The 288,358-nt window shown below is 38.6% G+C and overlaps 10 protein-coding genes and 1 pseudogene across 12 annotated transcripts; 7 read left to right on the top strand and 4 right to left on the bottom strand.

Annotated features, from left to right (window-relative positions):
• Positions 1-10,596: 10,596 nt before the first annotated feature.
• LOC137290697 (uncharacterized) lies at positions 10,597-13,036 on the top strand. Its single transcript, XM_067821778.1, has 2 exons — positions 10,597-10,837; positions 11,763-13,036. Exons 1-2 carry the CDS (start codon positions 10,658-10,660, stop codon positions 12,675-12,677), a joined length of 1,095 nt encoding a protein of 364 aa, XP_067677879.1. The 5' UTR covers positions 10,597-10,657; the 3' UTR covers positions 12,678-13,036.
• Positions 13,037-15,703: 2,667 nt separating this feature from the next.
• LOC137290744 (coiled-coil domain-containing protein 130 homolog) lies at positions 15,704-22,798 on the bottom strand. Its single transcript, XM_067821861.1, has 7 exons — positions 22,669-22,798; positions 21,923-22,056; positions 21,326-21,500; positions 20,983-21,067; positions 19,645-19,817; positions 18,161-18,299; positions 15,704-17,385 (listed from the first exon to the last, which is right to left on the bottom strand). The coding sequence occupies exons 1-7, from the start codon at positions 22,669-22,671 to the stop codon at positions 16,859-16,861; spliced, it is 1,236 nt and encodes a 411-aa protein (XP_067677962.1). The 5' UTR covers positions 22,672-22,798; the 3' UTR covers positions 15,704-16,858.
• A 163-nt stretch (positions 22,799-22,961) lies between these two features.
• Positions 22,962-63,393, top strand: LOC137290476 (glycogen debranching enzyme-like). Of its 3 annotated transcripts, none has more exons than XM_067821431.1 (30): positions 22,962-23,081; positions 33,526-33,611; positions 34,329-34,551; positions 35,699-36,257; positions 36,831-36,939; positions 37,361-37,478; positions 38,066-38,089; positions 40,763-40,975; positions 41,288-41,427; positions 42,376-42,563; positions 44,596-44,719; positions 45,114-45,277; positions 45,676-45,777; positions 45,991-46,143; positions 46,759-46,909; positions 48,418-48,637; positions 49,224-49,495; positions 50,021-50,154; positions 50,706-50,839; positions 51,505-51,686; positions 52,166-52,268; positions 52,912-53,137; positions 53,725-53,836; positions 54,656-54,791; positions 55,337-55,449; positions 56,206-56,414; positions 56,890-56,987; positions 57,397-57,484; positions 57,842-58,030; positions 59,171-63,393. In XM_067821431.1, the coding sequence occupies exons 2-30, from the start codon at positions 33,533-33,535 to the stop codon at positions 59,267-59,269; spliced, it is 4,662 nt and encodes a 1,553-aa protein (XP_067677532.1). In that variant the 5' UTR covers positions 22,962-23,081; positions 33,526-33,532; the 3' UTR covers positions 59,270-63,393. The 3 variants fall into 3 exon arrangements, with proteins under 3 accessions (XP_067677532.1, XP_067677534.1, XP_067677531.1); XM_067821430.1 differs by lacking the exon at positions 22,962-23,081 and adding an exon at positions 28,157-28,233; XM_067821433.1 differs by lacking the exon at positions 38,066-38,089.
• A 10,987-nt stretch (positions 63,394-74,380) lies between these two features.
• Positions 74,381-88,454, bottom strand: LOC137290888 (G-protein coupled receptor-associated protein LMBRD2-like). Its single transcript, XM_067822058.1, has 13 exons — positions 88,392-88,454; positions 83,923-84,135; positions 82,128-82,399; positions 81,318-81,485; positions 80,627-80,837; positions 80,207-80,281; positions 79,382-79,667; positions 78,715-78,896; positions 77,418-77,551; positions 76,754-76,859; positions 76,065-76,266; positions 75,755-75,889; positions 74,381-75,290 (listed from the first exon to the last, which is right to left on the bottom strand). The coding sequence occupies exons 2-13, from the start codon at positions 84,094-84,096 to the stop codon at positions 75,067-75,069; spliced, it is 2,169 nt and encodes a 722-aa protein (XP_067678159.1). The 5' UTR covers positions 84,097-84,135; positions 88,392-88,454; the 3' UTR covers positions 74,381-75,066.
• Positions 88,455-89,296: 842 nt separating this feature from the next.
• On the top strand, positions 89,297-94,870 carry LOC137291334 (DNA-directed RNA polymerase III subunit RPC9-like). Its single transcript, XM_067822638.1, has 2 exons — positions 89,297-89,475; positions 92,647-94,870. The coding sequence occupies exon 2, from the start codon at positions 92,761-92,763 to the stop codon at positions 93,199-93,201; it is 441 nt and encodes a 146-aa protein (XP_067678739.1). The 5' UTR covers positions 89,297-89,475; positions 92,647-92,760; the 3' UTR covers positions 93,202-94,870.
• Positions 94,871-132,488: 37,618 nt separating this feature from the next.
• Positions 132,489-183,192, top strand: LOC137290738 (uncharacterized). The gene is made up of 32 exons (XM_067821854.1): positions 132,489-132,572; positions 134,013-134,238; positions 135,792-135,818; positions 138,614-138,799; positions 140,639-140,740; positions 142,220-142,334; positions 143,479-143,641; positions 145,993-146,076; positions 146,918-147,054; positions 147,217-147,348; positions 155,807-156,057; positions 158,885-158,928; positions 168,533-168,739; positions 169,330-169,549; positions 169,990-170,100; positions 171,001-171,104; positions 171,764-171,911; positions 172,495-172,774; positions 173,421-173,671; positions 173,984-174,103; positions 174,538-174,693; positions 176,783-176,899; positions 177,498-177,671; positions 178,324-178,557; positions 179,117-179,203; positions 179,562-179,648; positions 179,926-180,021; positions 180,926-181,033; positions 181,309-181,464; positions 181,929-182,021; positions 182,464-182,607; positions 182,998-183,192. Exons 2-32 carry the CDS (start codon positions 134,077-134,079, stop codon positions 183,040-183,042), a joined length of 4,341 nt encoding a protein of 1,446 aa, XP_067677955.1. The 5' UTR covers positions 132,489-132,572; positions 134,013-134,076; the 3' UTR covers positions 183,043-183,192.
• A 5,813-nt stretch (positions 183,193-189,005) lies between these two features.
• On the bottom strand, positions 189,006-204,257 carry LOC137291623 (phospholipid phosphatase 1-like). Its single transcript, XM_067823030.1, has 6 exons — positions 204,148-204,257; positions 197,777-197,928; positions 196,941-197,239; positions 194,858-194,915; positions 194,346-194,522; positions 189,006-193,639 (listed from the first exon to the last, which is right to left on the bottom strand). Exons 1-6 carry the CDS (start codon positions 204,218-204,220, stop codon positions 193,448-193,450), a joined length of 951 nt encoding a protein of 316 aa, XP_067679131.1. The 5' UTR covers positions 204,221-204,257; the 3' UTR covers positions 189,006-193,447.
• A 2,852-nt stretch (positions 204,258-207,109) lies between these two features.
• Positions 207,110-245,725, top strand: LOC137291413 (uncharacterized). Its single transcript, XM_067822747.1, has 24 exons — positions 207,110-207,194; positions 207,894-208,026; positions 208,731-208,867; positions 216,992-217,281; positions 217,561-217,711; positions 218,546-218,710; positions 218,820-218,929; positions 219,294-219,381; positions 224,944-224,975; positions 229,346-229,437; positions 230,768-230,900; positions 231,443-231,520; positions 232,004-232,143; positions 232,503-232,678; positions 232,778-232,861; positions 233,072-233,214; positions 233,778-233,893; positions 233,984-234,185; positions 234,813-234,878; positions 235,382-235,601; positions 236,405-236,456; positions 241,000-241,133; positions 242,056-242,114; positions 243,329-245,725. Exons 2-24 carry the CDS (start codon positions 207,908-207,910, stop codon positions 243,347-243,349), a joined length of 2,808 nt encoding a protein of 935 aa, XP_067678848.1. The 5' UTR covers positions 207,110-207,194; positions 207,894-207,907; the 3' UTR covers positions 243,350-245,725.
• A 3,937-nt stretch (positions 245,726-249,662) lies between these two features.
• LOC137291919 (transient receptor potential channel pyrexia-like) lies at positions 249,663-262,155 on the top strand (annotated as a pseudogene).
• Positions 262,156-262,883: 728 nt separating this feature from the next.
• LOC137291412 (SOSS complex subunit C-like) lies at positions 262,884-272,056 on the bottom strand. Its single transcript, XM_067822746.1, has 5 exons — positions 271,940-272,056; positions 266,144-266,309; positions 265,278-265,317; positions 264,833-264,883; positions 262,884-263,563 (listed from the first exon to the last, which is right to left on the bottom strand). Exons 1-5 carry the CDS (start codon positions 271,968-271,970, stop codon positions 263,465-263,467), a joined length of 387 nt encoding a protein of 128 aa, XP_067678847.1. The 5' UTR covers positions 271,971-272,056; the 3' UTR covers positions 262,884-263,464.
• Positions 272,057-272,149: 93 nt separating this feature from the next.
• On the top strand, positions 272,150-283,372 carry LOC137291456 (sorting nexin-30-like). Its single transcript, XM_067822805.1, has 11 exons — positions 272,150-272,310; positions 273,602-273,793; positions 274,901-275,011; positions 276,657-276,818; positions 277,053-277,248; positions 278,373-278,503; positions 278,969-279,037; positions 279,249-279,335; positions 279,838-279,942; positions 280,388-280,540; positions 281,046-283,372. Exons 1-11 carry the CDS (start codon positions 272,182-272,184, stop codon positions 281,160-281,162), a joined length of 1,452 nt encoding a protein of 483 aa, XP_067678906.1. The 5' UTR covers positions 272,150-272,181; the 3' UTR covers positions 281,163-283,372.
• Positions 283,373-288,358: the final 4,986 nt, after the last annotated feature.

Raw genomic sequence — 288,358 nt, 5'->3', positions numbered from 1 at the left:
AGATCACTTAACTCTATAATACTTTATAGGACCCTCGCATGACCCTCGCACATAGTCACTAATTTGTATATACTCATGCGCAATGACCTGTTGATACACATCATAACAACACCCGCTTCCACGAACAGTCCCAGAGATTCTGTGAATCCAAAACATCCTTGACGACAGTCTAGTCAGCCCGGCACTAATCAGTTCCAACATAAAAAAAAATTCTATAATTTCAAAACAACCTCTTGATCCGGATGTAGCTCACTCATGGCGCCATTCCCCCTTCTCGACAGTCTCCCAGAACTTGGACACTGTTTTTTGGCTGGCTGACTTTTTAGCTTCAGGAAGCAGGTGTGTACATAAGCACAAACCAGGGTTGCCATGGGAACGTGCCAGGGAAGCGCAGATTTTCTCCAAATCAGCGCATCTTCCTAGAAGTGCCGTGTCGGAGGCGCTCAATGACTCCTGGAACAGTCAAAGGGAAGTAACTCTCAAAGAAGCGTCAGAAAATACTCAAGTTATTTGGCCCTTTACTGGTGTAGACTTGGCCCGATTCTGAAAAAGGCTCAATTAAAAGATGTTGAGGCATTTTAAGTAGGATTTGGTATCCAGGTTATTTTACTTATTTAAAGGATGTTGATCACGAAAAAATAGAACCAAATCCTACTAAAAAAATGCCTTTTGCATTACTTTTATCCACAATCGGCCCCAGTCTCGTATGGCTAATAATTCTTTGCTGTAGGGTACAACGAGCGACTGTGGCAAGCATACGAACTATATATGACAAACTGACATATCCCACTGATGATTTCGATTTAGTACAGGTCTTTTTATCGCTATCAGTAACTGTACTTTTTTCGTACCATTTCACGAGCTGGAAAAGGTTATTTCAGTTGTATATACATTTGTTTGGACATTTTGCTTACAAACGATATTAATTGAATTGGGTCGTTTTAGTGAAGTATGTACAAGAGTAACAAAAAAATTTTACATGAGATGGACATCATCCTGAATAAACAGTTCTCTGTTCGTCTTACAATAAACAATGAAATACTAGTAATTCTCTATTCGTCTGATAATAAATGCACAAAACAGTTCTCTATTCGTCTGATAATAAATACGTAACCCACAGTCTCTTTAGGTAAACCAGAGTCAGAAACCTCACACAAGCAAAATCTACGGGAATTTCTCGATTTAGCAACTTGTGTTTTTCGACTCATCGTGGGATGACATTGGTGATAATCTAAATGTATCTCAGCAGGGTGACGTCTACCTACTCTTCCGGTCCATAGTAAATGAAAGGAGGAATAACCCACTGTCGTGTGGGAAGAGATCAACACTTCAAATACCAACACGTTAAAATATGTATGAGTATATATTGTACAAACAGCTTTTTGTAGCAGAATTTTATCTTTCAGCAATTACAGTCAATAGGATTCGACTAGCATTTGCTAAATTTCGCTGTAGCTCACATTCCTTAGCCCCTGAGGACGGTAGATATCTTAATGTACCAAGGAATGAAAGACTTTGTAAAATTTGTAACTGTGGCTATATTGAGAGAGAATATCATTTTCGATTGATGTGTACAGTTTTTGACAAGCTACATCTACAATATATAATGCCAAGAAATATGAATATCCAGCTGTATCAAAATTTGATATACTTATGTCTTCTAACCAAACATTTGTTGTTAGAAACTTAGCGTACCTCATTTATCTATGTCTTGCCGTGTAGATATGTTATCGTAGAGTGAACTACCCCATAACTCTTAAACATCTCTGTAACATATTTACATGTATTTAGCTATTGACGAAAGCAGTAATTGTAGTGTATAAAGGAATGAAAGATTTTGTAAAGTCTTTAGTTGTGGTCATACTGAGGCAGAAAATCACTTTTTACTGATCTGTGCAGTTTTTGATAATCTTTGTCAATGATATATGACAAAGGATTATTTGTACGTGACAGAATTTACTATGCTCATGTCAATAAGCCAAACATTTGTTGATAAAAACATTACCAGATATATTCACCATGCCCTGTAAGTGAGACATGCCTTAGTAAAGTATGTACATGTAATACTTATATGTGATGGACTAACCAAAGTTGTACCAGGGGCCGGTCGCCCACATCTGTACATCTGAAAAACGTATGGGTTACAGCTTCTCGATATATATTTACACTGTCAACTTGGACCGGTCAAAGGGAAGCAACTCTGTAAAAGCGACGCAAAAGTAAAAGAGACCTAAACTTTGTCAGCGCTGTCTAACAGTGGTATAAGGATTCCTACCAAAGCGTCGCCATAACGGTATAATCAGAAAGTTGTTTTTACATTTTGTACTGTGTCTGTCTCGACTTCTAAGAAATGCTTATGAATAACTTACCTGAAAGATGAACATTAGATACGCTATTACTTTGAAGTACACGGTGAGTTTGCGTAGAAAAACAGCTGGGTTAACACGCTCGTACATACACAGGATGATCGCTGACAACTGTCAGCTGTCAACTTGGACCGGTCAAAGGGAAGCAACTCTTGAGATAAAGTGTCGCAAAATCTCAAGAAACACGGTTGTGGTGTGGCAATACATGTATATGGAGGGGTATGGGTAACTTTGTGGAGCAGAAGTGGTCGTTGCCACGTAAGGAATATGGGTCATGGAAGTTGTTGAGGAAGGAAATGTTGCTGCAGGCGTTGCCATGATTTTTGGAGTAGGATGAAGGGGAGTGCTAGTCGGGAAAGAGGATACGGTCAAAGGGAAGCTACTCTTAAACAGAAGTGTCGTAAAATATTACAATTACGCCCATTACAGTTGGGGCTGTCCTGATGCGCTTAAGAAGCTTACCAAGGTAAAAACAAATACATCTACCGTTGTCAACCATCTGTCATTCGCACTAGAACAGCGTAGTCACCATTCATAGTATATCATATAGTACAATACTATTGATGTTTCACCTTCCTGATTGTTTCTTTGTTTGTTTGCTTGTTTGCTTGTTTGTTTAACGCTGCACACAACAATATTTCAGCAATATCGCGGCGATCTGTAAATAATCGAATCTGGACCACACAATCCAGTGGTCAACAGCATGAGCATCAATCTACGCCACTGGAAAACAGTGACAAGTCAAAATGCCTGACCATTCGCTACGACTAATTGCACCTTATATTGAGCATTGGTTGCTTAAGACCGAGTCTATCCCGGATAATTGCGGGTGGTCCCTGTGTCATTGGTGAGTTTGAAGCGATGGAGCTGTTGTGGTGGTAATGACAGTACTGAAGGTTCCTATTGAAATGATAGTGACACAAAGGGTTACATTAACGTAGCTTATGTAGTGGTAGTAATAGTACTGTACATGCACTGCAACCGACAGCCAAATACGTGCATATGACTTTAATTATGTATAAATAGATATACCTGTAAGAGGGTCAAGTCAGAGATCGCGGCTCACCCAGATAACACGATACGACGGTGTAGGGCAGACAGAGGTGACCGTGGGATGTGGGTCAGGTTGAGGTCAAAGACAAAGGCATGGCGACGATAGTTAAAATACCTTGTCTCCTGTACGTGGGTATACACGCTGTGCTATGTGATTGATAAAGATTACCGACGATTTACCATATTGAGCTGTCGACCTCTACAGACAGCCACATGCACTCCCATTATCACCTCTACACCCCTACCCCCTACACCTATCTCTTACCCGTACCCCACACCAAACAGATACCCCATACTCCCTACACCTATCCCCTACCCCATACCTCTATTCTACACACCCCTACCCTACACCTGTCCCTACCCCTATCCCTACCCCCTGTCCCTACCCCGCCCCTACCCCTATCCCTACCCCCTGTCCCTACCCCGTCCCTACCCCTATCCCCTATACCTACCCCCTATACCTACGCCCTATACTTACTTCTACCTCCTACACCAACCCTCTACCCCCACACCAAACCCATACCCCCACCCCAATATCCTACCCCCTACACCAAGCCCCTGCCCACTATCTCCTCCCCTCTACCTTCATCTCCTACCCCCTACCCTAACCCTCTAACACTACCCCAGTCCACTACCCCTACCCTAACCCCATACCCCGACCCCTGTCCATCACATGGATACCAGTTACATACTTGTCTTGTGGTTTTGTAAAGTCAGCTCAATTATTCAGTATCCTCTTGTCTATTTGAGCAAATGACAATATTCCCTTATTTGAATAAGTCAGTAACATTGTAAAAAAATATTTGATTTCTTTCAGATAAGTCAATATCGATCACTAATTCCAATCTAAGTTCACATATAAGCTGAAATAATTGACTATTACCTATAATCAACTATTTAATAACATTGTTTTGTCAGTCATGTTACCACCGCTGCACACGACTCGCCATGTCTGGACTTGCCCTGCAGATAAGGTCTGACTGACGCTGAACTGCCATGTACATTGAACACTGTCCGTCTACGCCCCTCTGCCGTGTGCCAGTGGAACCGATATAAATGCAGATCGGGCGATCAAAATGGTGGCTGGTTGCCAATAATCCACAGGTGCACAACCACGAATGTTTCGCAGCACTGACCTGACTCAACGCGTTATGTCGACACGACACCATAGCTAGAATTACAAGGCCCTTAACTGAAGTAAAACACGTGATGTAATTCAACGTTTATTTTCGGTCTTTTTAACACACGAACCAGTGGTCGATGGTGCGAGCATTCATTAGTGGACAGAGTCTAGATGCTATAAAACACCAACTGTACTGGTCACATCTAGATGAGAAACGATCCTCACAGATATACCCGTCCATATTTTTCGGCCGATCCACCGTTCGGTTGGTTTGATACAAACACGATAAGAGTGGTACAGTAAGAGTAACATACATTCGTAAATAACTGCTTGGTAAAGTCAGTTGTAATACTGATGAATCGAATTCGTTCACTGAAACAGTTTACGATATTTACACACAGAGAGGAGAGAGAGCAATCACACTGCACATGTAACACACACGCACGTTCGCACGCACGCGCACACACACCACGCTACACAACACAGCATGTTTACACTGCTCCACTCCAACCATACGACCTTCAAACAACCAGAGCTACAGGTTCGGTGTTCGCTCAGCGACACACAAACCCACTCATACGTATCTTGCAATGTGCATACAGTTAATTGTACACAAGCAGCCATCCACAACATGTTCTAGATACGTTTTCTCAGTTCAGCAGATGGGGGATTGACACTGAGAAGGTCCCCAAGATATTGTCATATGCACCATCATCATCAGATATTCTATGCAGTCAGCTATGTATGTTTCATATAGATAGATACCGGCAACAGGTGTAATCTACACGCCATTTAAATGACGTATGTGGGTCTACTTTGTATGCGTACAGATAGCGTTGTTGTGTATATCGTTGTCAGACCTGCGTCACATGATACAGTTACACCATGTGTAACTTTAAGTTCTTTTATTACACTAAACATTGTTTTCCTCAAAAAACATTCCAAATGCTGATTTTACTTAATGCAATCCGGGGCTTTTCAATACTACCCTCTCTTTCAGTTCTGGATTCTCTATAATGGTGAAATGTTTTCTTATTTCAATTCTCCTCGCTGCTCTTAAAATGTATGTCTGGTGTGACTTCCAAATGCTCTTACCATTGTACACACACAAATAGTCAAATCAGCAGGTCCAACAAAAAACATGTCCGAACTTCCTCTGCATCATTAATTGAACGGCGATGTAGCCGCGTGATCCAACACGTTCAGACTGGAGATGGGAAACACAATAAAGATATATATGGATGGGCTTCACAGTCGACCACACGAATGCATAGACCGAAAAAACGGATGTGATAAAAACATTTGTCATTACAATACATGTGTTGGCACAAAAGACTGGTGGAAACACTTCAACCGTAAGACTTTAGAACATAAATATGATACCACTACCACAGTCGTCACTATCGAACGATCACCTAGTTGTTTGTTTTACCTTAAGTCACCGTCATGAATGCGGGAGTTTATGCTCTTCTGGGCCGGAAGAACTTTGGTTACATGTGTCTTTTCATACCTATGGTTGGTTTGGGGATGCAAAATATAAGTCGGTAAAAGGAACTGTACTCCATATAATGTTGTGTAAATGTTATCTCATTGAATGAGTGAGTGAGTATGGTGCTAAGCCGCTTTTATCAATATTCCAGCACTATCACGACGGGTGACATTGGAAAGAGCAGCATGTAGATTTGGTCATTCGTCCTATCAATGTATCAATGTTTTATTAAATCAAAGATCATGGACAACCTTTACTTGGTGACAGGAGACCGAATGACACCCCTTCAGTAAGATATGGGATAACGGCGAGTGAGTGAGTATATTTTTACGGCTTACTATTTTTATAAGCAATATTACAGATACATGGTGGCTGTAAATAATTTGAGTCTGGACCAGACAATCCCGTGATCAACGGCATGAGCATCGATCTATGCAACTGGGATAACGAGTCAACAAGCCTGACCACCAGATGCCGTTAGTCAAACATGGATTACCGAAGATTAATTTTAACCCGGATCTTCAAGGGTTCTTTAACCACGTAGACATATGTACAAACAAGAATCACTATGTGCCAGGTCAGCACAGTGGTACATCCATTGTTGTGTTTGTGCCCAGGAGCACCTAACCCAAGACTGAAATATTGGTGACGCCTTCTGCTTTATCGTCTCAAATCTTGTGTCTAAGGTTATGTAACATGGCCTGGGTCACAAACGAAAAGACAAGCAATAGTGAAAACTGAAATATTTGCACATCTCGTTCATGGTGGTTGTCAAACTGCAATGAAATGTGAATTTTATTGTTATCATGCCATAAATATAATGGTAACATGACGTCATGGCGACAGGGTAATTAGCCTCAGGAATAAATGGTCATTTGGGCAAAGGCCCCAAGTAGGTCGTTATGACACATGCCAGAATGTACTTTAGCATTAAACAATAAAACAGGCCCTGACATTTCCCGTTGTTTCTAACACTTAGATTTTATCCTATAACTCAAATTTTGAATTGAATTTTGGGGTTCACAATACAGAGTATGGGTAGAACATGCTTACGTATACTGGTATATCTATCAGTTATAATGACGTCCAATTTTTGTTCATGTCGACTTTATCGCCAGTCGGGTCAAAAAGGTCACATGCCGAGTTATCCCGAGTTCAGAAGACATGTCTCTAATGTATACTCAGGTAACCACCTGCTTAAGGTGTGTGTCACTAACCCCAAGCTATGAACTCCTTGTAATGTCTACCACAGAGTTAGTGAAATGTGGTGACCATGGGGCTATTAACATGATATTACATAACCCATAATGCTATATTTGATACAAAGCTAGCCTACCGGACATCACAGGAAGATGATAAAGAACCGTTAGCGAGTATGCTCTTACGCCGCTTTTAACAATATTCCAACAATATCACGAAGGAGCACACCCGAAACTGTACCTATTTTTTAAATAACCTGTGTGAATTAAATTAGATGACAGAATTTTATCCGCATATATAGAGACTGTACCCAAACAATGAATCCCACCGCAGAAATAAAAAAATTTCTGATTAAACAAGTGAATGAGAGCGCTATCCATAGCCAATATACAATTTTAATACCAAAGGATTATCTTATTTTTGGAGCTACTATTGCTGTTGCCTAACTTTGTAGAGGTAATATACTTATGATAAGTGCGGTCAAGCAATGTGTTACCAGTCGGGTCTTCAGCCTATCCGAAGGCGCTGTTTCCATGCTTGATTTAGCCTTATCCATGCTCAGGGCTGACGGTAGAGCCCGTGGTGAGATATCTGATTTCTCGAGCCCCCAGTAACTGTTACCATGCCGCTAGGAAGTAGGGGAGATAACTCTTCCTAATGACGTCAGGCTTATCTCTGCTATCCTCATGTTACGATTCAGGTTTTGAATGGTTGCACCAGTCCAGAAAATTTAATAACGATTGATAATAATTACATAAAATGTGAAAAGACAATCAATGACACTGATGTCCCCAATATTGAATATTAATTAGTATATATTGCTATTATAATGTAATTTTAATTATTGAGGAGGCACAATTTCTTCATCAGTACTAATTGTAATAAAATCATTAAAAAATATGTCATGTTGAAATTGAAATAAGCATTAATTGTCAGACTACTTGATATATAGATGAATATCTGAATGCAGAAGGGCAGAGTCAATTTGGCATGTTACTACCTTCTTGAAAATTATTTGAATATCCCCAAACTGTTTTTTTTTTTCTGATTATACCTTCAAAAACATGATATCCGTTTCTATGCATATATCGTGTAATAAATACCTGCATTATATGCAAACGTGATTGTACAGATAGTTTCTTTACCGTCGTTTTTTGTAATTAACTCTGACATATTTCCTGTATCTCCATCAACATCCATCTGTTAGGGTCCCTTGAAGCTCCGGGTTCGAATTAGTGTTCTGTAATCAATACTTGTCGTAAGAGGCGACTGACGGGATCGGGTGGTCAGAACTTGGTTGACACATGTCATCGTATCTTAGATGAGTAGATAGATGTTCCTGATGTTGACCACTAAGGTGTCTGGTCCAGGCTTGATTAATCACAGACCGCAGCCATATAGATGTAATATTGCTGAGTGCGGCCAAGAATTAAACTAACTCACTCACTCACCCTTCTTGTTAGGCCCACCATGCGTGATGCCTAATTGGGAGGTGGGCATCCTTTCTCTGATTTCTTAATTCTTTTGGACGCAGGACGTTGAGTCCTGTAACTTTCGGATGTCGAAGTTTAGTACGCTAGATCCCCCAAAACAAGGTAGCGTGGTAAAATCACTAAGATGGGTTTATGAACTCCACGGTCATGCGATCCAAATGCAAAAACGACCACACACAACCCACTTAAACCGTGTGTGTCAACTAACTCGAAATTCTTAAAAAGGATGCCAAACCAACCTGTAAGAGGTATATGCCGGATGTGTTCACTATATAAAAGCTTTGACCCTGAATCTTCATAATAATTATATATATTCAACAAATAACAGATAAACTCATTTACATTGAAGAGAAGCCCTAGTGAGTTGGGAGCGAGATTCCTGAACCTGGCGAAATCTTTTTGTTTTTAACGCTTTAGCATTACAGGGAGGACTAGACAGTATACGGAATATCATGTGGTTCAGTGAATGAGAGACAGACTAGCCGGCTGCGTAAAGTGGTGTTGTGACTCTCTCACCTGTGTCGCTCATGATGTCAATCACCGGATCGTCTGGGTTAACCCGATTATTTCCAGTCCGTCGTTGTACATGTATATATCTAGTAGTCTACCGTGTGTGATGTAAAGCAATGTTAAGGTTGGAGCAGCAATTATCATCCAGCATGATACATCAATATTCGCTGAAAGATAGCTCCGATATCATGTTATCGAAAGTGAGAAAACGCAAGTCACGCTCCATGGAGATGTATGATAACGCTATATCCAGTAATAGTTTCAGTGACTGCCTGTATGCAAAAGACTACAATACGTAAATTTCGTATACTTCCTTGTGAAATTCTTTGTTCGTTTTCTTTGTGCATTTCGCGTTTATATTTTCATATACTTTTAACCTTAAAGAATTTAATGGTTGTCTGATGTATGTGGTTTGATTAATCATTACCGACATTTCTGCGAGCAGAGGCCGTTGGGTATAAGGCGTTCGCTCGTCGGTCTCGGGTCGATTCGCATAAAATTCACAGACATCCGTGTGCATATAATAATAATAATATATATATATTCATGGATCCAACATTCTTATCCGCGATCTGATATGTATGAAATGTTCTAAACATTGAAACTTGGCTACAAGTATGTTCTTTAGACTATATATATAATATTAAGTTTCTCAGATGTACTGGTATAGCCTTTCTCACAGTCACTGAAGCTCATTATTTTCCCCACTTCACCTCTCAAGCTCTGCAACGCTAAAGCAGTGTAGGAAAGATAGCCCGTCCCAACGTCCGAGACGGGTGAGTTTCGTGGAGGACGGGTTAGAAAAAAAATCGCGTCCGTTTTAGCAAACAAATTACACTTCTTTTTCAATATAAATAGCTGTATTTGTTTACTAACAAAATTATATGCATTCTGAAAGTATCCATAAAGCGTTAGCTAAGGTAATTATATGCTGTAATAATCGATCGGCGGACACTCCTGCAAACACAAACTAGACAGTTGTGGTAACGAATATACAATATAATGCGAATTTGTACTGTGAGAATCCCTTCTATAAAATAATCAACAATTCGTTTTCGCCTGATTGTATAGTTGGGGACTATTAACAATGTAGGCAGTGAGAATTCTGACCCACTTTTGAACAACAGAAGACTCAGTGAACGAACTGGAGTGACCTCGTATCAGCCTACACAAGGAACTAAGTCAAGAAGAGGGAAATCTCCTTGAAACACGTGTCTTGAAAAGATCAGTTTTGAAACAAACTCCCGTGAAATGGTTGTAGGATGCTAGGTACAAATGAGTGTTATGTAATTCGTGACGTAAGTACTGCGAATAATTCCTTTGAAACCATTAGACACAAAAATTGTCATTTTTCAGAAGCACGTGTTCTCTCGCTTCGACTTGTGCAGCCCTTTACACCTACATTATTCAGGTTGGTGATGATATGACCTTTCGCCTTCCTTGCCAACCAATCGGATTATCGATCAGACGGTGTCGTACGTCACGTGACTATGAGGTCCAATCAGATTTTAAAAAGGGGAGAAAAGCCGTTCCCTTTGCAACGTGGGGTGTAGTTGAGGCAGTCATCTACCTGTGCAGTGGCAAATATTTTCTCTTCGTCAAGGTGGGTATACTTCAAAAATTGACCAAGAAGAGATTTTTTTGTATTTTGGATATTGTTATGTGCAAGTACATATGTTTTTATACTAGAAATACTCAGTACTTACCTCTTATTTTTCTGAAATCTGTAGCCGGTAGACACTGGGTAAAATGTCAATGTCACGAACCACTTCGCAAGGTTGAATTTGTGCATATTTCTTAGTGTCTAAAATGGTTTGGGTTTGATTTAGTGAGTAGTGTTTTATGTTAGTTTTTCTTGATAATTCAAAAGCAGCATTGAAACATTTCCTTCAGGGACATACATTAGGTGGATCATTGATCAAAATGACCTCATCAGTTCACGGAATGCTGTGTCTCCGACAACCGAACGGAGCTTCTGCAGCGTTCCAGTTGAGAATAAGGCGCTTCTGGTGCGCTTGACGCTATTTTGAGTTGATTCTTATGTTTTTAATTGCTCAAAATAATTATTTTGGAACAAGTTCATATGTAGACAATCGAGATTGCCCTTGGATAGAAACAAACCACATCAAGTACAAGCATGTAGCCCCAAACGGTCACAGGAAATGCTTCGCTTAAAGTGTAAGGATATTTAACGAATAAGTCTGCACTAAGTCTCCTGAGCTTTACAATTTGTATGTAATTTCTTTTCCACCTCTTCAGAACCTTGAAGGACAAAAATATGCCATTTTGTTTTGTTACTATAGACATGTGATCCCTTAATTTTATGCGTAAGTGTATAAAATTCGTATTTCATAGGGGATAATTAAGGACAGAATCTAATACTTAGTGATAAGTGTCTCTTACGTATTCTACACGCTGTACTCTTTGAGTGAGCAAGCATCACAGGTTTGATCGCAAGATTGAAACCCTTTTGCAGAAATCATCATGCACCATCTCTTATTTAAAATTTGTTAATTGTAATTTTACAGATGTCTAAAAAGCCAAAGCTTGGATTCGCTGAAAACTTCATGCTCAGCGGTGTTGCTGCTGCAGTATCGAAGACAGCTGCTGCCCCCATTGAAAGAGTGAAACTCTTGGTCCAGAATCAAGATGAGATGATCAAAGCTGGACGTCTTTCGGAACCATACAAAGGAGTGGTGGACTGCACTGTTCGTACATTCAGAACAGAAGGTATCCTGCCATTCTGGAGAGGAAATTTGGCCAACTGCATCAGGTATTTCCCCACCCAAGCTCTCAACTTCGCTTTCAAGGATCAAATCAAGATGCTCTTCAAGTCAAGTAAAACAGATTCCCAAGCAATGAAGTTTGGGAAAAATATTGCCTCCGGTGGTGTAGCTGGAGCAATGTCCCTATGCTTCGTCTACTCACTGGATTATGCCCGTACCCGATTGGCTAATGATGCCAAGGCAGCTGGAAAGGGTGGTGGTGAGCGTCAGTTCAATGGTCTTATAGATGTGTACAGGAAGACCCTCAAAACAGATGGCTTTGTTGGACTGTACAGAGGTTTCGTCATCTCCTGCGTGGGCATCATTGTCTACAGAGGATGCTACTTTGGCTTTTACGACACCCTTAAGCCAGTTCTCCTTGGTGACAGTAACAGCTTGATTCTGTCATTTATGTTGGGCTACACTGTAACCATCAGTGCTGGATTGCTGTCCTACCCTATTGATACGATCAGAAGGCGTATGATGATGACCTCTGGCCAGGCTGTCAAGTACAAGGGATCTATCGACTGCGCTGTCCAGATCATTAAGAACGAGGGCTTCATGTCCATGATGAAGGGAGCTGGTGCCAACATTCTCCGAGGTGTTGCTGGTGCTGGTGTATTGGCTGGCTTTGACAAGTTCCAAGAGCTGTACATCAAGTGGCGAGTTGGGGCCTAATGCTAGTGGTTTCTAGGCCACATGATTTAGTTTATCATTTTTGATTGTTACATTTAGGACATTATCCCTGTGAGGGGATATCTGCTCAGGAACAGTCAAAAGCTTGAAACTATTTATAACATTGTTTTTTTTCCTGATGGTAATCATCCATGAATCTCACATTAGTTCAGTTTTCACAATTTTGCCTTTGTGCAAAATCCAAAATTTGCATTGTTACATAGTGAGAGTGTTTTGTGCTAGGTTGTCAAGGTCCAGACTCATTTATTTCCATGGTTTTTCAAAATCAAGTGAGTCGGATGTTGTGATATTAAGTAATCAAGATGTGAGAGACAGAAAAATAAACAATATTAAATAAACAACTTTGTTGTTTTGAGTGTTAAAACTGATTTATGCATTTTAAGTTTCTTGTGTAATGTTTGCTGAAAATATAGGCATTCGGGGATAAAGATGCTGAAAGGCTGTGTATTGTCGAGTAGCCATTTTACAGCTTGCCAACAGGGATTGGGAAAGGCAGGGGCCACATGCTACTTGGCGCATTATAATGAAAATGGCCTATTAAAATTTTTAGGTTTACTGTTCATATAAGGCTAGTGGTGCATTCTAAATTCAGGAAATGGCTAATCCTGAAAAAGGTCCATAGAATTCTCAATCCCTGTACCAATTAGAGCAATGCTGACTCTAGTACTTTACTGTTTTCTTTTGTAAGAAGACAAGTACCTCTGTAGCATTGTTTAATTATGTATCTAAAAGGTCACTTTACATATGTCTTTACAACTGATCAAGTAAACAAAAAAAAATCCTGATAATTCATTGGCGTATGGACAGTGTTAGCGAGGTTCAAACCTTGTAAGAATGCCAATTGCCATTGCAAGCTGTGATGTGGTTTGCCTCATGCTCCAGCAGAAAGTGAAATCATCATGGATCTGAGCTAACAAGCCAGTTCTCTGCAGATACTGACAGTTGTAAGGTACACACTGCATGGAATTCAGTCTGTGACCTGGGGACACTTGCCCATTGAGCACTGCCAATGCTCAGAACTATTTCACCAGACAGACCAATGGAGTAGCTTAAGTGGGGGTTAGTGTGCTAACATCATTCCGCACATAAGTACAATGTGTGGGATTGCCATTTCTCATACACCTTGATATTGGTAAAACCAATTTAAGTCTGCTCAGTTTGGACACGCATGCCAGATGGAATATCCTTGTTAAGTGGTTCTTCAGATGGCAAATGACCCCCCAAAACCTTAAGTACTGAGAAGGAAGGGCAAAAACGTCTTAAACCTACAAACATTCATACTAAGTCAAGATGTGTTGTTTCTCTTCAAAATGTTAGGACTTTTAAGCTTGCATGTGGGCATGGGTAATTGTACAAAATCACAAAAAGGAGGGTACTTTATTGCTAATTATAAAGCCTATTGTGTTCCTTTACAGAAAGGCGGACTGCTCGTGCCCTCCAGCTCGAGACCCAAAAGATTTTCAGCTTAATATACTGGGCCAAAGGGATTAGGGATATTGGTATTTGTAATACTGATATTTTATCAGTAAGTCAATGAATAGATACATCATTATTGATAATTGCGAGATTCACAAATGTCCCTATTTTTGTCCAGCACAGTTTTATGAACATTTTAACCTCACAATTCTCTGTTGGTGATTTTGTGGGTTAGCCTGAAGTACTGATGGAAATAGAAAAAGAAACCACAATTACAACCACAATTTAAGTAGTTAATATGTGAAACATCTGTTTATATACGTTCAGGCAAACTACACTCTCAGTGGTAGGGAGATACAAAGCATTCGAGAAAGGTGTTAGTGAGGCGAGATCAGGTTCAGAAATGAGCAATGTCAATTTTTTTTCTAAGACTAAAGCAACTTATTTGGAACAGACCATGCAAATTAGATTGTGATGATATACTTTTTAAATGCCCATTTTGAAATTAAGCTTGTTTTCATTACAGACGATAGTAGACATAACAAGACTCCTCAAAAGATAACATATTCTGACATATTTCCTCCCCTAGCCTCCATATATTTGAAAGGACAAGTTCGAATCGTTCATGATGAAAATTGTGAAAAATATAAATGCCATATATCTGTAAACAGCAAATGGCACCACTTCAAGATCTGTCTCGCATCTGTCAAGACCTGTGGATAGATATCAAACAGCTTTTGAGTTGTGCTCCAGAAACAAAGCCCATCCCTCCTTTTTGAGACAAAGTCCAAATTGTTTCCGTGGAAACCAGGAAAAATAAAAATGCCCAAAATTTGTAAATAGCAAAAGGCACCACTTCGGGGTCTATGTCACATATCTGCCAAGTTTTGCAGAAAGATATTAAAGGTCACATGCAACCATAAAATCAAACATGATTAAAACACAATTATCACTTATTCATGACATATACACTGCTGCTTGTTAAAAAAACAAATAAACAAAATTAAAAGCGTACAGTCACGATTCAAAAGTGCAATATTTTGGACTTACTTCACTTGAAACGAAGCCCTCGGGAGACAGAAAACAGTCATAGCAGGCGAGTGTGCACTCAAGTGTGATGACAGCATCTGACTGGCTGGTCCATTTCCTTGCTAATACGCTGAGGGCTCGTGTGTACAGAAAGATCATCTGTTTGATGGACATTTTAGAAGTATGGCGAGTCAGAAGAAAGTAAGATTCTTTATGGATAACAACTTCTTTTATTGTACTTGATGCGTCATTTCAGTATGGATTCACATACCGTTGTCAAGCAAAATCATATACACTAGAAGAAGTTGTTATCCATAAAGAATGTATATAGAGATCTTGGGTTTTGTAAATACATCTTCTCTGAATTTGCGTTCGATCCAGTCAAATATCTCAACAATAGAGATGGTGAACTACTGCATGGCTGGAAACTGTCATTCTTCCAAGTACAAAGCAGGATCCAGTCATCCGAGAAAAATGGATGTAGTTTGTTTGCAACCCACAGACATAAAACATGTCACGTGTACAAGTATCACACTGCTTAATTACATAATGTGGCAAGACTAAGTCCTAAATCAATTTATTTAAATCAACATGGCGTATAGCCTGATAGGTGTTAAGTTCAAATTGCATGTCGTCAATGATTGAAGCTATGTATTGCATATTGTCTTTATAGCAGACAGGCAGACCGACATATAGGTGTCAATAAACCAGACATTGAGCTTCCTCTGTAACAGAGGCTGCTAACCACAATCAACAAGTTTTTTTATGTAACGACTTAATTATTTTCATGTTTGTGTACAGAACCAAGATAAGACAACTCATGACCTCATACTCAGAGCATGCATATTGTTTCAAGCTCCGTGAACCTATTCACTGCGCATACGTTATGAGAGCAGCAAAGCGCAGCTGTTGATACATGTTTTTCCCTCAGCGCTGGGGGAAACTTAGTGAATCATTTGAACTCTGATTTCAAAGGCTTTTTTATGACATTTTTTTTTAAAGTTTATAGGCTGAATTGGCATTTTTGATGATTTGTTTCGGTAAGTGCATACTGAAAGGTATCATAATCTGCATAGTTGTGTTTTATGTTGCATGTGACCTTTGACTTTTGAAACAAAGTACAAATCATTTTCAAGGAAACCAAGAGAAATAAAAATGACAAAAATCTGTAGATAACAAAAGGCACCACCTCAATATCTGTCTCATACATCTGCCAAGATCTACTAAAAGATACAATGAAGTATTCGATTTGTGCTCCGGAAACGAGGCTCATCCCTCCCTTTTGAGACCAAGTCAGAATCATTTCCATGGTGATAAATCACCAAAATCTGTAAATAGCAAAAGGCCCCTCTTTTGCTTCTAATTGATATATCTACCAAAAATAACGTTAGTTGAGTTATGTTTCGGAAACGAAGCCCACCCCGCCATTAGACTAAGACCAAAACATTTCATGGAAAAGCAAAAAATAAAAATGACAATAATCTGTAAATAGCAAAAGGCACAGGCACAACTATAGGTTCAATTTATTATATCTACCAATTTTGGTCTAAAAATATTGAACGGTTTTTGAGTTATGCTCCAGAAACAAAATGATTCCGAAAGGATGGGTGGGCAGACGGATGGACAGACAGTTGAGGCATTGACAATATCCCCCTGCATTACAGCATTTCAGACACACAGGAACTCAATATTAACCTTGAAGATTTATTTTCAGTATACTAACTTTCTTCTTCACTGTCACTGTAATTAGAAATGAGAGCACCCAGTGCATTTTGAGCTGTTTCAACATGCATTTTGTTATCACATTTTGAATCCATGGGAATACTGTTCTTTTCTTCGATGTTTTCACAGTTTGGTAAGGATATCACATTTTCATCAGCAGTTTCAGTTAAGTTGCTCTGTAAAGTGGGCTCCACTTCTGGGCTATCACTGGCAACATCACTGTAAGATATCACAGTCAATATTGTACTTCCATTGCTACTTGAATGAAATGGCTCAGGTTTTTCTACTGATTTTTTCCTGATGCCCAAAGTGTGTGGCTTAGATGCCCTAATTATGGAGGGAGAATCAAATGGATTTTTGTTGCCTCCAGTTGAGGAAATACCAAGTTTCTTCTGAATTTCTGCTGATCGACTTGCCTTCAGCATGTCTGGAGATTGGTTGGTTTTGAGCAGTTTGTTACTTGGTTCAAATATAGGACGACTTTCAATAGCCTTTCTCTTCTGTTTCTGTTTTTCATCATAAGCTGAAATACACATAAAACAGGGATCAGTGCAAGAAAGAAACACTGCTCAATTAAAGGACTGAATGTTCATGTCTAACAGCTCTGTTTGCCAACACAAGGTAATATATTGAGCAATATAAGTTGTTTACTGGTCATCAGGGGGACATGGACATGATGTACCCTTAATGTTTGTTTATGTTCCCCTCATCATTTGGGTTCAGGGAACATAAGCAAACAAAGAGGGTACATCATGTCCATGTCCCCCTCAACAACCCATGGGCCCCAAGGGACCAGTGAACAATACACATATCTTACCAAACACCTGGATATTAATTTTGAACTGTTTGAAGCACGGGTATTGGATCACAATATGGAGTACTGGAGTTAGGCAACAGCCCACTCAAAGTACCAAATGAATTCTCACAATTTGGCATTTCCAGCTGGTAACATAGAAAATGTACCTCACTTGTACATGGGGTACAATGACTGGTTCAGCCAATCAGAAAACAACATTTATTTGTGAGTTAAGATAATGGTTGACCTGTGACAAAAGAAATACTTCTTCAGGAACATGGTTATAGTAACAGGAAGAAATTCACAGACATACTGTTTTGGTTGTTACTTATTGGCATTCCACTGCCACAAGTCATCTATTTTGGCAGTCGTAGTACCTAGGCAGTGGGGTTTTACACTGCTTAAAGCACATCCAACAATAACAAGAACAAGAAGTGTCTGTGCAAGGGTAATTATTGAGTATAAGATGGGAAGTTGACAACAGAAATTAGTGAGAACCTACATTCTGTGACTGAGTACTTGATGAGTCCGGCCATTTTTCGGTCCTGGTCTTCTTCATCCAGCAGCTTGATGTCCAGTGATGACTTGTCCAGTAGTGACCTGTCACTAGACTCACTGGCTTTGATAGCCTTCTTCTCTTCCTGAGTAAGAACACAAAAGTGTGAGACCAGATACACTGTGCTCTTCCCAAAACAGTGTGTCATTCACATAATACATGCAACTCCCTAAAAATCATCAAGACCCCCAGGCATAACTTATGGTCCCTAAGTGAGAGAGTTTTACACATCTTTGAATTGTACTTCAATCGTCAAGGACTCTCTGTGATTTCTAAACTAAACTGCAGAAAGTAAATGACCATCAAATGTATTATCATCATGTTTTTTCTAAGAGGAAAGCCCAACTTATTTGTAACATTTCCTGAAACCACTCAGCATGAGTCTCATTCTGACAAACCTATAAAATCTCATCTATGATTTTGTCATGTTAAAGGGGAGGCAACTCTAAACAGGAAAATTACTCTGCCATCAATAAGTTGGCCATCCATGAATTTTCCCCACAAGAGAGAGTCTGTGAGGGTTTTGTGAAAAGCAGAGAGAGGTGAAACTGTGAGGTTTTAGTCACCAAACAATATTGACAGCCTCAGAGAATGATAAGGACAAATACTGTTACTTTTTCACTCCTGAAATTGTGGGCATTTTAGGAATGATGATTTTATAGGATACCTCTGACGCATCAAATTATTGGTTCCTCAGAGACCAATTTTTGTTAAATGTACAGGACTGCTGTCATAGTGGACGAAACAAATTCAGGGCATGATGTTTTAACAGAGATCATCTTTGAGCAAGTGCTGCTGGGGTTAGAACAAAAATAAAATTTAAAACAAAACATGCTCTTGGAAAATACTGAGTTCTAATCAGATAGGTTAATCAACTACCTCTGAGTTCATGGTGACTGTACTGGATGCTTATTGGTAATGGATAAGGTACTAACTGGAGTGAGTGAGTGAGATAATGCTTTTTGCTGCATCATTCAGCAAACAATCACTATAAATGACATTGGTACCTTGTACAACAAACATGGGTCTGCTAAACTGAAATTTGTCTTTCAGCATCATTTTCTCAGATTTTAGTATCAACAAATGACCACAATCACCCGAGAATACAGAAGCAAAGAATATTTTACCCGACTCAGACTTCTGACTAGTGATGTCACATGTTTTAACTTAAAGATACCATAATATTTCAACTATTTGTTGACTGCCTAAAATTAATCTCATCTGGACCAGACAATAAAGCAATAGACACAGAAAGCAATGGTCAATGTTTAGGATACCACAACATCCTATCAACGAAGACACTGAGCTTGACCACCACATAATTTTGGACGTACTTTTCTAAAATGGAATCCCAACTGGGTTATTACATCATTTCCCATCAAGCTGCAGAAACAACACACACCCAAGCTACACAGTTTTCCTTGACTCACTCTGAATTTCTCTCGTAGGGCCTTGTTGAGGAGGTAGTCTTCCTTCCAGTCTTCACGGCTCTCCTCAATGTGGTTCAGGTTGTGGTGAATCGATCTTCCTCTCTGATGGTCGTCTGACCCATGTTCCAGTTTGTACATAGCATCAGTAGCCAGCTTCTTTTGTACTGCCTTGTCTAACAAAATACATTGTCAGTCTGTGAATAATGCTTCAAACAAATTATATATAATTGCTAAAACCTCACTAAGACATTTTCTGGGTCCTATACTGGCTGCACTAAGCAGTATACCAGCTATATGAGGGCAGTCTGTAAAGAACTGAGTCTGGATCAGACAAGCAAGTGATCAACGGCATAAGAATCAATCTACGCAGTTGGGAGCCTAACCACCCAATCCCATTAGTCGCCTCTTACAACAAGCATAGGTTACTGAACACTTCTAAAGTGGATCTTCACGGGTGAATTCTATATTGGATTTAAATTCAGTTTTTATGATCTGTGGCTGGAGGCATTGGTTTATAGGATCAAGGAAGATAAACCCTCTCACAAGCCAATGAAGTAAGGGGCGTTCTGTGTAGGATGACTGTTGTCATGTTGTCACTATAGTTCTCACACATGCTTCATTATGCCTGGGAGTCATTTTCACTTCCCAGAGTCTGATGTTACATTTTAGGATCACATTACCACTTAATAAAAAGCAATATTTTCTTAATATTTCTTGTTATTAGGTGACACATTAGAATTTTGAAACCAATTTGAAGCCAACAGCCAATATTAGAAGAAAAATAGAAAATCATTAGACTATTACTTTGATTTTGATCTTAACCAAGAGGATGCATTCAAAATAAATGCTTATTACAATAATGAATTATAATCATTATTTACTTTGTTATAAAAGCACATCAATTTACCATGCAGACTCCATGATTTAGTTAACACTTCAACAACAACAAATATGTTTGTTTTTCACAAAATTTCAATGTCAAACTGATTTTGGTTTAATGTTTAGTCCGTGAATGTATATAACTTGGCAGTAACAAATAAATTAAATTGAAAAGGAGCCCCACTGAAATGGGAGAGTCAGGACCTGAACCTTGGGAAATCTGGACATGCTTCGTTTGGGACATGCTTCAGTATTGCTGGGTGGACTTGGCAGTAGGGAAACTAATGTGGTACAGGGACAGTGAGACAGATTAGGCTGATGTTACATGCTAGTTAATATTCAAAACTCATAACATGAGTGTCTTCCACACAGAGTATATTATGGACTCCTAACCAGTGGTAGTGCAAAACAGCTGTCATACTGGCAACAATACATGGTTTTCAAACTGAATAAGCTGACCTTCTGGAACAATCTGTTCATTTTCCTTAGGGTCCCATCTCTGTTCCTTGCGCCTGGCACCTGACAGGATGACATAGTCATGATTCTGGTAACAAAAGGAAAACCAGTACTCAAAGACATTTGTTAAGAATAATGACAAATCTTACAGACAATGCAAGTAAACATTACTCTGTAGTACCGGTACATAGCTATTCTTTTGCAGCTAACAGCAGCTGATGGTGGGCTCCATGCAACTACCTATCCCTCAAACTGTGACCATCCGATCCCCACTTTAGCTGTGTCTTTTCTTTCCAGGAAGTCTATCAGAATGAAATTGTTTAGAGAAAAGGAATTCTGAATATACCTTTGGGTCTGTCTGAATCTCAAAGTAGTTGTCACACAGATGGCATTTCATTCGGAACTTGTAGATTGGTGTTGAGTAGTAGTTGCCAGTCTTACTCTTCTCAGCATTGTATCGGACACCCATACCAATATGACTGTTACAACCACCACACCAGATGTTGTAGGGCATCTCAAATCTGGACATAACATAAATATGTCAACAAATACACAACTGCATTAAACATGTCAAAAGAAATAAACTCTCAATAGTATGTATCACTAGTATGTTGGGTTCGAGACATAACACATCTGTCAAAAATTAATTGTAGTCTTACTACTAGGCTGAATTTTCCTCCTCAAATCAATATTCATTCTCATGGTATAATACTGACAACTACTTGCAGAGTTTAAAGGAGGGAAGTTGCTCCTAGGCACCACTGGCTTCAAGCAAGACACAGACTATATGAGCATGAGACAAAATACGAAATAGATAATGTACCCTAATAATGCACATTTCTTGTACTTAGTGGTTCAATTACATTTCAGCATAATAAACAAGACTAATATTAGAACACTTAAAGTTATCGCATATTAGTTTGTACTGCAACTGATGTTTTACCTGATGACCAATATACCCTGGCCCAGTTTGCGGGCACGCTCCCTGAGTGGGTGCTGACCAACATATTGGTTGATAGAACCTTTAGAGGGGTCCCAATCCGGAGGATAGTACTTATTTACTGCCTTTCTCTCAGCCTGAAAGAAACAGAGAACATGGCAATTTCTTTATTTAAATTGTTGATTTGTACGTTTTTCAGACAGCAGTTTTAAAGTTGTAACAAGGTTCCATCACACATTGTGAATAATCAGATCACGGATGGTGTTTAAGATGTAGTTCTTCAAGATACATTAATGACAGGTGTTTATTGGTTCAGTGAGAAGACACTGAATGTGTATATACAATAGGAAATATAGAAAATAAGCTGTCTACACTGAAATGTTTATAAATGCCAGTTATCGTTTTTTTTAATAACAGTGTCAAAGAAATAACTAAAATTTTTGATGTCCAATACATGATCTATTCCTAAATAATGTTTTCATTTGGAAATATAGACCTTTCATACTCATGGTTTTTCCATATTTGTGGCATATTTGGTGACATCTCCAAACCATACCAAGGCACCCACACATTTTCATGAAAACACCTTTATCTAAACTTTAATCTCTCTCCTAATAAAACCTAGTTCTACTGTTACTAGAACATGAGTATTCGACATAATAGGTGATCGAAAACTGGACGCAGTAAGAAAATGGCAATTTGTAGAGTAAACAATGTACAAGTCAGTATATGCATATGTCATAATTTACCATTTTTTCTCAAATAAATCCAGGTTTTCGGAACGTTGATGTCCTAAACGTTGATTCTGACTTTTGTAAACGTTTAAGAAAAATTGTTTCTACGTTTGCTAGATCTACGCAAAGCTAGGACTTCTCATTTATTAGTATATTTATTATCAATTGAATTTAGCGCACCGTTTATGATTCTAAATATCAATGAATCTCATACAATCACAATTATAAACAATACATCAAATGGAAATCGTACGAAACAACAATATCAGAAATATGACCTTGGAAAATGTCAAATTGTGACCTTGACATGCTGGAAGAGTTACAAGGGGAAAAGACATCGCATGTTAAGGTTTGACAGCTGTATATTTACTGTCCATGTGTATGCAGTTGTGAAACGAAGCTTTATGCGATCATCCAGTAACTAAGAGGTAATCCCTTTCATCAGCAGTATTACAAGTTAATCGTAAGAGGCGTATTGTTGTAAAATATCACGAATGAAACGTCACTGAAGGTATGAAGCACCAGTAAAATCGTTTTGAGTGGCTCACAACTCAGTTTATTGATGATAAGTTTTTAGTATGGGTCAGGGTATAATTGGAGTGTCAAAATGCATGCATTGTTTAGAAAGTGTTTTATATCTTTGTTTGTTCTGAATTATGTCAATGGCATGAAGGTTATGAAAATATCCAGAACATAGTGATAATGACCCTTGATTTTCTTGATATATTTCACACAGTAAATGAGAACAGTTTGTGCCTCCAAACAATTTTTCCTCCCACAAGCTGCATGACACACCACAATATGACTTGAAATGCTGGTCTGTGTAGTGTTTGACTGGACTCACTCATGAAGACAAGTTTTTGGGCAAAAATCTGTTTGACTACCACTTACTTAAAGCAACCACGCTGCATAATGACAGTCTGATCCAACTACTTGTAAATCTATTTGCTAGTACTTATGTGCAGGGTCCCATTAGGTGTTGTGTTAGACTTTGATATTATTGTCATTTACCATTCACTGGGACTAGGGATGTCATGATTCATCCATGCACCAGTGCATCATCGCGGAGCTTTGCACAATATGATTCATGATTCAGGTGATTTTATATCAATTGTTTTTTTTCTACACATATTGATTACTATTTTAACACATTTGTCTTTTGTATTTTTTCACACAAAACAGCAAAGATGACTTGCTGAGAGTGAGTGATGGGTATTTGACTGATGGGTAGTTCTGAAAGGTGTCTATAACCTATCACAGAAATGACAGATCATTTGTTAAGAAGTTTTCAGTGAACCATCGTTTCAAAATCAGACAACTTCCCATGAAAGTATTGGCTGCATGTTATACATAAGCTGTCAAAAATGACATATCGCGATACGTATCATATTGTACCTCATCAAGGAACTTTAGTGACTCCAGAACAAGCAAAATGCCAAGAAAACATTTAAGTTGTAGATATATGTTTTGTGCAAAGTTTATGCCCATTGTAGTCATGACATGATGTGTTGCTGATCGAAGAAATGAACCTTGAGTTCCATATCATGAAAGCAGTTCTGTGAATCCTTTGGCATCAGCTGTTCATGGACATTTTGACTGTTCAAAGGTGTGAATCCCAAATGTGACATTATTATCATTCTTGATGAAACTCCAGGTTCTAACCAAATTGTCACTTCGGATTTTAGTGCACTTTAAGGCTGTTTTGATTCGTGCACATATTCATTGACTCAAACTGTAGCCCTTCATGAATTCAATGCATTATTTGTGGTCACCAGAACCAAATATTGATCAATATTTATGATTTTTTAAGGAGCCTGTTTTACTTGAACCCATATGTCCTTGTCAACATCAGATATGCAAGCATGGAATATGTACTACCCTTGCAGTAGCACGAGTTAGGTTAGTTTGCCAAGGCCTCACATGTTACAAGCAACTATAACTATTCAAATGAGAACACAAGGTATTGCTGTGGCAAGTTAAATCTTTTCATGAGTGATCATTTGTATTCATTACACAGTATTCGAGATACATATCATATTCGCCACATATTGTATTTGTTGCAACCACAGACTGCACACATGATGAATCGTGTATTTTCATGAAGTCACTGTATCAGACAATAGTTTGTTCCATATTGATGAAGTATGTGGTATCAGAGATTAGGGTGTATTGTTTTAAACATATTTTATTCATAAGAAAAGGATTTGATACAAGCGGTACAACATAGGACATGGTCACTGTAAAGCAGAACACCTTCACTGAAGTACATGTGTATTTACATAAATATTATTGACATTCATTATACACAATAGACAGACAAGAACAGAAAGATAGGAAACAGTGGAACAATTGCAGAAATTAAAAACATTGTTTTGGTTGACAAATGTAAGTTTGAACAATTTTTAATGTTTTGATTTATGCTGACAGTCAGATCTTCATTGCCATATAATAGTAACTCAGAGTTTATATTCATATTGGGAACACTGTGTAAATTTGTCATCATGGCAGTTCTGTTCAAAGTGTATAACCAACACTCAGACAGATAATGATAAGAATTTTCATATGAATATCTTAATTGTGAGAAAGGGAGTGAAATGTCATCAGAGTTATGAAGATTATAGTTACATTTAGCTGCTATGTCCCAAGGAACAAGATCATTAAGTATGATGGTGCTATATGTTCCTGTATTTTTTAAAAAACACAAAGTTTGCGCTTTCTCCTACATTCTAATAAAGTTTCCCATTATTATGGTGTATTCATGTCTGATTTTCAGTGACAGCTCAAGTTCATGTAGTCTGTTGTCTTGTAGAGTCTTTTATGTCCTGTTTGCATCTGTTGCAACATTCCGGGGTTGTACAAGCTTGAAAAAGCTGGGATTTTTGGCCCATGGCCTTAAAAAAGCTGGATTTTTGCAATAAAAGCTTGCAAAATGACTTAAAAAGCCTGAAAAAAGCTCTGAATTTCACTCTCCCCATTATGGCTGTTTATTGTTTTTGCATGTGTCTGATGCAGTACAAGTCTGGAGTAACTTCCCTTGGTATTACATTCGGAAATCTTCTTGTACTACTGTAGATAAGACGATCGTATCAAAAACTAACCCCATATCTTAACATATTGCTTCAACCCTTGCCTCGAAACATAGTGTACTTAGACAGAAGAAGATAGTAGTGACAGAAAATTGACACATATACTTTTATGTATATTACTATGTATGTCCCCCTAAAAAAAATTTGTTTCGCTAAATGTCATATTTATTGTAGCTGGAGGATCACAGCTGTCAACAAACTGGCATGCTTATTTCAAATTATTCCATGCACATACAACTTCCACTTACCATGTTCCTGGGAGGTCGTATAACCTTAGTGTTGATTATACATCAATATAAATGCTATTGTAAAATAACAGTTTCAAATAGTATGTTTCACCAATCACTGCATCAGAATTCATCCTGTTATATTACTGGGTAAGTTTTGACTAGATTGCTAAAAAGCTTGTGTACAACTGAATCTCAATCCCAGCATATACAATGCCTAGCAAAGACAAAATAGGATTAAAAAGGTAAATAATCTTGTCTAGTGATGTTTAATTACAAATTTGACATCTTCACTAACAAAGCTGTTTCCTCTTGTTTGTTCATGCAGACTAACATTTTTAGCCCTCAAAATTTGGCTTATTTTTACTTACAGTAATATACAATCATTCGACTGTTTCCAAATGTCGCCAGTCGCACATGCTTCATTACTGTGTGTGTCACCATTACCATGGAAAATAGATTGCAGTGTTGACACGTTTTGAAATTAGAATTTGAGATAAAACCTAACAGTGCTCAGACGTCTTGTTTGTTATCCCCTGCAAAATGAAGTTGCAGGGCATATGGAAACAAGTTTTGTCCATCTGTACGTTGTACCGCTACATTTTGTCCGAAGCATATCTCCCAGACTATTCCTGATCTTAACCACATGTCAAGCATGATCCGTAGATGTACCTTTTGAGGGTTAGACCAGATATGAATTTCATTTTTTGCGTTTTCAGTGGACACATGACTTATGTGACTATAACTGATTGAGGATGTCATCTTGTCCAGAGCAGATCTTCCAAACTATACATGCCAGCTTCACCAAACTTGGTACATGTGTCATGCATGATTCCTAGATATGCTCTTCAGGGATTAAACCCAGTGGGACTTTTATGTTTTATGGTTTCCACAGAAACATGACTTAAGCTGTGGCTTTAAGGATGTTGTCTTGTCCGGAGCAGATCTTTTAAATCATACATAATACCCTCATCAAACTTGGTACATATGTCAAGCATGATCCTTAGATGTGCCCTTTGGAGATTAGACCCAGATATGAATTTCATTTTCTATGGTCTCCATGGAAACATGACTTTGGCTGTGGCTTTGAGGATGTTATCTTGTCAAGAGCAGATCTCCCAAACTTCAGCTTCATTATACTTGCTATGCATGTTCACCATGTCACCTAGATGTGCCCCTTGGATGTTTACACCAGTCTGTAAATGTTATTTTTTGTGATTTCCATGACAACAAGTTTGACTTAAAATTGCTGGCTGTGCTCTTTTCGAGGCAGAACTTTTCGTTTTTCCTTCACCAAACTTGGCACATAGTCAGGTCTGGTTGTCTAGTGGTGCATTTTGGTAGGTTTGGATTTCTGAATAAAATGCCCTATGCACACCAAAACATTGACACACTGTAATCATAATTAGTAGACATATTCATGAAGAGTATTTGCTGTTGCAGGGCACATTGGTGACTTCTTGTTATTTTTTTCATTAGGTTTACTTATATAATTGCTTGTCTCATGGATGTTAGGTTGCCAAGAAAAGCCTTGAAAAAGCCTTAATTTTGGTCTTTAAATTCTGTACGAACCATGCACTATTTTTTTCATCAGGCCTGTTTTACTCATATTATCTCTTGTAAATGTTGTAATGAAAATTGTTGTCATTGATTATGTATTTTCAACGAAAGTGCTTGCGTTGAGAATTACTGCCAGTGAATGATACCAGAAGTCATTGTTCAAACATTAGAAAAATCTGTAGATATGCCAGCATCATAATAACAAAAGTAGCATCAAGTGTTAAGCTGCAATGATAAAATAACAATGAAAATTTATATTAAAACTCATCCAGTCTCAATACAAGAGTCAATGATAATAAAGATGCATTGATAATTTATTCATTTCAAGATCGAACTGATATCTTTAAAACAACACTCAGGGCCACGGTGTTCCTAAACGACAATGGCTGAGCCACCAAGACAAGGCCATCTAAATGTCGCAATAACAACTGCATGTAGAAGGAGCCAAGGTTGTGTGTTAGGGGCATGCTAACTCTCCAGCATCTGTGACTCCACACTGGTGATGTAGCTGGTCGGTGCCAGACCTGTAGCAGCTAGTAGGACAGCTGTTCCTTGTCCCAGTTTGACTCTGGTAAGGAATATATATGTGTGCTTGTTAGGTTTAATGTGTTGGCTATTGGGAAAGTGCTCGAGTGTAGGTGAGACTTCAGTGGAAGTAGATGTTTGGCTCTCCTGTGTTCATGTCTATGCAATCAGATTAGGATAAGGTAAGATTTTTCATGTATGGATACGTTAAACTTGGTTCAATATCTTTCTTATGTAGGGATCATGTAAAACATTCGTCTGTCATTTAGTTTATCAGATTTATGACGTTTGTTGAGCATGCTGAAACTGATTCTCAAGTTTCTCAAAGAAATGGTCAGTTATTAGCAGCTGTGTAAAACAAGACTGTTTTAAGATTTGTTCAGAATATCACACCTGTCAACAGGGGTTTTCCTTATGTCTGCTTATGTCTGAGAAAATTAATGACAATAATCAGGGGGTTTTTTCCTCGAATTTCTTCCAATGGCCCCAAGAATTTGTTACTGACTCTTCATGAGTAAGTGAAAGGTCAAGGTTGCAAGAAGGAAAATACTCAGGAACAATGTTTATAATGACACATTTGTCATTAAACAGCAATTTCATTTTATCAGTCATGTGTTTTAGTTAAAGCGAAATCCAATTTCCCGAGGCTTTTTTTTTTTAAAACAAAATTAGATAAGATGTCAGTATTTCATATTTACTGTTGAAATCAACTGGGATGTAACTGGCAGCTGATACTTTGCCTTTCAAAAGTTACATGTGGGCTGCATGCACTGCCCGTGTCCTGCATGTGTGTTGGATGCACTACCTGTCTTTTGAGGGACACATGGTTCATACTGACAATCATGTTTTTCACAGCAACCCTTCATAGCCTAGTGGATAAAACTAGTAACTGAAGTGTTGCAAGTTGAAAACCAGACATACGCACAATATATTGGAAGTTTCAGTAATGTGATATTTTACAATCATATTCAGTAATAGCAAAACAAAGTTATACTATACAAGTACAAGTAAAAAGGTTCAATAATTCAGAAAATCCACAGGTAGTTCTGTCGTCAAAATCCCTCCGACCTGGGCAGTTTTGTAGAAAATCCCTGGGATTTCTTGGAGAATGCTAATAAAACTTTACGTAGGGGTTTACTTGGTGAGAGGAAACACAGTAGAGTGACATCACTGAAGGTTTATGATACTTCCAGTGCACTGTTGTCTTTGTACTGAAATGTAGAAAACCATTTTGCAGTACACCCAGGGTTTATAACAGGTTACATATGTATTATATTCAAAAAATTCAAACCATTTCTTCAACTTTTAATACCAACTCAGTTAAGAACAAGTTTGCAAAATAGAAAATGCCATATTCTGAAAAGTTCTTTGGCCTGGAGTACACTTAGTCAGTGGCCAGGGTCATCATTGAGATATTTCTTATATAGTCTGCTTGTAATGTATGGTTGCATCTCATGCCTGCCACATGACAATGTCATGTTTGTGGCATGTCAGTCAAAGGTCAAGGTTATCTTTGAGATATTATTCATGGAAGTTAATGTCACATTCCTGTTATACAGTCCAGGGACCTGATGATTTGTTGCATCTGAGGAAGCTGTCCTGGTATAGAAGTGAAGGTATCCTTGAGAATTTTAAGAAAGTTAGGGTTAAAGTAAGAAGGGTATAAGTGCACATTCAGCACTATTTGTTCCTGACTTTGAAATTAGCTTGTATTTTGTGTTTTGTATTTCTTGTCCCCATTTCGTTTTGCTACAAGTATGAGCTTTTTTTATGAGCACGTCTTGTATTAAGCACATGACATGTGCCTAAAATAACAAAAGCAACAAGTAATGATATTTTATCTAATGTTTATCAATTAGGATGTTTCACTTTCTAAGACCCGTGAAGGTCCCGGGGTAGAATAGGCCTTCAGCAACCCATGCTTGCCATAAAAGGCGACTCAGCTTGTCGTAAGAGGCGACTAACGGGATCGGGTGGTCAGGCTCGCTGACTTGGTTGACGCATGTCATCGGTTCCCAATTGCGCAGATCGATGCTCATGTTGTTGATCACTGGATTCTCTGGTCCAGACTCGATTATTTACAGACCGCCGCCATATAGCTGGAATATTGCTGAGAGCGGCGTAAAACTAAACTCACTCACTCACTCACTTCACTTTCTAAAACATACTTAATGGGGTTTTTTTTCTTTATGACACTGACAACTGACATTTTGAATTTCAGCAGTATATTTTTTTGGTGTATAAGCACTGAATGACAAAAGTGCTGACTTCTACACATACATATATACTGTCATGTCTCAAAGTTCCAAACAGGTGGTTACAATGTGTGTTTAAGTTAGAGATGAGAAGGGTGAAACTTGAATTAAGTGATAAGAATAACTATTGCCATGATCAACACTATCGAACATATTGTTGCCACCGTATGTGAATATGTTGGACTACAGGTCTCTATATAGATGTCAGTACAGCTTCAGCAGGAATACAGCAATACTTGGTAAACAGAACCAGCATTATTATGGTGGTACATACTGTTATTGGCATCCCTATCTAGAGAGCTAGAATTGTGTAAGTAGGATATGGAAAATAGGATAAAGAATTCCTTGCTGTAGTGCAAACACCTAGTTGCGGGCACAGCAGTATGAAGTAAACTTGGACAAAGTACTGTGACTATGTGTCCCAGTCCACCCAGCTGTGAATTGGGTACCTCATTAGGATGAGAGAGCCACAATAAACTCAGTGTGCCTAGTGGCACCAAGAGTTGTATACTTCCCATGGAGTTGAGATTGATATATGACATTCAGTGATCGAGGGAAACAAATATCACCGCCGTGAGCAAGCACTAGTTGCATGGATATGTTCGCTATGTAAACATCCAATGATAAGTGATTAAAGTGATTTCAAGTTACAGATTGATGGTTCAGCTAGAGCAAACATGGACATGGAAACTTTTTGCTCAATGAAATAATGTACAGATAATGTGAATTGAAGTAACATGTGACATTTTTTCACACCACTGTTTGACTATTGGCAGGCCAGGTCAGTGGGTATGTGCTCCTGATTTGCCATGTAATCAAAGTCATCTGAAAGCATTACTTTTACATAAGTAAATTTTGCCAAAAACTTTTTTAATCTATGACTGCCCAGTTTGACCATTTACAACCCTTTGTGAATCTTGCAGTAGTGCTATCACAAGACTTTTGTTTGGCCAGATCAGTGAACTCTGCCGCTAAACAAGTGTTACAATTGTTTCAAGTAATGTGTGGTCACATCACTGAGATGAGGAGGAGAAGGAGGACTGGATGAAGAAATGAAGCTATGATTCCAAAATTGACAGAAAACAGTGTTGTGTTGAATCTATGGGAAAGGAAACTTGGTTCTTAATTATTTGTTACTTTGAAAAGTGTGGCATGTGCCTATAAGTTTCAGGTGTACAGTTACAGTGGGATACAGTTAGTAGAGAAATTGACAGCTGTTGATATAATACACATGTTGACAAGTCAGGAATTGTGTTACAGACAGACTCCCAGTATCAGTACCCTTTGGCTGCATTACAAATTCTTGCCTGAATTTGATATAGAATCAATATATGGTGATCTTGAGGCCACTAAATTGAGATCTCTGCATTATTCAAGGCTAGGATTCATTGCTTGCAACCTATGCTTATCATAGAAAGAACTCCTTCAGTTAAATAGATCTGGAAATATGTAACTTTTGCTTATTGTTTACAAACTGATCGGATTATAATGCTCTGCAATATGTGTCAGTTGTCCCTGATCCATAATCCATAAATCCATCTGCCATTTATGTTTTTGTCATCACTGAGGAACCCAAGCATGGATGATATGATAAGTGAACTGTCTGTAATTTTGTACTCATTATTCTGATCATTTCAAGGTAGCCATATTAAAACTGTTTTTTCATGCATTTATTCCACCAACTATAAACAAGGGTAATTTTGCATCAGCAATTATCCAAACTAGATTAGAGAAATTGATAAATGTGTGGAATTGTGTGCATGGATTGTAAACACAAGACCAGTTTGAACCATATCGTGGCTGTTGGGCCATATAACGGCTTTGCAGGCATGACTGTCCCAAGGTTTGTCATCATAACAGTGATATTGTCATAGACTGATCGACCTTAGTCTTTACTTCCCAGCAATGTTTGTTTTGTTAGTTATATGATATAATGACTCAAAGCTGATTACTGAGGATTGTGTTTTGGAAGTAAGGGAGTCAATCTGCCATGTTTTCATTGTCGTTTAAGTATATTTTTAATTTGATGCAGGTTTCAAGATTAACGTTTTGAGGTAGCAAATTTGCTATTTAAAATCCTATCGGGCTACCTGAAAGGAAAAACAGTAGCAACAACTTGCTACCTGGTATATTTTTGTAAACCCGCTTATGTTCATCAATTAACCCTCATTTTCAAAGGATAGATCTCCTCTTGACTCTAGATGTAGACTGAAAACAGGTACACTTGAAGATTTGATGAAAATCAAACAGATAGACCCACAGACTTTTAGAGGTGAACCCCTAGTGAACAGGTAGTGGGTGAGTGGAGAGAGGGTCAGGAGACAGTTCCATACAGTTCCATATTTAATACAGTTCCATATGGCCAAAAACAGTAATGGGAGAGAGGGATTAATTACGAAACAATGCTACTAACAGGTAAGGGATTTTGCTACCTATTTTCAAACCAGATCGCAAGTACTTGCTATCAGTTAAAAAAAAATGTTACCCGTGAAGGTACCGGGGTAGAATGGGCCTTCAGCAACACATGCTAGCCATAAAAGGTGTCTATGCTTGTCGTAAGAGGCGACTAAAAGGATCGGGTTTTCAGACAGGCTGACTTGGTTGACACGTGTCATTGGTTCCCAATTGCACAGACCGATGCTCGTGTTGTTGGTTAATGGATTGTCTGGTTCAGGTTCGATTATTTACAGACCGCCACCATATAGCCGGAATATTGCTGAGTGTGGCATAAAACTCACTCACTCACTCACTCACTCACTCACTCACTCACTCACTCACTCACTCACTCACTCACTCACTCACTCACTCACTCACTCAAAAAAGTTAATTTCGAACACTGTTGATGGCATGAGTATGGGGTCCAACACAGTGTGTTTATTCAAGTACGACACAAGAAGGATGCTTGGTACCTAAACTCATGACAGATATAAACATATTTACTGCCTTAATTTGATACATGTATCTTCAAGCAGGTATATATATGAGATGTGATTGGGCTATTTCAGCGTGACAATGCCTGTGATTCATGTGTATTCAAACAGGTATATTCCTGATATGTGATTGGAGCATTTCAGTGTGACAATACCTTCGATTCATGTGTCTTCAAGCAGCTGTATTTATGATGTGTGATTGAACTATTTCAGTGTGACAATGCCTGTGATTCATAATTCATGTATCTTTAAGCAGTTGTATTTATGATATGTGATTGGTCTGTTTCAGTGTGACAATGCCTGTGATTCAGGCCCGTGTGCTGACCCTCAACAAGGGGGAGAACAGGGAGACAACTCTGTACCGACTGGAAAAAGGTAGGGCATGTGCAGTCTCACTGTAATACTGACTTACCAATACAATGCAATATGTTTTTATAAAAAAAAGCTTTCTAGTACCTTTCTTTGTTCTTGTAGTGACTTGATGTTATATTTTACCAGTGACTGTCCGGATTAGAATGTTGGTCTTTCGTATCCCATGTTTGTTGTAAGAAGCGACTAACGGGATTGGGTAGTCAGGCTCACTGACTTGGTTAGCAGAAGTCATTGGTTCCCAGTTGCACAGATTGATGCTCATGTTGTTGATCACTGGTCCAGACTCGTTTGTTTACAAACTGCCACCATATAGCCGGAATATTGCTGAGTGTGGCATAAAACTAAACTCACTTACTCACTCACTCACTCACTCAAGAAAATGTTTACACAGTATTCAGTATTGATAACAAAAAGCAGAGAAGTTGTAAGTTTAGAAAAAAAACAATACATATATTTGCTATTCTTAATATTATATGTCCTTAGTAAAAATTTGTATACCTTAACATGCTTTAGAAAATGGCTATTCTTTCAGGATGGTGTGCAGCAGCCTAGTAGTTTAAGCCTTCATGCAGAAGACACGGGTTCAGTTCCCAACATGTTTATAATGTATTAAGCTAAAAGCTGAGTAAAACTAAACTACTTGTTCTCTCACCCATTCACTCACTCACTCACTCAATCACTCACTCACTCACTCACTTACCCAACCACTTACTCTTTCAGGATGGACTCTCAGGTTTGTCCTCGGTCCATCTCTTTTGTCTGCTTCTGTGCGCCTCTTCTGCAACCATCCTCCATCTAAAGACAAGGCCTTTGAGCGGACTACCTACTATGAACTGCCATGGAGGAGTCCTAGTGGGATGAAGAGTGATCGCTATGACGTCGTCGCCGAAGTCAACATGGGAATAGCTGGGTCTTTCAACTACTTCTTCACAATCGACGGCAGGTGGGAGCAGTATACTTTACTTCGAGGTCATTACTCAAAGGGCTTCAAGAGTGGAAATAACCCATTGCTCGATGTCCCAGTAAACTGGGTTTTTGTTCCTAGTTGCCTTATTGTGAGGGCTCAGGGAAAATAACATTGAGGATACATTAATCCATAACCCTTGGGACCAGTGAACAACTTATAATGTACGCCTAACAGTAAGGTTACTAGAAATTGATCCTGCCAGCTTGTTTCAGTTTTGCAGTGTAAAAGGATCAGAACAAACTTAAAATTGATAGATAACACCTGTTCAAGCGAGCCAAGTTTCATTATGTCATTTGATGCTCAGGGACTTGTAAACAACATGCAGTTTTGTTTTAGTAGTGGTGTCCAAACATTAATTGTCCACTGTCAGAAATCCATATGGAACCTGTTTTCTTTGGGATTTATTTCCCTCCCCCTTCCCCACTTGCATGTATCAATACATGATATTGTTTCAAGAGTGTCTGAACCAATAAGATATCAGCATTCTGACCTGGAGGTTTTATGAAAGACAAGTAGCTACAAGCATCAAATGTTCTGTTTGAGGTATCGGGTCATATGTTTCCTCAAAAATCAAGGTATGGCATTTAGGTTCTTCTTCACTAGCGGCACAGCAATCACAGGGACTTATATCACTTAGAAACATATAGGTGTATAGACTCTACCCTAGTGACACATAAAAGAAAAGGGATGTAACGGTGAAACCACACCCTTCTCAAACAAAGTCCACGTAAAATATTCTTAGGGACCTGCCGAGGCGTACAGATCGAAAGCTAGATTTCCCTACTCAATGCACTATAAATGGCCACAATCGGATCATTATTTCAAAATTTAGGTTCTTCTTTGAAGGCATGTCAGTGTCATTTTTTGAGGTTATAACTGGCATGTGTGGGTATGTCTCAGTAACAAAGGTACTGGTACATAATGATTTCCAGTTGAACATTGGCTGTGAAGAGTGTACTACTGTTCAGATACTTCTAAACACTTTCTAGTGTAAGGATTGTTGCTTGTTCAAGGATGTTGGGCATATATGGATAACACTGTCTTCTTGTTTGAGGACTGATAGGAGATACAACATTGCAAGCTAGCTTCTGCATAGAAATGATCTGATTTTCTTTAATTTCAGTGAAACCCCTGCTAATGCTGATGGTCAGGGTTACTTTCTTGTTGACCCGACCCTCCATGTTGGGTCAGACAATGTGGAGATAACTCTCGACTGCATCCAGTGTCAGACTGTCATCACCAAACTCCTTGGACCGTTTTCCCAGTGGGAGAACCGACTTCGAGTTGCCAAGGAGACAGGATACAATCTTATACACTTCACTCCAATACAAGAACTTGGCATATCTAATTCTGCATACTCAATACGAGATCAACGAATTTTAAGCCCAGTGTACAACGATGATCAACAGTATTCATACAAAGATGTGAAAAATCTTGTAGAGACTATGAAAAATGACTGGCAAGTACTGGCGTTGACAGATTTAGTATTTAATCACACCTCAAAGGACAGCCCGTGGGTGCTAGAGCATCCAGAATGTGCCTATAATTTGGAGAATGCACCTCATCTGATACCACCATATGTGTTGGACCGAATATTCCATCAGTTCAGTGTAGAGGTTGCCAAGGACAAGTGGGTTTCTAAAGGTGTCCCTTCCACCATTGACAGCGAAAGTCAACTCCAGGTAAATGTTTATACAAATTATAGGGAAAAATGGCTGCCTCTGAATTTATAGATAGTGAAACCTTTTTAAAAAGGTGCAAATAATCAGGTAAAGTTCTGTCCCTTTGTCATGCCAGGATCCAAGTGATTTGGGTTCAGACCCAAAATTTACACAGAGCCCAATGTAAGAAGCTACACTCACTTTCACCAGGTGCATGTGGACATGGAAGCCAGGTTACACCAAACAGCCATTATGCTCCCTAGTACATTGTCAAGGTTGAAATGTCTGGTTTGCAGCCTCTGTCTCATAGATTAGTGACATTAATTAGCAAAGCATTGCTGTAAAACATAATCGCCACATTTGATCTTAAGGTAACCATAGTTTGATAACTGAAGCCTTTCCTACCACCTTTACAAAATACACTGATATATAGTTCAGCCTGAAACCATTTTTCATTTTACAATAGATTTGGCTGTGAGTAATAAACTTGCATGAAGAAAGGATAGTAATAAACAACTGAAACATGGTTTGAAAACAATTTGTGTTTAACAATACAGGGACTTAACAGATCAAATATGCTTGGTCACATTGCAGGCAATGCACCGTGTACTGTTAACTGAGGTGATTCAGCCCTACAAACTTCATGAGTTCTACACTGTTAATGTTGACAGCACGATAAAGGAATTCAAGAGAGGAATTGAAGGTGAGCTTCATTCAAGAATCTGTATTCCTTATCAGTGAATTTTTTCAACTGAGAGTTATTTACAAAGCTAATTTACGTGTTCATTTTGTTTCTGTCTGGTTATTCTCTGACTTTATCAGTTCATCACTTGTACGTTGAATATTGTGTTAGTGTCTTTTAATGAATCATGGATTGTGTGTGATTCAGTGCTCATGCTGTCAGCCACTGGGTTTGCCTAGTCCAGACCTGATTAGTCTCAGTCTGATTGGGGTGAACACACACACACACACACACACACACATGCATACACACACACACAAGAGATTGTTAGTAATTACAAACTGGATAGATGTGTTACATTAACTGAAATGAGGGTCCAAATCAACGCTTTGTCAGTGACAGCACAAGCTCTGTGTAATTGAATAATCATCTATCTATGTAGAGAACCGTCTCATCTCTGACAGCAAGGAAGTTGTGGACATCGTTCAGGACCCCCAGTATCGTCGGCTCAAGTCCAAGGTCGATATTGACACTGCCCTGAAGCTCTTCAACATAGACAGGTACAATATTCATAGCTGTATTGTCCCAGTGTGAGAATTGATGTCTAAAGTGTTTGAATAGCCATCTATAAAAAAGGCTTCAAAAGTAGATTACTGATTTGTTTAGAAATAACATGTACCAAAGAGCTTTACCTGTGACATATAAAGAAAAGAATACCCATCAGATGCTCTATCATAGATTTTTAACAGAATACCCATCAGTTGCTCTGGCATAGATTTTTAACACACATAGGATTAGCTTAATTCTAGGGATTGATTGTTAACAATAACTTCTGGTCATAAATATATCTTGGAGGAACCCTGCAAGAGGTTATGGGATGGCCAGGGTGTGGTATATGTACTCTATGGGTGTAATATCTTTGCATGCAATGTTCACCCCTATTTACTTGTGAGATGAATGCGGACGTTATGAACCTCAGGCTCATCTTGTGCAGGCTTCGTTCAGTCTGCCATGGCCAAACTCTATACCAGTTGATGCAGTCAAAATAAACTAACACAAGTGCTTTCTTCAGTAACACCAGAGGCCATGTGGAGTGGTTATCAAGTTATTGTCAGTTTTTGTTGATAACTACTATCTCTATTCACAGTGAGGACAATAGCCATGCCAACAGGTATAAGTATCATGCGGTATATCATTTTCTTTGTCAGGTCTAGATGTTAGACTAACATCACTTGATGACCTTTCTTCCATAAGCTCTTACGATCACAGATCAGAGCTTATTCCTTTCACAGAATCCGTTGTCCATCACATTGCTTTAACATGTTGACTGCACCACGAGTATACTTGTAGTGTCATTGGCCCATTTTGCTGCAGTGAGCATTCGTCTCCTGGCAGTAGCAAAAAATGCTAGGTGACTTTTGTTTTTTGTGCTGGTTTGCCAACATGTGAAACTAAAATACCACTGGTGTGGCTATGAGATAACTCATAGCGGCAAAGTGGGCTAGACACTAACAGTACGAGTGAGAGGCAGTCAACTTGTTAACAGTTCAATATAGCCATCATTATCTATTTTTTGGTTCACTGCCTATGCTGATAGAAATAGTTAAATTTTCACAGTTTATTTTCTGCCAAAAAGTCGCATGTGCTGAAATGTTTTGTAGCCATGCATTATTCTTTAATAAAACATCAACAAGACAAATACAATGCTTGATGTGACATTGATATTTTCAAGTTGACAACTGATGTTGTGACATTACCAAAACTTTATTCTGTTTTTACATTGGCTGATTACCTGTGATCAATTATATAATTATGGTCCCAAGTAGCTAAAATGTTAAACATCATCTGAGACCTAAATCGCAGGACCACTTACTTAAATTTGACATTTGATTAAAATTAATTTAACTTGAAACAGCTTCAGTTAACAGTATATACAAGTATAGTATATACATGTATATATATAATTATCACATACAAATTTTGATGATATCAGTATTAGCATGTCCATTTTCCTTTCAAAATCTTTCCAAAATGTGTTTTTCTTTCAATTTTCAAGAGTTCTAAAGGTTACACAATTGGAAGAAACAGTTATAGTTGTTTGGAATTTTCATCTGTTTTCAAACACCTGTTCTTTTGATGGTTGAGTTTGGAGATGAGAAATGCAAAATGTTGATGGCTTTTATGGTCACATGCTTTAAGTGATATTCAGGTAGTAATGGATTAAGTCAGTTTGTGGAGCAATTATTAACCAGTAATGACAGTTTATACAATTCATTTCACAGTTGAGCATCAACCTTAAACGGTTTCTAGTCTGAATGTTCTTTTTCAGTTTCCATGCCTGCACGGTAGCATTATCTTGACTTATTTTTCTGAACTTCCAAAATTATAGTGAACTGACTCGGTAGTAGACTTTTACCAGTTTACTTTTCTCAAATGCTGTTTTTTTTTAACAGACACTGCACACCTTATGGTTGCTATAGTTAACTCTTATTTTCAGTTTTGCTTGTGACTGCAATACAGAAAGGACAGAAATATCATCAACTTTATCTTGATGCATGTTTTTCCTGTGGTTGATGCTATGGCTTTAGTGTTTGTGTTAGATGCCATAGAAATAGGGACCTTTGAGTTTGAATGTTCTTGACAAAAATGTATAGTCTCTTGGAAAAAGTAGTATTTTAGAGAGCTTTTACTGGCACGCACAAGCACTTGTTCGGCTTCCTGACTTTTTCGGAAATCAGGTCTCTTCTATTTTGTTTGGTTGAGGCAGTAGGGTAGTCAAGTGGTTAAAGTATTTTTTCATGCCATTACATGGATTCTGTTCTCACATAGGGACACCCATGTCTGGGGTACCCAGTAGTAATATTGGATGAAATGTGGCAAGAATCTATATAAGGCCACACCTGCTCACACTTGCTTTGATCATGTCAGCTTGAGCTTGTCTCAGCTACAGCAGCAGGCACATCCACTGTGATGCTTTGCAACCATGATCCTCACAGTGATAAATCATGCCTTGCACTGTAGCTAGGAAAGTCCATGAGAGTCACACAGTGTGACAGAGCTTGCTTCATAACATGAATGAATGAATAGCTAATTGTTATGTGTCATAATGCTCCATAGTAAACACTAAGTCTGTGATTTTGCACCTCCACCCTGAAAGGGAGGGGAGAAATATTGTGTTTTGCTCAGTTCCACTGGTACGTCCAAGCCAGATCTGGTTACGGTGACGGTACCAACTTACATGGATGCAATGGATCGTGGTGGTCAGGCTCACTGACTTTGGTTGATGTTCTGTCAAGGCTTGACAGTGTTGTTCAGCATTTATCATGTCAGTCAGGCTGTACACTTTATTACTTCATTTTGAAACTAAAAATTAAAGATTCTGAGCAAATTTTTAATCAGTATGTCAAATTATATCAAAGAGGAAGATTTGGACAACTGAACATTTTTCAACAATAAATTTTTGTAAATGTTCTATGCCATACAAATCAACATTAAGATTAGTAAAATGTATGTGCATTCATTGGATTGTCTGGTCCAGACTGGAGTATTTACAACCCACATTCACAGTAACAAACACACAAAGTACTGATACTTCTGTGAAACAATGTCTTGCTGACGTTGATAGATATTTGTCATCTGTGCTCATTATTTATTAAAAAATTGATTCAAAAGTAAAATATACAAAATGGTAGATATTATATATTGATACCTTTGATTCTCAGTGTTTTTTTCTCTGTGCTTTTTATTTATTAAAACTTGAGTCAGAAGTACTATTGACATAATGGTGGATATTTGTTTTACATTGGGACATTTGATTCTCAGTGGGTGTTTTTCTATGTTTAAGGCCGGGTGCCATCAACAGACAGGAAAGGATTTCAAAGTGCTGTGAGAGTTTACTTAAAAGGCTGAATGACCTAAACAGTGCAAAGGAAGGGGAAATCTGGGAACACATCAAGGTTGCTGTTGACAATTTTGTTGCCAATGTTAGATGGCGGTTTCTTGACCCGAATGGACCCAAGGTTGGAACTGTCACAGAAAAGCTGCCCTTGATGTACAGGTTAGTGATAGGCTAGATTGAATAGGACAAGGCTTTTTTATAAACAGTACATCATTCGTAATGATTCCGTTCATGTTTCATTCACTACAATTAGGGTAGCCAAGTGGTTTAAGCATTGGCTCATCACACAAGGTCAGTAAGAGTTTGATGCCAAACATAGGTAGAATGTGTGTAGCCTTTCTCTGGAGTCTCTCTCCTCCTCAACACATCCCCCAGCCGTATCCCATGATTTTGTTGGAATATTGCTAGGAGTGGAGTAAAACCAGACTCACTATTGCACTCATCAACTAAGTGGCTGTCCTATTGTTGCAGCTACTATGTGTGGCCGGTGTCTCACAACGGAACAGCTGACAAGGCGGAACAGATGGTTACATCAGGGGAGGGGGCCCGTGTGATGGCAGTCAATGGATGGGTCATGGGGGATGATCCTCTCAAAAACTTTGCAGAGGAAGGTAGGAGAAAAAGTGTTGTCAGAACTTTCCATGTCATTACTGTGTGTCAGCACACTTTCCTAAATCATATCAAATAAAGTGATAATCATGGATAAAATGGGAGTAATGTTGTCATGATTAAGATCACAGGCAATGATAAAATGGCTATTCTGTTTGCTAAACCTCTCACTCACTCTCAAGCAACCACTCACTCAACCTCTCACTCATCTACACACTCAACCACTCTCTCAACTACACACTCAGCCACTCACTCATCTACACACTCACTCTCTCACTCATCTACACACTTACTCTCTCACTCAACTACACACTCAACCACTCTCTCAACTACACACTCAACCTCTCACTCATCTACACACTCACTCTCTCACTCAACTACACACTCAACCTCTCACTCATCTACACACTCACTCTCTCACTCAACTACACACTCAACCTCTCACTCATCTACACACTCACTCTCTCACTCAACTACACACTCAACCTCTCACTCATCTACACACTCACTCTCTCACTCAACTACACACTCAACCTCTCACTCATCTACACACTCAACCTCTCACTCAACTACACACTCAACCTCTCACTCATCTACACACTCAACCACTCTCTCAACTACACACTCAGCCACTCACTCATCTACACACTCACTCTCTCACTCAACTACACACTCAGCCACTCACTCATTCAACCTCTCACTCATCTACACACTCAAACATTGTCTCACTTAACTAATCATTCAGCCACTCACTCATCCACCTACCTACTCACTCACACACTCAACCACTCAACTACTTATTCCAAATGTGATTAAGCCTCTACAGTGACTGCATGAATATTATTCCGTTTTGATAATAAGTATAGATTTGATTTTGATCAGTTGATACCCAGCTACCATGCACAGCAGCTTTGTTAGGTTTATCATCATTCTGTGTATATTATTCACAGGGTCCATGGTATATCTGCGACGAGAACTGTTAGCATGGGGAGACAGTGTGAAGCTGCGCTATGGACAGAAACCTGAAGACTGCCCCTTCTTGTGGAATCACATGAGGGACTATGCAGAGACAACTGCCAGGATCTTCCATGGTGTGAGACTGGACAACTGTCACAGTACACCTATACATGTGGCTGAGGTAGGGATTCACTCGTACCATCTGGGGCCATAACCTGATAAAACCTGTGCTGACCTGTCCAAACTAGACCCAGACCCACCTGACCTGATAAAACCTGCGCTCCGGGTGAGAAATACCCACTGGCCCTCTAGCCTGTGGCAAGGAAAAATCCGGTTGGGCCAGTAAATCTCCAGTCACTGGCCCTACTGACTAGTGAATTTTCATGGGGTCATTTTGCTAACACATCACCCTCACTGACTTGTTAAGTCGTAAGTCACCTTTAAATCATGCAACATTATAGCCTGATAAAAGTGTTCATCATAATAGCAGCCTAATGGTGAAACTCATGTCAGTTAAGTATCCGGCTGGTGAATTAACTATCAGGCATAGCTAGCCTGACTGGCTAGCATAATTTGGAAACTATTTTGCACTCTGCCTGCACTGCCTCATCCTAGCCCCAGCTTACTCCACAAGACCTCAGCTGACTCATTTTGGCCACCAATCACCTGATTGCTCCAGACCTGACTCACATGACCTGGCAAGATCTGCACTGATGTGTGCAAACCAGATCTGCTGTGACCCACCCCACCTTTTTCCAGAAGACCTGACCCATCATGACCACAGCTAACCTGACCCAAAGTGACCTAATCAAACCACACTTGGCCTGATTTGAAATGACACAACCTGAACTAACCCCTTCTTGTCCAACTGGGTTCTAACTGATCTGAAAAACATCAGGCTTGCCCAACTCAGCCTGACAACCTGAACAAATCAACCTAACCTGACCTAGGCTTCCCTGACCTTCACCTGATTTGACAAGATCATTTGGTTTATCCCGATATGATTATATTTGTTTTGTTTTTTTTGTTTAATGCTGCACTCAGCAATATTCCAACTATATAGCAGAGGTCTGTAAATAATCAAGTCTGGCCCAGACTATCCACTGATCAAGAGCATGAGCATTGATCTATTCAGCTGGAAACTGATGACATGTCTCAGTCAAGTCTGACCATCAGATGCCTCTTACAACAAGCATGGCTTATTCATTTATTTGCAGAAAATGTGTATCATGAACAAGAAATTCAAAAACAGTACAGATATGTATACAATATATGGTCTTGGAACAATTATTTCAGATGAAATACAAAGTTTAATTATTAGACATCAGTGGCTATTGGACTCCACTTTGCATCACCAGTGGAACCTAGAAGTGATACACCAGAAAGAAATGTGAGATCTTTTACTCTGTGCATAAAGCAACCCCCTTTCCAACCCATCTAGTTCTGTATACAGAAACCTGCCTTGTACATAGTGTTACGGTTAAGAATTTACCGTGACAAACAATGTAAGAAATCCCCTGTGAACCAGCAAAACAGAACAAAGACAAGTTTATAACATTCAGATATTATATTATTTAGCAACAAGAGAGCAAGTTATACAAAGTCACAAGTCAATTTCACAATATCGATTGCAAATACAATACAAGTGACAAAATCTAAGGCAATGGGACACAAAATACAATATAGCAAACTCACCAAAGTCTTAGTGTGAAAGAGAAACAGTCATGCAGAATGCAACACAGTGAGCGGTCTGACAGCAGTAGATCAGGCGTTGATGGATAAAGTGTTGGCAGCGATTTGATTAAGATATACTCCAGTGAATGAATGATAAAGTGTTGAATCTGTGTCTCTGTGTCACTCACAACACGGCAACTAGAATTTATATACATTTTCAGTCTTTTCCCGAAAGTATGCGCACTTACAGCCATCGCCAACACTGTAGAATGCCCTCAAAACATTGTCTCCCGGAAGTAAACAAACAGGAGGTCAAGGGCAGATAATTCCTGGAAAACCTGAATCCTAAAAATGCGGATCATCTATCATACGAAATACAGCCCACCATATGTATTATTCAAAACACTAAACATTGTGACCCAATAGTAATTATTACTAAATTAATAACAAAATATACAGAAAATACACACTCGTAACACTAGTGATATAAGTTAACTACTAAATAAGGATAACCTTGTTTCTGACTGTTTGTGTTGTAGTACATGTTGGATGCTGCCAGGAAGGTGCAGCCAGACCTGTATGTGATCGCGGAGCTGTTCACTGGGGGCGAGCACCTTGACAATCTCTTCATCAACAGACTGGGCATCAACTCTCTCATCAGAGGTAACTAGAAGAACACAGTGGGACATCACATTTGAAGAACAGCGTTGAGTCCCTTAGTCCCTTAGTCAGATTTGCCCTTAACCATCACTTAAGTGGTAAACATCCATGTATGGCATCTTTTTTGATACAAAATACAGTCTACACATTCTAGGAAGTAAAAACAGTAAGGTGTTACTTGCATTACACAACTTGCTATTGAATTATTACAAGCATTTAATTTCACATTTTGCCAACCTCTTCCAACAGAATGTTTTGTTAATTCACCCACTCAGGTTTATGTATAGTATGATGTTGACCATCAAGAAATATGTGATGAAACAAAAATGTTAAACTGTTTCCACCATTATGGTGAGATATTCCATATTGCTATAATCACTCCTATGTTGTGTTCCAGAGGCACTGACAGCCTGGGATGCCCATGAAGAAGGTAGGCTGGTTCACCGGTATGGAGGTGTCCCCGTGGGGTCATTTGTCCAGCCCCGCGTCCAGCCCCTAGTGCAAACAATGGCTCATGCTATATTCTTTGATCAGACTCATGACAACCGAAGTCCAATAGAGGTGGGTTTTTCATGTTGGGATTAAGGTCAAATAAGATCTGGTTAAGGGACTATACTCCCAATGTCTTTAGCATATTTTCAGTGTAGGTCACTTAGTATCCCATGATCACATGTAAACCAAGGTGGATAACCAGTCAGAGAGTCAGCTGTGATATAGATTCTGCCATAATACCCAACAACTGCACATATATTTATGCAACACACTTAACCATTTTCAGTCAATCTAAACATTTTGAGCAATTACGAAATATGTTTGTAATCATCGATTCCGACTAAGACATGCATTATATTTTTGCTATAGTCACTTATGGTATGAAAAAGAATGAATACACATGGAAATATTATGTCAATTAAAGGGTATATTTTTTAAATGTGGGTTTTGATTGTCTGTCTGCACAGAAACGCTCTGCTTATGATCTCTGGCCGTCTGCTGCCCTGGTTGCCATGGCATTCTGTGCAACAGGAAGTAACAGAGGATACGACCAGCTAGTTCCTGAACATGTGAGTCTGGGAGTGTTTTTAACCCCTGATAATCTTAGAGAAGAAGTGAAACCACAGTGATATGCAGAAAAACATGTTAAAGAAGTATCAAGATTATATTATAAAACATAGACTGATATGCCATGAAAATGCATGGAAATCCAATTTACCCAGTTTATCAACCCGTCAGACTGTATCACAACAGGAATGTACCATATCCTCTTTTGTCAACAGATCCATGTAGTCAAGGAAAAGCGATTGTACCCATCATGGACTGAGGCTCACAACCCAGATGCCAGCCACATGAACAAGACATTCGGCATCACATCGGGGAAGAAGATGTTGAACCAGCTTCACTATGAGATGGGCATGAATGGATTCACACAGGTAGTACAACCAGGTCTTGACACAATAGAAGGAAGCATCGCCAACTATACTGTGTAATCAGTATAGAACCATGGGACATTTGATGGCTCTAAATGCAAATTTATAATGAATGTGCTGCACTAGGTTTAGAAACAAAACTTCTTCTTGCCATGAGAGGTTGTAATTGTTTGTTTGCATATTCACTAAAAGCACAGTCATTAAAAGAATAAGATCTTTCCAGAATCTTAGTGTACTTTAGATATCGCATTCAATCCATTGGTTAGTTTGTTGTTCATTGGTTAATGCCTTACGCTGTAGTGCTCCAGTTATATTGCAGCAGTCTTTAAATGATCGTGTCTTGACCAGGTAGTCAATCCAGTGATTAACAGCATGAACATCAATCTGAGCAATTGGGATACAATGACATGAGTCATCCAAGTCAGCAAATCTGACCACCTGACTCCATTAGTTGTTTTTTTTCAACAAGCATGGGCTACTGAAGACCAATTCTAACCCGGATCTTCACAGCCCTGGTACATGCCTGAATGGAAGGACTCATGTTGACGGGATCCACATGGATCAGCTGCTCAAGGTTTGCTTGTTTTCTTCAGTATGTTGTTTTGTTCATGATTTCAGGTGTACGTGGATCAGATTGACCATGCCATTGTGTCGGTGACAAGGCACAACCCACGAACCCATGAGTCTATAATACTGATATCCCACACAGCATTCCAGCACCCTGACAACCCAGACGAGACAAGATACATCAGACCCATCACTGTGGAGGGTGAGATGCCATATTTAACATGAAAAGTCAGTCAGTGTGTACTGTATGTGGGATCCAGTTTTCATACCATATTACTTGACATGAAAACACAGGTTGACCCCAGTCCAGTACTATATATTTAACAAGTATACAATGAAGCCCCATTAGCCTGAGCTCTGATAATCCAGATGCCTCGCCTCCTGGAAGATTTCAGCTTGTTACCAATCTATGCCTTTTCAATTTGCCTCAGTAATGCAGAAATTCAGTTTCTAGGACCGGATGCTAAGTTGCTGTAACCGATCAGTTAAAAAAAGTAAATTGCTCCACAGTCCGTGCGCTGTAAGTTGTATTCACGAACCATAAAAATGCCTCCCAACATGTTTACTTTACTGGCCTCAATCAGTGGGAACAATAAACACTCAGCAACTTGCAGTTGACAAGATGAACTCTTGTTAACTTCTGACAAATGTCAACTAAGGCTGTTGCTTTAATTAGACATTGAAAACTACCAACAGAAGTCTATGAGATATTGCCACAATACGAAGGCGTGGATGACAAGTGAGCTGTTTTGTGGTTGGTTAAAGCACTCTGACAGACAGGCGCAGTCACATGCACTTAAAGTGATTGTGCTTCTTGACAACGCTACAAATGTGCTTCACTAACTTTGCTTTTTGCTATGGCTGTAATTTATTGTTGTGCATGCTAGTCATCATTTTATAAGCTTTACATTAAGCACTTATTTTGTTTCATCCCGAGTCAGACCCGTGAAGATCCCAGGGTAGAATAGGCCTTCAGCAACCCATGCTTGCCATAAAAGGCGACTATGCTTGTCGTAAGAGGCGACTAACGGGATCGGGTGGTCAGGCTCGCTGACTTGGTTGATACATGTCATCGGTTCCCAATTGCGCAGATCGATGCTCATGTTGTTCATCACTGGATTGTCTTGTCCAGACTAGATTATTTACAGACCGCCACCATATAGCTGGAATATTGCTGAGTGGGGCGTAAAACATAACTCACTCACTCACTCACTCATCCTGAGTCATGTCATCTTTCTAATAGTAAAGGAAGCAACTCTTGCTTGAACTTGTGTCTTGATTCAGTAGTCCAGATTCACAATCCGGACGAATTTGCTCAGAAACGCAACCATCTGGATTATCAAGGCTTCACTGTATGTGATTTGTATACAGGATGGCTCAAATTCTACAATACATCTTGCATTGTCAACCTCATGTGCATTCTTGGTAGGAATTGGTAGCTACAATGATGGTCATAACAGTGTTTAGGTGTTTACCCTGATTGTATGGATCACTGGTTATAATATCAATCACTGGATTGTCTGGTCCCAACATAAGAGATGCCCCACAAATAGCAGCATTTATCCCTTCAGAGTGTCCTATCTGTGTCATTGCCTTTGTCTGCATTAATGGAAGTATACAAATTTTATGTTTTCTCCATTAAGTGTGATTCACAATTTGTTATTCCATGTGCAGTCATTTATGTACCTTATGTATTATCTTCCTACACAGGAATGATCGAGGAGATTATATTCGAGGGTCGTATGCGCTGTGCAAAAGGTTACACTTACGAGAAAAACAAAGACTTCATCAGTGGGCTTCCACAGTATTACCTTGACCTCCGAGAGCATGTGAAGGTTGAGAACAGTGGTATGGTGAAGGTCAAACAGATAGGGGACAAGATGGAAGTGTCATTTGTGTCCTTTACTCCTGGCAGCGTTGTTGCTTTCAGGTGAATTCTTGATATTTCATATAAACAGTAAAGAGCTGGAATATCTTGATACTTGTTCCCCTTGACATACAGTGACTGCCTTGAGCACTACAAGATCTAGTTTTGGTCATGTTAGTGCCCTGAAGAAAATACTGACTCAGTTCATGGGTGGTTCATATGGCTTGTTGAGCACTGATTTAAACACTTTTGGTTTAGAAGTGCCCAGACTCTGGTTCTAGCCAGTGTGTAAGAGAAACTGTAAATTAATCAAGAATTGCTTTAAATTTGTTATTATTTGAAAAGCCAAGCATATGTTTTAACTAGTAATAAAAGAAGGCTTTCTGAATTGTACAAAACAACATTTTAAAAGTGAAGCATGTTGAATGTGTACGATGTATCTCTACTGAAATATGAAAATAATCGGATATGAATCTTAACCTAACCTGACTGCAATATTCATGACATACGAGAAGATCTCCACTATAACAGCAGTTCAGTGCATTTGGTCCTGCTTCTATAAAACACTGCCACTAATTAAAATCATTTGGTATTTTGACATCTTCATTTAAAATCAAAATGTGATGATTTTTATAATATTCTTGTAAAGATCATCTCTACGGCAACCAGCCAAGAATGCCATACTGGAGATCCGACGAGGCCTTGGTCAGTTTGGTTACCTGATGCGGTCTTACAGTGGACACACCATGTTTGATGAGTCGTGGGATACATCCAACTTCCGAGCCATTGTCTCGCATCTGTCTCTAGCCGATCTCAACCGGGTTCTGTACCGAGTAGACGCAGAGGAACGTGATGATGGCAATGGGTTTGGATCCTACCACATCCCAAACTATGGGGACCTGGTCTACTGTGGACTGAGAGGTGAGGGGGATGAGATCATGAGGGTGGGATTCTCCTAACTACATATCAGCATGATCAGCATGATTAGGCTAGTCACCTCAAGAAACATTATGATCAATTAATTAGGGACTACCTACTGATGGATTTAATTAATTTACCGAAATTAAGCCCAAACAATTCCTAAAATGTATCAGTTAAACCAACTATCCAAATATATGATTCCACATCAGTAACTCATTATATTACTACATTGCACCTGGGAGGCAATTATTATTCTGTACAATACACATCTGTCTGCTGGGTGCAGAGTTGTTGGTGCCATTCCATCACTTCAGGTGAAGTCATGGTTAGGTCAGTTAAAAGACCACAGTTAATCACCATATATGACGTTTACCTTTTAGTTGAGTATCAGAGTTAGAAGGGAGGATGTGATCAGAAGTGGTTATACTGAAGTAGCCTCATGGTTGTTTTTGTTATCGTTGTGTGTACAAGCACCACTGATCTTCTCAACGAGGCTGTCATTGTTGTTGTGACTTGTCTCCCCAGGGATAATCTCGCTGTTGGCTGAGATCCGACCTCAGAATAACCTTGGTCATCCTCTGTGTGAAAACCTGCGGGCAGGGGACTGGCTTGCTGACTATACTGCCAACAGACTCAAGGTGCATCAAGGCACAGCACATGTATGTATGATATATGAGCAGTTTAGTTGGAATGTGTGACTGTAATGATTGGGTGTCCGAAACCACGGTCTAAGGCACAGACATGTCCGACCAAGACTTGATGATGTACATGTCTTTGTGGTTCAACCTATGTTGACTGTGTTATGACAACCCTTCACCCTCAGACACAGTTTAAAAGATGTGATTATTTTGTAGGTTATTTTTACAGTATTTGTAATCATCTTTGCTGTATTTGGGGGAAGTGTAAAGTTCAGGTTCATACATGGGAGCTAAACCTGTTAGGTATTTAATGAAAGCTGTTGCTATCATGCAGTGATAGGTTTGGGGTCACAGCATCCTTTCTTTCTCTTTGTAATTATTGAAGAGTGCTGTATTCTGACAAGGAACATTTTGCTTCTCATCACCTCATTCTTTGTTTACTTTTTGCTGTAGTTTGTCATTTTTTTCTGTGAGAAGGTAAGCCGTAAGCAAACACTCCTTATCCAGTCTGTATTTGTTGATGTGCGTGTGATGACAAGACTTTCTTTGATGAATATTTTGTGTAATTCCAGCTGGGCAAGTGGTTTGAAGCTGTGTTTAGTCACCTGAAGAAGGTGCCCCGCTATCTGGTGCCATGTTACTTTGATGCCATAGTGTCTGGAGCTTATGTCGTGCTACATACCATGGTAGTCCAACAACTGTCAGAGTAAGTGGTAGACAGGAGTTCTTCTTGACCTGACTAGACACCTACTTCTTCACCTGACAAGACACCTACATCTTGACCCAACTACACCCCTGCTTCTTGACCTAACGAGACACCTACTTCTTGACCTGACTAGACACCTACATCTTCACCCAACTACATCCCTGCTTCTTGACCTGACTAGACCCCTTCTTCTTGACATGATCAGACACCTACATCTTGACTAGACACCTACATCTTAATATGATTGGACACCTACATCCTGCCCCAACTAGACACCTACTCCCTGACTTTTGTAAAAACCTACTTTCTTGCTTTACTATATGCCTATATCCTGACTTTGCAATATACCTACCTCCCATCTTTACTGGACACATTCCTATATCCTATAATTACTAGACACCTTCATCCTGTCTTCACTAGATACCCATTTCCTAACTTTACTTTCTGACTTCACTTTTAACAAATGGGATTTATGATAATGTCCATCAGGTTTTCATACTTAGAACAATAGAATTGTAAGTGACAACCACTGGAATGATTAAAGATGCTCAACGTCAGTTTGGGAATAACTGTTTCTTTCTGAAAACAGTGCTAAAACCAGACTCTCCTTTCAGTCATTGTTTGCCTATGATTGGCAGTGAAGGTTGAATTAATTTCCCTTGTAGCTTTATTCGCGATGGCTCCACTTTTGTACAAGCACTTGCCATGGGCTCTGTCCAGTTTTGTGGATTTGTGAAAACCTCCAAGTTACCTCCCTTGTCTCCTGACCTCGCAGATCCACCTGCACGGAGAGAAGTGGATCTGAAAACAGGGGAGGAAACTGAAGCAACACTGTCCTGTGCTGCAGGTATGCTGTGTGTAGTGAGTCTGTAACTGTCTACAAACAGGACAGCTCATTGTAGTTATAGATCTATTGTACTTGACCGGCAGGTTACATCGTGGTGTATACTGACTCCAGTATATATCCTCTACTAAGTAATCCTTCAGTGGGAAGAGTTGGATCAAGTTGCTGAGCACTTAAGGTTGGTCATGGGAGGTCAGTAAGATGGATCAGGAGGATACTCTTAGCGACTGGCTTTATTGTGGGTCATCAGCTTGGGAAGTTACTCTTAGTATCAATCACTGGTTTGTGTTGATCAGGCAGTGCTGGAATATTGCTAATTGCGACACCGACATGAAACAAGCAAATTGCTGTGTATTCCTGATCCACAACATCATCCAAATAAATAAAGTCCTATGAAATAATTTGTACAGCTTTTGTATTTCAAATAATGCCTTCGCCGATAGTATTGGTAACTATTGACCACATTGTGATGTATTACCCAGGTTTCCCCCACTTTGCCAGTGGCTACATGAGGAACTGGGGCAGAGACACTTTCATAGCCTTGAGGGGGCTGCTGCTGCTGACAGGGAGATACCAGGAGGCAAGGTCAGTATGTCTTACCAGGCTTAGTCTGAGTAGCCAGATGTTGTATCAGGTCAGTCTGAGTAGCCAGGTGTTGTATCAGGTCAGTCCATGTAACCAGGGGCTGTCTCAGGCCAGTCTATATAACCAGGTGCTGGCTCAGGTCAGTCCCTGTGACCAGGTGCTGGCTCAGGTCAGTCCATGTGACCAGGTGCTGGCTCAGGTTGGTCCCTGTAACCAGGTGCTGGTTCAGATCAGTCTGTGTAATCAGGTGCTGGCTCAGGTCAGTCCATGTAACCAGGTGCTGGCTCAGGTCAGTCTGTCTAATCGGGTGCTGGTTCAGGTCAGTCCATGTAATCAGGTGCTGGTTCAGGTCAGTCCATGTAATCAGGTGCTGGTTCAGGTCAGTCCATGTAATCAGGTGCTGGTTCAGGTCAGTCCATGTAACCATCTCAGCGTAACGATTAGGCTTATGCTGTTGTGTGTAAGTGTATGTTCCTTGTGATAAGAATTATTTCTGAAAATGCAACATGAAATAGTGAATACAACAGGTTATGCTGTTAAACATGGGGCTTAAGTACATCGGATATACAAGCCACACTGTTTCCTGAATGCTCAATGGTAGTGCTTTAGATCCTGAAGTCAAATGGATTGAGTGCCATTTCAGATGTTTAATACTTGCATTTGGCGGAACACTGCGACACGGTCTCATCCCTAACTTGCTTAATGAGGGTACAGGAGCTCGCTTCAACTGTCGTGATGCCATCTGGTGGTGGCTACAGGCAATACAGGAATACACAAAACTGGCACCAGGAGGCAATGATATACTCAAGGATAAGGTGTCCCGACTCTATCCAACCGATGACAGTGAGGCTCTCCCTCCAGGTGCTCATGTGAGTTAAAAGTGCCAAATTTATGGCCATTTTTATACCCCCAAACTTTATAGTTATAAAGTTATAACGTGGAAACTCTATCATCCATCTGGGATTTTTGTTCAAGTAATAACTAGAAACCCATTGATTGTATTGTTTTAAAAACAATTTGACCACTCTCTTTGTCTAAAGTCAAAATTTTCATGATGACATTTGAATTTTCAAGGATTACAACATTTTACAAATTTGAAATGTTTGTTCAAGCAATAGCTTGAAAGGTATTGGTGGAAATGTTTTCCAACTTGGAAAACATCTTCTTTGATCAAAGTGAGTATCAGCAGGACAGGTGCAGTAGCAGGTCCTATTACTATTTTTTTGAGGTACTGAGTTTTTAACTTTTGCCAGGTTAAAGCAGGAGAACAATTTATTAGTTATTTTCATGTGTCAGTATATGGCTGGCATTATTAAATATGCTTAATGGGGAGCTTAACAGATTTAGTGCTGTGTGTGAAATTAAGCTTGAATGTGAAACTTTATAATACAGTGGATATCCAGAGCCTAGAAATAAGAGAAGTACTTGTCAAAACATTTTTGTTTTTTTCCCCCAGGATCAGCCTCTTTATGAGGTCATCCAGGAGGCCCTCCGTCACCATGCAGAGGGCATCAAGTTTCGGGAGCGCAATGCAGGACACCAGATCGACAGTGAGATGGCTGATACAGGTAATATAGACTCAAAGTCAACCAGTAGATATGTTCTATCTTACTGTTCAAAAATAAATGTATTGTCTTCAGTGCATATTCAATATTTCCCACTGTATATAGCCCAAATATTGCAGAAAGTGATGTAAAACTGAATTCATTCAACAGATGATGTTGTCTGAACACCTCTGTTAAATGAAGGGTGGGAGATAGGAGACAGGGTTTTGTGTATAAGAGGAAACATGCCTCCAAAATTTTGTAGACAATGTAAAACTGAAGGGGGAGGGAAATCCTGAGGGGTGGATGGTTTTACATTGTCTACCAAAACCAAGAAGGGTTTTCTCGAACATATATAACATCAATGATGGACAAGTACAATGTAGATGATCATTTAATGAAGCTACATAACAGTAACTGAAGCGCAAGTAAAATCAATTTAATGACAGCAACCATAAATAGATAATTCAGCCCCACTTCCCTTGTCACCCCGATGACCATATGGTAGAGCATCTGCCTACAAATTTGACACTTGCTGTTCCAATCTTGCTTGGGTAAACATTTGCACTTTGAGCTTAATCTTTAACAATACTTTTCAATTGACTTCAAACACTCATATATTATTTGAATGTTGATGTTCATATAGATTAGGAAAAGATAATTACAAAAAGTAAAACCCGGGAAGGGGTCTTACTAATGAAAAATAAAACCTTGGAAGAGGTCTTACAAAACAAAAACCTCAAATGCAGTTATTGTGGGAAAACAAGAGATGACCTAATATATAGTGAGAAGCACACTATATGTTTATATTGTCTTATCATATCAGAACACCCTGTATTACAGGCTTTAATTTAGAAGTGGGTGTTAAATGGGACACTGGGTTTGTGTACGGAGGCAATGAACACAACTGTGGTACATGGATGGACAAGATGGGCAGTTCCCTCAAGGCAGGAAACAAGGGCAAGCCAGCAACTCCCAGGTAAGGAGGTCTCAACTCTTCCCAGTTTCCCTGAATCAGCCTAAGAATGTATGTGTATACAGGAAGAGACTGATATCTTCTTTAAGTGGCATTTAGAAGCTGGTATGATGAAGAAGAGCATTGTTTATAGATAGAGGACTTCTTTATTGCATCATTTGCTTGATAACAATGTTAAATCTTCATCTCTCATCCACTGCAATAAAGAAGTTGTCTATCCATAAAAGTGATCCTCTTCAAGAGACTGGTGCTCAGACAAAGACAGCAACATATCTTGCACTATTTTGCACTTATCCAAGCCGCATTCATTAGTCTCATTTCTTCAGTATGAAGTTAATGAACAGAATGTGGCTCATTTGAATATAGATGTCGTCTTTCATTTCCTGACTAAATATACAAAGTTCACGTCAAACAGGAAACATATTTTGACATATTTTTTCTCTTTTTTTTTCTGTGAAGAAGAAAAGTGGTGATAAGCTGTTTCCATATATGGAGCTCTCTTGAAATGTTGGAGAGCCTGTGTATGTCTGTGTATGCCTGTGTTGCAGAGACGGGTCTGCTGTGGAACTGGTGGGACTGAGCGTCTCCACCCTGAGATGGCTGGCCAACCTACACAACAAGGGCTTGTATCCCTACAATGAGGTGACAGCCTTAGATGATGGTAAGTGCCGCTGCTACAGCAGAGATAACATCTAAGTGTCTCAGAACATGTGTGAACAAATATTATCAGTTAAGAATTTAGTGTGTCCCTAGATTTATTATCTCTGGTATTTGCTGGCCCCCAGACCATCTGCATAGTTTTTACAACTGGAGTGTCATTTGCTGGACTGGTTCTGAGCAAAGTCTCCATACTATCCATAGACAGACAAATTCAAATTTATGTATGTGAACTCACAAGGATTACAAGATGCTGAACCTTTGGGAAGATCAGAGCATTCTCCTCAGTTTTTGTAAAATGATTGGGGTGGTGGGGTGGCATAGTAGCTGAAGCTTTCTCTGTTCATGCCAAAGACCCGTTACTGATTCCCCATGTGGGTGCCTTGAAGCCCATTTCTGGTGTCCCTCACTGTGATATTACTGAATTATTGCTAAAAGCAACATAAAACTGAACTCACTCACCCTGTGAAATGACTGAAATTTTCCAAGTGTCAGTTTTCCTATTAATTAGACATTTCTTCATGGGTCCCTTTGAAATAGTGTCCAGTAAGTATGGTGGTGTACAGCACTTTTATTTTTTGTTAAGATATGGTGTTTGACATGTAGTTTCTTTTGGTTTTAATTTGTTTTTAAATCTCTTCTGGAAGAAATAATTATAGTAAAATGCCACTTTGATCAACGTCAATCAGAAAGTGTTTTGGAATGCTTGAAAAAGTGAATTCCATGTTTCCAGTGCTGAATACTCATGCTTTATCTTCAGGCAAGCAGCATGCCGTGTCATTTACCCAGTGGGCAGACAAGATCAAGGACAACTTTGAGAAATGTTTCTGGATTAGCAAGATCCCAGAGCCCAATGAGACCACACCTGAGCTGATCAACAGGAGGCCTATGTACAAAGACAGCTACAAAGCCACCCAGTTCTGGGCCAACTTCCAACTCAGGCCCAACTTTGCAGTTGCAATGGTGGTGGTAAGTCAGCCTCAAGATGGTGGAGAAGGGTCTCGGCTGTGTATGGGACTCAACCCTGACTAGTAGATTATAGTGTAACTAGGCATAGGAATGCCAGGAAGAAAGTGGTTAAATGTATCATGATATATTTCGCATCACACTTTCTTAGTAAAGTACAGATTCTAGTATTTCTGTGGGTTGAGTCCCATCTGGAATCCAAACCCACAGCTTTGAGTAAGGCATCTAATCACCTACACAGTCAGCTGTCTATCTCACTCAGGCACCATGGCTTCCAGTGTGAATCACACAAATCAGTGGACCAATAACTGCTTGAATTTGCATTAACTATCCAGGATCCAATCCACAAAGTGTTTGTAGTCTTATGACCTGTCATAACCCATTGTCTAATGAATGATGTAGTGCAATGAACACTTTGTGAACAGGGTTCCTGTATCTTATCCTTACTTACTTACTAACTAACATGTCCTCTGTACAGGCCCCAGAGTTGTTTGATGTGGACAATGCATGGGCAGCCCTGGAGACAGCTGGGGAGGTTCTTCTCGGACCCCTCGGGATGAAGACACTGGACCCAAGGTAGAAGTTGTGACATTTGGTACAATCTCATTCAGATCTAATGATATTTTTCAATATAGGTCTCTCTGTGAAGATCTCAACACACCTTCACAAGTGAACTGTCTAGTCAGCCAATCCTTCCCAAGGCTTCCAACCATCATATATTTTGTATATCAAAAATGAACTAGAGCAATTCTGAAAATAAGAAAGTGTAATGTTTTCGTCATATTCTTGTTGATATTCCTTCGGTTGGCAATTCATCAGTCTTAATGCAGTCAGAAACCAAAAGCGTGGTATCAATATGACTGTTTTTCAAATGTACATGTACATGTGTTATTCAAGTTTGGGGGCAATTAGATTAGAGCTCTTAAGACAGTGCTTGGTGTAAATATTTTCTCCATGGTATATCACTCTGCGCCTATCTGCCTAGGGACTGGGCTTATGAAGGAGATTATGACAATGCCAACGACGGAGACAACATCAAGCTTGCCCGCGGATGGAACTATCATCAAGGACCAGTGAGTCCCCATGAATACACATTCCAGGATAATGTTTTAGGGCTTAACTTCTCACACATAATTTTTGGTTTACATACATGAGTTATCATATAGTGGTATGTAATTAGATACAGTAAACTACACTTTTTTATGAACTTAAAGGCACCCACTAATCTAAGTTCATTATATCTGTAGAGTGTTGATCACATTTCAATTAAAATATGCCTAAAGAGAGTTTGCCTAAAAACAGTATATACCATCTGTTAATAGTACCTTATATGGACTTACTAAAGGTCTCTGTTTGAAGACTTCATTAGGTTCGTACATCTGTCAAAACTCTCTTTTATGATGTTCAGCATATTCTGTCTGTCCATTCAGGAGTGGGTCTGGCCTATTGGGTATTTCCTACGAGCTAAGTTGTACTTTGCATCCATCCTGGAGAAGACGAAGCCTGGTATTCTGAAGGAGACTGTCAACTTCGTGGAAACCGCACTGAGTCGGCACTATAAGGAGGTCATGACTTCGCCATGGCAGTCTCTGCCGGAACTCACCAACTCTAAGGGATCGGTATGTGCAGATGTCTTTACTATGCATCACAAGAACAGATTCAGATTCTTTATTACGTATAGACGGCCATGAGGCCAACAGTACAACATGTCTAAACAGTGAGGGAGAAACATACATATGGCTTCGGCTATGTGTGGATAGCACAAAATGTTAGTAATGTGAAATGCTTTCTTGACAATTTTGAACAGCGCTCAAAAGATATCTATTACCAAGAGTGGCATCAACACGTGGTCCTTTCCCAATCATTGACACTCTATGCTAGAATAAAGACTGATTTTTCTCTTGAAAATTATCTAAAAGCTATTGGCTCACAAGATTTATGGAGATGTTTGACAAAGATTTGTTGTAATGCACATGATTTCAATATTAATTCTTATAGACACGTACATGATGTTCGTAATCATCGGCACGACTTCGATCCTCAGGTGTAAACAACCTCCAGGGGCATGACTTGTGACACTCGTCTGCAGTGACAATCTTTTCCTAAAAACATAGGCTATTGCCCCGACAACACCTCATACCTAAACGCATTCAACACGGGTGGTCAAAGATGGATGAGTATAAAAATGTAATAGTAGGAACTAAAAACACAACTCACCGAAATGGGTGTTTCTTCCAACGACGCCATTTTTTGCTGCGTGAGTTTCCACTCGCGACCGAAAAATCTCCGAAGATGACCGAGCATGTTTCCAGTATTACCGATATTGCTTCCGATAAGGGCGATGTGTTTCTGTTATTACCGCTAAACTACCTATATCGCTGCAATTGTTTTGCAAGTGGGCTGCGTTTGTTAACATTTGAGATGCAATTCCTTCAAATTTGCTGTAATTCCTTCAGTTACTTAGAGGGGCCTGATATATGGCAGGTGTTCTCTGTTTGGAAGCTGCACACCTCCAAGGTTCAATTATCGATTTCAGGCAAGTTGTATGGGATAATCAGTCTTCTATTGCATTAACAGGAAGCCACAGTGAGTGTGTATGCCTCACTCTATATATAATATAGACCAAAATATTGTTGAAAATGTGTGACTTAGTGCCGTTAATGAGTTTAGTGTATGGGAAATCTCACACTCCGATTATGACAGCAATACTGAAGAATTAAGATAACAGTAATAGTACTAGTACTATGTTTGCGTTTCAGTACTGCAGAGACAGCTGCAGAGCCCAGGCATGGAGTACTGGGTGTGTTCTAGAGGTCCTCTATGATCTGGAAATGTTACAGAAGGATGAGGCAGCTTGATGCAGGCGGTCGTAGATGCTGGACACTTAGCTTACACCAAAGTTGTAGACACAGCAGATTAATGGATGGTAGCAAACCGTTTGCCACACACTGCAGAGGGAAGGGAGAGACAGTGTCAAGTCTGAACTTGTTTTTTTATTCAGGAATAGTGTTGAAAGTGGTCTGGAAATCAAATCTAAAGTCATTGTTTATCTTTTTTTTTTTTTGTTTAATGTTTCACACAGTATATATCCAACTTTGTAGCGGTATTCTTTGGATATTCTTTTCTTAAAAACTACTGATCTGACAAGTGTAGAATAGAAAGGGAGGGAAAATTATTGCTATATGCATGTTCCACTGAATGCTAAATAATTGTGTTGCTTTTTTCATAACATGCAAAGGGATTTGTTTTCTTTAAAAATCACTTACACATTTTTCTTTCTGTAGACCCCAGTTCTCTCTCAGTGTTTATGAGAACTTGACAATTTGTTGTTTAGTCAAAAAGTGTTCAGAATTTCAGTCTTTACAAGATTAAAAATATGGATGAAAGGTTCCATTATTCTGTGAAGGTTATTATGGTGGTGTAATTCTGACAAACTCCAACCTCCTAGACAGCATTACATTGCACCCGATCTCAGCACAACTAGTCTCATCACCTGTTTCTGTATTGTTTGCGGGGCGGTGGGGTAACCTAATGGTTAAAGCGTTTGCTCGTCACGCCAAAGACCCGGGTTCGATTCCCCACATGGGTACAATGTGTGAAGCCCATTTTCTGGTGTCCCCTGCCGTGATATTGCTGGAATATTGGTAAAAAAGCGGCGTAAAACTAAACTCACTCACTCACTCACTCACTCACTCACTATATTGTTTGTTCTGCTAGTTTTGCAGCTGAAAATCATGGACTTAGAATCAAATCATTTCTGGTGCTCAACTGAAAGCGTGTTAGTTCAAAATTTGTGTATGAAGCCGTATGACTACGTTTTTTGTACTGTAACACTGCTGAGCTGGACCCTTGTTATAACACTATGGCATGGTGTCGTGGCATCCAAGGATATCAGTGCTTGTCAGATGTAGAGGGATAAGTAGATACACATATTTTGTCCATTTTCAAAACAATTTTCACTCACACATAGTTATTAGAAGGTTTTCTTTTCAATAAACATTTATCCATATGTGGTGGAAATATTTTGAAAAGTTAACTACTATTGATTATACATAAATGTGAAACTGTTACACAATGTGCCCGAACATTAAATGCTCAGTAACACCAGTCTCTTTTCAAATAAAAAGATTCAGAGATGTAAATTTATAAAAAGATAGGCTTAGAAGCTTAGAAACAGTTAGATACAGGTTTACTAGCATCAGGGATTTAAAAAAACACAAGTTCGAAAATGTAACTCAACCCAAATCAAAACTTTTCCTTTCCCCAACACATCATGTCTGTTTTTTAAGTCATTGTAAACAGAATTAGTAGCAGGCTACATTTGTGACAGCTATTTTTCAGTCATTTTTAGTGTTAAATTCCTATAAATACCAGTCTTGGTGATGGATCTGTGTAGTTCAGTATAACAAGAGAATAAAAATATTTTGTACCAGCTTGTGTTCCCCCCTCCAAATACTAGTCTGATTTGTCAGAATTGATACATACCATACATATGGCATCAAACATTGATTGATGGCTATCTTGAATAGTGAGCTTTAAAGTTGGACATAACTATTTGAAGGCATTGTTTTACATAGACTTCTTATAGTCTGATTTCATACTTCTGGGCATTCATTAGTTTAGTATAAATGTGTTCTGTAGACATACTGTATCAGTATAACCCTGATGACATGTTCAGTAAGAAGTGGTTAATTGACATGTGTTCACTGCCAACCTTTACTACCTACATTCATGTCATAACTATAGATTTCCAGGTTTATTCCGACGTGGCTCTGTTGATCTAAATATAGTATAATGGAAATCCCCAAATATGTACCCCTTTTTCAAAATCCTTTATGTCCCTAAATATACGGAATAGTAGTTATAAACTTTTAAATTCTGATCATCTTGCACTTGTTGTTTTCTCCTGTTTATTCCTGCATCAACAACTTTTTGTTGTCATCACTTTACAGTTTTGAATGTTTATTCCTTGAACAGTTTTGTCAGTTTATTCCTGTCTTTACTGTCTCACTTCATTCATGTGTTAAAAACTGTATGTTTTATTCCTATGCTAACTACTACATGTGTATCTGCTCGTTCCTATGCTGACAACTATCCCTGCATATTCCTGTATTAACAGCATTCCCTGTTTATTCCAGCTAACTGTTTCCCCATGTCTGTTCCCACCAATATAATATGGGTATTACACAATGTAGAGATTATTTCTTTTAGTTTGTTGAACTCCTATATTTGTTATCATCAGACTGGTGTTTATGTAAGCAAGCATTGTATTTTTCCTGATCTTATATGATAAGAACATTTATGAGTACTAATAGCTGTGTTTGCCTTGTATTACTGGTGTGTTAAAGAGCCAAAGTAATGTAGATTTGTTTTCACGTTTTCAGATTTGTTAGTATCAGGATCTGTTTTGATAATGCATGTATAAAAATAATGTTTTCTGATCTTATCAAGTTGCCTTAGACCAACCTTTTTAGAGTGTTTACCTAGCTTTACAATGCTTAGTTCCTCTTGTTACTTACACATTCATAAGGTATTGTCTGTGATGGTTAGAGTTTGTTGTGTGCTTGTCCAGACTGTGTCAGCTCATGCTGTGTATGTAAGAACAGCTGTTGTGTCATTCCTATAGTAAAGAGAGTCTACTTAGAAACTATATGATGAAATGTTCCACTGTAACAGTGATCAGATTTCTTTTCAATCTTAAATTTGTAAAAGTTAAGGATGTAAGGATGTTTGATTGTATAGAGAGAAATGAGACTGTATGAAAGACAAGATGGAGTTGTTAGTGTGAAGATGGATAGTGAGTCTGTTAAAAATCTCAGTGTATGGACAAGCTCAGTTTAAACTGGATAATAAACTATTATTTACATATGTGGATTGTGTACAGCTTTCCTGAAGATAATTATTGTAATTAGTTAAGTGATTCTGATGTACATATACATCGTGTGTAGTATAAGCAAAAAAAATGAAAAGTTGATGAAGTGTTAATTTGTTCTGAACTTGCTTGTGTATATGAGGTATTACTGTTAAAGAGGATATAATTCATATGAATTTCTATCCAAAGTAAGTTTATGCAAGCATATCTAAAAGGTTTACATATCTTTTGAAAATATTGAATTGCAAGATTTCAAGTGGAATTGTTTTGTTATGTTTCCATGACTACAGGGCTGAATGAGTGTACAGCTGTGTAACGTAAATGATTATATTTGCATGAAGCATACAGAAGAATTGTATCAGCTATGTTGGGTCTATTTAGATGAATGTATACTGATGGAGAAGACTAAGGCAACATGTCAGTGAAGTATAGACATGCCACTCAGTATATAGTTAAAGACGAAACTACAAATTCAATGTCACTACAGGTATTAATTTGATGTTTTGTTGACATGAAGAATTTTAAACTGACCACAGCAGTCAACTGCCTCTGTCTCAATGGGTATTTGTTCCCCTGTTTTATCACATCAGGAAATGAGGTCATGTCAGGCAAATGGTATACAGGAGGTCATATCAGGCAAAATCTACACAGGAAGGCAAGTCATGTCATGTGAACTCAATGAGGTCATATCAGGCATATGGTTGATAGGAGGTCATATCAGGCAAAATTCTACACATGACTCATCATGCAAATCCCACATAGTCATGTCAGGCAAATCCTCCACAGGAAGTGACATCAGGTGACCCTTCACTGAAGGTCGCATCAGGTGAACCCTCCACACTTCGAACAAACCATACATAAGCAAACTTTCACTGCCCTATTGAAGTAAGATGCATTGGGTTTTTTGTAGCCAATCAGATATCAACTCTGACTATTTGGCCTGACATAGTTGTGATTTGTCAAGCTTGTATCCATGGGAAGGGCTCTTTTGTTACATGCTCTAGCCCTTGTTAACAATTGCTAAATGCTTGGTTTTGCTTTGCTGAACTGGTTTTATATAGTCTTATTCCATACGCAGGAGTGATATAAAATATTTTTTGTTATAATGAATTATTTGTCTGTTGTTTGTCTTACTGTGACCTACGTTGTTTTCAGCAATTTTTCAGTGAGTTGGGTTTAATATCCATTCTTTACATAGTCTGAGCTAGCATTGAGCCCAACACAGATAACTCTGTTAGAATTCACATGCAGAATCCCACTCTGTGCAATAAACAGGAAGTTAGAATGCATAAAGTCATATGTTACAGTTCTTATGATCCAACATTTTGTGAAATCATGACAAATCAGAAAGATGTAACCATCATAAGATTGCTCTAGTTTCACAGTCGCAGTTGAAGCAGTCTTGTTTACTGGACACTTATTACAAATATGTACAATCTGTTTATGACATTCTCATGTTAGACAGAATCACGTGGGACATTTTCTTGACACCTTTTAGAACATAGCAACAAGCAAAAGAGAAATGATGATGAAATTTTTTTTTCTCGGCAAACAGGGCAAAATAGCATTGTTGGTTATCTTCTCTTTAAATAGTATAGCCTATGTTCTCAACAACAATAATCAATCATAGATACGAGGGTTGGCTGAAAAGTTCTAAGCCAACTGTGAAAAAAAGTTACAAAGTCCACGTTTGTAATTTATTTTTCTACATAGTCCCCTTCCAAGTTCACACACTTTTGCCAGCGATGCTGCAAGGCCCGAATCCCGGTCAGGAAGAAATCTTCGTCAGCTACCCTAAAAAAATCAGTCACAGCGGAAATGACGTCATCATTACTTGCAAAATGGCGACTGGCGAGTTCCTTTTTCATTTTGGGGAACAGGTGGAAGTCAGAAGGAGCCAAATCAGGTGAATAAGGAGGATGGTCAATGAGTTCAAAGCCACAATCGCGGATTGTTGACATGGCCACCACCGATTTGTGAACAGGCGCATTGTCCAGGTGGAAGAGGACACCTTTAGCGATCATCCCTCGTCGTTTGGCTTTGATTGCTTCTCGCAACTGGTTCAGTAGATCAGCATAGTATCTGCCGTTGATAGTTTGACCTTTTTCAAGATAATCAATGAGCAGAATACCCCTGGAATCCCAAAAGACTGATGCCATCACCTTTCCAGCTGAAGGAACAGACTTGGCTTTCTTCGGAGCTGGTGAATCAGGATGCTTCCACTGTTTTGACTGTAGTTTTGTTTCTGGTTGAAAGTCTCATCCATGGTTACAAATCGTGCCACAAAATCATCGGGATCTGCTTCAAAACGACACAAATTGTCAAGGGATGTCTGGAACCTGACATGTTTGTGTTCTGCTGTCAAGAGCTTTGGCACCCATCTTGCAGAAACCTTAGTCATTCCTAATTCGGTGGTGACAATATGCTCAACCCTCTCATGAGAGATGCCCACTACACTAGCAATATGTCGAGTAGTCAATCGTCGATCATCCATCAACATATCGAGCACTCGTGTGATGTTTTCTGGAGTGGTTGCTGTTGAAGGCCTTCCTGAGCGTGGGTCATCATCAAGGTTTTGTCTGCCATGCTTAAATTCTGCAGCCCACTTCTTTACTGTGGAAAATGAAGGAGCATCATCCCCTAGAGTGGAGACCATGTCGGCATGTATCTGTGTTGGGGACATCCCTTTCTTTTGCAAGTACTTGATGACTGCCCTGTATTCAGTTTTGTCCATTTCTGATGATTTCAGAGGGTAGGTTTACCAAAAGAGCTGTAGTTGAGATAAAACTATTAGTACGTTTGTAGTTCTTGTGTCTATGATTCACTAAATGATTGTCCTCATTGGTGGCAAACACCTGTCTCTACCTGGTGGGGCAAAACCACTCAGACTGAGAACTTTTCAGCCAACCCTCGTACACCTACCGGTCACAACTTGCATAGAAAATACTAAACGTCATAAAATAGCTACAAAGTGTAGTCATGGAGGGTTAAGCTGAGGCACACATCATGATGGAATTCCTGCCCATAAAACTTTTGTTGTATAAATGTATAAGTATAGGAACAATTTAAGTGACCATAACCAGTGTGCTAAATAGCCACTGGCCCACTACCCCATGGCTAGTAATAATCCTATCAGGCTGGTTAATCTCTAGTCACTGGTCTGATTGGCTAGTGAAAATTCATGAGGTTATGTTGTAGATGTATCACTCTCTCTGACATGTTGACATATAATACTCTCTTCAATCATGAAAGATCATGACCTGATAAAAATGTTCTTCATATTAGCAACTTGATGATAAAACTGTGTCTACATTTGAATTTTGGGCTTATGAATTATTTTGTGGGCTAGTAACTTGTAGGCATAGCTAGCCCAGCTGGCCAGCAAAATTTGGAAACTATTTCACACACTGACCGTGAACAGTGTTAAGTAAGTAGTCCTTCATATTTCCTCTGGCAGTAGGGTAGCCTCGTGTTTACCACGTTGATTGCCACGGCCAGTATACTCATAGCGTCAATGTCTGACCCAGTTTGACACTCCGAGTTATCTCATAGCTACATCAGTGGTACTTTAATATAAGTTTCATATGTTGGCAAAATGGCACACGAAGCAATCATCTCTTACCGTAACAAAGAACACTAGGAGAAGTTTGTGAGAGGTAGTCAATGTGTTAAAGCGTTCACTCACATGGCTTCAATGTGTGAAGCCCATTTATGATGTAAACTTGGAATTATGTTGCTGGAATATTGATAAAAACAGCATAAAACTACATTCACTCTCTCATTTCCCATGTGTCACAGCTACCTGCCAAACACCCCAGCTGTTGATGTTACCAGCAACTTCCGTGTCACTTAGTTGTGTGATACAAAGTCTATGAAGCTTTAACACCTTCAAGATTGCTTTAGTTAGTCAGTATTTTATCAGTTGGATAGAGGTCCATTTTATCACCACTTAAAACAAGTATGCGTTGAAACCTTTTGGAGATATATCTTTGAAAGGGGAGATCTACCCATATGTCTGGGAGAGTCATGCTGTCAACAGCCATGAGCTAAAACCAGTGATTCATTCATAAATTACATCGGAAGAAACAAAAGATCCCTTGGAGTTAACATCGCAAAAAGCATTATCACTAAGGTGGCATAGTCCCCCGTCGCATGTTATCAATTCAAACGAAAGTGAAGATCGTAGTTTAAGATGAAGTAAAATGTCAACAAAAACATTACTCTCAAACTCTCTTGATATATTGCACTATAGTTGTTTAAACACAAAAATATTTTGAAGAGTCACTTTGAAGTATTCTTCCATGGATTACAAGCTTAACATGCAGTGCAAAATGTGCGGTGGTAGATAATAAAGAAGATGCAAGACAACATATTCGATATTGTTTATTTAAGTGCATGATATACATACTCGATGTCTTGCAGCAACTTGTGCCTCTACACCAGTACAGCAGTAACACAACATACATCATCACATGGTACCTCAACAGTCAGGTGCTACACAACAGCCAAGAAGAAAAACTGACTCAACAACCACATATTTGGTAGCTTATTTACTACCTGAGCTGACAGCTGCAGTCAGAAAATAAAATATACTTATATAAATGTATTTTTATTTATTCCACTGCCCAGTCATTGACGGATTGTAAATATAAAAACAAAAAAAAATATTTTAAAATGAACAACTCTTAATCCTATGCATTGTATGCAGATTGAAAAATAGAAACCTTCAATGAAAGAAATGTGTACATCATAAAGTATAATCATTAAACTGCAGAACAATCAGAATGTACTTTATTTCATATGCTGGTGATCCAAATTTAATAACTTGATGACAAATTGAGTATTGCAAATTTATCATTACTTACATTTCCCCCTATCCAAGAAGATCAATAAGCCATAACATTACTATGAAGTGGCCTTCAGCCCTTCAGTAACATCAAGCTAACCTAGTTTCAAAGTGTTAGTTGTAACCTTGAGAATTAACAAGAAAAGTAAAACATGCAAGTCACCTTCCCAATGGAGAATGATCAGTTTGTTGCCATGTCCAAAGTCAAATTTAACATTTCATCTACAGAATGAATGTCAATCATGTAAATATGTGTGGCATTGAGCCAGAATTCTCAGATGGCAATGTTCTATGGTAGATAAAACACTTCAGTTAAATTGCTAATCGCACATAAGGTAACTAAACACAATCATTTTGTACCCGATAGGAATTTTGAAGAACATATACATATACTGACGAATATATTGTATCAATTTTCACATCATCAATTTTGTCATCACATAATCCACTTTTGTCCCAGGTCAAGAACTGCCACAGCAGAGCAAAGACATGTCAACAATGCAGCGCCGTAGAAATGGCAACATTGCAGAACTGCATCAACAGAGCAGTGGGGATGCAGAAACATTTTATCTTTAAACTGTCCAAATATTAAACATACAACTTACATGCTACAATAAAATAATAAGTGAATATACACCCAAGGGTTTGAGAGACATGAGAGAGGGGGCATTCTGTAGTTATTTTGTAAGTAATGTAAATATACCTTTTCAATTTCCCTAGGTACAGGTAATTTTGACTTAATTGACTAACATCAGCTAGGACAATCAGCACAGTGTCTTTCACCCAAACAGTGTTTGTCTTTGTACTTAAAATATCAAGGGAGAAATGGCAATGCCATAACTGATTCCTATGTGCATGAACTACTTCGATATGTCTTGCTAAAAGCTTATTTATGAAAGTGGCAATAAGTCCTCCATGCTACAGATTCATTGCTAATACCACAAAAGTGAAACCAAACTTTTACAAGATCATTGACAGAGCATTCTACTCAACATTACAGCATTACAACATGCATATGTACTTTATTCAGAAACTATCCCATTATGTAAAGTTAAGTAAGGGACAGTTTCCACTCCATCTCTACAGACTGCACTCACCTCTGGCCCTGTACCCAGCTGGACACATTAACACACTGTTCCTATCCCTGGCCCTGTACCCAGTTGCACCCATCTCTGGCCATGTATCCAGATGCACACATCTACAGACTGTTCGCATTCCCAGCTGCACCCATCCCTGGCCCTGTACCCAGCTGCACGCATCTACAGACTATTCCAATCTGCCCTGTACCCAGCTGCACCCATCTACAGAGTATTCCCATCTGGCCCTGTACCCAGCTGCACCCATCCCTAGCCCCATACCCAGTCTCCACCACTGGTCCTGTACCCAGCCGCACCCATCTAAAGACTATTCCCAACTGACCTGTACCCAGCTGCACCCATCCACAGACTACATGTATTCACCACTGGCATTGTACTCAGCTGCACTCACCTCTGGCCCTGTACCCAGCTGCACAAATTAAAACACTGTTCCTATCCCTGGCCCTGTACCCTGCTGCACCCATCCTTGGCCCTGTATCCAGCTGTACACGTATACACACAGTCCACACCTCTGGCCCTGTACCCAGTTGAACCCATCTCTGGCTAAGTACCTAGCTGCACAAAAATGCCACAGCCTGTTTCCATCCCTGGGCCATCACAACCACTGGAAATACTATTGCACTTGAACACACTTAAATTAACAACTGAATTAAATAATGCCATAGCTATTGGGTGGGATGCTACCTTGACTACCATGAAACAATGTACATGCTTAATAATTTTATTCCGTTCATCCTTTCATACCATAATTTTTATCCCAAATGTCTATCAACCTATCAAATTAGATGAATCAATCTAATAATATTCACACAAATACCTGTTATAGCATTACATAAGACGACAGAATACCGTCAACGAAAGTCTTTACAATACAATGAGGTAATATGAATACATTGCTCACAGATTTTCAGGATAGTACAGTCCTAGTCAAAAACACATTATTCATATAATTCAACATACAATAAATCAGTTTTATATCCATTTCCTTCAGTACATATATATAAAACAAGATATACAATGGAAATATAAATATACACATCTGGCCTGCACAAAACATAACACAATAAATTCAATTAAGGGATAAAATCTCACAGATATAAAGTCAAGTTAAGATCTGTGTATTTGGTCCCTAGTACATTTAAGTTTACAAACTGACACAACAAAATACAGATCCTTTGTCAGTACACAATGGGTCAATACAGAAACAATGGTCACTAAATGCAACCTGAAACTGTGGTCAATCAATGCATGTGACTTTCTGCCATGTGCCATTATAGTAGCCTATTTCACGAAGCATCAGCTTGTCAGGACAAGGTTATTCAGTTGACATGGTAACACTTCACTCAGAACTAGTCTGGCTATCACTAACAATTTTCATTCATGATCAGAAGAATTAAACTGATCATTTCTTAAATTCCATCAATGATCTAGATGCAGTTAGATCAACCTGATCAACAAGTTTGGGATTGAGTTAATAATTTAAGGACATTTTGTATGTCAGTCAGGGCAGGGACAAGTACTCCAGTGGTCAAAAGCATGAGTGGGAGTCACATAGGTAAGGATGACCTTCCCATCACGATGATCTTCACAGAACTATTGTCAATGCATGATGGACTCTGCAGATACCCACCCATGGTTGTCATGGGGAATGAGTCGGTTAAGTTGTATACTGATGGAAGACACCAAATATGGGCTTCACACAAATACCAATGGGGAGAACTGGGTCTTTGACATGACCAGGAATCAATGTAAGCTTGGCTATCCCTATGCCCTGGAAGGTTGAAATCTCCCAACAGTGGTGTCAAGCAAAGTAAACACAGGAGAGAGTGACTAAGTAGAGTTTTAGGTTGCTTTGAGCGATATCCCAGCTACATCATGATGGAGGATGCTAGAAACGGGCTTCACACATTGTACCCATGTGGGGAATCAAACCCGTGTCTTTGGCAAGACGAGTGAACATCTTAACCACTAGGTTACCCCACAACCTCTGAAAGGACAGGATATACATAAAGATCAACGAAGAGCATCAGGAGGGAATGAACAACACTTAAATGGAATGGTGCACTTGTTGCGGTGTTATTCTCAACTAACACAAAGTTTTAGAAGATCCCAACCCATACCAACTGACTAAAGCTGAGGCAATCAGCTCAACAGGGAAGTAAGGGACACATGAGAGCTGCACAACATGTACAGTTTTCCTTATGCTATAAAATATATATTCATTATGAAGGTAAACCTGTTGAGTACACAGACATCAGGAGATCATGAACTTAGCATAACATGGAACGTTTATTTGGGCAAAACTGAACATTTTACACACAATACATGTAAATAATATATAACATAAATCTGTTTATTACAAAAAAAATGAATATGGTGCTGTAAATGTTAGTAAGTACATTAAATATAGTATGGATACATACCAGGAAATGTATTGCTTGATCTGTGTGAAAACTACAGCAATATTCTGAGATTCTTATTCAACTGAGCTTCTGTGCAGCTCAAACTAAAAACACCTTAATTAAACTTACAGGATACTTTTCCATGACCATAAACAATGATATGTTTTCACTTAATGTCTTTTTCTGCTAAATAAACATTATTTTCTTCAAAAAGACCAAAACCTGAACTTTTTATAAAGAAATAAATTCAAAAGTTAGAACTATAACTTTGAATCTGATAGATATTTGTTTCAAATTACATTTCACGTGATCTTTTAATTCAATGGATTCAGATCAACCATCAATACATTGGATAATTCTTCAATTTTGCCATATCTCTAACTGTAGAGATCAAGACAATCCTGAAAGTTAACAAGCATTGCCATGAACAAAACTTAGCCAGAATGGTATGTTATCAGATGCAACTTGCAAACTGGGTCAGAAATATAATAAGAGTGACTGTTCACAAAACACATGAAGAAATGACTTGGCCGGAATTATGACAAAAATCTCTCTCTATTAATCCTGAGTGGCATCTGTTGACTGAGCTATTGTTTTAACAATTCTATGAGACCATTGCACAAAATGGAAACAATACAATCACATTTAACTTCCTTCAGCCTGGTGAAAAAACAAGGTGATATAGTCAACATCAAAACAACAACAAATCTTACAAAGAAATTCTGATGAAAACTACAACAATCAGATTCAAAACAATTGAGTACAATCAGATTCAGCACTTTATTGTGTACAACAGGAGGCAAACATTCAGATTAAACACTCTGTTTTGAACAACAATAGGGAAGGAATGGTCAGTTTGTTCATGTTAAAAATGTTTTCAAACACCTTAAAAATATCACACATCAAGAAAGGAAATCAATACTTCAGTCTTTCAGCCATATACTAACAATGATAATGAAATCAAGTATTATAGAAAGCCAAATGGAACACATAAATGTGATACAAATAAAAGCGAAAACAAACCCTGGTACGTGATCTCCTAAGAAGTGAGAATTATCATGAAATTTTCTTTTGTACTTCTTCTTAGTATAAATGAATTAATTTCACGTGGTCCCTTTGATTAATCAAGCATGTTTAGGAAACATCTAAAGTACTTACATCATTCACTCATCTCATAGTGATAATGATGATATGATGAACCTGTGACTGGGTGTTCCAATATTGACCAGTTTAAGACTCTTTTGTATACATGGTACATATGTATTATCCAATGAGAGCAAAAAATATGTAACTTTCACAATGGTCCACATTCATGTTTCGTACCCTTTATCTCATCCCACAATGATCTTAGCGAAGATTTTGGTATGTCTCCCACAGTATGGCCACAACTTTTTTACTGAAAGAAGCAATGATGATATTTCTTAGTTAAACAACGGCACGGTTCTCTGGCTCATTATTCTTAATTCCAAAAATGGAAATATTAACTGCAGAGTGTACTTTTAAACTCAATAGAGAAAGGACAAGAACCGTCTTCCTTAAAAGTTAGTTTATGCTTTAGCGTCACACATGTAAGTAACATACAATAAGTAACAAATAATGAAACTAGCTTCCATAGATATAGCAACATGATATATCACATAATACATAACATAATGTGTAAGGCAAGTATGACAACTATATACACGATTAGAAGAAAGTATTATCTGGTAAATAAACAAATATATAAACAAGAATGACTAGATATGAAATCACTTGACAGAAAAATATGAAGAAATTGCACTGTAAAGATAAGCAGACGTTCATTACATACAATTAAACGGGTACTCAAAGTCAGGAGATTTTACATGTTCTATATGCAGACTCACCTAAGACATCGGTCTTGTTAAATATTACCAGTCTATCTTCAGTTCATTTATGAATGACCCTTGTTGTCAATCATTTGGAGGCATTTCAAGACAAGGCCCTTGTTGAGGCATGCATGCATTAGTGTACCTTTAAGTCCAGACCCTCCTGTTCAGAACAAAAATATACTAAACAAGACGGTGAAGGACCAACCCAGCTAAAAATATTATTACCTAAGAGGGCAAAAATATCAAGGTTCACATTTTTCATACAATGGCCTAGGGCAAATCATTACCTTGTCATGGTGATGTGATATCATGGAGAATGCCACATCATTGTGGCCTACACATGGTGACAGACAGCGGTAGCCAGCCTAGGTTTGAAATTAGATTTGGGTTTACTATCCTCAATTTGATGAATTCAGTAATAAATAGAATATTACAAATATGTGCAAATACCATACTATGTTTACAAGACTCATGCCTGAACACCGTGTATCCCTTACTCTCATTCAGGAAATACCAACATCTAGGCACTCATGTCATAAACATACTATGACAAGGGCACTCACATAATATTCTATTTATGATCCACATAACATCACATAGTGGCTCTTTAGGGTTCAAGGAAGAGACTGGGTGAGACTGGATCCAGTACAGATGATGTTCTATAAATAACACTTCAAACTGCCATGGTGATCAAAGTCACCGAATGTCACAAACACTTGTCCATTGAGATTTGTTAGAGCATGAAACATCTCAGCTTAAAAGGTACTTGTAGATTTCAAGTTTGTGTTATATTTCACCTCAAGAGGATGAACTTACTACTTCTGTCAAGTAATTTTAGAATTTTTAATGAAATCTATTTGGCATAAAATGTTCTACAGCAGTATATTTTGAAGGAAATTTTCACACAACCTTTCTGATTGATTCACTGCATGAGAACACATTGCACAAAGTCAAGACCAAGGTTTTTTGTAATGTCTCTCTGAATCCATCTCATATTACCTACCGTGCAATTCGGCTAAGATGGAGTTAGTTTCTAGTACAGTTTACCTACAAATAGCACAATACACCACTTAAGTTAACCAGGTAGAGTCCTTGACACTTGCTAACAGAAATGTAGAGTCATGAGCACATTCTGAACAAAAGAAGAAACGTTTTGCATTCAAATCCAACATAAATAACATCAACATTTTGCCATGATCTTTCATTCTGGAATAAAGCATAGCACATCTTGTAAACAATATCCAACAGTACCACAAATAAAGCCACCAGTGATTATATATATCCCCAATAGTCTCTCAGAGCTTTCTGAGTTACCCAGAAAAAAAAAATTCAAGATGAGTACCATGGTGAAATTATTGTTGCAATCAACATATATCCAAATTCCTGACATGAATGGAACTAAACCTGAAACCACAGTATTAATCATCTATTGTTAGTTTTCACCTTCAATATTAAGTTAACTGCTCAAAACTAACACAGGAAATTATAATGAAATGATTTCACACCTGATACAAAAAAATACAACATAGTAATGAAAGTAGAAACTGTAAAGTCAAAAGAACTACTAGTCTACCTACCATTATAATTACAAGACTATAAAATCAATCACCTTTTGACAATACCCTGCAAACACTTTGATTTGGTACATAAAACAAACAAAACATAAATTAAATATATGCTAAAAAAATCATTTAGTACATTAATTAAGTAGGTACATCATGTAACACATAATTTTTTTTCTGTGTCAATTTCAGATTCAATGAACCCAAAAAAATCTCATGAAAATACTTTTAAAATTATAAAAAGGAACAAAAACATATCCAAATTTGGCATATTACCAACCAAACATTGTTTGTAATGTAACTTCTTTTTAATAAACCAATAAGTGCTTATTGTCCACACGATCACACTGAAACTTACACAACTTATCTCTTCAACATACATCTAACACTCAGTCATGCCAAATTATAAAAAGATCAATCCTACATAGACCATTAGGTTACATGATCATAGTACTTGGGTAAGATTTTCCAGCCATCATGCAGGATAAATAAGTAGAAGTCTTCCATCCCCTAACAGCAACCCTCGCTGACCCCAGAATACTTGTTGCTTCAACACTACATATACAATACACTAAATGTTGACAGATAGAGAATAAGTCCAGGTTCATACGACTATACAGGTTCTTCAATATCCTTACTATAATACACTTCTTTCACTGCACACACCACGTAACAAATAGCCCTACACTCGTTCAATCACACTGCCTCAGGACAAAAAGGTTTCTAGAAAGAGCAAATTAAATAGACACATGAAAACAACAAGAATGTTTACATTACTGAAATTGTTCAAAGAGATGAAATATTCAAACTAGTAGTCATGCATATGATATGCAGAAACATTTACAGAAGGGCGGATTTCACTATCTCACATCTACACACATCTACCATATGGAAGATGCATGTGTAAGTTCATGGCAATGATGAATATGAGAAACATGATCAACTATGCATCATCCTTATGATGACGTCTGCTAAGCAAGAAGATAAGAGCTTGGGATATACTGTCGAGAGTATATAACAGGAATGTTAAACATCATCAAATATCCCCTTAAGGGGGCGTGATGTTGGTCTACTGGAGCTGAATCGGGAGGGTGCAGGTCGAGACTGGTACCCTAGCGGCACGGGGTCAGCACTACGAGTATACTCTGCCAGTGGGTCTGACCGGTCATCGGTGTAGTCTATAGGTTCCGCTTGCCGGAGGAGCTCAGTGCGGTCGTTGTCGTCAGGACTTCTTGGCACAGTGTATGCACCTGCAGGAGGGAAGGCATGATAGGCTAGACATTTCTTGTAGACATTTAAAACCCTTCCTCTTAGTATGTTTAGTAAATTGAGTATATGAGCTACATTGCTGCTATAATGTTTGAGTGTTTTGTTCTTTTATCATTATCATCTTTGCTGAGTGAATATATACGTTTGGACTTTTTGGAGGCAATTTTAATTTGGCCCTACTTCTATTCTCAGTCCAGGCTAAACAATCAGATGCCTAAATGACAATACATGAACTACTGGGGTTTCTTCAGTGTCAGTGAACAGGCGTTACAAAATCAAAGGCACAATATTTTCATAAAGATGTATTAAATGGTTTTAAGTAACATCCTTAAAATGAACTCTACCCTCATATAAGCAAATGCAAATAACAAACATTAGAAGATTTGGTAAATTTTTTATTTTGTTTGCAAAAACGATCACGAAAGGATTGAGAGTGTGGCCATACTTCTCCTGTCAGTGCTGGTGGGGGGAATCCGCCTGGGAGGAGTGGACGGACTCGCCCCACTGTCCAGTCTACCAGTCTCATGCCAGTGTTTACGTTTGTGGTCCACATTCACCTGCCGCTCTCTTTTCCGCTTCTCTGGAATAAAAATTTCAAACTTAAAGTTTCCAGTTTCAGAAAATGATCATCATGAGAGCGGACACTTTTCTTTAGTCTCAAGGACACTAATTTCAGTTCCTACTAAAAACAGTATTTCCACAGAATTCAGCTAGAATGTTCCATGAAGCGACATAGCCAAACCGGTAAAACCCACCTCTCTTCACCATCTCCCTGCCCTCATCAATGAGTTCCTGTGTCATGTCATCATCTCCGATGAACTGCTGGAAGCCAAGGAGGCTGAGGATGCGACTGCCGAGGGAGAAGTAGGTGCAGATGCACAACAGCACAATGAGGATGGGGAAGTAGATGTTGAACCCATCCGAGATAAAGGATATCACATCCATGTGACCCATGATCTAGAGAAAACACAAGACACAAGACCTGACTAAAAACATTCCACCACCTTAGTTCCAGAGTTGCCATTACTTAAAGCAGTATGAATATTCAATCCAATTTTGATGTGTTTGATGATGATAAAGTTTGTTTGATGATAAAGCCCAAAAAAGCAGGTGTGGTGATGAGATACCAAGCAAAATGATGAGATGTAGTCTGTGATTCAAACACAAGGTGCTGTTGTGCCCAAGGGAGACAATCCAGGACTGTCCAAAAATAGGGAGAAAGTCATAAAATAAACAATAATCTAGGGACAGTAACAGGTTTCCTGGCAATAAAGATATCTGAAAGAAGGGGTAATGCATAGTCTTTGCAGTCAAATCTGGATCCATCAAAGTTAACAATACCATTCATAGGCAAACAGTTGATGTATTTAATCATATATAAAGAAGTTCTCTGACACTAGATGTAATCACAATACCTGTGACGAGACAACACACTGATACATACATGGGTATAGGAGGTCTCCTCCATGTTGCCCGAAGTCACATGACTGTCCAGGTGGATCAGACCAAGGAAGTTGAGACACATGGGGGGTGTCAGTCGACACAACATCCTGAAAATGGCTAGCATACATAAGAGTCAAGGTTTACAAACATGATGGCACCTGGACTAACACAAGGCATTATAAGAAGTTAAAAAAAAAAAAAAAATACTAATCCACAAATAGTTTACAAAACATCGATAAAAAAAATTCATTCTTGACATAAGTTTGTTTTTCAAAACAAAATAGGCAATATTCTAGCCAAATGTCAAGAACCTAAAAATAACCAAGCCAGTGATTGATATAATGAACAATGCCTCATAAAATTAGGGTTATATCACACAAAACTAAGTCACAGAAACTGACCATGAAATCCATTTAGTCTTCACATACAGCAAGTGTGAGTAGTTGTGGACCTATTCTAACCTTAATCTTCACAGGGATATAGACATTCTCTTTGTGTAACTTTCCTAAAATCTAGATTGCGCACATATACTTCCACTACTTGAAAGTTAAGCTGTGGTTACATGAAACAATTGCTTAACACTGCACTTTCAACCAAATGACAGAGTGCATCGGTCAAGGGGAAGTAACTCAGCAGTGTGCCCAACAAGACTAGCAGGTGCTTACATTCCAGTGAAGATGAGGCTGTACTCGTCAGTCTGGTGATGCGGCGCTATGTAATAATAGTTGAAGATCCGGATTTGGAACACACTGTAGTATGCACAGATACACAGGTAGGCAATCGTCAAGATTGATGCAATCTGAAATATGGAATCCATAGGTAGCATGTACCATTTACAAAAATATTCTAATCCATCAGCAGTGGACATTCACATAACCGACAAAGACCAATTTGACGATGGTGGGAAAACAGATACTTACTTGCTGAAATCTTTTTCTTACAAATAATACAAGGTTAAAACCATCACTGGACAATATAATGACAACACTGCACCCCAAAGAGGTTTGACACAACATTTGGCCAAGAAAAGTTCTATTTTCTTTTATCAAACTATTGTGTCTAAGATAAAAGGTACATCATTAATTATCATTCTGGGGTTTGGGTTGTTATGGAAACCTTTAATTGCAATTTTCTTTGCAAACAACTAACCTAACACCACTATCCTAGCACTATTGTAAATTTTGCCTTTTAGAATACTAGCCAGCATATCTGTAACACAGGCATAGTCTTTAGTAGGTATACATGAAAACCAAACAGAAGGCATATTATATGCCAGAGAGCCAAATTCAACATATGCAAAGTACAAATCAGCTATAATACCAATGTTAAATCACTAGGGAATGTTATGTCCATTGTTCTTGGAAGTGTTTTATTACAATAACTGATTAACTGACCTAGGTCATTTAGTTCTATTTAAAAACATAAAATTATTTTGAGAACCTTCATTATGCATTACATACAAATAAAATAAGTATGTCCTCGTGGTGTTAGCTGTTTAATCACCCTCACAACAGTAGTTATTTCAATATACTCTCATCTGGCTAAAGTCCTTCCAGTGAGTGCGTGAGTGGGTGAGTGAGTTTAGTTTTACACCGCACTCAGCAATATTCCAACTATATGGCGGCGGTCTGTAAATAATCGGGTCTGAAACAGACAATCCAGTGATCAACAACATGAGCATCGATCTGTGCAATTGGGAACCGATGACATGTATCAACCAAGTCAGCGAGCCTGACCACCCAATCCCGATAGTCGCCTCTTACGACAAGCATAGTCGCCTTTTATGGCAAGCATGGGTTGCTGAAGGCCTATTCTACCCCAGAACCATCACGGGTTAAAGTCCTTCCAGACTTTATTTACATGAGTACCTTGAAAGCGTGGTTAACATATACCTAATTATACATACTGTCTCCTTACAAACATGACACAACTAAACACTGATACACCAAATGACATGTTTACCTCTATGTAGACATAGTCATAGTTCTGCTTGGCCAGGTTGATGAAGACAGCAAACAGAGATAGGACAGGGTCCTTGACGAAGAACAGGCACTCTGACCACACAACCATGAAAGAAAAGACCATTAGAGCAATGGCCGTGATCATCATTACCCACGGACGGACTCGACACTTCCAGTACCATTCTGAAATATACCCAAACTATCTTATCAGGATTCAAAGAAAGTACATTGACAAATATCACATTAGCAGAGAATACAGGAATTGGCCTACATCATGCCATTGTGTATGACATATTTTCACTGAATGAAAACGTGAACATTAAATTTGACATATGAAAGCAGTTTTATCACATTTCATTGTTTATGATGCCATGGTGCAGGATCAAAGGGAACTAACTCCAATTCAGTTTCCATAGAGGTAGAGTTTGGAATTTTGTCAAGGCACATTGGTAGGGGGAGCAGGCAAAACTATAATTGAGTAATAACGGCAAGAGATGTGCATCAGCATCACCCAGTTAGGTAGCTGATGCTGAGACACTGGCTGGCAAACATGAAAAATGGGAGAACAATGATTTAGTTGTCCACGCTTCATTCCACAAGGTATTTGCTGTAGTTTATTGCAGCAGCTGCCTGAACCCTGACTTCAACATCTGGAGATATGCTCGTACCTACAGCGGGGGTGTACAGTCCCCTGAGAACTCCGTTATACTGGCCATACACCCGATGGAAGCGTTTGTCAGTGCTGTTTTCATTGGCCTGACAGTCCTCTAGATCTAACACCTTTTCCATCAGGTTGTTCCACTGGATCTGGGTACGTTTGTTGATTTGGGAACAGCGAATCACTTTCTGATGAAGGCGCACCAGGGACTTTTCTGTGATCAAGTCAACAGTTTTGTCAAAATCCTCATAATCGTCCATGCTTGGCTGCACTGACTTCTGAATATAATCTGGACACTACAAACCAGAGCAAAATAGAATGTGAAACATTCTAACACACCGGTCCTCCTTGTGGTACATACAAGCATTTTAATGTCCATTTAAAATCCCTATGACAGTTGTAACATAGTTTTTTGTTTTGTTAATATTTCATTCAAATATTGTTACGCCTGTTGTAGTGATTTTAAATGGACATTAAAGTGCTTGTATGTACCACAAGGAGGAATATATGAAAAAGAATAAGGAGGTCATATATGAAGATGCTGACAGACAAAGAATAACCTTAGATGCATGGCTTACATATACCTGTATTCCATTTTGCATATCTCAGTTAGATAAACAACAAACTAGTTAGAAGTAAAAAAAAGACACTCTCAAAAAATACTTGTAAGTATTCAGTAATAGGAACCACAAATAAAGAACATTAAATACAGCCTGATTCACTGAACACACAAGTAAATGGCAACAGGTCCTGATGTTAGAGTCAAAAAGTGAAAGGATTTAAGGTAAAAATAAGAATGCAGGAACATAAAACAGCAGTAGATAACATCACCTACCTTAGATAGAATAGTCTCCATGTTTTTGCTCATCGGATGGTTGTACCTAATTCTTTCAGCATATCTTTTGATCTCCTGCACAATAACAGTATGTATTAATTTACTAAAACACTGTGCAGGGTTAATGATGAAGAAATCAGCTGGATGCATGTGAACGGATAACTTTTTCATAAATAAATAAATGAGGACGTTTGACCAAATGACCAGGATTCAATACATAAATTATCCCGTCTTGAACAATTTCTCAGAAGTGCACAAGAAGTGGTTCCATATTTTCAGAAAGGTTAGTTTGGGGAGTTTTTGTTAATAAATGGGCATTTTTGGACAATGGTGGATTAATCCACATTAAATTCACAAACACCTACAGGCTTCCATATAATTGCACAACTGCATAATTTAAAACACAATTTCACTACTCACCTCAAGAATATCTTCAAGAGATTCTTCAGCCTCTGACTTGTCAGTGCTGAGTTTTGCAATCTTGAAGTAGGTTCGAGAGAGTTGGTAACCTCTCTTTGAACTGTTCCAGAAATTGCGTGGCACCTCCACCAATCCATACCCCAGCATAAGCACCAGGACAAACAATCCCCATGTGTTGCTGGCAGTGGCACCAATGACCTTCAACTTCTCACTGTCAATAACACATAACAGTCATCGTCTTATTCTCCATGTTCATTGTGTCTTCTTCAGTTTTCTTCCCCCGATTTTATCCCACATGGATTTAAGTAGGATTTCAACTCAGTGCTAGAGCCAGGAAATTTTACATAAAACCATAGCATGACCAAAACAGGGAATATTTTGACAGTTTCAAATCAGAGCTATTTAATCTCATAAAATATGTCATTCTTATGAAATAATGATGCTTATCTTTTTCCCTTTAGTGAGTTTAGTGATCTTCCCACTGACACAAAAAGATGTGAATACTCAAATTTCACATTAACAGCTGAACGACTAAATTCCTATTAGATAACTTCTACTGATACTTGGTGAGATCTTATTTTTGTTTAATCAAGACAGTCTGCCCCTGTATATTAAAAATGAAAATTTCAATATGCCAAAATGTCAAGCAACCCTAAGTTCAATTAATTTGTTTCCTCTGCAAGCTACTTACGCATCTATGTCAATGTCTGGCCTGATGGCCACATAGATAAGACACACTCCAAAGATGAGAAGGTAGGTGCCATAGTAGATGGCGTTGGCAATGAGAGCTGACTTGATCTTCCCTACGACTGTGAAGTCTCCAGCATTGGAGTACGACTGCATCATTGGAAGGATCAGCCTGAAACAAACCAGATTCCCAGGTATTCAGAGGTCATCATAAAGAATATGTCACCTTGTCAAGTCAAACGGATATGATTTTGAAGGTCCAAAACAAGCCTAATTTAACCAAGAATATGGCTGTAATATTAGAACAATCATCCCATGGAAAGACTGCAAGATTACACAACAAACCATTCTATTATAAAGCTGCACTCTCACCCATGATGTAGTTGCTGTAGAGCAACAAGTACCTCATGATGTAACTGTAGCTATTCCATCATACATAGATGGCACCTTGAATTATGAGTTGAGTGACATATTCGTAAGGCATTACAAATGACTTAATTTGTTATTCACTTATTACTTGCCATAAATGAGTCTTGGAAGGAGACAAAACAAGAGACTGTGACAGAAAAATCCACTTTACATGACATGTATTTACATGTTTTGATCAACAGTTTCCAACATCCCATCAATACACAGCCATTTAAAACAACACCCCCTTGTCACAGTCCAATGACACAAAATAAACCAACTCACCAAACTAGACCACCAGATCTGTTTGGATTCCCAATCTTACCATTGTAACCCCATGGGTCCATATCTATTCAGGCATCTCTATGCCTTCACTAATGTCAGCTAATTATGTTTATTCTCCTACCATGTGAGGACCTGAGACGTCCAGTACACTACACGCCACAATGCTGGGAGAACGTGGTCAGGAACATGGCTCAGCGGCGCCTGACAGTGCACCAACAGCGGTGTGGATGTCGATGACCCATCTGACTTATTTGTGCCATTATCAGAGGCAGTCGTTGGTGCTGGTGCTGTTGTCACTGTCAGTGATGTTGATGACACATTGTTTGATTCTGTGGTTGTTGATGTTGTTAACACAGCGGGTGTGTTTTGATGGACACACTGACGGTAAAACGTCTAGAACAGAAATAGAACCATCACTACATAATTCTAAAACTAAACCATTTCTTACATTCATCCTAAAATTCAGTTGATAATGTTATGGAAGACAATATTGTATTTTTGAAAGCAAAAATTTACACTAACTCATCCATGTTCATGATTTTCCAACAGATGTGTAAGAAAATGTCATCTCACTGCACACTCACCTGTGTAAGTACAGTGAAACCTTTACTAACCAGCACCCCATGGAATCAAAATAAAATATTGATTTAGGCAAAGTGCTGGACTAGACAGTGACAGTCACAGTAAATGCAATCCTAGTTTTTATAAAGCATAACTGCAGCAATTCTATGTGTGTTTGAATCCACTAGATTGTCCTTCTCATACCCATGCTGGTATAGACAGTGCTAATTACATTTAAAACTGCTTGTTGGGACTGGAAAGTCATGCCAGAATACAGAATAGACAGGTGCTGGATTAGACAATGTCTTAATGATCATAATAACGTAAAACAAAAATTTCATGGCAGATTAGGCAGGTGCATGTCTTGGCAGGTTTCACTGTAGTCAAGCATTTAAAATATTCACATAAAGACTGGCATGGCAGAGTTTGGTGTTGATATTGAAATATTTTCTTCAGAAATACTGAACGGATGTCTCCACCTTTCAGAAAGAAAATTATGGAAAGAGAATAACCTATGTCTATCTTCAAAACACTAAAATGTTATAATCTGAACAAAATACAAAATCAGTATGGCACAATCACCATACAAAGAATTGGTTGATTGGTTATCTCTTTTTATGCCACACTCAGCAGTATTCCAGCTATATGGAGGTCTGTAAATATTCTAGTCTGGATCAGACAATCCAATGATAAACAGCATGAGCATCGATCTATGCAATTTAAATACAATGACACGTGTAAACCATGTCAGTGAGTCTGACAAGTCCAAGTAATAGCCATAAACTGGGTTACAATATGACTCCTATGGCTAATATGTTATAAGTCAGATTTGAATTGCTTGAACAAATAGACCTTTCATCATTAGTGGAACAATTTTATGATGTTACAAGCATTAGAGTCTATTAAGACCAGTGCTCTTATTGCATCTGAGAAGACATTTATGAGGCACAATGAATGATAGACAAAGAAGGAGTGAGTTTGTTTTTCAGTAACCCATGCTTGTCATACGAGGCGACTAACAGGATTGGGTGGTCAGGCTAGCTAGCTGACGTATGTTATCATATCCCAGTTGTGTAGATGCTTGTGCTGTTGATCACTGGACTGTTAGTCCAAATTTGATTATTTCAATATTTACAAACTGCCACCATAGAGCTCAAATATTTCTGAGTGTAGCATAAACCTAAACTCACAGACTCACTCATTTCAACCAAAAGGTGTGGTTACATATGGGTCTTGGGTAATATCCTAGTATAACTGAGATATAGTGCTTCACACCGCAAGCAGTGAGAACATGTAATAAAGCAAACACTGGTTACACTAGGACACCTTGAAGCATTAATGTGAAATATACTTACTGATGATACATCCAAAGGTATGATAAATATTATCATAAATGAAAAATACCAGGCAATGAATGTTGCAAGGGTGACCAACACATGTTGTTTTCTAAGGTCACCATAGCGATGAAGCACAAATGCTGCAAGCAGACAAGTGCAGATTATCTCCACCACCAGAGGGCCTGCACTCATTGTAGTAGGTGGTGTCACTCAACTCATTCTGTGAACAATCTGAAAATGTATTAATAGGAATGATTATCTAGACCCATACACAGGTCAATACTCAACTTCAAATCTGAAGTACCGATCAGTGTAAAAGTCTCCTATTTGAAATTTACAATTTTCCAGTTTATATTCTTTTAGCAATGACTAATGTTACGGCTCTTTTAAAGTAAGTTGCATTTTTCTATGTCAAGAGGTCTATCATAACTTTCAACTAATATTGTTTTTTTTGCTTTCAGGTGACATCATGTGAGGGGCTGATTGGTAAATATCACCTCACTATTATTTACAGCAATCAAAAACATATTACCTCTACTGTCACAATGAAACATATCTCAAATACAAAAAATTAATATACATGTAACTGAATACAATGCCTACTGAAAAATCACAGGTGTTGCCATTTCATTTCTTCAAGTCACAATGAAAGCTTCACACAGTGACAGCCCATGCATGGAGCTCTAGGCTAAAACTGCAATTAGTTACAGCTCCCTACTGTGCCAGGGTGCCTAAAACTAGGAGTTCAGATTCCACTGACTGTTCAGATTCCAATGACTGCCACAACACCAAATATTCTCTGCCACACTATCAAAATTAAGATTAAAACAAATAAAAATTCTGTAATCCTCAGAGAAAGAGGTCACTTTGCTGTATTTCCATTTGTCTGCCAAACACAAAGCAATTTAATGAACACAGACAAATGAGAAATTATATGTGAAATCTGTTGCAACATTTACCCATAATGGGGCTCCCAAAGAGTTAAATCTATCAATGTATCAATGTACTGTAAACTGTCTTATTTCCGCGCCTTTAAATTTGCGCGAGTGATGGTCACTAAATCTTTTCGCGCCTTGTTATTTTTGCAAGGTGATCTTGTTATAGGGGCATCTCTGAATGTTTTTACACGACACGCAGGTGCGCGACCATTGAGCTGTAATAAAATAAACAGATTTGCGAAGTGATCTAACAACAAATTAATTTAATTGATTTCAGAATTAATCCTTTTTAATTAGGCGTTAGAGCAATGAAAATAGAACGTGATTGAGCCGTGTTAATCCAGTTTAGCCCAGCGGTGCCATGTGATTGAGCAATGACACCTGTATCGCTTTTGTGTTGTTGACTTACCTGAATAGAGTGTATGATATATCTATATTATCGCATGTTTTTATTCTGATGCGAAGTTCGCAAGAATTAAACGGTCGCAAAAATATGGCTGTTTACAGTATGTCATATTGGGTTGGTTTTTGTTCAAAATTCTTGTTTTTGCGACTTGCATTGATGGCAGAAATAAAACCAGAGAGGATTAACACTGATTAAGAATATCATAGGTCGAAGGGAGTTTGACTGGATGATTGATTGTAAAATGTGATTTATCCAACTGTCAAATACATAAAAACAAAACAGGAATATACCAGCCTTGCAATTGTATGACATAAATATATACAGTAACTAAAATTAAAAGATATATCTATAACAGAACATTGTTCTTCGTAAATCAAAACTATCACATTTCTTCTCCTCCTGTCTGTGTATACCACTGGTTTAGAATATTGGACACTTTTTCACAGAATAATTGTTACATCATGGCAATAACAACAGATAACATGAATGTCTAGTCGGGCTGGTATTGGTTACCAAAATACCCAGGTCAGGTACAACCAGTGCAGTCAGTATAATATTCCACAAATACAGGCCCCCCTAAGTAATTGAAGGAATTACAGCAAATTTGAAGGAATTGCATCTCAAATGTAAACAAACGCAGCCCACTCGCGAAACAATTGCAACCATATCGGCAATTTAGCGGTAATAACTGAAACACATCGGCCATATCGGAAGCAATGTTGGTAATACTTGAAACACACTCTGCCGTCTAAAGAGATTTTTCGGCTCACATCCATGATTTGTCGGTCGCGAACGGAAACTCATGCAGCAAAACATGGCGTCGTTGGAAGAAGCACCCGTCTCGGTGAGTTTTGTTTTCAGTTCCTACTATTACATTTTTATACTTATCCATCTTTGACCATCCTTGTTGAATGCGTTTAGGTATGAGGTGTTGTTGGAGCTACAGCTTATTTTTTTAGGAAAAGACTGTCACTGCAGAAGAGTGTCACAAGTCATGCCCCTGGAGGTTTAGATGTAAACAAAACTCACGGAGACGGGTGCTTCTTCCAACGATGCCATGTTTTGCTGCGTGAATTTCCGTTCGTGACCGACAAATCATGGATGTGAGCCGAAAAATCTCCGAAGACGGCAGAGTGTGTTTCAAGTATTACCGACATTGCTTCCGAAATGGCCGATGTGTTTCAGTTATTACCGCTAAATTGCCGATATGGCTGCAATTGTTTCTCGAGTGGGCTGTGTTTGTTTACATTTGAGATGCATTTCCTTCAAATTTGCTGTAATTCCTTCAATTACTTAGGGGGGCCTGAAATAGAGTAATGAGTAATATTTTCTTCAAATTAATATGAACATACATTCATACAAAAACACAGACATGTAACATACATCCATACTGGTTAACATAATTTTAATTTGCACACATAATAACAATGATAATAATTCTCCATTCCATGGAGGTATGACCAAAGCGCAATAAGACAAAAGAGCTCTACAGGGTTATAGTCACGTGACTTATCACATCATAATACAGTATGTTTATTGCCTGTTACGTTATTGTCTTGCAACTTCTGAATCATATGTTTGCAGGCACTGTGATTAGTGAGCCGTTTGTCGCCAGTGACGTGTGCTCCACTTGTCTTTATCGAGTCAAATTTATTTTACCTTTCCTTGAAATCTCATATCAATAGACACAGTGTGTGAAAAATTGCTTGCTTGCAATGTTTTGTATTTGATAGCATTTCATTGGTTTGTTCTCGTGGTAGCAAGACTGAACATTCGTAGTAAATCTGTAGTAAAAAGTTGTGAATGAATAAAGTAGTTCCACATTCCAATGGGGTCATGGAGGTCATGGTCGGATAACTGACCAAAGAAATTCATTTTAGGGTTTATTGCACGTGTGCAACATATGATTTTTATGTACTCAGTTATGTTTCACTGCATGGATAATACAGTATGTTTATTTCCTGTTTACATACAAACACACCTTGTAGTTAATCAGTAAGATTTAAGAACAGACATTCACACATACATCATCAAATACATACATGCTGGCATAAGGAAACAACATTTGTTTATTCATACTTATTGTAAACATTCATTCTTTCTAAATGACAATGTCCATCCATTGCACTTGTGCCTACTTGTTACATGTCAAAGTTCCGCAATGCTATGAATGGAAAAGGAGAGAATTTTGCAGTTTGGATGACACAAGAGTTTTATCTCCATTCATACTATTTCATCCGAAGATTAACAGAGGTAACACTAATTGATTCAACCATACATATCGTGCTTAATTTGGGGGCTTTTAGTTATTTTTGTGCGACCTCTTGTAATCATTTTGTTAGGCCTTTTAAATAATTCTAGTGTATAAATATTATTTGGGATGGAGGAACAGGAGGAACTCTCAACAACGCTTCTTACTTCTCTAAGACCTGCTGAGTACAAGGCACATGATCTATATGATAAGAATCTACTAGTCCCTAGTTATTTTCACAAAACAGTACTTGATCCCAAACATTCCCCCAATGTTTAGCCCCTTCTTCTATCTGCTTTGGCTGATTTGATCAGTACAGAAAAAGCATTATCGTGATGATAGAAACATTGTGAGATCAATAGGTTTTCGGATGGCAGTGCTTACATGGGCAATAATGAGGTTTGTGTAGCACATGATACATTGAACACCCTTGATAAATTCTTGAAAGATGGTTTGTGTTCAGGATAGGATTATCTTTTACAAAATAGTGAGATGATTTACAGTGGTTCATATGAGTAGGAACATAAAAACGAATGTTTCTTAAGCGTTTGAAAATCACGGAGATTAATCGATTCAAAGCGTGCATCAAACAATATTGAAAGCATTGATTCGGGGACGTAACTAAAGTATGGGTTTTACATAGCATCACTTCTCGTCAACGCAATTGCCAATTTCAATTGGAAATAACAATTACTCCTGGAACCATTCCAATTAGACGGACATTCACATTTACCTATTTTTGACACTGGTGACGTTAGTTGTCACCTGCTGTTTCCACCTTATTCAAATTATTTTAATCACTATATCATAATTAACGCCATAATTTATTAAATGCTACGAAAACATAATTACGTGTACATATAAAATCCCGAGAAGCAGCTTACAACCATACCTGTCAATGATTTGGATTTCTAAATGAAGCTGTCTGCAACATGTAAATGGTTACGTCAATGACCTATGGAGTTATTGCCCTTGATTATATTACTTTCTATACAACAACTTGGTATGTCAAATGCCGCTTGGTTTGTGTACAGGATATCAGTTCTTGAAACTACCCTTTTCCAATGCAGCAAATTTTATCTCTTTATTTTAGTAATATTGTACTTGGAGAGTCCGGACTGTATCTACTGTAATTTTTCAAGTGATACTATTTATGTTGAAAAGTCATGAGTGTTCAGGAAGAATACATTCATGTCAATTAAATGACGGAATGCATGAGTCTCAAGAGAAAAGAGAGATAATACTCTCGTGTCATCCAAACTGCAAAAATCTCTCCTTTTCTATTCATAGCATTAACATGAAGTTTATGAATTTACTATTTGCGTTTGTGATAAAGAGCATTACGCACAATATCGACTCGCTGCTATAGATACCATAAAAAGTTGGCAAGTTGGTGGAAATAGGATTTAAGTTTGTACATTTATTTTCTTTGAGCTCTTTGATGTCATGAAAACAAACACTTTAATCTCCTTAAAAATCGTGTTAATGGTTACCGTTACTCTACCTATGAAATAATTATGATAATTAAATATGGTATCATTCTATTTGACATTTTAAGGTTGTATTTATTGTCGGATCCCCATGTTAAGAGCAATCTGCAATGACATGTTACTGTTCCAACAATACCTAGTATGTTCATCCAGCTTAGAATTAACATTGAATTACGGTTTTGAATCAAATATTAAACCATTTGTTTCCTAGCACTGGTGTAAGCATGTACCATAGTTCCGTATCACAAAAGGCCTCTATTCGTTTGTTTTTTGTTATTGTTCCTACTTTTGTATAACATGTCCGGTTAAAAGATTCCAGGTTATTTGTTACTTCCTGTAGACGGCGCTGTATTTCCGGTTCCAAGGAGGAACATTTCACAAATTATGATTGCTGTTGCACAGTAATAAGTAGTTTTCGAAATGTCTTTTATGACGCCGGGAAACTACCAGTTTAGCAAGAAAACAGCATCACGAATTTTAAATTTTGTAAGTTAACCGTATCGTTTGGTGTGTTCACAGCTTTCCTTAAACTTTTGACTGTTCACGAAAGTTACAATGCATGTTCGGACAGGAAGGGAATATGGCAGACGAACATATAATAGTGACACTTACACGGCACCAATAGTGATCCAAGTTGTAAGAAGTCAGGTGCATTGTTCCTCTTTGTCTGTCGGTCTCTCCTAGTTGCATGACATGTTTAGGAACTCAACAATGTTTCCTCCGTTCAACATGGTCCGTTAATCAACCAGTAGTGAGGATGGTGGTTGTGAAAATGTCTTCACCACTCACTTATCGATTTGTTTAGGGTTTAGTATTAGGCTGTAGGGGGTGATGATGATGGGAGGGGAAGGGGGTTTCATCAGTTTTGTACACAAGTACTTAGAAGTGTGTGTGTGTGTGTGTGTATGTGTGTATGTGTGTGTGTGGAGGGCGGGGGGGGGAGGTGTTCAGCAATTCTGGAGAGGGCATTAAAGGGGCACTGATGCGGAGCAATTTCCGTGGACTGGTGTAAACTTTTGTTATTGTTTTTCTCCCGTGAGTACCCGGATGATATCCCAGAATTCGTGACTGGTTCGTGACCTCTGCTGCGCATTCCGTAAGCGCAATTGATAGTTTAATAATAGACAGATCAACTTAGGTGAAGTCATTTTTACTTCATTACAAATGTATTATGAAAACAAATGAAACACTTTGAAGGTTAATCATCTGCCAGTGGTAGAAATGGTAAAAAACTAACAGGACGGAAAAATAACGAAGCCAATGTACGTCTCTATATTTTGTCTCATAACACTAATTAGTTTAGTCATAATTGTATGATTCTGAAAATTAATAAAAGAACACACGATCTGCTTATACTCATAGTAAATTTCTAACATAACAGCAACATTTATACATTGTATAGATTGCCAATGTGGATTCTATTTCACACACATACCCGATTTAGTGTGTGTTTTCTTTGTCATACAGATTCTTCTGAATGCTACAACAAATAAATCAAAACAAAATGCAAATAATGAATGTAAAACAGACTAATTTTATAGCAACAATGTCAGGCTACTACCTTGTTCAGGAATGTATCCATCAATATCCACGTAAAAGAAATCGTATTCCATTCATCTGCAGCTGGTAAATAATCCTTCTCTATGTCGCGTGTCTTACAACTGTCTAGTTTGCAAAAAAGTAACACATCGTTTCACGTCTTTCGTTGGTGAAAACCAGATAAACCTCTCATTGGTCTCCCAAGATAGCACACCTGGCAAACTAATTGTAAGATGTCCACTATTCTAAGTAATTTAGTTAACCAATAATGAGCAATCAATCAATCAACGCAAGGGTGGTTAATTCTTTGAAGGGAGGATGTTGTTTTTGCACTCACACTTTACGACAGGGTGTAGTCATCTACACACACTGCCTTTTGACAAATCCGCTAGAAGATAAAAGTAATTAATCAATCAGTGTGTTATCGGTTAATCCTTTGATCGATGATTGTTTTTGTAACTCAGCTGATAAACCCTCTTGCATCACTTACATGCACGTATTACATAACATACAATACATTTGCCATTACAGACCTTAATTTATAATGTTGAGTATTTACTCCAGACAGGAGAAATGCCAAATGGCAATCTTTGTTGAGTAACCGAAGTGGTGTTACTACTAATTATACCTGTTATAAATTCATTAATTGACCATCCAAAGAATGATGACAAATAACACGTGTAGCTTTACACATCAAACCCGAGTTACAGCAAGGAAGATGTAATCTCTGTGTTGCATGCAGCCTGAAAACACTTATGGGCCGAAACTGTTTTGAGGATACCAACGGAATTTCGTTACATAAGGAATACACACATCCATTTGCTGTGTACTTGGGTAAATAGGTGAAATAAGGGTTTTTTTACGTAAGAAAATTTTCAGATTTCTCTACCAAAGGCAAAGTCATCGTTTTTTGTTTACGAATTCAAATAAATCAACTCTGTGTTTTTATTATCATAAATAATAAACCATTGTAGCTACCATAGCTACCAAAATTTACGTGTGATATTTGCTATCACAGCTGAACCAACACTCAAAACTACCTACATATATAAAGCTTTGCAATCTTCCATACTGAAACAAATGGCTTGCTACGTGCCTGTAGACATCATATTTTCATGTAACATGATTAAATATCGAGGTTAAAAACACTGAAATAGGATCAAATTGGATCAGTAAGTATACCATCCAAGCATCCGAAAAGAACTACACTGCTGGGATATTTGGTTACGATCAGACAAGGGATACCATGGATATTTTTAAACAAATGGCATATGATGGGCATCCGGCCACCTGACTGTTTAGGTGAAGAAATTCTGCTAATATGGACAGGAGCCCAGTTCCTTTGTCCGTCACGGTCGAAGGAGCGGGCGCTGACCAATTTGCGGTTTGGTTTCGTAATTCGACCGTTGGCGAGAAACATTATTCGCTCCGCATCAGTGCCCCTTTAATCTTGTGACAAGCAAATATTGAGGTGTGGGTGGGTGGAAGGCAGGGAGGGGGGTGGCTGTTGAGGTTGGGGATGGAGGAGAGTAAGGGTTGGGGAATCCTTCACATTGTACATGCTTCTCCTTAAAAGTCCTCACCTTATATTTATATGATATATTTAATATATTTCTGTGTTTCATGTTAGCTTAGCAGGCATAAATATTTCCTTTTTAGACCCTATACCTTTAGCACATTTAGAATTCAACACCACAAAGTTTACATAACAGTTGCAAAACACAACAGTGACCACAGCCAAGCAGCAAAGTTGCATTGGTCAGTAAGCATGTTGTGTATCATAAGCTTATGCATTCTTCGCTTCTTTCTAACACCATCATGTAATGACACTGCAGGTATCAATTTGGCTGTAGCCGAATTTCCCACTGCAAGTACGTGGCAGTGAAGCAGGCGCTGATGAAAATCAAATAGTACACTTTGGTCTGAACTGAGATTTGCTTAAAGTGAGTTGACCATGATGGCTGTTAGTCTCTACAGCTATTACCAGAAAAAACAATCACATGATTGTTAGTCCCTAATAATAATATTCAGTGCACTAGTGGAAACAACTGTTGCTGCCCTAGCAGTAAGAATTTCCTCCTCTTTATGTGTATTCATTTATCTGTTTTCCTACTTCAGGTATTATTTCTGATAGTTGCACTAGCCTGGACTTATGTGATCCTTGCCGGACGCCATGCATCTATCCACTACTTGAGGCAGTTGAGATGAAATGTGAACAAACAAAGACGAGGCATGGAAGTGATTAATGAGAGCAAGTCCATGCTTAGTAACTTTGAGGTTCTTAGTTTGCTTACAGACATTCAAACTGGCAAAGGACAGCGCAAGCCCAACAAACACCAGCAGAATCTGGCAACAATAACATACGAAGCAGTGAAATATTTAGAAGGGACACCATGTAAACTTCAAGATGCTGAAAGTATTCAGAAGTTCATGGATGCCATTAAGCCCTTTAAGTTAACAAGAGCTGAAAAGCTTCAGTTGCTCAATCACCGTCCATCAACAGCTGTTGAGATTCAGATTATGATAGAAGAAAGTGAGGAGAGGTTAACAGAGGACCAGATTTATGAATTGTTAGACCTTCTTGCTAAATATCTGCCATCTGACAAAGAGGAAGAAATGGAGCAAGATGAAGAAGATGGGGATGGAGAAATGGAGGAAGAAGAAGAAAGTTAGCAGCGGGAGAATCTGGATGGGGGAAAAGACAGTTTTGTAGAGTTTGAAATAGAAAGTGAAAGTGATAATGACTTTGTCATGATTGTAACAGTGAAAGCTTTACATATAGAGATTTAAACACCAGAGCATCACATCGTCAGGACAGCAGGACTAACTTTGATTTACAACTCTGCTTTTAACATTACTGGTGTAGATGTTTATAACTCTGTAGTTTTAGCATGTTCATGAATTACACCGTATCTATGTAGCATGAATAATCTTCTCACAAAATCTTTATTCATCAATTATAAGGAAATACATATATCATCTCCAAGGAATAGTTAAGTCTTATGTGGATGTTAAAATGGTTAGAACAAGTGTAATCCTAACAATATCCATCAGTAATGCACAGTTTCAAGCCTGATTCTGGAAAAGTCTGGTATGTCATTTCCTGATGTCCAACAATCAATACGTTAACAAAGAATGTGTTTTTGAGACAGTAGTTTCTGTCTGAAAATTTGTAACCATGGTAAACATTAGCATTATTATCTACTTTCACAAGACACGATACTATCATCATTATCATGAAAATGAAAATTTTTACAATTCACTTGTATATACTTGAGTGCTACCTAAATGATAATGTAAGGTTTTACGACTTTGTCATGTTAGTTAGAAAGTGTTCTGAGTTTTGAGAAAAACTGTGCGTGTTATGTATACATATTCTGTCATCATCAGGCTTCATTCTCATTGCAGGGCCAGAAAACCACAATATATTCTTAGTTGCAAAACATATTTGTATATTTCTGCAGTTACCTAGACTGTTAAGCAGAGCGTATTATATTCACATGTGAATCTTTTACTCCATCACATTTCTCTGTATGAAGATGTGGCAGACATTCTCAGTTGTCAGTTGGATTTCTTTACAGCTTTTAGATAAATTCCCACAGTAAATCAGGCCTTTGAGGCAGTATATCATATTTCTGTATCTTTACTTGCTAGTTCTAAATATTAATAATACACATATTTTGTTTAGATGGTAGTTCACGCATTCACGCAGTGTTCATCAGACAAGATCATTTATGGAGGGATTTTCAGCTGTTCAGAACTGATGGCTATACGCTAGACATAAGCTGATACAAAATATTATCAAAAATGAATCTCCAAGCTTCACCCTTATCAAATTTAATGTTTTGTTTAATTGTTTTTCCTTGTCAACACCCCTAGAGGTAGGTGCCAAAGTTAGAGAAATATACTTAGAAAATGAGACTGGTCCCATTGAAATCTCTTCAAATAGAAATTTGCTGTTGCAGTGTTTGTAAACGGAGTGGTGATGATGTTTCAGTATTCAGGAAACTCTGCCATGACACTTAAACTTTCCATTCTTGTTTACAACAATTGAAACTGTTCAGTCTTAATCATTCCAGCCTGACTGATTATGGAAGAATGAAACCTGTTAGCATGTTTTGATTTATAAGATGAACAGGTTGCAAGAACAGGCATTAAGCATTTATTTATCTAATGTAAGGCATGATTGTTAAAATTGACGTAGGGTAATTTGACTGTAAATGAATCTGCTGCCTAAGTATCATTGTTTGAAAGTGATGATAATCTTTTCATGCTTGTTACATTGCTCATTGTTTCCCAGTTCACTGAATGGTTTCAGCATTAAATGCATAAATTTGGATATTTGTTGAGTCCTGTTATGTCTATTTGTCAATTTGTAGTCTTTCCCAGCACAGTTGAAAAAATGCTCGGTATTGTTCAGACTGAAAATTCTGACAGTACTCTTTGTTTAGAGATCTTTCATGTGTACCCCCTGTGCAGTTGCACTGTACTTCATGGACAAGGGAATGTTGATCAAGTTTTCTGGTGGCTAAGTCTGATGTTATCTTTGTTCTTCATAGGAATACCTGTATGAACCAATTCCAAGGTTCTTGTCTCTGACATAATTAACCCAGAAGCATGTGGACATAGTTGTCTCCCTTAGACATTCCTCAACCATGTTTGTGGTACAGCTGAGAGCAACTACTGACAAACAGGGATAAGTTGAGCATCGACCTGACAGTTGACCCATAATGGCATGTGTGAATGCAGGCCCCTGGCACTTGTCTTTGTGTGCGAAAGGGCCCCAGGTAATGCAATGGGTTTTCTTGATACAGTTGAGTCCTTTTGATACTCACTGAAGTGATCCTGGAATGAAAGGTCGTTACCATACAAAAATCAACATACACATTTGGTTCAAATTACACCTCTGATCTTGAAGGAAACAGAAAGTATTGTATCTCTAAAATATACCCCGGATGTTAGACCCTAACAAAAGCAACACATGCCCACTTCTACTGAAGAATGATTTGTGATCGATATGATCAACAATCTTGGACTTAACTGAAACCCCTTGACCTCACATCCCCAAGCTATTGAGTGTTGTGTATCAGTCAAACCGACCAACCTGTTGGAAAAGCCCGCACCAGTGGACAAAACATGTCAGGTAGAAATTAAGGATGGGTTTCTTTGTGTTTATATTCCTACTTGCTGAAGTAATACAACAGACATTGCTACATAACATATGACTGGTTGATACATTCATGACTATCACAAGCATCATGGTCATCTATCCATGATGGTCAGACAAACCAAACTTAACAGGATAAATCAAATGAACCCTGACTGCCTGCCTTATCAAAAGAGGGAATTCCAGTCAGTTTCAGAAACCAGACGAACACTTTTGAATATTGAACTGCGACCATAAACAGTGCCCCTAAAGTTCGGTGCACAAAAAAAATGAAAATACCCAAAAGAAATATTTCTGTCTTTGTAAGAAGTGTATGAAATGCCGGGATAATTTCTGTATTGCAAATTATGCACAGCATAGTAGCGCCAGTATTTAGAATTCGGAACTGCCTTTGGGTTTTCCTCTTCCCCAAAGATGGCATGGGATCATGTAAGTGAAATGCTGTTCAAAGCTCCTCTTGACTAACCTCACATGTCTTTAGGCGTTTTGATAAATACTTGTGAAAACACATACTGATTGTTATCAGGAAGAATGTTCATTAAAAAGAAATATCAAGAAGCAGATATTTGTTTCATTCTCTTGTGCATTTTGTTTTTGCAAATATAAGTGTGATGAATCATGTCCAGACTGTGAATGAAATTATTCTGCGAAACTGACGAACTTAGCAAAAATTAAAGAAAGTTGAAAACGAATAATGTATGTTTGCCTTTAACGATAAGGTGTTTATATGGACAATAAGGAAATGTACACTGTAGAACGTGTGACTCGCACATGCGAAGTTTGGCTCTTGTATCTGTAACATTATCTGAAATTAACACATTTGATGGAACAAGGAAATTCATTTCAAAGTCAGTCTATGAGGGGTTTGGTTGTTGTTGCTGTTGTTGTTGTTGTTGTTGTTGTGGGTTTTTCGATCACATTTGTATTTGAAGGGTATTACGGTAAAATACTGAGCGACAATGATAGTGAAAAACAAATCAGTTAAGTAATGGCTTGCTTTGTAACTACCAGTATTCAATGGCAACAATTACTTGACCAGCAGATCAGATTGGTCATCTTCTTTACACCCTGAAGATACTGTGACCCTGACCCTTACGTGGAGGAACATATTTAGTTCGTACTCCAAACCATTGGTGTTCTTAGACATACATCGAAATCAGACCATACGTGCATTTTCCCTAAAATTCTAACCTTTGAGCCCATGGGTTTACTTTTACACGGCTTTCAGTAACGTTCCAGCAATAACACTGAATACCAGAAATGGGCGTCAGGCATTGTACCCATGTAGGGCATTAAACCAGTGTCTTCGGCCTGACGAGCTAACGCTTTAACCTCTAAGCTACCCTACCCTACCCCCACTACTAAAAAATAATATCATTTTGATTTACAGTATAATAGCCCCATTTTTCAGTATTTGTCCATATCTGCCCCTGACCGCAGACCCCAACGCATCATCGTTGGGAGAACGCTATCCTTGAAGTGAGATTCTAAGGATGGGAAAGTGTAGCCACTTGGTGCAAGGTTGGGACTGTAGCGTTTTTATTCATAAGAGTCTCACTCCTTTTGAATTTGAAATCATTTCAGGATTTGTCAATTAGCAGGGCCCTCTGCACTACAATACGTCCCAGAAACCTGTTTTTGCGTGTTCGAAGCCCAATGTTTCTCTGTTTGTCCGGACCACAGCTGTGCTTGTTGTTTCTACTAAAGTGGTGAAACAGCTTGTCCCTGCATCACCAGGGTCTCCCTCTATATCACGGTCACTCTGCGTGATAGCAATGCAATGTTATTCTCAATGGTGGTAAACCCAGCTAACCCACCCATTTAGCCATCACGGAATTGACTGACACAAGTATTGGTATCCCATTTGCGTAGATTGATGCTCATGTTGTTGGTCACTGGATTCTCTGGTCGGGCACATTTTACAGACAGCTGCCATATAGCCTGAATATTGACGATTGCCACGTTAATAAGGCATCAATCAACCAACAAACAAACCAAACATCTAGTCATCTAGTTGTCACCCTATGATACTTAGTATCATTTTGGATCCTATGGCAACCATCCTGTCCCGCGAACAATACATTCATTAAAACCATAAGGACAAGATAATTGTTTCCCGGTATTTCTGCAACAAGTTGTTTACAAAATAATCTAAACATAATCCCCACCCCTATTCCACTTGCAAGATCATATGTTATGCCTGCATATTTATATAAGTCTGGTATAATGGAATTTGCTCATAATTGAAAATTTACTTGTCATTATAAAATTAAAAATGTGTCTTCATAGTGATATAGATAATAGTTTGTCTTACTTTACAATATTCTTCATACAAGACGACACATCGGTTAACATAGGCGTTAGAGTAGCGTAAATGCAATGTCTGGCTGTCACAACCGCTTCTTGTCAGGGTGAGTACATGCAAAATATAACGTTAGCCCAGGAGGAGAATTTCAAAAGGAGCCCAGAAATAGGATTTCGTAGCCACCCAAGTACTGATTTGGTTTGACACTATTTTCAGTTAGTATGATGTCTTGGGCTCATGAAAAGGCCTGTAATACTCTCAGATTGTGGTATCAGTGGGGTATTTTTTTCATAGACCATTTTATGTGATGGGGATCTGTGAGCATTTTCATGACATTTGGTTTGCTACCCGACAGCATCTCAAAGTTAATGATGGATAGTTTTACTAGTATCAGTCTGATCACTTTCATTTTGACTTTTGTGAATTGGTAAAGGATGTTTAACTTTTTTTACATATTTTTACTTTTGAAAATAATCAAAATGGCCGCCATTTTGCCCGCCATCTTAAATTGTCGTGTGTTGCCTCTCGGCAGTTAAATTTACATAAAAATTAACACCGAATGTGTCCATTTACATCCAATGTTGATACTTTTGATGTTTTTCATACTTGTCTCTTCTAGAGTGGTGGCTTGGGCACAAAACAAGTAATTTCATATTACCCAGAATTCAAAATGGCTGCCAAGATGACCACCATTGTAGTTTTACTACTTATGCATAGCAGAGGACTAAGTTTGTACAGTTTCGAAAAAGAACAAAATTTCAACGGTATGGTTTATGAAAGCGTCATTTGCCTAAAATAGTTGATGAAATAACATCATCCAAAGTGTTAGAAAACTATGCTTCAAGGCCGATAACTGCGTCTAAGCTCTGGCTGTACAGGATCGAGGAAGCAGGGTACAGCTTTCGCATTAATATTTTTACAGGTTACTTTCTAAACGTATTGATATAAAACTCTTTTAATGTTGATAGGACTCTCTTGATTGAGAAATGACAACTTCGGTCTTGTTGTAGCTATTCAAAGTGGTCTGTCCGATAACTCTTAATCACTTTTGATACGTTCAGAAGCTTACAATTAACTCTTCTCTTCACTTTCTTTCATATCATTTGTAACATCATGTCAGAATTGGAGTCATCTACAAGCCAAAGCTGTTCGGGCAACAATCACCTGCCATACAAAAAGACAAGTCTCTGCACAGTGAATCAGTTCATCTGCATCTCTCTGCTGGCATGCTGACCTTTTGCATCTACAGTTAACCAATCCACGGGGAGCAGAATCTCTCGACATCAGAAAAGGGATAAGCTGACCATCACAAATGCTCCAACCAGGGCCAACTGGTCAAGGAATCTTCATGATTAGGTGTTTCCACACATGCACATTGTGGTTAACTCGCTCAATAAGACGTTTTAGACTGGTGGATGTTGGTGGGAGTTTTTGTCAATACTTCATCTACAAGCATTACTAGATTATTTGGTACGTACATTGCATTAGAAACCTGTCCACATGATGTAAAGGCGTGTTTCGTGAACATTGTGACCCTTTGGTTGTGAGGAGATTCTCATCCCTGGGCTTTATAGACTTTTTGGGAATCAACGTAAAAGAGGAGATTTTCAGTTTCAGGTTCAATCGATGTAAAGGTGACCAAAAGTTCGTCTTGGAAGAGTTCCGCTGACTGCATATGATGTTAATCCTTTTGTTCTGTTCAACATGCACGAAGCTGTGAATTATATTCTTTGAGACAACAACTCCACTTGCAATGTTCATAAGATACAGACGTGACACGTCATTCATTTGGAAGACTGAATGGATTTTCCCATCAATCCTGATTAGCACATTGACATTTCTAGTGTTCCTTCTACAATGGCTCATTCAGATGGAACATCAAGAAAGAACATCAAATGCGGTTTGTAAGAGGAACTTCAAACGAGCGTGTTTGGTCCTTCATTGCCTACTAGCAGAGGTGAGAATGCTGGCTCTTCATATAGTTAATGGCCTGGCAAAATTGCAAATGTGCAGAAAGGGAACTGTTTCAAAATTTGGAGACTTGGCTGATGCAGTGAGATAAATTCGGAATAGAACTGACTGCATTAGAACTGATGCTGTTTGGGACAGGTATGCCAAGCAAGAGTCGGTCGAAGTAGGGGAGCGAATCAAAGGTGATCGTCGACGGCACAAGAAGTCAAGATTGTTGGTAAAAACACACCACTCCCAAGACATTGGGACAAATCAGCGGTCCTCTCAACAAGTCTAGTCTTGTCGCACATACGAACGAACGATGGAGTTCTGTTGGTCCGGCCATGCTTACCTGCTGTTAGGCCCGAGGCACGCCAAGGTACATTTGTAGTTCTTAGGACGTCCTGACCCGTCTTAACAATAACTGTAAAAAGAGATTGAACGGGATAGAACGTGTAATGATTATATAAATTACAATGCTCGTTTGATCATAAATAGCTGTCAGTAAGTCTATCTCATCTGTGAACAATCCCCAGACAGTTGGTATTACGTATAAACAGGGAAGAAATGCGCCTTCACCCCATGTGAACGACGTTTTCAAGCAGTTCAAACCCGTCTTTAGTCAGTATATATCCGTTCTGGATTAGACCTACAACTTTCATAACATGCACTACCCAGCTCTAACTCTTTCTTAACTCAACCAGGTCGTATTCAGACACCTCTTCCCGTTCGCACTACATTCTCACGCTGATTCTAGCGTGTGCAGTGGTAATAGCAGACATGTCCTGGTTTGATTTCTGTAAGTACCCAGCCCATTCTATTTCCGTTATCAGTTTCAAGATGGAAACATCGACATCACCATGCTTCCACAGAAACATGAGGGTGGACCAAGAAAGACATCTTATTTAATAAAGGGTGATGCATTCAAGAATTTCATCAAATCTGAGTGGGGTGATTCTCAAGAAATTGTAGGACTCATGATCATCAAGGCGGAGATCCTGTGGCAGTTGATGAAATGTCCCACAGCTGGTCCCCTCTCGGGTTAAAGAAACTTTCTCATCCAACAAGTCTTTGTTCGTTTCCTCCTTTCTTGCTCTACCAATTGTTCTGCTTCCAATAATAATTCCAGCAAATAAGCATTCAGCATGCTGACAGCTGCAAATTTGTTCATGTTTCACAGGCAGAATTCTTTATCCCAAATGGAGAACATGTTAAATACATACATTGTCTGTATACCCTACCGTGTCATATCGTAATGCACACAGTGTTGGCATAGTAAGACCTGTGTGAGACCTACATAAAGGCAGAACGAGTAGAACTTGATGAGAATCTATTGCGCTCTTTCAGAACCGAGTAGAAATGTACTACAAACTTCTTAAGCACAATTCATTTGGATTTGAGAATATTTGCACGGAATACCAAAGTAACTAAGAACACAATGCGGTTGAGTTTCGTCTGTCTGCGAACGGAGTTTACCTGGTGGAAACTGTGACAAACGTGTTGCAACTGATGTCCAACTATATTATGTCTGCACACATCCCCATCAAGTTTGAAGTATGGCGATTCCATTCGTCACTGTCCCAAATCATATCTTCATTACACCTGAGAGCGTCTTATTAACACACTTCGGAAACAGGTCAAAACACTTCAGTATAATATCAGACAATGTCAGAGAATGTTCCAGATTGTATACGCATACAACGAAGCCATCAAATCCCAACGTCCATAAAAGGTGGTTGAGTGAGTGAGTGAGTGAGTGAGTGAGTGAAGCGTTATGACAATCAGCGTCGGTTCGATCCCCCAAAGTGTTAGTTTAAAGCCATTCTCAAGGATTCTCACGTTTAGTGAAGTCCTACAATATTATGTCATTTTGTGCAGTTGATCCAGTCTACCGAATATGCCCTTCCCCGAAACAAGACACAAGAAAGGTCATTAAAACATCGGAATTTCACAAGAATATCTTTAAATTTTAAGAGAATAAATCGGAATGTGATACAATTATATGAAACATGTATTAATTTATATATTTTATTGTCTGCAACCAGATCTAAATACATGCATAGGCAATGTACGCTTATTCAAAACCAGATTTAATCCATAAATGTACAATCTACGATCATTTAGATGCAAATCTGAATAAACGCATGTACAATCTACGATTATGTAAAACCAGATCTAAATCCACAAATGTTTAACCTACAGTGTACGGTGACTGGAAGATGCATCCACACCAAGACTTGTATCTACGTGATAGCTGATTCAGTAAAAGAACATGTAGCTGAAAAGGTAGCCAAGAGGTATTCTAAACACTGACTAGTAAATATAATATCTTATCACCTGGACAAAATAGCTGACTTGGAGCAAGAATTAGCTCTGAAACGTCGTAGGAAGAACTGTTATCAATAAAACGTGTCATGTGTTATAAGTTATATTGTTGTCGTTTTTAGAATATCTCAAACCTGGGAGTATTTCATATGTACTTTGTAAATCACCTAGGTGTCAATATTGTTATTTCACATGCATATTCCTTTAACGTTAAATTCCTCCATATCGAGAGATTTACTTCGTTCAAAATGTATTATCCTACTTTGTCTTTCTAGGATCCATGTCGCATCACAACACATCTTTAGAACTAGTTTCCACAAGGAAAGGATGAACAAACCCACCACTACGCTGTGTTGCGTCCCACGTTGTGTCGGTGGCTGTGGTGTCTGTATGTAGTGGTGTATGTGGTGGTGGTGTGCCATATATTGGTGAATGTGATGGTGGTGTCTTACGTACATGTATGGTGGTGTCTGATGTTGAGATGACTTCTCACTTTACACAAAAAGTAAACCAGACATAGTGAAATTAATATTTCGAATCCACGTAATTTTATCTTTCCAAATGAAAATTTAAGTCTTAGAATTTTATTCAAGTTAGGCTAAAAGTTATTTAACAAACGATCATAGATTCAAATCATTATTACTGGTTTGTATTGCAAAGGGATAAGCGCAGCAGTTAGATCATTGAAACAAGAGCACGTGCGGTACGTGATGAGAATTAACTTAGACCAGCCCAACTTCTTCTCAGCGTTTTATTTAATGTGCATGCCCCCTTGTAATACAAACAAAGAAAGTGATTTGAAATTACGAGCGTTTGGTAGACAACTTTCATACTAAGTTGAATAAAATTCTCAGAATTAAATGTTCAAATGGCAAGGTAAATTTGTAAGAATTTCCAATCTGAATTTCACTTTATTCGATTTACTTTTTGTTTAAAGAGACATTCATCGGTACGTTTTCACGTCAAACAGACTGTAACCGCATAATGACACGAGTGAGTCACGAATGCGATGAGCAGTGATAAGCACATCACAGTTTACAACATTCCCACCCACGGACGACAGTTTGTTTTAATTCATTTGTATTGAATGATCCATGCACCTATGTCACTGTGTGTTTAACGTGTAATTTTAAATTTACACTGCGTCATACCTGTATTGTATTAGCCGTTGATTATGTTTTAATCATATTGTCTTACATAAATAAGTCTGTAATTAATGAAAGCGGTTTTTGTTTCGTTTTGTTTCAAAAAAGAATATTACCAGGTCTTTCTGGCTCACCCTGAATCAGAAAACATATCTCTGTGCAAACACTTGTGATTGAGGTGTTTTCAATTGCCTTAACCCTTTGTTTCGGGCTCGGCGACTTGGATTAGGTTGCGTAAGGTGGCTGGTTTGCCCTTTGTTGTTTCCAGCTCCGCACTTTAAGCCCGCTTGGGGTCTGAGCACCGACTCGCAATGATGTCAAATATTCGTCGTAGGGACAGAAAGTCTTGAGATCCTATAGAGGTAGGACGACTTCAAGCATTCTCCTGAAGGGTGACAGAGGACCAGACAGGCAGGTGTTTCCAAATATATTTTGAAGAAAATATGCGTCTTCATGAATGTTTCTTTAATTTTCAGTGCGCACTCATTCTCTCATAGCATACAGCCATTTAGGTATGGATGGGAAAGGTTGATACTGGTGTCTGCATGTAAATGGAGTGGTAGTGTAGTGTACTTTTCAAGTGATGGCACGCCACGTTCAGTGCCGGTGTTCGAGTCCCCACTTAAATACTATGGCTCACGCCCACTTCTGAGGCCCGTCAGTGATATATTGCTAAAGCGGCATAAAACCACACTCACTCGCCGTTGTCAAACCAATCTACATACGCGAGAAATGTGATTCCTTATGCTTATGCATGACTCATTTCTTTCAGACGCAGGAACCCTGGCACATTTTGGATTTGGTGTTGTGTCCCTCTAAACCCTTCCACCCGGACCTTAGTACACTGGCTATCCAAGGGACCGATGGGATGAGCTTTTGTCTAATGGTGGCTCCATAGTACGTCCGCACTCCGCGTAGCCCCTCGCCGACTGTACATGGAGTAGGTTCGGTGCTAGGGCCTGATTGTACAGTCAGGATGGTTGTTACAGCAACCCAGCTAGGTTAGGGGTGGCACACTCTGTGGCCCCAGTCTTTTCAGCATCCCCAGTAGGCCCAATGCTGACTGCACTTGACTGGTAGATTTAGGTGGTAGTGTAGATAGGGCCCCCTTCGTGCATGCCCTGTACGATGCTATCTATAGATGGCATAACTTAGTGTTAACCCACCATTCCGTCCTTCAGTAGGTAGCTCGAGACAAAGCAAGTCCCGGATGGTCACTTTGAGAGTCAGTGTACTGGCCGACTGCACGGCCACCTGCTGGTAAAGTATTTCAATATTTCAATTTGATATTTAGATCTAATTTTGTTTTCACGCCCCGACATATTTGTTTTGCATTTAAATCTATGGGGATCGTCGAATAACTGAATGGTTAAAGCGTTCGCCCCTGACGCTCCAAACAACCCTAATTCGATTTCCCATATGGAAATAATGTGTGAAGCATATATTTGTTGTTGCTCACCGTGACATAGCTGGTATATTGCTAAAAGCGGTGCAGAAAGTACACTCACGCAGCCATAATCTGTGTGGGAAGTGTTCTTTGCCCTTTTCAGTCGAACCGTCGCTTACGCAAGCAACTGTTTCTTTCAAACACTCTTTTGAAGAAAACATAAAATGCAGTGCAACCTTGTTTACAATGACGTCTACTGCAAAGTTACAACTTGAGTTTCATGTTTGAGATCTTATCACGTGTAGGCATACAACTTTCATTTATAGACACAGTAAGTACCAATGATGTAAAATATATTCACTTTACTATTAGGAGCAGGGATACCATCGTCCTGGGGATGGAAATGGACCCTGAAGTCCCCCAGAGGCAGGACGACTGCCAAGAAGACATTCCATGGAGAGACGTGGAGCATGGATTCATGGGAAGGGCGACGGAGGACCAGACAGATAGGTGTTTCCAACTCTGTTTGGAAGAAAACAATGACGTCATGAGCCGAGTTACAACTTGTGTTTGAGGTTACAGCGTTTTTCTCACGAAAATGCATATACTTTTGATATTCATTATCTATGTAGTAAGTATCAGTGATATGAAACATTAACCTATTTGTTATGTTTATTGTTAGGACCGTGGATACCATCGACCTGGGGGCAGAATTGGACCCTGAAGTCCCCCAGAGGCAGGACGACTGCCAAAAAGACATTCCATGGAGAGGCGTGGAGCATGGATTCATGGGAAGGGCGACAGAGGACCAGACAGGTAGGTGTTTCCAACTCTGTTTGGAAGAAAACAATGACGTCATGAGCCGAGTTACAACTTGTGTTTGAGGTTACAGCGTTTTTCTCACGAAAAAGCATTAACTTTTGATCTTGATTATCTATGTAGTAAGTATCAGTGATATGAAACATTAACCTAGTCGTTATCTTTACTGTTAGGACCGTGGATACCATCGTCCTGGGGGCAGAATTGGACCCTGAAGTCCCCCAGAGGCAGGACGACTGCCAAAAAGACATTCCATGGAGAGGCGTGGAGCATGGATTCATGGGAAGGGCGACAGAGGACCAGACAGATAGGTGTTTCCAACTCTGTTTTGAAGAAAACTATGACTTCATGAGCCGAGTTACAACTTGTGTTTGAGGTTACAGCGTTTTTCTCACGAAAAAGCATTAACTTTTGATCTTGATTATCTATGTAGTAAGTATCAGTGATATGAAACATTAACCTAGTCGTTATCTTTACTGTTAGGACCGTGGATACCATCGTCCTGGGGGCAGAATTGGACCCTGAAGTCCCCCAGAAGCAGGACGACTGCCAAGAAGACATTCCATGGAGAGGCGTGGAGCATGGATTCATGGGAAGGGCGACAGAGGACCAGACACATAGGTGTTTCCAACTCTGTTTGGAAGAAAACAATGACGTCATGAGCCGAGTTACAACTTGTGTTTGAGGTTACAGCGTTTTTCTCACGAAAAAGCATTAACTTTTGATCTTGATTATCTATGTAGTAAGTATCAGTGATATGAAACATTAACCTAGTCGTTATCTTTACTGTTAGGACCGTGGATACCATCGTCCTGGGGGCAGAATTGGACCCTGAAGTCCCCCAGAAGCAGGACGACTGCCAAAAAGACATTCCATGGAGAGGCGTGGAGCATGGATTCATGGGAAGGGCGACAGAGGACCAGACAGGTAGGTGTTTCCAAATCTGTTTGGAAGAAAACAATGACGTCATGAGCCGAGTTACAACTTGTGTTTGAGGTTACAGCGTTTTTCTCACGAAAAAGCATTAACTTTTGATCTTGATTATCTATGTAGTAAGTATCAGTGATATGAAACATTAACCTAGTCGTTATCTTTACTGTTAGGACCGTGGATACCATCGTCCTGGGGGCAGAATTGGACCCTGAAGTCCCCCAGAAGCAGGACGACTGCCAAAAAGACATTCCATGGAGAGGCGTGGAGCATGGATTCATGGGAAGGGCGACAGAGGACCAGACAGGTAGGTGTTTCCAACTCTGTTTGGAAGAAAACAATGACGTCATGAGCCGAGTTACAACTTGTGTTTGAGGTTACAGCGTTTTTCTCACGAAAAAGCATTAACTTTTGATCTTGATTATCTATGTAGTAAGTATCAGTGATATGAAACATTAACCTAGTCGTTATCTTTACTGTTAGGACCGTGGATACCATCGTCCTGGGGGCAGAATTGGACCCTGAAGTCCCCCAGAAGCAGGACGACTGCCAAAAAGACATTCCATGGAGAGGCGTGGAGCATGGATTCATGGGAAGGGCGACAGAGGACCAGACAGGTAGGTGTTTCCAACTCTGTTTGGAAGAAAACAATGACGTCATGAGCCGAGTTACAACTTGTGTTTGAGGTTACAGCGTTTTTCTCATGAAAAAGCATTAACTTTTGATCTTGATTATCTATGTAGTAAGTATCAGTGATATGAAACATTAACCTAGTCGTTATCTTTACTGTTAGGACCGTGGATACCATCGTCCTGGGGCCAGAATTGGACCCTGAAGTCCCCCAGAGGCAGGACGACTGCCAAAAAGACATTCCATGGAGAGGCGTGGAGCATGGATTCATGGGAAGGGCGACAGAGGACCAGACAGATAGGTGTTTCCAACTCTGTTTCGAAGAAAACTATAACTTCATGAGCCGAGTTACAACTTGTGTTTGAGGTTACAGCGTTTTTCTCACGAAAAAGCATATACTTTTGATCTTGATTATCTATGTAGTAAGTATCAGTGATATGAAACATTAACCTAGTCGTTATCTTTACTGTTAGGAGCAGGGATACCATCGTCCTGGGGCCAGAATTGGACCCTGAAGTCCCCCAGAAGCAGGACGACTGCCAAGAAGACATTCCATGGAGAGACGTGGAGCATGGATTCATGGGAAGGGCGACAGACGACCAGACAGGTAGGTGTTTCCAACTCTGTTTGGAAGAAAACAATGACGTCATGAGCCGAGTTACAACTTGTGTTTGAGGTTACAGCGTTTGTCTCACGAAAAAGCATTAACTTTTGATCTTGATTTTCTATGTAGTAAGTATCAGTGATATGAAACATTAACCTAGTCGTTATCTTTACTGTTAGGACCGTGGATACCATCGTCCTGGGGGCAGAATTGGACCCTGAAGTCCCCCAGAAGCAGGACGACTGCCAAAAAGACATTCCATGGAGAGGCGTGGAGCATGGATTCATGGGAAGGGCGACAGAGGACCAGACAGGTAGGTGTTTCCAACTCTGTTTGGAAGAAAACAATGACGTCATGAGCCGAGTTACAACTTGTGTTTGAGGTTACAGCGTTTTTCTCATGAAAAAGCATTAACTTTTGATCTTGATTATCTATGTAGTAAGTATCAGTGATATGAAACATTAACCTAGTCGTTATCTTTACTGTTAGGACCGTGGATACCATCGTCCTGGGGCCAGAATTGGACCCTGAAGTCCCCCAGAGGCAGGACGACTGCCAAAAAGACATTCCATGGAGAGGCGTGGAGCATGGATTCATGGGAAGGGCGACAGAGGACCAGACAGATAGGTGTTTCCAACTCTGTTTTGAAGAAAACTATGACTTCATGAGCCGAGTTACAACTTGTGTTTGAGGTTACAGCGTTTTTCTCACGAAAAAGCATTAACTTTTGATCTTGATTATCTATGTAGTAAGTATCAGTGATATGAAACATTAACCTAGTCGTTATCTTTACTGTTAGGACCGTGGATACCATCGTCCTGGGGGCAGAATTGGACCCTGAAGTCCCCCAGAAGCAGGACGACTGCCAAAAAGACATTCCATGGAGAGGCGTGGAGCATGGATTCATGGGAAGGGCGACAGAGGACCAGACAGGTAGGTGTTTCCAACTCTGTTTGGAAGAAAACAATGACGTCATGAGCCGAGTTACAACTTGTGTTTGAGGTTACAGCGTTTTTCTCACGAAAAAGCATTAACTTTTGATCTTGATTATCTATGTAGTAAGTATCAGTGATATGAAACATTAACCTAGTCGTTATCTTTACTGTTAGGACCGTGGATACCATCGTCCTGGGGGCAGAATTGGACCCTGAAGTCCCCCAGAAGCAGGACGACTGCCAAAAAGACATTCCATGGAGAGGCGTGGAGCATGGATTCATGGGAAGGGCGACAGAGGACCAGACAGGTAGGTGTTTCCAACTCTGTTTGGAAGAAAACAATGACGTCATGAGCCGAGTTACAACTTGTGTTTGAGGTTACAGCGTTTTTCTCATGAAAAAGCATTAACTTTTGATCTTGATTATCTATGTAGTAAGTATCAGTGATATGAACCATTAACCTAGTCGTTATCTTTACTGTTAGGACCGTGGATACCATCGTCCTGGGGGCAGAATTGGACCCTGAAGTCCCCCAGAGGCAGGACGACTGCCAAAAAGACATTCCATGGAGAGGCGTGGAGCATGGATTCATGGGAAGGGCGACAGAGGACCAGACAGATAGGTGTTTCCAACTCTGTTTTGAAGAAAACTATGACTTCATGAGCCGAGTTACAACTTGTGTTTGAGGTTACAGCGTTTGTCTCACGAAAAAGCATATACTTTTGATCTTGATTATCTATGTAGTAAGTATCAGTGATATGAAACATTAACCTAGTCGTTATCTTTACTGTTAGGAGCAGGGATACCATCGTCCTGGGGCCAGAATTGGACCCTGAAGTCCCCCAGAGGCAGGACGACTGCCAAGAAGACATTCCATGGAGAGACGTGGAGCATGGATTCATGGGAAGGGCGACAGACGACCAGACAGGTAGGTGTTTCCAACTCTGTTTGGAAGAAAACAATGACGTCATGAGCCGAGTTACAACTTGTGTTTGAGGTTACAGCGTTTGTCTCACGAAAAAGCATTAACTTTTGATCTTGATTATCTATGTAGTAAGTATCAGTGATATGAAACATTAACCTAGTCGTTATCTTTACTGTTAGGACCGTGGATACCATCGTCCTGGGGGCAGAATTGGACCCTGAAGTCCCCCAGAAGCAGGACGACTGCCAAGAAGACATTCCATGGAGAGGCGTGGAGCATGGATTCATGGGAAGGGCGACAGAGGACCAGACAGGTAGGTGTTTCCAACTCTGTTTGGAAGAAAACAATGACGTCATGAGCCGAGTTACAACTTGTGTTTGAGGTTACAGCGTTTTTCTCACGAAAAAGCATTAACTTTTGATCTTGATTATCTATGTAGTAAGTATCAGTGATATGAAACATTAACCTAGTCGTTATCTTTACTGTTAGGACCGTGGATACCATCGTCCTGGGGGCAGAATTGGACCCTGAAGTCCCCCAGAAGCAGGACGACTGCCAAAAAGACATTCCATGGAGAGGCGTGGAGCATGGATTCATGGGAAGGGCGACAGAGGACCAGACAGGTAGGTGTTTCCAACTCTGTTTGGAAGAAAACAATGACGTCATGAGCCGAGTTACAACTTGTGTTTGAGGTTACAGCGTTTTTCTCACGAAAAAGCATTAACTTTTGATCTTGATTATCTATGTAGTAAGTATCAGTGATATGAAACATTAACCTAGTCGTTATCTTTACTGTTAGGACCGTGGATACCATCGTCCTGGGGGCAGAATTGGACCCTGAAGTCCCCCAGAAGCAGGACGACTGCCAAAAAGACATTCCATGGAGAGGCGTGGAGCATGGATTCATGGGAAGGGCGACAGAGGACCAGACAGGTAGGTGTTTCCAACTCTGTTTGGAAGAAAACAATGACGTCATGAGCCGAGTTACAACTTGTGTTTGAGGTTACAGCGTTTTTCTCATGAAAAAGCATTAACTTTTGATCTTGATTATCTATGTAGTAAGTATCAGTGATATGAAACATTAACCTAGTCGTTATCTTTACTGTTAGGACCGTGGATACCATCGTCCTGGGGGCAGAATTGGACCCTGAAGTCCCCCAGAGGCAGGACGACTGCCAAAAAGACATTCCATGGAGAGGCGTGGAGCATGGATTCATGGGAAGGGCGACAGAGGACCAGACAGATAGGTGTTTCCAACTCTGTTTGGAAGAAAACAATGACGTCATGAGCCGAGTTACAACTTGTGTTTGAGGTTACAGCGTTTGTCTCACGAAAAAGCATTAACTTTTGATCTTGATTATCTATGTAGTAAGTATCAGTGATATGAAACATTAACCTAGTCGTTATCTTTACTGTTAGGACCGTGGATACCATCGTCCTGGGGGCAGAATTGGACCCTGAAGTCCCCCAGAAGCAGGACGACTGCCAAAAAGACATTCCATGGAGAGGCGTGGAGCATGGATTCATGGGAAGGGCGACAGAGGACCAGACAGGTAGGTGTTTCCAACTCTGTTTGGAAGAAAACAATGACGTCATGAGCCGAGTTACAACTTGTGTTTGAGGTTACAGCGTTTTTCTCACGAAAAAGCATTAACTTTTGATCTTGATTATCTATGTAGTAAGTATCAGTGATATGAAACATTAACCTAGTCGTTATCTTTACTGTTAGGACCGTGGATACCATCGTCCTGGGGGCAGAATTGGACCCTGAAGTCCCCCAGAAGCAGGACGACTGCCAAAAAGACATTCCATGGAGAGGCGTGGAGCATGGATTCATGGGAAGGGCGACAGAGGACCAGACAGGTAGGTGTTTCCAACTCTGTTTGGAAGAAAACAATGACGTCATGAGCCGAGTTACAACTTGTGTTTGAGGTTACAGCGTTTTTCTCATGAAAAAGCATTAACTTTTGATCTTGATTATCTATGTAGTAAGTATCAGTGATATGAAACATTAACCTAGTCGTTATCTTTACTGTTAGGACCGTGGATACCATCGTCCTGGGGGCAGAATTGGACCCTGAAGTCCCCCAGAGGCAGGACGACTGCCAAAAAGACATTCCATGGAGAGGCGTGGAGCATGGATTCATGGGAAGGGCGACAGAGGACCAGACAGATAGGTGTTTCCAACTCTGTTTGGAAGAAAACAATGACGTCATGAGCCGAGTTACAACTTGTGTTTGAGGTTACAGCGTTTGTCTCACGAAAAAGCATTAACTTTTGATCTTGATTATCTATGTAGTAAGTATCAGTGATATGAAACATTAACCTAGTCGTTATCTTTACTGTTAGGACCGTGGATACCATCGTCCTGGGGGCAGAATTGGACCCTGAAGTCCCCCAGAAGCAGGACGACTGCCAAGAAGACATTCCATGGAGAGGCGTGGAGCATGGATTCATGGGAAGGGCGACAGAGGACCAGACAGGTAGGTGTTTCCAACTCTGTTTGGAAGAAAACAATGACGTCATGAGCCGAGTTACAACTTGTGTTTGAGGTTACAGCGTTTGTCTCACGAAAAAGCATTAACTTTTGATCTTGATTATCTATGTAGTAAGTATCAGTGATATGAAACATTAACCTAGTCGTTATCTTTACTGTTAGGACCGTGGATACCATCGTCCTGGGGGCAGAATTGGACCCTGAAGTCCCCCAGAAGCAGGACGACTGCCAAAAAGACATTCCATGGAGAGGCGTGGAGCATGGATTCATGGGAAGGGCGACAGAGGACCAGACAGGTAGGTGTTTCCAAATCTGTTTGGAAGAAAACAATGACGTCATGAGCCGAGTTACAACTTGTGTTTGAGGTTACAGCGTTTTTCTCACGAAAAAGCATTAACTTTTGATCTTGATTATCTATGTAGTAAGTATCAGTGATATGAAACATTAACCTAGTCGTTATCTTTACTGTTAGGACCGTGGATACCATCGTCCTGGGGGCAGAATTGGACCCTGAAGTCCCCCAGAAGCAGGACGACTGCCAAAAAGACATTCCATGGAGAGGCGTGGAGCATGGATTCATGGGAAGGGCGACAGAGGACCAGACAGGTAGGTGTTTCCAACTCTGTTTGGAAGAAAACAATGACGTCATGAGCCGAGTTACAACTTGTGTTTGAGGTTACAGCGTTTTTCTCACGAAAAAGCATTAACTTTTGATCTTGATTATCTATGTAGTAAGTATCAGTGATATGAAACATTAACCTAGTCGTTATCTTTACTGTTAGGACCGTGGATACCATCGTCCTGGGGGCAGAATTGGACCCTGAAGTCCCCCAGAAGCAGGACGACTGCCAAAAAGACATTCCATGGAGAGGCGTGGAGCATGGATTCATGGGAAGGGCGACAGAGGACCAGACAGGTAGGTGTTTCCAACTCTGTTTGGAAGAAAACAATGACGTCATGAGCCGAGTTACAACTTGTGTTTGAGGTTACAGCGTTTTTCTCATGAAAAAGCATTAACTTTTGATCTTGATTATCTATGTAGTAAGTATCAGTGATATGAAGCATTAACCTAGTCGTTATCTTTACTGTTAGGACCGTGGATACCATCGTCCTGGGGCCAGAATTGGACCCTGAAGTCCCCCAGAGGCAGGACGACTGCCAAAAAGACATTCCATGGAGAGGCGTGGAGCATGGATTCATGGGAAGGGCGACAGAGGACCAGACAGATAGGTGTTTCCAACTCTGTTTCGAAGAAAACTATAACTTCATGAGCCGAGTTACAACTTGTGTTTGAGGTTACAGCGTTTTTCTCACGAAAAAGCATATACTTTTGATCTTGATTATCTATGTAGTAAGTATCAGTGATATGAAACATTAACCTAGTCGTTATCTTTACTGTTAGGAGCAGGGATACCATCGTCCTGGGGCCAGAATTGGACCCTGAAGTCCCCCAGAAGCAGGACGACTGCCAAGAAGACATTCCATGGAGAGACGTGGAGCATGGATTCATGGGAAGGGCGACAGACGACCAGACAGGTAGGTGTTTCCAACTCTGTTTGGAAGAAAACAATGACGTCATGAGCCGAGTTACAACTTGTGTTTGAGGTTACAGCGTTTGTCTCACGAAAAAGCATTAACTTTTGATCTTGATTTTCTATGTAGTAAGTATCAGTGATATGAAACATTAACCTAGTCGTTATCTTTACTGTTAGGACCGTGGATACCATCGTCCTGGGGGCAGAATTGGACCCTGAAGTCCCCCAGAAGCAGGACGACTGCCAAAAAGACATTCCATGGAGAGGCGTGGAGCATGGATTCATGGGAAGGGCGACAGAGGACCAGACAGGTAGGTGTTTCCAACTCTGTTTGGAAGAAAACAATGACGTCATGAGCCGAGTTACAACTTGTGTTTGAGGTTACAGCGTTTTTCTCATGAAAAAGCATTAACTTTTGATCTTGATTATCTATGTAGTAAGTATCAGTGATATGAAACATTAACCTAGTCGTTATCTTTACTGTTAGGACCGTGGATACCATCGTCCTGGGGCCAGAATTGGACCCTGAAGTCCCCCAGAGGCAGGACGACTGCCAAAAAGACATTCCATGGAGAGGCGTGGAGCATGGATTCATGGGAAGGGCGACAGAGGACCAGACAGATAGGTGTTTCCAACTCTGTTTTGAAGAAAACTATGACTTCATGAGCCGAGTTACAACTTGTGTTTGAGGTTACAGCGTTTTTCTCACGAAAAAGCATATACTTTTGATCTTGATTATCTATGTAGTAAGTATCAGTGATATGAAACATTAACCTAGTCGTTATCTTTACTGTTAGGAGCAGGGATACCATCGTCCTGGGGCCAGAATTGGACCCTGAAGTCCCCCAGAGGCAGGACGACTGCCAAGAAGACATTCCATGGAGAGACGTGGAGCATGGATTCATGGGAAGGGCGACAGACGACCAGACAGGTAGGTGTTTCCAACTCTGTTTGGAAGAAAACAATGACGTCATGAGCCGAGTTACAACTTGTGTTTGAGGTTACAGCGTTTGTCTCACGAAAAAGCATTAACTTTTGATCTTGATTATCTATGTAGTAAGTATCAGTGATATGAAACATTAACCTAGTCGTTATCTTTACTGTTAGGACCGTGGATACCATCGTCCTGGGGGCAGAATTGGACCCTGAAGTCCCCCAGAAGCAGGACGACTGCCAAGAAGACATTCCATGGAGAGGCGTGGAGCATGGATTCATGGGAAGGGCGACAGAAGACCAGACACATAGGTGTTTCCAACTCTGTTTGGAAGAAAACAATGACGTCATGAGCCGAGTTACAACTTGTGTTTGAGGTTACAGCGTTTTTCTCACGAAAAAGCATTAACTTTTGATCTTGATTATCTATGTAGTAAGTATCAGTGATATGAAACATTAACCTAGTCGTTATCTTTACGGTTAGGACCGTGGATACCATCGTCCTGGGGGCAGAATTGGACCCTGAAGTCCCCCAGAAGCAGGACGACTGCCAAAAAGACATTCCATGGAGAGGCGTGGAGCATGGATTCATGGGAAGGGCGACAGACGACCAGACAGGTAGGTGTTTCCAACTCTGTTTGGAAGAAAACAATGACGTCATGAGCCGAGTTACAACTTGTGTTTGAGGTTACAGCGTTTGTCTCACGAAAAAGCATTAACTTTTGATCTTGATTATCTATGTAGTAAGTATCAGTGATATGAAACATTAACCTAGTCGTTATCTTTACTGTTAGGACCGTGGATACCATCGTCCTGGGGGCAGAATTGGACCCTGAAGTCCCCCAGAAGCAGGACGACTGCCAAGAAGACATTCCATGGAGAGGCGTGGAGCATGGATTCATGGGAAGGGCGACAGAGGACCAGACACATAGGTGTTTCCAACTCTGTTTGGAAGAAAACAATGACGTCATGAGCCGAGTTACAACTTGTGTTTGAGGTTACAGCGTTTTTCTCACGAAAAAGCATTAACTTTTGATCTTGATTATCTATGTAGTAAGTATCAGTGATATGAAACATTAACCTAGTCGTTATCTTTACGGTTAGGACCGTGGATACCATCGTCCTGGGGGCAGAATTGGACCCTGAAGTCCCCCAGAAGCAGGACGACTGCCAAAAAGACATTCCATGGAGAGGCGTGGAGCATGGATTCATGGGAAGGGCGACAGAGGACCAGACAGGTAGGTGTTTCCAACTCTGTTTGGAAGAAAACAATGACGTCATGAGCCGAGTTACAACTTGTGTTTGAGGTTACAGCGTTTTTCTCACGAAAAAGCATTAACTTTTGATCTTGATTATCTATGTAGTAAGTATCAGTGATATGAAACATTAACCTAGTCGTTATCTTTACTGTTAGGACCGTGGATACCATCGTCCTGGGGGCAGAATTGGACCCTGAAGTCCCCCAGAAGCAGGACGACTGCCAAAAAGACATTCCATGGAGAGGCGTGGAGCATGGATTCATGGGAAGGGCGACAGAGGACCAGACAGGTAGGTGTTTCCAACTCTGTTTGGAAGAAAACAATGACGTCATGAGCCGAGTTACAACTTGTGTTTGAGGTTACAGCGTTTTTCTCACGAAAAAGCATTAACTTTTGATCTTGATTATCTATGTAGTAAGTATCAGTGATATGAAACATTAACCTAGTCGTTATCTTTACTGTTAGGACCGTGGATACCATCGTCCTGGGGGCAGAATTGGACCCTGAAGTCCCCCAGAAGCAGGACGACTGCCAAAAAGACATTCCATGGAGAGGCGTGGAGCATGGATTCATGGGAAGGGCGACAGAGGACCAGACAGGTAGGTGTTTCCAACTCTGTTTGGAAGAAAACAATGACGTCATGAGCCGAGTTACAACTTGTGTTTGAGGTTACAGCGTTTTTCTCACGAAAAAGCATTAACTTTTGATCTTGATTATCTATGTAGTAAGTATCAGTGATATGAAACATTAACCTAGTCGTTATCTTTACTGTTAGGACCGTGGATACCATCGTCCTGGGGGCAGAATTGGACCCTGAAGTCCCCCAGAAGCAGGACGACTGCCAAGAAGACATTCCATGGAGAGGCGTGGAGCATGGATTCATGGGAAGGGCGACAGAGGACCAGACACATAGGTGTTTCCAACTCTGTTTGGAAGAAAACAATGACGTCATGAGCCGAGTTACAACTTGTGTTTGAGGTTACAGCGTTTTTCTCACGAAAAAGCATTAACTTTTGATCTTGATTATCTATGTAGTAAGTATCAGTGATATGAAACATTAACCTAGTCGTTATCTTTACTGTTAGAACCGTGGATACCATCGTCCTGGGGGCAGAATTGGACCCTGAAGTCCCCCAGAGACAGGACGACTGCCAAGAAGACATTCCATGGAGAGGCGTGGAGCATGGATTCATGGGAAGGGCGACAGAGGACCAGACACATAGGTGTTTCCAACTCTGTTTGGAAGAAAACAATGACGTCATGAGCCGAGTTACAACTTGTGTTTGAGGTTACAGCGTTTTTCTCACGAAAAAGCATATACTTTTGATCTTGATTATCTATGTAGTAAGTATCAGTGATATGAAACATTAACCTAGTCGTTATCTTTACTGTTAGGACCGTGGATACCATCGTCCTGGGGGCGGAAATGGACCCTGAAGTCCCCCAGAAGCAGGACGACTGCCAAGAAGACAGACCAAGGATTCATGGGAAGGGCGACAGAGGACCAGACAGGTAAGTGTTTCCAACTCTATGTGGAAGAAAATATGCGTCTTCATGAATGTTTGTTTAATATAGAGTTTACACTCATTCTCTCATAGTAAACATCCATTTAGAAGTGAGTGAGTTTAGTTCTATGCCGCACTCATCAATATTACAGCTGTATGGCGGTGGTCTGTAAATAATCGAGCCTGGACCAAACAATCCAGTGATCAACAACATGAGCATCTATCTGCGCATTTCGGAACTGATGACATGTGTCAACCAAGTCAGCAAGCCTGACCACCCAATCCCGTCAGTCGCCTCTTACGACAAGCATAGTCACAGCCATTTAGGTATAGATAGGAAAGGTTGATACTGGTGTCTGCATGTAAACGGAGTGGTAGTGTAGTCTAGTTTTCAAGTGTTGGCACGCCACGTTCAGTGCCAGTGTTCGAGTCCCCACTTAAATACTATGGCTCACGCCCACTTCTGAGGTCCGTCGTTGGAATGTTGCTAAAGCGGCATAAAACCACACTCACTCGCTGTTGTTGTTTTTTTTTCCATTTCTTTATTACACTCAGTGGGTTACAGAATAAGAGTACATTCAAAGTAGAGCACTGTATTAATCCAGGCGCAGCAGCTCTAGCTGATAAATCGGCACCTGTACTAAGACAAACAACGACAGTGGTAGTGACAGCTTATAAGCTAAACTGAGCTAAACCTATACAATTGGCTATAAAGATGGATGCTAACACTTGCTCTAAATATTTAAAGCACCTTTTGTAACACATTCCATTTTCTATTGAAAAGACTGATTCTATTATTTTTAATAGCAATGTATTTTTCTACTGTGAAGACCTCTTTGAAGGTGGCTTTAAATGAATTAATACATGGTTTATGTCTTTTGATATTCATAACATATATATGTCTTTTAGCTAGAATGATCATATGAGTTAAAAAAACTATCCGCACATGAAATAGAATTTCAATGTTTGTCATTTCAATATGTTTTCCAAATATCAAATCCACATAGTTATTAAAGCTCTCCCAAAAGGATTTGACGCATGGGCATTCTATGTACACATGATCAATAATTTCGCCTTCTAACCCACAGAAAGAGCACAAATCGGAGTCGACCAATTTCATTTTTAGTAGTTCCTGTTTGGTGTATATTCTTTTATGCAGGAACTTGTGTTGGAATTCTAAGAGTTTTGTGTCAGTTATGGCTTTTCTATATCGTGAAAAAATGCACCTCCAATCTATAAAAATGGCGAGTTCTCTTTCCCATTTATTACAAACTTCAAGAAAACTGGTGGCTGAGATAAGTTTATCATAGAAGAGTCTAGATCCTTTACAAGGATTGTTAACATCAATTCAAGGACATACACTTTTAATGTGAGAAAAGTCGATTTTAAAGTTTTGTAGTTTAGTTCTCCACACCTTTGGGATGTTAAGTAATAAGCGATTGTAGTCAAGTATGGTGCCCCGTATATTGAAAACCGTTCTTAGGTTTGTGAATGGAATTAATCCATTTTCATCGTAGAGGTCTTTTACGTAAAACATATCTTTGTGAAACCAGTTTTTAATGATGAAGTTTGGGTCGTGAAAATGGTGATTTAACCAAAGCAGTTGCATTAGCATGTCGTTAATGTCGTCAGCGTTAACCGAATGAAACACTCACTGTTGTTAAACCAATCTACATACGCGAGAAATGTGATTCCTTATGCTTATGCATGACTCATTTCTTTCAGACGCAGGAACCCTGGCACATTTTGGATTTGGTGTTGTGTCCCTCTAAACCCTTCCACCCGGACCTTAGTACACTGGCTTTCCAAGGGACCGATGGGATGAGCTTTTGTCTCATGGTGGCTCCATAGTACGTCCGCTCTCCGCGTAGCCCGTCGCCGACTGTACATGGAGTAGGTTCGGTGCTAGGGCCTGATTGTACAGTCAGGATGGTTGTTACAGCAACCCAGCTAGGTTAGGGGTGGCACACTCTGTGGCCCCAGTCTTTTCAGCATCCCCAGTAGGCCCAATGCTGACTGCACTTGACTGGTAGATTTAGGTGGTAGTGTAGATAGGGCCCCCTTCGTGCATGCCCTGTACGATGCTATCTATAGATAGTATAACTTAGTGTTAACCCACCATTCCGTCCTTCAGTAGGTAGCTCGAGACAAAGCAAGTCCCGGATGGTCACTTTGAGAGTCAGTGTACTGGCCGACTGCACGACCACCTGCTGGTAAAGTATTTCAATTTGATATTTAGATCAAATTTTGTTTTCACGCCCCGACATATTTGTTTTGCATTTAAATCTATGGGGATCGTCGAATAACTGAATGGTTAAAGCGTTCGCTCATGATGCTCCAAACAACCCTAATTCGATTTCCCATATGGAAATAATGTGTGAAGCATATATTTGTTGTTGCTCACCGTGACATAGCTGCTATATTGCTAAAAGTTATGTAAAAAGTACACTCACGCAGTCATAATCTGTGTGAGAAGTGTTCTTTGCCCTTTTTAGTAGAACCGTCGCTTACGCAAGCAACTGTTTCTTTCAAACACTCTTTTGAAGAAAACATAAAATGCAGTGCAACCTTGTTTAATATGACGTCTACTGCAAAGTTACAACTTGAGTTTCATGTTTGAGATTTTATCACGTGTAGGCATACAACTTTCATTTATAGACACAGTAAGTACCAATGATGTAAAACATATTCACTTTACTATTAGGAGCAGGGATACCATCGTCCTGGGGGCGGAAATGGACCCTGACGTCCCCCAGAGGCAGGACGACTGCCAAGAAGACATCCCATGGAGAGACGTGGACCATGGATTCTTCTGGAACAGGATGTGGATGTGGATGTTTTACTCTTCGTACATGAAAATGAACTATGCGTGACTACTATGCGTGTGTACTAATGTAAACCCTCCAGTAGCATAGGTACCGTTGCATACGTTGAGGGAACACGGTTCCAGAGTGTTTTTTTCCCAAAAAGGTCTCTCTGGTTTTAAAAAACATAATCCGCACAGCTGGTCCAATTGTACTTGTTTGTTTTGTTGTTGTTGTTTTAAAGTTGTGAACTACAGAAGAACTGTTTTCGTCCATGAAAACGGGTGTGCCCGACTTTATCGCCGTGTAAGAGTGCTTGTTTTTGCCATACACTGCCATACACTCCCATGCACTGCTAAACACTACCAACACAGAAACACATCAAGAAACAAGTCCAACATCAGTACACGGGTGTAGTATAATATCTACAAACCAGAACAATACAAAAGCCTATCAACATTACCAGATCACACCGCACAGACTTTTAGTTCAATGTATGTACCAAATAATCTAGTGATGTCTGTAGATGAGACAACATTAAATGAAAAACTCCCACTAACATTCGGGAATATCATATTGAACAAGTAAACTACGAAGTGCATGTTTGGAAACTGCAGCCAATCATATTCCTTCACCACTTGACCATGGTTGGAGCATTTGTGGTGGTCAGCTTATCCCTTTTCTGGTGTCGTGGATTAGTTGAATTGACACAGAGTAAATGCAATAAAGTCAGTATGCCAGCAGAGATCTATGTTAATGCAGATGAACTGATTTATTGTGCAAAGAGACCTGTCTTTGTGTATGGCAGGTGCAGGTGCCGAACAGCTTGTGGATGTTACAAATGATATGAAGAAAGTGAAGAGAAGAGTTAATTGTAAGCTTCTGAACGTATCAAAAGTGGTTAAGAGTTATCTGACAGACCATTTGAATAGCTACAACAAGAGCTTAGACACAGTTATCGATCGTGAAGCATAGTTTTCTAATACTTTGGATATTTTTTTTCATCATATATTTTAGGAATGTGAAGCTTTTATTAACCATAACATTGATTTTTTTTCTATACTGTGTTAAACATGTGGCACCAAATGAATTGTTTGTTTTAGAGATCAGTACAAATTTGTCCTCTGCTATGTATAAGTAGTAAAACTACAATGGCGGCCATCCTGGCAGGCGTTTTGAATTCTGGATAATATGAAATAATTCCATATAACATGCTGTCACTCTAGAAGTAAACAGGAAACAAAAACAACTGATTCTAGTTACAAGAATAACGTAAACTTTCAATAAATAAATCACCACCACACATTACCATGAAAAGTCGGAGAATCGCTAAAATCCCCTGTCTCAAAGAATAAGCTGTATATTATATAAGTTGAATAAGCATTATATTACCACGACATGACCATACAAAATTACTTGTTTTGTGCCATAGCCGTCACTCTAGAAGAGGCAAGTGTAAAAAACATCAAAAGTATCAACATTGAATGTAAATTGGACATATTCGGTGTTAATTTTTATGTAAATTTAACTGCCGAGAAGGCAACACACGACAATTCAAGATGGCGGCCATTTTGATTATTTTTAAAAGCAAAAATATGTAAAAAGAAAGAGTTAAACATCCTTTACCAATACATAAAAGTCAAAATGAAAGTGATCAGATTGATTAGATAAAAAATATCAACTTGGGCGAATAAATGGCAAGTGAAATTCAACCCCCAAAAAACGGAAACAATTCAATTTAGCAGAAAACGGATTGCCAGTCCCAGACCCTCTTTATTTATGCAAGGGATTCCTATAAATGAAGTTGATGAACATGAACACTTAGGTCTTATATTTCAAAAGGATGCTAATTGGGCTGCTCAAATTAATAGTATTGCAGATAGAGTTACTCCTATGATAAACTGCTTGAGAAGTTTGAAATATCGTTTATCACGTAGGTCACTCCAGATTATGTACCAGTGTTTCATTCTGCCGTTATTTGACTATTGTAGTCACGTCTGGGACTACTGCACCTCTGCTCAGAATACCGCTCTAGAAAAATTACAGTTAGATGCATTAAGGACAATTTGTGGACAAGAGGAACAAGCCATAACAAACTATATGCAGAAACTAAGTTCATTCCTCTTATTGAGAGAAGACGCATACAAATATTAACCCCCTTCCATAAAATGATAAACGACAAAGCACCAGACTACTTATGTACCCTTGTCCCAGACAGCGTTTCGGCCAATAATTCATACAACTTAAGAGATTCACCAAACTTACAAAACATTCGCGTAAAAACAACTCTTTATTCAAGATCCTTTTTACCAAATACAGTAGATCTTTGGAATGCTTTACCAAATGACGTTAAAATGATACAATCCCCAAAATCATTTATTGAAAAAATAACCCCACAACCTGGACATACATTTGGATTTGATGTGAATTATGGAAGTCGATTTTGTCAAATTATTCACTGCAGGCTTCGTCTAGGCTGTAGTGATCTGAACTATCATAAATTTGAACATCTTTCAAACGATGCTTCCTGTTCTTGTGGCGCTCCTCGTGAAGGTACCCAACACTATCTACTTGTCTGTCCTAACTACACTGTAGTAAGAAATGATACAGAATGTTACAAATATGGATACAGCTTTAAGACAATCTTATATGGAAATAGTGAATTATCTGATCTTGATAATCTAGCCATCTTAAAATCTGTCTACCTCTTCGTCATTGATTCTCGTAGATTTGAAACTAAATGTGGTTGAGAATTACTAGCTCTAAGAAATATATTGGTTGTTTTTGAAACATTAACCATTAACTAGTTTCGTGTGCATTTACCTTGTGGTTTGTCATGTGACTATCCTCTGTTTGAATTTTGGTTATTTACTTTTGTAAAATGCATTGGAGAGGCATTAACATAAGCTTTTAGCTTGTTTGCCAATCCATTCGTTTTTCACGAATAAATATGTTTAAACCATCAGATTGATAGTAGTGAAACTATCCATGATTAACTTTGAGATGTTGTTGGGCAGCAAACCAAATGTCATGAAAATGCTCACAGACCCCCATCACATAAAATGGCCTATGAAAAAACTGATACCACAATCTAAGAGTATTACAGGCCTTTTCATGAGCCCAAGACATCATACTAACTGAAAATAGTGTCAAACCAAATCAGTATTTGGGAGGCTACAACATCAGATTTTTCACTTGCCTCCTCCTGGACTACGATTACAGAAATATCTTCATACAATCCATTAGAAATTGTAACTGTGCAATTCGACGAATCCATTTTTATAACCTTACAACTAAACTTAAAAATTGCGGGTTCGCAATCAAACGTCTGGGTACGTCATTCCAGCAACGTTATGGTCGACATTCATTGAAATATACGGAAGGAGACACGTCCATTTTCAGTAAGCTATCCAGTACTATGGCCTTTTCATGGCGTGTTCAAATTTGGTCTTTGCCGTAAGAGGCGAATAACGTGATTTGGTCGGCTGGTCCGGCTCGTTGACTTGTTTAGAGCATGACTGTGTCGTCGTATCCAACTCGCGAAGATCGATGTTCATGATATCAATCACTTGTTTGTTCCAGAAGCAATTATTTTTTCAAACATCCATCACAAGGTTAGAAAATTGCTAAATTCGGTGTTAAACTACGAATGACTCCATCTCACCTGTCACTGGAATTCATGTCAGTGGAGCACGCCGGACTTGTGTTGGCAATACTATTTACGCCGCTTTTGGTTCCCTGGAGTGGACGAGCTTATCAAATAATCATAGTCTTTATCAGTAAGCTGGTAGACATGTCTTCCTTGCAGATCTACAGGAGCAGCCAGTTATTATTAGACCGTCGAAGGAGCGCACAGTTGTGATCGCACCGGGGACCCATGTAGACTTGGCATCTGTTGCCAGTAGAGTCCATAACCTAACGTGAGTGGCAACAATCCTACCTCGTTAACTGGTTGCAAAATGTTTTATGTTTTAATAACCTATACGTCGTACATATAATTCCAGGATCAGAAGGACATTCAATGGTTCACCAGTTCACCGGTCGGAATACAGGGTTGATCACTCTAATGAAGACATCAGCTCTATCTATGTTGGAGAAAAGGGACATTATCGTTGTGTGGCAGAGATGGATGGCCATACAACAACATCACCAACCATCACACTAAAGTTTATAGGCATGGGCGTTTGTCGAGAATAGGTTTATCCCATCACGAAACTTATGTTTAAAATGCAGATTTCATAAAAAATATTTTGTGGAAGACGACAAGTGTTCGTTTCAAAGAAGCAGTTGTAGACATCGCGCCGCTTTGTTTAGAGCATTCTTTTTCCTAGCATAAGTCTTGGTCATGTTGTGAGAAAATACAGAAAGGTATATCAAAAGCTGCCCCTAACATTTACAAGACTTTTTGATCTGTTATCAGTTTGACGAACATTACGTTGCGACCCAATGAAAAGGTGATGGTCGGCTTCAACATATTAAAGCATGGAAAGACACAAATAGTTTTTATCTCGTTGGAATTAATGTAGGATGGTTTAGAATTAAGTCTACAAGGTGAAAATAAAGACGAACTGTTACCAACCCATTTTTAAGCAGAAGACACACACACCCCACACACACACACACACCCCACACCCCCACCCCCCTACCACCAATGATTATTCATGTTTAATCGGGACTTAAGACCTGTCGGGGTTTAAGGGCCGCACATACAATAGACAACGTATGGTAAATGTAATCACTAGTAAAAAAATCAAAGATTTACCTCAACGTTTTCATGTGAGTAGCATACATACTGCCATCAGGCTGGCACAAGAAAGATGTGTCTTTACCTTTGTGGCGTGGCACCTCGGAAATGGTCAGGAAATTCTTCAAATAAACATACAAACATATTGAACTGATTTATCCATGTTCATCCAAAACAAAAAAGGTTGAATATCAAAGAGCCCCAGTTGTGCTGCACGTCTGCAGCTGAGCCAACCTGTCAGTATTTACGTAATTCATGCTGCGCAGGATGTGGGTATAATCTTCCCTATTCTCATCAGGTTCAAGTTGTTCATGCTCCGAGTAGGCGGCACCATCATCATCTGCAACATCATCTGCATCATGATCGACACACAGTTGAGTGGTTCAATGCAATTCAGTGCAGCCCTGGCCAGTGCGGAGCTCCACAGTATGTACTCCTGATGTTGAACAATTATCTGGAGCCCTTCTGGCCAGTATTTCATCCTCCTTGCATAGCGAGATATTTGTATATGTGAATATCTGTGTGTGTGGATGCTGCTTTACCACTGAAATCTCGTCATTGAAGATTGTATGTGAACATCACAACAATTAACAATTTCCTGTAACAGACAAGTCAGCATAGAAGACAGAAAAAGGTAAGATATTTTCACCTTTTCAAATTTTATATCAACTACATGTTACGAATTGGATATCCTCTAGAAAAAACCCAATAAAGTGATACACGTGGATATCAGTGAGTAATAATCATAGGAGAACCTTTATCACTTTGACCCTCTTCATCTGCTTTGACTGATACTTTAGACTGAAAATCGAATCGAATAAGAGAAATTATTCTGGACTTGTTACTTGTAATAATTGGATGTGTAATACATAGTTCAAGCTCATAACTTGATTACTGTTTTATTCTATGTGTACCTTTCATGGGTATGATGAATATATGTATGTTGATATTTACATTTACATTTGCCTTGTCAGGAATACACGTGGTCCGCACATGCGGGATGATTTCAATGCCGTCTTCACCACAGATGTTTTCACGACGGTTGTGAACAGTTTCCCTACCCCTATCCAATATAGGAGTGATGTAGTTGTCCACGAGTCCTGTGAATACTCGTCTGGAGAACAATAGAGCAACATAAGTATACCATAACACCTGTTTTTGATATTTCAATTTCATTGAAAACACTAGATTCAGCATTACGAAGATGAGCTGACGAATTAATGTGCTGAGTTATAAATAACCTACGAGAAAGAAGCCACTTTTCCACTGGTAGCTTCTGCTTTCTTTAATAACAGACACCTTAACATATCCACACGAAGGCTCTGTGCGTGTGGATAAGTGATGCTTTACCTTCTCCACACGAAGGTTTTGCTTTTCTGACAACATACGGCTCACCTTCCCCACATGAAGCCTCTACTTTCTTTAACAAGTGACGCCTTCCCTTCTCTACACGAGCCCTCTGCTCTCCGTGATAACGGATAGCTTACTTTCTCCATACGGACCTTGTTCTTTCCTTGATATCAGATGTCTTACCTTCTCCACGCGAACCCTCTGCTTTCCTTGGTTACAGATGGCTTACCTTCTCCACACGAACATTCTTTCTTTCACAACAAATTGCTTACCTTCATCACACGGACCTTCTTTCTTTCACAACAATTGGCTTACCTTCTTCACACCAACCTTCTTTCTCTCACAACATATGACTTCTTCACACGAAGTTTCTGTTTTCTTTGACAAGTGTTGCCTTACCTTCGCCAAATGTAGCTTCTGCTTTCGTTGATAACTGATACTTTACCTTCTCCATGCAACAGTCAGAACAATCATCAACAAGACAGCCGTGCAACCCCCTGCTATGTATGTCCAACTCTGGTTGCCAGATCGGTAATAAGTTGGGAGATACGTAACAGGTTGATCAAATTAACTGCATCTCACTACTGTTATACCCTTTTTCACGTAGTACGTAGCTCAACAATCGTACAACAGTGCACTCTCGTGTCTATCAGTGTTCTGATTGGTTACCTTAGCTTGAACAACAAAATCCTTCGAAATGATTATTACTTCATATATTTCGTCATAAACAAAGACTATTTTGCAACTGTTGCAAATGCCACAATTGTTTTTTACCCTTTAAATAAAGGCTTTACCTTTATAAAATGCCAATGAAATATGATGCCAATGATATTTTATAATATTTGAGAGAGACTGTTCTTAAGATGTTTCACACTTTTCCTGAAGACAAGGAAATTACAAGTTGTAGTGCAACAATGAAATGTTTCATACTTTTTATCTACAAGGAAGCAGAATTGTCCATCTTGTCCAGTCGTCTTAAGCAGTGAAATATAAAATATATACCTATGATAAATGGCCATGCTTAAAGACCTAACTTTTATTAGATACATTTTGATGTGATCTGTGTCTTCAGATTGAGTCTAAGTGAGCTTCTTGGCTTGTGGAGGTTCAACACAATTGATGAAATGGGAGAGGTGACGGTCACAATCAACTACAAAGACATCCTTCAGATTGTTACTAAGATCCTGAGGAAACAAGACATGAAGCTGCAGTACCCGCTTACGGTCGAATTCCAGAGCAAGAAACTTTCAAACGACTTCGCAGAAGATGGAACTGTAAAGGGCTTTTTCGTGTAAGTTCTTCCTCATTTCATGATTTTAACCAAATCTATCACGACGTATCTTAAGGAAAACCAGATATTTATCCCAGTCGTAGGCAGGTAGGATTTCTGGATAGGTGCTCTCCAGACTAGATTGGTTCCACGGGATTGTAGTTTGTTGTCATGTTTACGACCATCTTCTAATTTCCCTTATTCCACTGGTATTGTACCTCATGTAGTTACATTTCCTTCGGGAAAAGCTCTGGAAAAACAACTATCGTCCAAACGTATTGCCTTAGGAAAGGTAGTACTATTCCACGATCATGTACAATGTGATTACTTGACACTAGTTTCCCAATTCAGGTGTTCGTCGTTGAAACTATTAGTCCAGTTCACGTGTCCATGCTTGAAGTTAATTTTCTAGACCACATGTCCAGTACTTGTAACTGTCAAGACAATTGGAATTATGATTATAACTTTAATGACTGCTATTGGCCTGGGAGGAATTTAGAATTACATCGCTTTGTTGTTTTTTGGAATGCTTTGCTTTGTGTAGTCAGGGATAGCATCTGTGCTTCAGGTGTTATTGTAGAATACTTTAGAATTTGTTTTAAGGCAGCCCATCAATTATTGTAGGTGAAAAAGTTTTGGCCAGTGCTACATGTAAATTTTGGTTTTCTATTGCAGATCATCAGCTGCTCCACCACAACCGAGCTGCGAGGTGTAGGTGACAAAGAAACCATGGCACAGGAAGATCGCCGACCGTAGGGCATAGCTATCCTGTAGAAGACACCTTCCGTATTGCTGTCAGAACGTTCACGTCTTGATGACCTGTCAACTTTCTTGCTTGCGTCGGAGCAGTAACGTCGTTACATGCTATGACTAAACATCTTGACCACAACATGAGAGATTACCAAGATGTATTCATACCAATCTATACTCGTTCACTTTACCACTATGGTGTCCATATGTCCTACTTTGACACACTCTGACATAACCCACAAACTAATCTAGTTCACGGTTTGTATCAGGGTACATATGGAAATCGAACAGTTCAAGTCAGGATTGGCAGATCTTGGTTTGTTGACTCACATGACCGAGTCTCCGGACACTCTCGAGTCGCTGTTTGTCCACAAATCTGTCTAGCACTCCGGCCCACTGAGAAGCAGACGACTGAAGGCCATGTACCGAGCTGTGCTGTCTCCCGTGGGAACACAGGATAGAGAGGAGGAAAACGACACGTTGGTCGCGTTCGAAGAGCTTTTGAAGAAATGCGAAGGTACTCGTTTTTGTCCTTTTTAAATCGTCTTCCATGTGTTCATTTGATCACATTACTTTGTGTTGTTTATATTTATACAAGGTCTTTGATTACACGATGCCATTTAGAAAGTGGTCAAATGCAACATGTGTCATATTTGGGATTTCACTTTCTTAGTAAAGTACAAATTCTAGTACTTTTTTTCGGTTGAGTCCCATCCGGGATTCGAACCCGCACCCTCAGAGTCAGGCACCTAATCGCCAGCACACAAAGTCAGCCGCCTAGCCCGCTCAGCCACCGCGACTTCCACAAAAATGAAAGTCGGACAACTGGTAGTCTAGACTGCGTATCTATATTTTGGATGTTGAAGTACCCAGTGCTTATTAAGGGTATTATCACCTATCAATAAAAATACAGTCGATAATTTCACACAATTTGAAACTGTACAGTTTGTTTACTTGTAGTTTCATAAATATGTTTTGTTAGTCCGTCATCAATAGACCGGCTCTGTGGCGGTTGTCAGTAAATAATCGATTTGATCATTTTTCGTTACTTTAAAAAACTCGAAATTTATAACTTTTTCACATCCATTCCTTTATTTCAATAATGTTCTTGAAATTTCTAGTGTTTTCACGTTACTTTTCTCGTAATTTCGAGTTTGGGACGATCCTGTTCGTCAACAAAGCCTTCGAAAAACGTCCCCATATTGTGGAAACAGGTGCTGTTGTTCCTCTGAAGTGAGCAAAAGCTTACACAAAACTGAATATGTTTCAGAAACACAGATAACCAAATGTTTACTGGGAACGTTGACATCTACATAATGTTTTATCACAAAACAATGGAGCTTTTCTGGAATAGTTTCTAAAATTGTTAAAATTTGATAGCCAAATGAGTACATGCACAATACGATTGTATAGTATGATTTATTTCAGTATGATTAAACATTTCTAGAAACATGTAAATTCACGTGAATAAAATCTTTGTAGAAAACATTTCCAGTACATTTAGCGAAACGTTACATGGACGTTTTCTAAACATCTTCGTTCAAATGTTGATGTACAGGATGATTTATCACTGACCAATGAACACACTTGCTGAAATATACATAACAAACCTATAAAAAGGCGTTGTAACAAGAGCGACATTTCCGGATTTAGCATATGGCCACCTGTATCATCACCACGTGGGTTACCAGAGCAAGTCGTAAAGGTACCATCTGTCAACGTCTTTTCGCATGATCTGTCCTCGTTTCAGTCGCCAATCAACCGCTCAACCACTCCTTGGGCAGATGCCCTGTTTAACCACGGACAACCGAAGACCTATAGGTTTGTCACAGCACTGCTACCAGAAACAATGCTGTCTTCTATGAAGCTCCATGTAAGCACTAAATGGCAACTTGACTGTCAGGAATCGAAAGTACTGGTCTTCCTTGGGGGTAGTCCCCCTTGGTCTGACTGTTCGTGTCCTGTTTAATGTAGTTAATATTAATCTTTTTTATGTTTATTCTATTGCACTGACTGCCTTTGGTGCAGATTGTATTATCTTAATTCCCATGTATAGAACCTGTTCTGAAATAAAATGATACATGCTCAAGGGCACCTTCGATACCCTTTCAACAGAACGCGTCGGCCTGGCGCAACAGTTTACACTGCCAATGTAGAAATAATCATGGAAACAATGGCAGTGTGTGTGTGTGACATTTTAAGATATTACAATCACTCTTCATACATTACCTTAAATTATGAGCAATTCTCATTCATTTCGTATATTTCATTCAAAGGCAAACAAGCAGCAACTTCTTCAATAAACAGCGTTGTAGTGATGTGTTTAGTCTGAAGTTTCTCCGTGATAGTCAAGTTGCCGGTCTCCAAAAGTCGACATTTCCGTTTCTTTGGTGGCCCCCTCCCTCCACTAAAGTACTGACCCGTGAAGGTCCCCCGGTAGAATAGGCCTTCAGCAACCCATGCTTGCCATAAAAGGCGACTCAGCTTGTCGTAAGAGGCGACTAACGGGATCGGGTGGTCAGGCTCGCTGACTTGGTTGACACATGTCATCTGTTCCCAATTGCGCAGATCGATGCTCATGTTCTTGATCACTGAATTGTCTGGTCCAGACTCGATTATTTACAGACCGCCGCCATATAGCTGTAATATTGCTTAGTGCGGCGTAAAACTAAACTCACTCACACACCCCACTGAAGTACTAGTGAAGGAAGGTTTCATTGTGTTTTTTCTGTTCCCGTTTGAACACAATAACCTGAAACTGGGATGGGCGATCCTTTGCAGTCGACATCTACAGGCTACCATGTCAACTTTCTATATGACTGTCGATCTTCGGTCCGACAGTTTCGAGATGATTCCACTGCGTTGTCGCCAATCGTCCTTCCGTCCAGCTAGTTGTCTACCTGTTGCTAGTTTGTTATTAGGCAGGGGTGGATACAGCTTTTTCAGAAAGAGGAGATGCATATTGTTGAGAAGGGGTGCACACTTCATTGTCACGAAGTCCGTGGTCATTTAATATACTTTCGGAACAAAAGTGGGGTGATGCGCAGCAAAACAAAAGTAAATAAATAAAAAACATATGACAAAAACATCAGCATACTGTTACTGGTGGGGAAACGGGTACAAGAGCATCATTCAGTCCCTAGGGAATTGCCCTGAATCACTGTCCCTTAAAGTGGGAAAGTTTCTTTTGGTCGTCAGTTTATGTTCTGAACCTCGCATAGAACAGTGAAGTAGTGTGCTAAGGACATTGGGAAACGGCTTATTTTGGACAACATGCTTGTTCAGTTAACAGCGACATTACTGTCAAAGCAATGAGGAAATGCATACAAACTATAAGCATATAGTGACACCTATGACACTATAGATACAAGACGATGTGAAATAGTATATTCTCGAAGTCCAGTGTTTGTAAACTTTCCATTTTATCATGAAGGGATCATTAGCAAAGCCATAAGTTTCACATATGTGGGTAATGTGGTTCACGTGTTATGAGTCATCACAACACATTGGGGTATAGATCTAATATTTGTAAAATAATTGCAGAAAATGAAAGCGATATGTCATATGCCACCTCTTGGATACATGTCGGCAGACAATATATAACATGTGTTCAGAAAGGTATTGAAAGTATTCCTGTCATAATCAACAGCAAAAGATTTGGATTGTTTGTTGTATATTATCCGCGATTGCATGTAGGAACTGATATTGTGAGTGGTAATTTTTTAAAAATAATTTCAGTTTTTTACGATGTACAAAGCATGTTCTTTCTCTGTACGTTGGCGTTTGTAAACAGAGATGAGTTGACCTGAATTTTTTTTTCGTTTTCTTTTCATGAAGGTTACTTACTTTATGAATATTTATTAGTGCACTTTATGAATATTATTATTGCAGATTTAAATATCTCTAGTTACAGATTATTATTGATCTCCGGGACATGTAGCCGGATCTACTCTATTTACAAGCGTGCTAAAGCAATATGAATGGGTATGCCTGTATTTACACCGGTACAAGTCGCTATTCAACTTCACAACCCGTTCCGATTCGTAAACGACTGTTGTCATAAAAGAGCTTTTCTCTGAGGAGCATGAGGTTTTATTTACCTTGGAGGGGTGGGTCATGTGATGTCAACGTTCTCATGACAACGGCGAATGAGGCTACGCGAAACAGGTGCGTGCGCAGCAAGAAACAACATGGCGGTCGATGAACACAGCTAAAGAGAATGTGAAAGAAAGTTGTGTTAACTTTCGGCGCAAAGCCGGTTTAGATCATCTGAAGGTATGATTTTGCCAACATCAGTGATTATTCGGTATATGTCATTGTTCATATTTCAACATATCGTTTTAAGGAAAAACCGAATGTTTATTATGTTCGGAAATGTCATCTCGGAAAGTTGTCTGCTAGTGACAAGATAGGACGGTCGACTCGACTGTAGATGTCGCATAGATTATGTTATCAATTTCTGACAGGCCATAATTATCGCGATCCTTCTGCAGTTATTATAGGCTGACATAAGTTTATTTTGAAGCATGCTTTACCGATTTTTCAATAATAAAAACAGAAATTGCTCAAACAGCTAGCCAGCCGTGACTGGTTTAGTTAAGGAATTTTAGAATCCGAATTTTATTTTGAATTCATGTTTTCAGAACTAAATACTTTTGCTAGCTAAGCAGTTTTACAATGAATGGCTCCCTGTGTCATAATTAGCTTCCACAAAATGAAGGGATTCTGTCGTGATATGTGATTGATCATTTTCAAATGACAGTAATCATGTTTATTTATATTACATTTCTGGAAAAGGATGAAACGAAGATTTGAAGACTTTTTTGGGTGTTTTTTGTGTGAAATAACATGAGTGGATATTTTATTTCACTCACTTGGGATATGTGTAGCACGTTATATGTAGGACGATATATTCTACTCTTTTGGTTTCCAGAGTAGGAAAAGTAAGAAATATATGCACGTTTTAGCTTTCAACATTACATGTACTGTTATTTTCATGAAATGATACTGCACAGAATATTTCTGGCAATGTTTTCTTCACCATTTACTTTCATAGTCACTCATTATTCATATATGTTTAGGTATATTCCTTGTCATGTTTATATTTATAGAAACACTTACTGAGAAAAAATTGCAGTATTTTTGTTCTTTGGTTACATTTGTTTTCTCAATTATTAGTTATCTATATATTGATCCGATGTAACAAGTTTCAAATACTACATAGCTCTATGTCAAGATACAAGTAATGTACATATGACAAGAAAAGTATGCAAGTTATGAAGGAGTTGTGATATATATGTAATACAACCTGAGGGCACAGGTAAATATGAAGTTATGTTATCATTTAGCTGTTCAGGTTATGTACAGAGTAAATTTCAAGACTTGAGGCTAATAGTTATGTAAGTCCATTAGAAACTTAAGAGGGACCCTGTATTCCTTAAATGTTTTTTTTTAAAGTAACTAGTGTTTGAATGCATTAACCTCTCATATCTCTGACAACTGGCATAGTACAGTGACCCCTGACTTTCATCCTAAATTTTGAAAAATGTAAAACAATGTTAAAATCATTTCGACAATAAACAGTTTATGTCCTCAAAATGGACCTGTGCAAATTACTACTGTAATTGTTTATTTCGGACTGATGTTGGGCAGGTTGTAGAAGAAATGTTGTTCTCATTTCACAGTAAATCTTAAAATGTTTTCATAATGTTTCAGAATTGACTTGTGACATTTGAGAAACCAGAATGATGTAAGTGACAAGAGACAGTTACTTGTCACCATGTCATCATCAGCATTAGGAATCTGGAAGTGTCATGAGTGTAACATGACATTTACCAGCCCTGGGCTGCTTGCAAAACACAAGGGCAAGTTCTGCCCAGGGAACACTGTAAGCAGGACTACAAGGATACTGGACTATTCTCCCAGACCAGAGTCCCCAGAGGTGAGTGATGTTATTGCATTGATAATCCCATTAATATTAGTGTTAGAGCTGATCTTCAGCAACCCAATGCTTGTCTGAAGACGGCTGATGTGATTGGGTGGTCATGCTCATTGACTTGGTTGACATGTCTGTATAGACCAGTGCTCATGATGTTGGACATTGGATTGTCTGGTCAAAACTCAGTTAATCACAGACTGTCATCATGTAGCAGAAATATTGCTGAGACCTGCATTAAACAATGTTAAAGATCAAACCATCATACATTTACATTTAAAATTGATGGTGAAGAAGGCTAAATGACACATGTGAAAATAAGATGTTTGCCTTAAGTCATAATTTTATCACAGGGTTTGTGGATCTTACGAATATATAGTATAACATGTGAAAAGCCTGATGCAGCAATTTCAGTTCACCTGTCTATTTCGTGTTGGTTTCTGATTTTATTGATGTCTTTCCTTTCTGTCATGTATAGATGATACGAAGACAGTTTCTTATTTTGTTCATTGTCATTATTGTTGTTGTTTTTTCGATAGATTCGTACATATGATGTAGATTTAGATAGTGGATAAAACATATATGAAATATGCTGTGACATGTTTGAGCAGAAGTTTTCAGTTCCAAAGTAATAGCAATATCCTTTTTCATGAACCAAGAATAATCTAGAAGGCAGTAAATATAAAAGACAAAGCAAGTAAAGGTGGCAATACCTTCTTCATTGATTTGTCTCCGTAGGTGAATAAATGATTTGGTTTCAACAATGGAAATGATTGAGGACTGGGAATCACCCATGCAGACTTTCTTTTATTACACATTCAGTGCCATTGTGACTGTGCCTAGCATGAAAATAGTCTGATTAACACCATGGGATGGCAATTTATGGAATGCACTTACAAAGGGTCAAGTGAATCATACCCCACACCTCAGGGAAATGCAGTGAAAAGGTGGCGTGAAATTGCTTGGTTTTCTCAGGTCTCATATGATGTAGTTTGGGGGAGCTGTTTACGACTAAACAAAACCCATTATAAACCATTAAAGGTGCACTCTGACAATAGCTTGAATAAGCAGTCTTGATGTACAGACATGCAAAACAGACTGTATAAGGAATTTGACTGTCAGTTCATTAGAGGCCAGTCCTTCTTTAATCTGAATGGTCTCATTTTAGTTACAGGCATTATCATTTCTGTGTTATGAACGATGAATTCTAAAGTTTTAAACTAAATTTTGGAAATTTTAGCTGACTTCTTAAACTGGGGATGATTATCTGTGTCTCAGATTGCATAAATTAATCCTTGAACTGTTCGAAGAAGAAACAGTGATTAAATGATTAGTTATACTCATAAGGCAATTACAATATGACAGACTTTTATTTATTACTTTCACTCAGATCTGTTCAGTCTTAATTTCATTTTTACCTCCTGTATCCAAACATGAATAAAACAAGAAAAGTAGGTCACTTGACCTAAATGTTGAAGTACCAGCAGCTATTTTACTCTTTCAGTGCATTTACTGAATTGTTATGTTTTATTAAGTTTCATAATGTTTAATGGTTACAGAAAAAAAATAGGACAATAGGGGAAAAGGTGAGTGTTATTGTCATGTTATTTTGTGTGCATATGTGGTTTGAATGTTCAACTGTTTTATTTCAAGCTGTTCTTAATGCCATCAGACTCCATCTTTGGCGTCATTATATTAAAACAAAACAGTAACTTTATAATATCTTAAATGTGTTTTTGTTAAGCTTGGTGATGAGTGTTTGCAATACTGTCAAACAATATATACACTGCTGGAAGGCAACATTTCCATGATAACAGCTTATTGTGTACCAAGTTTGTATCTAGCCATGTTCGCTGCAACCCTGTTCCATGCATAGCCTAGCATACCCTGCTTTCTGATGTGTTTATCCAATTAAATATTCCCATTTTTCTCTTTGAATCCATTTGTTTTAATGATTTCCAAGTTATAAATTACTTATGATCATTCATACTTTTCAAATTTTATCATGCTTAATCCCATGGTTTAAATATGCTGAATAGCAAAAGAAATGCACCTCTGGCTTTTTGTCTAGCTTTTAAATGAAAGACAGAAACATGAATGCTTACTTTTAGGACATTTCATTTTTTAAAAATTGCATTTCTTTTGCTGTTTGGTATAGGAGTGCTGTCAAAATTTACTTTAAAATACAAAAAATATGTTGTATGCAGACATATGCATGCAAACGTTATTTTGCTGAGTATATGTCATATTACATCTTTTTTTAATCATATAGATGAGATATAAGCTTTAATACATGTATATTTGAATATCATAATCATGATAATAATGGATAATCTAAAATGCATATATTTGTTTAAAGATTTCTAGTGAAACAAATACAATGTTTTGTTGACAAGTTTCACATATTGATAGTAATACATGAATCTTTGATGTTAATACTGTTTTTCATTCTATCTACTTCTTGTAGCTGAGTTTTGGTTTCAGTTTCTCTTGTTCAGAATAAAATTGCTTATATTTGTGTGTTCTTTGTTTTGTGTGACCTTTATTCTATGCATGACCGTTGTTTGTTTCTGCATCTCTCATGTCCCATATGTACACATATATAAACACACAGTTACTGCTTCCCCTGATCTAATTTCATGCATTCAGAATGGAAACACCACAGTCTCTGAGAAACTGGTGAGATCCTAATGTCATCATTTACATGTACCTGTAAAGATCTGGGTTAGAACTGATCTTCTGTAACTGCATGTCATAAGAGGCGACTAACAGGATTGGGTGGTCAAGTTCACTGACTTACAAGTCACTGTATCCCAGTAGGGTAGATCCATGCTTATGCTGTTGGTCACTGGATTGTCTAGTCCAGACTGGATTATTTGCAGACTGCTGCCATATTGCTGGAATACTGCTGAGTACGGCATAAAACAAAATTCACTCATTTACATGTACTCTTCGTCATTATACATCACACCCTCATATATTTACTTGTCCTCTTGAGAACATAATTTATTACAAAACAGTGTCCAAAATAAGTCAATTGCTGTGGCTGTAAACATTTTCGTCAGAGTAGGGGAACTGAAAGTAAAGAGGTATGAAAGTTTATTATGTTTATAAGTGTAAGTTGTAATGATATACCAAGATTGTAGATCACAGAGTCCAGATATGAGCCAAATAACATATCTGGCTATGTATTTTTCATTAAGCACTGACTAAATGGCTGTCAGTTGAAAATATTCTTATTGCATCCAGATTTATATACAGTCATGCTATTGCTCATAAGTACGAATTATCAAATAAGTGTTTCAATAGGATAAGTGTGTATTCTTGTTTTCATTTAAGAGACATTCTGTTCCACTTGATATGTTCAGCTGGCATTTCAAGATTGATCTTGTCCATTTCCCCAGATCGTTGCTGTCAGTTGTATTAATGTTTTGTACCTTACTGCCACATACCTCCTAACATTCTATATCAGCATGCTGTTGTCAAGCAATCTATCCCCACTGTAATTGTCCTTCCCTGCTTGGCTATACCCTCCACTCAAGACCATAGAAAGCTTTCATTCTATCATGGCCAAGTGCCTATCTATTTATGCATTGTCAACATATACCTAGCCTTTTCTATGGCATGCTGTATAAACCATAGAAAGTTGTGGATCTGCTTGACAATTCAAGTTTAAATGGGTAGCCATATTGAAAATACCTAGTTACAAATCAAAACATGGCCAGCGTGTATTTGCTTGGGAAGTTGGTATTATTCAAGACATAAAAGATGGCATTGTGTATTCATAAAAGATGAATTTGTGAATGTGTTTTTATTGCAATCAAATTGATGGCTCTCATAATGTACCCTTTGAAATTGATTCTTCACCCTATGTGAGTTCTCCATGTGAGACGACTAATCAGACTTGTCACTGGAGTTGTTTGGATAGCAATGACCGTTGCCAGTAGTCACGTCTCACCGGATAAGTCATTTTGGGCTTGACTTCTCGTCAGAGAGAGGCTTAGAAGATCTGATCTCAAATTTATGAAAATATTCCATCAGTGTTTGAAGGGAAGTTCCAGACTTTTTAGATTTCATTTTTAGCCTCATTTGCTTTCATCTTTTGACTGTTTTCAAGAGTTTGGGTGGATTTCAAGTGTGTTCCTGGCAGAATTTATTTATCCATTGGCAATATGAATTTACAAAGTTTTCATATATTTTCCAAAATGAAACGCCTGAAAATATCAAGCCCTGAGCCTCTAGCTAGGCTTCATGGCAGAATCAACCAACAAGATCATAGAAGTCTTGTTGTTTTGACTTTTCATAAGAACTTGACACATTTCTGAAAAATTTAATTTCAAGGCAGCAATTAAATTTTTCTAAAATGCCTAACCGCAAAAAGGTAAGCGAACTCCAGGCTCTGAAGGATCGGCGATCTCGTATGCGAGAAGTCAGGGATCTGGAGGAACGGATGCTTCTAGACAAACTGGACAACACGGAACGGCAACTCAATGCTGGAGTGGGGAAAAAAAGCAAAGGAAGACTTCATTTATCTAATCATAAAGATGTACGGCAGCTTCAGATCGATGTAAGTATACACCTAGTTGCTTTTCAACTTCTATTGCTATAGAGTAAATAAATGAAGTTTTGAATTGCTTACATCAGTAATTCAGCAAAAATACAGTAAGGAAACAAAAATTGTCTTCACACATTGTGCTCAGTTGAGGAGTCGAACCAAGGTAACCACTTAAACCATAGGGCTACCCCACTGCATTATGAAAGTACTCATTACACAGGTTTGCCATTATCATTCTTGGTCTGTCACAATGGGGCTTGTGTTCATGAATTACACAAAATGGTACACACATGTGTGAAGGTCATCAGTGTGTGCTTGTTAAAATGTCATGAGGTTCCCCTACTATCACTCATACAGTCAGACAACATATCTGAGCATTAAGTGATATAATGTTTTGTTAGACACATAAATACTTGAGACACTTTAATGCCATTTATGGCTACTTAAGGTTAGAAATCCTGTAATCTAAATTGTGTTCATAGAACAAGATTGCATCATGAGTTGTTTTATTATGATTGTCTTGCAACATCTTTAACTGGTCCTGATATGTGTGTGGATTTGTTATTGAGAGGAACATAACTTTTCTGTAAGCATGGCATATTGAACATCAAGCATTTGTGACAACTGAGACGATGCTCCACCCAAACAGATTATCTGACATTTCTTGGCCTTGTATTGCTCCCAATATACTCACCTGATGCTGCCAACAGTATCATGGCACACAATGATTTCAGATATTATACATAATAATTATACAAGGGTTTCGGAAAGCAAGCCCAGGTCTTCTATACGAAATTTTTTTTTTTGACAGTTGAACTTTGACACCAGATCTAAGCCCAGGCTTATCTTTGGAAACAATTGGGCTTATATTTGGAAAGTGACAAACATATGGAATACAGAATCATAAGGCAATTAGTGAAGGAAATCTTTTTGATATTACTTTCACGAATATTGCAACGACTATGCAATGAAACGGAACACGTACAAACTTTAAATTAAATATTCAAACTCTTGAAAACTTTGAAATGTTTGAAGTTGATTATGAGAATTCTGAGGTTCAGCTGAGTCAATCGATTGCACACAGCATCATTGCAGTCAAGACCGCTCAGCAATGTTAACAGATATGTTCGTCATGTCAAATATAGAAAGACATAACAGGGACAATTTGTATTGTAGAAAGGGGAGGCAACTCTCATTTGACACACTTTTGAATTTGACACACAAGCCAATTGGTCTTCTATTAGGAAACATTTTCAAAATAATAGCTGACAGGCTTCTTAACAAGAGGGCTTGCTTTTGGAAAATCCCAATACCACATACTGTGATTACTTATTGATACAGTTTGTTCACAAAAATTTAGGGGTCTATCACATCTAGAACCTGAATTTTGGCATCATTTTCAATGGCTATTAGTCTTGGTATCAATGAATTAGTACAAGTTGATCGTAGTAGATTGTAAGACATGGCTTCATCTTGAGGGCTAATTCCATAGACTGTAGATGGATTTCCTTCTGTCTTATTGGCTCATCATTAAAAGGTCAAAACTTACTCATTGACTTTTTAATTTTTGAGGGGGTAGGGGAGGGCCTCATGTTTTGGATTCAAAGCCGGTCATGCATGTGTCAGTCTTTTTTTGTCACATATGCCCATCCCTAGTTATTCAGCCATATTGAAATGATTATCATAATACTTGATTTGAATCACATGATCAGCTTTTAATGCACAAGAGCACATGGTAAGATAAGATTTAAGCTGCTGAATGGATTAGATATGGGAAGTAGAATCAGATAATACATGTGACATCATCATGTTCTACAATGATTTTTCAGCATGCATTCCGTCATATTTCAGTATGAGAGACTCCGAGAACGAGAACGAGCATACCCTACAGGCAGACACAGTACTTATTCCATGAACAGTGATTCTAGCATGAGCATCCACCTCCCTGATGAAGTAAGTCAGTGATGGCCTACAGCTGCTGGAGTGGCCAGACACACAGTGGAGGCACTTCATCACAGTGCATGTCACAGCATGTTATACTGTTCGTGTTTGTCATAGTTGTTCACTGTCATCTGTATGTGATACTTTCAAGGAAAATTGGTTTACAGATACATAATCCTAAGCAATTGTATCGGATACAAAATTATATGTGAAACATTCACTGCATAAAATAGTGAATGTCACGTTATACAGTAAAACCAAAGGGGCCAACTTTGTAGACAGTTTACAAGTGGCATGATATTACTATGTCTTCTTGAATATCAAAAATGGCTTTGGTATTTGTTTTCCATTTGCCATGCACAAGTATTTACAAACAAATACGTAAACCAAAACAAAACTTTGGCACTTTTGTTTCCTGCACTAATTAGGCATTTTTTTACATGTGTTTATGGTTGGTTACACAAATAAGTTAATTAAAATGGATTGGAATCGTAAAACATCATGGTGTTAAGTGTTTAGGCAGACTGAGCTCAAGTACTTAAGAAGGTACTTTATTTTCTGATTTTACAAGGTCAAACTGAGTTTTACATGATTAGTGATTGGGATTAGTGGCAAAAGTTGCAGACGGCATAGAACCTGTTTCTAAAATGAAACCTGTGCCGCAAACATTATTGTACACAGTTGAATATTGTTAGCTTTCAGTTATACAATCAGACCTGATGCTGACTGGCATCATTTCCACTTGTGGTTTATCTGCACTTACTAACTGCATGTAATTATTGTGTTTTTGTGCTTTGAGATAATCAGTGTGTTTGGGGTTTCATGTGTAATTGTTGTGATCACAGATTAGTTTTTGTGTGACGTGGGTTTGCTGGATATCTTATTCCTGATCAGTGATGATCACCTATTCTTGCACACACCTATATTGTATTGTGAGACTAACATGATATTGTTAGTTTTGTAAATCACCTTGTAAGTTAAATGTAACATAATGGTAATGATATGTGATAACTGAAAATCCCTTTTCTAATAAGTTTTTTTTCGTTTGTGTTATTCCAGGATTTCATTAGGGGTATTAATTAGCATGCACAACTGTCTCTTCATTTCAGTTACAATTTTAATTGTTGGTGCTTATGGAACTTGAATATAATATATGTTTTGTTGACAAATTTGATAATGCCACTTTGATGAACACTCATTTACAGATTCAAATTTTTGCTTCAAAATTGTAGTCATGGTTTAATGACTATGAGGCAGATTATCTACGACCTGAAATTACCTTGTGATGTCTTCACCTGCTGGTTAGGTTATTTAAAATGCAATAAGTTGCTATTTTGATGGTTCCATGGCAAAATGATTCTTACATCCCAGTCTTTCCATGAGAAATTTGGAAGAGCAGTGTCCAACATGGAACATCCTGAAATTACAGCTATGATTTTTAGATCTTTCAGATTTTAACATTAGATTAATTTTGGACTTTGTATTGTGTAGGGTGACATTCCAAGGAGGAACCCTGATCCGCAGCTGGCCCAACTAGCGGCAAGTCATGGCCGTCAAATGGAGATGTTGCAGGGACGTAACAAGGACCTGGAGAGACAGAGGGATGGTGTGTTTTGATTACCTGTGTTCTGTACTGGGAACAGTCTTAATCACCTTAGCATCACCTCTGTAGTGTAGTGGTTACAGTGTCTGAACAAAGAGAAGGTCACAGGTTCAATCCCATATAAAAAGACATTCGAATATGGTACTTGTTGGTCCCTGGCACTCAACATTAGTGGGTACAACATTGACTTCTCAGCTAAGATTCAGCATAACGTGAGCTGGGTATTCATGCTGCGGCATGGTATCTCAGTGAATTAGCACAATGAAACCAGCTTATGTCTGGTCTAGTAAAGTCAGGCTCATACACACACACATGCATGTCATCATACGAGCAAAATAGATTCTGACATGTGATGTTAAACCAGGGACCATATAATAGATTAATTATGTGGTCTTTGCTTAAACACCATTTCATCTCACCTAACCTTAATCACCTATTGTGTGATCGGATGTGGTTCAGTGTCAACAAGGGTCCATGATTCACAGGTTAGTACAGTTGGCTGTCTCCTAACTGTGATCCTGGGAATATGGCAACATTTAAAAGCCACTTTTGATAATTTTGTGGAATGAAATGTTAGTGTGATGGTACTTACTAATACCGCTGTGGGTATTTTTTTTTTGGTTTTTCATAAAAAATAATGTTTGCTGAAATTGATTAATGTCCATATGTCAGTATTAATACAAGGCAAAAATATGCTTGTTTTGGTTGTTGTTTAATGTTCCTGCTATATGATGGCAGTTAAAGTTTGCACAGGGTATCTAGCTCTCAAATTCTTTCCTAAGATGTGTTGATTAAAAATTGAAAACGGAAATGCTCTCAGGAGCAACTACAGTAAAAAGATGACTCATATAATGAAGGTTGACAGAAATAAGAAGCAAAAGGGGGACACAACATTACCTTTCAGCTAAGCCAATACTTCTACACCACTGAGTTTCAGATATATACATAGGGGAAAATATAAGGGATCACATGAACACACAAGTGTTTTCGGTATCACAGAACTCTTGAAGAAAACTAGAAAATTGTAAAGGAACACTTGTGCTTTCATGTGATCCCTTATTTTTATCCCCTAAGTATTTGTCACAAATTTAAATTAGATGTAAACTGGCAATAATCTGCCTTGTAATATATTAATCTTTTCTTCCAGAAATCCGACGTCGATTAGAAGAGCTTGGACGAAAACCAATAAGAGAAGAGGACCCATCTAACAGCCTTCTGGATGAACTGAGAGAACAGGAGCTACGCAACCAAAGATTGCTAGAAGAGCTGCGAAGACAACTTGCTGATGCCAGGCAGCCCATCAATATCATGTATGTACCATTAGGCAGTCTAAGGTGCAGTCACTCTTGACCACATACAACTTTCTCTCCTTTGAGCAGCAGCTAGTAACTTGAAATATCTGGCTTTGTTAAAACCATTTTATTTGAAGATAGTCTAAGCTCCATTTCCTGTGCTGATATCTTGACATGGTCTACATTTTGTCATTGGATCTGTGAGTGGAATGGGGACTCTTGTTAACTTAAGTTGCTATATCGAGGATCATCTAACATGATTTAACAATAACTGTAATTTTGCTTGAGAGCAGTAACTGAATACTCTCGCTCTGTTATACTCTATACTTTGTACTCTATAATTTATATGTTATACTCTATACTGTATACAGTATGATCCTATCCTCCATATTTCACTTCCTTGTCATTAATCAAGCATCATCCTCCTGTAGGCAGCTACAGTGGAACCTTATTTATCTGGACTCTGTTTTCCTGACTATTTCTGTTAGTAACGTTATCATAACGTATCAAAGGATATTACTTTGTATCTGTGATTTGTTACTTGTCAGTTGTCAGTCAGTTGTCAGGGTTAATCCAGGTGATTTCATTGAGAATTATACTGTCCAGATAGAAAGGGTCTCATTGTATTCTCATCAGCAAACTGTCTGTTACAGCGACTTGAATATGTTGTCTCGCAATGAGAAACTTACATCAGACTTGCTAGATAGATTTTATGTGATGGTGAGGAAGGAAAGAGATGAAGAGTATGAAAAGATTCTGTCCAGAGTTGAAGTAGGAGTACAAACATCTCCACCATTGTGGATTGAGAAAGAGACCTCATCTGACTTATCCTTGCCATCATATGGCAAAACATCTGGATCAGAGAACTCTGACTCACAGAAATGTGTCACGTGCATAGCCAGTCATGAATCAAATATAAACAATAGGACTATGGACAGACATACACCTGGCTTAACAAATGCTGGTTCTGTCAAGGAAATGACACACCCAGAAGGTGCTCAGAAACAGCTATTTCAGCCAGCATCAGCATGGAGAGAATGTGTGACAGCTTTTAACAAAGCAGGACAACATAGTGTCCCCAAAGATGTGACCAGTTATGCTGATGAATGCCCAATATGCAATGAAATGAATATGGACAAACAATTTAGATCTGGATTCAAGAATTACAGAGACAATCCAAAACACAGAATGTGAGAGTGACAGTTCAGACAGTTATTGTCATTATTTCTCATTATTTCATTATTATGAATGCGAGTGATTGTTTAGCTCTCATTCCATGTTTTAGTTCTCACTCTATTTCTGCATAGTTCTCTTTTGTTTTGTCTTTATCACTTTAGTTCTAATTGAATTTCTGCAGTTTCTTGCAGTTTGCTATTGTTAAGTGTTGATGTTTAACATACACTTTTCTGGGATTGGAAGAGTCGTAGCCAGTCTGAAATCATGGCACCCTGGTGTCATGAGAGGGAGTCAGGGACATGTTTTGGGGAGTCATATAAGCAGGTTTTCTGCCATTCTCTTCTCACAGAGGTCATATATTCCAATGTAGAGTGTTCTGATATACCTATATTTCCCGTTCCTCATAAAATCCCTAGCAGCCAAAAATTGCAACACGATTTATCTCCCTTCTTTCTATCCAATCCGATTGTGTTTTACATGAACTTAGATCTAATATGGTGGCCACAGTGGAGTTAACTGATCAACATGCCAAGACTAGATTTGGTATTTCATGTTTAACTGAAAAGCAGAAACTAACTATGTTTTTGTTGATGTGTCACTTAAGACATTTAATGACTAGCATATCTGTTGTCAGTAAGGTAGGGTGGAGACGCCACTGATCTGCAATTACTTGACTGGGTTCTATCTAGAAACGTTTGCGCATCATGCTGGGGAAGAGATTCTAGTTTTCCCGCAGCATACGGAAATGACCAAGGCTTTGCAAATGACCACCTTTGAAACAATGTCACTGATTGCAACCAATCACATATCCGGAATACTAGCACCATGAAAGAGTCGTATTAGAACAGAGGTTATATAGGAACATATGACAGGAGTAACCTCTGTGGGAAGGGAATGGTTTCTGCATCCATGCATAAACATTTACAAGTCATCATGACTTTTGGGGAGTCAGATGCACAGGTTTTATGCATCATGGCAAACACTGCATAGCTCATTGCTTCATTGCCAGGTACAAACTGTTTCAAGCAAAAGCCACGTTGTTCTAGTTCAAATTCAATTAACAGGAAGGAGATACAGGTACAACATTGCTATAAAGTAATGACTAATTGTGGACACTCAGTTCCTGTTGTTCTGTGGACTAAGTAAAATAATTGATGCTCAACATGCTTATTAAGTGTTCATGATTATTTCAGAGCTGAAGAAAGGTTTGAGCAGAAACAGAAGCAGCCATTCACATACCCCATCTACTATGGAAGCTCCTTGGTGGCTGAAATCAGGTATGCTGTTCTGTTATCACTGTAGATCTGTGTTGTCATACTACTTCCATCACAATTCATTTAGTCTACTCCATGACCATAGCCTGCTTCTTCCATCTGTTTTCCTCCACAACTCACATCAGAAACAAAATCATCTTCACCATGTACATTCCTATCAGCACCAGATATATCAATTTATTACCCACCTTTTGAAGATATAACTGTTTCATAATTTTACTGCGTTATTAAACATTTCCTAGTAACACCATGTGATTGCGTATGTATGACATCAAAGTGGTTTACAGTTTTTACGTCATAATGCTAAAACCCCTCACTATACTGTTGACAGAAAGCTCAGCGTTATCATTCTTTGAATTCTAATAAAGAAGTACTTTGCTGGATATTACTTTGCTAATGTAGATGAGCAATGATGTCTCATGTAACACCATATTTATGAAACTCGTGAATGGTACCAATATCTAACTTACTTCATGGTAATATACCAAACTATTCATTCATTTCGTAAGTATTGTATTACATGGGACATCATTTAGTATCTACTTAATGGACAATCCTTCTTTCTTCCAAACTCTCTTACAGTGATGCTTGTGAGTGAGCAAATTAAGTTTTACACTGCTTTTAGCAATATTCCAGCAATATCACTGCAAGGTACACCAGAAATGGGCTTCACACATTGTACCCATGTGGGGAATCAAACCTAGGTCTTCAGCATGGTGAGTGCCCCCAATGATCCTTGTTTCATGGATAGGGGTATTGGCTGGTTCTAGAAGTGTTATCACTCAGTCAGAGTGCCTGTGATGTGTGTGATGGTATCCTGAAGGACATGTCTGTGTTATTCCAGTGCAATCCGACAGGCATACATCCAGAATGGTGGAAATGATCCCGAGGTGTTGGCTCAGCTCGCTCAGATGTTGGCAGAAGCACAGGCTATAGAAGATCAGCTACGCAATCCTCCCAAACAAACAAAGGTTGTCAAAGGTAGGATTGTAAGATGGAGTTAAACTTACACGGCGAAACTATTCTTGATTACATGTCTCTCTGCTTACCATTTTGTCTTGAATTATGCTACAATAGTTGTTTGTAAAGCACTTCTGAAGTTAGAGCTCTGTGATAAATTGTATTTGTCCCCATTGCTTTCAGAAAAGAAGACCAATGAGTACATACACAGCTTGATGGCCCTGGAGATGGAGAATGAGAGGATGCAGAGAGAGTTGATGCTGCTGCAGGAGCAAAACATGTTGGCACGCAATCGCCGAAAGGATGATCGTGAAGGTAGGAGTGCCTATCTGTGGAGCAGGCTGCGCAGCTTTGTCCGACAACCATCTGTGTCCATGAGATACCTTTCCTTACTCAACAACAGTGATGAAGATGATGATGCACTTAGATCTATGACTTCTTTCAGCTCACGTAGACCTCACACTGCTTTAGGGCTCTATGGTTTAGGTGCTTCCTTTCCTTTTGGTTCTATCTATGGGTATTCTCCCTTGTCACCTCTCTACTATGACTATGATGATGATTATTACCCAATTAGTCGCATCAGCACGTACAGAAGTCCTCTCAGGTCGATGATGAGGTTCTCCAGAAAAACAACTACAACAGTTGAAGAAGAGGAACCTGAGAAGCCAAAGGTTATCTTGCCCTTCTCTGTGTATCCTCGAATCTGGAAAAAACCTAAGCAGAGAGGCATGGTTGAGAGCGTAGTGTCTGGGTTCTCGCCAGGGGAGCGTGTGATGAAGGTGTATTCCAGTCAAGAAGTTGATGATGCTGGCCCAGTGATTCCACAGGGGATTCAAAGTTTCAGGAGTACAGATGACCGTGTGAATACCATCTATACACAGCGTACCACAAGAGATGGCAACACAACCAGCAGATCATATTCTGTCAATGGGAGGCCTCTCTGGAGCTCTGCAGGGCCTGTGTTATCAGGCAGTCAGTACTTCTCCTATCAAAATCCTCATACTGGTCTGACCAAAACCTTTGCCTTTACACCAAACTACAGATACCAGAATCTGCTTCCATTCACTACGGGTAGAAATAGCTACTCAAGTGGTGCACTCACCAGCAGGATTCCATCTGAGAGTTGGTACACTAAAGTTCATCATCTCCCCAGGTCTCAGAGCGATGTCCAAACCAGTGTCTCAACAAGTCGCTACCTGGACAGTAGCCCTTTGGTAACAAGTCAATCCTTAGATCGTGACCCCTTGTTAACGAGTCGTCACTTAATCAGTGACCCCTTGTTAAAAAGTCGTTACTTGGAGAGTGACCCCTTGTTGACAAGCCGCTATGTGGACAGGGACCCCTTGTTAAGAAGTCACTACTTGGACAGGGACCCCTTGTTAACAGGTCATAACATTTACAGGTACCCCTTGTCTTCAAGGGGGTATGTGGAGAGGTACCCTTTGTCAAATTGCTACATCTCACAGTCATGGTCTCACACACCTTCATCTGCTGGTAACCCAACATTGGTGTATCGAGGAGAATATATCCCTTTGGATAAGATTAACACCTCCTCAGCTGTGTACCACAATGAAAACTCTTCTGTTAGAGTGATCCCAGTTGACAGAGACAAAAAGAGTAACTCAGATGAGGACAAGGAGAACAAGTCAAAAAGTAAACGGTTTAACTTTGGTTTCAGAAGGAAAGACAAACCAAAAGATGAGACAAAAGATGACAAATCTGGGGACCCTTTCAAAACCAACCCTCAGCTAGCTGCCAGATTCTATGCAGCTGGTACTGCTCTGCAGGCCATCTCTCGGTTCAGGAACAGGTCATCAGGTGGCCAGACAGGTAGCACTCCAGCCTCCACCCAGCCGGTGTACCAGCCTCCCGTCATTCCCCGCACAGCGACTGGTCAAGCTTCTGACCCCATGGTCACAGACCCCAGTCTTGCTGCTCGGCTACAGTCAGCATCTGTATCACTGCATCAGCTCAGGGAGAAGTACTCTCGGCAGCAAGCTGAGATTGCAGAGGAGGCGGAAGAAGCTGAGAGGAAAGCTGAGGAGAAGGAACAGTCAAAGCAAAGACACAATGAGATGCTGAAAAAGTTGACTGAGGCACGGATGGAGTCCAATCAGAAAACTGTTCGTTTCATCACTGACATGAATCAGCAAGAACAGGATTACTTGGACGAACGAGCAAAGTCTCGAGCCAAATCCAGGGCTGAGTCTCGAGCATCTTGGGCTGCCTTTTATGAATCAAACCCAACATACTATAGAGCCCAAGACAACTTCAAGCCTCCTTCCAAATCCTACAAGCCACCCCCTGAGGAAGGAAAGGCAAAGGATAAATCCAAGTCCAAGTCCAAAACTGACAAAGGAGACAAAACAGAAAAGAAATCCACAAAAAAATAATGATTCTGACATCCTGTTGACCAGATTGACCTCTCAGTCAGAAGGAATTGGCATGATGTCTTTTTATGATTCATGTCAGTACTGCAAGTTAAAAAGTTTTCACACTTTCTTGAGCTCTACTTGAGCTCTTTACTGATATTAATGCTGTTGTGCATGGTATCTTAGCACTATCACACATTTATGTCATCTGTCATTCTTTGTCCCAGGATTGACATCCCTCAATGTATGCTTTGCCACAGCATATGTGAAGACTGTGCGGTGTCATTTGTATTGCAACTTGGTACAGAATTGACAGGCCATGGTGTATGCTTTCCTACTGCACAACTAGAATCTACCGCATCAGGGGCACCTATCTTTCTGAGTACTCAAAATAGTTTTCAGTCATAAGACCACATGCCACTGTCCAGGATTGACATGGTATGACATATGTTTCTTTATTGCACATGCAAAGACTGCATTATCACTTCACAGGTCAATCACCTGTGGCTCAGAAAACCGAATGTCTCATGTCACAGGGTTGACATGCTGATACATATGCTTCTCTATAGCAGAACTAGGATCTTTCACCACATCAGCTGCATTTTTTCTCCACATGCCATCACATGTCACTCATAGTGCCATTACATGTCACTCATAGTGCCATGTCACAGGGTTGACATGCTGATACATATGCTTCTCTATAGCAGAACTAGGATCTTTCACCACATCAGCTGCGTTTTTTCTCCACATGCCATCACATGTCACTCGTAGTGCCATCACATGTCACTCATAGTGCCATGTCACAGGGTTTGACATTGGTTATCTCTGTTAGTGGAAAACATTTGGTTTTGTTCAAGAATACCCAAAGCCTTCTTTTATTAATGCTTTTGACTACTGAAGTATCATATGTACTTCATGTACATATGTAGAATGATATACTGCCTAATAATAGTTCTACCATGTAATCTGTAGATCTGGAGAGTATTTTATAATGTTTATCTCTATCATGAGAGTTTAATTACTAACCATCTAACATTTCTAAGCTAGGTTTTATTGGCAAACACTGAGGACAAAAATGAATTTAAGAGAAAAGAAGTTTTCTATCTTTCAGGAATGTATGAATTTCCAATGAGCCTCATTGTTTGCTATTGTATATTGTGCTATTGACACCTGACTTGTTTGGCTGTACTGCTGGAGGTAGCTAGTGTAACCCTGCTTGACATGTGTTTATTTCAGGTGACTATACCATCCGGTACACCCATAGCCACAGCCCCCTCACTTCCAGATATTGCCCATACTGTCAGTACTGTTAGATGAGCCACCTGCAGCTAGGGCAGACTCTCCTGGCATAACTGTTCATGATCTCTGTGACATTTGGTTATTTTATGTATCGATAAGTTCACAATGTACACAACTGTCTAAACAATTGATATTTCTTTCATTTAAAATATGTTTTGTTTTAAGAAAATATTTGACCTTTCTACCAAACACAAATTCCACCTGTCTTTGGCAATGCACAGAATTTAAAATTCATTTGGCATTCATATTTACCATTTTAAATATCTACAAATGTTTTGATATCTTATTAGGGTTTAGATGTAGAAAAAAAAATCAGGCAAAGGACCAAATTTTGGTACCAGGAATTTAACTGATGTAAAACAAGTGGGTATTTTGGGAAGATATGACCCATTGTATATGAACATGCTTTTTATCAGGTTATTGTGTATATATTTGTATTTTTAATTCCCTGTGTAACAAGAATCAGATGCTGTGATAGTAGTTTCTAGTCATTGTTATCTTAAATATGTGTGGCCACACCAATTTCTTGATATACGGATTTGGACTAAGGCAAGTTCAAATGAAAAATAACTGTTAACTAAAACAAATTTCACTTCCCCTAAACAGACTCTCTCTAAAATATGGCAGGAAATATTAGTCATTTATTCAAATCTCTAAAACAACATCTACCTTTATGTGACTTGTTTGAATACTGAATTGTCAGTTTTGATATTTTTCTGTGTTTAGTCTGTCTTGAATGGTACCTTTAAACCAGTACCAAGAAAGTGTGGCTTTAACTGGATGTTGAATGACATTCCCGACTAGTATGCATAGATTACCTGCCAGAAAAGTACTGTCTTTGATTTAAAGCTGAAAATAAAATAACTTTTGATAAGTAATTCCATTATTAACTTTTCATCCATTAGTTTAGGTCAATGTTTAAAAACTGAAAAATCCAGAGATATTTATTACTTCTTCAGCTAATAGGGGTTCTGAATAATTCATCAAATGTTGTGATCCTAAAGATTGAAGGATATGAATTTTATAGCAATTCTAACACATTACAAGCTGGTGTTAATTTCAGGGTCATGGAGTTTATTGATTCTGATAGTCTTGAGAATGCTCACAGCTTCTCTATATAGTGCTAGTCAGTATTTTAGTCAGGGTCTATTTTGTGCTATCAGAGTAAGTTTGCTTTTCATTAACAATACTATAGTCTTTCATCAGATCATGATATTAGTCTTGACACTTTATGAAGTAGCTAGTATACACAACTTGTAGCCACTAGAGATGCTTGACTTCATAGATTTTGAAAACTTTGCCTGACATTTGTTGACATTTTCAACCTTTGAAACCATATCTGTGTACACAATATTCACGCTTGCTGGTATTGTACATTTTGGCAAAAACATGGTAAAGTATGTTTGGAGCAATGGATGTGATCTACTTGTGAATTGTTATTGTTGATGTTAATAAGACATCCTTGTTTTTCTTTAACAATTGTTTATAGGACAAAAATATTGGTACTTGCATAATAATGTCTCTGTCAAACATAGCATGCATGAGCACTGAATATATGCATTGTATGTGGAAAACCTCTGAACTTTGTTCATGAAAGTATGTTACTTCTTTAAGGTTATAATCTCAATTAAAACCTGAATTGTTAGACATTTGAATACCACTGTATACCTTTGTTTACCACTATTCCCTGCAATTGTAAAAGTATGGTAAATATTGATAAAACTTATATCGGTTTGGAAATTCAAAATTCAAATATGTTCTCAAATGTTTTGTTTTCCTATGTTTAAATTTTGGGAAGTACTGTTTGGCATTTGCAACTCTAATATATCATGAAACAACCACAATATTTACCATATCTTATGAAAAGTGGAACCTGTACAAAAAATCATTTTGTGATTGAGTATTGGACAGCATGAATGTACACTACCTTTAAATATGAATATAATTTAATTATAATATAAATAAAGTTATTTTTCCACAGTTTTAAGCTTATGTAATAATTTCTTAATGCAATTATTACATTCACAATGCTTTGAACTTTCGAGGATGCTGTGCCAATATTTTGATCATAAAGTGATTACATGGGGTGATGTTTGGCATTGTGCTATTCATGCTTTATTCAGTGCTCAAAAATTATACTGAAAACTAGAAAATTGTTTCTTGACTGATATCAGTATTAATACTTACTAACATTTCTAATTAATTCAAAGCATTGTTGATGATCTTTGCATTACTGGTTTATGTTGCTTGACATTATTGATGTTGCTTCAGTAATCATGTCAAAACGTACCTTTTTGGGGTTGTGGTAATGACAGTATACCATATGGGCCTGAGTTCTAGTTTGGGCATGAACTCTACCTTGACCCAGACAAACGTTCTGCTGTAGCATGGACATGTGGTCTGCTTTGATCCAGACAAACATTCTGGTATATCATGAACATGTGGTCTGCTTTGATTCAGACAAGCATTCTAGTATAGCATGGACATGTGGTCTGCTTTGATCCAGACAAACATTCCGGTATACCATGGACGTGTGGCTTCTTTGATCCAGACGAACATTCTGGTATAGCCTTTGACAATATCAACCACATACGAATATGGACATTTTCCACCTGTGCTCAGATAACCATCCTAGTAGTATAACTTGGACAACTCTCTGCTTTGCCACAAATATGCATCCAATACTCTATTTTGAGAAAGGGTGGTAGGGGTAGTCTAGTGGTTGGAGTGCTCACTCATCACGCTGAAGACCCAGGTTCAATTCCAAACATGGGTACAACGCGTGAAGCCCATTTCTGGTGTCTCCAGCCATGATATTGCTCAAATATTGCTACAGGCAATGGACAACCAAGCTCAGTCACCCAGACTCACTGCTTTGAAAAGAGTGAGTCCTTAACTTCACCTTCTTTTTCTAGCATGGTCCAGACCATTTTTCTTAAAAACTTATGTGTGTGACATTCATAAGAACACATAAAACAGACTTTGAAAAACAAAGTTAAACATGGAAATGTATGGTGAAAGTCAGTATTTGTATATAATGACTTAAGGCACATAGAACCCAGACATGAATCATTAGCATCTTACCATAAATACACAAACACATTAAGACCTATCATATTTGTTGACCATGCACAAACAATTATATTCATAGATTCTTTATCACTAAACCTACTGCACTCAGCCAACAAACATGTATTATACCACACATTCTGTGTATGTTAGTCACCATGAGAGGAATTACACAACAAATGTATTCCTCTGAGTCAAGTTCAAAGACCACAACACAGCTATCTCAAGTACCACGCTATTGAGGTGAGGGCTGGCTAACTATTTATCATATCTCTTGAGATTCCACAGCCTTGTTGAGAACCACCCATAGCTACCATTGTGACTTTAGCTATAGCTTGTAAGTCTGCTCATATAGGCTATTGTATTCTCACGATCATAAAATGATCCATGAAAGTGTCAAAATAGTGCTTGTTGGTTGATTGTGGATGAATTGTTTATGGTGGTTGCCTGGGGTTACTACCCCCTTTCTCAGCCAATGTTGTGGCTTTAATTCAGTGTCATATCCTTTTTTGCTTGCTGTAACGACCCAATCCCAGTAATCACATTACATTTATGAGAAAATTATGTAAATGTTTTTATGAGGACATTTAACCATCCAGTGTTATACTTATATCTCTATGAAAGTGAATATTGCTCCAATAGGCTGATTTGAACTCTGCATCATTAGTGAAATTCAGCATCATTTAATCATGTAATACATTCAGATCAAATACACAGTGGAATGAAAGCTGAATGTGTTATAACTAAGTCAGATGTCATTACTGGCTATATGTATAAAAAATGGCTATTTAGGAGCAATGTTGGGAGTGGATGAATGCATGCATGTGTGCATGCACATGTGCGCACGCACGCACACACACACACACACACACACACTACATGTCATGGATTGTTGCTCATGCTTATATTTAATGGTAGTACTAGTCAAAACTCATATTGAAAAAATCAGTGCTTACTGTATGTAAGGATGTTGAAGGTCAGATCACAGATCATGTGTAAGTGAGACAACATTTCTTCTCCAACAACAAAGAACACATTTATTCCTAAGTCCACAAGCATTGATCTAAATCAATGTATATCTGTGTATTTATAACTGAAGGTTCTAAAATATCACACTGACATTTTTATGATGTTCAGTTCACAAGTAATCCCCAAATCAACTATTTCCTTATTCTTGTGTAAATTAAGCTGACAGATCAACACTGATTTACTGCAGGGTAGATATCCAGTTTCTTACCAGCCTTGATGTGCCTTTGTGTTGTTGACAACAGAGGCGTGCTTATCAAACAGACTTAGTATTGTGCATATATAGTTATCTCTTCATATACTTTTCCTTAGTGGGAGATAAGTAAATGACACTTGCAGGTAAATGACTCTTTGTGGGAGGGAACTTGTCCAAAAGTATCTATACAAAGTTTATGTAAGTTTTGTGTTGATAATTTAGTCTGTGAAAACAAACATGTTATGAGTTCAAAATTACTAACCATAGTGAGGATGTCAACTAAATATATTTTCTCGTGACAAATTAAAGTAGATTTGGCCAGTGAGTGGTTACACTGAAGAGCCAGATTTAAGTCCTCCCATGGTACAATATGTTAAGCCTGTTTTTGGTGTCCCTCCAGTGATGATGCTGGAATATTGCTAAAGCAGCATGACAACATACTCACTCCTTCAAAACAGGATACCTTAGAACAGAAAGTAATCAAAGCTGCAGAAAAATACAGGTGTAGTCAAAATTTAAAAAAAAATATTCTAAATAGCTTTGAGACCAAAAATCTGCTGTGAAATTGTCAGCTTGAAATCAGTGTCTCTCACTCACTCTCACTCACTCACTCATTCACTCACTCACTCACTCACTCACTCCAGTATCAAATATAAATACAAAGGTACAATCAACATGACTTGCTGGAACAGGGAGGTGCACTACTCTGAATGATATTTATACATTTGGCACTAAATAATTTTGCATACAAATCGGAATGAGGATTACACAATACAGTGTAAAGTCATCAATATTTCCTGATATTCTCCAGATGAGCTTGAGCGAGAGATTCGTAGACTGCAACAAGAACATCTCCGCAGAATGTACGAGCTACAACGTGAGATTGAGCGAATCCGTCAGGAGCATTATTTGTACTGTCACCAACACCATCATGAAGTTGTGGAGAATCCAACCAAAGTGATCATTGCTCAGGCACCTGCTCCTCCCCCGCAGATCATCCAGCAGCCCGCCCCACCCCCGCAGATCATACAGCAACCACAGGTGGTACAACAACAACCTCAAGTAAGTGGGAGAAAACAGGCCGTCATACATGATGCAAGCAGTGCACATTTCTTTCTTCCAAGGCTGTATTCATCATTACATGGCAACTTGAACTGTGAAGTTGGATTGCACTGCACTGCACTGCACAGTACTTTAACTCACTCAGTAACAGGTCAGCTTTTTGTGTTTTCATCTTCTCAAGATGATTTCATAATCCATGCCTTATTTAGATGTTACCAGGGAGATTCCATTTACCATATTAATATTTGGATAATTTATCATTTTTCTAGTAAATGGGGCTTGGGTGAGGGGGAATATTTCTGCTTGGTTACATGTTACCATAAGTATATATTATATGATTGGTAAATGTAGGCAAGTCTATTAAAGTTTTACAAACTAAACATATTATAGTTTGTACTGTGGAATTACCTCCCTTGATCATGCTAGGATCTAATGATTTAGGGTTTGTGCTGATAATGATCCCTTGTAGCTCAGCAGTGTACTTGAAATAACCAAAATTGTAAACTGTAGGCTTTCTTCCCACATGAAGCTGATCCTGTGTAATGTCACTAAAATAATCTTTCTCGTTCACTCACATTAGTGACAGTACGGTAGGGCACTGCACCATGTATGACTCCTGTAGTTTGTGAAATATGTTGGCCATGTTGCATGTGTGACAAGTAGAAGTGCACCTGATTCACTGTAGATTCACAAGTAGCACAATACACTCTCAGTTCACTAATATCTTTTCAGGAAGTATACACTCTTGTAATGCTAACAAAATGTATTTGTATTTTGGCACATGGTGTACCCTGTAACAGGATGTATTCAGTTTCAAAGAAGATTGTTAATGACTGGTTTGTATGAATGTCAGTATGTTACCATGGTTACCATCAAATTTGATCAGATCAATTATTTTCTCAGTCTGTGACATGACAATCTTGTAAATATATGTTTCTGAGGCTATTTGATATCAATTCATGTATTACGTAAAAATGCATGCAAGTAGACTAAAGACTTTGTTTCACTGACTGAGAAATATAATGAAGAATATAGTAACATCACTTCACTTTAATCAGCAGAGAATGATCTTGTTTTTGTCAGTGAAATGAAGTTCTTATAATGATTTGAACACAATAAAAAGTCACTTGAGTTATTTAACCATCATTGGGCAAATGCTGCCATGTCACTGAAGTATTTTTTAATGCTAGTACTAATGGAAGAAATACTAATATTACTGTGACCCATAAGTTTGAAAGTAATTCACAATACATGAACCTTAAGTTATAATAATCAGGAGGTTCATTACATGTGTGTATTGTCTGTGTACACCATCACAAATGAGAAAATTCTGATCAAAAACCTTGTTTGAGAGTGTTTGAAAGGGAGATAACTCATGTAACATCAAAGAAAGTGAGCACTTCAGTCACATTGCTCAGCATGTTTCACAAGCATCTTTAATCCCACTTACTTCTTTTCACACATGTCTTTCTTGTTCTCATGTTTGTGCAATTAAGTTTTGAGAATGTCTTCACTTAATTGTGTTGTGTGTACAGTCAAAGCATTTTCTAATATACTTAGTACTAGTATTATCTCAAATTTCCATGATGTCCCTTCCTGATGAATGAATTTCAACACAAGAAACATCATGTGTAGATCAGTTGATGTCAACTGTATTCTCTGTGTATCACAATGCAGTGGCATTTACTGGTATCATTGTTGTGGCTGTGCATAACAAGTGAACATATTTATAGAAAAACCAATCAGCTATGATGAATTATAGATTATCTGTCCAAAACATTCAGTTAATTTTTATGTTTTTAGATTTTATCATCATTTCATATTGGACAGACACTCGGTAATTCTCAGATGCTAGTAGGTTATTCTATACATTATCAAGGGGTGTTGGTAGGTATAAAGCGTTGCTTGTCACACCATCTACACAGATTCATTCCCCACATGGACATGAGGAGCCTATTTCTGGTGTCTCCAGCCATGATATTATTGGAACATGGCTAAAAGTGGCCTTAAACTAAACTCACTCACGCACTCTTGCACACATGCTCGCTGTCACTCTCACTCATTTACTATGCATTATACCCTGAGTCAGTGTATTGTGGGAACAATGTTATATTGTCCATGCAGTGATGAACAGAGGGCGATGTCATCAACAGTTAGCTGCAGTTATGCATTGATACAGTGTCACCTTCATATGGACCACTATACAAAATCAAGTCAGTACCAGAGAATCTCTTGATGTTCTGCCAAATCACATTCCATTTGGTGTAAAAGTCAGAATAGTGCCAGATAGAATGAATATGGAGATAGTTTGGGCATGTCAAGTGAGTGATTGAGTTTAGTAGTTTACAACACTTTGCAACACTTTTAACAATATTCCTGAAATATCATGGAAGGGGACACCAAATATGGGCTTCTCACATTGAACCCAGGTCTTCAGCATGACGAGCACATGCTATAACCAGTCGGCTACCCCACTGGGCATATCAAGGATAACAGTTGATTGTCATTTGCCAGTTTTCAGAATATGTATTTTATAATAAAAGCACAGGGTTCTGATGCTGTATCATAGTGTGTCATACAGACCTTGAAACAAATTGATCCAAGAAAGTCCATGCAAGTATATGTGGCAAGTCAGATTTCCACTATCCGCAAATGAAGAAAGTCTCTGTGATCCTCTTTATTATATTTTGTTATTATGATTTAGGAAGTGTGTTAATTTTTTTTAAATTATTTTTATTTCAGAGACTAGTTGTTAGTCTGCCTGTGGCTGTCAGAAGCACCAAGTGGAGACATGACACTGGTGTATATTCTGGTCTTTCTGTTTCAGCAAAGATACATGGAGGTTGAGCAAGTGGTGCCCTATGACCAATAGTAAGTCAATATCCTACTTGCTTCATACCAGGGTTCTATTTGGATACAAACTTAGGTTGAAACTTTTCAACTGCATTCTGAAATATATTTAAAAAAGTAAAAATCATCTGTAAAATCAATTTACATAAATTTCAAACCATGTGAGCATTTAAGTCCAAAAGAAATAGCTTGAAAATTTGATATTTTGGTGGTTATATTTTTTTGTCAGTGTCATTTATTAAGGATTCAGGTCATGTTCAGACAATCCTAAATAGAGCCCTGACAATTCGTCATGTATATTCTTGAACCTATGTATCACCTCGCACTTAGCACATTGGTATTATAACCTGACAAATCAGTCTTCTCTGGAAATCAAACATGAATAACTGGAACACCAGAACTAATAGATTAGACTTAAAGGCAAAGTAGAGATAAATTTCAAAGCTATTTAAAATGCCACAAATACAGTAAACCATGTTTATAATGATGATGCTTATAAGTGTTTGACTGCAAGTTGTAACGCATAGTAAGGTCAAGTGTTTATTTATGATGAACCGTTTATTATACAATAGAGATGTCATTGTATAGTAAAGAAGTTGATCATCCATAAAAACTTGTCATTCCTAATGCTTATAATGGATGACAGACAGATGAAACTTTTTGGGGGGTTCCAGACCACTTGATGTATATTTTAGCCAAAATGTTTATTATGAACTCGTAACATTTATGTCAAACTGAAAGTAGTTATCTTTATGAGATATTGATAATCATAGTTTACTGTAGGTCTGTATATCACTGGGGTTGAGGAGAAATAATAAGCTGTTAACATATCACATAGCATACCAGTTGTGAAGGTTGAAGTGTATTGCTTTGACATCCTGAGTTCTCACACATGCACTGTGTCCTCTCCTTGCTGCAAGCCTCACTCACTCATCAACTCTTGCCCTACAGTGTTGTCCATTCTGTTAAGTGGAATTAAAAAGGAGCATCTGTGGATACAAATGTTTATTAATGTCTGAGGTGTATTCCTTTATCATGAAGCAAATGCCGAGGAAAGCAAGAACAATATACATTTTTCATGTCAAGTTAATATTACAGACGATTTTGTTTTGACAAGAGATACAAAAAAATTACGTTGTTCCGAAAGATTTAAGCTAAATACTGACAGTTTTATCATCTGGGACAAGGCCAGTAGAGGAAGTCTGACAGGACTCCAGAGCAAGACTTGTCTGAAGAATCAAGAGCACATGTTCACAATAACTCGGTTATTATGTTTTGAGTATTTTAGTGCATCAGTGTGATGTTGGATGTGTTTTATTACTCTTTAAACCATTGGCGGATCCAAGGGGAGGTTCTGGGGGGTTGAAACAACAACCACCCCCAACCTCCACCCACTCTGGTTTTTTAGTGTCTAAAGACTACATTGAAGGTTATGTTTTGCACTGTCTGGATAAACCCCCTGAAAATTTGTAAATTCCTGAGTCCACCTGTTGCAAACTGTTTAATGCAATTTATATACATAAACTGTCAGAGGCATTAGGGCATTAATTAATTAATTAATTCATTGGTGTCTCAATAATTTGAATATTGTTCAAAATGGTGTAAAACCCAACTCTATCACTCACTTAATTCATTAATCACATGCTGACTATCTTGACTGGCAGAAAACACCTGTCATTCACTCACAAACCTGTCACAACCATTCTATGTTCATTAATGATCTTTGAAAGGATACATAACTATCATCACCATAGGAATATAACACAGATTCATGGCATGGTATGTGGCATGGTGACTGTTATTCCATGGTGTACATCATGGTTAGTTCTAACATCCGTCAATATTGACACAGTCATAAAGTATTCAACACTGTTTTTTCTTTTCACATTGAGCAGACATGATGCGAAATGCTGAAATACAAACTGTAGTAACCCTGTTAACCAACACGGAGATTGAAGACACTCATATTATGTTGAAATTTATAAATATTTAAGTCCGATTAAATCCTGAACAATTAAACAGAGGATCCTTTTCAATCACATTCTGCTTCAAATTTTTGGGACAAACGTCAAAGACATCGTAATTTACAGTGGAGAGTTATGTCCCCTAGGTATGCCAGACACCTGTGATTGTGGGTTCACAGTGTTGTTCATCCTGAGTATGGTTCTATGTTTGTCAGTGCTGTACCTGTTGTCATGGGTTTCACCAAAGTCTAAGATCTGTATTTCTTCCAGCTTCCCATAATATTGCTGGAATATTGGTAAAAGGCCTGGCGATAAAACCAATTCACTCATAAAATTGTAAAAAATAATCTGACATTGTACATAATGATTGCATGCATGACAAAAGACCAAAGTTATTAAATCTAAAGCTATAAAGGTTATGTATTTGTGTCATATGATATCACAGTTACTGTTATCACCATCATCAGTTACGAATCTCAAAAATAATTTTGTATATGTCACCGTGGTTCTGCTCCAGATGCAATGACCCTGAATATGGTTATGACTGTTATGATTCATATGCATATTCAGTGAATCGAACCATATTTTCTCATTAATTCACTCCATTCTTTGCGGTCACTATAATCAAATATTCATTCATTTTTTTTCCTTTAAAAGAGTCTTTGCTTACGTGAATTTTACTGAAGCAAGTCATGGAAAATGGGGAAACCGAATATACCCAGGATTCATTTGACAGTAATATGGTCACTTGTCCTTGTCGTGACAAGTTAACACAATCACCAAGTTCAAATTTATATTTTGCTATCATTTGACAGAATTTAAGGAATGACACATGAACTGGAGATGTGTTGTACTTAGGGAGAGGTGTACATATTCATGACTCTGTATTGGTGATGTGTATCGTATTTATCCGATAGTGGACTCTCTGCAGCCTTGGATATAAGTAAATATGATTTACAATCTCGGGTATTTATGAAATTTTATCGCGAACTTCCCCCAGCTTGCATCTCATTAGAGTAAACTGATCGTGGTTACCAGTTTCAGCTATGGTCCCCGCATGAACTACGGCGGGGTGACTTCGGTCACGCCATTTCAGACCATGACGCCATTGCCCCCACAAGTAGGACCCATGATGCCAATGGGTCAATCGGTGCCCATAGGGGCCCCCGTGGCTGGCTTGCCCCAACAATCATGGGTCTCATCGCAAACACGCAGATTTGAATCTGAGGTTTCTTAAGATGTAAGTCAACAGAGCCATCTGTTTATCTTCACTACATTAAATTCCATAACTGACACAACAAACTAGTCAAAGAAATTATTTTTTAAAATTTGACTATTTTCAGTACCCGTGTTTACAATGTGTGAATGAGTCTGGTGGCGTTGTAAGTATTTACTGATAACACTGAAGAGTTTTGAAGCAGTTGTGGAGTTTTCACAATTCTTCGGCTAGTTATCTTGTGTCAGTTATAGTAGAAAGTAGAAGATTGTCACAACAGGTAGTCACTGAGACAATTACAAAACACAGTTACAATATTTGAATCATTTGGATTAATTTGTTAAAAACAGCTGTAAATATAAGTTGTGATGATCTTAGTAATACTTGTTTTAGGTATCATTCGTAAAATGATTAGTATCTACCCATTTCAGATCAAATTTAACATTCGTGTCCTATTTTTATTGAATCTGATTCTGTTTCCTCTTTCTCAGTAGCGTAAAGTGTTTTAGTTTGTGTAATGTGTAATGGTAGTATTGGTAAAATAGATAAAGTGGACAGGTAGATCTTCTTCTGCTTAAGCTTAGCATGCTTTCTCTCTCTATCCACATAGTGTTGAGCCTGTCAGTATGTTATCTGTATAATGAATTCACATGTGTTGTTAGTTCATACTGGTATGAAGCATTTATCTGATATTATTTTTTCCCATGTCCTTTCAACCTGATAGGAACAGTTTTGCAGCAAGAAGTTAATTGCTCTTAGATGTATTTGGAATTGTCAGTTTTCATGAATTGATATAAATGTGTTCTCTGCAATTAATGAAAAATGTCTGTATATTTTTCACAATGCAACACTTTGACGCTTTCATATTCTTAATATTGTGTGAACATTTTCCCTTACATTTCAAGAGACATTTTATACTTTCAACCAAGAAAAGAAACAAGTAAAACACTCACCTTGCAGAATGCCATACAGAATTTGATAAACACTCATTGTGTGACACATCACTAACAGTGTTGTAGCTAGTGGCCTAATCTTAACTATCTTTGTTGCAGTGTGGGTATGGGGCAAACTGTGGGCCAAACAATGGGCCCTCTGATCAACCGAAATGTGACTCTGCCTGCCATCCCATCCCAGTTGCCAGGAACTTATCAGCCTGCGCCAATGATGTGACGGAGAGGTTAACTCCTGATGTAGTTGTTTGGAAAACAGATTCACAGAAGTGGATGGAGGATTCGGGGTGGGGGGGATTTATCTTTATAATTCGTCTTTTAAGTAGGGCTGGTATTGGAGGTCACTTGTCAAGGATTTTGATAAGACAGAGACATTTTATTGTCATTTGTTTGCTTTTTTAATTTTATTATGTTATTCTGAAAAAGGAATGAGACAGTTCACATGTCCTGTCAGTCCAACCTTTGCTATGTCTTTGACAGAATTTTATGAGTTTGTTGTTCTGTTGTTGAAATGCTGGGAAAAACACCAAAATGCAATTTCTCTTTTCCATCATCCAGTTTTCAAAATGAGACCAGTAAATTAGTGATCAAACCTATTAAAAGAAATTTGACCTGGATATTAATTACAATATTGTATTCTAGCCATTATTAAAGAGGTAGATATTATTTGTTATATTTTATGTTGTATTCTGTAAAAAGAGCTTCAAGTAAAATCACTAATAGCTGTAGCAATTATCTGTAGCTGTTTCTATTCAATAAGAGCTTTAATTAGGTGCATCACAGAAACCTGTCAAACCCTCTTGCATTTACACATATATTGTGGAAACAAACTTTGGTTCCATATATTAATATATGTTAATGTTATAGTTTTCTCTACACTCTAAACATACAAAAAAGTACAATCCGTATACATGGTCATTGATATTAGGCATTAAGCTTATATTAACGAAACTTGCCAGTTTCTGAAAGAACCACATACACCAAATATGAAATTTATATTTGTTATTTTCAACAAGGAAGCAAGATTTTGATTGTGATGTAGTTAGTAGTGCAATACTTACCATCAAAATATTACCTTTATATTTTATCTAAACACCAAAATTATTGGGGGCAAATTTATTGCCACCTTTGTTTGGGAAAAGTGATTGTAACTTAAGATCATAAAACTCAAGATCATCATAAGTTATGCTTGAGCAAAGTAGCCTTGTTTTGAAATTTAAAATAACATTTTTTATGTGTTTGACCTATGGTCAATTAATATTTACTCTTATACAGGCCACTGAATAATAATGTAATACTTCAGGTTTACATTAATAGTATGGTTTATAAAAATGTCTATTGCACAAATCTTGGATAGTACCAGCACCTTTTTTTTGTAGATGTTTTGTATTAATTATTGAATGTTTTTGCTAACTATCAAAGAGAACCTCCAGAGGGCCTAAAAACATTAAAATTCAGTTTACATTTTAAAATGTCAATTTCGTAAAAGTATTTATCTTATTAAGGACTGAATCTCACACATGCTTTTATGCATAGATTACCTTATGCACAAGTCTTTTGTTATTCCTTTGTTATAGTTGTATGATGCAATTATTTTATTATTTTCCACATATATTCATTTATACACTTCTTTGTATTTCCTATCAGAAATAAAATATTGTAGTCAATTTCATGGTTGTGTAATTCTTCACTTTCTTCTGTGTTTAGTGAAAAGCAAGAATTTTTAAATGAAGAGAAAGACTTGAAACAGACACACACTTTCATATATGTTCATCTTTCACAGCTATAAGCTCCACAAGTGTCACCCACATCACCAGCTTGCTTATTTTAATACACTTTGGCTTACAATGCTTAATTAGCACCATATTTCCTACACTATTATTTGTTTTATCTACAGAATTAAATTTAGAAATTTATTGTATTTTCAATGTGAATGATGCAAATTAATAGTATTTAATGTTTATTTTAAACTAAAGGCTATAGAATGATGTTTTGAATTTGGGGAGTTTCAAAACTACTAATTCAGGATGTAGTTGCTTCATCTTCATTCAACCTTAATTAAAATATAACAAGGATGCAAATACTTTTGGAAGCAGAAATAATTTGGAGTGGAATATCAGTTGAGCCTAATGTCTTTATTACATGATCCATGGGTATATGGTGTTTTTGTTCCTAGTACAAACCACTGTGATGTTGTCATTAAGTACAAAAGGAAGTCCAAGCATTGAACATCTGAGGCCAGGACCCAGTTGTATCAACACGTAATTATGTAATCATTAATTAAACACTAATCATTGATTAAATTCTTAATGTTTGATTAGTTAATGAAGTGTTTAAATACGGTTGTATAAACCCTTACTTAAACACCCATTAGCTAAGTATGCCTCTAATTAAGGTCTTGTCATTAAACCATCATTAACTTAGGGGAATCCCCTAATTATTATCCATGATGCATTGTGGGTAAACACTAATGTGTCATCTGCATGATGGCTGTCATCAGAAATCGTAAAAATTTTGAAAGTAATGAAATTCAACTTCTAACAGACCTAGTTGAAGATCACACCAGTGTGTTAACAGCAAACTGACTAACTCCATTCCTAGTGACAAAAAGAAGCAGACATGGGACAAAATAACAAGATCAATAGCCTACAGGTAAGCAATAGAAAGTCTAACAAAATCAAGACATAATGGGACAATATGTTTCAAAATTGCTAAAAAAGAGTTTTCGGATAAGTAGTTGATGGAACATTATGATGTCTGCCATGTTAATACCCCAACCCTTCATTAGCTTAATGATGGATTAATGAAATTGATGAAGGGATTCCTTTATTGAGGGTTTCATGCAACCGTAGATAATCAGTGATTAACTAATCATAGTATTATTAACAATTAAAGCTTTATTAAAGTTCCTGATGTTCCTGGTTCCTGATGTTACACTATGTGAGAGAATAGCCTCACAAGTTGAACCATTGTGACACGCTTTACTCTTCTTCCATCTTTTGGTTAATGAATGGTCATACCTTTATTCCATGCTTTGCTGAATGAAAGGTCATGCCTTTATTCCCTCCTTCAGTTAATGAAAGGTCATGAACTTATTCAGTCTTTCTTCAGTTAATCCTGCCATACCTTTATTCCATCCTTTGCGTAATGAAAGGTCATGCCCTTATTCCATCCTTCCGTTCATAACAGGTCATGCCCTTATTCGGTCTTTCTTCAGTTAATCCTGTCATACCTTTATTCCATCCTTTTCTTAATGAAAGGTCATGCCCTTATTCCATCCTTCAGTTAATGAAAGGTCATGAACTTATTCAGTCTTTCTTCAGTTAATCCTGTCATACCTTTATTCCATCCTTTTCTTAATGAAAGGTCATGAACTTATTCCATCCTTCAGTTCATAACAGGTCATGCCCTTGTTCAATCATTCTTCAGTTAATCCTGTCATACCTTTATTCCATCCTTTTCTTAATGAAAGGACATGCCCCTATTTCATTCTCCAGTTGATGAGAGGTTGTGTCTCTTTCAACTTTTCTTCAGTTAATGAAAGGTAATGCTCTTATTCCATCTTTTTTTATTTCAATTTTTTTATATATTATATCCTTGTTCAATAATTCTTCAGCAAATGAAATGAATCTCCACTTTATGAGGAATCATGCTGTCAGTACACTAAGTAGTTAATGAAAGGTTGTGTCCTTATTCCATCCTTGGCATGTTCTTTGAAAAAACATTGCCGATACTCTCTGTAATGTGTAACTGTGCCTTTGTCCCAACATTTTCCATTTGTATGGAAGCAGTGTATTATGACAGACTTTATTATTCATGGTTGAGTAATCATTTCAGATTCTGATCTTACATACAAATTAACCATTCTTCTCAGAGTGGTGGTACTGTGTCATCATTGGACAGATGATTACTGCATGACAGAATGCACAACTGCAAGAACAGATACATGTATATGATGATTTGTATAAAAGACAGTGTCAGTATCAGTGAGCATCCAGCAAGGGATTCCAGGTTTGGACTGATCCTTGGCAACTGTGGTTGCAACACATACACTTTGAAGAAAGTGCAATACAGGGTCATCAGTATTTTCCCCCAAATCATAACTCATCACCAGTTGATGTTTTTTTCTTTACATTCAGTCATATGATAACATAAATTTATGACATGTTTTACCATGTTCACAGTGTTAATTTGTCATGACAGTATCCAGTGACACCATTACTGTCATATGTTATATAAGACAGTGTTGAATATGATATGATCCAGCCTGGTTTGGATATATTACATTTTGTATATCTCACTTTGATCAATTACAAATTCAAATAAAAACACATTCTTTTTTGCATATCCTGAATATTTGATTCCAGTGATTGGGAATGATGAATTTAATTATTGAGTTCTGTTAATCAAACATGCAACTTGCAACCTTTACTGTGTCCAATGATGGTATGGATGATTGCTCAAAGATTAGTCACTCATATATCTGATCAAAGTGGGTTATTTACATGCTGTAGTCAAATGTCAAGTTAAAGACTGCAGCTTAAACAACAAACAGACTATATATATCCTACTTAGTAATATGTTAGCTTCATCTGGATGGCTGGGTTGTAGATGTTTCTGACTGGTTACAACAATGAACCTGGTAGCTGACCAAACATGCCTACTAAACAGGATAAAGCAAGGATTCAAACCCACAATCACTGGCATCCTTTATACAGCAAAGGGAGACAACTCAGCATACTGATGCAGATTACACGGCATGAACAATACGATAAGTCACAAGTCACAGCAAATGCTTATTGTGATATCAGTGTTTCAAGTTAAGAATGAAAATCAAAATGTCATTGACATAACACTCAGGATTCATGTACTATAGCAATAAATTTGAAGGACTTCAGGACCCAAAACTTTGAAACACTGCATGTTCTTGATGGTTTATGAGGAAACATAGCCGAGTTGTGATTCAGCAGTCATTGTTATCAGTTGCATGTATTTGTGTCAGTACGTCTCAGATTGTTTCATGAGCATTTCTATCATACTGGTATTATGAGCCAGTAGTAGGAGAAATAGTGTCAGTCTGGAATACACCAGTAAAAGGCAAACTTTTACATCATTATACATTACAGACATTTACTAAACACTAGTCACACATCTGAACACAGACATAGTCAAACAGAAATGTTGATGTCATTGCCACCCAGTTTGGAGTGTGACACATGTTCAGGGGCCCGTTTCACAAAACACTCGTAAGCCTAAGATCTCGTAACTTTTCTCGTAGCACTTGCACCTGCTATAATGTAACATAGGAGGTGGAAGTGCTACGAGGAAAGTTACAAGATCTTAGACTTACGAGAGTTTTGTGAAACAGGGCCCAGGTCTGTATATCTATGCTGAGCATTAGTATCAAGAACAGTTCAATGTGGGTCATTCACACTCTCCATAAATAATACCTGCCATCCACCATCTTAAGTTGTGAACTTGTCTTGTCTCCCCAGTGCTGGCTTTGTCATCTTCTATGACTTCCTGCTGAACCTGGACACCAAGATAACAGCAGCCAGACTCATCGTGGGAATACACAGCACCACAGCCAAGATGGGAGAACCAACATACCTCCCGATGGTGTACACAGAGCCTGCCACCAGACAGAACCAGTATGTCGATGTCAGCAATGCTGTCATTGGTGCCAGACAACCTGTTCCTAGGTGAGTTTCTACATACACCTCCAGACAACCTGTTCCTAGGTGAGTTTCTACATACACCTCCAGATATGTTCCTAGGTGAGTTTCTACACATACACCACCATACATCCTATTCCTAGGAGAGTTTCTACACATACACCACCAGACAACCTGTTCATAGGTGTGGTTCTGCACACACCAGAATTGCAATGCCAGTAATGCTCTGATCAATGCCAAGATTCTTGGCAATAAAGTTATCAAATGACCGACCAAAATGTAGAATAATATTCAATTTGATTAATTTATTAAACATTTAAAATGTATTAGTAAAAGATGTATCAGAGATGTATCTGAATATTTCACTGAGGTCTCGTATTGTATATCAGTGGATAAAAAAATCCACCATGACATGTAGGATTTGGATTGGGGATTGTCTTGGTCTCTATGGTATGTTGGGTTTGATTCATAAAAGGCAGCCCCATATGTTCGAGACTTAGTGCTGGATTTGGCTTGAGACTGGTTGGACTCCATGACTGATATGTTCTTCATGATCTCATTGTATTGTTGCCTCACTTTTCCCTGTGAATGATATTTTGCCCTGAATGTGTCTGCAGATGTCCTCCTCAACAAGACCTGGGTATTGTGGTGGAGCTCCAGTGCCAAGGGGGACCAGCATCAGGTCACGATACACAGCGACTTATCACACGGGCATGGACCAAGATTCCTCTGTTTGATTCTAATGGCAAGCTGCAAGCTGGCAGATTCAAGATTCCATTTAGGAATGTCCCAATCAAACCTTTCATGACCTTCACCGAGCTCAACACTGTACCTCCGGTGAGTGAGACTGTTATGAGATTCCAGCAATTGATCATAATTACTGACATTTTGCATGCTTCAAAGGACTGAAGGGAAACTAAGAATGAACTCATTTGAATTTATATCACTCATTGTTGCTATTTTATGCATTTTTTATGTAGCGGTAAGTGCTTATAATTCTGTACATCAACAACTGGCATAATGTAGCCAACAAAATGACTTATGGTCAATTTCACACAGTAACATTATTCATATATGGGTGTTTTTGTCACTTTTTGTGATATGAATAAGTATAAATGATAGAATTTAAGCCTGCTGAGTAGAGATTATTGATCCAAAAATAAAAAAAATTGTAACAAATATGAACCATATATTGTAATATTTTGAACAAAAGGATCACACAACCACTTTTAAGGTTCTTAACAAAGATGACCATTGTGTTTGTCCCATGTTTCCAGTATGGTGAAGCAGAACTCTTCTATCGTATCGTCCATATGCGTGATGTGTCGTCTCAGTCTCAGTCTACCATTGCCGCCAACAACCGAGATCTCTACAGCTTGGCTCCACAGGTAGACATAATGACTGTAGCTTTGTAGTGACCAATGTCCAGCAATAGTAGCAGTTTACAGCAATGGTAGTGTCACTTGAAGTGAGATTTTGTGAACAGGACAGGGTTAATTTTGACATCAAAACTGTGAGCTGCTTCCTTTAGAGCATGTCAGGATTGGCTCATTTTTTAAAATTTTTTTCAAGTTTTGCATTCATACCAAAAATGATCATTGATCTGTCAGCAAAACAGTGGAGAGGTATTAAATTTCTGTTGACAGCTGTTCTTTTGTGTGCAGATTTGAAAATACTCATTTGAAGTTTGAGGGAATTGCTTTTGATCTGTAATTCCTGTTGGACTAACACTTTCATATCTTCTCACTACACTTATTGTTCAGGTTAAGAAACTGCTCTGTCACAAAATATCCTCACTTAGATAATGTAGAAAGGCACGCTGGCACTCGTAACAGAACAGACACTCTGAAACATTTACTCAAGGAACCCGAGCCCAACAACTGTATTCATGTTCCACAACAAAAGAAATTAACTAATGTCAAGTTGGGATAGTTGATTTGCATTTAATACCTAATCACATTAACCCTGAATTAACCCAATGATGATATGCATGCAAGGAGTATACGTAGTCCATTAAATAAATGATTTAACAACTGACTTAACCATGTAATATTAACAGTACTGTTCACACAAGCAGAATATCACAGGAATGGTATATCACTGGATTATAACTGTAAACAGTGAATATTTTTTTAAATGTCAAGATTTTGTTTGTTACGTAAGAAATTTGTGATCATGGTTATACTATTATTTAAAAAAAAAAGGTAATTGATATGAATTTTCACCTCAAATATTCAGAAGTAACAATTATTTACCAGCTTGAGCATCTGTACTTTGTATCTTTGCAGGGAGGGATGATCCTGCATCAGCTCCCTGTATCTCCCCACCAAATCCCCCCACCCCCCTCAGCCTCACCCCCTCTAACCCCTGACTACCACTCACCAAGAAGAAGGTAGGGACATTCACTTTTCTCAGACAGTAGTTGGCAGACTCTCAGAAACATAAAGAATATCAGAAAGTGCTCTAAAACTCAGCATATTTTTCTAATGTAACATAGAATAACACATTAAAAAAGGTTTCCACCTTTAAAAAGTGTATTTTGGATATACTGGGGAGATACAATGGCGACCAGGCAAATCACCCTCAGCTTGTAGATATGTAGTTTTAGCTTCACATCTTTGTAGAAAAGAATGTTGCATAAATATATATCACATTTCATGATACTTCCATGAAAGGTATTTTTGATTTGAGGTGATTTTTGCTATTTTTATTTTAATAAGACATAATCATATTATAATTATGGATGTTGACTAAAAATGTTTAGACATAGATACAGCTTAATGTAAAACTACTATTTTTAATATTGTATCATTATATATGTATACCACTGGGTTTTTTTTCTATCAGTTTATTATTTATTATGAAGGAAGGACACTGGAAGTGTCTTTATTCTGTGTGTTTAGTATTAACATAACCACAGTAAATCCATATGGTGTTAACCAAAGAAATATTCATGAAATGTGAATGGTTTGATAGATCTTGATCTGATCTTTTAGCTATAATAAGCCTCCCAAGGTTGTCTCTCTATCAGTATGTTTGTGTGTATTGCAGCAGCCGACAGCAGGAGATCTTTCCGCCTATTAGACCAGGGGGCACACCCCTGGAGCCTACCCTCGGGTTCCAGGTGGACCGTATCAAGCATGCGGACTCAGGGGAGGGCAAGGTCAGACTGACCGCTTACTACAAGGGTACTGGGAAGGTAAGTCATTGTCATGTCTGATTTACGAAAAATGTTCTTCTGTCACTGACATTTCACTGTCACTGAAGGGAAAACAGGACGTCAGTGGGCTCAGGATCCATCAAGAGTTGTGTCTGTTGATAGTTCCAGAATCTGCTGATTTGTGTCTGTCGGTAGTATATGTATATCTGTGATCTGTGTTACCTTGGGTTTTCCTCAGCATGCATATAACGTAACATGATCACAGTCAAATAGTGATTCAAACTCATTTGGCTTCATGAAGCAAAGTCAAAAGAAAGACATTGTATAAGGTTGAGAGGAAACATGCGTCTTGAACCTTGTTTATGTTTGGTTGAATGTTTCATCTAATTAGTTATTTGTTGTTATGATATTTTGGGAAGAAGTACTGTCAGATGTCATTCACTCGCTGATATCTGGGTAGAATTGAAAAGCACCTGATTCTTGCTTGATAATAGGTGAGAAAGTGTATCAGAGATTAGTCTAGTACAGTTTTTTGTACCCACATTGAATGTAGTTGATCACAGTTTTTTGCACTAATGTAGTTTTTGGAAGTCGCTCAGTCACAGCACTACTTTTTCTTCAGGTTGTACAATCCAGCACTAGTCCTGTGACCTGCAGTACGACGGCTGTACGCTCTAACTTCAAGTACGGCTACCACGTGTTTGGTCAGCAGGAAGCAACATTCCATGATGTAGCGTTTCAGGGGGACATGATTCTTATAGCACGATTCTATCTGCGCAAGAAACTTGGAGGTCACGTGGATGACCTTTACCTTGAGCCTCACTCTCAAGAGGCTTCTCTGTATGACGAGGAAGCTCTTGTTGCATGGGCTGCGATCCCACTGGTCATCTCACACATCAGAGGTGAGGGACAGAGTTGTGGACAGAGAAACAGTTGTGGAATTTTAGTTTGTGTGTTCCCTCTTGTAAAGGTCAGGGAGATGGTCATTTTATAGAGTGAAAATTTCAAATTCACAACCTCACACCTGGCAAAATTATTGTTATCTTATGACAAAATCAACCCAACACATCAATGTCTGAAGTGTCTCCCCTATAGATTTCATACACGTTAAACCTAAACAGTTAGGCTTGTTCTTTCCACAGTATTATGCTAATATTTCCTGATGCTATATCAGCAAACGATGGTTGAGAAATGAGTTCTATATGTTTTCCTATCACTGATTTGCCACTAAAAGTATAATTGGTATGAAAGTGCATATTTTTCATACTCCTCACTCTTACTATTTGCTTGTCTCCCCCTTTACCTGAGATATAGTAGAAACTTTCTGTGGTATCCTCTCCCAAAACAGTAAAAACATTTCACCCAAACACACCCTTCCACTGTTTGTGCGCACCAGCCCCCATATGACCAGCCTGATGACTTATGACTCTCTCCATTTTTGTAAAGTTATTATCAGGATTTATTGGTAGCTTGCTCAAGTTATTTCCTTTATTTGTTTCTTCTTTTTGACATAATAACAGTGGGTCACACTCTCTCTCGAAATTCCAGATCTCTCATCTCGGGAACGCCGAGAGTTTAATCCTGCTATCATGCGGATAAACAACGGCACACACACACTCAAACTCTTCACCCCTCCAGTACCAGAGGCATCTCGCCTCCCTCTGGAAGACTTCAGTTTACATGAATATAAAAGATATGGCCGAGGATCTTTGCGACTGCATATTTTCCATGGCAACCCACGACCTGGGTCACTGACACCTAGCGACATTTCTGATGATCAGGAGGACAATCTTCCAGAGGTAGGAATATAGCATTTCAGATTGTCCAGATGAGTTTGTTTTTCTCAAATGGTGTCTATAGCCATGATGGCAAACTATGATTGAGGTTGAACTTTTTTCCTGATGAAAACAAAAGTGAGGTGGCTCACTGTGTTGTTGGTTTTTTTACCAGTCTTGGTATTACACAGCATTGATCTTGTTCATACTCTCAGCCTCTTGTTCATCTGACCAGACATTATTGTCTCACTACTTGGATAATTCTGGAAAACAAAACTAACTGCAACATAAACCAGCATTCACTCCCCAACTCAACCCAACTGTGTATGTCCTCAGTATGCCTGGCTGCCCTATGAGAGGAAGAACCCACTCACAGAACCCTTCTTGGCTGGAGATGGCTTTGATGTTTACATTGATGGCTGTCGCTACCTGCCAGACTCGGTCACATTTTCTAAGGTCAGAAACTAAGCCGTTCAAAATGAGAAGCCTGTGCAAGCCATTCAAAATGAGAAGCCTGTAAAAGAAGTTGGTCAAGTAATTACTCAACAAAAATTAAACTGAGTATGAAAATTCAAAATAGCTTATATTTGTGTCATGATTCAGCTTCAGGTAAACTCTTTAAGATGTCAGTAATAAATCTGCAGCAAAATTAACAGAAGTTTGATTAGCATACAATATTTTAATGTGCAAATAAGTGGATTGTGTTTGCAATGTTGAAGGTGGATGAGAAAAAGCTATTTCCTGGATCTGGAATTTTTTAAATGATGAAAAGGTCTTGTGCCTAATTTTTGTAATGACCCCCGCTCTCTTGGTTTTGAGTAGCTGATGCAGTGTGAAGTATCCTACTGTAAGATACATCTTTAAAACACTTCATGCATGTATGTTGCCAGGTTGCTGGACGTATTCTGGACCGTCGATATGACGTGCATGGCAAGGACATCTCAACAGGGGTCAAACTGGACAGTGACAGCTACAACCCAGTGTATGAACACAAGGAAGAGTACAGACTGCCTTCTGTCGCACCATCGTCCACACTGCTCCTCAAGGTAACACTGCAATCACATGTGAGGTGAAGTCAAATGAGGTTTAGCATTGTACTTAAGAATATTTTGTTTATGTGACAACGTGCATGCATGCGTGTGTATGTGTGGCTTCTTGCACAAGTCCAGACTTAAGCTAGTTTTATATTGCTAGCTCACTTAGATACCATGACACAGTTGAGAATGAATACCCTAGTCAGACACATTATACTGATTCTGAACCCATTAATGCAAGGCAGGGAATATCAAGTAAGATCTGCCAGGGATGGAACCTGCTACCATCCACTCTCTGGGCAGACACTCTATCCACAGGACCAAGGAGGCTGTACAGTCACGGTTTAGAAGTGGAATATACCATGTGATAGCGGTGATTCCATTGTTAGATAATTATACAATTATAATCACTTTCAACAACAATTATTAAGAATCATGAATAAAGTAGATTTACAGACCATCTGTCTATTTGTTGTAAATGTTAAGGACATAGAATTTGTTATTCTACCATGACTTCATGAAATACAACAAATTGATTGAGCAGTCAGTAAAATCAGTCTGATTTTATTACTGCTTCACTGATGTCTTTTAGTTGTAATAACATTGTTTCTTTACTTACATTTGACGATAAGCGTGTATGACATGTTTGGTTTAGAGACATTTAAAAAAAAAGTTTAGCACCTAAATACTATATGAAATAACAGTGTGTGTAACAGTGTGTTTTTCTGTTCACTTTTTGTGGTTCCAGTATTTCTATGAATAATGTCACATAAACCTGTGAAAATATGAGCTGTAAGATTTATGTTAATACTATAAAGATCTTACAGGGTCCTAAATATCAAATACTTCAACGAACCATCTCCCTTAATTTTGAATGGTGTTTTTTCAAAACTATGTAGACCACTTATGTTGATAGCACACCTGCATAAAGAATTTAGGGTTTGGCTCAGATCTGGTTGTATCATAAACTAAAAATCTTAGTCAATAGCTCTCACTGCTACCTTACCGGGTAGTCATCACTGAGGAGATAAACCAAGGCCTCACCAGGTCAGAGCATGATGTTTTTTATAGTGTGGTCTCTATGTCACACTGCGGCAATGTACGGTGGACTAACCTTTAGTGTGGTCTCTATGTCACACTGTGGCAATGTACGGAGACTAACCTTTAGTGTGGTTTCGATGTCACACTGTGGCAATGTACGGTGGACTAACCTTTAGTGTGGTCTCGATGTCACACTGTGGCAATGTACGGAGACTAACCTTTCGTCTGGTCTCTATGTCACACTGCGGCAATGTATGGAGGACTAACCTTTAGTGTGGTCTCTCTGTCACACTGTGGCAATGTACAGTGAGGTCTCGATGTCACACTGTGGCAATGTACGGAGGACTAACCTTTAGTGTGGTCTCGATGTCACACTGTGGCAATGTACAGTGTGGTCTCTATGTCACACTGTGGCAATGTACGGAGGACTAACCTTTAGTGTGGTCTCGATGTCACACTGTGGCAATGTACGGAGGACTAACCTTTAGTGTGGTCTCGATGTCACACTGTGGCAATGTATGGTGGACTAGCCTTTTGTGTGGTCTCTATGTCACACTGTGGCAATGTACAGTGGACTAACCTTTAGTGTGGTCTCTACGTCACACTATTGCAATGTACAGAGGACTAACCTTTCATCTGGTCTCTATGTCACACTGTTGCAATGTATGGAGGACTAACCTTTAGTGTGGTCTCGATGTGACACTGTGGCAATGTACAGTGGACTAACCTTTAGTGTGGTCTCTATGTCACACTGTGGCAATGTACAGTGTGGTTTCTATGTCACACTATTGCAATGTACAGTGGACTAACCTTTAATGTGGTCTCTCTGTCACACTATGACAATGTACGGTGGACTTACCTTTCGTCTGGTCTCTATGTCACACTGTGGCAATTTATAGAGGACTAACCTTTTGTGTGGTCTCTATGTCACACTGTGGCAATGTACAGTGGACTAACCTTTAGTGTGGTCTCGATTTCACACTGTGGCAATGTACGATTGACTAACCTTATGGTGAAATTCAAAGGGACTGCTTGTTATAACTTCAATGTCTTGTTGCAGGTATACACCATGGACAAGTTCTACAAGAAGCTGACTGTGGTCGGGTATGCTACACTCAACCTGTTTGTGGAGTCTGGGTCAGAGAGACAACCAGCTATAGACAGACAAGGCTTACAGGTAGGACTTTCACCTGATAAATATTATTGTATAGGTTTACAGGATTTACACTTAGGCGCCCATTTCAGTATAATTGTATTGGCTTACAGGCAGGCTCTGATCTATGGGACTTTACAGAATACAAGAATGACTTACAACTGAGCTTAAAGTTCTGACTAGTTTCACAAGGAGTCATTTATTATTTAGGAACAATGACTTGCAAGAATGACTTGCAATTGAGCATAAAGTTCTGTCTGTTTTCACAAGGAGTCTTTTATTATTATGGAGCAATGCATAAGCCTCGGAATGGAAAATAATTTGCAAAATGAAAAACTAATGGTCCATCATTCTTTCAATTGATATATATTGTCTTGAGTGTTGTACAGATTATTGTAAAGGGAACATAGTGGAATCAAGTAGCCAAAACATGAAGTGTCGAGATACAGATAGTGAGCATCTTTGTCAAACCTTTCGCCAGTGGTTCATCAGTTAAGGACATTGTTTTTCAGTTTTATTTGTCCAGTGCCTTAGATATAGCTGACTACAACAAATCACCCATTCATTCATTATATTAGTTTTAGAATCAGCATTGTAGCTTAGCATATGTCTGTGGCTGCAGGTGTCCCTCAACACAGGTGCCCATCAGCTGAGGATCTACAACCAGGGACCTAACGGTGTGGACCCATTCTCTGAAACGTCGATGAGGAACAATAACACCAGGTTTGTGCCTTGTGCCTCAATACTGGTCCGCATCACCAAGGTACCTAAAGGCCCTCAGGGAAAACCACTAGAGGTAAGGGACAGACCACACAATGTTTCGTTGACCGGCTGATATTCTGGCAGGAGGCACTAGATCACATGTTTTTATTTCAACCAGAACTTTAGCTATCTGTATTGACATTTAGAAATATCAGATACACATTTGTCAATTTGTCAATTGTCAATTTTGGGTTTGTTTGATAAGTAATGGTAGACGACTGTCAATACAGAAAGGTCTAAGGAAGTGGCCGTCATGTAAAGATGAAATTGATTTCGCTTTTGTATGCCCATATTAGGAATCCTGATTTAGGAAAACAATATATCCCAAGCAATTATCTGTTAAAATATTCTTGAACTGCTTTTGTTTCCATACTTTCATCGAAAAATGGAAGTATAATGTGCAATCTTGTGGATTTTGTATAACATGCTGTTACCAGGGAAGCAATATCTGTAATTTGTTTTTTAGAAGATCTGTAATATGTGCTGTATGTACAATAAATCTGCAAGTACAATAAATATTTTTATGGAGTTTGTTGTGATACTGCTTATCCTGCTTGTACTTTCAACACAGAGAAATCAAACATTCAAACTGACAAAATAATATTTAATTCAAAGGAAGAGGAATGAAACACAATCGGGCATGGTATAGCTACAGTAAACCATTGTGTACAACATATTTATTGCAGTGCAGCAAAGTGCCTCAAGCAGACTGGCTTCGGCTGGGCCTGTGGCAACCACGACCAAAGTACTCTGACCGCATCTACTATTCCATGAAGTGTCTGCCCACGAAGGGTGAGAGCAAGCTGTTCCATGGGTTGATGAAGAGGACACCCATCCCTGTGAGGCAGGCTGTGGCCAGGAACACCCAAGCAAAGGACAGCTTCCTCCGCAGTGACAAGAACATGGAGCAGTACATCAGGGTAAGGATACACTCGGTCAACTGACCAGTCACTGTCAGGGTGTCATCCACCAGGCCAGAATGCCCATGGAGATCTGGGTTAGATATTGGTTTCAGTAACCCATGCTTGTCATAAAAGGTGACTGACAGGATCACTGTCAGACTCAATGATGTGTTTGACATGTCATCAGTTCCCACATGCACAGGCTGATGTGCATGTTGTTGATCAGAGGATTGTCTGGTCCAGCGATCAACAGCATGAGCATTGATTATTTACAGACCATTGTCGCTTGAAAATTGCGGAGCGCAGCTTGAAACAACGAAGTAGCCAACTAGGCCAGAGGGATTTGTAGTAGTAATGGCTGCATCTGGAATTGTGGTTGACAGTTTTTTAAAGATTATAAGGAAAAATCAAAAGTTACTATTCAATGATTTTGTAGTTGATATTATGAGCCTGGCATTCAGAAAATAAGTTCCTTTAAATTGTGTCACATGTATTCTAAGGGAAAAGTCCCAAACAGGGAAGATGGTGCATGTTTGTTCAGCTCTATGAATGTTCACCTGTGTGTTGTGTGTTACAGAATCAGCTGACCAAGTCCATGGACACCAAGCCCCTAGAGCAGGACCTCAACTTCATCGCTGAGTACAGCCCCAAGCATGGTGTCAAGGTAAAGCTCTTGTTTTCTTTCTTTGACTCCTGCTGCACATTTTGTTTTTCCAAATTAATTGCCTCTTCCAATACCTTCCATTAAAATATCTGATTTGTGACTGTAGATTATCTGTGCTGTATTATATGTGTTATTCATACTTCATAAGCAGTTTTGTGAAATGGTAAGATCTGTTGGTATCTGTTTTACAAAAACTACAAAACTGCATACCACAGAAAATCATGCTTCTAGAAATGTTTGAAGACAGTCACAGCCCTTTCACTTACCACTAAACTTTGATACATCAACCTCCATGAACCTTTCCACGCAACACTTGCATATGTGTGCTTGATGTTCCTCATCATTGTCTGTTGTACAGGTGTCTCTAGACAGCGCCGTCAATCTACCATGGTCCAACTTTACCCATTGTCACATGTGTCTCAACCCACCAGGAGCCTTCTATTTGGTGAGTGTAAAGACCCTTTGCAGTCAATATCTTGTGTATATTTCTTTGAAACAATTTAATTGACTTCTTCATAAAACTGATAAAGGTAGTATTTTTTTATTGACATGGTGGCATAATTAAGTCAAAGTGCAAAATTTTTTAACATATGATGAACATTGTTATATAGATGGGTATGTAAAATATATAACTATCTTAGCGATAAGAGAGTTGTGAAAGTCTAGGCTTAGCACCTGAATTTTTTCTTGTCTGTCCTCATTTCCTTTATGCCTTGTTCCAGGGAACACCACATGCCACCTATGACAAGTTGACATTCACAGAAAACCTTGACCTTCGTAGCACCAACACATCACCTGCCTGGAGAGATGGGTTTAAGGTCAGTTATAAACCATCATCTTGCTCTGTTCAATCAGTATTCATTATGGTATGCAGTACGTGAAATAACCGCTAGCCTGCTCCCCTATGGCTAGTAAAAATCCAGTCAGCCCAGTAAATCTCACTGTCACTGGCCTGATTGGCTAGTGAATTTTTATGGGTTATTTTTTTTGTGGTATTTACCATTTTTGTAATCTTTGCTTAGTTTCTACTTTCAAATTTTGGGCTAATGGACTGATAACTTTCAGGCATCATATAGAAGCTAGCCCAACTGGCTAACAAACTTTGGGCTAGTGGACTGGTAACTTTCAGGCATCATATATAAGCTAGCCCAACTGGCTAACAAACTTTGGAATCTGTTTGATCCTTTGGGTATGATGCATGTGATGATGTCTTCAAGGTCACAATATGAGCCAATTGTTTAGCAGCATTGGTAGGAGAGAGGCTATAGATGACTGACTGACAGCTTGAGTCCTGAGAGTTTCCAGTATTACTTCAGTCCTGTCTCACACCTAGACACTGTGTTGTTTCTTTAGTTTAAGTTAGTGACTGTGTCCAAACATGAATTTCATCACCCAATTTGCCCTAGTCAGATGAGATAACAGAGTGACTGTTACCCTCTAGCAAACGTGTACTTCCCAAGGAGAATGAATATTTAAAGCAGTTGATCCACTGACAGGAGAAACATCATTTCTAGCACCACGAGCATTCACTTAGTTGATGGAATCTGGTGCATTAAGAACGAAAGTTTTCTTCTTAATTATGAAGTTTTTGTCCTCCATACCAGGTTAATGCTACTGTGAATACAAATTCATGATCCTTAGCTCTGTTTAATAAGATATATAAGATAGACCATGTTTACAGTGAAAACAGATCCACTGTATTAAGGCATGTTCTGCATTCAGCACTTCCCACGGCGCTCATACCATCGGTTCCTGACTGCTGTGATCCACCTGCAGGAAGTGTTTGTCACCGTCTCCCGGGAAAACTACAAGTATGGCCTTCTGGAGCAGGTCAGTATAGGTCAAGTTGGCGTGGCAACCTCCTGTTGGTTTCATGGTTTGACGGGGTGTTTATATTTTCATTTTTATTTTCATTTTTTCTGGAGTCTTTGTAATCATTATCCTCGCGTATGTCTTTGGAAGCATTGTTCTCTGGTATGTTGATGCAAACAGTCTGCTCTAGTAGGTTATTATAAACAATATCTGCTAGTAACACTATACACACAATCTTCAGCAAGACTTATTCTCTGTTAACTGTTTATTGCAACTTTTATCTTGTGGTGTAGGCATGGACGGCTGTACAAATGTTCAAGGACAAGTACGCCTACACCACAACATTCCAGTTGCCGCTGTTTGCTGGTTCCCCCTCCCCGCAGATGCTCAAACAGATGGCTCGGGAGCCGTGTCGGGAGTGGCTGGAGAGAAACATCAGGAACAACACTGTGAGTACCAGGAACAATACAAGCATAGGAAGGGAAGGTTTTAGTACCAGGAACAATACAGACACAGGAAGGGAAGGTTTTAGTACCAGGAACAATAGAGGCATAGGAAGGGAAGATTTTAGTACAGTATCAATACTGACAAAGGAAGGGAAGACTTTAGTACCAGTATCAGTTAAGGCATAGGAAGGGAAGGCTTTAGTACCAGTATCAGTACAGGCATAGGAAGGGAATGAATTAATAAACAGATCTGTAAGCATATGCCAATATGAACTGTGATGAAATAGTGTTACAAATAGTAATTACCAGAAATTCTGATTGAAAAAAAATTATTGCAACTAAACAAACAAAAAAAATCAGGACTAGGTCAAGCACTGTATCAGACTGCAGAATACAACTAGAAATAGATTTTGACTGTAGCCAGAAGATGTCTATTGGAGATGTCCATTAGCCTATATTTATTTCAGATCAAGCTAATAGAAGGAGCATCCATATTTGTGCGAGTCAGTGACGGAAGAAGAGAAGATGAGCTGATCACTGATATCCCCACTAACAAACTGGTCAGTTGATGGAAGAATATGATACAGACCTATACCTAAATTCCTGTACGGTTCCATCTGCATTGACATGGCATCCAAACTTTGCACAAAAAGTCATGTCTCTTCCAAGCTGAATCTTGAAATGTGGTTAAATCAAAATCACTTTGAACCCTTTTACTTTATAACCAATTTGCATATGTTAATGTTAATATTTTTTTTTGAGAATTGTTTACTTTGTGATATTATTATGCTATATTATATATACCACTCACCTTTCAATAGGGATAATGAGTTCTCCATTCCATTGGCATATTTTCTTATTATAAGAAATCAGGTTTTCTAAAGGTCATATTGTTTATATAAAAAATGGCACTATCTTGTTAGGTTGGTAAAGTTAATTCAAGCTAACATGCAAATAAGTAGAAAATGCTTTGAATGCTATCCTGATGTCACATGACTACAGGTTGAGATCAACATGGACTACATCCCTAACGGACTGAAGGAGCAGTACTCCAGGGAGAGGCCTGGTCGACCAATGGCCACTCTTGTACCCACTGGCAAAAGCCCGGAGCAGTTTATAGAAGGCCTCAGCACTAAGTTCAAGAGTGTAAGAATGAGTTTCTCATGTTAACATGCAGAAAAAGATATGTTGAATGTCTGATGAAAATAAACCTTGGCATGATCAGACAAATTATCATTTAGAAGCAAAGTAAAAATTGTAACCCTTGACTTCATGACATATTTTCTGAACCATAAAAGGTGAGATGATATAGAGATGACCACTGCCTGCAAATGTGTGTCAGTTTTCACCAATCCAGACAAACAATATTTTGTAGTGCTAAACCACTGCCTGCAAATGTGTCTGTTTTCACCAATCCAGACAAACAATATTTTATAGTGCTAGACCACTGAAATCAACATACAGTTTTTCACACCAATATCCTTTTCTTAAAAGTCATTATCCCCCAGAAACATGATAAATATTGTTTTGTTGCAGTTGGTGTACAAACTGTATGAAGAAGGAAACGTCTCCAAGAACTAGACGTCCGAGGATGGTGTAGACTAGATGTAGGAAAAGCTGCCACCACAGTTAGACCAGTAGTACAGATGTAACCAAGATGCTCAATCAAAACTGCCCCTGAAGTCCGAGTGGCCAGACATCCAAAGAGAAGAGGGATAAATAATGGCATGATGTTGCATACAACCCAATCATTGATCAGATTATTTCCACAGATGGGCAGAGGTTGGACAAAGACTTGATGGCACAGAACAAAGTCTTGAGAAAGCTTAACAAGATATCATTATCCTCCTGGGCATATTTGAACCATGGCATACTACAAAGGTCAGCTTTTGTTTGTCATGCTGACAAGTTGGTTCTGCTTCCAGGATCAGTTTGTGAAGCCTCTGTCCTCATATGATATCGCCATACCTGTGTTGAAGTAAAGTAATGCTTATCAAAATCCAGAAAGATCACTCTCAAGATTTGCTGATCAGGAAAGGCGTTCAAATGTCAGTGTGTGGAGGAAAAGTTAAAGCTCTTAGTACATCATGATGATGTCCAACAATATGGATGCTGAAAGACAGATGCCACGTTTCTATGGAAACAGGCATTCCTTGATAAGGATGGTGCATGCCATTGAAGGTATATAGACTGTGACACACCTACTGGCTGTAGCCAAGGTGATTATTGTGTTCCAGCCAGGTGTTCTCAGGTTCAAGTCTTGCCACCACAGACTTTAGTGGGAAGGACAAATCAAAGTGATTTATAGACGACTGTGCAATGGGATAAAGTTGGAGTCTCTCATGATCTGAAGCTGCCGTACAAGATTTGAAATCTCCACTTTAAACTGACAGTATTATGAAGTCTTCCAGTCAACTGTGTTTTTTGATGAATTGAATGCTTTGAGGGGTTGATGCTGCCAAATTTAAAACCTCTCACAACATTCAAATTCAAGACAATTTTAAACTCATTTTATTGTTTTGTTGATTTTGAACCTTATTTGACAAACATTTACCTGTGTGTGTGTTTTTGTTTGGGACCAGTGGCATTGTGATGTGAACTTTGGATGAGATTCTGTCTACAGAAGATGTGAAGAGTGTGACAAGTTCTTCATGAGATATTGACAAGTGTTGTTACATGAACAGCAGTAGCTGTTGTTACATGAACAACGGTAGGTGTTATTACGTGGAGACCATCATCAACATCAGCTTGAGTCTGTACATGAGATGAACTTCAATAGAACACATGGAGCAGAGAGCCAATTGGTTGTCTATATTGACATAGGGTTAAATTTCAGCCCTGATATTGTTTTCTTTTTGTTTGTTAAATATTTATTAATATTTATTTTGAAGCAATCCTGAAACAGCGGATAATACATGAGTTATCATGTCATTATGACATACTTATCTTACCAGCCACTAACTGGTGAAGACAAGTACAGCTGTTGATAATTAGTGGTTGTGTCTGATACGTGGACCTACTTGAGATATCCTGGTAACATACTACTGGGATGTTATGTCAAATATAACACCAGTACTGAGTGTACAGGAATGTATCATTAGGATATCAACAAAAATATGAAGATAGATTGCAAAGGCTGTCTCACCTTGAGCCAAGAATAGATTTAAAGAAAATAATCAAAGTTAGAATCATGTTGCCCTAAGGAAAATGCTACATCTTAATGTAAATCTCACACTACCTACGAAACCCTATCTGTGTCTTACATACAGGTACATATGTACATTAGTCATTTTATCAATGTGTTTTCTTCTTTCTGACCAAATACAGCTTGTAGAGATCTTGAGGAAAACTGTCATTGTTCTTATCAATTCAAATGTTGTTTTCCTGCAGCTGTTTTTGTATTGCTTTGGTAGAGGCTTTGATAACTGGTAAATCATGTGAACAAACATCAGTGTGGTCATATACTCAAACAAAGTGGATTCAAGCTGCAGTAAATGCTTGCTAATTTGTAGATTGTTGAATTTTGAGAATGCACAGCTCTCCATGCTTGATGTTGTGGTGAAGGTAAATAGGTTTTTTGCTCACACTTATCTAGCATTGATACAAAATATTCTATTCAGTGATAAAATGTAGTATACTTTCATTCAAGACTGCACTACATTAAGTGCCATGCTCCAGTACGCACATATCTGTACACAAATCTGTACACAAATCTGTACACAAATCTGTAATTAATCTTTATGATGCCTCCTATGAAGATTTACAGGTCAGTACATATTTTCATGTGTATATAAGTTCCTGGGATGCGGTTGTGCAGGGGTATATATGTATTTAACTGTTAGCCAAACAGTGTTGTTTTCTTTAATGTTTGGACTAAGTTTGTTAACAGAAAACACATTTAACTTGTGTATGTTTGTAACTTGCGCTCACTTGTCATTTTATCAAAGCACATGGAGATTATTACATTGAATATGGCATGTCATACGTTGGATATTTACAATCTGTGTCAGTCTTTTAGTCTCTGTGAGGAATAAAAATAAATAGTCTGCAGTGTACAACCTTTCCAAACCCATCGTCATCAATTCAACAGCTGTTTCTATTTTATATGTAACCAATTTTATTATCACTTGATAAGATATCCAAATTCATGTATTATCCTTTGTGGTTATGTATTATATATGATATGTCAGGAAATTTTAACGATGATTCAACATATTTATTTTTATTTTCATAGAAGAAAGTTTTATTTGCAAAATCACAAGGATACATTCCTGTTGATTGTGTTTCTCATCTACTTTCAATGTAATCAATAAATCAGTCTGAATCTGAATGTGGCATTCTACCATGGACCTTGCTCCCCTACCTTGTATCAGAGACCATATAATAGATTATATGGTCTCTGCTTGTATACTGCTAAGGATTAGCTGTCCTCGACTAATGAGATAATAATCACACATTATTTTTTAGCATATAGAAATAATTGTTAGAAGTGAAAGAATTGTCAGACTGTCGACTAGGAATACTCTCCACCCATGTTGTAACCAGCTTCACAGATTACAGAAAATGCCACAATAACCACCCCTGGGGGGACAATTGAACATTATATTTAAAAGTACTTGGTCTTTGCAAAACATTCAACTCACTGTTTATGATTTCAGTAATGCCCCATTGTCAGTTCTCTATCTGTCACATATTATCACAGATATGATATCGAGAATTTATTCATAAGGAATTGTGTTACATCTGTAGGAGTGGTATTACTTGATGGGTGATGTAGTAAGAGCTGTTATAAGTACACATCATTACACCTGGTACTGTCTGGAGAGATTGCTGTATCTTGATATCACCCATTAGGTTAGTTTCTCATCAATAATCTAGATATTTTAAATGAAGAATGAAAAATGTACAGCCTTCATAAATGTTAACATTATTTTTGCTTAATATGGGAATTAATTTAATTTAATGAAAAGTGTAATGATTTCAAAGTCTATTTTTCATCACTAGTTATTGTAAAAATAAAGTGCTTTTGGACTCATTAATGCCCTGCTGTGTTTTCTTTTGTCCTGCTCTAACTGAAAAGGTGTAGTTGACTGGTTTTCACCTTTTCCTGAATACAGCGAAACCATCACACCAGAAACATTCCAAGATCCACTCTGATAGCTGACATCAATGTATATCAGTATTCAGTATTGATTTCTTGCTTGATGCAGTGGTGTGTCTCAAATTACCCTAAACACAAACTGAGAAAACTTGCAGTCTGATAACAATCCTTGTTTGGAGGAAACATGCTTAATGCAGGTCAAATTGTGATTACACAATGCCATTTAGAAAGTGGTCAAATGCAACAGATGTCATATTTTGGATTTCACTTTCCTAGTAAAGTACAAATACTAGTACTTTTTTGGTTGAGTCCCATCCGGGATTCGAACCTGCACCCTCAGTCAGGCACCTAATCACCAGCACACAAAGTCAGCTGCCTAGCCCGTTCAGTGGAAGTCATGGTGGAAGTCAATGATGTAACACGCTTCAATTAAATAAGTCTGTGGTTTCCATTCTCTCAAGAGTTATTGAATCAAGCCCAACAAGTTTGTTTAATGGATCATAGTGCAGCATATATCCTATCGCCATTTTATAGTCAGTTGGGGTTTGTGTCATAATGCAGCAGTAGTTCAGCTATATATGGTGATGGTTTGTAAATAATCGAGTAGACCAGACAATCCAGGTATAAACATCACTAGGATCAGTCTACAAAATTGGGGTACAGTGACACTGACAACTCGATCCATTAGTCACCTCTTATGACAAACAGGGGTTACTGAAGATACTGAAGACTGACATTCCTTTCAAACTTAATGGCTTTGGTTAGGATGAATAAGGGAATATTATATCCATTGGAAACCTACAGAACCCTTTCAATCTACTTTATCAGGTGCTAAAAGTGTTTGTGCAAGCCCAGGGATATTTTACCTTTTTCCTGTTAATTACTGGTGTCAATAGCTGTGTAAAGCTGCCAGAGAAGTGTTAATCAATACTGAGATCTCTGGTGGGTTGTGTTCTTGCATGATGGAACTGCTGCACAGCTTAGTTACTGCAGCTGTACATGTTCTTAGCTGCATTTTATTGTTGCAGGGAGTCATGGGAGATATGTTTGGTTCATTGGTCTTATCCCGACAGCATTCCAGATCAAACCAGCGATGCAGTATTGAAGGTCTGGAGATCAAACACTGTGACATTGCTGATTTTAACGGTTTCTTGATGGTGTGGCATATTGATTAAGCTTCATGTTGTCATGTCCTGAGTCAGCTGTAGGCCCAGACCCAGTTATTTAAAGTCCACTATGACATTACATTCCTGATCTCACAGTGGAGACTCCAGTACTAGATGCATCCCACTTCTTGCATGTCCTAGATAGTGCTTTCTTCATTGATGTTGCTTTCAACTTTTTCTTCTCATTATTCCATGGTGCCAATTATATAACTGAAATTATGGATAGCAATCACCTCAGATAAACTGTACATTGTGGTATACAATTCACTCTTGATGTTGATCTGAAGTCTTGGTTTTATCCCTTTAATGCTGAGGTCTAAGCATTTAAACATAAAGGGGGAATAAAAAGAGGTAACCCATAAACATCTCTGTTCATGTGTCCACTAAGCCAGAAAGCCTGACCGACTGATCCCAAAAGTTGCCTCATACAAACTGTGTCACTGAAGACCAATTCTAACCTGGATCTTCATGGGTTGATACCCTGTCCACAATACCATGGCTGCTTGTACTAGAAACCAAGTCTGCAAAAATGTCTAATGCATCAGTAGTAATAGAATAATAATTAACAGCTTGTGGGGAAAGTTGAGTTTAATTGCACTGTGAAGAGCAACAGGATGCAGGATGAAGGCTGACATGATGCAGACAGTTTAACTCTTTAGTGAGTGACCAAAAGTCATTGTGTTCTGCAATCTGATTGGTTGAAAAACATCATCAAACAGTGTTCGATTCCCGGAAATTGCAAGACTAGTCACTGCGAATTGACACGTAGAAACATTGCAAACAGTTGTTTTGTTGTGTCATCGGCAGAGGTGACATCATTCAAATCATATTGTGACATTACGTCAGAATGACGTCACAAATGAAGAACTCCAGATGCTACCTTGGGAACTAGCAGAACTGGCCAGCTGATGACACATCACTGCTGTACCCGTACTTGATGTAAACCAGTGCAGACAGTAAAACCCTTTGGTTAACTTTTTTGTTTACAATGTCGATAAACATCATGTGATGGCCAATTTCTGGGTCTTATTGAGTATTTGAAGCACGGGAATATTTCATTTGAAACACCGTCAGGTCAATATGTATTCCCGTGCTTCAAATACTCAGTAACACCTGCAAATTGGCCAATACATGATGTTTATCTCCTAAACACAACCTCCAAACACAAGAGGGTTGATGAATCATAATGATGAGTTTAGCATTTAAACCCGTGATCATAGGGTTCTGGCCCATCCAAGGGATGTAACTGCTAAAGTAGAGGTAAGAAAACAAACTGATCTGTGTTTGTATTTTTATTTTCCAACAGATAACAGATATGTATGGTATTTCACATTTGTCGTGTAATAAATAGAAAATATGTAAAAGCACAATGTCATAGAATATCTTACTTGCAAAAAGAATCTAATGAAAATCATTCTGGAAATGAGTCTCATGCCTATTTCAAAACATCTTTTCTGTTACAAAAAGTTAACAAACACAACACATCTTGCATTGATAGGATAATCTAAACCTAAGAATACCAGCTATCTTGAACATGCCAGCTTCATGTATATAGTCCTACAACTTTGGTTAACAAAACCTGATAGTGCTGAAGTAAAAACTGTGACCTGTGTGTAGTTTTAACACCAACTACAGGGAGACAGAGATGACTAAATTAAATAACAAAAGTATGGGTTTATTTCTTGGTATCCTGCACCTGACTCTGTTTATTAATTAAACAACCCGTACCGAGCAGCAACAACCATCTGCTTGAAAAAGTCGTAATTCAAGAGATAACAATATCCTTTTGAATATCATGTAGTTTGTATCCATATTGCACTTGTTTGACATTAGAATTATATCAGCTTTATTAATAAAAATGTTGCCTGGATATGTCACTCACAAAGTCAAAGCAGAACAGAAAGTTTCTAAAGATATCATATCTGATGACATTCAGATGGCAGACATTACCATGTCAAGACAGAAACTCACTTTGACCTTTGATCATGGTGAGCTAAGATACGACTACAAACCGAACTGTAATGACTCTCATTCCTCAAAAGCAGAGGCTTTTCTTGCGAGGGATGTACCACAACTGTGCACAAGAAGAGAACTTGACATTTATTCACACTTGATTGAAATCATTTCAGTTAATAATTCATCAAGCAAAAGAAGTTAAAAATTGCAAAAAATTGTTAACCGGACACAACCAGCATCAACTTAACACCATCTGCAATTTCCCTATCATGCAATTTACCATATACACTGGTTGTTATAGGATGAACAATTGACTTGCCTTCTTATGTATTTATGACAGAAGCCATCAGTGGGGCAGGATATGCTTGCTTTTCTATCTGGTGTTATGACTATCTGATAGTGATTTTATACCCTGTGTATCCCATATGATCAGTGAGTGAGTGAGTGAGTGAGTGAGTGAGTGAGTGAGTGAGTGAGTGAGTGAGTGAGTGAGTGAGTGAGTGAGTGAGTGAGTGAGTGAGTGTAGTAATATTCCAGCAATCTCACAGCAGGGTACAAAAAAAGAAAAATGGGCTTCACACATTGAACCCATGTTGGGAAACAAATCTGGGTGTTTTGCATGACAAGCAAATGCTATAACCATGAGGATACCACACTACCTCCATAATGATACAATGGTCTCACCTTAAAGAAGAGATTTCTTACTGTAAGTGTTCTGTCACTGTGAATTACTCTAAGTAAGTCCTCTATACATTACTGAAGACATGGTTACAAGACTCATGTTATGTTTTATAGATTCTGTCACTGAGGTCTAACATTGAGCACATTCAAACTGATATGTTTTTTTGACTTAAAGACTACAGTCATGAGCTGGTGTCTGCATTTTGTACATGTTATGAAGGACTGAAAAAGAAAAAAAATACACCATGTTATACATTTGTAAGTTATTCTTAACACCTCTTTCATTTTCACACCTTGTAATGGTCATCAGTGTTTTCTACACATAAGCCTGTTAGGATCACATCTGTAAATGGAGCGTTGCATCCCTAACACACTCAGTGGAACAGAGCTGACAAGCAATGTAAACCCGTAAAACAATAGAAACATCTAGCTTGGGTAACACATCTAGTTGGAATGGCAATTCTCATCTAGCTTCAAGTACAGACATGCATCCGTATCTAGGCTTTGAGTGAGTATGGTTTGACACCACTTCTAACAATATTCCAGCAATATAACCAAGATATATACAAGATACCAAAACTGCGCTGTTGGGAATCAAGTCAGGGCCTTTGGAGTGGCAAGTGATTTGGCCATGATTTAGCTCACCACTGTCCCTCAACATACAGGAGTGCTATGAGGGCCCATGAGCAGGTCACAGCACTTTGTGAAACTTTAGTACTTCTGATGGCAAATGTTTCATACCTTTTACAGTGGTCTCTTGGGTGTCAGTTGACAGTAAGGAACTGATCATTTTTGCAGGAATAACACATTTCCAATCTATCTATCTATTATTATGACTGTCAACAGCTGGGACAGACAAGCAGGGTTATACACTTGGTCCGATCTAGTGAATGAGAACTGTTTCTTGGATATACACCTGTCACCAGAAATCTGGTACCAGATGTAAGCTGGGCCCCATCTTGCATATCAGAAGTTGGTGTGCACAAAGGGAGCTGGGAACCAGCTTAGCACTGGAAGAACTGGCTCACAACACTTACGAGCCTTAGTGTAATTTCAGTTCCATCATAGAGAATGTTGAAAGACTGCACAATGTGTACGAAATCAAACCAGCATAAATAACACAACATCGGTATCAATCATTGATGCAAGGCACTATAAACAGCAACGCATTTCTACTACTATAAGCTTAAAAATACATGCATACATGATGTTATACACAAATTACAAGCATGGCTTTGACTTGATATATAAACATGTTATCACAGCCTTCAGGTTTCCCATAATGCAGAAAGCTAAATGTTTACCTGTTTTCAAGACTTGTCTGGACATGCAATAGGTTATCATTTTGTCACAGGATCACAGATTAGCTAATTTTCTTTTCATAAAGGATGGGGGATGTATTATCAAAATTTTTGTTTACCATCAAAACACACACACAAAATGGTTGAGAAACATAAATCCTTTCAAGATAACAGCTGAAAATGCATTTGAATCTCTTGAACGTACAGGGTGTCTCCATTTGAAGTTGTTTTAGCTCAAATGGCATCAGAGAACATGACAGGGGGTGTCTGGTGATAAACCAGGCTGACATAATCTCACTTTCCTTTCAGTCACAAATTACATATGTAGCAAGTTGTGAGCCCTCTCTCCAAACATATTGTTGTTTCTTGCATCTTGCCATTGTGCCATTATAAGATCCAGCCATTTTGCACAAGGTAAGAATAATCTGACACACCATTCTAGCATCCAGTGCAGTTTACCACTTCAGTATAAATTATGACCTCATGTTGATGATGATGATTTAGATATTTGAAATACAGCATATTGTAGCCTTTGTGGTGAGTTACAAAAGACTATATTCTTTAAAGTCAATTACTCTTCTTCTCAGCACTAGCCTGACTGACAAATCTTCACCGTCCACTCAAGATAGGACCTACTTTTCCATACGAAACAGGAGTAATCAACATAAGGAACGTAAATTATGACTGTGAATGTCGACACCTCATGTAATGCCATACAAATACTCACTGCACGTCTTGTCACCAACCCAATACCAGCCAATTATTTTTCATGTTTCACAGTAATACATGATTGTCAATAACCATATTGATATTTGATAAAAGTAACACTAATAAGGGTATTTATATGTGTACAGAAAGCTGTGGTCCACTGACAGGTGGTCACATGCACAGGTGACATCTTTTGCATGTGTAGCCAGCGGCATACATGACATCTATTCTAATCTCTACCACCTACAGTTCTAGTGCTGCACAGTAGATGTATTAATATAGGTGTATAGGATTATATACTAAAGAAAACATCATGAAAATGTAATTGATATCCCACTCTGAATGAGCATGTTTTATTTAGTATACTATATTTAGAAATCACAACAGACAAAAATAAAAAGAAACAATACTTATACACAAATAGTCTCCAAATCCTTCTCTCTCCAGAGTAAATATATCAACTGCTTGGCAGTTTGAAAGATCAGACTTCATATCCCAGGTTTGCTGGTCTCATAACGTTGATTTTGTTTTTTGATTTGGTAATGCTAGAAATCACTGGTAAATGGAAACATGATTATTTTACATATATTCCCCTGTAAATGAATAGCAAAGGTGTTTCAGCCAATAGAGCTCCAGGTAAAACAATGGATACCATGGCAACAGAGAAAATAGCATTTATACATGTTCACAGGACTTGTACTCATGTTATTATCACCCTACATTTGAGTAGCTGTGGGGCAGACATTTCCCAGGCTGGTCTCAGATAAATTTTCAAATTTGCTGCCTATAATGATCCGCCATGAATGCAGTACAATGTTTGAAACATAAGTGACAAATAAATATCAAATAAGCATAAGATACAATTTTGGTCACTTAGTTTCAAACTTGCATGATAAAATGCTAGCAGAGCTCTTTCTACTTTCATGATATCTTTGACTTTAACTCACAACACAAAAGCTCAGGCACATTTCACAAGTTTGCATGATGGCGTATATTTCGCTCCACAAGACACACATACTGGCAAGGATTATCACAACCCTGTTGCATGACACACATGTACAGCCATGACATCCTCACTTGCCATGGCTCACATGACTAATGACATGCGTCAGCTCCTCATTCATTTCTGCTGTGTCATCGCTGGGGCCTGAAGAGGAAGTCTCCTGGCGGCCATTTTGATGGTAGAGCGGGAATTTCTCATGGCGACTTCTGTAAAATCTCATCACAGACTTCCGCTCCAAGCGAAAACTGCTCATAAATGTTATCTGGAAAGCAGTGGATGAAACCATTACAAGTGTAATTACACAATCCAGGGACTGGGAAAGAGACCTTTGATTTTTGACAATGGGCTGTTTACAGGATTATTAGCTATTTTCTGAATTCAGAATTGGCCACTGCCCTTGTATCAATAATTAACTTCAAAATTTTATTGGGCCATTTTTCATTAAAATGTCCAAAACGGCCCATGGCCCATGGCCCCTGCCTTTCCCAATCCCTGACAATCATATGGAAAATAAAAATAATATTGACACAGGAACATGTTACGTTTATACAAACTTAACACAAAATGACATTATTCCAGGAAACATCTTGGACAAACATTCTAAATATATGTATATATATTTCAGCTGTCTTTTACTCCTCTCTTACTGTACAAAAACAATGTTTGTAAAAGATGCTACTGAAAGCTACAAAAGGATATAAAGGCAGGGAAAATTATCTGAAGGAAGTAACACATTTTGTCCACCTAATCCTCATTTTAGTCAGCTCCTATGACAAGCATCAGATCCTGAACACCTTCTCATACAGTTGACAGTCATGGAATGATATACTAGTAAATTGGTAACTGTCAAACATGGATAATGAACATATACAAATATATATAAACAAATCATAGTGAAAATTCTTCTCTACATTGTATTTGACTATTATGAACAAGGATACAGCAGTCTGTACCAAACTGGCTCTTACCACGAGGCAGCTAATGAGGGTTCCAAGAATAGCTCCACCAAGCACATCACTCCAATGATGCTTGTAGTCGGAAATCCGTGACAAACATGTGAAGAAGGCAAGCCCGAAGGCAACTAGCTGCAAAACCGGCCGGATCAGGTTAGTTCTGGCTGAAGTCAGTCGAGCCTGGAGATATGCCTGCAACAGTAAAGAGAGGCACATAATTGCTGCATCATGTCAACCAATATTGCTGACAGCTATTCCTGACCATGTTGATTATTGTTACACACAAAAATAGCTCAAATACAAAGATTATGAGCTGTAAATTAGCTGTGTCCTGAATATTTGTTAAATTGGAAGAATCAGACTCAGAAATCAGCTGTCTGAGAAAGTGTAATGAAAGTGGTTCCGACACTTGAGTTGTTTGTACACTAACTTCAGATACATGAATATACAAAGATATCACTTATGACACTGACAATACCTTGCATATGGATTTAATTACAAGTTTAGACGTCGTGGAGATACATTACCATCAGGAAGATCATGCAGTAGACCGCTATGGACGCATGACCAGAAGGGAAGGAAAGTCTGGAAACACAAGACATTTTGAGTGAAGTCAAAACTTAGGTACAGATGCTCACCTCCACTCTGTTTGTCATCTGGGTAAGAATTGATTTCCAGCAAACCCATGTTTGTCATAAGAGTAAACTAACAGGATCAGGTGGCCAGGCTTGCTGACTTGGTTGACACATGTTATCTTATCCCAGTTGCACAGATTGTTGCTTATGCTGTTGGTCAATGGATTATCCAGATCAGACTTGAATATTTATAGACTGCCCCCAGTCTAGAAAATTGCTGAGTGCCACATAAAACTAAACTCACTCACTGTTTGAGTATCAATGTTGTGTGATACTTTGTTAGCAGGTATGCATGAGTGAATGTTGTTTGATTCAGTAATATTCCAACCCATGTTCACCTAATGTCAACAAACAGTTACAAACACTTGTCATAACTTTGCATCATATCAGCATGATTGGAGAAATTCGTTCCGAATCTTTTTGGGTTATGAAATAAATACAATCACTTAGAAGAGTTTCAATTCATTATGTAAGCTGAGATTAAATAATTTACAGGCTTTAATCAAAGTCAGCCTCACTATCAAAGACTCTCTCAAGTCATCAAAACATGTTTCATGTGAGTCACATTTGTTAAAGAATGTTTAAAAAACCACAAACAAAACAAAGAACAATACAGTCAGACCTTGTATATCCAAACTTCAGATATCCGAAAACCTCAGTTTCCGAAAACATTCTTCACAAAAAACTAATTTTTCTAGTGACAGTTACCCTTGTATATCCAAATGTTGGGTTTCCATATCCGAACGGTCAATTTTGCAAAAGAAACATCAAAATGTGTACAGATTTGCCCTGTACATCCGAACACCAAAGCTGACATTGGCAAGATGTCGGATGTTTACCGCTTATTAAAAGTGATCACTCCTTTTACCTTTGTTGTTGGCGAGATAACAAGTCTATCATGTCTGCCACTTGCCAATTCATTGTGTGTCTAGCTAGTTAATTTATTGTTTATTGAAGACATGTATTTATCACAGAGCGTGTAGGTTAATTAGAGAAGAAACAATTAAAGTTTGACACTGAGTTGACAATGAGTCGAATCGTTGATTGGGTAAGCATAAACAATGACGACTGGGGGTGGCAGTCCTTATGCAGATGACAGCAGATCTCTTTCGTGACTGGCAGCTGTGTTTTGACTGACAGATGAGATCACGTGGAAGGCGGGTGATATTGCTTCTTGACAATGCGGTAAGTCACAACTGCAAGAATCTTAAACTGACTAATGTTACTGTCCATTTCTTGCCACCGAACACAACCGCACACATCCAACCCATGGATGCAGGAATCATACGGCAAACATTGGCTTCACACCAGGTGAGATCTCACATCGAAGATCTGATTTATCACTTCGAAAATGCTGGTGACATCACAAATCTGGAAAGTTATTAAAATTTCAAGCAGCAAATAACAACTGCCCACCAACAGTCATCAATCAAAGACTTTTTCAAGCCAAAGTAATCTATGTTATGTTATGCTATACACATGTAGCCTAGGTCCTGATTCAGACATCCGAATGATTTGTATATCCGAACAATACAATAAAAAACCAAAGTGTTCGGATAAAGAGGTCTGACTGTACATTCACCTTACATTACTGAAAACACTGGATACAATACTAAATACTGACTAATGATAACATTAGTGAGTGAGTGAGTTTAGTTTTACGCCACACTCAGCAATATTCCAGCTATATGGCGGCGGTCTGTAAATAATCGAGTCTGGACCAGACAATCCAGTGATCAGCAACATAAGCATCGATCTGCGCAATTGGGAACCGATGACATGTGTCAACCAAGTCAGCGAGCCTGACCACCCGATCCCGTTAGTCGCCTCTTACGACAAGCTGAGTCGCCCTTTATGGCAAGCATGGGTTGCTGAAGGCCTATTCTACCCCGGGACCTTCACGGGTCAATGATAACATTAACTTAGAACAGTAAATACAATGATATATAGATAAATAAGTATTCCACAAGCATACCTCATATCACGAAGTTGATAAGCATTTGTTCCTTTACAAGTGAAATCAATGATGTAGCCACTGTTGCAGTCGATGTTTGCCATGTCTGGTTTGCACACTGCAAAGAAATGTGGGCGGAGTCTCCCAATACTGAACTTGCCAATTTCTGTCAGAAGCTGTGTGGCAGCTGTCCCAAATATGAACAAGATGATAATTTTGTAACATTTTTCAAAGTAACTTTTTGTGTGTTCATTTGGGTCAGTGGAGACAATGCCAAAACAAGAGGTTTTCTTCTCATGAAGTGCTTCAATGACCAAAATCTGGAAGAGATAAAAAAGATTTGAGAATATATAAACAAATTTTCATGAAGTAGAAAAATCATATTATACATTTGTAAAGCATAAAACTCTGACTAACCCTCATGGGCCCTTTAGATAAGCGAGTTGAAGCCTAACTTAAGGTTGATATTATGAAAACCCATCTAAACATTATTGAAAAGATATCACACTATCACCCTGGTCATACATGTGACTAGTCTGCACTACAGACCCTGCAACAAACATGTCAATGAAAGCCACTGCAAGTCTAGAATATGTAGCAAGTCTAGATTTCCACAGTTTCTGAAAATGAAGAAAGTCTCTAGGCTACCATACTTTAGGAACTGATTTTTTCTAAAATAAATGTGCATTTCAGAGTCTAGATGGTAGTCTAACGGTTCACCATTAAATCCTCATTACTCTGCTTACTGGAGGTCTACCCTGCTCAACATTTGTTAGTTGACTTTACAATGACATTAACATGTAATATTCCATTCCAAACAATAACATCTATGCCATGCTACAGGTGTATCTACTTACACACAGGATGGGTAGTCCCAGCCCCACCACACCCAAAAGCCATGTTGGGATGGTGCTATCGATGAAGGGATGTTTCAGACTTTCATCGTTACAAAAGAACCCTCGATGGTACGGGACACCAATCAGGGAGAACAGACCAATGGGGATTGCAACTGCCAACATACAAGAGCATAATCATAGAATGTGATTTTCAGAGAAGTATTTAAAACTGAAGACTTAGGATTGATTCACTTTGAACAGCATTCCTGTTATTTTGTTATAGTTTAGAGAAGAGGCATATTAAAATTTATTGTACCTAACAAATAAATATCGTTTTCTGATGGGCTAAGCGGTTTTCTAGTATTTTCAATGTATACATTTGCAAGAGAGATACATTTCAATGTACCCAGCTGTCAATGGCTATATGATAACACTGAGAATTTCCCTCCTGAATGAAAGAAAATATTGTTTTCCAAAATATGATGAGAAAACATGTTCTAAAGGTCAGGTGATGAATTGGTCATGCATGTTGAGACTTCGTCTGTATCTGCATTCAGTCAATAAAAAAATGTCAGAACACTTCCTCATTGCTTACAAAAACAGCTTAAACTAGCTTAATTAAGGTATATTTCCTGATGCCCTCTCTTTGATTAACAATGAAAGAAAAAATCTCATGAGGAAAAGCTTTTCTATGGCTTTGTTTGTCACACTCAACATGAATCCAGTCATATGACTGTAGCTTGTGTAAATAATCCAGTCTGAAGCACACAAACTAGCTGGTGGTCTTGTCAGCGACATTCACCAAAAATGCTACATGTAATAAACCATCAAGCACAATTCTACAATGATGCTACATGGAATAAACTATCAAGCACAATTTCACAATGATGCTAAATATATTAAACCATCAAGCACAATTCTACAATGATGCTACATGGAATAAACTATCAAGCACAATTTCACAATGATGCTAAATATATTAAACCATCAAGCAGAATTCTACAATGATGCTACATGGAATAAACCATCAAGCACAATTCTACAATGACGCTAAATAAATTAAACAATCAAGCACAATTCGACAATGATGCTAAATACATTAAATCATCAAGCACAATTCTACAATGATGCTAAATATATTAAACCATCAAGCACAGTTCTACAATGATGCTACAAGTAATAAACCATCAAGCACTATTCTACAACAATACTACATTAATAAACCACCAAGTCAGACCACCCTATGATAGGAAAATTGGATTCTGTTATTATCAAGGGCCCTGATTCCACCCCATTTATTAAATCATTTCAAATGAAAGAAATCACACACATCCTGGAAGTACGTCATATACATCCTTATGTAACTACATATATGGAATGACACATATACTTTGATTATCATAACATTATATTGTGTAGGGGCAATCCTCATGACAAGCTAGAGCATATTCAAGTTAACTCCCAAGCATTGGGAGAACAATTGATGATCAGGATACATATGGATCAGCTACTGTCCACAAAATGATATGCTGTAAACTGGGTCCTGATTCCACCCCATAGATGACTTCTGTTCAGCTTCTTATATCCGCGGAGGATGTGGAATGGAAAATGATAAATCAAAAGAAAAACACATTGAAAGCAAGGATTGTGTCTTTTTCAACCACTGCCACCACTCGGCATAATAACCAAGACAGTATATCTATATATCATGAGACTTTTTATAACATGTATGGTTTAAGGTAATATCTGGACAAACTTTCAGTCACGACCAATATTTCCCTTCACATATAAATTAACAAAATGAGTGGTGAGTGAGTGAGTGAGTGCATGAGTGAGTTTAGCACTCAGCAATATTACAGCAATATGGCAGCAGTCTGTAAATAACTGAATCTGGACCAGTCAAACAAGTGATCAACAGCATGAGCATCCATCTACGCAACTGGGAACCAATGATGTGTTAACCAAGTCAGCAAGTCTGACCACCCAATCCCATGAGTTGCCTCACATGACAAGCACGGGTTACTGAAGATCAGTTCTAATCCGGATCAATTAACAAAATGACTTTTACAATGTAATATGCCATGAACTAGAACAAAACACTGTTGGAAATCGACAAAATCGAAAAATCTAATTTCAAAATGGGCAAGTGTCCCTTGTAATACAATATCTTCGCATACTAATTTGCATAAAGCCATGGTCTCTTCCAAATAAGTCCCTTCAGACTTAGAAATATAATAATATTTACAAACCGATAAACCCTAACCCAAACAGGTAATCTACAAAATTGACTGACATTGTGGACACTCGCATATAAGGAAAACATCCAGGTGTGTGAAACCCAGAGTCAAGGAACATCAGACATCAACCACCAAATTGGATAAGAAATCAGTCTTATCAGACCACATAGCAACTTATTACAATCTCCAGATCAACTGAACTGACTACTGACTTCACCATTCTCACTACAAACCAATCAGAATGGATCAAACGCAAGAGAACTGAAGGAAGAAGCGCCAAACAATACTGACCCTTGATTCACAGAGATCAAGGCTACTTTATTCCCACTGCTTAGGATGGGCTCATCAATCAACCTTAGTCTTCTGTACAAACACTCTATGCTGTATGTATCACTGTTTCCAACCCCCTCTATGTCTTACCCATATCCTCTGTTACCCTTTGTTATCATCACACTGGTAATCAGGCTTCTGTTATATATGTATACCTGTTCTCCCCCTAGACTTTCCATACATGAAAATGATATAAGAACCTGTGCTGGAATGAAGAAGTTGTTATCCATACATACTTGTTCAATGTTACTTTAATGAGTACTATCATGGTAAAAACAGGCCTCCCTAAATGACTAACCTCCTAAGAATACTGATAATATATACAAAGCATTATATCCTTCATAATATCATCATGATCATGGTAACAGCAGACATTAATGCTATATTTGCCTCAGAGCAATAAAGGACAACAGCTGGCATGGCAATATGGCAACAGAATAATTTGTTAATTCCATTTTACTGTTAAACAGTATTTTACTGCCAAAGAATAAACAACGTTCACAGCATGAATCTGATGAAGCCTGATAAAGCCAAGTCTTTGAATGTCATTTAGAAGTGTAAATACATAAGAATGAAGATTTTATGGATATCAACTTCTTTATGAGAGAACACAACGTTTCGGAGTTAATGCTTACGAGAACTGCATCATGGATGTGCGACTTAGCTTATCATCAGATCAATGCTGTGATGCTGTTGATCACAGGATTGTCTGGTCGATTGCCATACAGCTGATGAAGGAGTAAGCATTAACTCCGAAACGTTGTGTTCTCTCATAAAGAAGTTGATATCCATAAAATCTTCATTCCCTGATAAAGCCACCTCTAAGAGAAACAGAACTGAAAATGGCGTAGCTCAACCTGCAATGAGAACGGTTGAGTGATTGTCTGAACAAGGCTCTCTAACATGCTATTTGCTAATCCATGTTACCTTAAATAATGGGTATCAAATATTGAAAACTAATTATGTAAAATATAGAAATCCAGTTGAACTGTCCATGGAGAAAAGTCCAGATCATAGAAACTGGCTGTCTCACACAGGTAGTCAAACACCTTTACGAATTATTTATGATTATACAACAAATTATTTCTTTTAAGCATTTTCAATTATGGGACAGTCAAAGAAATTCAATGTGTTATCCTTTTCTGATAACTGTTTGAGACAAGAGCTATTGTTGTCTCAGTTAACAAGTTTACATTCATGCTAAAAACTATACCCAAAAACTTGGAAGAATAAACTCATAAACACCCACATATCTGATATCTATCAACTAGGGGTGGGCAGTAATACCGATTAACTGGTACACTAAAATTCGAACTTCACGATACGATACATTGTGGTACATTTTTTCAGCAAACCAGTTTACTCAATACGATCAACAATTTCCATGACCAAGATTGGTAATTTTTGCGAGGCAGTCAAAACTACTAATATGATTTATATCTCCTTTATATCATTATACATTAATAGTTCTGAGAATGTTTGACCCATGAAGGTCCTGGGGTAGAATAGGCCTTCAGCAACCCATGCTTGCCATAAAAGGCGACTATGCTTGTTGCAAGAGGCGACTAACAGAATCGGGTGGTCAGGCTCGCTGACTTGGTTGACACATGTCATAGGTTCCCAATTGCATAGATCGATGCTCATGCTGTTGATCACTTGATTGTCTGGTCCAAACTCAATTATTTACAGACCGCTGCCTTATAGCTGGAACATTGCCGAGTGTAGCGTAAGACTAAACTCACTTATTCACTCTGAGAATGTTTATTGGTCATATAATTGCATTTGCATGATGTTTAAAATATAGAGAATCTAAACAAAAAAAATAAAATTGGTATGACGCATGTTTACTGACTAAAAAAAACAAAATGGCAGACGGTTACAGACACTTTTTTGATAACTGAGCAAAATCTTCAAATTGCAGACATTCTGAACTGATCTCTTGTACAATCACATTTGGGTCCTGACAGTGGCCCTTGGGATTGTTTCAAAAGGAAAGGAAGGGAAATTTCATTTCCTGCCCCATGTGCTACACTTTCACAATATATTGCAATACAATTCATATTGCATTATGCCAACACATACCACAATATATCACAATACGAAAATGTTGACAATACCCACCCAACCCAGCTAACAACTCATTTGATTTAATAGCTGTTTCTAAGCACAAATTTATGATTAGATATAGAGTAACTGTAACAAGTATTTTCAACAAAACAACAACGAACTGACAAATCTAGAATTATGGTCATTAGGGCTGTTCTGATTCCCTAGTGAATATTCGGTGAATCAAAATGTATCCTTTCATAAATTCAATTTGTTATTCACAATGACAAAACTACATACTAGTATTTATGACTTTGTTCAAAACGAGAGTAAATACTTGAATTTGCTGTCTATTTATCAAAACAAGATACTTGTATGCAAAAAGGAACATAAGCATGCCAATTAGAATAACAGATAACACTGAGATTCTTATCATGCTAATGATGCCAACGTGGTAAAACATGTAAGTGTATTTTTGTTATTGTTTCATTGAATGTTCTCACTAATACACCAGCTGTGGAGTTATTATTGCATTCATTAGTCGATATTTGTATTCATATTTAAGCTATGTATAATATTTGCCTCGAAGTGGATTGGATGCAGTCCTCATGTTGACAACAAATGGTGTTGATAATACACATAGACACTGGGCACACACACTACTGATGGAAATGTTTATTCAATAATCTAAAAAATCTAAAAACAGTATCAACACCTCTTTGTTCTACAAGCATTTTCAACACTGAATCAAACCATTTTACATGAAGAAACTATTTAAAATTTAAAATCACTCTCCTATACTGACAAACATACTGGGTAGAAATTACAAATTAATTATTTATAGCACTGTTTTCAGTTGGATATTGGACAAAATGTGCAACTGGAAAAACAAATTCAAAGCTTGTTTCTAATCAACATAATGTTACTTATAGTACTACCGTGTTTCCCCTAATAAGCATCAGGTCTCTAATAAGTGCCATGGGATAAGGCAGCTCACTTATTTAACAATTACTGTAATTACACCCAGTAAATGAAAAAAGCACTGGGCCTCTAATAAGTGTCGGGTCTGTTATAATAAATAATCCGTATAAGAGAATTATTTTTCTCTGCTATGAATGTAGTGTTAAGTTGGAAGGTGAGTTTTAACTTGGACCACTACGTTTTGAATTCATGGAATAACTGAGTAAAATAGTCAGTATTTAATCATGATGTTAACTATTAACCATACAATCACAGTGTTAGAAGGAAGCTACTTGAAGTTCAGTTTACTTAATCACAGGAAAATAGGAATATATATATAACCTGGACACAGAGCAAAATTTGTGAGTGCTGAATACTGGTTATGCGATTCTGTGAATTCATACTCTATGATTTATCTCCTTTTCAACTCAGACAAATGTTTCTAACTACCGCCTAAAATCTCTTGTGTTTTTCCCAAAGCGGGCATTTTGCACGAACCTCTTAGCGTTGGTGTATATCAGTCCGAAGAGTAAATGTGCCCAAACTAATCCTAATTCTTATTTCATTAAAACCATGTTATCACGTCACATCTCGGCACTTTGACAGACCGATGAACGGACTGAAGGGCTGACAAACAGCATCAATAACCATGAGTATTTAACTGTACGCAGGAGAGAAACATGATTCGCTTGATACGGGTCTACGGATACCCAAACTGATCTTTTAGTTCAGCCGTTGTCATTACAGAGGCTGGCACCTAGCAACGCAAACATGTAATAATATAAGCAGACACAGCTGCAATGAAATATGTCTGCTTACCTAATGCGATGCACACCGTGTCAATGAAAACTCGCGCACAAAGTTTGCCTCTGCTTTGCCGTGAGTTCGCCATCCTCACGTCTTGATGTGATCAGGGGCAGATTACTCTCAATTACTCACGAGTGGGCGTGGTTGACATGCCGCTTGTGATCAGGTGTCAGTGGTCTGACCGCCTACATGACGATCTTCTTTCCAGCCTTTACGAACTTGGAGATTACTCATCAGACATGAGCTGCCATCATGCTGTTTGTTCAAAGTGTATTTTGTTTTATATGTCAGCATTAGATATACATTCCTCTTCACTAAGCAAGCGAGGTTACGATCCGCTCACTGCTATATTTACATCAGTGTGAACATATTTAGTTATTTGGGGAGGCCCTATGAAATCTATTATCTTAAACAAATAAGCATGCATTCAAAACCACCGATTTAAAATAGGTATTACGTCATGGGTGTTTATGGGACAGTTAAATTACTGATATACAAATTATATCGACAATTAAACACACATACCACTGAAATAGCATTTACTGAATACCACGAACAACACATGTATTAAACAGTGCATTTTAGTTCCTATGGGAGGAAAGACTGCGTTATTTCATTGCAGATGTAAATTCCATTTGTTGGATAATACACGCGCACACACGTGCACAGCCTCTTCCATTACTGACCTCTTCTCTTAAGCCAACAGTACTGTAGCAATATATGCAGGGATTTTACCCTACTCGTGAAAAGAATAAACTCAGTGACATTTGTGTTAGATACACATTTGCACCCACGTAGAGGTAATTTTAGACACTACCTATCGGATCGGGTAGTGAGGTTCACATGTCATCACTTGGTTCACATGTCATCATATCAAAAGTGTGTATATCGATGCTCATGATATTGATCACAGGCTTGTCTTGTCCGGACTCGATAATTTACCGACCGTCGCCATATAGCTGGAGCATTGCTGAGTGCGGTCTTAAACAGCAAAGAAACCCATGCAGACATATGTATTCTCACAGGCATGAACGCACCAATATGAACCTACAGTATATCAGTATGCATTTACAATTCGCGGAACTAAGCTCGTTATATAATGGCAACTTAAACTGTAAATACTGCTGCAAATATATTACCTGACACTTACAGCTGTCAGCTGACAACTAATGATCGAGATAAATGCATGTGACAAAGCTACAGCTGTAACTAAATTTATGAACTAAGTGATTACTAACGGAATCATTGTGTAACAATATGCTAGCTGAACACATAAATACATTATGTTCAACCGATGTCTTGAATTATTGATGGTCACGTAGAATACAGTGGAAGCTTGTCTCATCCGGCACTCATTCCACTGTACATATTTACGTATTATGAGTGAGTGAGTGAGGTGAACGCTGCTTCCAGCAATATCCCAGCAATATCGCAAGGGGGGACACCAAAAGTGGACTTCAAACATTGCAGCAATGTGGGGAATCGAACTCAGATCTTCGGCGTTTCGAGCGAACGTTTTAACCGCTAGACTACTCCATCGCTCATTATTTAGCACATGTTCTTCATACAACATATGTAAATTTTACATTTTACATCACTGCACCCATCGTGTTCGTGATGGTTAATATTACAGACTATTCTACTATATTGCAGCCATGCAGCTAGTCCAATGAACTGTAGTCGACAGGACTTTTTCGTTTATTTTTTTCATTACTTTATTTTATTCCAGATAAAGACCTGTTACATTAGAGGCTTGAGCCCAGGTTACCAACGGACCTCTTTATTGCATATGTCATATTACAACATTGATCTGGATTTTCGAGGCATTGCACATACACACACGCATACACACGATAGTCCGCAACTGAAAGAAGAGCACCCAAAGCTAGGAACCACAGAGACAGTGATTGTACACGATATTTTTAATGAGTGAGAACTTTCTTGGACTGCAGTCAATGAAGTCATGTTCCCGCGCCCAAAAGTAATTGATGACCAGACATCTGTGCGTAAAATTGTAAGTGGTAATCACTTATCACAAATACCCTAGCGTCAATATATGTTGGTGCTTGTGATAAACATTAGGATCTATATTGTCCACTGGTAATTGTTCAAGTACATTTGTGAATTAAATACATTTAATCCAAAGATATCTCCAAAAATATTATCTGATACAAATAAATTTGTAATGAGTATGACCATTAAGACAAAATATGTGAAAGAGTTGCGTTGTACATCAGAGTTTCAGTATAAATTGGACTGAAATGTGTGAACATGGTTTTACCCCGATTTAAGCACACCAGAAATTGGCTTCACAATGTCATATTGCACTCATGTTAGGAATCGAACTCAAGTCATTGGCGTGATGAGCGAACGCTTTAACATCTAACCTGCCCCACCGCCCGCATATATTGTAAACAAATGTCATACATACATATGTCGATGGCGTTTACAAAGTGACTATAGCACGGATATGACACGAAGATACCAACAGTCAAAGCGTATGACGTCATGCTGCTCTGTCAGCCAAGCTCACACCCTTGAGATATTGTTCAGCGTTCAGCTCACTCACACTACTTCAGTTCACCCGAGATCTTTCAAATTCAGACGGGAGAATATTCGAATTCAACCCATATTCAAATGCTTCTATCCTTTAATCCACTGACATCAACTGATGTTAATACAACGTTCCCACCCCAACGATTAAACTATGCATCGGGAATTGCAATTCTGCAAGCCCTGTCATCTTATGTGCTCATACTTATCAATAAACTGGGTTAACCGATAGCACTTTCCACAATCAAACAACAATATGATTGATAGATCGCTTTTATTGATTGACACCCTTAGAATGACTGTATAGACCATATACACATTAGCTTATTGGTAATGTTCCCAGCGGAGCACATCAAACGGTGCCGCCAGGTGCGCGTTGCCATTAGCGACGAAGGTAAACCCGACAAACTAAGATGGCGTCCGATAGTGGACATGCGTTGTGATTTACATGGGCAAGTGTGTACACGCAGATGCGTTTGAGACAAACAGGATATAATGAATATTAGGTAGGTTTTTATGAATGATTACAAAATCATTGTGTAATTTGTTGTTTTGTGGTAATTTTGTCACATACAGACGTGCCCTTAACAAACATTGAGCTCACACAACGTTGTCACGAATAAAACACAAATGTTTACTTTCAGATCAATTTACTTTCACATCTTTTGTAAGTGGTAACTGATTGAGGCTTGTCACAATAGTCACTGTCTAACATATAACAAATATGCTCATCAGCAATTACTGCTAAATAACCTGATCAGCCGCTTGAACAAGCTGTCAAGTTCAGCATAAAGTGATTCCTTCTTGATGCATTGAAAAGTACCAACAACACTATTGATGGTTTATTTTCCATTAGAGGCAGGAACAGAAATATAACAACAGATTGCAAATTAATTATTTGTTATCTCCTGTTATTAACAGATAGGTTTGCCTAAGTTTACCATGGTGCAGGTAAGGTAGCCCAGTTGTTAAGGTGTCTGCTGGTCATGCCAAAGGCCCAGGTTCGATTTTCCACATGCACAATGTGAGAAGCCCATTTGGGGTGTTCCAGGCTGTGATATTGTGGCATAAAACTAAACTCCCTTCCTCCATCACTCACTCACTCACTCACTCTATCTATAAGACTGATATACTCCAGGGTTTACATGGTAATTATTCCAAGGCCATCAATACAGAATTTGAACAATGATTTCCACTTTTTGCAGGACCAATTTCTAAGATGGATCGTAAGAAGAAAAGTAAATCTAAGATAGTTCCATCGGAAGAGTCTGACAGTCTGCAAGGCATCAGTAACCCAGGGTTTGAAATGTCCAGCAAGGGTGACGCCAATAATATAAGGTGAAATAGTTATCCAGTGGTTTAAACATTGTTGTGATGTCAGTAGGAACAGCATGAGAGCCTGCTGCTGTTATGAAGCCTAAACTGACTGGGAAAGAATTGGCCAACCAGGCAGGTGTCTTGTGCTGTCACAGGGACAATGTGATAGCCTAGTGCAGCATTCGCTCTTCATGAGAAATAATAGGTTTGATTCCCCACATGGGTACGATATGTGAAGCCCATTTCAGGTGTCCCCTGCTGTAATGTTGTTGGAATATTGCCAAAAGCAGCGTAAAACCATACTCACGCACTGTACCCTCACTACTCTTTTGTTTCAAGGTGAAATGTCATGTGATTCCGATTCATTTGTCTCTGATGTTTTTTAGCCATTGTGTCTACAGCTTTAAATCCAATTTTCCATTACACCAATAGTCAAATGTTCAAATCCCAGGTTTCAAGGTTTATCAGCTCCATACCTCATAGGTTTTACCCAGGTAGCAAACATTTACAACGTGCATGATTTAAGGCTCTCCTCCAATGAAGGCTGACATATCAAGGTGTGACTGTAGTATTGTTCAAACATTTACAACATGCATGATATAAGACTCTCCTCCAATGAAGGCTGACATATCAAGGTATGACCAAAGTATTGTTCAAAGTGGCCTAAATCCCAATACACTCACTCACTCACTCCAGTGTAATGTAGTTAATCGGTTTGTTTGTAGTGCCTCAGCCAAATTCCGAGAACTTTCCCGAGAGGTGACAGAGAAATCCAATGCCCTACACGTGATCAGCAATGTCAAGCAGGCCGCCTCAAAGTGGAGCAACTATGTTGCCAGGAAGAGAATCCGGAAGCCAAACAGTAAGTGTCCCTTACTTTTGTTGAAATTAGAGAGTTATGTCAAATATAGAAATGTCAAACTTACTCCCCCCAAATCACAGACTAACATACACTTTTTGAAAGATTTTGAGGTTGTTGGTTTCTTTCTATTTTCATCTTAGTTGACCGCAGAAACATGAAATGTGAATATACAAGTGTTAGTCGTCTTCTATATCTGTAATCTCGCAATACCTTTATACAGTTAAACCCTGTAAATCTGCAGACACTATGTAAACATTTTAGGATTCAGTCATATTATGTCAGTTCTGTCCTGAAATTCTGTAAATATTTGAATATTGCATAAGGTCAATATCTTCAGCATGTCACTCCATATGGAATGCCAAGTAAATAGAGTATAGCTTAGGAACACTTTATGTGGTTGCTTATTATCAATAACTTGAGCTCGTGACTGAAATAATTTGAGATTTTCTTTATGAGTAATATGTGAGCATCGATTTTATGTTTACAACCATATGTGTAAAGTGAGCCAGCGGCTTAAGTTTCACATTGAAGCCTTGAGAAACAATATGTCAGTTGAAGATTGCGAGATTTTGGTTGAAAAACACCAACTAACTGCTTTTATACCTTAATGTTCAACCAGTTAACAGGTGTGTTAAAGTCATTCTGACAGTGGGAGAAAATATTATTGTGTTGGAAAATATCACTCAGAGAGCTGAATAAACAGGATTGGCAGATCAAGAAATGTAGACTTTATTGTTAACTGAAACAAAGAATCACAGCACTTTATTTGTTTTGTGTCAGGCAGTGCTCCACAGCCCTATAGTGTTTCTTGGTTAAAACTAGTCACTGACAACCATTTCTTGTCAAAAGACTTCTGTATGAGGTGGTCTGACTTTGGACCGATGGCATGTTTCATTTCTCTTCATTCGATAGTACTGTCAGAAATAGAAAAAAAAAACAACTTTTTTTTCACGTTTATCTCTACAATTTATTTACTTGATGTGCGAAAGTGTGATTTATCTGTTAAAATAGGTTTGGCATAATGACAGTTCCAGTGTTAGGGAGATAGGAAATGCGAAAAAAGGACTTTCTGAGGAGAGATTAGTGCAGAAATTAGAAATGCAGATTTTTTAGTGTCCAAAATGACTTATTTGCAGAAGACCATAGCTGTATGCTAATTAGTGTGTGGTGATATTGTATTACAAAGGACACTTTTTAAAAGCCCATTTTGAAATTAGACTCATTATAAACAATAACTCATGTAAGAAAAATAAGAACTTTCATACTGACACCATCAAGAATGTAGCTACCATGAAGTATCTCTGTCACTGTAAAAAGAAATAGGTAGGAAGGGTCATCTCAAAGCAAAACCAGGACGGGTGAAGCGGACAATGGTTGGGGTTGGGCTGGGGATAAAGATATCAGCTAAGATATGTAGATGAGACATATTCAGGACACATGAAAAAGCACAAAATATCTTTGAGATGACCTCTTGTGCCAGTAGGCCATGCATGCATTTCATGCCAATCATGACATACCTGGCTGAGGAACCTAATTGCTGTCTGTAGTCTGTTCTGTTGTTTTCAGTAGCTATTCATACTTCTTTCTAAGTTGTGCCTGATTTTACTAGTAAAGATGCTTTTCTGGATATACTTTTACACATGCTACTGAATGCTTTGTTAGGATGAACTGAGTTATTTTAATATATCTTATTTGCAGTTGTGTAAATTTGAGAGATACAGGGTAATAGTGTCAAAACAGTTTTTTTTTCCTATTTCTGACAGTACTTAAAATGGTTTTACTGTCCTTCATAATTGACATGTATGTTTTGGTGAATTTACTACTTATTTTAGTCATGATATGACTGAAATCTTGCCGATGTGACTTTATATTTTAACTCACTCACTCACTCATTCATTTCTTTTCATGTCAGTCACTGTATTGTCTGATCCAGCCTTAAAAAGACATTGCATACTGCTGAGTACAGCATTAAACAGTGAAAAGTGTCCCTCGAACCTTCCTAACAGTTCCTGTAGTGTATTTGGCATTCTTCGGCATGTTGTTTTACAGTAGTTAAACTTCTAGATGCATGTTTCTGACAATCTGCTTATGGCGTAGACCCAAATGATACCATAGAGACTGTAGAGACTGAACTTGGTCAGCACCCTCAGAGAAATCATGTGACATCCAGAAGTTGTAAGTAGCTTCAGAACTAACAACATGGGGTTTGATTCTTCCAGGATCTTGTCTCACAACTGTTAATATGTCTGACCTTTTGAAAGCAGACGGTGATTATTCACATTTAATGATAAGAAGAACTTAAATCAGATAAAATTCTGGAAATCTGGAGTGAAATTTTGCTTTTGTCATATAACACTACCAATTCAGCCTATCTACCACAAGCCTCAATGCTTTTACACAATAGGCTTTATTGACATGCAGTTGTAAAAATGGCGCAGACGTTCACTGTGATGTCATCATATCATGGTGAGGTGTTTTGACAGAACCTTCCATGTTGTTTCAGTGTAGAATGGTGAGTTGTTATGTCATGTTTTGGGGTCCATTTATGTCATACATATGTAGTTTATAAATATGTTAGGTTGTTGATTCAGCTGTCACTTTGTTGACCAGAAGATTTTGTTTACGGATGCTATTATAAGAGAGACACAAAAGGAACAGGGCTCACTGTTTAAGTGGACATAGTATTGCTTGCACACTTCAGCTGCACTTCTGTTTGGAACATGTAAGACGTAATATACCAGCTTTTTTTGTACATTTTTTTGGTGCAAAAATTGGACAAACATGACCATACTGAAAGAATGTTTAGAAAGCTGTCATACGAAGAATAAAAATCAGAGGCATCTAAGAATAAATATTTTAACTTATGAGAAGTCTGAAAACCAAGGCTGATATCCTACATCTACACGAATCATGTCTGGTGTCAATCCGGTTAGTTGTGCTCCTCAACATGGCTGTGGTAGATGGTTTGATGCGAAGTAAGTGATGTGATGCTTGAACACATACCTACTGAACTTGCAGAATGTGGAATCTAACACAACAAATGCTGTGCTTGTCATTTGTTGCTGATTTGGAAATGCTGTGTTTGCAAAGGTGCATTTACTCATCTTCAGCACAACACAAGTGTGTGATTTCATTGCAGTTTGCCATTTCAAAACTCTCTATGTGTCTCTGTCAACTGTTTTGTTCAGTAAGGTTCAAACATCATCACTGAAAAGATGTAATCATAAGGATGTCTGCCGAGTATTAAGTACTGAGTAATCAAGATGAAGATGATTTTAATCTGTTTTTCAAACTGAAGAAAATATATGGTCAGTGAGCATTGCTGTTTACTACCATACAGAAATAACACTTCAGAGACCTGCAGGGAAATCATTCACCATTGTAACAGTGTTGTAAAAACTTATAACGGACAGTACTGAATTAACAATATGTTAAACCTCTTAAGGAGGAAACATTCATATAATGATACTCATTACTCTTCTGTAAAGTGCTAAATGTGCTCAGGTTTTAACAAATGAATGAATAGATTTGTATATATGTATTTTTCTCAATTTCTGACATAAATGACATTTCACTGATTAGGTCTATGATCATTCATCATATATTACAGCAAAGTAATGTACAAAAACTCGTGGTTCCTGTCATCTGTTGTAAAACTGGAACTGATTCACATTTTGCTTGGTGATAATGCTTTGGGGGATTGACTGTTTTGCTTTAGCTTTGCTTAACACAGTTATATATCCACAGTGAACTCAAATATATATATACCAGCAGGCATCCTTTGGTCTTAATATAATATGTACTTGTTCAGTAACTTTTCATATAGAAGTGTTGATCATATGTTATCAGCAGCTTTGTCTGTTTTGAAAGAAACAAATGTTATGTACATAGTTATACAATATACAAACACATTCCAAAGTTGTGGGAGCTTGGTTAAGGATCAAACACATACGAAACATGTTACTTTTGTTTTGTATCACCTAAACCTTTTGTTTGCCTTCACTTTCATTTACTGTTTAGACTTCAAGAGGGTGCACACAAAGCAGACACACCTGGTACACACGGACAGCTCTTTTGACGTCATCTGATGCTTTATTCCATATATTATCATGATTATGTCAGTGAGATTTCACAAGCCGATCCCTAACTTTTGAAATAATTAGAATTTCTTTCAAGGAAATATAACTGGTGGCAGTCGTTTTTGTCTCTATTTTTGCCTAGTATGTAAGACATGCACTGACCGTAATGAACCATATTAACTTACCTGAGCTAGGATGTGTTATACAGGTGCTCAGTAGGCCAACAGAGTTAACTGCTTGTAAGGAAGATTCAAAGTTACTTTCTACTACTAGCATTGTTACCTGATCATAGCCAGCCTGTACATTCAAACAATTCCTGCCCCACCCCTTCCCACCCCCACACTGCACACACCCCTCATTTCTTGTCAGTAATGTACATGTGATGACTCTCCATTATTCCTCCTGCTAAATTATTTTCTTTGTTGTCAGGTTCAGTTTCTAACTAATGCAGTTATCATGTAATTAATTCGGACAAAGTGAAAGGTTGAAATGGGGTACTTATCTACCAACATGAACCATCTTGGAACTGGTAGACCAATGGGTAACTCTTTACCAATTCAAGAATGGCATACTCGTGGACATGCTAAAACTAGTGTATAAGATAAGCCAAAAACCCAGCCAGGCATCAGTGCTTGTAACTTCAAAATGTTACCAGTCCAAATGAAATTTCACCCGACCAGACACCAATAATATATTTATTGCAGTTATTTTACCCAGGAGATGCTGAGAAACATTTGTTAACTATTTATGGCAGGTATGAACTGTGACAGCAGTGGAAGTATGTATTGTGATGTAGCATGGGCCAGCATGGCATGACATGATATAGATGGTTGAAGGATGGTGTCCAACACACAGTGGCCACAGGTCACTTGTTAACACATCGCACATGCATGGCCACTGATTGCTGACTCACTGCAATTCTGGCTGATTGTCATTTCTTGTTTTTATGTTAAACAGGAAAAATTAATCTGAAATATGTTTAATTTCTGAATGGAAGTTTGAAACTCTTTTGTCCTGTAATATTTATAAGATATATAATGTTGGATGTAGACAGTTGGATATTGTTTTCTGCCACAGTCAGCAATGTTCTTGCTGTATCATGGTGATGTTTAAGTTGTTCTGCTCAAGCCAGCATGTCAAGTGTTGCTTGCTGGGTCCCAGTAATCTTACAATAAGGGACATATTTTGCCATGAAACCCCACAGAGAACATCTCTGGTGATCTACCATTGCATACTGATTTGTCAGTCAGGATTGTCTGGTCCAGACATGATGATTTGTGGGCAGCCATTATACAGTGTTAAAGTTGCTGAGTGTGATGTTAAATAACCATCCTTCCATGGAGTTTCTGTCCATGTCGTCCATTATCTTAATACATCAGAACTATTTCTGTGTCAGCAGAAATTAAAACCCTTCATTGCGTACTACAAGGAGATGCTATTGCAGCATCACCTTTCACCAACAAAATTAAATATATCTGTAATATTAAATCTGTTCTTTCCATTTTTTTTTTCAGAGGACAAGGGTAATAATGATTTAAAATTTAACATACTCATTACAAAGTAAAAATGTCTTTATTTCTAGTCAAAGTGGTTAAACTATCCATTTATTTTTTTTCTGACTTGTAAAGTGTATCTCTTTGTTTTTGTAATGAAATGTCACAACTATGATGGCATGCCTACAATTTACCCTCTGTTCATCAATGCTAAACTAGAGAGAGTCATTCTTGGTATGTATATCCTGCAACTCACAAGTTTCTTCAGGCACATACATAGCTGTACAATAATATTATTCACTGGTGAATTGTATGGTCATTTAAAGTGACTGTTAGATGTTTATCTTGTCTTTGTGTTATCTAGTCAACTGCAGAATTACTGCAGCTCTTCATGCACAAAATGGTATACTAACAGAAAATCATTACTGTGCTTCATGTAAAGTGTAGTGAATATTCAGTCATTATGTGCAGTTTACATTAAAAAGATGTTTGTGGGAGTATGGTGCTCTTAACAACCACACAAATATCCAACTTCTGTGCTCTGCAAAGTTGGAATCATGACCTTCTAATGAATATGTCTTTCTGTACTGAAAAGTGCATTTATAATTTCTGAATAATGTCTTTATTTAACTGTATTTGAAGCACAGTACCTTTTCTCTATTTGTATCCATGGCAACGAAGTGTTAGTGATATTTACAGGTAGACAATTTCTCTGTATCTATCATAGTTTTCTGTTTGTACTCATATGATGAGAGATAGATTATACATATCAGGGAGATAATGAGGTAACCAGTAATGTGAATGTAACACCAGCATTGTTTAAATCCACCCCATTTAGTATTAAAATATCCATCCCTTTTAGCATTAATAGATTAAGCCATGTTGTGATATATATTTATCATACCATCAGTAGCAGCAAAGAAGGAAGGGTTATTTGAAAGTTTTCTTTTTTATGATTTCTTGTTGTGAATAAATGCCAACTGAAGAAGTGAATTAAAGCAGCTTGTGAACCATACCGTTTCATACCCTGTCTCTAGCTATGATTTCTATCTGTTGTCTTAGACTGTCACGCTTCAGATTTTGTCTCATGTTGTCACTTGAATCACTCAGTTGCACTTAGTAGCCATAGTTGAACGTAGTGTTTGTTTGCCTGTCCTTCCAGAACATCAACTCAACTCCCGATGAACAGTTTGTTTCATTGGTCCAGTTCCATTTCCACTTGGTTAACTTATTTCATTTAAGAACAATGGTCCCTGCATAACTCCCATGAATCATTATACCTCAAATGTTCTTTGCTCATTTTAAAACCTCTTTCTTGACAAGACAATAGCAGTGACATGAGTATTGACTGTGGGTTGAGAGTGTAGTTAAGGAGTGCCTCAATCTTTATTTTGGCAAACTAGCACATTTCATGGCTACATGCATGTATATGTCTATAGAACACACACACTTGTAATACCATTTGTATACTATACTACAACACAACACACTATAACCCACCACAACATAAAATGCCATGTCATTCCTCACCAGTGCCACACCACACCACACCACCACCACGCCATTCCACGTCACACCACACCACGCCATTCCACACCACACCACACCACCACCATGCCATTCCACACCACACTACACAACCGCCATGCCACGTCACATCATGCCATGCCACCACGCCACCACACCTCACCACACCACCATGCCATGACACCACACCACCATGCCATGACACCACACCACCATGCCATGACACCACCAAACCACACACCACCATACTGTGCCACTATGTAACATGCCACATCCCCACACATGCCTCGTCATTCCACACCACCTTATGCCGCCACCATCGCCTCACCATATCACACTACAGATGGTGAGTCTGTTATGCACATATTATTTGGTGATGGAAACAGCTATTGCATTTCAATATATCATTTCTGGGGACTTGTTTTAAAGAATTGTGTTTAACACCAGTGATACGTTTGGTTATGGTAACAAAACTATGGTTATGGTGGTTTACATCAACTTTGTTTCTGAGAATATATGTTCTCAAATAAGTTACATCCAAGTGATTGGTAGAAGAATAGATCAAGTTGAGTAAGTGTTTACACATCAACTTTGTTTTTGAGCAAAAATGATGCACCTTGTCACATGATCTGTCATCAACAGACTGCTAATTTGATAAGATGCTGTCTTGTCCCGAAGAACACATAATGTTCTCTGTGTTACATGAAGTGATCCACCGGTCTGCAAGTGATGCTATGTTTATTATTTATGACAATCTACCGTATTATCTGATAGCAATGTATCCAACTTTGTTAACATATTTGATGTTTTGTATGATTTACATTGTCAACCATTTGGAACATTTTCTTAGAAATGTGAAAAAAATCTTTTGATTTCAGTTTTACAGTTAGATTTGAATAACTTAGATAATTATCTGAGCAGACATATATGTAAACAAGTGAGTTAGCTCATTCCTCCATTCTTGCTGGTACTTGGAGGTGAGCACATTGTCTTCAGTTCAATGGCCTGTGTGGATCTGTTTAAAGCGCATGGGGATGAAGATGACAATGAAAAGCCAAAGACTGGCGGCATCGGCCTGGATGACATCCACAACGAATTTGCCACGCCTGGGTCAGAAACAATACGCAGTGTGGGCAAAGGTCACAAGGAACAGATGATGTCAATAGCTAGCAACAGGGCTTTGATTCAGTATTTCGCCAAATTGGGTCAGTCTTCTGAGGATGAGATGCTGAATTTGGACTTTGTGGACCATCTCCTCAGGAGTGGTGCTGACATCAACTGTTGTGACAAGTATGGGCAGACCATATTACATGAGGTAAGTGTAACAGACCGTATTACATGAGGTCAGTGTAACAGACCATATTACATGAGGTCAGTGTAAAAGGCCATACTTTGGTGTTGAACTCTGAAAAGTCATGTCATTCCAAAATGTTGCCTGAAAATGCAAAGGCAGAGTGATACAGTCTGGACGCAACACACACATCCTTATGCTATGTTTCCCATCTTGAAACTTTCAAAAGAATGTCATATACCATGGTATCCTTGAAGATTGGCCTTTATCTGTTTGCCTTTGAGATGTTATATTTGACTTCAGGTTGCCCGTCACTGGCATTGTGATGTAGCAAGGTTCCTGTTAGAGCATGGCGCCAACATCAACCAGAAGGACAAATATGGCCGCTCTCCACTCCACGTGGCAGCTGCAGTGGACTACCCTATGATGGTGATTCTTCTGATAGACCGGGGAGGTGAGTGTGGAGATCTTTGTCAAGTTTCTTCTCAGTTCAAGGACATTGTGGTAAGAGAAATATTATATGGAGCTATATGGCAGAGTGCATGCATGAAACATAAGTTATCATATATCTTCTGTGACCTGTGCTTGAACACAGTGAATAAGTGGATCAGGTAGGCAAGTTCGCTGACTTCACTGACTGGTAGTTGATTACGTGTCTTTGTTCAATGTTGTCTAACATCTAGAGACAAAACTCATCATATCATTCATTGGTGAATGTAGTCCCACTTATCTGCTGACAACCATCAGTTTTGTGGAACATAAGTGCTCAGCAATGTACAAGAATTATGGCAATAGTAAGTCACGATAGTGTGTTGCGATAGAGTATTGCTATTGCAGTAGTTGTTTCACCCTCCATAGTCACCCCTAATGTTAGTGGAAGTTTTATTTTTCAAGACACATATCATCTTAGGAATGTTCCCCAAAAGCAAACATTGCACATTTTGTTTTGAATCATAAGTCTCATGAATACTGTATTTGCCAAAATAATTGGTAATTTGGCAATTAATTTGACAATTATGCAAAGATGTGAATAAATACTTCCTCTCCAAAGGGCAATAACTCTATATAGAACTTTCATAATGAAATGGCCAAATGGGAGTCATGCCAGAAGGAGTTGTAGGGTCACCATGGTGAGCATGGAATTTGAGAGCACAAGCTGAGTGGAGCGACCATGGGTCTAGATCTTGATATTGATACCTTATATTTTGTAATTTTGACAAACCAACTCTGTAGTTGGTAGTAAGAAGATTCCTTGCATGTTAATTTATCTTGTCCAATGATGTTCTAGCTGACAAGGAGGCACGCACATTAAAGGAGGAGCAAACACCAGTTCACTATGCAGCAAAGAATGATGCTGTCAACTCCTTGAAGGCTCTGGTGAAAAGTGGCTGCCTTTACAAATGGGTGAAGGACTACAAGGGGAGAACACCTATACATGTCGCTGCTGAACTAGGTAGGACAGCACGATGTCTGGCTTTGGAAACAGTGGAATTTCTTTGCTTAGGACTTATTACATGGACAGTCAGTTTACCAGGTTCTAAATGAGTATATTGTGTTGTCAGATCGCAGTGAGTCAGCACGTCTGCTGCTGGAGCTGAATGCTCCAGTTGGGGTCAGTGACAACAGGGGGCAGAAGGCCATCACGTGGATGATCACCAAGATGGCACCCGTGGTATGATCTTATAATTATGTCATAAAGCATGTCATTGTTGTTTTCCATTAAAGAAGATCAGGACATCGAATAGTATTATTGGTGTGTATTTTCTAGCATATCATCCAGCACCCAAGCACCATTAGGAAATGTTGATTTTGATTTTTCAGCAGAAACATTCATGAAAGCATACACCTTGTAGTTACTAGATGTCCTTATTTATCTCAGTCATCTTCCAAGAAACCATGAAGTATTTTTTGTGTCTGTTACAACCGTAAAAGATGAAAGTGTTATCTTCTAAACATTCAAGATATGCATGACTAGCTATATTTGTATGGCGTATATTCAGCTGTCCTTTTATTATTGAGAACATATATATTTCCAGGCAAGTGAGGCTCTCAAACAGTTCCGCTCGACTGACCGACCGAACAGGAAGCAGTATTATTACCTCAACTTACTGGTCCAGGACAGAAGTATGTATATTGATGTCTGTAGCCAGCCTGTCATAGTGGAATTATTAATGAGCACCAGTAGTGTCTGGGCTCCCTAACACTCTCTGTACAGCAGCACAGTACACATCTATGGGAAGGCGGGCATTGTAGCACTCTCTGGCACAGTAAAACTTCATTTCCATTTTAATATACAGAATAACTGACACTTGGAGCCGAAATTATGTTGGATGTTTTTACACTTATGAATCAGATCTCTTCATTTAATATTAATTTATAATGTGTTCTATTTCTTTCATATTTCTAAAAGTATTTCAATCTACAAAGTGTATGATCTTCTATTAGTTTAAATGAATGGGTATATTGTGTTTGTTAGAAAGCACTTGTCTTGATCTTGCTTTCTCTCCTTGTCTTTCTCTGGAACTGAACCAAATAGCAACTGTATAATACGCTCACTATAATATGTTGTAGCAACAAGGAAGATGTTGTCATATAGCATCAATGGTAATGTTTAAAGTTAAATATTTTCTTCCGTAATGGTGTGTACTGCTATAGCATCGGTATGCCCTCTTTAGTGTTAACACACTACGTTGCAGTATGTGTATGCCCTGGATAAACACTTACAGACATTGCCATGTGCCATGTACTAAGTGAAATAATATACACTTACTCATTATAGATTATATTAGAGTTGTCACAGCATCCTGAAGTAATATGCTACAATGATGTTACCTGGCAAAAACCTCACATTCTTATTACTGTAAATGGGAATGAAAGGTTAGCAATATTGAAAGGCTACTTATTTTATTTTTTCTTTCAATTAAATGCATAAGAGGTACATTTTTCTTAAATAGTTTGAAATACATGGACATTGTTTGGAAAAACAAACCCATTATTAAACCTATTACACAGTGATCGAGTTATACCTGTTTAAGGTCAGATTGTGGTGAACAAGCTTAGTTTAAAATTCGATGAACCAGAAACATTTTCAGTAATGGTTCTTAGCCAAGTATATGAACTCTCTACACTGCTGTTGTCAGTAGATCCTAAAATATTCCCAGAAACAGTTGTGTAAATTTGGCTCTTATTTGGGGTGCTTATAAACATATTACATATTACAAGTTGGTGAAGGGGTGTTTATTAGGATGCTTATTATGATTAGATAATATTTATCTCCAGTGACTCAGGTGAAATGTATCTGTCAGAGTTAGATTACACTAGTCTGTATACTTTAAAATGCATTCTCAGTCTCATTGGATGTGTGTTTTGATATTGAATGTTGTGACTGCCATTGCTTCTGTTGACTTCACTGATTGTTTTTGTTTATTTAGGAAATGGTAAGTACACCCTTAGATCACATGCAGTGGTGGTGAGACCCCTCCTTCGTGTGGTAGCATGCTTGTGTGTTGTGTTGTTTTGTTTCGTAACATTAACCGTGTAAACTTTGTTGCAGGCATGTTATCACATATCTCACTATGTTCCAGAAAACTGGGCCTAGATTTTCAAAGTTCTCTTAGTGCTAAGATAGTCATAAGTGTCATACATTAATATTAACTTATGACTTTCTTAGCATTATGAGAGCTTAAAAAATCTAGGTCCTGGTCTGATATTTCAACATTAAGGTCTAATTCAAGCAGTATGGAGATGGGAATGTTCCATTATAAATGATGAGGAACAGTGTGAAAATTAGACTCAGTTTTCTAGAACATGGTGCTTTTACACAAGTCAAAATTTCATGGTTTCAGTTTGTTACACCTCCAACTCTTAACTGCATTAGTAAGTTCTGGAGGATGTGCTCAATGGCATATCGATGTTGTTTTGCATGCAAATTTATTAACCTTTTTTAGAGGATGTTTTCTTCTTCTTTTACATGAATCACTCTTCTGAATGGAGATAGGAACTATAGCTGGCTAAATGAGATTGCTAAAGGCAGTCAATCGATGCTTCTGATATCTGACTTGTGGCCCTACTCAGTATAGTGTCAGTGCTGTGGTAGTTTATGTTATAAGGTATTGTCATGGTTTGACACAAATAGCAGACTGGGTCTGTCAATACTGCAGTTTTTTCACCAAGTTTCTTCCATTTGGTTGTGAGTGGATAGTACTGCTACTCAACTCCATTGCTTCAGATAAGAAAGTACTTTATTGTCATTGGTTATCAAGATAATGATGTGAGTTGCCTCCCTTTGGTATTGGTTGAAGTAGGTTCTTTGCATATAGTCCTGCCTCTTTAAGGCAGGTAGTTTATTTGAAGCTGATTTAATTCCACAGTTTTGACAGGATGTTTTGTGGAGCATCACGATGAATGTATTGAATGTGGATCATGTTTTTCTTCGCATAATCAAAATTTGGTTGTCATGGACTGTTATGCAACAGTCCATGACTTGTGCTACTCTCACAGGGCTGTGCTTCGCAAAGTGACATCTGTCATATGATCAACAAAATATGAAATGCTAAAGTAAATTTGAGTAATTTGAGATAAATTATTACAAGGCATATAGACTTACGAGGGTTGGCTGAAAAGTTCTCAGCCTGAGTGGTTTTCCCCCACCAGGTAGAGACAGGTGTTTGCCACCAATGAGGACAATCATTTAGTGAATCATAGACACAAGAACTACAAATGTACTAATAGTTTTATCTCAACTACAGCTCTTTTGGTAAACCTACCCTCTGAAATCATCAGAAATGGACAAAACTGAATACAGGGCAGTCATCAAGTACTTGCAAAAGAAAGGGATGTCCCCAACACAGATACATGCTGACATGGTCTCCACTCTAGGGGATGATGCTCCTTCATTTTCCACAGTAAAGAAGTGGGCTGCAGAATTTAAGCGTGGCAGACAAAGCCTTGATGATGACCCACGCTCAGGAAGGCCTTCAACAGCAACCACTCCAGAAAACATCACGTGAGTGCTCGATATGTTGATGGATGATCGACGATTGACTACTCGACATATTGCTAGTGTAGTGGGCATCTTTCATGAGAGGGTTGAGCATATTATCACCAACGAATTAGGAATGACTAAAGTTTCTGCAAGATGGTTGCCAAAGCTCTTGACAGCAGAACAGAAACGTGTCAGGTTCCAGATGTCCCTTGACAATTTGCGTCGTTTCGAAGCAGATCCCGATGATTTTGTGGTACGATTTGTAACCATGGATGAGACCTGGATACATCACTTTCAACCAGAAACAAAACTACAGTCAAAACAGTGGAAGCATCCTGATTCACCAGTTCCGAAGAAAGCCAAGTCTGTTCCTTCAGCTGGAAAGGTGATGGCATCAATCCTTTTTGATTCTAGGGGTATTCTGCTCATTGATTATCTTGAAAAAGGTCAAACTATCAACGGCAGATACTATGCTGATCTACTGAACCAGTTGCGAGAAGCAATAAAAGACAAACGACAAGGGATGATCGCTAAAGGTGTCCTCTTCCACCAAGACAATGCGCCTGTTCACAAATCGGTGGTGGCCATGTCAACAATCCGCACTTGTGGCTTTGAACTCATTGACCATCCTCCTTATTCACCTGATTTGGCTCCTTCTGACTTCCACCTGTTCCCCAAAATGAGAGAGGAATTCACCGGTCGCCATTTTGCAAGTAATGATGACGTCATTTCCGCTGTGACTGATTTTTTTAGGGTAGCTGAAGAAGATTTCTTCCTGACCGGGATTCGGGCCTTGCAGCATCGCTGGCAAAAGTGTGTGAACTTGGAAGGGGACTATGTAGAAAAATAAATTACAAACGTGGACTTTGTAACATTTTTTCACAGTGAGGCTTAGAACTTTTCAGCCAACCCTCGTACCATTGAATTGTCTTTTCTGTATTGGTAAACATTATTGACAAAAAAATCTGTGTCTTTTTTTGTACAATTAACCAGAAGTAACAGTTTAATTTTTCAAATGGAGATATTTTACTTGCAACTGTTCATATGTTTGAAATAATAATAAGTTCTGAAAGAACTTAAGTTGCTTCTTGGCATTTTTATGTGTTGTCAAAGACTCGTGCTCTGACTACTACAAATCACTGAAAACAACTTGCAGTATCTCAGTTGTTCAGTTTGGATGAGATTAACTATTGCTTGTTACCAACAGCTTCAGTTCAGCAAATACAAGCAGCATGTATCCTTGCTTTTGGGCCCAGGGTAGCTTTCATAAGCCAGAATATACCTTGATTGATGCTTTAAGTGGTATATGACTGCTTTTCAATACAGACATATTTTACAGCATGATTAGTCAATTATGCTGTCTGGATAAACACAGCTACTTGTGGGACAGGAAATATTTGATGATCCTAGTATACAGACTTAGCTATCGAAACATTTGTTATTTACACATTTGCATGGTTGTGCATGATTTCTGTTAAGTTTTTGTGGAATGTTCAGCAACTATCTTTGCTGGACTCTTTCCTTGGAGCAACCTTTCACTCTTTTTTTTTTTAAAGATTTTAGTTCCAAACTTTTTTTCACAGATGCATGACCCGTATGGGCTTCTTCTGTATGTTTTACTGGTTTACTATCAAATTATGACATTCTGTTCCTAGATTACTGGAAGACAAGTTCACTGCCAAACACTTAGGTATAAATTGGTTGTGTCCTTTGACATATTTGGCCCCAGTTCTTGTTATGTATGAGGATATTGCCTGTTGCTGCTGGGACATTCATGCCATAGGTGGCCATTAATTGCCACTGTCTGGCATGTTGAGAATCAATCCTCATTTGTGCTTCAGATCCCTAACTCTTACTGGCCTATATCCCATTGACTTCCTCTACCCCATTTCAAAACTAAACCAAATTTGAAATTGTTTCCTGGGTATTTTTTTATCTTTTATGGTATAATTGTGTAAACCCCTTTTTCTCAGACATCTGTTTCTTTTTGTATAACTATCCATATCCACATACCGTAACAATTTATTGGAATATGTTCATCACATTTGCTCTGTCTTTTTCATTTTCACCTACAAATTGAAATCTAATGGGGAAGCATTGTATATGTAGCTGTAACTACACTTTATGTCATCTTATAAAGCCTAGATTTTCTAAACTCTTAGCACTATGATGGACGTAAGTTAATGTTAATGTATGGCACTTATGACTATCTTAGCGTTAGGAGAGCTGTGAAAATCTAGGCCCTGATTGTTATCACTAAGGTTTACTCTTTTGTGTGAATGAGTGTTGAGGTAGCCTAGTGGTTAAAGCATTCACTCAGCTAGGTGTACACCTGGGTTCAGTTTCCTACTTGTGTAGAGCCTATGAGGCCCTTTGCTGGCCCTTGCAGGATTGTTGCTAGAAGCAGTGTTAAATCATAGTCACTCCTACTCACCCACACACTTACTTACTTATGTGTAAAGGAGGGTAGGAAACCTGACAGTGGTACTGAAGGTAGAACACAATTCCTTCTGCTGAATTAACTTTCACCTGAGAGCAGTTATTAGATGTAGCTCACTGATGCATAGATGTTCTTAAGTAGAAACTGTGGACATTCCTTTTGTGAATTTTACCATGCATTTTAAAGATGTAGATTTCATTTTGGTATCTTCTGCAATTGAAGTTGTTACATTTCTAACTAAATATTATCCATCTTTTTGCAGAACTGGATCCTGGTGGCCACACACAGACACCTGTAAGTCTTCCCAAGCAAGTTTGCAGTGACGTGACCTCCCCCTCCCCCTTGATATATCTCATCCAACTTAGCTCCTCCCCTGTAGTGATGTACCTCACCCCTGCAGTGACGTGAGCTCTCCCTCCCCCTTGATATATCTCATCCAACTGAGCTCTTCCCCTGTAGTGGTATACCTCACCCCTGCAGTGACATGACCTCCCCCTTCCCCTTGATATATCTCATCCAACTGAGCTCCTCCCCTGTAGTGGCGTACCTCACCCATGCAGTGACGTGACCTCCCCTGTAGCGGTGTACCTCACCCATGCAGTGAGGTGACCTCCCCCTCCCCCTTGATATATCTCATCCAACTGAGCGCTCCTCCCCTGTAGTGGTTTACCTCACCCCTGTAGTGACGTGACCTCCCCCTTGATATATCTCATCCGAATGAGCTCCTCCCCCGTAGTGTGTACCTCACCCATGCAGTGACGTAACCTCCCCTGCAGTGGTGCACCTCACCCCTGCAGTGATGTGACCTCCCCCTCCCCCTTGATATATCTCATCCAACTGAGCTCCTCCCCCATTGTGTGTACCTCACCCCTGCAGTGATGTGACCTCCCCCTCCCCCTTGATATATCTCATCCAACTGAGCTCCTCCCCCATAGTGCGTACCTCACCCCTGCAGTGATGTGACCTCCCCCTCCCCCTTGATATATCTCATCCAACTGAGCTCCTCCCTTGTAGTGATGTACCTCACCCATGCAGTGATGTGACCTCCCCCTCCCCCTTGATATATCTCATCCAACTGAGCTCCTCCCCCATGGTGTGTACCTCACCCCTGCAGTGATGTGACCTCCCCCTCCCCCTTGATATATCTCATCCAACTGAGCTCCTCCCTTGTAGTGATGTACCTCACCCATGCAGTGATGTGACCTCCCCCTCCCCCTTGATATATCTCATCCAACTGAGCTCCTCCCCCATTGTGTGTACCTCACCCCTGCAGTGATGTGACCTCCCCCTCCCCCTTGATATATCTCATCCAACTGAGCTCCTCCCCCATAGTGTGTACCTCACCCCTGCAGTGATGTGACCTCCCCCTCCCCCTTGATATATCTCATCCAACTGAGCTCCTCCCTTGTAGTGATGTACCTCACCCATGCAGTGATGTGACCTCCCCCTCCCCCTTGATATATCTCATCCAACTGAGCTCCTCCCCCATAGTGTGTACCTCACCCCTGCATTGATGTGACCTCCCCCTCCCCCTTGATATATCTCATCCAACTGAGCTCCTCCCCCATTGTGTGTACCTCACCCCTGCAGTGATGTGACCTCCCCCTCCCCCTTGATATATCTCATCCAACTGAGCTCCTCCCCCATAGTGTGTACCTCGCCCCTGCAGTGATGTGACCTCCCCCTCCCCCTTGATATATCTCATCCAACTGAGCTCCTCCCTTGTAGTGATGTACCTCACCCATGCAGTGATGTGACCTCCCCCTCCCCCTTGATATATCTCATCCAACTGAGCTCCTCCCCCATTGTGTGTACCTCACCCCTGCAGTGATGTGACCTCCCCCTCCCCCTTGATATATCTCATCCAACTGAGCTCCTCCCCCATAGTGTGTACCTCACCCCTGCAGTGATGTGACCTCCCCCTCCCCCTTGATATATATCATCCAACTGAGCTCCTCCCCCGTAGTGTGTACCTCGCCCCTGCAGTGATGTGACCTCCCCTTCCCCCTTGATATATCTCATCCAACTGAGCTCCTCCCCCATTGTGTGTACCTCACCCCTGCAGTGATGTGACCTCCCCCTCCCCCTTGATATATCTCATCCAACTGAGCTCCTCCCCCATAGTGTGTACCTCACCCCTGCAGTGATGTGACCTCCCCCTCCCCCTTGATATATATCATCCAACTGAGCTCCTCCCCCGTAGTGTGTACCTCACCCCTGCAGTGATGTGACCTCCCCCTCCCCCTTGATATATATCATCCAACTGAGCTCCTCCCCCGTAGTGTGTACCTCGCCCCTGCAGTGATGTGACCTCCCCCTCCCCCTTGATATATATCATCCAACTGAGCTCCTCCCCCGTAGTGTGTACCTCACCCCTGCAGTGATGTGACCTCCCTAATCACAAGGCCACAAGTCTTGAAGAATTATGATGGGTCACATGCTGCAATTAAGCATCTTGTTTTTCCAGTGTATCATATCTGTTGTAATCTGTACATCTGTTATACATTCTGTTTTAATCAATAGCATTGACCATGTACTTCTGACTGGTGTAATTGTGTTGATATTATACATGACACATCATACCATTATTTACCTGTATTTCAGTTGTTTTTCAGGTGGCACCAACTAATTCTATTGTCTTTTTTCTGTGTTACTTATAAGCTAACAGATGGGTGAGGTGGACAGGAGACACTCTGATAACCCCATGATAGCCATATGTCCATGTGTCTATAGGTCCATTTGGCCATATGTTCATGTGTCCATTTGTCCATATGTTCATGTGTCCTTGTCTCCATATGCCCATGTGTCCTTGTGTCCCTGTGTCCATGTGTAGGTCTGTGTAAATCTTGTACCCCTCTTGTATCCATTGTTATGTCCTTTCTCTGTGAAGGTATTGATGGGAATGTCCCTGTACAGTAGTCTGTAGTCCATACAATTTTATGCCTTAAGGATAAAAGGCTTTAACAGACTTTCTATAACATGCTTAGTGAACGTATCTGAGTGGGGATATATTTTTTCTTGTGTTACATGACTGAAATTTGGGATTTTTTTTGGAAATAGTAGATTCTAGTTTACTAGTTGTATTGTTTAGATGGATCTGATTACTGATACATTTTTTGAGATGTTAACTTGATTAGATTTTCAAGTTATGCTAAGCAAGGTATTAAATCCTTTTGATGTTAATGAGTTTGACATTTGACTCTTCTTATGTTAATAATAGGCCTTTTTTTAGTTTTTAGAAGTAAACAGTACATCCAGTTTGGATCCTAACTTGAGTGCAGAATAATTCCTATCACCCCAATGTTTTCTCAATTTCACCAGCTATGAAATTAGTTAAAAAGTGTTGAAAGAATTCTGTCCTCAAAAGTTTGCTGTGTGAAATTTTGAATTTTAACCAAATGATTAAAATGGTGTTGGTGACATGTATTTCAGTGTCATTGTCAGTGTCTCAAGGGGTTTTGTAGATGACGTTATCAGCGTTATTGCATGTCCTCTGTGCATGTTGTGCAGTGCATGTGTATGCTTGTGCGTGTGTGTTGCAGCTGCAGGTGATGGTGCAGTACTCCCAGTTCCACCTGATGATGCAGGATAGCGTCAACAGACTCATCACGGTCATGTGGAGTCGGTTCGGAGCGTATGTTTGGGCCCAGCTCTGTCTGCTGCTTACAGATAGATGTGCCATAGTGCAGCTAACATTTATAGTCAACTTATACAAACTACTTTCCCACAGACTGATATTCTAGATGTACTCAAGATATATAGCTGAATGCGTGATATATGTTGTTTCATCTAAATAACAACAAAAACAGATAAGCTTGTAAACACATTAGAGAAATTATCCAAATTATCTTAATCCAGTTGTTAACTGGATTCATTTCAGAAGTATTGATGTGAGTGACTTTCACTGTGGCATGAAAATACAGCATAGGATTTAGTTGGGCTTTTAATTGTGTGATAAATTACTTGCTGGACGAATGAGAACTGGGTTCTTTGTCTGCATGGTTAATTGTTTTGGTTTTACTTAGCAGGACGTTGAAGAAAAAGAACATTATGTAACTGTGAGTCTAATATTTGTGTAGTCAAGATGTTTCTCACTCTCACTGTAGCAACAGCGTGTTAGGTTAATGTTATTTTGCGATTTTCTTCATATCTACCTACTCAACAATGATTGTTGAACAAGAAAATAAAACAAAGACAAATGGTAGATGTAAAATAGGATTCAGGCTGAGGTGGTGTTTTTACTGCACTATTACACTCACTGTGATGTTTGTGACAAACTGTCTGTTTTTGGTGTTTATTTGGCACAGGAAATGGTTCATGATTCACTCTCACCAAGGCCTCAACAAGTTGATTGCAAGTTTCTCAGATATTAACTATTTGGGTGAAATGATAAAATGTCTCTGTCAAAATATCAATCATATGAAAGTTATTTGAGGATTGTATCAAAAACGTGACAAAACAAATGAACAAGTCAATGATTTTTTGTGGCCATGGTATGTTGGATTGTGTACAGTGTGTCATTAACCCGTTATGCAGCAGCGCAAGGAATAGATGGCTTTCCAGGGAATAGGAATTTCATATGGATTTCTTTCAGGTAGACTAATGCAGTTTTAATCCTACATAGAAACTAACATAGACAACTTTTCTATTTTGAATGCGAGTAGTTGCAAGTCGCAACCAGTTATCGCCAACACGATCTTCTTATGTCGGCAGTCTTCACAAAACTTATTGAGACTATGTGGATGAAATTTGGCAGGTTAGTGTCTACAGCATTTCTAGATGTTGCTGCTTGACTCAACATTCTTATCTGTCAGATCTCGCATGATTGTTAAGGTAGCTAATTACGTGACATGCAAGTTCTTATCTGTACAAAATGGCCTCCATTGTGAATCAGATGCAAGTGACCTGGCTGGTGATGTGACAGTCTGTCTGTACACAGCTTGGCTCCTGTTCCTGGTCAGAAAGCAGATTATAATTGGAGGATTTAGACGTGGAAAAAAAAGTGAGACCACATCAAGTGTGAAACTATAAAGTTTATGTTTTAGAATTTTCTTTGACACGTTACCACCAAGTAAGGAGCAGATAATACAGTATATAGCTGGATATTGCTATATTTGTGTCCATAGCTTTGAGTGCCCTTTGGCTGTTGAAAGTCTCACTGACACAGGCCCATCTTTAGTGGTCTGTTTGAAGTAGAGAGCCAGTTCCCACTGCTTGTCTTAAAGGTGACTGAAGTGACTACTTGGTAGTGACTGAGAGCATGAATAGGATAAGAGTTTTGGACTGATAGCATGAATAGGATAAGAGTTTTGGACTGATAGCATGAATAGGATAAGAATTTTGGACTGCTTCGTTCCAGCAGAGATTACTACTATGATCAAATGTTTTGTCTTACCTAATGTTAAATTGTTTACTCATCTAGAATAATATTTAGAATGTTAAAATGTTATTGTCAGGGAGAGGCCTGTGATCACTGTTCAAGTCAGATTCTTTATTGTATTCCTAGGATCACCAATTTTTAAAGAAGTAACAAATTAATATAATCTCTTGTGACTACTTATTAACCCAAAATGATACAAAATTTTTAAAATTTCAACCCAGTAAAAATGTTAGTGTTTTATATCTCAGGCCTCTGCCATATGATATAACGGTTTAACATAGACTCTGCTGGTGTATTTCAAACAATTGAAAGAAATATATTGGTATTCTATGCAGGACCTATAAACTCACAGTGGTAATTCCAGTGCACAAACATAGATATATTATATAACAAGACCCCTAACCACTAATACACTGACTGGAAATAAGTATGTGTTGAGAGAGTCAGCCATTTCACGTCATCATGTGCAACAACAATCAGTATGCCTTAGTTATTTAAATAATATGTGTATGGAATTTTTTCTTTTTTTCATAAATACTGAAACCTTTAGTATGACAAATGTAAATGTGATATTATATAAACTGAGTATTTCAGTATGTTGTTTGTCAATTACATGTATGTAAAAACATAAAAATGTGTCTTATTTCCAACACTTTTCCTATGGAAATATTGTTGAAGCTACAGTTTTATTATGTATGACTTTCAGACGGGGTGCATGGATCAATTTACTTATCAACTTTGTTTACATATGCCTTTGGTCAGCCATTGGCATTCTTGTTGAGTATGATCAAAGGCACAAGTATATTTGGCCTACACAGTGGTGGAGAATTGTTCTTCTGGTAAGTAGCAGACGTTATTGACTGCAATCTTGAATTTTGTTCAGATTGTGCTATAATCATGCAGCTCTTTACATACGTTGCAAAGATAAGGGTCAGGTCTTTTATTAAAGAACATCTAAATCATAATTTGACTTTGTTTATTTCTTCATTTAGTCCATATTTAACATTTTTGGGGTATAATTTACATAATTAACATTTTGGGGTATAATTCTGTAATAAGAAACAGTAAAGGTGTGGGTCAAAAAGTGGACCAATGTTTTGCAAATATCATGAATATGTCCATCTGTTTATATAATGAGCGGCCACTAAGAGTGTTCTTGTGGACTCATGGTACAAACAGGTCTCAAGCAGCATATTCTTGTAAGAAGCAGTGAGATGAGCATGTTATTATACCCCTGTGATGTAAATGCTTCTCAGCTGCTGGTTTGTTTGGTCCAGATTCGGTTAGATATTTGCTGCTGTATTATAGCTGGACTAGTCCTGGCTGATGAGTTAGAGACATTCAGTCACTGTAGACTGTGATCGTATGCTTGATTCTTCAGCTGACAGCCATAGGTTTTACAGTGTGGCAGGTGTATGAAGAAGTGAGGGAATTCTTCAGATCTAAAAGATCACACTCGGTGAGCTCATATACAAAATTATCAGTAAATTTTACAAAATGTTGAGTAACACTTTGAGTTAGAGATGAACATGCTGCTAGTTTAAGAATGTTATTTAAAATGAGATTAGATGGTTTCAACAGATGTATTGTACAGATTATTAGGGGATGGAAGTTTGGTGTTCTCATGTTATTAAAATTTGTTAAAATATTTGTCTATCATACGATGTTTTTAAAAATTTTAATTAATCTGTAACCATGCCATCTTTAAATGTCTAGTTGGCATTTTGATTTTGTGATTATGAGAGTTGACAGTAATGAGAACCGAACAATAGAGCTTCAAGCAAACTGATACAACTGAAAACAACATCAGTGGCCATGATAACCATACACTTGCTTTTCAACTAATCTATGGTAATGGTCCGGGAATATTTGATGTGTGAGGTCATAGAGCTGTATCCAAAGATTTAAATGTCTCTGGTTAAACATCTTACCTTGTTTCCAGAACTGGGTAAAATGGCGCACCAAGGAGATTGAGGAGGATATGGAGTTTTGCCATCCAAGATGGCCAGAGGAAAAACAGTTCCTAAAGTCAGAACTTGCAGCCCTTGACAAGCTCAATCCCAAATACTTCAATGATGCATGGTAAGAGATCAGACCTGAAGTAACCGAAGAATTCCATAATGAATCTTGAATGCAATGTCATAAAGGGTTTGCTTCACGTTCAGTGAACATATTTACTCCTGTTATCTTACATTCTTTAACAAATCATTTTCCTATTCTTTGATCTGTAATTTTTGTGAAGAAAGAAAAACCTTTGACAAAGACTAAAGACTAGTTCCAGAAAACAAAGACCTTTTTGTTAGAACTACCATATCTTCTATAATAATGAGTTTTGTCTGCTATAAGCTTAGCTTTGCTTGCAAATTGATAGGATGTTCTAGCCATCTGTAAATATAAAAAAGTGAATTAGTTATTTGATCTTGTTGCATTTTTTTTTCCAGGAACATATTTGACTGGACATGTTATTTCTTCCTGTTGTTGTCCATCACCACCCACTTTGCCGACATCGGCATTCACAGCAACCTTCTGGCTCGCTGGCACATCCGCATCATGTGTGTCACCATCATCCTCCTGTGGCTGCGACTCATGAAGAATGCCAGGGCATTCTCCACCCTCGGTGAGTCGGGCATTCTCAGCCACACTCAGTCATCAATACTTATCATATGTGTATGTGTGTGGAGGGTGCATGGAACTCACTGATGTCTTCTGCTTCCAGGACCATTTGTTGTGATGTTGGGGAAGATGATAGGTGACTTGCTGAAATTCTGCTTCCTCTACCTGGAATTCTACATTCCCTATGGTAAGACTGGGTGTCATAATTGCCAGTTGTGTCGTTCTGAAGCTTAAAAGCTGGGCAATAGCAAACTTGACCAAGATGCAGTGGGGCAAAGAGAGCTGTAACAAGGAGTCTTAACTGTGTAAGCTGCTAACAGTGAAATGATTTAAACTGATGAAATAATTGTAAATATGTCCTGGGAAAATCTTCACTGAAAGTGTTTTTGCTTTGCAGCATGTGCCTTTTGGATGATCTTTGGTGGAGACAAGCAGAAGGAATCGGATGGGACTCTGATTGAGGTGGATGGCTTCGGTTACCCTACTGCCATGATGTTCACCCTGTTCCGACTCACACTTGTGGATGAGTACGACTATGCTGTAAGTATGTCTGTGTAATCTTCAGATGAAACCAAATACAAAAACCACAGGTATGATTCTGACATGTCCCTGGGAGATAAACTGATACCTTTGAAACTGGTTCATATTCACAACTGAAGTTCATTTGTCTCTCAATATGTTAAATTCCACCCATGATTGTTGTAAGAGGAGACTAATGGGATTTGGAGGTCAGACCTTCTGACTTGGTGAACACATGTCATTGTTTCCAAACTGATCAATGCTCATGCTGCTGATCTCTGCATTGTCCGGTCCAGACTTGATTATTTACAGACTGTTGCCATATATTTGGAATATTGCTGAGTGTTGCATGAAACTAAACTCACTCACTGATAGTTTTCTCATCAAAACTAGTTACCCTCATCTAGTCTACACCATGCTGAAACAGATGTGTTTTAACCATTAAAGAACAACAGCTGCTTTTAGATTTGCTGTGTACAACAAAAATGGTAGTATAACAAGTTACTGTAATACTGTGTTTTGTTATACAGTAATGCTTTGTGTAGTCAAGAAGATGTTTCTGTAATAAATGTGAAATCTTCCAGAATATGAAGCTTGTTGACTCCTTGATGGCGGACTTGTTGGTGGGAACATGGTTGGCGCTGTCTGCAGTCCTGTGCCTTAATCTCCTCATTGCCTTGCTATCAGACACATTCCAAAGGTAAATTGTCATTGTGGCTCTGGCTTAAACATGTTCCTCAATCTACATATTGATGGCTAATGTGCGATAACTTCTGTATTTCCTCTCCAGAGTCTATGACAATGCACAGGCTAATGCTGTGATGCAGAGAGCCATCACCATCCTCAACATCTGGGAGGGGATGTCCAAGAAGCGCCGCATCAAGTTCCTCACCTTCATAGAGGAGCAGTGTTCACCCCAGTCGGACTACTATGATGATGATCTCACACAAGCAGGAGAGGAGGACCTCAAGAAAGTCACCATTCAGATCAAGGTAGGTCATCAATTTGGGGCAATTGTCATGTCTGCTATATTAAGCACCTCTCCCCAACAAGCATCAACTAACCAACATTTTTACCATTGTGAAAGTTATTTTTATAACCATCCCAAACTATGTATGTACTATGTACTATACTGTATCAGAATGGAAGGTGTATCTTTTTTTCTTGTACGGATCTGATGGCCACTCGGGACTGAAGATGTATCAGTTTGTCATGTACAGATCGGATAGCCACTTATTACTAAAGGTGTATGAGTTTGTCTTGTACAGATCTAATGGCCACTCAGGACTGAAAGTGTATCAATTTGTCTTGTACAGATCTAATGGCCACTCAGGACTGAAAGTGTATCAGTTTGTCTTGTACAGATCTAATGGCCACTCAGGACTGAAGGTGTATCAGTTTGTCTTGTACAGATCTAATGGCCACTCAGGACTGAAAGTGTATCAGTTTGTCTTGTACAGATCCAATGGCCACTCAGGACTGAAGGTGTATCAGTTTGTCTTGTACAGATCTCATGGCCACTCAGGACTGAAGGTGTATCAGTTTGTCTTGTACAGATCTAATGGCCACTTGCGATAGTCATTGATTATTTATTGAGTACTCATTCTCTCGTCTTACAGGAACAGCTTGATGAACTCCAAGAACAATGGAAAGCAAAGTTTGGTGGTTTTGAAGGGGGAATATTTGTAAGTATTAATGCTATCATTGTAAGATGAAAAGTCACATTTTGTGATGGCACTACATATAATGTAGGGAGCAAATAAGCTCTGTTATTGATTGAAAAATTATAATCTCATAATCTCTCAAAGATAAGCAAATGCTTTGATATGCAGTCATAATATTTTTTATATGCAGTATTCGAAAATTAGAGAAATTATATTGAATATTGATGTTACATTATCTGCTATATATCCCTCTACACATGACGAAAGTGGGGCTGATGGCTAAGTCTTATGCTTATGTCACATATGTGATCTACTGCTGGCCAACATGACAGATTGTGAAATGAATTTGTAGAGCTGAGAAGAAGATAGAAACAGAGTGTCAACGATGATTTAGTGACTGTTTTGTGTGAATTTTTCATATCAGTCCTGTACAGGTATCTGTCCAGTGCTACCCTCCCCTCCTTCACATCACACCTCACCAAGCATCCATCTATAACATAAGGTCCTTCTGTCTTCTGTCACAGGAGGAGGGTGCTATGTCCTCCACCACCACCAAAACCAGTGGCAGTATTGTCACCAATGACAGATTTGACCATGAGATCCACCTCCTCCAAGACAGTGTGAACCAACTGAAGCTGAAGCAGGAAGAGATCGCAGACCGCTCACGCCGCGACATGAAAGCTGTCAAGATCCTGTTGCAGCAGCTGCTGAGACAAGACGGAGGAGGGGGTGTAGATATTGGAGGTGAGATCAGTTTCTAACCGTATGTTTTAGTTACGTTGTTCACTGGTCAGGAGGGGGACATGTGAACAACATGTTTATAAACACCTCAATGTAAATTTTGAACTGTTGGAAGCATGGGTATTGGATCATAATAAGGAGAACCAGAGTTAGGCAATTATCCAATACCAATGACAGTTGAACAAAAAAATTTAGAGTTATCTCCCTTTCATCAATTTGCATTCACAAAACAACAGTGATTTCAGTACATCATACATGACTCAATTAATCAACATAAAAAATTACTAACACAAAGTAACAAATGAATTCCCACAGTTCGGCATTCCCAGCTAGTAATATAGAAAATGTTCCTCGCTTGTGAGCAAGTGCCCAGTCAATCAGAAAATGACATTTATGTGTGATAATTTTTAAGTCCTTTTCAATCACAAGTATGGTGTTGAGTATGGTGTAAGAATGACTATATATGTACTTGAGTGAATTGTCCCTATTACTGATTCATTGTAACATTTTGCATGTAAAAGTGTGTACAATACTCTATGTAGAGTAACCCCCAGTTTTTCTGAATTCCATGGAAAACAGTAATCAGTGTAACACAAAGTGCCCCGACTGACAGGATCTGATTCAACGAGGTGTCACTATAAAGTATAAAACATTGCAGATCCTGTTGTGTACAGCTGTCAGTGCATTGTGTTTTTTAAACTTTCAAAGATTGAATAGAAATTATGAAACATACATCAGCGCCGCTGTTTCCAAAAGTGTGTCTCATATCAGTATATATGTTGACAAAAGCATCATTTCTTCGTCAGGTTTAACAGAGCTGGAGTTTCGGGACAGCCGAATGTCAGGTGACTTTGGAAGGTGAGTGATGTACTTCTGTTCACACTGCACTCAGCAATATTCCAGCTATACAGTGGCGATCTGTAAATAATCAAGTCTGGACCAGACAATCCAGGATCAACAACATGAGCGCAATTGGGAACTGACGACAAGTGTCAAGTAAGTCAGCAAGTCTGACCACCCGTTCCCATTAGTCACCTCTTATGACAAACATAGTCGACTTTCATGGCAAGCATGGGTTGCTGAAGGCCTGTTCTACCCTGGACCTTCACGAATCAATTGATCAATGAAGAATGATAACAATTTTGATGGATATACAATTTCTTTCATTCTGTGAAGGGAAATGTTTCGACATAGATAGGGCAATGTTTCGACATAGATTCTAATGTAATTTTCAGTCAAGTGAATTATTTAAATCTATGTCAAAAAGTCACCCTTCGCAGAATATAAGAGGTTGCATGTCCATGACAATTGTCATAGTTCTTCATCAACTCAACTTCTAAAATGCCCATCAAAGAAGTAATAGATCAGTGTGTAAATATGGTTTAAATGTACGTATACCATAACAATTATTTACTTTGTATATAATTGGTAAACTGTAAGTACGAGGGGAAGTCAATATGTTCATAGAACTCGATATAAAACAGAACACAATGGTTGTGATATTGGTTTTATTTTTCAATATAGTCTCCCTGAACCTCGATGCATTTTGCCCATTTGTCTTTGAGACTGTCTATGCCCTTGAAATAGAAGTCTTCAGATTGGTCCCTCAGCCACGCCTCTGTTGTTGCCTTGAGGTCATCATCATTGGCAAATCTTGTTCCACGCAAGTGAGATTTCAAATTGCGAAACAGATAGTAGTCGCTGGGGGCCAGATCTGGACTGTATGGGGGATGGTTTAGTTGTTCGAAGCCACATTGTTGAAGAGAAGCTTGTGCAACACGGCTCTTGTGGACTGGTGCATTGTCGTGGAGAAGCATGACTCCAGCTGTCAACTTCCCACGCCTCTTCTCTTTGATGGCCGCTCTCAATCTTTTCAACAAGTCAGCATAGTAAGCCCCTGTGATCGTAGTTTTAGGTGGTTTATAGTCTATGAGAATCACACCCTTTGAATCCCAGAAAACGGTTGCCATGATCTTGCCAGCAGAAGGTTGTGTTTTCAACTTCTTGGGTGCAGGAGAATGCTTGTGCTTCCACTGCATGGATTCTTGTTTGGTTTCGGGATCCCAGTGATGAATCCAGGTTTCATCCCCAGTAACCAGACGAGCATGAAAGTTATCAGGATCAGCGTTGTAGATGTCCAACAGCTCACGACTGGATTCAACTCTCTGGTGACGATCATGTGCATTTAGGTTACGAGGGACCCATCTTGCGGATACCTTGGACATGTGCAGGTGTTCATGGATCACTGTGCAAACACTTCCATGTGAAATGCCACACTCTGAAGCTATCTCGTCCACCTTTATTCTCCGATCGGACATAATTAAGCGTTGGATCCGGGCAATTGTATCTTCTGTAATGTCTTCAGAAGGTCTTCCTGACCGTGGGTCATCTTCCAAGGAGCTGCGACCTCGCTTAAACTCAGCTGACCATTTTGCCACAGTGGAATATTGAGGGGCTTCCTCGCCATACACATTGATCATGGGTTTGTGGATTTAGGTTGCATTCACACCTTCTTTAGTGAGAAACTTGATAACTGCACGAAACTCAGTTTTGGAGGTTTCCATGATTTGTGCAGGGTAATCGTCTTTTAAAGGCTCTAACTCTCAAGTAAATGCTCGAGGAAGGTTGGGTATCAGTATACAGAGTCACAGATGAATCAACTCAATAATGACACCAATGACAACATCACCAAGGATATATCAGCACCCACTTCTATGAACTTATTGACTTCCCCTCGTATCACTAAACATTCAAACCATGAGCAAGGGAAAGGCCCAGTGAAAACAACAAATGTATTTGAATTGATTCTGTCATGATTGCAGTCCCTGACAAGCTCATGCATTGCAAATTTTTAAACTCATGGTATGCACTTCTATCTCTTGATTTGACACTCAGTGGAACAATGTCAACTTTTTCTCTCTAGGCCTCTCTTGTCCATCCACCCAAACACTCTATGCTACCCTCATTATAAGACAGATTCACAACTCATGCAAAGCATGCAACACGCGTCACCAACTGCCCACGTGACTGTCTCCGGCTGATCATTCGATTTCTTGTCACTGACTAGTGTGGACATGTTTTCTTGCTTTCTTGATCAGAAGAAAATGAAGAAATATACTCCCTTCAGCAAAGCTGTTTCGGCTAACGATCCTCATCTGCTGTGTGTGGATTGTGTTGGTCAGTGCAAGTGGGATACCTGGTATGAAAAATGTAAACATCTCACCTTTAAGGAGACAACAATCATCAACTTATTCACATTCTAAGAAGCACATTTCTTCATCCAGATCAGCTGGTTTTCTGAAGTTCCATTCTTGTACTTTGTCTTCACATCAACTTGTGACATCTTCTGCTCACTCAACCCTAGATCTCCAGCTCAGTCATCAGCTGCCGATTGCTCTAGACCCAGGGATCTAGTGTCGTTACTTCTCCTCCACAGTGGGTCTCCTTAGGTTTATCTTCCATTTCATCTGCATCCAGACATTGTTCTACTGACAGAGAAGATCTGATCCACAGAGTTCTGATCATAGAGCTCAGCAGATTATTCCAGAGTCAGGGACTCCTGCACAAGTGACTTCTACTTCCCTTGATCTGGCTGCAGTGATGTCTGCTCTTATGACTGTTTGGAATCAACAACTGTATGTCTTTTCGTATGTCTATTGCCTCTCTGGTGGATGAGGACATTCAGACGTTTTGTGGGACTTGTTTGGCTTTCTTAGATGGAAACATTTAGCTGCCTCATTTGGATACAGCTATTCGGCACACTTTACCTTCCATTAATTGCATCATCTTGACGGTGCACTCTGCATCTGTGGAGCACGCATTCACTCAGGATGCCTACGTCCTTGGTTACCTGTTGGCTGTTCGTCAACGTGGTCTCTGAATTTCTCATCTTGGCAAGATAGGTTCAAGGTAGAACTTTTTCAGCAATCTTGGTGCACAGAATCTTTGTTCAAAGGCATGATTGCATACATTGTGACGAAGGTAAGATAAGCAATTCCAGGTCTCTGTGTAGTTACTCAAACTGCAGAAATCCCATCTACAGGCATCTATGACTCAGCAAAGGACTCCCAGATTCATCCCCTCCAATCCAAAATTACGCCAGGGATTTTGTGGCCATGCATCAAAAGCAAGTGGCAGCAGATCCACCCAACCGTACTTCCAAGTCTGATTCCGCAGTGGAGTGGAGTCCCAAAACAGTGACTTCCCAGGGCATGACTGGGAACTCCTGCCACCAGTCAGACCCATCTTCAACACTCAAGTAGGTGGGAGACTAGGGATATTTGCTCCCATGTGGAACATTCTCAACAATCCCTTTGTGTAAGATCTCCTGCTGATCATTCTATTTCTATGTCAGTAGTGTAGACATGTTTTCTTGCTTGCTCCTCAATCTCCTCACCAAAGGTGACTAACTACTGATCATCGGTTGGCTGCCATTGACCCTACATTCAGTCCATCACAGCTACCCAGCAGACCAGATCCAAGTTCTTCGATCCACTATAGGTATGTTGATAGAGAAATTTGCAGTGCAGCCTCAAGGTCCAACACCCAGCACTCTAGAGTTTTATTCCCCCATATTCCTAGTTCCCAAGAGAAATTCCTGAAAAGTCAGGCTCGTTTTCAACATGAAAATATTCATTATTTTCAGCACTAACCTCACATCCAGATGATATCTATCACTCTTCTCTGCATGATTCTGAAGAAAGGAGATTTCCTTACAAGTCTTGACCTTATGTGCCCATTTATCCAGAGTCACAGAAATTCCTTTATTTCATGTTTCAATTGATCCACTTTCAATGGACCATTATACCCTTTGGAACTTCTACAGACCCATGGCTATTTACCAGAAATGCCAAGCTGATCACCAGGTTTCTTCATCTCCAAGGAGTCGTATTCGAAAGTTACATAGACAATTGCATTCAGGTTCAGAGTCCAGACACCCTTTTACATCAGTTGGAGTTCAGTATTAGGCTCCTCCAACTACTGGGCTGGCTGTTAAACGCTACAAAGTCAGAACTAACATCGACTCAGTCTCTTCAATTCATTTGGGCTACATTCGACACATTACAGGGCATGATGTTCTTCCCAAGACAAATGGTTGAAGATTCAACATTTCGTTCCTCTAGCACTCCGACAGCTTCCAATCCTCATGCCTAGAGACAAAGAGTTTACATTGTTACACTCAGTGTCGAATTAAGAGATAGAAGTGCATACCGTAAGATAGGATAAGTATATAGATATAGAATTTATCTTAATATTTCCTCTTGAAGCACAGATATTCGTTATTTCCAGCTCTAGACATATGTTGGGAAAAGGTCTGACTTCAGACATTGTATTCCCTGAAAAACTGAAGCACTGTAAGGTTTGTGTTGATGCACATCTAATGTCATGTTCTGTCCTGCAGTGAGCAGGCCCAGTCTGAAACCAGTGTCCGCAAGATGAAGAAGAGGAAGAAACCCTCCAAGGGTCCTTACCAGCAGGAAGGCCTCCTCCTGCAGGATGATGCAGCTGCAGATCCCAGGAGGCTGGTCATGAGAGGTGAGGCCTTCTTCTACATTACTGACACACATTCTTGTCTCAAACCAATGCTTGGTGGTCAAAATAACTCTATAAGGCCTTGCAGTTTTTATCAAGTGATTGTTTAATTAGCTGTATTGTCAAATAGTTTGACAGAAACAAAATGGAACAGAAGATCTTTTTCAAATGGTTACAGTCTTGGTCCAGTTTATCCATTTAAGAATTAATGCTTTACATGTAATAAAATATTCTTAGAGGTATAACTGATACAGTATTTGTGGATTTGTGGATCCAAAAACATCCATATGAATGGTTGAGTAAGGTGAATATGAAAGGTGGGTTGAGTAGACAGCCTATCATCAGAGTGGCACATTAGCCATGAATACTCAATCCACTTAGAAAGTGGTCAGATGTATCTAACCTGTGGAACAATAACCCTGAAACCTCACCTGACTGAAGGAGACATGTTGACCTCGGCTGTACAGAGCTGCTGTCTTTCGGATGGCACAATCCAATGACATAATAACTGACTTTTGTGGGTTGTTTGGAATTTTACTGAAACTGTACAATGTCCATGACCTGTATGGATTATATCCATCATTAAAGGACATTTTGGTTTGGGGGTATTGACAGTCCTTTGACCCAGACATTGTCACGTCATTCAAATCAAATTTATGCTTGACAACTTTATGTCTGTTGATAATGTTAGATTTCACATGGCATTAGTTACAGTGATTAGAACTTGGTGGAAAATGTGTGTCAGATGATGGAGAGCTGCCCCTGCCGACATGTCATGATATCATTAACTGTCAATGTAGCCCTATACTCACTGCATGATGGAGACAAGTACTCTGCTGAGTTAATGTCCTTTAATATTAGGCCTGAGTTTTCAGTGGGATTGTACATATTTAAGATGTCTGCCATGTTGACATTTCTGTTTCAGGACAAAGAGCAGATATCTCCACAATAAGTTTCCCGGACTCAGAGACAGCAGAACGTGAGGTAAATGCTGACTGATCATAATTTCACCACTTCAAAGAGATGTTGAATTAAAATTTGGATGAAATTTTTGCATCAAACATTAACCTGAATATTTTCTAATCCTGCATTCTGATTTATTAGCGGTGGTGTCAAATATAGTAAATGCAAGCATGATTCCATTGATGGCTTGATTACAGTGATAATATGTTTGTAGGCACATCTTTCACAAACATAACCATTAAACTGATTATATTTTTTAGGCTGGTCTGGCACATGGCATGCCTTGTTGACAGACAAACCAACAAGACATCATGACAAATTAGCAGTGCAAAAGTTAATAAGATTAACACATTTTTTGGCATTTTAGAATTTTGTTAGTAATACCTTGGGGATGGCAACTGTTTATTACTTATAGACCCTTATGCCATTGTAGAGGTGCAAGAGTGCAAAGTCTACTTCATTGTTCTAGGGGACACTTAAGTATTCCATACTGTGTAACAGTGAAATATAATCTGAGGTTATGTTAAAGAAATTACAGTATTTAGGTGGAACTATTCTTAAACTTAATCTCACATCCACTACACATCCAGTATAGATTGTGTGGATGTAGTCAGACTTACATTTTCATGTAGAATATAACTGCATAAGCCCTAAATGCAATCAGTCATAATTTTGAAAAGGTTTGACTCGATCAATGTTGCATCTTTTTATCACTTCTGCTTTTATGAAATATATTGAGCTTATTTTCTCCCTTTGTCATGGTGGATGGAGAGCAACTGCTTTCATTGTAGAGGTTATGAAATCAGATTTGAAAGTCATGTTACTTTCAAATTCATTGGTTTTGAAATGCTTAAAACCTTGAAATGTAAAGTTGTAGATTAAGATTCAGTGACACTTATTTCCATACATGTCTGTCTTTTACAAAACAAGGTAGTGGAGTAGCCTACTTGTTAAATGGTTTGCTTGTCACACCGGGCAAGACCCAAGTTCAATTCCCCGTATGGACACAATGTATGAAGCTCATTTCTAGTGTCCTCTGCTGCCACATTGCTGCTGGAATATTGGTGAAAGTGGCTTAAAACCATACTCACTCATAATATACTAAACCATCCCGCACAAGTTTTTTCCTTTCATCACGACAGATACAAATGACTGATGTTATATACATTTGTTAGAAGTTAAACAGAAAGTTTTTGAGACAAATTATCTTAATGGAACTACTGTTTTTTTTACAGACCGATCTCACAGAATGCTGAAGGCGAGACAACTCTGAACGAACACTCAGCCAGCAATGAATAAATGTTGAACAAACTGTGAAGAACTGATAATATTCATGAATGAATTGAATATAATGAGACCTTTTACATACCTCATAATTTTGTTGGGTATAAACCTTTTGCAAACACTTTGGTTTAATTTGTTTCAATCAAGTAATATTGTAAATTATTTTACTTTGTTCAGATGCATAATATCAGTTTCATTGTACAGCCAAATTTTATTTTACATACATGTCATATTGTTCTGGTGTTTTTTGTTTTTCTGAACAACATGTTTTAGGTTAAAAATGTAAAGTCCCATGGTATGTGTTCATCTGAAGGTATGTTTGTACACAGCATGCATATTTATTTCATAATTATGTTAAACCACAAGATTTAAACTTTATCTCTTATTTAACCTTTGTATTTATTGTTCTCATTATTTTAGTAGGAATTGTGTTCCCTCAATTAAGTGTTTCATTGTTTTGCTAGCCAAATGCCTCAAAATATTGTTTACCTGGTTTTGTCTTCCAGTTTGTTTTATTTAAACCACTATCTGATAGCAAGTTGAAAGTTATTACCCAGAAATCATCATGTGTGTTTTTTGTTTTGATTAATCATGTTAAGAAATGAGATCAAGATTATGCATCTTCTGCTTAATTGTAAGCTTTGAGAAAATAGGAAACCATTTGTATGAGCTCATATGTCCTTTGAAGTGTTTCCTGGTTGAGGTAAGACCAGGGAGATTGGGATCTAAGGGTATGGTGACAGTGCTGTAGTGTTGCTTCTTGCTTAGCTTGTTATTGTAGTATCTGTGAGGCCTGGTTAGATAAGGTTCCCTGCATGAATCATGTGATAATAGACACATAATGGGACAATGGGTCATCAGCATGGAAGATATTATTTTTAACTAATTTGAAGTCATCTCCAGTTAATAATTTGCATCACGTTAATATTTACCTGTTTACCTGTTCTATTTTGCAATCATCCAACATAATTCAGCATGGATACTCTCTGGTCCTAACATTTTTGGGGGAGATGAAGTAGCCTAGTGGTTAAATCATTTGCTCATCACTCCAAAGACCCGGGTTCAATTCCCCAAATGGGTACAAAGTGTGAAACCCATTTCTGGAGTTTCCCACCGTGATATTGCTGGAATATTACTAAAAGCAGCATAAAACTAAACTCATTTACTCACCTTACAAAAATGAGTGTGTCAGCATGAGGCAACAATAATTAATTTGTCAGCACAGTTAAATATGTCCACCCATACTGTGATGTGTATGGCCTCTCCAAAATGTATTTCCACATGATGACTAAACAGGGGAAGTCATACCTCAGAGATGACTGTATGACAGTGAATGAATATGTACATGAAGGAGGAGAGTGAATAGGATTATTACTTTTATATAAAGCAATGCATCAGAAGATCTGTTATTGACATGAAATGCCTTGATTTATTTTAATCTTCCAATGTATATGTATGCTAATGTATGTGCCATCCAAACATATCAGGTCTGGTTGCTATGACAACATATAGTGCCAGTATTACATGTTATTTATGAAGATGGTGCCTTGTCGCCAGACAGACTGTGATATTGTTGTGATATTACCTTTTATACATGTATATTTGTAAAGATATTATAAATTTTATAGCTTACCTTTGTAGATATGTAGTATATGGTATATATGTAATCTACTTTAAATATATGTAGATAACATTGGTAGTTACATTCTCACCTCTTTCTGGTTAGAACAGCAATCATGTATCATGTAAAACTTGTATTATATGTTCTTGTACATCATACAACCTTGTACAAAAATAAAACAAATATTGTCTTGCTTATTGCCTTGCTTCTGACAAAGGCTTTCAAAGCCGACAACAAACGTTTACAAGATGGAACAAGTCAGTGTATGCCTGACATTACCAGCATGTCTGTGGATAATTGGTCGAAACATACATGTGTCCTTCATATGGCTATAGCTGTGTGTTACGTTCATCTTTAAACATTAAGTTACATGTTGAAGACTCCCTCAGTTTTGCAATATTAGTATAAAGTTTAGAATGATTGCAGCTTGAAATTTGACTTTCAAATTGAAATATGTTTATTATTTGTTTTCATTTATCTGTCCCAAAACGGAATGCATTTTGTGTATGTTTAAGAAAGATTGGTTTAAGATTTCTGAATATCCATGATAATTGTAAACAGCTTCTTAATGTCATGTATGAATTTTAATTGTCAAAAGGCAGAATGTTTCTGCAGTGTGGAAACAGTTGGTTCACCATTATTTTCAGGGTACATGTCCCTCTTGGGCGACACCATACAACATTGTCCAAAGAAATGACTCTCTTTTGTAGCAAATACTATATAGCTGTATTTTTATATATCGAATAAATGATAAAATATACTTGTTGTGTTTGGTTGATTTGAATGGAGGAACATATGTAATGAACACAATGATTCATCACAATATGAATGTCTTTGGTCATGAATATGGTCACGTCGACACCTTTTGATGAGCAGAATTGCGTTTTTTTTAATTTGCCGGACTCAGCAATACCCAAGGTATATCACAGCTGTCAGTAAATAATCGAGTCTGGACCTGACAATCCAGTGATCAACAGCATAAGCATCGCTCTGCATAGTTGGGAACATGTGTCAACCATGTCAGCAAGCCTGACCACCGGACCACCTCAGTCGCCCCTTATGACTAGCATAGTCACCTTTTATGGCAACTTGACTTATCTTATACTGGTTAAAATGGCGTTGAACCACATCACTCTTTTCACAACTTTATTTCATAAAACCTATGTGTGTTAGTTTGTGCACCCCTGGTGTGTGCTTTGTAGAATAGAGTACATTGACGCATGATAGGGAAGTCTCCAAGTAATCGTTCATCCATCAATTTGTTCTCACCATGACAATCATGTACAGTTAGTGACCATTCTTACCCAGAATCTCCTAGGAGCATCTGCCTGGTAATCCACAACACTGACAGCATTGTGCAGCCATGATTCAGTCACATTCTTACCATGAGCCAGAATAGGTATATTCTAGTAGATGTCTGGGTTTGAATAAGTGCAGCGAGAACAGGTAACAGCCCAGCTTAAGGCATAATGTGTACTGCAGGTAATGAAGATGAAGATATGTATAAGTGGGCTTACTTGGTTGAAAATGTTATCAAATCCCATTTTAATAGATTGATGCTGGATCAATCAATGGATTGTTTGGGGTAGACTTGATTATTTACAGACTGCTTCTGTAAAGGAGGATATTACTGAGTGTGATGTTAAACAACAAACTATAATATACTTGGAGGCCTGTATTTATCATGAAGCTGATACACCACAGATTGCACACCTCAACAATGACACCTAATGAGCCAGGTAACATCACCTGGGCAGATGTGAAAGAGGATCATTGTGGAGTAACAGAGCAGGTGTATGGGCTGCTGTGTAAACATCAACTCAGCAGTAGATGGTATACACCTTCAAACCTCAGAGATGCTGTAAATTTCGGTCATCATTATTCAGAAGTGTACGTATGAAGGTAAATAATTGATGAAGCAGGTGTTAAATTCATGCCAGTGATGTATACAGCTCATTTCATTTCACTTTGCATATTTCAAGAATGGAAACACTTGTTTAAACCCTTCTCAGGTGACACATTTTAGGGATTTATGGGAAAAGTTTTCACTTCAGATGAGGTCTGCAGTTGATTGATATGAAGCACCTTGGAATACTCATAATCACTGAAAAAGATGAACTGGTTTTCTGTTGATATGGATTTGGACGTGTAAACCTATAGGTTACTGAACAATTGCCCTTCAGTTAGAATCAGTAACTATCGGGTATAATACTTATGTGTGGGTTGTAATAGATCCCAGCAAACTGGATGACATGGTTGGGTATTACCAGGTGAACTTGCATGTGTGTTGCTGGGATGACACATTCTCTGTGTTAGTCTAGGCAGTAAACATGTCAACGTCTGCAAGAGAGGTACTCCTGATGATTTACAAGCTTGTGGTTTGATTGTGTACCTTTTGTACTCTAAGAAGTCGATGCTACTACAACACAAGAAACAAAACAACTTGATTGATTTCAGAGTGTAAACCACCTTGCAATACTGAAATTTTAACGATTTTTTAAATACTGAACATTGCTGAAACAATGCTACATTATGGATAGTCTTCATTTATGATTGTTTGTTGTACTCATGTTTATTGGGCAGCTGCCTCAGTGGCAAGTAGTAGGGTGAAAAGATGCATTTCTGTAGATACATGGTAACATATCAAGGTCTCAGCCAGGACGCAACCTGTTTCTTACTTCCAACCCAAGCTACATCCTCAACTTTAGCTACAATCTCAACTTAACTCAACCTATGTCACTTTTAACAATAATGTTACCAACGACATCACCTCTGCAAACAATTTCACACTACCTGTAACATGACCTTAACCAACAACCTCAGTCTTGCAAACAATTTCACCCAACTTACAGCATCAACCTTTCCAACCTCACCCCTGCAAACAACCTCACCCTACCTGCTACATCACTGTTACCAATCTCACCCTACCCTCAGCCTCACCCTTACCATCAGCTTCACCCATGCAAGCAACCTCACACAACCTACATCATCAAAGTTACCGTCCTCACCCCTGCAAGCAATCTCACCCAACCTGCAACATCAACATTACCAACAACCTCATCCCCTGCAAGCAATCTGACCCTGCCTGCTACATCAATCTTACCAAAAACCTCACCAAGCTTCAACAGTTGCACCTTTACCATCAATCTCACCACTGCAATCAATCTCACCCAGCCTACAACATCAACATTACCAACAACCTCACCACTGCCAACAGCCTCAAAGCTTTCAGCTTTGCCTTTACCAACAACCTCACCACTGAGGTTGTTTTCTAATTATAAAAATGGAATGTTTATTCATTTGTTTCAACCATTTGTAGACAAACAGGGACTGAAGGCATGTTCCCATTTTGCCTAGATCCCATCTTGCCTAGATCCCATTTTGAGTACATTCATCAAATCAAATTTACACTCATGTGCTTCATGCAAGGTTTAACATGGAACTACATATTATGTACAATGAACTAATCCAAGTCAGTTCTAATGTCTTTAATTACTGTCATATTCTGATAATATTGTCTCAGGTAATTGGATTCAGGAACTTCATGAAGTTTAATCAAGTGTCCTGCTGTGTCAAGGAACTGAGTGGCAGTCCTGCTTCAGATTCTGTAGCCACTGGTCAATGTCTCTATCAGAATCGTTAAACCAAGCAAGTCTAGACTTTCTTCAGGTTCACCTCCTGGCTTTCTGGATCTCCTGTTCAGTGTAAAAGGAGCTGTTTGATCACAGCTATGTACTTTCAGAGACTAAGTGTTAGTCTATGCTGCTCCTGTAGTGTTGAAATATAACAGGGCAAAATTTCCCTGCACTTGCTGTCAACACAAGTGGGAAATATATTCCTGCTCATGTTAGTTGTGCAACCAATTGAGGTATCATAAATGGTTGATTGTGTTGCTGGTTAGACCATGTCTGCTGTGGCCATGCTGTTCAACACCTCTCTTGCAACATGATATGCACATCCAGATCCTGGTTTTAGAAAGATACTGGATTTATGAACACTGGAGGCACCTTTCCCTCTTATTTCTATGGAAACATACTATCTGTTGTGGCTATTGACTGGGAATTCTAAAACAATTTTTGTGTGTGTGTTCACAGCTGTTTTGTTTGTTCTTCACATTTTGTTTTCAGTCTTAATACAGAAGTATAGTTGGAATCTACTGCAGATTTATATGCCTTCTTGGGAATTATATCAGCATTTTAACAAGGTATGTTCTTTATCAAGTTTATTGTGCCTTTCACCAGGTCAGAGGAAGTAAGTTTGTAAGAAAATTGTTTTATTCTAATCATGCTGTATTGATTTTCGCAGCTAGTATGCCAGGATACATGAGTCAAGATTTGGCTCATTTGTCTTTATGATCATATGAGGAAGCAATTAAAAAATCATAATCACAATCACATAGTTTTAAAGCCAACACATTGTCAGATGCAAGTTCTTTCTTTTATTTTTTGTTGTTGCTTTGGTCATGTTTAGCACAACCTAAAAAAATAATAATTGGCTGATTAATTACTATTTCAACCTAATCCCTACATGCAATTACATTTACAGCAAATTTATAAAAGTGTATACTATATTGCCAAAACACACTGACATATGTAGTGTATGTGACAGTCAGTACCTTATTACCCATCTATACAGGTCTCCGCAGTCTCTTGTTGTAAGGAGTCATGGCTACTGACCAGAACAAGGCCCTGCTGCACTTCTTCTCCAAGGTGTCAGGATCATGTGAACCTGAAATGCTGCCGGATGTATCTGACATAGATGAGCTGATCTCTGCAGGAGCAGACGTCAACTGCAGGGACAAGTATGGACAGACTGTCTTACACGAGGTATGGGAAAGCACACCTTCATTTCGCTGGTGCACAATAATGTATAAGGCATGACAATTGTAAAATTTTAAGTGAAATTTTGTCATGTTATAACTGCTTTTATTTATGACTAGAAGTTGTGGGGGTCCAAGTCCACCAAGTACATTTAATTTTAAGCCAAACTCAGCAATATGTCGACCTATATGATGGCAGTTTGTAAATAATCAGAAATGAGCATCAATCTGTGATGTTGTTAACCAGTGACATGTGTCAACCAAGTCTGACCAGCCATTAGTCGCCACTTAAAACAAACATGGGTTACTGAAGATACCTTGGTCATACAAACTGTTGCACATTGTTAGGTACCTTTAGCACAAAGGAAAGCTCTGATTGTGTGTTTGAATCCTGATTCACTTCGATTGTATGTCCAGGGTTGTCAGGACCATATTCATGCCCCTGGACTGTGTAAACCTCTAAATCCTGCATCACATCAAGCTGACATGTCACGATGTTAGGCATGTCCTTCAAAGTACCAAACTCACTCCCTCACTCTTCGTTCAAAGCCTTCATTTTGTCATGTGATAAACTGAGCATCAAGATAAAGTCAGTGACGATGATACAAGATGATAACTGTACCATATGTGTGTATGCTTCTTACCTACCTATTGAAGAAAGTCAGGTTAGGTCAAAGATTTGCTTATGCTGAAACATGAGAACAAAGTTTGAAAATCAACCATTTTAACTATTTTACTGAATACTTTTTGTTGACATTTATGAAATAATCTTTCCTTCCTCATCCAGGTAGCCCGTCAGTGGCATGTAGATGTTGCTAAGTACTTATTGAACTTGGAGCTGCAGTTGACATGGCCGACAAATATGGCCGCACTCCTCTCCATGTTGCTGCAGCCAGCGACTACCCTCAGATGATCAAACTTCTCATTGACTTTGGAGGTGAGGATAAACTCGATTTTGATGTAAGATATGATGATATAGTCTTTTATCGTTTTTCAATGTTATCCTGTCCTGACAAAGATGTATGTTAATGCCATCTCTCCATTTCCTGGGGTAGAGACGTGTATCTGTTTCAGTCATTTATTCATCTCTGCAGTTGAAATATTTGGATTTGGGATTCATGTATAATTTCAGAGCAAAGCTAATGCCCACTCTTATGAAGATGGATGGACTTCGGGGTGTGAAGTGCTGTGTTTCTTTGTTTACATTGGGGCAGTAGGGTAGCCTAGTGGTTAACATATTTGCTAATTGAGTTGAAGACCCTGGTTCGATACCCACATGGGCACTAAGTGTAACATCCATTTCTGGTGTCCCTGCCATAGTATTGCTGGAATATTAACAAAGGCAAAACCAGACACATTCACTCACTAATGTACATAGCTTGTACTTCAATTTTCTTCTACAAGAAAATATTTACAATGTACTGATGTTTGGATCCACAGCTGATAAAGAAGCTAGAACTAAGGAACAACATCAAACTCCTGTTCATTTTGCTGCCCGTAATGATGCCTGCAAATCTCTGGCCATGCTCATCAAACTTGGGTGTCAGTATGAAGATGTGATGGACTACAAGGGCAGGACACCTCTACAGCTGGCTGCTGAACTGGGTGAGTAAGTCACAGAGCAGATATACATTCACATTTAAGTACAATATGAAGATTGACTGAACATGGTGAGTTGGTCACTCCCTTTGTAGGCTAGGATATACATCTTCTGTGTTTGTGGGTCTTCATCTGAGCCATGTTTGTGTTGACAGAATGTTACTGACATTATTCATCTCCTGTTATATTCCTGACATGCCACCTGTATTGACAGATCGAAGTCAAGCAGCCCGACACCTGGTGGAGAGGAAGGCGTCTGCCATTGCCAAAGACCATGATGAGCAGAAAGCAATAACATGGATGATAGCAAAGATGCCCCAAGTGGTCAGTCCAACTTTGCAAACATAATATTCTACATTGTTGGAATTGTACTTTTCACCATGCCATTTTCAACCAGGGACATCATTTGTCACCATTCAAGATTTTTACCATTTTAGTTGGAAGAAAGTCATTTTAAGTGACAAACCTTAAAGAAAAACATTTAAGTGAATAAAAATATTATTGTCTGGTTGTTCATGTCAGTTTATTACCTTTCTGACGATTTTCACCAGCCACTTTCCATAATATGTTAATATTTGTTTCTGTGTGACCTAATGACCTTGTGACACTTTGACCTTGACATTAATCAGGCACAGGAAGCACTGACACAGTTCCGACAGATTGACAGTCAGAACAGGAAACAGCATTATCTGCTACAACATTTGGTACCTGGCAAAAGTAAGAATCAGTTGATAATAACATTGACTTCTTATTTCAAATTTGAGATTTAAAAGTTCTCATAAAGAAACATACTGATGTTCAGTAAGTGTTGAAAATAGTTTATTCCAGGATTTCCAATTTCATTACCATAAATGTTGAAGTAACTTCTTACATGTCATCTTATTGCAGACAAGAATACTCACAGTCACTCACCTGTAAGTATACACTGACATTCTACATGTTTATTTTGTAATAAAACTACGTGAAATTTCTCCAAAATGGTAATGGAATATCGTTTTATTCTCTGGAGATCTTGTCAGGTGGCTGAAGGCTGACCCTATTGGTCATGTGGGGAAGGTGAACACATGTAGTCATAAATTTATTGTGATTGGGTACCTCTTGAAATAATATGAACAAAATAAAAATACAATCTGTTGAAGAAAATGACTTAGGAGGTGATGATTTAGTGAAGCTGAAGTCAGGAGGAGGTCCCTGGTGCCTGATGTCTATAGGCTATTTGGACCAAACAGATCATTACCTGACTGCTGGCAGTGGTATTCATTGGTTGGAACTGGAACTGACCGGGTGTTGATGGTGGATGTCACCTTGGTTACTGCATACTGCACAAGGCATTCTGTAAAATGCAGGATTTCCAACTCCCTTGAGTCCAGATGCATTCATGATGATTGTAGCAGATGATTTAGTCCCATTAGTTAGACATCACAGTTGTCAGACATTATACCAGGGATTAGTTTAGGCACCACCCTTTACTCCATTTTCATACTTCATGCCACTATTTACACTTGAAAAAGTATTATGGGATAGGATTGCAACAGATGTCAAATTATGTTTCATGAATGATGTGATGTGGCGAGGAGTTTAATTATATTCTTACATGCACATTCTTTAGAAAAGATAGATCAGTTTTATGAGCCATTCCTATTTCATCAAGAGGTAACAGGCAGGAGGATTAGCTGTGCACTCATCCAGATGGTTTGCTGTCTTAATGTGTCTGTCTATTGGGTTGTCTGACAAATAGGAGGATACCAGGCAGATTCATCAAGTAGTTTTGCGTATTCAATAAGATATTGCATTTGAATGTCTCACAGTGTATCATTTATATAGTGAATATCATTGATTTTAATGCACCATCTTGATGTTTCAGAGTTTCTTATGTTCGGTATTTATTTGTCTGTTAGATGCAAGTGGCAGTAATCTACCATCAGTTCCATGTTGTCAGTCACCCCTGCATGACACGTCTGCTACAGGTGATGTGGGACAGATTTGGTCTGTGAGTATCTCTCATACCAGCTTGTGTGACCATTGGTTGATGGAACTATTGGATGCTCAACCGATGGATGCTTCTTACATTATTTTACATTTGTACCATATGACTTCAAGCTCCTGGGCAGTCATCACCGCTTCCTCATTAAATGTGCTGTCATCATTCACTTACAGATTTAATTGTATTTACTTACTTCAAGCTTTACTTAAAAAATGAAATATGGAAACTACCTAAAATTGGATTATGACATATAGACCTAAACATGATGAGTCCATTTATGTTCTAAGATCAATAACACTTTCTCGTTCTTGGGCATTTTAAATGACATGTTGGAACATGCAGTGAAGCAACTGAGTCAATATTCGTTGAGTTTTCATGAAATGAAACATTGTTAAACACAGTTAAAAACAAGGGAGCTGAAACACGCCAGTACTATGTTTGATTCACAAGGCCAGCCTAGTGCATGTGGAAGACAGGCTGTTTTAGCTTCACATCAGTGTTATTTTGATTTAATTTTAGCTCTGGTTTCAGTTGTTATTTCAAAACTGATAATGCAGTCACAAAAACTATGTTGTGTCCAGCAGAAGGGATTAGGAATGTGCAGGAACAATTTGCTTTGACTTCAAGACAATGGTAAGTTTGACAGTACAGTGTGTGGATGTGTCCTCTGCATGTAGATTTGGTGCATGCCTGAACCTCCTCCTGAACCTGGTGTACATCCTCTTATGGACTGTGCAGGGAGTCTTGATTGAGTACGACCAGAGACACATCTACACTCTCCCACAGGACTGGTGGAGGATTGTCCTCTTTGTGAGTGTGTCATCAAACCTTTTCTGATGCCTCAAGTGTCTAATATTGGTCCTGCACGATGATATACATATCATGTCCATACATCTGATTCTAATGAAGTGTCAGTTTCCCAGTTAAAATGACCTTGCCTTATATTGCATTGTAATAACATGAGTGACTCAGTGTGATGACCTGTACCAGATAGTTGCTGTGGGCTTCACCGTATGGTTGGTTGTTGAGGAGTTCCAGGAGTTCAACAGGTCAAGGAAAGCTAATAAGGTGAGCGGCCCCAAAGGTCCATCACAGTCACTGTTCTCCCTCCCCCACACCATCCCTTTCCCCATTCAAATTTCTTACACCTCTTTTATTCCTTTCAGTCAACTCATAATTCCATCTGTTCATTGGACATTTGGGACTTGCTTCTGCAGTGGAGTTAACAAACCAATATGGCTATATGAACTGTGCACCCATAACAAACAAACTTTGGTAAATGCAGGAAGATGGGCCACCAAAGAAATATCAACTTGTCATACATCCCTTGTACATGACTTAAGCTAGGGCTCGACATTCTGTGATGAACTGATGTTCAGTGATCCATTGCTATAACTCTGTCTCCCTTTCTAACCCAGTGGAACTGGTTTGGGTATAACACTGATAACAATAATTATCTGGTGTTGGTATGCCTATATTATACTAGATACAAGATGAACATGTTATGGTTCAGCATGGGTCTCTTTTTTAGATACACCATTTTTTGTTGGTCGAATACCGTATTACCATTTTCAACATTTGTCCACATGATGTTTTTATTTCAGGATATTCACATTATACTTTATTTTCTAAATTTCTGTGAACTATTGTATCTGGTTCATTGCATATCAGTGTGCCGTCCAAGTTTAATTACCTGGCATGCTGTGCTGGCATTCGTTAGAATTAATTGCAAGATCTGGGCCCCCACCATTCACCTTCAGCTCACTGATCATCTCATGTTCGCTAATCTGAACCTGCAGGTGTGGGTGACATGGAGGACACAACAGATAGAGAAGGACATGAAGTTCTGTCATCCAAGATGGCCGGAGGAGGCAGAGTTCCTCCAGCGGGAACTCCAGGATCTGAAGGGGCTCCAGTTAAAGTACTTCCAGGATAAGTGGTCAGTTGACAGCTGCTTGGTCCAGCCAGTGTATAAAGTATTACATTGTACATGTTGAAGTTGTAATGTCTGTGGTGATTGGCCAACTGTGAGTTAGTTTGCCCAAGAGAGCCAATGATTTTACTGCTGTTTTTCACAATATTTTAGTCATATTGCACCATGTTAACCTTTTGTGGGTTATGAAATATCAATGTAACTCACAGTATGGTGGTGGCAGACAATGTCATTATCCAGGTGAATCTGACAGACTTTAGTTGAACCTGGCATGGCATTGGAACTTGGATATGTTCCACAATGGCATCTTTACCCACAAGATCTTTGTTGAGAATTGGATGGATGAGTGAGGAAGCAAGTGAGTGAGCAAGCAAGTGAGTGAGTGAGCGAGTGAGCGAGTGAGCGAGTGAGTGCTAAACACTCTATCCTTCCATGTCCAGGAACTACTTTGACTGGGTGTGTTATGTGCTGTTAGTCGTGTGTGTGGTCACCCACCTAGCAGATGTGGTGCATCACTCAGAGCAGCTGGCTCGCTGGCACATCCGCATAATGTGCATCACCATCATCCTTCTCTGGCTGCGACTCATGAAGTGTGCTCGGGCTTTTACAGTTGTTGGTGAGTAAAGCTGAGTTTCTTCATCAAGACCCATTGGCAGTGTGAACAAATCACAATCTGTCTCTGCCTCATAATAATAAGGCAAAACAGATTTGTTAGTATTCAGTGTGCAGAAATGTTCCCTGGCATTCCTGGGCCATCTATCGTTAGCCTTGAATATCCTTTATGTTTCCAGGTTTACAGGTATCATTTCTTCCAGGAGTGAGTGTAGACTTTGTCACATAACTGAAAACTGCACAATACAGAAACACTCTCTGAAAGAATACATGCTACACGCCAATAATCCACTGAGTTTTAATGGTGTATTTCCAAAAGACAGATTTTTGATTTGTGAATTACTTCCAACGAGCTTGGTTTATGACATTTTGGAAGTCTGTTGTGGATGTTTTTTGTAATGTTAAGAATCAATTATTGATTCAGCACATAAAAACTATGTTTGAAACCTATTACTGACGTTCCTGAAAGCAGTGTATACAGTACCTGCTTATATTTCTATTTTATTTAAGGTCCTTTCATAGTGATGATGGGGCACATGATGTCTGATCTGCTCAGGTTCCTCTTTCTTTTCTTGGAGTTCTACATACCATACGGTGGGTGCCATGCTTGTGTATTCCTAATTCTTTTCTCATAATCATAGATTCAAAATATTAATCAGAATTCATAATGTGTAATGATGGCAAACAAAAAATCACATGCTCCTATCTGAACCAGTGTGAGATAATACATATCAGTAATGGATCAAACATTATCATTCCCCAAAACCTTGCAGTCCATCAAGCTAACTTTATTACTATGGAGATGGTGTGCTATGTATTCAACACATCACTAACACCTTACTTGTGAGGAGATAATGCAACAAATGTGATTGATGGTCACAGACTGGGATAAGTAAAACCATGAAATGTCTATACTACTATGATACCAGGTTATCTTTTGTTTTGCAAGGAGTTAAAAATATAAAACGCAAATAGCACACATTGGTAAATCTTTCTTTTTGATTAATATTTTATATTTCCAAGTCCCTAATACAGAACAGTCCAAGCCCCCAAGTCCAACTAAGCAGAGAAAAATATGTACATCAAACTTTGTATTAAATCAGAGAGTCATGAAGGATGATTCACTTTCAGGACTGAGCTGTAAAGGGACGTAAGGTCAAAATAAAGTGTAAGCAAGAACATTCTGCATTAAAAATACATTTTATTACAATCCATCAGCAGAACCATCGAAGTAAAAAGAGTCCATTTTGTACACAACTTGTTTTGTTGTTAGAGATGTATGTCTTGATGTTGTTAGTGTGTGCCTTCTGGATGATCTATGGAGGAGACAAGGTGGAAGAGGGTGGAGAGGAACTGATTGAGGTGGAGGGGTTCAACAATCCTGGTGAAGTCTTCTTCAGTCTGTTCCAGCTCACGCTGGTGGATGAGTATGACCTTGAGGTCAGGATGGATGATTTATTTAATCACTGTTATGGTTCTTTTAATGTGGGCAGTGTACTGTGTCTTTGTTTAATGCAATGCCGCTCTTCAAAACTGAACTAGTCTTAGCACTTCCAGGGGGTCCAGGTCTAAACTGTGCCCTCCTATGGTCAGTCTGGTTGTTGCATGGTATTTTAACTGGGATGTTGCTAGCAATTTTCTTAATTTTCTTTATTTCGTAACTTATTCATTTACATCTTCACACTTCAGCACGTACTATGGATAGTAATGTCAAATTCATGTATCAGTTTCTGATCCAAAATTTCAATCTATTGATCCTTTTATTCCTACAGTGGCATGTAACCTACTCCAAATGGTGAAACCATATCATGTCAGCAATTAAATTAAACTGTTTTTCGCCTGCCACCCGATTTAGAACATGTTGCAAGTGGACTATGTGATGACGTACCTGCTGCTCACAACCTGGTTCTTCTTCTCCGCCATTCTCTGTCTCAACCTCTTCATTGCCCTCATGACAAACACCTTCCAGATGTGAGTTCATTTTCTCAGTTTGGAGCAGACCTTCATTCTTTTGTCTTGAGTTTATGGGAAGAGTCAGGATGGAGGTATGGTCCATGAAGAAATAATCTCCCGAGTCTAACCTTTGTCCGGGTTGACAATACAATACAAACACAGATGAACATAGGTAGACTTACAGGAAGAACACACAACTATATCTTCCAAGAGTATCACTAGACTATATCTCTACAAGAAACATATTTGAGCATCATTGCATGACTATAACTACTGCCTAACAAACTGACTCCATCATGGTGTGTCCTTCCAGAGTCTATGACAATGCCAAAGCCAATGCTTTAATGCAGAAAGCTATAACTGTGCTCCACATTTGGGAGGCGATGTCGGAGAGACGACAGAACAAGTTTCTTCAGCACATAGCCAAAAAGTGCTCTCCCTTAATTGAGTATTACGATGATGACATCCCTGGAAAGAAGGATGACCTGAAGAAGGTCACCATGCATATAAAGGTGAGCTTCAGTACCTTCAAAAACACTACCCCTTCTGTTTTAACATTAAAAGATGGATCAAGAGGGGCACACACCCTTATTCCTCATCGAGCTTTTTATCACTTCATGAGATGGTGTTCACAATAAAAGAAATATTTGTAATGGACATGTTCATTTACTATTACAGTGATTATTGTATTCAGGACAAAAGGTTTTCATTGGTGGTTTGTTGTGAAGTCAGTTACTGTAAGACACATAGTATACACATCTATAATAGTCCAAAGACACTGATTTGCAGAAATCAAGCATTAATTCTATGTGATACAAGCAAATTATGTGACAGGATGATTTTTCAATGATATGTGTTTGTTTTTGTAAGTTATTGCAAAAAAAAAGTAAGTTAAAAAGGCGGGCAGGCAACTTTCAAGTTGGGCAGGCAACATTTATAGGCCACCAGCCCGGCTGTCAGGTTGAGTTGAAAAATTATTTCAATCACTGCAAGCAATACTGAGTGACTTTAGTTTTACACCACTTTTAGCAATATTTCAGCAATATTATGGCAGGGAAAAACAAGAATTGGACTTCACACATGAAACATGCAAAAAAATGTAAACGAAAGGTTTATTGTCATTACTTTCATATGATGGAAATATTATATCAGTTTCATTGTTTCCCAAACAGGGTCAGCTGGATTTTCTACAAGAATGCTGGAAGGAAAGGTTTGGGGATTCAGAAACTGTGGAAATGGTGAGGGCCGAGAAGTTTGAATAGGTTAGCTCAGTACTAGCTGCAAAGGCAGCAAAAGTCACCAATGATGACTCTTAACAATTTTTACAGAGGGGAATGCTCTCTCAGCAGGTTCCAAATGCAAAATGTGTAAAAGATGCCTAACACGTGGATCAGTTGGTCATAGTGTGCTGAATGTTCACACGGTAACAGCAAACTTGCTTCATAACAGATCAGGAATTCTGGTTAGGACATATCCTGAGCATCATTTTCTTGTTGGTTGTTTTAAGATCCCTTTGACCAAAACCTGTAATAATGCTGATTGTGGTATCAAATGTTAGAACTAGATGTCATGATATGTGGAAATATTTGCATGATTTTAATCATTGCATCAGTAAATTATTTCTGACACTTACACAATGGAATCCAATGTGACCACAATGGTCTTACTTGATGAGAATATTGCAGTGTACAGTATTTATCAGTGATGATATTGCAGGAACAAGACCCATCTCTGCAGCTGAACAGTCAGGTGTTGAGCAACATGGTGTTCCACCGGGAGATTTACCGTCTCAAGTTGACTCTAGAGGATATTCAGCACAAACAGGAGTCTATGATAGCATCTCATGATCGGGACATGAAGGTGCTGCTCACACAGCTTGAGAGACTTGTACATGGGAACACCAGATCTGCTCATGGTTAGAGTGCAAACAATGTCTCATGAGATCAAAGGAGATAACTGGCATGTAAAGACTGCCCCTCCAGTGCACATGTAAACATGCTTAATGTTTATAAGAAATCTAAGATTGAGCTCAATTCTCAGACTGGCAGTGTTCATGGGTTTCACCTTGACATCACTTTAGGCTTTTGCCCCACATATGTCTGACACACAATTATATAACTGATATACTCAGTTTCTTCATTATTACCTGGCTTTTAACCCATCATTTGTCAGTGGTTGATAGCATGAGCAAATATTCCATGAGTCTGTTCCATACATTATTCGCATTCTTTCAAAAAGAATGACACTCAAAGATCTATTTTGTCATGCAATATGAAATCATGTAACATGGTAAAATACCTTAAACTGTGAACTTAGAAACTTAACATCTTTGCATAAAATATAACGTGATAATTAAATACTATACTTGAAGTTTGTTCTTTGGTACCATGGTTACAGGAGATGACATTGCTGACTTTGGGATACATGATGTTTCTGCTGACACAAGTCCTCCGAATGGGTCAGTTTATTTTATCAATAACACCACAAATCAACATTCCAGCTGTATGGCAGCAGATTGTAAATAACTGAATCTTGATCGGACAAACCAGTGATTGATATTATGAACAACATCCATGGCCTGTGGGTCATGACATTCATTCAGGCTACAGTTCGTTTGATTCCATTTGAGACCGATGAATTGCTCACTAACATAAAATCTAATAATTGCAACAAAACCAAATTTTGCACAGCCACATGAAATCAACAGACCAACTCTGATGATGTGTCTCATAATTTGGGACACCCGAATAAAAAAGTTGTTTAACAAACGATCACCATTTTCTTGTCACCTTTTCGCTATTTTGTATGAGGGGGGCCTCTTGCTGGTAGAACAGCCAGGTGGGCAAGGTGCACGTGTGAAACTGACACGTGTGATTTGCTCGGCAAACCAGACATTCGTGATTTTTCTTTACCTGAAACAATGAGATTATCACACGATGCCAAATCAATTATTTGCAAAGTATTTAACTTTTTTTAAAAACGAAGGTGAAAGGGGTAGGCCTCAATATGCTTTGGCTAAGTATTGTTTACGAACTGCTGTTGGGATGACGGAAGGGCAGTTAAAAACTATCTTGAAAAACTGTACCGATTCAACCTGCACAGACACAACTGAGGGGATCGTCTCAAAACCCACATGATGTGTGAAAGCTGATTCATTTCAACAACAGTACTTACGCACATTTCGAAAGAAACGTACAGAGGGTTACGAGCCTGTATATTTGGACGAAATATGGGTAAATGCTTCCCATACCACAGGGACACAATGGTTCGCTAGCTCCTCTTCAGAGTCCTGTGCCAGAAAATTACCACTTGGCAAGGGAGAGTGACTGATTGTGCTCCATGCTGGTTGCAAGAGTAAGGGATTCCTACCTGGCTGCTCCCTAGTCTTCAAGGCAAAATCTAAAGACAACCGAGACTACCATACTGAAATGAACGGGATGGTTTTCTTAGAATGGGTACAAAGTCAGTTGGTACCAGCACTGAAATAGAAAGACATGGTGGACCATGCCACCATCAAGCCAGTTGTCATTAGGGTAGACTATGACGACAGAGACACTGATTCGGATAACAATGTCTTCTGAAAGTGGCAACACTGACTCCCACTGAACATCTCAAGTGGTAACCAGATAATGGCTTTTGAGATGACCCCATCTTCACTCGCTTGTTGATTACCTGGCTGTTCTACCAGCAAGTGCCCCCTCATACAAAATAGTGAAAGGTGACAAGAAAATGACGATTGGGTGTCCCAAATTATGAGACACATCATCAGAGTTGGTCTGTCGATTTCATGTGGCTATGCAAAATTTGGTTTTGTTGCAATTATTAGATTTTGTGTTGGTGAGCAATTCATCGGTCTCAAATGGAATCAAACGGACTGTAATTATAAATCCCATTAGGGTCACTCTGAGCAAAGGCACTGATGACTGAAATGTCTGGTATTTCCTAAGTTTCAAACACATAGGGAATGCATTCTACAGACCTTAACCAAACTCCCTATAGTGTGGAGAAAAATAATACAATAACATGTAAACATATCCATGTATTTTCAGTGACGACTCAAACTCTTCAAGCAAGAAAAAGAAGAAGAAGAAAAGAAATCACAAGTCTATTGGTCTACTAAGCCAGGAGGTAGATGAGGAACATCTCTTTCAGGACAGAGGGTCAGTGCATGGGCGGACACGAACAGGCACCTTAAGTCAACTCAGGAAGAGAGTGACAGTTAATCTGAACACAAATCTTCTGGATGTGACTGACTAGCAGTCTTCACAGAATTAAATTACTAATGGAAGATAACATTAGGGGTGATTGATTGACTACCTTACATTGTCTTTTCCTGTGTTCCAGGGAATACTTTAACTATAAGATGTCTTAATACCCTTTGCCAAGCATTACATGAAATACAAACTTCATTTTGTGATAACACAATGCCATTGCAGTTAGAATTTTTTTTGTACTGATAATTGCTAGAAACACTGTACCTATTATCTGCCCCTGAGCTGGTCTGTATTGCTGCAAGGTTTGTTGGTAATAAGCAACCTGGTTATGTTGGTAGGGAAATACCAACTGTTGTTTGTATGGGGCACATGGGGACAGGATAAATATATCAGGCACTAGGAATTATGGTAAAAAATCTGAAAAGAATATGTGAAATAACTTAATTTTGTTTGTTCCCATATTTATTGCATTACATGTATACGAAATGTTAACATTTTGTTAATAAATTTACTTTCACATTTTTACATGTGATGGATTCTGTGATGTTTTGCAATGGAAATTCTATAATGAGAGAGTTTAGTATTGTGCTCTTATAAATTCAATGATGAACACATAAGTCAGCCATTCTTCCTGGAAATCAGTTTCAGAGAGTGAATGTTTGTATCAGTTTTACCGCTGAATCTGCTGTATGCCGGGTCCAGGAAGATTTGGGTGTCAGCATTCATGTGGATATCATGCTACACCGAATCATTCAGCACAAAACACTGGTGGTTCATTCATATTTAATTACAAAACCATCTCTCAATAATCTCAAGATGCATACAAGTTGGAATATCATAATATTCCTGTCTTTATATTTAATACAAAAAGATAATTTCAAACACACATTTGCACCAAAAAGAATCTCCCAATATATCAGAAATAGACAACATTTCCTCTGCCATGCCAACATGGCAGCATTGCTTAAATTTGTCTACAGTCATAGTTCCCTGTGCATCCAGGACTGATTTCATTTTTTATTTTCACTGATGATAAAGCAACTGCACTGTCATCACCTGACTGCCAGCGTCAAGATCACTGTGACAGTTTCAAGTCACCAGGGCCCACCTGCCTAAAACAACCTTCACACTACAATTATTATCCCTTGAGATCTTTGGCTACAATCATCCTCCATTTAAACAAATCAATTTTATGCTAAGATGATGACAAGCTACTTCAAATCAATTTTGTGAAAAACTTTATGATTCTTTGTGATTGCAAAGTTGAGTGTAAGTATCTAAGACTAAGGTTGCTCGGTGCAAATGGGCCTAGCACGCATACATTCAAAGCACATACAGAGTTATCAACCATGTCAGGACTTGGTTTCAAATCTTGGTAACACTGGGAGTATGAGATTTCCAAAGGATGAGTCCTGAGTGATGAAATATCCCACGGAGTTGGCATGAGCATGCTGAAAAATCATATGATGAGAAATCAATGATGTCATAGCTGTGTCTGTTACATTATATTTAGACTAACACTTACCCACAGACCTTGAATATGTAATGTTGATAGTAACAAATAGACCCATTTGAATTAAAAATGAGCCCCTGTGAGTATGATTACATGTCTCACAGTCCCTGAACCAGCTTATTTTCCCTACTGCCCATCCCTCCCTGCTAAAGAAATACGTGAAGCAAGTCTACATTTTGCCAGGTTCAGGCCTGAATCTCAACAAATACGATACACTGATTTGAAATGGAGGGTTACCAAATCAGGAATTAAACTAAGGAATTTGTTTATGTCAGAGCCACTGTTAACTGATATTATTTACTATGTAATATAATTTTTTTCTAACCAGTAACAGTATTTTCTGGTAAAAAATCATATAACGATTGCTGATAACGACTCATAGAATCTAAGGAGATTCTTGAAGCTATTTGCTGTAATAAATCAATAAAACCACAAAACAACTTGAAAATGAGTGACTTTGTCAATAAAAAATTGCTCTTGTTCAGAGTTCAAGTCAAACTGAATCCAAATAATCCTGCTCCCTGTGTGGCATCAACTGCTGAGAATTCTAAGGATCACATGTGTTTGTAACAAATATGGCAATATCCCCCGCTGCTAAAGAACAATGAAATATTGATAACATTGCCTTTGAAAATAAGGCCAAGGTCTGTGTAATCCCCGAAGATAATGGGTACAATTGTTCATGAGATATCGTGTTAACAAGAACCTGAAAAGTGACCAAAGCATTGTGGTGACCTTGACAATGAGGTCAAGGTCACCAAAACTGACTGGTGACCGCATAATCCCCCAATGTCGGCTGTCACTAATTTTGAAGATGTTAGGTATAATAGCTCATGAGATATTGTGTCAACAAGAATCTGAAAATTGGCCAAAGTGTCGTGGTGACTTTGAAAATAAGGTCATGGTCAACAAAACTGACTGATGTCTGCGTAATACCCAAATGTAGACTGTAACCAAAATTGAAGATATTGGGTACAATAGTTCATGAGATATCACGTTATCAAGTGTCAGGAAGTACGGATGTATATATAGTCCCCAGCTCCACGTGGCGGTGGGGGACAATAACTGGGGGGTGAGATATCCTATTTTCTTTTTCAAACTATAGCATGATTCCCATCCCAGAAAGACCACTGTAGTTGAAAGAGGTCAAAGGAAAGGAAAGTGAGTGCCAGGTTAATGCTCATCTTGTCAATGGAGCTGATCTCACCTGTAAGGCTGCCCTTTGCTGTGGTGTCATGTGCTGTTGGTCCACCCCCATCTGAAACACCACACATCTCACTCACATCAGCTGAAACATCACCCATGTAACTCAGGTCAGCTGAAACATCACACATCTCACTCAGATCACCTCCTCAGTACTATATTTTTTAAGCCATGTTAAGGCTGCTTATTGCTTATAGACTAAAACTGCAGACTATTTTGGCATGTACATTTGTTGTTGGAGAAAAGCTACAAGGTGACACAGGGCATATATAACTTTGCTGACACCTGCAAGTATGATACTGTTGACTGACAAATATCAATCACTGTGAATCTGGGGCGTAAACCCTTTCTATTTATATCCCCATGGAATGTACCCAGCAAAGCTAATGGTGCCCTCACCTTATCATTACGGGTAAACTTCAGTTTGCTGTCTAATAGTGTGAACTTACATGCAAGTTTGTCAGTTGTGGTTGTTGAACTGTTGGTCCTCTGAAACAGTCAGTGGTGATATGGAATTACACGTCTTGAACAGTACTGCATTCTTTTTCATGGAAATGGAGTTGACTTGTAGATATTTACCATTGTGCAGAAGACAGCAGTGAGTGAGTGAGTGAGTTTTAGTTTTACGCCACACTCAGCAATATTCCAGCTATATGGCGGCGGTCTGTAAATAATCGAGTCTGGACCAGACAATCCAGTGATCAACAACATGGGCATCGATCTGCGTAATTGGGAATCGATGACATGTGTCAACCAAGTCAGCAAGCCTGACCACCCGATCCCGTTAATCGCCTCTTACGACAATCTGAGTCGCCTTTTATGGCAAGCATGGGTTGCTGAAGGCCTATTCTACCGGGGGACCTTCATGGGTTCAGAAGACAGCAAACTGTATGTAGCTAATCAATACATTTCCAGGCAAACTACTGATTGATAACTGGAAATCAAATCAAATATCACAATTTTCTATATATCTATACTTTGGGGGACTTTTCTTCCCAACAATCCTCACAGGTTCTCATGGTTACCATACTGGACAAATCACATATCATAATCAAGGAGAATCAAGAGGGTTCTTGATATTTTGGTGCATCTCATAGGGGCTCACTAGGCTGGATTTTAACTACTACATCTATCTCTGAAACCAATTACAACTCATATACCAAAGGAAGTTGAAGAAACACAGATCTAGGCTCCTGAAAACAGGGGTACCATGTAAACACTAGTCACATGATAATCAGACAAGCAAGGTGTTAAGGACAAAACGTAGATATGTGCCTAAGCAACTCCTCTTTGCATCAACCACAAAAAGGCTTACCCTGAGACTACACCTGCTATGACAGGAGGGGGTGGGGCTGGGTTGAGGTTGGCTGAGTTTCCTATGACAGCCCCTGCAGTTCCGGCCACACCCCCTCCCTGAGCTGCCATCCTCAGTCGCTTCTTCTGCTCCTCAAGTTGTTCCAGAATCTTACGGTTCTGCTTCTCTGAAATTAAATGGCACAGCAGGATGTAAAGCCTCCTCTTCAACTAATGATGTAACAGTCCAAGACAAGGCACAGCAGCCTACACTTTAAGTGACAACAAGTGATGTTGAAACTGATCCCCGTGTGTAAATTATGTTATATAGTGAAATTTCATGAAATGACTGACTTCACAATCTGACTGTAACATACATACAGTTACAGTTACACATACAGTCCGGTGCACACAATTGAGTGAGTGAGTTTAGGTTTACGCCGCACTCAGCAATATTCCAGCTATATGGTGGCGGTCTGTAAATAATCGAGTCTGGGCCAGATAATCCAGTGATCAACAACATAAACATCGATCTGTGCAATTGGGAACCGATGACATGTTCCAACCAAGTCAGCAAGCCTGACCATCTGATCCTGTTAGTCGCTTCTTACGACAAGCATAGTCGCCTTTTATGGCAAGCATGGGTTGCCGAAGGCCTATTCTACCCCGGGACCCTCCTGGGTACCGATGCACACAAAAGTATCAGAAGGCAGCATTATTCTCAATTCCATAAGACAAATGGACATATATTCCTTCCAAAGAAAGATTTCTTTTCAGGTTAGCAAAATGGTTTCTAATCTCATCATAATGGAGAGTATTAATGAAAATTATATCAACAGTGGAATAACACATTGTAATATACACATGATAATACAAACTAATATTAATATATCAATTCCAAGGACAAAGATTGGTCAGATTTGTACTGACAGATTAGTGTTCAATCAATACTCACTACTCAATACAAACTAATATTACAGAATCCAGTAAAGAGATCTCTAAAGTTGTTATGTCTAACGACAACTTGTCTTGACAAGAGCAAGATAAACAGAGATGTGGTATATAATCTTGGACTGGCCGTGTGAACAGATCAAGAGATGTTTGGTATATGAAGGAATGAGTAGAAAAAATGTGACAATTTAAAGGTTTAATCATTTCCTATTTTCAGAATTTAATTATTTCTTTATGCAAATCTTCAAACAAAGTATGTCTTGATGTGGTTTATGTTAACAGTAAGTCACAGTACCACTTCTCCGTCAGACTTTAGATTGATACTCTGTGTAGCCCTGCTAATCTGACACCAATAGTTTGAGTTTCCTAGAGGATTATTCCTTGTTGTCTTTGTGTACATCACAACAAGGGAGATAATCAATGCCTTTATACTGCAAAAGGGCACAGTTTGCCCCTACGTACCCATGTATTAATTTAAACGATCAAGTCAAAAGTGAAATTCTTATGTCACATTTTCTCTTCTTTGTGCACCATGCACATATGTGCATGGATATAAACTCAATCCCAAACAAAAGTACACCACACCACGTATATGTAACAGGCTGGTTAGAAGATATTTAGAAATCCAAAGGAACCAGCCACGGACATGCTCAGGATATTATAATTAACACAGCCACATTTGATGGATAATTCAATGGGCCCGGTACACAGATATATATCTACCACCAGTTACTCAGACAGTGAACTGAAGCCCCACAGCAATACTTTGAGACAAGTAAGGATGTAGACAAGACATACCAGTTGTATCATATTCATTAAACATGAGAAATTCCAAACTAGCAATATTTGTCAGGTAGTTTCCAAATGCAAATATTTGTTCTGAACATTTTAACATACAGTACTTGCATGAATGACACAAGAAGTATGCCTTGCCCTGAATGTTTCCTAACCGATGCACCAAAGTGAACATTGATAAACATAACATCACTACATCTGATCTGAAAGTTAGGCTAATGAAACACTTGGTGTTCTGGCACACAAAACTCTTTGAAGGGCAAATAACCAAGCAGTATATAATACTACCAAGACTAACATAAACAAGTTTTCTGTTACCACGGTTTCATGGATAAAGCCAAAGATGACACAGATTATCAGTGAGCAGATGCATAAGAACAGTGATGAGAATTCTAGGGATCATAACTGGAGCAGATTTGGGATTTGAACTCAAAGCCAGTGGATCCTTGTGGAACTGTGTGATGCATGTACAGTGGAAGTGGTCAAAACCAGCAGTTGTCTAATCCAGTGGGTTGTCAACACCGGCATCAATTATCAGTCCCGTCCGGGGCTAGTACATTTATAACATTAAAATACTCTGTAATCTGGCAGCTGTCAATTCCGATCTTGGCATGAAATGAGACACCTGAATATGTGGCTATACAATAATCAGACTTGTCTAATACAGCGTGTGGTGAGGGGCTGGGTGGATGTGTATTGGCACCAATTAATCCAAAATTAATTAATAGCGTTGAAGCTACATGGTTGCAAAGAAACATAATTTAAGCTTAGTTCAGTATGGGTATGACTGTACATGTAGTACGTGAAATTTTTCACTAATGAAGGATGTTAAATCTTTGTCTTTCATTGTCAGAGTAGCCACATGATACAATAATGTATATGAGATGGTGCTCATGACTGGTGTTTCAAAGTAGCAGCATATTAGGTCCTGCAAGTTTCAGATGTCTGGCTGACCAAGTAAATATTCACAGTATCCAAAGGATAAATATTAAACACACATTTCACATTTCATATAACGATATCAACATTATTAACAAACGTAAAATTTATAAACTGTGAACAAGTACGATGTGTCATGTGCTATCTGTAAACACTGATGATAGTGACCAAACAGGATGAGTTCTACTATGCCAGGACTCTAGGTAACCATGTTAGTTCTGGATTATCTCTTCAGTCCCGACAATTGCCAGTCTCGACAACTTCCACTGTATATTTTTATGCATCCTCAAAGCTTTGAATGAAACAGGGTCTCAGCCAGAAACAAACAGGCCTCGTATCCCCCAGTGTGAATATCTGATAGTTATTTCCTTATAAGAAACTATTACTTGTTAACAAACAAAGCATTTGTCATAACTGCTAATCACATAATTTATTCCACACAAGATGGTCAATGCATGGCTATTACTAACTGATGGACAAGCTTGTCAATGTCCATTCACCATGAGATGATACCAAAGTCCACACAAGCAAATGAACATTAAACATCTCACGTGAAGCAAGTTCTGAAGAAAAACAAAAGATGTTAATACCATGATCCTGTTTTCATGATCACATGCTACTGACCATAAGGTAAATACACATGCATGTGTTTGGATAGGTAATGTTAATGATATGATTAAAGAAGATCAAAATAATGAGTACATTCATCCTGTTGTCTAGGGTTGTGTTTCCAATAGATTGTCCCAGTATGATACAGGGAAATATATTGAGGAAAAATTCTCTTGCACTCTTGTTTTTACAACAAAAATGATTATCCACTTGAGAATGTCCTAAATAAATTGTTGTAACCAAAATTACACTGCTGGTATTACAGAAATGCCTGAATCACTGTTTACAATAATGGATGTAGGAATGTAAGCATTAGTTAAGGTAAAACTGCAGTTTATCAGGCCAAACCATACAGTACTAATTTTGACTCTCACATCACTAATCCTATATACGTCTAGATCCTAAGACCTGATTATAATCCCTTATTAGGGCAAGGTATCTGTAATGATTTAACACCCCTTCACAATCCCTTTCCAGTTGTAACATAGCCCAAAGGTCCGACAATTTAGCAGTCATTTCGATGATATAGGAAGCATTATGTTTTCATGGATAAGGTACTTTGGTCTCTGTCAATGCCTCCAAATACTTTAATACGGATAATGAGTGAGTTTAGTTTAATGCCACATTCAGCAATATTCCAGCTATATGGTTGCAAACAATTGAGTCTGGACCTGACAATCCAGTGATCAACAGCATGAGCATCGACCTGCGCAAATGGAAACTGATGACATGTGTCAACCAAGTCACTGAGCCTAACCACTTGATCCTGTTTGTTGCCTCTTATCACAAGCATAGTGGCCTTTTGTGGCAAACGGGTTGATGAAGACCTATTCTACCCTAGATCTCCAGGTTGATACAGAAAATGGGAATTTACAGGACAATGAAGCAAGGCATTTTGATGGAGCTTAAATATTAAAAGATAATCATTCTCCTGTGCACAGAGCATGCACAGCATATAGGTACAAGATGGAGTGAGTGAGTGAGTGAGAGTGAGTGAGTTTAGTTTTACGACGCACTCAGCAATATTCCAGCTATATGGCAGCGGTCTGTAAATAATTGAGTCTGGACCAGACAATCAAGTGATCAACAACATGAGTATTGATCTGTGCAATTGGGAACCTATGACAGCGAGTCTGACCACCCGATCCCGTTAGTCAACTCTTACAACAAGCATAGTCGCCTTTTATGGCAAGCATGGGTAGCTGAAGGCCTAATCTACCCCGAGACCTTCATGGGTCAGGTACACGATGGAAAACAATGTTGTTGACACAAAATGGCAAGCAAATTTATAAGCTCTAAATATTATTGATAATATTTGGCTTTAGGTCAAGAGAGATTTTCAAAGAGATAAAACCAAATTGTACCCCCATCCATCATCTAGGAAAAAACACTGATACACCCTGGTATGACACATCATTAGTCTGGGTACCAAATAGTCAGGTATGCTGTTTCATGTCGTGGACATAAAATGCAACGAATGTAAATAAACTGCCACAGCACTGGAAGTGATAAGCACCTATTTCTTATGACTATATCTTGGCTCTTTCAATACAGTGGAAGCTACCTAAACTGGCACTCATTGGGACTGAAGGAATAATCTGTACAAGCCAGAGATGAGACAGATTTTGACAACTAGTTGAATTGGACACATGCCAGTTTTGACTGCTTTCACTGTGTACAGTGCCAACTAAGACCCACTCTCCTGTGGTCACAGCATTCCCTCATATGTTTCTTCTTTTATTGTCACTTTGCCACAACAGGGGGCTTGACATTGACTCTTGAAAATATTTAGTTGATTGGCGCTGTTTTTTTGTTTTAGGTCAACTGACATATTTACAGAATTGTTGTTGTTCTAAAGTCAGTTTCTTAGAACTTCTTGCTTCCATTAGAAACATGTAAATTAATTTAACAGCACATTGATTCCAGATTGAAAATAGACTGCAATAGGTTATTTTGTAAATATTGGATGATTACATAAAGGAGATATATAACCCATGTATGAAGTACCCTGAACTCTGATCAGTAACTGATGCCTGACCAGCTGTTGACTCTCATAAATCCTAGAGGGAAGTTTGATACTGCAGTGGTGGCCAAACCAACTTTTGTGAATGGAAAGGGGGTCACATGGTTGACACTGTAGAGATGAGGCTAACCTACCGAAGTAAAACTGACACAAAATAGTGGATAGGTATGCAAGATTTGTAAAGCAAAATCCACCGCCCACAACCTGGATCATAGTGTCAAACCTACATCCCCAAGTTGCTATTCTATGACACTTTCGATGTAATAAGCAATCAGAAAAAGTAAAAGTCCTACAAAGTGCTCTATGTTTTCTTACAAGACAACTAAGTTGTGACATCATTCTGGATGTCAGTATACAAAACTGGAGACCTCAACGCGTGAATCATCATACGTGTTGTGAACGAAAACTGTGTCACTTCAGGGTAAACTCAGAATATACAATTTTCTAGCTCTATTACAACTGATCAAAATCTACGAAATAATTATACTCTTATTTACAGACCTTGACCGGTATGTGGAGCTTGGAAGGCCATTGCAGTTGTAACCTAATTACAGATTTAATCACTTAGAACGGTGACAAGTGCCTGCTCACTCTATGCCGCTTAGATCAATAGCAAATGATAAAGGTTTAATAACTGTTTTTTGATTGGCTGTCCGTATACAATATTTACTATTTCTGACCAATCGCAAATATTGTTACATATCTTCATTTGTGAATGATCGGAGGGACAAAATTGACAAAACATGGCTGATTCAGGAGGTAGCATCGACTTGAAAGAGGAGGAAAACAATTCCTCCACTCAGTCGGAGGACAATGTCAAATTTAGAGATCCGTTATTAACTGGTCTTGAAAAGGATAGTGACGATGACGGGGTAAGGATATCATAACTATCTTGTCTACGGTGTACTTTGGTGTCATTTGTAAACACGGGAGAGACCCACCCCCTGTGTTTTTGTTTATTCAATATTAATTAGTGTAATTATGGACATTTCGCGGATTAATGCATGTTCACATTAACAGTTATGTGCAAATATCTACGCATGCCTGATTGATGTTGTGTTTTTGAGGACCTATCCAAATAATCGCATTACGATGAAGGATAATTTTTTAAGCTAATGACACCAGGGACCTAACTGGTTATTTGTTTACAATTTTGAGTGCAAGCAATAATTTTCCAAACAAAACACGCCATGTACCATTGGACACTTGCAGCCATGCAACTCTAATGTGTATGTACTCTACTGAATATTGTAAGGTGTGACCAGCACTGGACAGGTGGTTGATCATGTTGATGTAACAAATTATGCACACAAGAACTATGTAAATATGGTCATAAATGAGACTGAAGCAAGTACCATGTGCTGTTATCATTAAACAACAATCTTTTAAAGCATTCAAACCACCTTCTTGAACACAAATAAAATTTCAATGTAAATATAATGGCAGTGCCATGGTGATGTGGTAATTATGTATCTGTTTTCATATCCTTAAGATTGTTCACAGCTGCCTCAGTTATTGCAAGAACAATTGTAAAACATGCATCTAACTTATACAAGATAACTTATCTGAAATTGAACATGTCCTTCAAGAATTTGCAGTTACTGTATGATGCAATACTGTTGTAGCCATAGTAAGCACTTCTGTCTCGAAATGTATGTCTGAAATGGTGAAAACCTATTATCCGACATATAAGCTGTCTCAATCTCATCATCATGAGATCTCTGTGTACAAGATGATGTCCCTGTGTGAAGATCTGAAGACACCAATAAGGTCTCACGAAGTGAACCCCCAACTGTACTTTGACCATCTGATCTAAACCAAGGATGTGTGTCTTGCAATATTGTCATTTGTTGAAAATTGAGATTTTCTTAAATTCCCTATTTTTGTATATCCATTGGTATTTTGATATTCAACTCAGAACTAAAATGTAAAGGTAAATATTAAGCATTGATTTTTAATTTAGACTAATCCTTCTGTAAGTGAAATATGAGTCACATTTGAATTAAGAAGATTAAGACATGAATATTTCATTACACTTTGAGGAATGTTTACTGACATCTACTAAAGCCTTTGGACTGAATGTCAAAGCAGGTCTAGATAAGTCCATGTTTTCAGTAAACCAGTTGTTCTGAAATGTATAATGCTTGGGTTATTTTGTGATAGATGGAAAGTCTTGACCTGGATGCCTCAGCAAGGTCAGACATCACAGTGTCAAGAAGTTCCAGTCTGATCGCCAATTTCCGTCTGGATGATGACTTCGATGGGGAGACGAAAGACCTCTTTGTGATTGTGGACAATCCAGAGAAGCACACAGGAACAATTGAGTCATATATCACCTTCAGGGTGTCCACAAAGGTGAGGCAAATTAGCCTGTAACATGTGATATGTTTCCATAACAGAGCTACAGCAAAGCTTTCAACCCCAAATAACTCCAAGTACTGAGAACCTTGAAAAGCTGGGGATCACTAGCTAAAGGTCCTGTTCAGGACCAGGGCCAAACCCTCCAGCTGAAATTTGCTATATTTTCTTTTATACTGTATTTTAGAAGCGTATGGTCATCATTCAGGGTGAAGACAATATTTAATGATATTTAGACAGTATTTTATACAAATAAATGTCATATTTAGTTAACTTTCCTTGAGAAGATGAAGCTTAATGGCATTATTCAGGGTGAAGACAATATTTAATCATATTTAGACAGTATTTTTATGAATAAATGTCATATTTAGTTAACTTTCTGTGAGAACATAATTTTTATTAAATGAATGTGACATGGCAAAATGAAAGAGTTGACAGGCTTGCTCCAGTGCCTGAACAGGTTAAACTGCAAACTTTGTGTGCTTCACTGCTTGTGATTAGGTGTTTTTGATAATGTGGGTTTGAATCCCACATGTGAGTTAACACAAAAACATACTTGTTTGTGTATTTACTGAGGGGGTGTAATCCCAGATATTTTTATGTCAGCACTTTGAAACAAAATTTATGCATTCAGATGATAATTAATGCTATGTGATATAGATTTGCATTCAAATATGTCTGACTTTACTATACAAACAGAAAAATATCGTTTACAGAAACATTGTTATTTCAATCCTTATCACACAAGGTAACTGAAGACATTCTCAGCAAAACTTTGAAGGTTGTACAGGTGTTTAACCATGTTTACTCATTGCACAGTTAGTCAGTCAGTGAGTCCTTATGCCACCTTTAGCAATATTCCAGCAATATCATGACAGGGGACACCAGAAATGGGCTAATATGTATTTTTGTTTGAAAGTTTAATTCCCTAATTTGAATGTTTCCAGGTATTGTCTCATACTGAAATTGAGATGGTCACTCATCAAGTATTAGAAATACGCTGTGGCTTGATAATTTCACTTAGATAATAGTGTTTTTCACATGCTTTCATAAAAATGAAGGAAATTTAAGTAGTGACTGGCCATTCATGTCTTTAATCTGCAGACAACTAGAAGTCAGTTTGATACATCCGAATATGCAGTGAGGAGGCGTTACAATGACTTCCTGTGGCTACGGCAACGACTTGAGGAAAACTATCAGACCCATCTTGTGCCGGTAAGCAAACTGAAACCAGACATGCCAACCATTATAATTTTGTTGTGATGTAGTTTTAACAGTGACCCCAAAGTTATTATTTTCTTCCCCAATATCACATTGTCATTTAATTATTGTACCAAATTATTTACATGCGTGGAATATCATTTAGAATAAACTGATAATGCTCTGGTATGTAACAGTGAGTCTATCTTGTCTAATGAGAGCCATGCACCTGTTTTTCTGTGATACATGTCTCAGATTTGTTGTTTTGTGGAAACACTCGCAAGGCATTGTGTTGACGGGTAATTAAGCCTACTAATTGCATCCAGGCTTCAATTAGGGATAGTGTAAGTGTAACCATGGTAACCAGTGATGTATAACAATAAGTCATCAGCAGAATTTCCATGATCACCATGACTACAAGTATTCCACATTGATGGTAATGTCACTGTTACGAATGCATTTTGAAATCTATATGTTACTATGTGCCAGAGTCTTTTGAATCAAATTCAAACATGTCTGTTGTCTTTATTTCAGTTGACTCTTGGTTCAGTATATCAGATAAACGGCCAGCCTGTGTTAGTTGGGCTTGCTAGACATAGTTTGCTGTACTTTTGACTTAGGCTGGCATCTGTGAATGTTTCAATTACATGTTTTCAGTTCTAATACAAGTATGAAAGAGTATTTGTAAACTGGGCAGTGTATTTTCCAGTAGTATTGGCTGACACATCTTATTGCATTATACAACCAATGAGGAAACTGGTTAGAATTGGTCTTGAGCAACCCATGCTTGTCGTAAAGGGTGAATAATGGGATGGAGTGGTCAGGCTGGATGAATTGGATGACACATGTTATTTTATCCCAGTTGTATAGATCAATGTTCATACTGTTGACTACAGGATTGTCTGTCTCAGACTTGATTATTTACAGACTGCTGCCATATAGCTGGAATTTTGCTGAGTGAAGTGTAAACGTCAATTCACTCACTATTGCAATATATATTTCAAAGAGAGGTATCTGCAGTGCAATAAGCATTGTGATATATGTGTTAGGAGCTAAAGTATTTGACGGATATTAACATTGATCGTACATGTAGATTATAGTGTGTACATAGTAAACATGTTGAAGTAAATGATAGAATGTTAAAGTCAGCATGGTCTGTTGCCTCTGATTTGTTGTAAGGGATATGGGAGAGATTATACCTGAACGAAAATCAGTTCCGTGTTTCAATAGTTTTGTCAGTCAATTTCAAAGAGAAATATTTGTGAGTAATGGTCTGTTTTCGATTTTTGATTTAAACAATACAAATAACAACAAAACCTATCTATTTTTGACCCAATATGCAAGAACAATGAATAAATATTGTTGTAGGAATTGTGTGAAAAGATCATTTCAGTGTGCTGGTAACATGGTGTAGCATTATTTGTGGGCAGAAGCATAAAATATAGCACTAGGATAGACCTGCAGTGGTATATGTATGGTATATGTATTGATGGTGTATGTATTGATTCAAAGTATTTACAGTGATATGTATTATGATATCAAAATAATTGTGGATCGTGGCAGTTCTAGTTGCTACAATTAAGGGACATTAGGGACAATCTGTTTCTTGCACTGTTCAAATTACTCAACTTATTTATGCCTGTACATGGTTTCATGTCAGCCCTTGCCAGAGAAGCATACCTTGAAGAGAATGGACAGGTTCAGCCCAGAGTTTCTGCGAGTCCGACAAGCAGCCTTACAGAAGTTCTTGACCAGACTGGCAGACCACCCAGTCCTGTCCTTTGACAAGAGTTTCCATGTGTTCCTCACTGCTAAAGCTTGGGTAAGTGGTCATCAGTTAGGGACTCTTTGGTTTGTACAAATTTTTACCAAATGTCCAAAACTCATCTTTGAAATTAAATTAGAGCTTTTGAGACTTGATTTCAAATGTATGTTGGGTAATACCAAACAGCTAACACCATATCCTGCCAAATTCATTCTGTGTTTCATCAGATTGCAATGATTAGTATATGTGACAATTCTTTCAATGTGAATAATACTGTTTCAATCACTGCAGGAGTTCCAAGCCCATAAGAAGCAGGGGTCTGGATTTATCAGCCGTGTGACAGACTCCCTTCACAACATGGGGGCGTCCTACATGATGAAGAACAGGCCCCCGGAGTTTATGGTGATGCATGAGTATATTCATACCTTTGGGGATAAAGTCTCTGTCATGGACCGTATCGCCAGCAGGATCGTCAAGGAACAAACAGGTAGTTGGTTGTGATGCAGATGCTGCTAAGATTCTGTGTCTGGGAGGTGTGGTAGGTTTGAGAGCACCATAATGTCTCCTTGAAAGGGCTGAAGCCATGCAGCAGAGCCCTCACACAATACACAGTGGTATTCCTTTTTATTTATGTACATGTTAGGGTGTACTTTTCTTAGATGGCAACTGTCCTGATGTTTCAACTAAATACAATAAATTTGTCCATATCCTCACTCATGCTATGTGTTTATCTCCCCATTCCTTTGAACATAACATGGAAACTTTTGCTTCATGAAGCAAACATAAAAAATCCTTCACCCATTTGGGTTACCTCCCTTTCCCTTTCCTGCCATTGCATCCCACGTGACCAGCACAGAGGCATGCTCTTGTCACTCTTTCCATTTCTTTCTCAACATACAAATATACTATTCCAGTTGATGGGAAAGAACAGAAACAAATTCCTTTTCAGAAGAAGTCCTCCTACGGGTACATATAGTCATTACAATTCCCATATTAAATCCTATCACACTTTTAACTAAATGTTTCAAAAAATATTTATACAACAAAAAAACTCACTTTGTCTTGTGAGACCACCCCTACAGGGCCCCACTAGGCTCCACTGGGCCCCCCTACAGCCAAGAGCAGATAACTCTCGCCATCTACCTTCTACATCACTTTTTATGCTTTTCATCTTTTGTTGTAATTTTGCCGTGGGTCCTCTGTTTTCCTGCCTTGTGGAAAGCAAAATGGCACTCCGTGCAGTTGTGGTTTCTTGGTAGCTTGTAGTAGGTGGTTTGTATATTTTGTTTGCATGTTATATGATAGGCGTGCCTAAATTCTCTTTTCAGCGAAATTTGTGTTTGTTTCATTTTACTCAGCTTTACTCACTAAACTACACACAAGTGCAGCTAGTCTTTATTCTGATTTGCATTTTTTGTATTTAGATGGCTGTAGTTTGCTGCTTCCCTGTTCCTGCTAGTAACACTGGCCCGGGTCTGTTTGTTGCAGTTTAATCCCGGTGTGTCGTGCAATGCTGCACTACCACCACTGGATGGCAAAATGTTGTAAACAGAAATTGTTTCATCATTATGAGAAGTGTTTAATCCTTCTACCATATTTTCTTCTGTTCAGAGCTGCTGAATGAGCTTAATGAGTGGGCACCTGTGTACACCCTCTGGTCTAATTCAGAGGAACAACTCAGTGACACACTTGTCCAGATGTCCAAGACTATAGAATCTACCTGCCAGATCCTCAAGGACATTGTAAGTACCTACATTCTACAGAACCGTGGACCCATGGATCCCTTTGTAAACCAGGACCCAGTTTTGTACCCATCACGTAGCTTCCCTTGTCCTGTGATTGTCATTAAATCTGACAAATGGATGCCATGATAAAATATAACTGATGTTTACTCTCAGACAGAGTAATTTTGTGTGTATCTTCACTGAAGAGTTATTGTCTCACATTTCCCATGAGAAAATTCTGTTGTTATTTAGATTAAGGAACTGGTTACAGGGCAGTTTGTATCTTGTTTGGCACCAACACTAGCCGTCTTATTTTGTCACTTGTTATATGTTGAAGGTATCTTTCTGTGAAGGAATATAAAAACATATGTTTTAAGAAGTCATGTTATTGTTTTGAATAAGAATGGTTTGATATCACCACTTTTTTCTGTTAGTTGGGTAATGTGAATGTATTGGATGTACTGAGACTTGTGTCTATTTCAGATTGACTCCACGGATGATCAGTTGCTTCAGCCCATCAAGGAGTACATCCTTTACACAGAATGTATCAAGGTCTGTCCCCCCACAAGCAACAGAACACTGACATACATGCAAACATCCTTTACACAGAGTGTATCAAGGTCTGTCCAACCAGACACACATTTATTTACCATGGTTTAGATAAGGATGTACACCTACACACACACACGCACGCACAGCAGTTCTACATGATTAACATGATGGTTGATGGTGTTATAAGACACTTCAATGTTTGTTTTCCCAGGCTGTGCTGCGCCGCCGTGATGCTATGCAAATGGAGTATGACATGATCGTTGAGGAACTCAACAAGAAGAAAGATGAAAGAGAACATGTAAGTAAGACTCTGCACAGGTTAACTGACAGTGAAACACATTAAGTTTACATCTAGATCAACACCTAGTCTCAGTATATGTCTCTGATAGATGACAATCACCTTCTTGTCTGTGAGGATTCAAAAGGAGTATGCATTGCATCTTGTAAGAGATGTCTAATGGTGATTGAGTAACATCCAGCTGACTACCTGGACAACAGAATTGTTTGTCTTGTTGTGACTCTGCTTCCATTTCACAAAGTGTACATAGATCATGCTTTTGTATAGTATGACTGTAGACATAGCACTGCAGTCACTTTACAGCAAGGTCTCTTGATTACTTCAATGTTTATGTGATACAGCCTGGATATTGCACACTGGGGTTTAAGACGACACTCACTCACCACTGTCATGGGGCACAAATACTTCCATAGGCATTATTCAACAAAAGAAAACGGCACCTGTTATCTCTGTGAAAGCAACTGAATATTGTTTAAGTTATAATTCCCCTCTTGGTTTCCAGGTGAAAATATCTGACCAGACATATTCTATTGGTGCCTTCCTGGGGAAGGACCCGGAGGACGTGAAACAGCAGAAGCAAGACAAACTGGAGCAACAGATAGCTGATGTAGGTTTGTTTGGCATAGTTGCCATGGGGTTAGGGTGGTGGTGGTGCTGTCTGTTTGAATTTTAATTTACGTGGGTCACATTATGATTTATAAGAGTTGGTGGTCACTCTTGGTGATTCTGTGTCATTGTACCCTGATGGTGTGGGTTCTTGCTCATAACGTCAATTATTTGATAAACTGTAAATTTTCAATCATTTACTGACCAGCATTGCATAGATGCAATACTGATGAATGGGTTATTATGCAAGGAAGGAAACACACCCCCCTTTTAAACAGGGTTCCTTCTCAAGGACATTTTTTCATATCTGCATCAATTGTGGTCAGTAAATATCAAAATCTTACCTGTTTTGTTAACGTTAAATAATACAATTTGTCAGAAAATGCCAATACCTGCCAGAGGAACATTTGAATGTAATGTACTCTTTTGTTGTCATGACAACACAGCTACAACGTCAGATGGAGATGCTAAATGACCGGACAGTGGTGGCGAACGCGGACTTGAAGGCGGATATGGAACGATGGCACAAGACTAAACAGAGGGACATGAAGGACATCTTGGTGAACATGGCCGACAGACAGATACAGTATTATGAAAAGGTTAGTCATCATGCATGGAATTCTGACCATTTAAGGATGTAGTGGTCATCACCATGGTTTCGTTATTTTAGTCAAAGAAGCTGACCAGAAATTCGGTGTAATGGCCATATTAGTTAAATCAGTTGTGATACTGAGAGCTATTTTGTGTGGTCATGTCACTGACAACCATTTCTGATTGTGTCACTGACAGTAATGTGTGTGGTTGTGTCACTGACAGCCGTACGTTTGGTTGTGTCACTGACATTAATGTGTGTGGTCGTGTCACTGACAGTTGTGTGTGTGATTGTGTCACTGACAGCTGTGTGTGATTGTGTCACGGACAGCTATGTATGTGGTTGTATCACTGACAGTCATATGTGTGATCGTGTTGCTGACAGTTGTGTGTGTGGTCATGTCAATGACAGCCATGTGTGTGGTTGTGTCACTGACTCCTGTTAGTATGGTCATGTCACCGACTGGTATTTGTGTCATAATGTCACTGACAGCTGTGTGTGTGTTATTGCAGTGCCTTGCAGCATGGGAGGACTCTATCCGGGCAATCCAGGCACCACGAGAAACCATCACAATACCAGATGACAACATACAGAAAACTGATGACACAGAGTGTGCAGAAACAACATAAAGACACAGAGACTTAGATGAGCGGGTACTGCTTTAAAGTATGTATACTATTACAAGCACTAGAGATATTATTATACAACAGCATGCTTTAGATGTCACCTTAAAAGTTCACATATTATGGTCAACTTGGTGTAATCTTGATATGAAGGACTACGAAGGTGCCAATGTATTTCTTGCTGGACTAGTGGTGTAGCATGATAGATAAAGTTTGAAAGACAATTATCATGTTTACAGATTAGGTGTAAAGTTTTATAATAGCAAGCCTAAAGGTTTTGCATGAAAAAGAATGTTGGCAATTTGTCAAACTTGTTTTTTCTGTTTATGTACCATATTCATAATGGCATTCTGTAACCTGCCAAGTAATGCTGAAGGTGTTCATGCTGAAGGTACAAATATATCTTGGTTGCCAGTTGCCAAATCAGTATATACAGAAAAATATCTTGGATACATTGCTTTCTGTGGCCTCTTCAGATATGATTCTGTCTGGAGTTTCCCAGCAGCATCTAGTGTGTTTGACCTTGACCTACAGTAAGAAGGGAGATAGCTGTTTTTGGATTAAATATTCATGAAAATCTACAGCAATTAGCAAACATTTTAGTGTGCATCAAGAAATGTATTGTGTAGAGTTGTCTGCCCAGGTTGTGTGTACATACACTGTTGTCGCCTCACTGCACGATACCCTGGTTGTGACCTCTGTTGTGTTAGGTATAGCCAGTTGTCTCATCTGTCCACTCACTGAAGGCTAGGTTCATTTGTTCATATAGTGTCTCGAAACAGTCCAGTACTCTGAGAATGTCTCTAGTCATTCTGTCTTCATTATTTGATTCTGTGAGATCAAATATATGATTTGACAAGGGGATACTGCCAATGTACAGCATTACGACTGAATCCATTGGAATATAGATATTCATATTTCATGCTCCTTTCTGCAAACTTCTGGCTAAAGGTTATTTAAGTGAGGGGTAAAGACTCCAGCTCCACCCCACCAAGATGTCAGTTAGGGTAAACTTGCAAGAAACTATTCACTATTCAACTATGTGTGTTGGATCATAATGTGTATTAAATCATCCAAACTTATCAAAAGGTCAGAGTGTAAACACATGGAATTAGTGAACTACCTTTCAGCCATGGAACAGAGATTGACGTCTTGTCTTTAGGTAATGGGACTAGACTTAGGCAAATACACAATGCTAGCAAGTTTGATTTAAGCAATACCAAAGGTGGCATCAGCATTTTTTGGAAATGTTCAAATCATTTTACTTTCAGATATAACCTCAGTACACTTCCGTGTGAAAGTGGCATGAAAGTCAGGGTAGCTTCACTGCTTGTGATTCACATTGATTGGTGTTCAGTTGTGTGTGAAAAATAGTGACAAAATGGCCTTTGCTAGTTGGTAAAATTATCTCCAGAAGATATACAATTAATTTGACATAAAGCAGATGTATGTATATTTGTTACACAAAATTTGTTCTTTACCAGCATTTGTACTCATCAGTAGTAATCATCGTAATAGTTATAACTGTTGATACTCTGTGTTTGTTGGACTGTTTTTTTTGTCTGATGATAACATGAAATTTAAGGATATTGTTATTTATCTCTTGGCCTTTTACCATCATATTTTTGTGTGAATTGTTTATTTGAAATATATGAATGGTACTTTATCACTTGTGTTCTATTGTCAGCCCATCAGCTGAAACCTAAACTCACTGTGTTGTTCAGCTGTGGCACTTAGAGACAGCAGCAATCATTTCAGCTGCAACTATCTTACCATTTTTATACTGAATGTAAGTTAAAGTAGTTTCATATTTATGGCTGCCATCATTCTCGGTAATCCAAAGCAGTATTCTCCATTCTACTAGGATAAATATACTGCACCCATGGTCTGCTATTTTGGATATTTCGGAAGTGACATCACCAGTTTGGTATCTTTTATAAAATAGCTCATGATCTTAGTGAAGAACCAATCAGAATGCTTCTGCTAAATGTGAGTTTGGCATATATCTAATTTAGAATTGCAGCCTTGTATGGGTGAATCATCTGTATATGTAATGAAATTAAAACATGTTGTACAAACTGAGTGAGAAAACATGTTATCTTGATACAAAGGCAGGGGAGGCAACTCCTTATGATGCAAAACATTCCAGTTGGATTGTGACAATACAGAAATGAAGAATACTGATGGTTTTGTCACTTGGTTTATTTATGGAAAAAGGAAATTTGATTCGAAGTTGTTTTTACCATTTTTTTTTGTGTCAATAGAACTGAACTCAAGCACAGGTAGGGGTTCAAATGTGTTTATCTGGACAGAATGGAAAATCAAAGCACTGGATCACCGAGGTTGTTTGCCATTGGATTGGTGTTCTGGCAGCATGTCTTTGTCTTTAATTCACATGTAAGGATGCAATACAATTTGATTTTAGATTGGTATCAAGTCCTGTGTTCATATCATGGTTGATTTTTCCAGCGGATAATTTGTTGATGTCTAACTGTACATAATCTATCCTGTACAAACAACTTATTTATTAATGTCATGTGAACTGATTTGATCTCAGGCCTACATTGCCTGTCTTTGTTGTTTCTAGATGACTCTTTGTTGTTGATGATTGTATTGTGATAATTGTTGGAATCAAATAATCATAGCAGGTGTGGTTGTGGCTTGATGAAGCATTGTAAACTAGCTGTTTGGTTTAGAGGTTAGTTTGTAAGAAAATAACTTAATCAGTGACATGAAATAACTGAAACAGTAACAAATAGTTAAAGGTCTACAGGCACACATCCTCAATATCTCCAGGGTATACGTTCATATAAATTTCCTCAATATCTTGATTGCATCTATGACCCAACCCGACGAGTTTATTACCTCCTTTGGGTGGCTTTTTATCCTATCAGGTGTCTGCGCTTGGAAGTTGAGCATACCAATCACAACTCACATTTGCTTCTTACCGGTAATTTATCTAACTGATTATACTTGGCAACACATATGATGGAGAGGTTTTCTGAAAGAGGTAGAAGGAGATCTTGCACATATTTTTTCTTAAGTTTCAGGCCTGTCAGTTTGTCATTTACCCTAAATCTGAGTTACAGTGTGGTCAAACCTTCGAAACTGAAACTGCAACTGCAATCTTTGTTGACATTGACAAGCTTGGTTGTAACAGCTGCTTAGCTGAGTGGCAAGTGTGAGAATGCAGAGCCAGCAAATAAGTTGATAGTGCTGTAGATGCATCTATGGTATAGTGGAGACTTTTTGGAGTGTATACCTTGGAGATAATGAGGATGACAAGCATGGTGAGAAAGGCAGTTGGATCATGTTTTAAAGGGTCATATGTGCAATATTGAAGACATAAAAGAATATTTTGATCACAATTACATATGTTTTGTAATAGTACAAACATTAATTACAGTTCAATCATGATAATTTCAGGATCAGAGCTTTGTTTATGTTTTTGAAATATTGTATTTGCTCTGAAGAATATATTTAATATACAAGTACACCAGTCCACCTGGGATTTGTGAGTTAAAGTGTGGTTTACCTGAAGTATTGTACATGCTCTGTGTCTATACACATGTATCTGGAGAGACATGGCTAGCTACCTTAGTGTTCAAGCTTTGACATGATAGACTGGACAGCAATACCAGCAGCGATGGTTGTCAACATTCATAAAATTTACTGAATGAGTAGTCAACTGTGTAAACCAGCTGACTAGACCAGCTGCCAAGACCAACTGACTGCAGTGCACCTCACTGGAGTTGATCAAACAGTGGCACTAGCAGCTGGGTGCAATCCTTTGGGCTTCATTCATTCATGGACTCTTAACACAGCAAAGCCTTTCTTAAATGTGGACACCTTCCTGACAAATATCTTGACCACTGAAGTATTGATCTTCAGTGAACCATCAGACTTAATGATATTCAGATATGGTGACATGATACTTGTTTTGTTTGAGGTGGGGGGATGGCCATCTTTATTATGAAGTACATTTTTGATTTGGGTTACCATTTCAAGATGACTTGGTATACAGACTGGATGTCTGCATGGTTTCTGTGCTAATAGAGTCTCTCTGGATATATTTTGTCTTCAAGTTCTGACTGATGTTCATGGTAAATAAACCCATCTCCTTACAGTGATCTTTGCATTTTCAATTTTTGAGTAGACAAGCTCTAATTAGTTGGATGGCATTTTGTATTATGTCCTAGTTTGTTTGAAATTACAACTGTATTCAGGTAACTTTATGTTTATTATGTCAATTGTTTTTTTCAATTTATTATAATGCAATTCAAATTTTGTTGGTCACTCTGAATGTTGAACAGCCCCTGCTATATCATCACTAGGGATGATGGCTGTGGTTTACATGTTCTGACATCAACACGTGTTTTGTCCACTGTTCAGCACTGTGAAAATGTATAAAATACTGTCATTTTCATCATTCACTTGGAAATACTGCTTCTCTCAAGCATCATTCAATAATTGTTAGTTTAGTGTCAGCTAAAGACGCATGTTTTGTAGGTGAGTATATGCATTGAAAAAAGGTAAGCACCATTCAGATATTTTCATGCATGTCTTTGTCTTTGGCAAATACATATGACTGTGAAGTCATTTTTTGAAAGGAGGCAGTAGGGTAGCCAAGTGGTTTAAGCATTTGCCTGTCACACTGATGACCTGGTTTCTATTCCCCACATGGTACAATGTGTTAAGCCTGTTTCTGGTGTCCCTTGCAGTGATATTGCTGGAATATTGCTAAATGTTTCATAAAACACAACTCAGTCACTCATGGTATGAAAGGCCTCAAATGCCACGGGTGTGTGTTGGCTAGAATACAGTGCTCTTTCAATTGATACCAAGCTTTGGGTCAGGCCATAGGAGGCCAAAACAAGGAGAATGGAATACTAAGGGTAGTGAAATAGTAGTAGCAGCAGTAGTAGTAGTAGTAGTAGTAGCAGCAGCAGTAGCAGCAGCAGTTGCAGTTGCAGCAGCAGTAGTAAAACGTAATTGAAGATAAATGGTTTCAGTTCTGTATTTCACTGTGGTTGTAACATTGTATAGAAAATCAAATCTATGTTTCATTGTAAAATAAGTCTAAAGAGAATGATAAAGAAATGTGGGAAATGAATTGTGAGTGATGCTTGACTTTTTTTTATGTGTATATTTGCGTCATGTTTCCATGAGTCGCTGACTACAGTTGTAAATATCAGTAAGACTATACAACTTACATGTAGAACCTTAATGACTGACATTCTGTATCAGTCGTTTTGTGGGATGTTGGCAGCAAAACCATCAGTGATTGGACAAAATTGACGACATGTAAGTTTTGCTTGTTTAATTTTATTTGAATGCTATTATATTTTTGTATGTTCAGACAAAGACATTGTGTAGAGTAACTTGGAAACTATGTATATGGATAGAATAATATAAGAGAATATACAGATATAATGTAATAAGAATATCATAAGAGTGTTATTTACTTTTCTTGTATCCAGTGTACTTTAGGATTCTGCAGCCAGATCTCTGTTACCGATATATACACATTCTTGTCATATTCACATCCTGTTTTCTGCTCAAATAAAAATGAAGTTAATAGCTGGGAGAAGGTTTGGGATTGAAAGATGCATGCGTCTGTGGAAAGCAGCTAGAAAGGTAGAACCATGTGTGTCAAAATCATAGGGTATATGTTTGGCTCAAATGGTCTGTAAGACCTGAGGAAAAAAGCAAAAAATCACAGTCATACAAGTTTATTTACTTTTTATAGAATTTATAAAAAATGAATGTTTGGTGTTTCGTTTTTAAATCAACACCCATGCTTGTGGACCAGTGGTTGAGGATGGGCTATATCTGAATTGCTACGGTTGTTGTTTCCAGCAGTACCATAGGTAGCTTAGATAAATCATGAAACTAATGAGTGAGTCCTTTGTTCACATTAACAAAGTGATGCATATGTCTACTGTTTTGTCTTCTTCTTTCCTGCAAGGTGGCATCATCCAAGTAAGACACAAGACACATTACTACAGCTTGTTCACCTTGGCCTGATCAAGTGAATATTGATGCATTGCATGATTGTGTCACAACCATTTAGGTCTGTTATTGTGAAGGGGTGTGCCTTTGACAGTTGATTGTCAACATGTCCAAACAGCTGAGACATGGACGCCGTTTGACATCTAAGTGTTAATAAATTGTCAGCAGTGTCCTAACTTCTTTCAGAAAGAAGCTGCAGATGGTTTAATGTTTTCTGATATGTACTTTTAGGCAGCGAGCAGCAACATCAATAACATTCTCTGCTTCCCTATTTAATGACGTTAACTTGACCTACCGTTTGTGCCATTTGACCTCCCAGGTCATGCATATGTAAAGTAGCTCAGGTCAAGCTGAGCAAGCTGTACTGTTGCCTGTGAGGTGTCATTAGCAAGTGTAATGTGAGACACATATCTACTGTTGCCTGTGAGGTGTCATTATCAAGTGTAATGTGAGACACATATCTACTGTTGCCTGTGAGGTGTCATTAGCAAGTGTAATGTGAGATACGTGTCTGCTGTTGCCTGTGACAGGATATATTACCATGACTCAATATTGTCAATCATCTGAAATGTGTTAGGATTGATGTGTGCAATCATTGTCTTGGTGATGCACATTACTTAATGAACGTGTGCAATATAGGCCTTTGTGCATTTGATATTTGTAGTATTTTGGTGTATATGTATGTAGGTATATATGTAGGTAGGTATTCATTACCTCTGAATGAGAAACAGCTTTGGCGCTATGCTGTGTATGCTTGACAACAGAATGTTTTTGGAATGATAATAACAATTATCTAAATTCAGCTAGATAAAGGAATCTTTGTTGAAGGCTGTATATCACAGATGGTTGGATTCTATTCTGAAATATATATCAAGTGTAATTTTTCTCATTGACAAGGGACCAATTGAACACTTAGTATTGTTGATGGGAATATTTATGTTAAAATTAATATATCATGAGTCATTATCATTTTATGAACAGATATTGAGAGTTTATGATAAATTTGATGCATGAATGTTGTTTATTTCTGAATGTGTTGCTTTGTTTACTGTAGTGCATTAATTTCCATGACCTGTTTGTTAATGCTAGTTACTTATATGACAACACCTGCAAACAATTCTGGCAACTGTTTTTATATGAACTCCTTAATGTCCATCAGTGTAAAGAAATACATATACATTTATTGATGT

Source organism: Haliotis asinina, chromosome 7 (assembly GCF_037392515.1).
Source record: "Haliotis asinina isolate JCU_RB_2024 chromosome 7, JCU_Hal_asi_v2, whole genome shotgun sequence".
Taxonomy (NCBI): Eukaryota; Metazoa; Mollusca; class Gastropoda; order Lepetellida; family Haliotidae; genus Haliotis; species Haliotis asinina.
Note: the sequence above shows the minus strand (reverse complement) of the source record. Positions and strands in the feature narration are given on the sequence as shown.

What these genes read in the sequence shown, in the direction of transcription:
- LOC137291413 (XM_067822747.1), top strand. Translation starts at nt 207,908, where the DNA reads ATGGATCGTAAGAAGAAAAGTAAATCTAAGATAGTTCCATCGGAAGAG. An exon ending in GGCAGACCATATTACATGAG is followed by an intron (nt 217,282 to 217,560) that starts GTAAGTGTAACA and finishes ATTTGACTTCAG; the next exon opens with GTTGCCCGTCACTGGCATTG. An exon ending in CAGGAGGCTGGTCATGAGAG is followed by an intron (nt 241,134 to 242,055) that starts GTGAGGCCTTCT and finishes TTTCTGTTTCAG; the next exon opens with GACAAAGAGCAGATATCTCC.
- LOC137290738 (XM_067821854.1), top strand. Translation starts at nt 134,077, where the DNA reads ATGTCATCATCAGCATTAGGAATCTGGAAGTGTCATGAGTGTAACATG. An exon ending in AGCTCAACACTGTACCTCCG is followed by an intron (nt 169,550 to 169,989) that starts GTGAGTGAGACT and finishes CCATGTTTCCAG; the next exon opens with TATGGTGAAGCAGAACTCTT. An exon ending in TACCACTCACCAAGAAGAAG is followed by an intron (nt 171,105 to 171,763) that starts GTAGGGACATTC and finishes TGTGTATTGCAG; the next exon opens with CAGCCGACAGCAGGAGATCT.
- LOC137290697 (XM_067821778.1), top strand. Translation starts at nt 10,658, where the DNA reads ATGACCTTTCGCCTTCCTTGCCAACCAATCGGATTATCGATCAGACGG. An exon ending in AATATTTTCTCTTCGTCAAG is followed by an intron (nt 10,838 to 11,762) that starts GTGGGTATACTT and finishes GTAATTTTACAG; the next exon opens with ATGTCTAAAAAGCCAAAGCT.
- LOC137290744 (XM_067821861.1), bottom strand. An exon ending in CCCTACGAGAGAAATTCAGA is followed by an intron (nt 18,300 to 19,644) that starts GTGAGTCAAGGA and finishes GTTCTTACTCAG; the next exon opens with GAAGAGAAGAAGGCTATCAA. An exon ending in CAAGTACTCAGTCACAGAAT is followed by an intron (nt 17,386 to 18,160) that starts GTAGGTTCTCAC and finishes TGTGTATTTCAG; the next exon opens with CTTATGATGAAAAACAGAAA.
- LOC137291623 (XM_067823030.1), bottom strand. Translation starts at nt 204,220, where the DNA reads ATGGCGAACTCACGGCAAAGCAGAGGCAAACTTTGTGCGCGAGTTTTC. An exon ending in CACGGTGTGCATCGCATTAG is followed by an intron (nt 197,929 to 204,147) that starts GTAAGCAGACAT and finishes GTATGTTGGCAG; the next exon opens with TTGCAATCCCCATTGGTCTG. An exon ending in ACTGCATGATCTTCCTGATG is followed by an intron (nt 194,523 to 194,857) that starts GTAATGTATCTC and finishes TTACTGTTGCAG; the next exon opens with GCATATCTCCAGGCTCGACT.
- LOC137291456 (XM_067822805.1), top strand. Translation starts at nt 272,182, where the DNA reads ATGGCTGATTCAGGAGGTAGCATCGACTTGAAAGAGGAGGAAAACAAT. An exon ending in ATCAGACCCATCTTGTGCCG is followed by an intron (nt 275,012 to 276,656) that starts GTAAGCAAACTG and finishes GTTTCATGTCAG; the next exon opens with CCCTTGCCAGAGAAGCATAC. An exon ending in TTTACACAGAATGTATCAAG is followed by an intron (nt 279,038 to 279,248) that starts GTCTGTCCCCCC and finishes TTGTTTTCCCAG; the next exon opens with GCTGTGCTGCGCCGCCGTGA.
- LOC137290476 (XM_067821431.1), top strand. Translation starts at nt 33,533, where the DNA reads ATGCCTGTGATTCAGGCCCGTGTGCTGACCCTCAACAAGGGGGAGAAC. An exon ending in AAGCTCTTCAACATAGACAG is followed by an intron (nt 37,479 to 38,065) that starts GTACAATATTCA and finishes CTCTATTCACAG; the next exon opens with TGAGGACAATAGCCATGCCA. An exon ending in CAGACCCATCACTGTGGAGG is followed by an intron (nt 46,910 to 48,417) that starts GTGAGATGCCAT and finishes CTTCCTACACAG; the next exon opens with GAATGATCGAGGAGATTATA.
- LOC137290888 (XM_067822058.1), bottom strand. Translation starts at nt 84,096, where the DNA reads ATGAGTGCAGGCCCTCTGGTGGTGGAGATAATCTGCACTTGTCTGCTT. An exon ending in ACGTCTCAGGTCCTCACATG is followed by an intron (nt 81,486 to 82,127) that starts GTAGGAGAATAA and finishes GGTTTGTTTCAG; the next exon opens with GCTGATCCTTCCAATGATGC. An exon ending in CTCTTGAAGATATTCTTGAG is followed by an intron (nt 80,282 to 80,626) that starts GTGAGTAGTGAA and finishes GTTATTGTGCAG; the next exon opens with GAGATCAAAAGATATGCTGA.
- LOC137291412 (XM_067822746.1), bottom strand. Translation starts at nt 271,970, where the DNA reads ATGGCCTTCCAAGCTCCACATACCGGTCAAG. An exon ending in AGCTCCACATACCGGTCAAG is followed by an intron (nt 266,310 to 271,939) that starts GTCTGTAAATAA and finishes ATTTAATTTCAG; the next exon opens with AGAAGCAGAACCGTAAGATT. An exon ending in AGCAAAGGGCAGCCTTACAG is followed by an intron (nt 263,564 to 264,832) that starts GTGAGATCAGCT and finishes ATGATTTTTCAG; the next exon opens with CATGCTCATGCCAACTCCGT.
- LOC137291334 (XM_067822638.1), top strand. Translation starts at nt 92,761, where the DNA reads ATGGAAGTGATTAATGAGAGCAAGTCCATGCTTAGTAACTTTGAGGTT.